At 40.0% G+C, this 275,084-nt stretch overlaps 4 protein-coding genes and 1 long non-coding RNA gene across 17 annotated transcripts; 2 read left to right on the top strand and 3 right to left on the bottom strand.

Annotated features, from left to right (window-relative positions):
- Positions 1-34,362: 34,362 nt before the first annotated feature.
- foxp1b (forkhead box P1b) lies at positions 34,363-184,951 on the bottom strand. Of its 11 annotated transcripts, none has more exons than XM_055010708.1 (22): positions 184,415-184,680; positions 180,407-180,486; positions 167,162-167,223; positions 150,221-150,264; positions 149,375-149,440; positions 133,894-133,959; positions 115,458-115,627; positions 89,405-89,566; positions 71,527-71,664; positions 71,153-71,260; positions 67,526-67,676; positions 61,034-61,223; positions 55,799-55,906; positions 51,317-51,404; positions 49,909-49,992; positions 45,470-45,674; positions 45,195-45,271; positions 44,424-44,525; positions 43,073-43,194; positions 42,142-42,211; positions 41,792-41,958; positions 34,363-39,128 (listed from the first exon to the last, which is right to left on the bottom strand). In XM_055010708.1, exons 7-22 carry the CDS (start codon positions 115,614-115,616, stop codon positions 38,984-38,986), a joined length of 2,076 nt encoding a protein of 691 aa, XP_054866683.1. In that variant the 5' UTR covers positions 115,617-115,627; positions 133,894-133,959; positions 149,375-149,440; positions 150,221-150,264; positions 167,162-167,223; positions 180,407-180,486; positions 184,415-184,680; the 3' UTR covers positions 34,363-38,983. The 11 variants fall into 11 exon arrangements, with proteins under 11 accessions (XP_054866683.1, XP_054866687.1, XP_023122328.1 ...); XM_055010712.1 differs by lacking the exon at positions 149,375-149,440 and having other exon boundaries at positions 89,405-89,506; positions 89,537-89,566; XM_023266560.3 differs by lacking the exons at positions 149,375-149,440; positions 184,415-184,680 and adding an exon at positions 184,741-184,951.
- Positions 184,952-191,857: 6,906 nt separating this feature from the next.
- LOC111566146 (eukaryotic translation initiation factor 4E type 3) lies at positions 191,858-200,670 on the bottom strand. Its single transcript, XM_023266580.3, has 7 exons — positions 200,355-200,670; positions 197,358-197,430; positions 194,624-194,718; positions 194,290-194,350; positions 194,146-194,212; positions 193,880-194,035; positions 191,858-193,343 (listed from the first exon to the last, which is right to left on the bottom strand). The coding sequence occupies exons 1-7, from the start codon at positions 200,537-200,539 to the stop codon at positions 193,297-193,299; spliced, it is 684 nt and encodes a 227-aa protein (XP_023122348.1). The 5' UTR covers positions 200,540-200,670; the 3' UTR covers positions 191,858-193,296.
- A 5,800-nt stretch (positions 200,671-206,470) lies between these two features.
- Positions 206,471-210,694, top strand: gpr27 (G protein-coupled receptor 27). The gene has a single exon (XM_035946547.2). It carries the CDS (start codon positions 207,355-207,357, stop codon positions 208,468-208,470), a length of 1,116 nt encoding a protein of 371 aa, XP_035802440.1. The 5' UTR covers positions 206,471-207,354; the 3' UTR covers positions 208,471-210,694.
- Positions 210,695-214,214: 3,520 nt separating this feature from the next.
- Positions 214,215-216,712, bottom strand: prok2 (prokineticin 2). The gene is made up of 3 exons (XM_023266591.3): positions 216,272-216,712; positions 214,867-214,992; positions 214,215-214,541 (listed from the first exon to the last, which is right to left on the bottom strand). Exons 1-3 carry the CDS (start codon positions 216,506-216,508, stop codon positions 214,416-214,418), a joined length of 489 nt encoding a protein of 162 aa, XP_023122359.2. The 5' UTR covers positions 216,509-216,712; the 3' UTR covers positions 214,215-214,415.
- A 33,381-nt stretch (positions 216,713-250,093) lies between these two features.
- On the top strand, positions 250,094-255,426 carry LOC129348906 (uncharacterized). Of its 3 annotated transcripts, none has more exons than XR_008601654.1 (4): positions 250,094-250,190; positions 251,094-251,194; positions 254,767-254,890; positions 255,326-255,426. It is a non-coding gene; the product is annotated as an uncharacterized LOC129348906 (long non-coding RNA). The 3 variants fall into 3 exon arrangements; XR_008601653.1 differs by lacking the exon at positions 255,326-255,426 and adding an exon at positions 254,954-255,096; XR_008601652.1 differs by lacking the exon at positions 255,326-255,426 and having other exon boundaries at positions 254,767-255,085.
- Positions 255,427-275,084: the final 19,658 nt, after the last annotated feature.

Raw genomic sequence — 275,084 nt, 5'->3', positions numbered from 1 at the left:
TCATAATTCCTACCTCAAACTCCCTCTGAGAAGAGTTTACAGTTTTTTCGTGCATCATCCAGAGCAACGGATGCAGAGTTTCCAAAGAAAAAAAGTGCTATTGTTGGGCTGATTGTAACTTTCAGTTCCTGGAGAACCAAAAAATCCCCTTATTAGGGTTGAAGGGTCTTTTAAGAGTTCTGACCAAAGGCAGAACTCTTAAAAGACGTAAAACCAAAACTAACTTCATGGTTGATAGATGCAAGTGATTAACAATGTTTTCTTGTGTGTGTGTGTGTGATTTGTGTTACCTGACCCTTTGGTATTTTATGTATTCAGTAGACAAGCACCGAAAACAAAGACTTCTCTGTGCACTTTTGTTTTTATTCCTCAATCTCATCCTTCATTTCCTATTATTTAGTTTTGGTTCAGGCCTCATTAAAGGCTGGCTGTGCTGCATTCACAGTCCACACGCACACACACAGACACACACAGATACACACACGGACACACACACAGACACACACACAGACACACACACAGACACACAGACACACACACACACACACACACACACACACACACACACACACACACACGCACACACACTGCAGAGTGACAGCAGCCGGCCAGGATTCCACAGTTGCCTCTCTATCTCCCCTCTACGCGTTTCGCCTCTCACTTTGTGCTGAAATAATTAACTGTGTGCATGTTTGAAGGCGGGATTACAGTTGTCTAATTGTAGTGAGCGTTGTCATGGAGACTATCAGGCCATCGATGAATAAACAGCCTCACTTGGCAGTGTTTGGCTAAAATGGGGCTTTGTGCAGATGTCAGACACAGATTTATGATGGTGAAACAGATTATATTTGGCAGGAAAATCAATAGGCTGACCACTCTGGACTGGCTGCTTATTTTGATAAACAGCTCTGTGGATGTAACCTGCCCAGAAGCTTGTCTGCTCATGCGTTTGCTCTCAAAGCGTGAATTAATGCAAAAGTTTACTTTCCACAGCGGTGCAACTGGGCTGTTTTCCACAAGTTTTCCACAAATTTACCCTTTATCGCTGCAAGGTTCATGAATATTCAGTGCGTTTCAGAACATAATATGACATATTAACAACATAACAGTGTTGGGTTTTTGATATAGTCACTTAAATTGAAAAAGATAAATAAATGCTTTTTCCTTTGGGTAACTTGAATCCAATTATAGAAAAACAGTGAAAACAGAAACATTCATCAAAAGGAAAAGCGGTGACTAATGCAATGCAGGTTTGGATGTCTCACTTTAAGGAAATGTCTAGAGAAGCTGTTAGAAATGATATAACTTTGTGAAGAATTTATGGAAATCATTTTCAAACATCTGGAAAATGAAGACGGTTTGAATTTAAACGACATCCAGAAGTCAAAGAAAAAAGGCTGATGACAAAAAGTTGATGATGATAACAGTCAGTTTTACTGTGATGTGATGTAATGTTGGTGACATTATAGAGGCTTTTGTGTCTGTTCAGTAGCAGTGTGCAGTGAATAGTTGTGGACAGCAGACAGACGATAATGCAGTGTTAATAGAGTCATAAACAAGCAAACTAAACATGTTTGGGCAGTTCAAATTTAGAGGAAAAAGTTCATCTATACTTTAAACTGTGCTAGTATTACTGGCAGATAAATAGTAAAACCCAAGCAATGCTGTGTAACCATGAATTCTATTATGTTTTGTAGCCACTTCTTGCTGATAGTCGGAATTACCAACCAATTAGCACTCGCCATGCGGAATATGGGCTAAGTGAAAATTCTGACACTGTATTTAAACGGCATCAGCCCCAAATTACACATCGTTTGAAAGCCTCATGACTCAAATTGTGTAAATCATTTTAATGTATTAGATGTTTCCACAGCAACAACAACAGCAGCAGCAGCAGAAATAGTTCCTTACTTTATAAGCATGCACACAAATTAAAACTGTTCCCCGTCTTTTCTGTCATCACTATGACTTGTTTAATCACTATGTGCTGCACACTGTTTTCATCATAAAAGTCCAATGGCAGGAAAAAAAGCTGCCAAGGTTTTAGCTTTTGTTTGGTTGAAGTGTTAGAGGGCAATATTTTAAAAATAATCATATTAGGAAGTATTCATGAGGAACAACACTACATTTTTGCAAGAAGGGTAAATTCATATTTAAATGGTGGAAATACTAGCTATAATGAAATACAATGATAGAAAATGAAACAACAAATTAACACAAACTTGATATTTGACCCTGAAATAGCTTCTTTTTTTAACTTTTAAAACAAGTCGTGAACACAGTCTAACTATGTGAAGTTGCTGCAGAGTTGGTCTTTTACTCTACTATCATTTATTTAGAGTTCTGGCCACCAGGCAAATGCAAATTTAACCATCAGTCCCTTTTAGCTCTGTTTTTGGTCTCTACCAACTCCAGGAGAAAATAACTGCCTCTTTAGCTGCTGAACACTTTATTAGATTCACCAGCTAAACTCAAACTGTTAATCTGAAGTTTGACTCCTAAGCAATAGTGCAATGTGGGATTTAGTGCATTTTCACTAAAAAATCAGCAGCCTGCTGAGCGGGAACCAAAGTTCATGTTACTCATTAAAGACTTAATCAAATGAACAAGTTTTGTCTCCTGGATAACAGTCAGTCTGTGTGACCTCATGCTGCACAAAAAATCTCTCACTTCATTCCGACTGCTCAAACACTGCCTACAGATTTTTTTGGGTCTTGTTTTATTGTTAAATTGGGAAAAAATCATAAAAAGTCATCAGGTAACAGCTGCATCATCCACTTCAAACAGTCTCCATGCAAAAGGAGCTTCAGCTCATAACCCAGCTCCCTCTTGGACAATTTAAATTGATTGTAAAGACAAGAACGCTTGATCGATGCTGCGTCATTGATTTTGTATAACTCATGCTGTGTGATTTGTGTGACTGCGTAGAAATGGTGCCACTGTGAAGACAACGTAAATGTTTGGTTGATCTGCCCATATTTTGTATGAAGTACTCTAAATCCTTAGTGTATTCAGTCATTTAATCAGTCAAAGCTGGAATTAACAGTGACCAGGTTTTTATATTTTATTTAAACTGAAACATTTCAACACTAAAATTACATTTTCTGTTAAAGATTTGCCTACATTGTGACCTAAAGTTATTCAAAACTCCAGCACTGCAGTCTTTAGTGAGTGGAATGAGGCTGTTTAATGTCTCATCTACAGCCCAGATGTACTCCAGCACTAGCTGCAATCAGCAATCTAATCCCTATTCATACATTTAAAGAATAGAATATATCCTTAATAGATCTACTTTACAGACCTGCCTGCAAACTTAAAACGTACTCAGCTAACTGTCAGGAGAAAAACATTCCTGGACCAGGAAGTCAATAATGCCGGTATCCCCCTCAGGGTGCACATTACCATTGTTGTGAGCCAGGTTAATGTACTTCAAACAAGGTTTATTATATACTGCAGTGCACAATGGTGAGGTGAGGAGTGTAGTGGTCATGTGCTGTAGGTGAGGCAGGGAGATGATCACTTCTCTCAGTGGTGTCTGAGTAGGTGTGGAGAGTAATGACTCATGCATGCTACAGAACAAAATATCTGTTTGTGCGAATCATTATTGTTGACGTGCAAGAAATACTAACACTGTGATCTTGTTATGGTGAATATACAGTAAAGGAGACTGAATGAAATTGCCACCTCTCATAACTTGAAAGCAGCGTTGTTGCTTTGTTGCTACGTTTCTTGGCCAGCAGAAATCTGTAGTTATCTCATAAATCTCCCAGATTTATGAGGGTCGGATCATAGCCATCAAGCTTCCATAAAATGACACATATTATTTCATCCAACTCTATTTAAGCTGTCACTGTTTATTGTTTTTCACATTTCCCAGAATTACTCACTGACCCTGCACGAACTTTTTTGCAGCCAGGTAAACATCAGTTGATTTAACAACAGCTACAGAACAGATATGACAGATAAGAATTTTCAATTATGAAAAAGGCAAAATTGTTGGGTAATTTGTAGAAAAACTCTGCTTTTATATTTAGTTGTGAAGTTTGTATGATATGCGACGTATTCATTTCAGTTTTATTCTGTTTAATTCAGTTTACTTTATATTGTGCCAATCCAGAAAGATTCCCTCTGAGCAGCTCTTCGGTTACAATGATAAGAAAACCTCCCTTTCAACAGAAAGAAAGCTATGACAGAACCAGGCTCAGGGAGGGTGGACATCTGCCTCAACTGGTTGGAGTGGGGTTAAAGGAGAGAGAAAAAAGGATAACAGATGCAAAAAACCCAAAACAAAACAAACCAAAAAAAGAAACGGAGAAAATAGATAAGATTCCAGCTAACACTGGGGAGGTTGGTTAGGTCAGGAAGCACAGATCAGAAATATGCACCTTCTTGTATTTACATCTTTGCATATGCTTGGTCTGATATGTTCAAGTTGATGATTGTGTATGTAGCAGCTATATTTTATATCAACACCCTCACTCACCTCTCCTCTGGGCTGCTTTGGATGCTTCTGGCTCAGTGAAAAAATTAGGTCTAATAGATGTGAGAGAACATTTCCTCGACTCGCTGGCCACAGAAGCCTCATGTATTCCCAATATTAACATCGCTCCTACTTTCACTTGAGACAGAGTCATCGATCATCAGACTATTTAGGATGACCCCTGCCCGAGGCTTGCAGGCTTGAATCTTCTCTGCATCCACTCCTTCTAAACCCAAGACTGTCATCCAGGGTGGCAAGAAACAAGGTAGTGGTTCCTTTCATACTCCACCACTGGGATCTACGAAGCTAGCTATCATGTTCAGTGTATTAGGGAAGCTGGAAAATCAGTACAATGTTGAACTGGAACCCATGGCTGGCCTAACCCCAACCACCATTGCCCACTAAGCCCCTGAAGCCCCTGGACTGGCAGCTTCAGGTCCCTGATTCAGTCTGACCAGCTCCTTCTCTACAAGACATTACTAGGAATGTGAAAAGGAGTTCTGCACTAATGTATTGTTTCCTGTCCTCCACTGTCCGTGATACTAAGAACAAAGGTGTCGAGAACTTGCTAACGCAACCAGACATTTTAGTAGAGTACTGTCCACACTATCTCTACTCAGCAGTTCCTATATCAACAATTTCAACCTCTTCTGGCATAGGTATTGAGAAATTACAGCATACATCTTATCCGGCTTATCTGGAGAAACAACATTATCTTCAACATTCTGTATGGTACAATCTCAGTTAGCCAAAGCAATTCCTCAAAGTCCACTCAGTCTGATCAATCCCAATACCACTGATGTCAGCAGATTTTCAGCACCAGATACATTCTTTTATTATCAATTCAATTATTATTTTTATTAGCGTATTGTGTGAAATCACAATACCCTGTAAAGGCCACTAAGTTCAGCTGCAACACAGACAGCTCCATTCTGCCATCCATACCACCTACATCCGTGCACTGCTCTATCAGTCGTCTCTCACCTCAACTATCCCACCCATATGTAACAATAGCCCATGTTATCTCTCAGCAGGGTTCTTACATTTGTAACTCATGTATGCATCTCCCTAATCTGCCCTATGCTGACATATTTAAATTACACACCAAGATATATTGGCCTTCTGAATGCAAGGTCATTCTGTAACAAATTTATACTTAATAGTTTAATTGTCTCAAATAGTTTGGATTTTCTCATAATTGAGACATGGTTAACCTCAACAGACATGGCCGCCTTAGTAGAAGCTGCCCTTCCAGATATTAAACATTTCCATCTTCCTCAACCCTTTGGTTGGCGGTTGAACTGTTTTTTATGGTAAGTGTTTTAAGTGCAGCCCTGTTTCATTTGGTGGTTTTAAATCATTTGAAATACTCAGCTTTTTTATTACAGGTCCTATTTCCTTATTGTAGTCTACAGGCCCCCAAAGTACAATCATTCCATTGCAGATTTTCCTGAACGATTGTTTCTGGTTATATCCAAGTATGACAGAGTACTTATCCTGAGTGATTTCAACATTCATGTCTGTTGTCCTGCATGCCACATGTCTTCATCTAGTTCAATCATTCAACGTCATGCAGTCTGTTACAGCAGCTGCTCATTCAAGTCACATCCGAGACTTTCTTCTGGTTTCTGCCCACAGAACCTTGGGTTAGTTGATGTTCATGTATCAGACCACAAAGCCATTATTTTTAAAGCACCTCTTCCCTCTTGTGCTTTAAAACCTCATACCATCACATGGTCTCGCACTTTTACTGCTAACTCTGCAGCCAGATTCAGCTATGCTTTTTCCAGTTGGTCTTTTCCCATTACAACATCTCCACAGAATCCAGATGGACAGTTTCTTTCAACAGTTACTGTCTCTCTAGTCTTGACCATATTGCTCGACTCAGAAAGCATGGATCCAACACCCTCCACTGGCTAACTGATCACACTCAGTCACCTAAATGACAATACAGAAAATTAACGAAATAAACAAGGAACACAACTACTCACAATCCCCTTAAGGACTGCATGAAAAGCTTAAAAAAGGAGTAAAAGATGCAAGGACAGTCTATTTTTTGTGTCATAACCTCCCAGTTTAGTTAGTGTAATAAATTCTGCTCCCAGTGTTCCACATGGTAGAGACATTGCACCTGACAACGAAATGTACTGCTTGATTTATTGGAAAAAAAAAACATTCAGTCTCAAATTGCACCTGATTCACCATATCTAGCACCCCTCAATGGCAATGCTGCTTCAAGCTATCAGTGTCGAACCTTCAAAAATGTAGGACTGGTCAAAATAATATCTCAGATAAAATATTCTACCTGTAGTATAGATCCCATTCAAACTTGGGTTAATCTTATGATAATGGTAGTGGCCTTAAAAAGCCTTCTTTGTTGCCATATCATGCTTGTTTCTCCACTATTACATTTAATTGTGATGTTCCTCAATGCTCTCTTTGGTCCACTGCTATTTGCAATAGCAAATTTATAATCATATTATCTCCCATCACTGCATATGATATGCAGTCATTTGTTCTCCTTCAAATCAACAATCTCAGCAGCCTTGACAATTTGTTTACCTGTTTCAGTGATGTAAAATGTTGGCTATCCTTTAACTTTTTTAAATTCTGTGATTTTAAGCCTGATGTTTTAGACATTGGTCACAGTGCCTCTGCTAGCGTACTCTCACAGTAGGTTCGGTCTCTTAACCCAAAACATTAGACAGTTTACTAGAAAACTCAGAGCTGTTTTTGATGCTCATCTCACTTTTGATGTTCAAAATGAAAAGTGTTGTCCAGCCCAACTTCTTTCAACTGAAAGAAGCAGAACTGCAAAAGTTTCAGCACCCAACTGTGGACAAGTCTGCCTGTTGATCTCAAAATGGCAACGTCATTAGTGCCCTTTAAATACCTCTTCTTACAATATTATTTTATTAGCCTTTATTTAAAGGTCTTAATGAATGTATGATATATGGCTGTGTTTTCTGATCTTTTTAGCTCCTTTATTTTTTATATTCTGATTGTTTTTCAATTTTTTATATTCTCTAGCTGCTTTTATGATCTTTTATTGATGTTATGAGGCTTTAGTATTATTTTTGTTTCTATTATGCACTTTGTAGCGTTCTTAAGAAATCAATTGTTATCATTTTGTATCTAAATGTGCATACACCTGTTAGCCACAACATTAAAACCACCTATCTAATATTGTGTAGGTCTCCTTCTTGGCCCAACACAACTCCAGCTCATCCAGGTGTGGACTTCACAGACCTGAAGGTGCCTCATAGTATCACGCACCAAGACATTATCAGCAGATCCTTTAAGTCCTGGAAGTTACGAGGTGTTGCCTTCATGGCTGGAACCTGTTTTTGCAGCACATCCCACAGATACATGATTGGATTGAGATCCGGGGAATTTGGAGGTTTTTGTTGTCCTTCACTGGACCACCTTTGAGAGGCACCAACTGCATATTGGGAACACCCCAGAAGATTATGTTGTTTAAGATGCTCTAACCTACTCCTCTAGCAAGTGTGCTTTGGAGGTGGACATGAAGGTCTAAATTCTATTTCAAAGCTCTCTCTATACAACCAGGGTTTACATTCTGGAGGAGAAATGTTGAGTACTTTATTTTTTGGTTGAACTACAAGTTGTCTGATTTAGACTGCCTTAGAATAATATTTTTAACTGTAAACTGCTGCCAAATTGAAAACTTTGGAGGGCATAACTTTGTGTCCTTAACATTAGCTATGTCCCTGCTGAGATCTTTCAGAAACGAGCCAAGATTTTTTTTCTAGTAGAGCTAAAAAAGCACAGCACAGTATATTGTGGTTTCTGGAACATCACTTGGGAAGCTACTAATGCACAAGACCACACAGAAAGAAGGGCATTTCTGGTTAATGCAGTGAATTAAATACGTGACAAGTATCTGCACTTCGTCAACGTGATGCCAAAATCCAATACTGCCATAAAACAGTCCTGCTAACCAACAGTGCAACACTATTCTGTATTAAAACGGAGAGTGAAATACTTAAATCACCAAACCCTAACTGCCTTGGTTCAGTTTCTTTGGATTCTTTGGACAACAAACAATTCTGCAGTTTTGACTTCAATGCATTGTAGGTGTTTGAGAAATATTCAGTCCTCTTGTATCACATGTTGACCCTCCTCTCTGCCCTCAGTCATCCATGTGGTCCACTAGAGTCCCCCTCCCCTCTCACTCCAGCCTGGGGTCCGGCAGGGGAAGGTGGGGGGCTTTTAGGCCAGGCTCCTCCACTGAGGAACCAGCTCATCAATTTTGCAAAGAAATAAAGTAATCCGGTGGCGAAGGAAAGGGGTGTTGAGGCCTAATCAACCGTCACTGTGCTCCAAACGAGGACGGTAACAGGGATATAGATTTTAGCGATACACTTTGCCACAGCTGTTTAATAAGTGATGAGGAAATATATGGCTTTCTGCACATCATACAGAAATCTACCAGTGGAGAAAAAAATACAGTGCTGGCCTTTATGCCTGAAATGTCAGTCAGTCGGTGAGGAATGCCGCTGCTTGGTGGATCCTGAACAGTTTGAGTCAGCAGCAGAGCAACGAGCGACACTTAAGCTTCTCTTGTGATGACCGTAGATCCCCCTTCATTCTTAACAAAGTCATAGCACCGCCTGATCGCTGCTCGTTTGTCGACACAACACCATAAGAATATAAGCCGAAACTCAAATGGTTGGAGAAATTACCTTTATTTCAATTATAAAGTATGGATATAACAGACTTTGAACACAGCGGGTGCACAGAAGCCCTGCACGGTTTTTGTTCATTATGCTGCAGTACCTCAGCGACGGCCTACAGTGCTGCAATAAAAGACCAATGAACGGTGCACATCCTGTATTGATTTGTTTGCCGAATATCAGAGTGAATTTTCAGATGTATTTATAATGGCCTTATTAAAGCCTCCTTTGATCTAAAGAATACAACAATAACAGAATCATCTGTGTTGTTTGCAGCCGAACTCCACTGTGGTAAAAATGTCAATATTAAGTGGAGCTTTTCTGTTATTTTTTTCTTTTAATCATAAAATGTAATCAGTTTCAAAGGTGGGGGGTGGGCCTGCCGCAGCTATTCTTTTCTATCATTGATGTAAAGCTGTCCATCCAATGGTGTTGCTGCACATATGACTTTTTCTTGTAAATGTAATATTCTATTTGAAATACAAACAGCTTTAATTATTAAAACTGACACCACATTTGACTTTGAAAGACTGTCAGCTGTTGACATTGGATAAAGAAATGGGAAATTGTGAGGATTTCGGGGCTCCGGCACTTGTATGATGAAGACATTGTTTGGAGGTGACTCTCATCTGTTCTAAGAGATACTGGAGCAGGCGAATACAAAGACAAGTGATCTGATGAACTGATGATTAATGTGAGAGGGTTTTAAGTAAGGATGAGGATCAACTGTCTCTGCGCTTGTTTTTTTTAAAAATGATGTTCAAGTGGAGTCAAATGAAAGAACAAATAAGAGACAATATCAAGTGAAACTCAAGGAGCACTCAGTGTCACATTATTCACTGGAAACAGAAAAAAAAAAGAAAATGCTAGTTTAAATATTTCCATATTCAAATGAAAGGAATGAAGTGCTGGACAATATGTGTATAAAGACACTGAGGTAAATGACAATTATTATACACAATATGATGTTTTATCCAAACTGAAAAAAATAATTAAAGAAAGAATGCTACTTGATTAAATAATTCATTTTTATGGCCAAGGGCATCTCGTCATTCAGTCATTGTCCGGACCTTAAGTCTGGCTGCAACATAATTATATTGTTTTTGATTTGAATAAAAAAGCAGTTTCTATGGGTTTCTCTACTAGACAAAAAGGTCCACTGGAAGATTTGAAAATAAAGATACAGACAGAAGAAAGAGAGGAAAGAAACCATGTCCAGTTCTTAGGAGTAATTTTAACTCAAACTTGACAAACATGAAAAAAACGGTTAAGCTCAACCTTAGTTTTTCAAGTTAATCAGGTGATACATCTCTAAATACCTACTCAGGCAGCCTAGTTATTTATGTACTCTATGATTTTCTCTGTTTTTTATTATTGTATGGACTCAAGCATCACTGTCAACAATTAGACACTTTACATCCTCTGTCTGGTGGCTTCGCTGTCACATTCTGAAACATGTGATCTACTTAGATTCACTCATTTTTGTTTTATCAAATTAGTCTTAAAATGTATCTGCATTTTAGCTCCAAAGCTTCCCTTCATGTAAGTAGGAGCATGTTGAATGATGACTGTAAAATATCATACTGTAGATCTAAATTTGGACAGTCAGCTTTCTACAGAAAGGGCTGTCAACTCTGTCAACTAATTACCAACTGAAATCAAATTAATTGTTCTTAAACAATCCTTCAGAGCAGAGGTTAAGAGCTGGCTTTAAGTATACCAGAACTGCATCCATTTTTAGGTAATTGTTTTTTCCATTATGCATCACAAATGCTGTATTTTGTTCCATACCATCAGTGTATTTCCCTGTGTAGTTTTAGGACAATGAAAGCAACAGGCAGGGAAATTAGGGAAAACAGCTGGAAATGAGCAATATCTATAAAGTCTCTGTGCAGCACCTCAGTAATAGTATTCATATTTGAATTGTAGAACAGTTTGTTCTTCAGGTTCTGTACTGCAGCAAATTCAATTCAAAACAACTTCAAGGATACTACATTAAAGCACATTGTTTCAGTTTGAGTACATCAAGATTGAAGGGCGATATAATCCTTTTAACACATTGTACTCGCTGTTTAGAGATTCAAAAGATGCACGCAAAGTTAAATAAAATCCTAAAATTTTATTTTTTTGTGGAAAATCCTTTGCAGTCAGTGACTGGTTTAAGTCTTGAACTTCAGCAGATGCTTTGTATTTTCCCTGGTGATGCTCTCCCACACCTTCACCACAGATATTTGTGCTTTCTTGCTTTCAGTCTGGTTTTCAGGGGGAATGCAGCTCAGTTGGGTTGAGATCACCTCGTTGACTCAGCCAGTTGAGGATATTCCACGTCTTGCTCTGGCTGTATGTTTAGACTCGTCCTGCTGAATGATGAAATGTTGTCTGGAAAGTTTGTAAGTATTTGGTTGAATCTGTTTAGAGAGAATGCGGCAAAACTTTGCTTCCAGCAGTGAAATCATCACAACGTGCTGCTGTGTCAGTTCCACTGGCTGCCATTGATGCAAAAATGAAAACAGAGGGCTTTTGTTGTCATTGTTACAAAGATCAACATGTAGTTAAGGTAATGAGTTGGTCATGATTACTAGGAAAAGAAGAATCTGCAGTGTCCAACGTTTTGTCGACCGATCCATCCACCCCGATCTCCTCCCTACATGAATTCCATAGCTACATTATCCCAATTCCTCAGCAGAAGGAGCTGCCATGATGTAACGTAACAGATTGTGTTTCATGGGAGAAAAAAATGTTTTTTTTCTTTTTCCAAAGAGACATTCAGCAGTGTCTTAAGTCAGTCAATAAGTTGTAAGGGGGAACACAATAAAGTCTTTATGCCTGAGTTTAAAAACATTTGTAAGCACATAATCTCTCAATCTTCATTAATCTTGCTTTTTTTTGCCATTAGACTTTAATGCTGTGCAAATTTGGTTCTTTGGATAGCTACACAATGTCATTGCTTTACCAGGAGTGATAGCAGGCTCACTTGAGCAGTTAATGAAAGCTGACATGAGGATTGAATCAGTATTCATGAATTTGTCATGTAGCTGACATGACACTATTGTTTAGGTGTTACAAATGCTAAATAAATGAGCGCTAAATTGCTGGCACGTCTCCTTGTTAAAACAAATTCTCCTGCAGATCATTCAGACTCTTATGAAAATCTGAAACTGTGATAACATGCATCCAGCTGGACACCAGAAAGCTGCACTGCACCTGGTATTTCTTGTCATCTGGAGAGCTTTTGTGGATTTTCAATGTTAATGTATGTAAAACTTCTTATCATCTCCACATATCTTCCCTTCCACTGTGGCATAAAATAAACGTGTTATTTTTTGAAACCAAGAATCTGTTGTCCATATTTAGGGACAGTTGGTCTAAACCCAAGAATATCATTTGACTTGGCAGGCCTCTCCAGGCAACCAGTTGCTACTGCCTTCTGCCTTTGTAGATGAAAAAACAGAAACAAGTTTACCCTCCTTATGGATCCAATCACTTGGACTTATCGAGCGAAGCAATTTATAAACACTTCTTCCTGTTCAACAGCTTGCACATACCTGTTTCAAATTAAGGCTGTAACAGTGACAGTTATCTTTAGTTTTTCAGATGTGGTGAGGTGGCTTTTCTTGAGCATTCCACAGAGTCCACACTGACTTCATGTGCTAGAAAGAATTACAGCTGGAAGTTATTTGATCCAGTGTCGGCGGTGTGAAGATCTGATGAAGCCACAGATAGCAATTGGACAGGGGTGTTGCATGTTTGCCAGAACGCCGATGACAGTCGTGCTTCCAGCCTGAGCCAGACTGAGAGACAGTTCCTCGGCTGCCAACAAACACAAATGACTTTCTCTGTTTCTCATTGTGTTGATGGGGTGCTGCAAAGGTGCAACGCGTAGAGTAGCCAGAGTAAACTGAGCCGTGATTGCTCGGAGCTGAAACACTTCCATCTGAGCTGATCAGCGGTCCCCGTGCACTCTGACAGCAGTGTTTAGTTAAAGCCTGGTTCCACATTAAACCGGAGCTGTGAAACAGTTTGACTTGCGCAAATATCATTCATACATATAAAAACGTTCATGCTGTTCGTAATGTTTTCCTTTTTTATGAAATCCGTGGCACCAAAGGTTATTTTACAATCGGGACTTTTTTCAAACAGGTTGTTGAATGTGCCTCATATAAAAGCTCCTCACACACGGTGCATGAAAACATCAGTAAATTTAAAATATCTATAAAGCGTTTTATTCAAGAAAAGCTGGTGGAGAATACAAGAGCTTTTCTCTCTTCTCCGGGGGAAGACAACGCTGAAGTTCTTCTGAAGGCCGTGGTTTTCATCAGCAGCGTGCTGTAAGCCAGCAGCATGGGCACTGGTTTGGCTGGATTACCAGACAAGAGACAGTGGGAGGGCAGGTCGAACATTTGTATTAGTTTAGGATTTTATACATCATTAGAGAATGGACTGACTGTATGTATCCACAGCTGGTCCTCAGCTCTGCCAAAAGGACGCCCCCCTCTGTCACACAACCAGAAAGACAGTGAAAAATGAAGCAGTTTCTCTGCTATGAGCATAAAATAAAGTCTGTTATTGTAACATGGCATCTCACGTGTGTTTTAATCATCTCATAAAACTAAGCCGCACACAATACCACTGACACACAGCAAATTAAGTGCGCCCGAGCACGCTCAACGCTTGTGAAAAATTTGCTCATTTGGAGGGGAAAATTAAAACAACAAATAAATAAACAATTCAGTTTCTCCAAAGACTTCATTCTTCCACATTTCAAACACCATGGCGGCTAATTATAGCCTTAAGTCAGGCGCTTTGATGCATTTTCCCTCAGCAGGAATCCCTGGCTTTTCTTTTCCTGGAAGTGCTTTTCTGTCAGTCCTGAGGTAAACTGCCCGATGGCGCACAGCAGGCTGCGATCATTCCGAGCATATAGTGTGTTTATCTGTGTGTGTAATGCAGAGAGACTGAGACTGAGAGCGAGCTGACCCCATACCACGTTGACTGCATTGTGAAATGGCACGAGAACTGAACACTACCGCAGCCTCCATCGTATGCAGATTCTAGACTTTGAAGCTCTGGAAAAGCGACCGCAGCCCGAGCTGGCGCTTGACGTCGTGCAGAAAATGTGCGTCTCCGCAGCAAAAAATAATACCTTGCTGGTAAAGAGTTGTGGACTCTCGGCGGTGTGGAGCTCCACATCTGACATTGGCAGGCCCGGTGTGTGTGTGTGTGTGTGTGTGTGTGTGTGTGTGTGTGTGTGTGTGTGTCTGTGTGCAGCGCGAGCCCAAGATCAACAGCGAAGAAGGAGAAACCACCCCGGGTGTCAGCAGACCGCTGCTGTTGGGCCCGTCACATGCAGGAGGGCTGCTGCTGTCACACTAAAATGCACGAAACCGTAAACTTGTCTGGCCTATATGAAATGCTTGGGAGGGAAGCAGGAGAAAGAGGAGGGGGTCTCGTGCTTATGCAGGGGTGGAAGTGTAGACCCTGGGCACTGCCGTTTCCTCTTGGCTCGCTTCCCAGTCTGTCTTCGAGCCCACACCCCACACAGGCATCCAGGCCGCCTCACATGCAAAGAAGTGTGAATGTAGTGGGGGGGGTCACTGAGAGGCTAGAAAGCTTTTCTCCAAGAAGTGACGCAGCTCCTTCGCTCTCCCCTCCTATTAAAGTCAACCCGGGGTGACATATGACATCCAGATATGCAGGGAATAATTGTTTTTACTGATGCTCCCTGATGATGCCTCGTCCATGTATGAGGCTCCTCGTCTCGGCGGACTGCCGCTCATGTGTTTCCCATCAGGGAAGTCTGTGGTTACCTTCCTGATTTTGCTGGACTGGAAAAACATAGCTAATATGGTGTGATCTGGAAAAAGCTTTGATGCAGGGGCTTTACAAATAAACCTCTGAATGCCATATGGTTTGCATTCATCTCTTAATTTATTTCCTATAAATGTCTATTGAATATTCTGCGGAGCCAACATGTGTGTAACCAGACTTGGAAAACAGAAGGCCAGGGAGAGCAGTTTGTGGCAAAGTGTGATTATTATGATGTGATCGTGTTTTTTCTTCGTCTTCTTCTCCTTGCTGCATGATAGATGAGTTGCAGAGCAGCTCCAAAACAAGCAAACAAGAAAACATGCAAACAGTTCTCCTCTGAGCTTTACGGCTTCCGGCTCACCTTACAGTGCCAGGCTTCGACACAAAGAACATTCCACTCGGACGGCAATTAAAAAGTAACGATTGTAAGCTTCGCGATGACTCATCAACTGACAGACTTTTCCCCATTAAGCTGGATATTGGGTTACCACTGACAGAGGAGTCAACAGACAGCAGGCGTCCAGCGGTGGAGGACATGGAAGTGAGCTTTTCCAAACGCAGCAGACTTTCCTACAGAAGCTTCCAACACAGTGAAGCTATAACCTGCTCTCTGCGCTGCGACTACAGGCAGCCCAACATTTGTCATCAGCAGCTGCCTGTGTGGGTGTCAGCTTTATAAAACATACAGCACTTTGTTCCTTTATTATGCTCCGAGCCATCTACGCGAGAAAACACCGAGGCGCAAACATGTCAAACGTTCGTTTCACAGTTGCGGTCGACAGTAAACCAACAATACACAACATTTTCCACTCGCTTGACCTTTTCCCTGACAATGTGTTTAATCATTACTGCTGTGTGAAAGCATGCTAGATGTGAGCTCGTGTGATGGAGTTTCACTTTCTGCCCACTGATATATTAGAAACGAGACGAAGCCAAGTGTGAAGACAACAGGCAGCTGAATGTGAGTCTAAACAAACACAACTAAATGATCAGCTCTGATAGAGTGAGTGTACCGGACACTAAACAGCTGCCTGGGAGGACATGTCACATGGCATTTGGTGGACACTTTAAGCCCAAATGAGACATTTTTAGCACGTCTGAGGCTCCTGGCGGTTTTAGAGCCACGCTGTGCGGTACACAGAGCAGCGAGCTATTAAAGGATGCACTTGCAGCATGTGACACTTAGCAGCAAATATGTACCAAACAGAATATTCATGGCCGTCCCTCCAATGCAGTTTAGTCCGAGATAGTGGAGTCCTGTATTTACTTTCAGCGGGTTGAGAGGAGGAGAGGCTATAATCACTGATTGAAATGTAAATGTGAGGTAGCTAACTGAAGTACTAGGGCCAGCGAGCGCGCAGAGTGGAGATATGAATTACAATCTGTCTGACAAATTTTTCTCATCGGACATTATGTAAATGGAAGTATAAGTGACTGGTAGGATTTGAAACAAAAATCGATGCAGGAGGCGATAAGTGAGAGTGGTTGACAGAGTGGTTCCAGTAATTCGCAGATATTTTGAATTCAGAGCTGATAATTTGATCATGCAAAGTATATTCATTACATAAGGGGCCCTGCATGCTAATAGAAGACATCCTGCGTTTTAGAAAGTTCATATTTACAGGAGAGGAAAAGCAGTTAAGGCTAGTTGTTCTATTCATTGGATGTTTTTGCTTGTTTTAAAAGTTAAATTCAAGTCTTTTTTTGATAAGACATCATCGCTCTTTTCACTTGTGTACTGATTTGGTGAGTATTGGGCTTCAGAACTTCTGGCCTCTATTCCAGAAGTAAAGATTCTGAGCAGCATTTCAGCATTGCTCAAATAAATCTTACAGCTGAAAAATAGAAGGTTCTGAAGATAAACATATTAATATCTTTGCTTCAGTTTTGCTTCCTGTGGCTGTTTGTATATTTACATGATTAAAAAAATGCTATTTATTGGTCCACAGTGTTGCTCTCAAAACATAGATTCTGGATTTAGATTTTGGAGGAGGGCCAAAGATGTAATTGGTTTCCGTTTTTATAGTCAGTGCCAATATTTGATAGTTTGTTTCTAAATATGCCTTGAAGACCCAAATTGAGACAAATTTGGTATAGTTTTTCTAATCAGACCTAATTTCTAAATACCTGATAATAAACCTTTACTGTGAAACTATTGGTTTAAAAAGTTTTAACATACAACAGAAACACTAAAGAGTCCAGTCTGTGATTTTCATGGCAGCAAATCAAAAGTTACCAGCACTGCCCTTTATAGTTATATTACACCACTCAGCTCAACATCCCATAATATGTTTTTATTGGTTAAAATTGCAAAAAAGAAAATAAAATAAAAAGCCAGTCTGGGAACAGGGCCGCACTAAACAGTATGTTGTATGGGTCACTTCGTGTGTCCAGATAAGGATGATGTTCTTAGAAAACTGACCTAATATTGTTGTTTATCTCCTATTTCTGTTTTTAGCAGCCTTTTACAAACACCATTTCCCATAAGCCCTTGACCACAGAAGGCTAAACATGAGAGATTCATCAGGAGGAGCTGAGTCCAGGGGGGAAGTCAAGAGTCTGAACTAGTTCAGAATCACAGCCGGATGGAGAGACAGCAGAGATTGCAGCTTTAAAACTGAACAAATGACATTATGAGAGAGTGTTGGTGTCCAATATGTCATGTTTAGGGACCCATATATGTTATATTTTCAACAGAATCCTAAGAGCTTGAGGAAAAAGCAACCGGATTTCTGTCTTTGATTCTTGAAGACATTCCATCTCTTGTCCAAGAGGCTTAAACATCCTCAAGAACCAAAAAAATAATTACAGTTGCTTTCTACCGAAGGATTACAATGATCTGGATGAGTGAGAAACTACAACACAATATTTTTCGATCAGCAGTGATCAGAAGTCCACTAATATGACAGATCTCAACTTTGGCAGAAATGGAAAAAACAGTCACCCTGAAGCTCCGCGCTTAGACGTCATTTCAACACTTGTAACAAAAAATGCTTTTTATCCACATTTAATAGCTGTTCTGTCATGAAATAGAATAAAATGTCAAGTCAGGTAGGCCTGAGTGTATAAAGGACAACATCAAAGTCGGCTCCTGTGTGACAGTTTTATCTTCTTCCTCCTCTGTTTAGAAATGGAGTGGCCCTGACAGGAGAGAGGGGGGAGGAGGGTTAATCGGGGTGGACTGGCCTGTTCTGCACCCAGCCCAGTTCCCCGTCTGTAAACAATAGGGGTGTGGATTAGTTTGGAAACAATGTGTTTATTTAAAAAGCCCACTTCCTGTATGGACTCAGCAAGTCTCCCATTAATTTTATTGGCGGCGGCTCCAGTTCTGAAAATCATTGTTTCGTAGGAGTGAGGGAGGGGGGCGACACACAAAACACACAGGGCCAAAGAGAACGCTTTCCATCTGCACTTGGTTCCTGTGTGATAATACGGCAGCATTAATAGAACTGGTGCGAGCTATTTGTGTTTTTTTAATCATTTGCGAGGATCTTAGCTGGAGAGGAAAAAAACAAATGAGGAAAGATTTTGGTGTTTTTGTTGAGACTGCTTTGGTATTAGTCTGCTGCTGCTGCGTGCTCTACGTGTACAGATGTGAGTTTCACCAGAAAAAAAAAAAAAAAACAGAGAGAAAGAAAAAAAAAGAAAGCCAAACAGTTTTTCTGCTTAGTCTAAACTGCCATCAGCGGTCTGCAGAATCTGCCTGCAGGGACTGAGATTCAGCTGAGGGCTGTGGAGCCCAGGAGCGACGCCCACCAGCCCCAACTGCCCAAAGCCACATCCTGTCCAAAAGGAAAAGACTTGCACTTTCTCCTCGGGAGGAACACATGCATTAATGTGATCTCAATTACCCATAAAGCAATCCTGCAGCACCTCGCAGCCTCGTTTGGTCACATCCTGCCGTACACTCTAACTGATCCGAGGGGCTACCGTGGAAAAGTTCTGAGGCCTTCGAGAGCAGGAAACAAACAAAACTCATGATGTGCCGTCACGCCAAACCAATTTTGCAATACCGAGTAGCCCCGGTGGAGTTTACGAGTTCATTTCTGAGACTGACAGATATGAGGGGGATGAAAAGGCATTAAGAATAAGCAGTGCAACCTTAGCACATCCAGACGTGTGCTCAAAGGCCAGAGAGTAACAGGTAAACTCGGGGGAGGGTGGTTAAGCCCTAGTTAGGCATGTAAATCCCACCCTTTACAGGCAAAGCGCTCCAGTAGATCCCTGTCAATTTCCTGCAGCTGTGCTTGGGCGGATTTACATGAATACACTCTATCACTAGCGCTTAGCCTCCTGTGTTATACATTTACTCACTTTTGGGTGGGTTATAAAATTGGTTATTTTCTTCTTTTACTTTTTTTTTTTTTGTCTTCCATAGAGAACGAACGGTTTTATTTACAAGCCACCCAGCATGGCTTCTTTTGTAAATTGACTCCTCAGTTTTGTCCACAGGCCAGGCACAAGAAGGTTAGCTGCCTGTTTCCTGATAAGCTGGCAGAACCTATCAACCCCAGCAAGAAGATAGTGCTCTGTATTTCTGTCATGCTTTATCATCAGCTGGGGTGAAACTAAACCGGTGCTAAGCGAGAGGAGAGGGACCATTTCCCTGGATTACAGGCGTCAACTTTAATTTCAAAGACCAATGGTGTATCCAGGGAAGGTGCAGGCTTCGCTTGCCACAGATTGGCAGCGGGGTCCTGATAAGGGCCCAATAGCGTTGTTCGCATTCACCGCAGGGGCCTATTGATCTCCGAGCCGCTGGTTCATTTCATAAAATACAAGGCAAATGGTGTTAGAGCAGCAGTATGGCTCCCTATTCAAAAGACACACTGCTGCCTGTGCCAAGCTGTCTCTGCGCTGTGCGGTGGTGAACAGGAGACGCACCACAGGAAGACAGGGTATTTGTCAGGAGTCATTAAGGAAGGAGGCGACAGTTCAAGCTTTTTTGCATGTAGCACGCAGCACAATGAGCTTTAGAGGAAAGATGCTTTTTATTTACAACAAAGCCGAGGCAGATTATAACAAAAGTTGTATTTGGAGAATTGTTCCGGCTCAGCGTGAGATGCTCAAACTGGTCAAAGTGAAGCAGAAACAGAACAACGTTCACCATCTGAGAGCAGCATTCATATCAATATATAGAGCACTTACTCATATTGAAATGTCTCCCTCCATTTTTCCAGACCAAATTTATGAAAAGCATAATCACAACATGAGGGCCCTCTTATTTTATTATCAGTGGGTGTTATTATTAGAAAACCATTTCAAATGATATGTCACATGGGAACAAATATCATTTACAAACCACTAATGACTTGCAAACACTCTTCTAGCCTCCGGTGCAGAATGACGCCTTCACACAGTGTGTGCTCGGCTCGCCTCTCTACGGGGACGTGCAGTAGGACGCTGCACGCTCTCAGAATCAAACCGAATAAACAGGAAGACCTCTTTCTTCCAGCTCGGGCCATACAGTGACAGTAACGCATTAATTCTTAAAAATCAGCCCATTTAAACCTGTCATTACCACGGCCATCTAATGGTTTTAGGTGTGTGTTTGTTGCAAAAATTCAAATGAGACACTAAAATATGTACATATTCTCTGCAGAGATGGATTAGGTTTTGAGTATTAATAATTAAGCAGGCATTATTATTATTACACTTTGCATCTAGCGCGTGGATCAAACTCACCTCACTGCTGGACTGCTAATAATGAGTCATCAATAAAACATTCTCATAATGTCAGAAAGACACTTGTGTAGATGCACAGCCTAATTTTACACAGGCTGACTTGGTCATTAGTTCACTATGGCGTGAAGGCTTCGCCATGCAAAACACAGAGGAGGTTGCAGAGGTGGCCTGATGTGGCCTGACAGTCGGCGCATCAAGCGGCTACTTCATTAATGTTAATCATCTTGATATTGTGAAAAACCAAATCAGCGCACCTATATGCAAATATTTAAAGCATTTTACTTTTTAATGGAAAAGGTGTTTTTGTTTCCGGCACCATCATTTGCATGGTAATCGCGTCTATTGTGCCACGTTTCTTTAACCTCAGACTGGGCTGGATACTCATCTGTGCTTAGAGCTGCATGCAAAAAATTAAAAAAAAACAAAGGCTATAGCACACAGACAAAAATATCACATTACAACTCCGTGTGAAAGTTTCCCACCTCACATCAGACATCATGTGGGCTGTTGGACTTGAAACCTTCCAAAAATTTTCACCGAGCTGTAATGAGAAACTAAGAAAAGCAGCGACCAGAGGGACAGCGCCGTCTTTATTGCCACCCAGACATAATAACTTAATGCAAATTGTAACTAGTTAAGCACAGCAAAATAATATGATACCATTGTCTGCAGCAGATTGGTATTATAATGTTAGCATGTGCAAATAATCACATTTTCTCGCTGATACAATTACATTATTTGTTCTGGTTGTATCATACACCAATAAAAGCAAACATCATATTAGGATTCATGGCACTTTTCGCATTGCGTTATCAATATGTGGAAATAATTGTCTGCTGAGAGATTAAATTACATTATTGTGTATCTTTTTCATGCCTAATAAATAATGATGGATGGCTCTTATTTTCATCACCACCTGCAACCATTTTGTCTTCTTCCCCCTGCAAGTTAAAAATGAGAGCATAAATAAAGAAATAAAAGGGGAGAGCGAAGAACCTCGAGCGATACGAAGCCGGAGGTGCTTGTCGCTGAAGTTTCAGCGTCTGATCGAGGCAGGAAAAACTGCAAATATAAGCTAAATAGACACTCTAAAAGTCAACATGCAAGTTTTTTATTCATTGATGCATCCTCTGACAAGCGCACGCTTAAAGATGATGAACGACTGATTGACAGGGAAAATGGCCTGCAGGGAAATTTCTGTGGATGACTTTATCAAATTTTGTCCCTTTAAACTGAAGCATATTTCAAACTGAAAGTCTCAAAGACATGCAAAAACTCATTAAATGTTATTTTTTCCTAAATATTATACCAGATAATCTAGCAGTTCTCTAAGTTGTGCTCATCTAGGATTCTAAAACATCACTGATCCCTCATCCGGGGTCCCTGTATCAGCTGTACGACTGCACAACATTTAAACTAATGCAAAATCAAAGCAGTATTTTAAAGTGTGCAGCACTTTGCAGTATATGTACATCCATGTGCATAAAATAAATGACACTTATTAGTCAGTAAATAGCCTTATTAAAACTGTGCTCATCATCAAATTATTACAGTAACAAATAATTCAGCTAATCTCTGTAAAAATGCTATTTAAGCACTATGCTGATCTTTTTTATGTCAGTATATCCATAATGTAGCTATAAAACAGGCTTAAATGATTGCAGTGGCCGAGACGTTTTAATATTACAGTGATCAATATGTGAACAGCATGTTAGACAGCAGTTACATGCAAAAATGTAAAATCCAAACTACTTTAAGGATTAAAGATTCATATAAATTTCCATTTGAAATCCATACAGTTGTTAAGGTAATGATTTAGAGGCTTTGTTTTCAGAAAAAGGCAAAAAAAAAAAGGTTAAGGAAAAAGGAACTCGTAAAAGAATAGTTGGAATAAATCAACGGGGGGAAAAAAATCACTGCCCAGATCAGTTTGGACTCAAGTGTTAGGAGGTGAATATTTTTGAATTTACAGCTCAAATATTTGATCCAAAAAAATCAAAGTTTATGAGATTTGAAGTCCTCTTTGGAATTTTCATCAGATACAAATATTCCAGACAAGTCAGAATATCAATTTGTTATCCATTTTTAAATGCAAACTTTTAACTGACATCCATGCTAAAGAAGAACACTTTCCTTGTGGACTGATAACTCGTCCTATCAGGTCACAGTCTGTTGGTCACATGATCAAAAAGGGGGGGAAATAAGTTCCTAATCCAATCTGAATGTGTAAACCTGAAGTGATATACATATTTTTGTTTTAATATGCAACATTTGGTAATAACCTTTTGGGAAAAGTGGAATTCAACAATACACCACACAGAGACATACTGATAAAATTTATCATTTTCAAAGTATTTTTTTTACATGCAGTAATCAGCATCAGCTATAAACACCCCCAAACCAGCCTGAGTGAACAAAAAACCTTCAATATGTTGCTTTCTAGTCCTGATAAATGAGATAAACCTGCAGGTCCATCAACAGCTGTGTAGCCGCCTCCTTCACTTTCACTCCTTTCTTTTGCATAACCTTAATTTTAATCACTTCATTTGCACTTTGTGAGAGATAAGAGAATTGATTAAGAGAATTGATTAACCACCACTCTTCAGGAGGCTTCATGTTTGACACACTGTTTTATTTTTTTTTCTTTTTCTTCCAGGCTACCAATCTTAACTGTCAATACCTGAATCTCCTGTTGCATGTGATGCATTTGTTGGTCGCTGTTATGCGACGATAAAACAAGGTGAGGACATTAAACCCTCCCTCCCCCCCTCCCCTCCCCAGTTAATTGGCATCAGAGAGAGAAATGCTGGCTATAACTTCATAACTTCTTAAGTCATGCCTTGTGCACAGCTAGACGTACGGTGTTGTAAAAATTTACATTTTAATGAAATATTTGAATAAGCACTTGAAATTCACTCTACCAGGTCTCCCGGTTCTAAAACCAACATTTCATGTTTGTGTTTTGAATGGCAGCGTCAGAGAAATTAGCATGCCAGTCATACAGATTAGGAGGGCATCAGTGTAAAGTCACAGGCTTCCTCAATCAAGGTTCACTGCAGGTAAACACTACCCATGACATGTTTAAATGATAGCTTTTTTTTTTTTAAAGAAAGGAGGGGTAGAAAAGCAATAAATTCGCAGCAGAAGCATAGAAAGCCCATATAGGAATAAGCGCAGGATGGAAGTGAATAGAAATGCAGACTGTTAACAATGAAGGCTATCTGCAGTTACAATAATACGCTTGCTTTTAACCGCAACTGTCAGAGGACCACAGAACTACAATTTAAATTTCCACATGAGCGATGCCTCTAAATTAAAAATAAAATGAATGCTTGTGTATTGTGTGCAGCTTTTTTTCCAAGAAACTATGGATATTGTAGTTATAGATCCCTTACAACCACTAAATACAGCCAGAGGTGGGTAGAGTAGCTAAATATTGTACACAAGTAAGAGTAACATTAATATCACTCAGGTAGAAGTAAAAAAGTAGTCATCCAAAAAATTACTCAAGAGTAAAAAAGTATTTGGTGAAAACACTACTCAAGTGCTGAGTAACTGTTTGATTGTAATGTCCGATTTATTTTCTTAGAAATGCTGTGATCAGACAGATAAAAATGGAAAATAATGTGCAAATTCTGGTATTTCTAAATAATAAAATAAAAAAAGCAAAAATAACATCTTTACAAAATGACAAGCTAAGGCACAAGAAACACAAATTTCCAAATCTCAGTTTTTCACAACATAAAGCTTTTGAAACAAATTCCTGCAGTAAGGTAATGTTTGTATGCTTGAACAGTGTAAACTACTTCCAGGGACAAGATATACCGTATTTCACTTCCCTCCAAATGGCACAGGCTCAGTAGATAGAAAATAACATTACAACTAGGGCTAGACCCCAATATCCGAATATTCGGTCGTTGTGGTGGTATCCGAATATTAATTTTGAGGTCTGAATATTCAGACCACCCACTGCCCGCTGCCACCTACCATAGACTGTATATGGGACCTACCAAGCATGACGTCACGCTTCACTTTGCCCGTGTTAGTAACATAGACTGTATATAAAGAACATAGACTGTATATACAGTCTATGGGTAGTAAACAGAAGACAAAAGCCGAAGATGGAGATATTCATGCTAATGCTGTGCTAATGTTGTTGGACTCCGAAGCAAGATCAAATTTCTTGAAAATGCCCATTTTTTTCATTCCTTGTCTGCTACGTGTGTAGAGAGAAAAGTTACTGAAGTAAATGTAACGCAGTAAATGTAACTCGTTACTACCCACCTCTGTATACAGCTATAGGTGGTTTGCCACAAGGGCTTGACATTATTGTTGCATAAAACAGTGCAATCGTTTTTTTTCCCATCAATATCTTAATTGAATTTTTCAAATGTCGAGGTCAAAACAAGACGAAAGGTCAACAAAGTGACACGAATGATACAGTGTCTTAACACGCAGGTCCTTGTTGGACAGAGACATTCAATGAAGCAAAAATATTGGAGCCCTACATTAGGTTTTCCCTTTTACACCCATATGGTCACTATAACAGTGCAGACAAAATGGAATCGAAAACAAACAGAATGCTTTCGTAAAGATATGACATCATGAGACCATTCAACTTTCTCTGCCGTACAAAACAGTGCAATAGTTTATTAGTCTTGTTAAAAGTAAAACTGCAAAAAATGTGCCACAATTGTGTTGAGTGAGTAGTCTGCAGCCTGTTAGCGTAGCTTAGCATGAAGGCCTGAGACAGGGAGCAACACCTCCCTAAAGGTAATGAAATCTATGTTTCCATCAGTATGTTTAAGCTCACAAATGCATTTTAAAGATTCTTTTTTGTTTAATTTTATGCAGTGCCAGGCTAGCTTTGTACATCTGTTTCCAGCCACTGTGCTGAGCTAAGGTAAGCAGCCAGTATTATTAGCTTTATATTTAGCATACAGACAATACAATAACAATACAATACAAGAACTTTATTTATCCCCAAAGGAAAATTCAACAATAGACACCAGATACCATTTTTTTTTATCAGTAAGTGGAAAAGACAGTAAAAATAAAAATACATTTTTATAAATGTCAGACTAGTCACTTATGTATATTGTATTCCAATTCTTTAAGTGAAGCTGAAAATAGTGTTCTGTCTTAAATCACTTATTTGTAGCATTGAACAATTAGCTTCAATGTGGCTTGCAAGCCAATAGACACCAAATCAAGACTTTGGTTTTGTTATTTTTTTCCTGATCCCAAATCTATCCTCATTTAAAAAAAAACAAAACAAAAAACATCCCAGTTGCAGCCACTTCTCTGTTAATCCACTATGACACAAATAGCAAAAGCGAGTAATTATTCATGTTATTTTGCATCCCTTCAATTATTCAAACAAAACATTCCTTCCAATAATGTGGGACGCTGGGACATGAGTGTGGGTCAGACAGCCAGGACTGGAGCTGAGTGTAGATCTGCACTACAGTTCATCACTGGAGTTACTTAGTGTTTACAGCAAAGCAGGATCAACCTGAGGCTCTGCGCTCTGCAGCTGCTCCACATCGGCAGCTTAGAGGGCTCAATTAGTATGCTGGAGTCCGGTCTGAACACAGACACGAGTCTTGTTGACTCAATTTTCACCTCAGAAGATTAAAAAGTGGGTAATATTATTGGTGTAGGGTTTAATTTCTTCCCCACAACTAATCAAATCTCATTAATTTTATCTCTAGGAAGCTTTCTGTGCATCATGTAGGGAACTGTGTGTGTGGACTGTTTGCATGCAAGATGGAAAATTCTTGAATTACTTTTCTGTTGTTGCGAATAGAACTAGTGTTGTTACATATTTTTTGTCATTATCAACAAGTCAGACAACAGCATTTTAGTCTGTCTCAGCACCTTCTAATTTTTTAAAAAGTCCTCCAACCTAAACCACCGTATAGGTTTATTGTTTTTACTCTCTAAACTATAAGAGCGTACCAGTGGCAGGAAATATGCCACAGACAAATTGTTAAAAATTACTGTTGACATTTTTGTTGAAACAGTACCGACAGTCAGTCTCAAACAGGAAACAAACATTGGTCTTCTGTGCTACAGTCCAGTGTTTTGTCAATCCCTCCACCAACCCCAACCTCCTCCCTATGTGGAGTTTGTGGCTCTGTTACAACATCACCTAACTTCCTCATTTGTCCCCATCATAATAACTACAGTCTTTTTTCATAGAAGTGGCCAGATGACACCACTAAAGAGTTGGGGTGGCACACAAAAACCCAACAGAGCTGAATTTCTACACTTGCTGCAAAGTATTTGAAGTTTGAAAAATTCACCCATAGGCAAGAGATTCACATTTATTTATGACTGCAACAATGAAAATTCTGTCCTTGCATGATGGTCCTTCAACTAATAATTAAACTACAGCAACCTATGCTTCAATAAAATATGTTTTCATTGTTCCTAGGCCACCAATTAACATATTTTGGCAGTTATTTTAAAGATTCAAGAGGTCATATTTGAATACACAGAATAATAAGCACAATTATGTTACTGCTGTATATATATATATATATATATATATATATATATATATATATATATATATATATATATATATATATATATATATATATATATATAAATATAAAAATGACCAAATGTATATTTTGACTTTTACAGTAAAATAATATCTAGTGATAAACTTCAGGATACAGCTGTAACAAATTATTTAAGTGTAGCCTATAAGCTGTGTCTAAGTGTAGAAAAGTACCCAGTGCGACATGTTGTTAGGGGAAACCTGATAATTATACGTAATTAATTAAGTCACCACAGTTGTTGTATGGATCCTGCTGATGTGTGATGCTTCATATAATTAATAAACTCAGAGCAAAGATTCCTACAAACAGCTGGAAGAGACAAACTAAACCTCAGCTCCTGTTAATGTGTGTCAAAACCCAGCCTATATTACTTGTTATAGTCAGATCTGACTCCGTCTTCCTTGCAGTGAAGTTGTATTTTAACAGTTTGTAATAGAAGTGAAATTGTAGAGCAAAGTTAATGGAAAAAAACTCTGATTTTGGAGGGGTCTATGCGTCTACTGAAGTCACATAACTGCATCTGTAACATTTGCTTTGATGTTTATGGATGGTTGACTGGCTATCCATAGCTTTGCACTTGTACACCATAGTTACATTCACTGAAAATTGGACATCATGGACACAGTTTTAGTGAATGAACCTAACCTATCAGATCTTGGATGGCAGCAATGACAATCAAATTAAAACAGGAAACAAACAGTTGCTACAGTTCAGTATTTCGTCGACCCTTCCATCTACCCCAACCTCCTCGGGGGTCTGCATGCCTCTCCCTCGAAGGCAACTAGCTGCTTTCACAAACAACTTATTGGGTTAATTTTCTCACACTTGTCCACCCTGCTAGCTTCAAGCCCACTCGGTTCTACTGACCTTACAAATCAAATGGCACAAACCTGTAGAATTTCACTTCTTAATGAAGGCTACGTTCCCCAAAACAGCTCTGCAATGTAGTTTTTAAGTAGCGTTACTTAAACAGAAGTAAATAATGCCTTTTGCAAGGACTATTTTCAGCTGTGGATTAGTTGTTATGCAGTGTGTAGCAGCTGTGTTGTGTTTGTGGGTGAATTGAGTTTAAATATACTACAGTGAGTATGTAGGTGCAGTAGTCTGTCTTTACAGTCTTGTACAACAATGGAGCACTACAGCACTGAGAAGTAAGAGCTTTGGATACAAGTTGGTAAGATCACTTCAATGCATAATTTGGACTTTTTCTGGGATTTGTTACTGAGAAGAAAAAAAAATTTATTACCGCAGTTCTGTTTATGAAGAAATGTTGACTTACTGAATGGGATACTGCCGTTTGACTTTGAAGCCAACATAAAGTCCTCAAAGCGCTTTGAAGAAATCCCACTGAGCTCACATGTCAACAGATCTATCTCCATGACAACTGAGCTGCCTGATATGAAGAAAAAAACTCCCTAATGAGCTGCGAATGGAACATGGGTTGGTGTTGTTGAGCTTTTACTCCCAATTTTGAGTAAGAGTTTTAATACTTGACTAAAGCAGCAAATCTCAGACCGATTTCAGTCTAAGTCAACACATTTCACTGCTGAGTTTGAGTTGCATTTGGGGGCGTTGAGTTGCTATAAGGACATCAGAACATCCACACTGAGTTCTCATGGCAGCACCTGCATTATATCTGCAGTCATCTTCAGTCAGTGGATCCAGCAGCTCCCCCACCCTTAACCCTCCGTTACCAAGCGAAGGCGACATCTGAGCATCAGAGCTATTTACTCAATGAGTGTAATTACCATTGGCTACACACACAAGGCCCGCTAACTGATGTGATAAGTACCTTTATACTTTCATCTTCCTTTAGTTCCTTTTTTAATTGCTTATACTCTCTTTGAAACCTAGCTGTGCCTTCTAATAAAGGAGAAAGCGGGCCCAGCTGTGAATTACTGATTGTTGTATTGGAGCTGCTAGTGAAGCAGGCCTTGTGGTATTGTGGTGTATATCAGTGTATATCAGTGTGTGTGTGTGTGTGTGTGTGAGTGTGTAGGGGTGGGGGGCAGTGAGGCATGCCTTTTTGAACAGCAGGTGGTAATTGAAACAAAACAAGGGCTGATTAGGGAAGCGTCTGGCAACTCATGATCCAAACAGTGAGCCGCCGAGGAGCCCAAACACAAGAGCCCTGGAATAAAGTGGTCATCATCTAATTAACAGAACACATTTTAATTACCGAGTAAACCAAGCAGTGCAGTGTGTCAATTTAACTGATGTGGTAAGTGCCAGTTTACAATATCAGAAACAGACAAATAATTGGAATCTAATTACAAGCAGGTCTATTGCACACCAGCGCCTGCAGCCCATCTTAATAAACAAATTTTTACATCAAACCATGAATAACAAACACTGCAGGACTGCTAATTGCCTCACTGCAATGTTGGGAGTTTGCCAGCTTTGACTATTTGACTGAAGCTCTTGTGTGAATGGATGAGGCAGCGGCGCGCTTTAATTAGAATAAAGTGAACAGCAGCCATCCACATTTGTTTTTGCAATCTAACAGAGCTAAACAATGTGGCTGTGATGAGTCTGCAGGGCCGGATGCAGCAACAGCACGTCTTTAAAGGGGTTAAAAAGCCTCGTTATGATTAATGAGGAAAATTAACAGTAATCTGTTAATGACATTACAGAGTTTCAGTTCAGTTCAATTCAATTTTACTTATATAGTGCCATATTACAACATGTGTAATGGCTGGGCTCTTCACACAATAAGGCCAGGACCTTTATAGTATTATAGAAGGAAACAGCAATTTCTGAGCATCACTTAGCAGCAGTAGGTAGGAAGAACTGCCTTCTAACATACAAAAGCCTGTAATGACCAAGCTCCATCATATCTTTAAGACATAGTACCATATTATAGTGATAGGATACTGTTGGTTCCAGGAGTTTCTGAAAGCAAACTGGGCAGTAGAGCCTTCAGCTTTCAGGTTCTTCTGCTGTGGAACCGGCTTCCAGTTTGGACTCAGAAGCAATACTCTTTTTTTTTTGTGAGATTATGTTTAAAACTTACACTTAAAACTCCTTTTCGATAGAGGCTTTAGTTAAGTTTGGCTCAGGTAATCCTGAACCATTTGGCCTGGGTTATTGCTCCTTTTATAGACACCAGTTGTTGCTGTTAGACTGCTTTTGTGATCTGCACGTTTCCAGTTGGAGGACTCAGTTTCCTACATGTGCAGTAAGTTTGTTTTGTCTGTTCGCAACATTACTCAGAAACGGATTTACAGATTTAGATGACATTTTCAGGGAAAGTCAGAAATGACTCAAGAACCAAGTGATTAGATTTTGGCAGTGATGTGGCCTAGAGTCTGGATCCACGGATTTGTTAAAGATTTCTGTATCATTGCAAGATAACGGGAGGGTTAGGGTTAGCACAGGCTACAGTAACTATGACAACAAATGAATGCTACACCAGCTGCCTGCTGACGATCACATGATTGAGATCCTACTACAAATCGACCGCTACGGACTTATCGGGACTAATCGATTTCATCTGTCAGAAATGATCCAACGACTGAGCAGCCTTGGCGTAGTATTGCACTCACTGAGTGCTTTTCTTGTTCTGTGTGTGCACACTACTGCCAAGTATGTACACTACTGCCCTTGTAGTGTAGTGCTCGAACTCACACTTTGAGCAGCATGTGGACTCTGGTAGATTTTAGAAGACATTCAAACTTACATTGTAGTGGCTTCCATAGTGACGGTCAACAAAGACAAGAGTCTGGACTTCTGTTTTGTAAACTGCTTTAGTGAACACAAGCTTCAGCTCATGGCCCAGTATAACTTGCTACTAGGATAAACTAAACATTTTTTCTGCACCTGTATGTGCTGTTGACTTCCCAAAATCCCTTGCTTGAACCTAACATTATGGGAAATGGAGTCCCAAAGTCCAACTGACTCATTATTTCTGTGAATCCTTAAATAAAAGTGCGCTCTTATTTAACTTATTAACTTCTCACATTAACTGTGTTTTATGAATTATCAACTCAACAGCAGACTGTTACACACTTTTGCAGTAGGTTATATCTACGTGTTCCCTACGTGCACGACTGTTGAGCATGTGTACAATTTCCCATATTGTGTACAGCATGGACATAAACTTTGAGCTGAATGTGGCATTATGTGCGCAAAAGTTCTCTTGTGGACTTGTGGAGATAACCAAATTTAATTTGTGTGGACCCTGGCAAACCCTTGCATACTTGCAGACATCACTGGTCTAACACTGACCTTAGTTATGCTGCTGTAGTTCTGTAATCTGGTTGATGACGTCCTATGAAGCACTGGGCACCTCTTCCTCTCTGTCTTTTCTGTCATCTGACCTCTCTGCTGGTATCTCTGGCTTCAGAGCTGCATGTTTCTGATCTGCAGTCAGTTGTCCTACCAACCTTCTCAGTGTTGACCATTGTAGTGTTTGTTGTTTCTCACTGATCATCTTTTATTTTTTTTAATCTTTTATTTCTCCACTCTCCCCTCACCCCAGCTGGTGGAGGCAGATGGCTGCCCTCCCTGAGCCTGGTTCTGCTGGGGGTTTCTTCCTGTTCAAAGGGAGTTTTTCCTTTCAACTGTTATAATCTGGTACAAAGCTGGGAAACTGATTAGTTTCTGTCTGTACATGTAAGGTTTTGACCGCACTATATAAATTGACCTGGGATGATATGTGTTGTGATTTGGTGCTATATAGAGCTAATTAAACTGAACACAACTGAATTACACAGGCAAAAAAAAAAAAACCCTTCAGTGCAACCAGGCTGATGGGTGGGAAACCATTGGAATCGACCAGTTTAGGTGAGAAAAGAGAATCAGTTCACTAAAAAAAAAATAATAATAATTTCTGACTGACCTTATTTGGAATTTAGACACAGATATTTTTTATATTTTTTTTAATTTGCTGAGGTTCCAATGTATTTGCCAGATTTCTGTCTCCTCAATGGAGGTCAATGGAATTTCACCTGTGGTACTAACAGCATTAGATTTTATCCAACTCAAAATTTTCCAAGCAATAGAAAAAAAGAGTAAAAGTTATGCATAATAATGAGAAGCATGTGATATGTATTTCATGTTACATGCTGTGTCCAAAATATGGTTGAGTATATACTCATTACCATAATTTGGTGCAATGAAAGGTTTATCTCTTACATTTTTGGCACCAAAACGTTAAGAGTCACCTTTTTGTCAATGAATAAAGAAAATGTGTTAATGGATTCCCTTCGTTTTGTGTGGAAACTAAAGTTTTGACAACCTAACTAGAAAAACTATATTGGATTTAGAACTTAAGCTTTAGTAATTGCAGAAGCATCTTCAGGTCAAAACAATAAAACTAACTAAATCTGGCTAAAATGAAGCATCTCTTGTTGATGTGGACAGATTTTGATCTCCATTCCAAAAAAATATGTTAATGTAAGACAGCCTTGTTATTTATAATGATTACAATATTTATGCTTTTAACTAAAAACATACAATTGTGTGGCATTTGTGTAGATTAAAAAAGTCAATGTTTCATTTTTTAAGAACCTAAAATTTTAAACTCAGCCAAATCTGTGAGTTGTCAGATAGCAAGGGAAAGTTTGATTTAGTGAACCAAAATGTTAACTTAATATTTATTAGTGAAGTTTTCATAGCATCCTGCCCACATCTCTGACCATTTCACTAATACAAACAGGTCATGTGTTATAAATGAATAAATAACAAATAAAAATAATATTGATTTGAACAAAAAAAGAAAACGGCACATTAATATGTTTGTGCAACAACCTCATTTCAGCTCCTTAGACAAGTTATGAAAGTGTACTTCAAAGAATTTGCATTAAATAGTAAATATTTATCATTGGTAATAACAAAAAAAAAAACAAAAACAAAAACAAAAAAAGCTTAATGGTGATTAACAGTACTACTAATTTATTTAGCTAAACCCGAGTAGATGAAACCAAAAGCTATCTGCTCGGCTACATCGCCACAACGAATGACTGAAGACTGGCTGTTAAGAAAATACTTTATTATTTTTGGAAAAGTATCATTTAAAAGCTCTTTTCCTTGCTTAATTGTGATAAAATATCGTTTTGTTCATTTAGAACTGTGTGTTGTCAGGTATCTGCAAAGAAATTCAGATTTATGTGTGAAGAATCAGTATTGGCTGATCATGTCACTGCACCAGTATATCTGCCCCCGTATTTCACCCGTCTTTATGGACTATAATAATATCATATGCTAATGCCTCTCCATAAGTTATTGTGTGATTAATCCATGAACGAACCTGCGCAGGATGATTTTTAAAAACAGACACCTTCACTAACTGCATCTTCACTTCACATTATCTGATCCAGTTTGCGAAGTGTCACAAAGACAACAGAGATACACACAAATCCTGAGCGTTTGGTGAAATACTGCCCACAGAAAGATTGCTTGTGATTTTATATCGTTTCCATTAAATCTTGTCTTTCAAAGGCCTTAATTAATAATACACTTGACATTTATGTTTTCCAGCAATAAGCTAAGCAAGAAACGATTTATGTCACCTAAAGCTTTTTAACAAATCAATGCAACTATTTGTAATTGCTTGTTTCACAAGATTAAAAGTGCTTAGACTTGATCTCTGTCTCCTGTTTAGTGGCCAACGTGACCTGCGCCTCTGTCATAAAACCCCAGTCCTGGTCATCAGCATTAGCTCCCGTCACCAGATCCATATCGCTATTATTTCTGGAATTTTAATGCTGTTACAATTTATAGCTTATCAAATGCAGTTACCTAAATTGCTGTTGGGAAAAGACAGTTTAACTGTCTCATTTTAATTACAATATAATTTACTGTTTTAGGCTGGGATGAGAGTCCTGCAGCGGATGACAAACAGGTCTGTGTGGAACTGTAGGCCAAAATTTAGAGGAAAACAGCACTGAGAGGACCATTTACAACCCGAAAGCACGGTGAGACGTTAAAATATCAGTCGAAAATGTATCCTCTCAGCTTGTAATGCTTTGATTCACAAACACAAAGCTTTCATTCAGTGTTAAGAAACTTCATGAAACTGCAAAAGCCGCATCTCCCGAGTGCAAAATAAAAAGGGGTGCAAATGTATTCAAACACCAGAGTTCGTACGGATAGAAAGAAGGACTTGCAGGAAACGGTGTGAACAACCAGCATTTTATTGCATGTTTAGAATGCTCACGTCAGTCATCGCCACTGACTACAACAGAGTGGTCTGCATCAGACAGACGAGGAATGATGAGGAGGTTACAGACTGATGGAAGTGATGAGCAATAATATTTCTCTCTTTAAAAAAATGGAAAAAAAAACTACAGAGTACATCTTCAAAGAAAAAGGAAGAAAAAAAAACAAGAAAGGAAAAGAAAAGCTGCTGCGGGATGAGAGCACCGTGACAGCTCCTGGGCTGCAACCTCCCTCCCTCCCCCTCCATCTGGAAAGAAACAAAGTGTGATGTGAGAGTATAAGGGGAGAGAAAGGGGGGACAGAATGACAGCGGGCTGGATGGTTGGTGATGGATGAAACAATGGCATTTTAGCTCGGGTTGCCAGTGTATGTGTGTGATATTTGGGGGATCTGATGCCACACGGCCGGCGTTACGCTCCGAGTCTCCAGCAGCATCTAACCTTTGACCTGCCTGCTGTGCTTGGTTTGACTCATTTACAATGACCACTTGAGATAAAAATATAAATATCTTGATGCCGAACAAAAAGTGTCTTTAACCTACGTGACATGGATGAGAAGGACACATCTTGGATGCGTGAGTGAGTGAAATGAATCTCTCAAACAAAATAAAAACAAAACAGCATTTAACAATATTCTTTACATCTTGGCACTGCATATTTTTCTTCTTTTTCCTATTAATTTCATATAAAATATCATTAGATTGATACACCCTTATATTATTACTGACCACTTAAACCACCCCCTCCCTCCCCCACCTCCCTCCCACATCTCTGCGACCCTGGGATTAGTCATGCAAGATATCTCCGTCTTGTAGAGGAAATATACCTGTCTGCCCTTTTTCTCAGAGCAGGTAATCTTTAACATACAGCCACAGAAGGCAGTGGTTGGACCATCAAAAGGAAGTATCAAAAAACAGCTTAACACAAAGAGGGCAAAAAATCTGTACAAAATGCTTAGGTCAATGATAACAGAGAAAAGTCTGTTTTCTATATTACAGTTTAAAATCCAAAATCGGGGATAATCTCCCCCCCAGCCTGCCCCTGCCCAGCTCACCCAGATGTCTGCATTTATGGTGGGATTTTTTTCTTCATTTTTTTCTTTTTTTCTTTTGTGTTAAAGCAAGGATTACTAAGTAAAATACATTTGCAGCACAGTTTGCTATTCCAATACATACAGCAGTTTTTCTCATAGCTATTTCATAGTTAATACAAAGCAGTCGCGATAAAGCAAACATCATAACACAAATGTATTTTTTGATCTTAAAAAAAAAGAGAGAGAGAGAGAGAGAGAGAGAGAGAGACAGAGAGAGGAAAGGAAAGGACAGGGAAATACAAAGGCTTTACCCACATGTATGTACAACCTAATATTGGAACGCCCTTAAAACAACCCATCAGTACAACAGAGAACAGACTTTGACAGGATGAGCGGTGCCACACACAGCTGGGTGATATTTCCATCAACAAAAAGGCCTGAGGTTTGGATTGGTCTGGCAAAAACAAAGGATGAAACCTTTAAGATAAACAAGCTCTAATTTCATTTTTTTTTCCTCTTTTTTTGTCATTTTTCTCTCTACAGTATCAGACTACACATGCAAGACATACAACTAAGTGCAACTGAGTGAAATGTTTATTTTTTTCTCATTTAATTGAATCATTCCCTATAGGTTTGAACTGAGGTATGCGTACTAACGGTTTTCTCATGCTGTTATCTTTAGTAATGTCAAGCTACACATGCTGAGAATGATCTAATCTACCAGCGCTTTTTTTTCTCCTCCTTTTTGAATACCAAACAAACCAGCCAGATGACTGGGAGTTTGTGGATGAGCTCGGCCGTGTTCTCACGATCCTAGCCTGGCTGTAACTGACCCATCCCACAGCTGCCTGGATATTAAATACATCTTCTGGAAACCACAGATTGCCCTTTTCCTTTTTAGTTAATGAGCGGTGAACTTAAAAAAAAACAAAAACAATAACAATAACTGCCATAAAGTACCTTGTACCCAGCTTATTAGTTGACAGGAGTGTTTTTTAATATAAAAAGTAATAAGTTGACAGAAACTAAACACAATCATAAAGTCTTGCCAATCTTAACAAAAGGAAACTAAAACCCCTAAAAAGTGGCATACAATCATTTCAAAGGATACAAATAGATAAGGAATAAAAGAAGAGAAACACTGAATCATTGTGTGGTCCAGTTGAAGTACAGAATCCGTTTCACATTGTTCTCTGCAAAGCTTTTTCCATTTACCAGTATATTTTTCCTCGTCGACTTTATCTACATACCCTTTATGTTGCACACAAAATCTACTCCTGACCAAAAAGCTCCCTTTTCCACTCACTGGCCCCAACGACAAAAAAAAGTTTCCCTAATTTGGTCATCATGTAGTCAGACTGTCAGCGCCTCCCATTCAGTTTTGGTCACTGCGAAACATTACTGCAGCTGTTCTGTCCGAGACACCCACTTTGGTTTTTATTAAAGAAAAATCAAAACTTAAAAAATGAATGAAAACACCAGTTTGAGGAGCGTTTTCCTTCAAAATCAATCTGCCACCGGCTCGATCACCGCTGCCGAGATCGCCTGATGGGAGAGAATGCAGGAGAGATATTTGGCCTTTTCTGCTATTGCATGGAACACACAACATTGACTTTGTAGTTTATCTTTGGTAGTCACAGAACAAGATATTAAAACACATCAACTGAAAAAAAAGAAAAAGCCAAATAATAATAAAACTAATAATAAATTAAAAAAAAATAATAAAAGTGGTTGATTGCAGTCTTGAAATTCATGATCTCTAAAATTTAACTTCTTACCATAGCTGGAATTTTTTCTTTATTTGCATCACAAAATCACATGTGGATTCCACTCAGTTCAATGTTGTGGACTACAACTATTGGCTTTTTGGGTGGCATTGAACATCGAGGTATCCACATTCCCTAAATGGCATGTACTGGATGTTTGGGCCCTTTACGATGGCTGTCAAATGCTGGAATGTGCAATGTTTAGGTCTTATTGCAGGTCTCGGGATTGTTCCCCTGATGAAAGAAAATGAGCATTTCATCCGGTGTGCAATTATTAACACTCAAAACTTAAAAGTAGTCATGCGCGTGATACAAATAAAACTACAGGGAATGCACGTTTATCTTCAAGCACTGAATGAAATTACAGCGTGGAAAAAGCAGACACGTTTGATTAACAATGACACTTGTGTTCAGGAATCACAATTAGTTGGTCTAAATCATTATCTCGCCGGTGCACACCTGACATTTTCATTTTGCTTTAAAAAACCCGGAGCTTGTAAGTGATCAGAAATTCTGTTGCAGCTCAGCACGCTCTGCTGTGAGGGGCTGTTTTAAAGTATAATTTCATACGGATAAATCATAACCTGCATGATTTCTCTGTCATTCATTCGCATCTTAAATTAAACTTCATTGATGCGTGGAGAGAGCCTTCATTATGAGTAGTGCATTGCCAATGGACTTCATGAGCAGGAGGGAGGGGGGGAGGAAGGGGAGAGTAGGGGGTGAGGGGTGGGCTACACATCAGAGTGGTGACTTTTTTTTTTTTTTCATTTCTTTTTTGGAAGATTGTGGAATAAATGACAGAAAAATACTACTTGGTATGTGACATTCTGCTTCGTGCTTCGTCTGTTTTAAAAGGAACAACATGAAAGGAAATCATAAACATTCATCATCAAGTGCTGACCACACAGAATCTCCACAGCATGGGCATGAGGTCTGATCAGTTTGAAGAAGTAACAATGAAAACAAAATAGATGCAACATCAATAACAGCACTGAATGATGGAGAAGACACATTATGTTGATATTTATAACTTTTCACCCCCCAACAAAAAAAAGAAAAAGTACACCCAGAAAAATAACATCCCTCCCATCCGAGATGGAATCAAACCAATGAGAAGTGTTGAAGGCAGTGACAATGAACAGAAGTCTACTCTCTCTCTCTCTCTCACACACACACACACACACACACACACACACACACGAACACACACACACACACGGTGTAAATTAAACGTCAGTCATTCTCCCTCTCTCTTCACTCTATGGTCAGATGTGTGTGTCTGAGAGAGGGAGGGGGGAGAGAGAGTGGGGGAGGGTGGGGGAGAGACATAACCCCTCTTGCAGTCCACTGAATGCAGTCCGTCCCGGCTGCACGTCGAGGGTCTCCCAAACTCTGAAACACGTCGCCCCCCGTACCAAACAAGTCCATCCAACACATGAGTAGAAAGGAAGTTTGTTTTCACTTTTAAAGCGTTACTTAAATCAAAGGTAGAAAGAAATCAGGAAAGAGAAGGAACCCTCGTGTAGGGCGGATTCTGTGTTGTGTGTGTGTGTGTGTGTGTGTGTGTGTGTGTGTGTGTGTGTGTGTGTGTGTGTGTGTGTGCGTGTGTGTTCTTGCTATGTATTGTAATGGCACTAAAAAGTCAACTTGGAGACATTTGAGAGCTGTCATCAGTGGCTGAGACTGCAGTTCAGTGTTTGTTATCTGCGGAGTGTTTCCATCTCCCAGATGACCCAGACTGCCTCGGCCGCTGAGGCTGGGGAGGGGCGGCGCTGAGCCTTACAGCATGTCGTCGTGGCCCTGGTCGTCGTCATAATCTCTGTGGTGATCGAAATCCGGACTGTGATTGGCAGTCGTTACCAGGGAGAGGGGCCCGTCATGGTCTTCAGGGTCCAGTGGTTCCTCCTTAACGCTGATGTGATGCCTGGAGGGGCAGACCAGAGAACAAACACAGCTTCAGCTCTGCTATCCTTAACTTCTCTAAATTTTTTCCCTAACCTTTCACACACGCAAGCACAAAGTGATCCCGACCTGCACTGATTCTGTTTGTAAAGGAACAAGCAGGGGAACAAAAACAAATGTCTGGCTTCGGTGAGACTCTGAGTGGGAGCCTCACTGGTGCTGATGATAATTTCAGCTTCCTTTTGAGGTATTCCAATCCCGGCAAAGCTGCAGGCTTTTTATTTTCATGGCAACCGACAACAGGGTATTCACTTAGAATTGATCAATGAGGAAGATTAACAACGTGAGACGAGGAGAGGAGAGAATGGACTCTGCGGAGCGAGTGGGCTGCCGTTGTCAGCCTCCTGGTGGCGGAGGATCAGCGGCGCGCTGTGTGTTCCCCTTCCTGCTCGTTAACATGCACAACCTGCGAGGCGGGTCTCCAGAGGACGACCCCGAGCCGGCTTCTATCATTAATCAACTTCAAGCAAACACAGCGACCAGACACCGCCATACATGCTTTAAACTCCAGAATTAATGCATATTTTCAACCAAGTGTCAATAAGGGAAGAAAAGCGCTGGCAGGAAAGGCGCGCAGAGCGGAGCGGCAAGCAGCGCACTCGGCACAACACCGTGATAAGAAACAGAGCCCTTATGAGAATAATAACGCTGTCACTTGTAAACAAGGCAAAAACATGAGCCCCCCCAGCTCACAGCCTGGGCAAAAGAGCCACTAAAGAGATGAGATCTGCCAAATTTCTCATTACAGAAACAGAACAGGAATAAAGCGCAGGGGGAGACGAGGCCTGGCTGTGGCAGAGAGGAGAGAAAAAAAAAACATTATGAGCAGCTGTAGGGGACTTGCCGCTCTAACCTGTGGTGCCAGGCTGCTGTAGTGGAGGTAGAGCGGTGTCAGGATGAGGCGCCGGGCTCATTTACTACAACAACAAGGGACAACTGGTACATTCTTCATCACCAAAGCCTGCATTTGATTTATTCACACCAGGATGTCTTGTGTGATTTGCAACTATTGTGATGGAGGCACTCATATGCTAATGAGCTGACATATTTTGGTGTAAATTATAAAAAGGGGAAAAAGTAAAGTCAGCTTTTCTATCATTTTCACATCAAAGTAACTCCACAAGTGCCGTTGCCTCAGGTCTGACTCTGTGGCCGCAGGGCAGACATGAAATTGTTATTATTATGCTATTGAACTGCATGCTGATTCTACATTTTGCTTATAATTAGCCTTCTCTGGATACCTGATTCTCGTCTGACTGTTTAACAGCAGTGCTCTGGTTTCTTCACCGTGTTAAAAAGCTGCGTCCTGTCAACCAGCAGCACACTGGCACATGTGGAAAACACATGTTACACAGTTAACAGGGGTGACGAACTTGTACTTGGAACTGTGTGAGACAAAGCATCGTAGAAAAACAGGGATGTTTTTGCACATTAGTTCTCAGCTTATTCCCGGTTACTTCCAGTGATGGAACACAAATTAATTGCTGCATTATATAGCATTTAATGCTTGATCCATAGGAAATAAAACACTGGGTATGTTTTGTTAATAAGAGAATACGGTTCTTTAAAAGCAAAAGAAAACAGATTTAACTCATTTTGTACTTGCATAAAGCTTATAGACATAATTATGGAGAAGGAGATGTGAGCTCTATCAGCCTAAAGATAGAAGCAGAGGGGCAGAGGGAGAAGCAGGCTGCCTTTAGGCCAGCACACCCATCCTGTCTCTGCCTTTCCTGTTCCACAGCCATGCTCAGAGCTATGTTCACAGTGATTAGGGATGGCACTTTCCTCCATTTGGCCAGGAGCTCATTACTGCACCTTTTTTGTTTTCAGGCAGAATTTCCCCCAAGCTCAGACATTTCAGGAGGCCATCCCTGAGTCTACCCGTGCTGCACATCGGTGGTCTGCCCCCACATCTGGAAACAATGCAGCGTGTGCTGTATTATTTTAGGCTTCAAACAACTTAGCAGACACTCCTATACAACAAGTGAATGGGGAGCTGCGGTTTCCAGGCCGACCACAACTTTCCTACATGAGAATCTTGGATGATGTCCTCCAGACTAATTATGCTTTTGTGCTGTTTTTCTTTCAGAGGCTCAGAAGCGTTTCTGAATGTGTTGCAGCTCATGTTGCACGGTGTCGGAGCCAGCAGCTCTGTCACTTGGTGTTCTGGCATTTTGTAAATATTTTAACAAACTGGAATGCTGATTATGGCGGGGCTCAGACAGACAGCAGGACACATAAAGGAAAGTTCATAAACTTGCTGTTAAAATAACAGAGGGGCTCCGTCTTCTCTTCCCGGCCGGCCTGGTGATGGAAGCTTCGAAAAGGTGGAGTTTCCTTTTCTGCAGGGAGGCCTGCCACAGCACTGGCCATGACCCCACAACCCACTCCAATATCAGCCCTCTCTGCTTTATTTATTGTCCCTTTGGCACTGTTTCTGTTTGATCTAATGCCACGTATTAGGCAATTTTAGTGCATTTTGGGTGGGTACTAAAATTATTTTTTGTCTACAGCTATTTGGAGTGTTTCTGTCTCATAGGAAAAAGCAGCCAAAATTCCTTTCTTTTCTTCACTTTTCTTACACTGACTGTATTGGTGATAGAAAGCGTGTGTGCCACTCACATAGCTGGCAGAGGCGAGCGTCCCGGGCTGCTGTCACTGCCGTTGCTGTTTCCATGGTCCATCGCTCCATTCATCTCCTCGCGGATAGCGTTGGCCAGGGAGTTGAGGGTGGGACTTCCAATGGAAGCAGTAGTGTATAGAGGTATGTTGTTTTCTGCCATTGAAGCCTGAAAAGCAAAACCCGAAGCATTAAATGTGAAACGGAAGAGAGTTGTCAGCACTTTCTCAGTTGCCCATCACTCTTTTCATACCGGTACATTCCCCTAGAAAACAAAGACTAAGTGGCTGGGAGACTTACTGTCTTCTAAAGTTCTGAGTGAGGCCAGATGAAGTCACTTATTTTCTTTTACCTGGAAGGCTGCAGAGAGGGTCGGACCATAGCCCAAGCTGGTCTGAATGTTCTTCACTAAGGCTGGACTTCTGCAAACAGAAAAATTAAATTACAACCACAGACTCATGTCTCACCTAGCATGCATTCCACAGATACAGTATCTTATTTCATAAAAAGAAATCAATGCACTTTGTATAAGAACTAAACAAGTTTACTGGTGTCGTAATGTGGATATTAAGGCTATAGTTCTAAGATGTTCAATCACTTGACAATACCACACAACTATCTTCAACACTTTGCATTTCATGGGAAGGAAGAACAGGTTGATGGAGGCAGATCTTGTGAAAGCATGATGGATGGCAAGCTAAACACAAAAAGCATGATGGCAACACTGAAAGGGGGATCATGCAGGTGGGGCTGGGGGGCCACTGGAGTTTTGCAGGGCAGGCGGAAGTGCTTACTGTACAAGCAGCTCGTCAAAGTTCTCATCAGCGGCGTGTTTCCGAGGGCGGCCTCGCTGTATGTGGCGGCCGCGCTTAAACTCCTCATCATCAACAGTCCAAAAGGACCCAAACTCATCCTCTACTCTCACAAAGCACTTATGCAGGGAAAGGTTGGTGCGAATGGCACCCTGGGAAAGCAAACCAGCAGGGCACAGCCAGATGCAGATGCAGTGATCGACAGGACAGACAGGGCACAGACAGACACACAGACAGACACAGGGAAGGAGGGGAGAGGGTGAGGATCAAAATGAAAAAAGCCATTGTGGGTTATGAGGCATCACCAAAAGGCTTCTGAAAGCATGAAGGGGAGGCACGCCAAAGCAAGCAGGGACTTTGGACGTTATGGCACACAGACAATGAGATGGAGCAGCAGCGGCGGCAGGAGCCTCTTCCCATCAGTCAACGGTGAGACAGACGCTAGTCAGTGCTCAAAAAGGACAGACCTACCCACTGATCTTTTGAGGCCGTCTCTTTTGGAACTCTATTTCGTCGACTGTCCACACAGCCCCTTTTACGTTTTCTACTCGCACAAAACACTTGTGAAGACTAAGATTATGCCGGACTGCATTCTGCAGTTGGTGTAAAAACAAAGAGAAGAAAAAAACAGGTTTCTATCAGTACAGTAAACATGTCTTCATGGGAAAAAAAACTGCATTGCAAAGAAGAAATATTTTGACAGGCACCGGATGAAACCTGAATGAAAACAATAAACCAAAAGGTTATTGGCAGCAAATGGTCCTTAAGTTTCAAATGACTTAAACAACACAAATATTTACTGGTTTCCATGGCAGCAGTCATAAAACAGTAGCATCCCTTTTCTTATCATTCAAAAGCTACATTTCTGATCAGTCACAACAAATTAAGTGAATGAAATATAGGAACCAAACATTTTATTCATAATATCTTGCGGTCATTTCGGCTTAACATCGCTTATAACAATGTGAGGAAAGAAAAGTTATTACCACTTAAACTCAGGGTTCAATTGAAAATAATTTGGGCGTGAAAGCAGACCTACATATATCATCCTTTTGTTATTCCAGGAGCTCTGCTGAGTGCATGTGTATGTACTAAGTGTGTGTGTAAAGAGAGGAATTCAGTGTTTATAGCACCAATGTGCCCCTATGGAAGGGCTGTCAGTAAGTGGGGGAGCTGATGGAAGAGCAGGGTGGTGATATTTGTGTGTGTTTGGTCCCGTGAAGCTGTAAATGACTGATCAGCTATGGCTCAGAAGGGGCTTTCAGTGCTTCATCACTGCTCATTCAAATCTCACTTTCTCTGTCTCCAGTTATTTCTTTTTTGTAGTTTTGTTTTGTGTGTGTGTGTGTGTGTGTGTGTGTGTGTGTGTGTGTGTGTGTGTGTGTGTGTGTGTGTGTGTGTGTGTGTTTGTGGCCTGTTGGAAAACACAGTGTTCCCTTCTGAAGTGAGTGTGAGGGGCTCAGCCAGGAGTCATTGGCAGAGCACTGCTATGTTAAACTAATGCCACCCACCACCAGAACATCCCCACATATTACAGGGAATTTTTTTTTTCACTTTTCTTCTCTCTCTTTCTCCTATTTTTTTTTTTTTTTTTTTTTTACAGAAATGCACATATTCCTCTCGTTGGCTGTTCTATGTGGTTCATGTTTGTTTAAAGGGTGGTTCATTTGGACTGAATAAGTGGGGTATTGTTTTGTATTTGGGTAAAGGTTCATATTTAGGTATTATGCCTGGCTATCATTTCAATTCTGCCTAATATCACAACAATGTCTCCTTATTCTCTGGTGCGGGTTAAAGACGATAGGAGGAAAAACAAAATTACCTTCCATGTTGCTGCGTTGCGCCTAAAATATGCAAACATTCGTGTGAACCAGTTGTAGATTTCGTTTAGTGTTAGCTGCTTTTCTGGAGATTCGAGGATTGCCTGGATGAGGAACAGTGACAGAAACAAACATTTACAATTTTGTTCCCTTCACAAAATGATTAATAATTCACAAGAGGCATGCAGGTTTGTGTGTGTTCTCCTGAGAAAAACACAGACAACAGGAAAGAAACTGTCTATGTACAGTGCACTCTGTTTCGAGAAGTGTTATGCACTTTTTATTCAAAATGGCATATTTGAATATATTTCCTTTTGTGGGTGTAAATGAAGGGCAAGCGAAAACATTTCTCAGGCAGATTACAGGGCAGCAATTATGGACGGCTCAGATTAATTCCTGAGATCCCAGATTACTGCGGTCGAGCGATAATTGACTGGCCATCTTAAAACAGGTTCATCCCTACTGTTGTGTGAAATGAATTTGGTAATAATCACAGCCACCGAAATGCTTAATCAAACCAAATTGTCATATGTGGCTGTGTTTTGAATCCCGAATGCATCCTTGCAGTCTTCTGAAGATACTTTATCTGCCCCTCTGTCTAAATTGTGTTCAAATATAACAAGAAGTGAAATAAGTAGAAAAAAGTTGTTTCTAGAAAGATGAATGCATTTGCTGTATTTCCTGCCAAACAGAGAAAGTTGAAGGTTCAATTCATAAAATCAGAAAGATAGTTTGCAAAGCATCAGAAGGTTAAAAACAAAGAGGTACCTTACCTGTCTTATTAGTGAGGCATACGTGAATGGCGGTCTAACATCTGCATTCATGTAAAACTCTTTGTTCTGACTGAGATCTGTAAACAAAGAGCAAAAAAATGGAAATAGAGCAACAGTAAATTCCCATCAGTGGCTGATAACACACATTATAGCTTAATTACATGGCTGTGTGTAAATATAATTCGATTATATATATGTGTCAGACACTGAGTGGGGCAGAGAAGTGTGCAGCTCCATGTATATGTTTGCTACTGAGTGTGCACGTTGTACAGTACCTGGAGAGATGGGCATGTTGTACTTTTCTGAATAGCGCCGTCGCATAGGGCCCACACTGTGGAGGCTGTTGGCTGTGATGACAGAGTGGGCCTGGGATAGGGGTGTGAGGGGAGCTGTGGGTGTGGTGGGGGTCTGGGGGAGGCTCAGAGGAGGAGATGCCTCAGGGGCCGACTTGGACAACGTGACGTTAGACACTAGGTTGAGCTGAGAAAAGGAAACCAGACCAAACAAACAGAAACACAGACAGACAGAGCTCAGTTAGTCTTCTAATTACCCCTGTGTCTCTGACGCCTCATTGACTATGCATATCTCCTCTCTAATTGCAGGCAGGCCCTGAGATGATCCATGAATGTTCGCTAAATGTTTGGAAAACAACCCTAGAGCCCCGATCCTCCACTCTCCTCCTCCTCTATTTTTCAGGCTCGGCTCTCTGTCCTCCCTCCTTCTCTCTTGCTGCCATGTCAGGCCTGTCCCCAGCTCTCCGTTGCACCGCCTTTGTTTAATCTTTTGTCCAATTTGGACAACACACCCCCACCTCTTCTGCACTCTGTGGGTCTCCAGCATGGTAACCGGTGAGGGCTGTGTTGTGAAGGGAAGATGGGCGGCCAGTACAGCTCTGAAAAATGACAGTGAGATTCTCACCTACCGCTGAGAAGCCCTGCTAATAAGGCAGCCAGAGGAAGAAGCCAATCTGGGCTAATTACAAGCTGAAATTGTATTGTGAGGACTCTAATTAGGAGCTGCTTACGGAGGTGATCTGATGATTAACTACTGTATCTGACTGACCTCCATCATCAGGCCATGATGACCATGGTAAAGATGGACCCACAGTTTTTCCACAGATAGTCTTACGTAGAGAATATTTGGTTTCACCACTGTGATCTGTGTGCACAGTTGGGGTGGGTGTGCTAAAGAGAAGGAGGGATTTAAGTAATAATGGCTACAAGGTAAACTAATTACAGCAAGTGCTCCAAAGGTATAGCATGGCTTCCAGCAGCTGTGGCAGCTCCAAGCCAAGTGCCAAGCCTCCATACTGGAGCAGCAGTCAAGTGGAAAATTCTAGCCTGACCCCCTGCTCCAGCTATTAATTGGCAGGAAAACTAATGACACATATACATATTCCCGCAAAATTGTTCTAATTGCTAATTTGCTGAAGGAGGCCAGTTTCCAAATTAAACATGACTTTAGACTGTGAGAATAAGAAAAAGGGAAAAACACAGACAGCGAAATACAGAGCTGTAGAAAAGGAGGACAGTGTGGGTAGGAACATCTCATCTTTGACATCACGTTGATTACAAGGGATCAATTGCCTGAGTTCTGCTGATAATGGCGGTGGGGTGATGATGATTTTTCACATCCCACTCTACATGAAAACATACATCCTGTTCAGTCACCCAATTACTAATCACATTATTAACACTCAGCAGCTATATTATATATCAGAAATCTGAGACTGACATTCCCTGAATTACCTGAATGACACTGTCATTACATTATTTTTTTTAAATTTTAGTTTATTTTACAACTTGTTTCACAAAAAAAATGACTGTCTCAGATGATTACATAGCATATTGCTCTCACCAAAATATGTGACGTTTGTGCTTTCTGAATCTCCTGTTTTAACAGACAAGTGTCCGAGTCTTCACAATGTCTATTTTTGTTTTGGAGGCTGAACTCTGCCTTTTTGGCAGAGTCTTCCCAAATAATTTGGATTTCTGCAGGGATGCACAAATGTAGACTGCGTCCTCAGCAACAGTAGCTCAAGACGTGTTATTCTAAATCATGAACAAAATAAATTACACTTGGGTTTGCGTGTTTCTGACACAATGCTATCAATAAAATGGGGCTGCGGTGTTGACTTCTCTTCCTGTGGATTAGCAGGCTTTGTTTCATGTTTCATCCATATTCCCTGGCCATAAACACAGAGAGGCTTCAACAATAGGCCAGACAGGCTGGTAATAGCCTTGCCTTTGTTTGCCTCACCATTTGGGCTCACTCCAGTGCCTAGACAAAATGAGACTTCAGACTGAAATTAATTAAATGGTAATTGGTGATCTAATTATACTGGCTTTGACTCGGCAAGCTGCTAAAGAAAATAAACAAAAAGTCCCTCCTTAATTATGTATGGCGTAAAAGGTCAGATTTCTGACAAGAATGCTTAGTGACACCGTGTGTAGACACCCACCCACACACACAGAGGCAAACATAAACACACACATACACAGGCATACACACACAGAAACACGCATTGCTAATGTGGCACATTTTGTTTTGATCTTCCCTCCGCCCCGTCTACCTCGGAAAATAAAATGAATCCCATTCATTTGACGCTGTGAATGCACCGTATCAGCCTGTTTGTCTTTAATTATAACTAAATGTAAACCAGCAAGTTCATCTGAGCTACTTTGCTGTGACAAGTTGGCTACTTATACATGCCTTTTTTATATGCAACAGCACAGAACAGTAGAAAAGCAGAACTAGCAATTACTGGAAGAATGCATTCTTTTTCTTTCAGAGTGACTCTATTTCCAGTCAGCTCTGAGAATATTTTCATTCTGCATCTTTTTTTGCAGCTACCTCTGATGTTGCAATCTCACTAAAGCCTCAGCGGGACCCTGAGCCCTGACCTGTGTAAGTCCACCACTCAGCCAGTCGAAGTCAGACATATTTATCATAGCGTTTCATAGCAGCTCGCAGCAGGCAAAGCGGCCCTGGAGAATGGGAGTCTATTTATTTGAATACAAATCCCAGTTCGCCCCCTTGAGAGTGTTAACGCTGAGCTCTGACACAGCCATTCTCACGGGCCCCGGGGAGAGAAGAGAGGTAGCGAACTCAAGATGCTATCTGCCGCCCCTACCACTTTTCATATACAAATGTCCCTGTGTCAGAGCCCTCGTTTTGCACTCTAATCTACACAATCAGAGTGTGTGACACAGGCGCAGCTTTATAAGACAGCTTATTGTCATTCAACATCTCCAGGCCTTTTATGTAGACCGGCTGTGCTGTGTGGAGCGCATATGCAGCCTCTGGATGTCAATAGCCATCTCTCTGACTGTAAATAAATGATCCAAGCCGCACAGTGCGCTGAGGGACAGGACTCCTGCATGTATATTGTGCGTCTGCGTGCATGTGTGTGCATGATTTCACATTCACGCCCTGCAGTAAAATGATCTTTGCTCATTTGGCACTCCGAATGAACTGTCATACAGACTGAAATATGGTGGTGAGGCCCCCTCTTAAACATGACAAAATAGAGCAGACACTTAAATGCCATATGTTAAGCCTTTGCCCCTATAGGATAGGGATTAGGCAGGAGGCTTTATGGCACAGCATACATCGAGAGTGATAAGTATAATGTTTGGAATGTGTCAAGAAGATAATAAATTGATTGTTTAACATTTATTTTAAATTTCCATTTTTCCCTTGCAGTACATTCTGTAATTAAGGCAATTTATTTATTTTCTCATATTTACAAATTTACCTTTTGGGAAAATAAAGCTAAACAATTCTATTGTAAATTCTGGCACTGACTCTCAACCACAATTTAGATAACAATTATGTAAAAAAAAAAAAAAAAAAAAAATCTCAAGCCAAAAATGCTGTTGAGATTTTTTCCTTCCTTGAACAAGGTCTGCCTCTGTTCAGATCGTATGTTACTAATTACTATAATTATTGTAAGGACGGCCGAGGGTGATTCCTGACAACTTTTTAACCCTATAAATGAGGACTGAAATATCCTCAGGGAGGCGTCTGTCATCATAGTAAATTAATATTAAAATCACAATCAGCTGCGACCAACACCTGTACTTTGAAATGGCACTGCTTTCTATCAGCAAGCACTCTTGGCTTCTCTTTCAAGATAAAAGAGCATTGGCAGACTCACTCAGAAATAATAAAATGGACACTTTTCCTTTGATTGTTTGATTTGTAGCAATATTTTATTAGATTAGAGTCTTTATTTTGCTGTTTTTTTTTTAATTTCACACATATTAGCCAGGCTTTGTTGTTGGTGTTTTATTAAATATTTTTCATCATATATATAATACTATGTGGCAGGAAAGCATGTTACAACTTTGCTTTGAAAATCACCAAGAATACATGTTGCATTTTAAGTATTTATAAAACATATTAGTATTTTACTTTCCTGCGCTTTCTCCTTTTTTTCTGTTTGCCCGAACAGGCATCGGTTCTCTGAGGCTGGGATGGGGCCATTACAGAGTGTGCATTCAGTTCATCACAGACACCAAATTGAATCTCAGATGTCAGCAGATGTGGTCCAAACTATATTTACTGCCTCCCTCCAGAGAACAGCTGTTTTTATTTAGCAGATAAATAAGAAGATGGAGGAAGGGATTAATGAATACATGTGTGCCAATTAAGACAAACAAAAGGATGGGGGAGGGACGAGAGAGAGATGTATGACAGGGTTGCTGCTCACCGGCTGTGGGGTGGCTTTGGGCTCCGTGGACTTGACATGAAGGTGCGTCATCATCGCTTGCAGACGCTCTTTGTCTTTTGCTAACTGTAATGAGAAAGGAGAAAACAATACATTTTTTATGAACACAAAAGAAAATCTATTTTTGTACTTTTATTAATCCCGTGCAACCCTTTGTAGTGAAGCCGACCTTTCTCCTTTTGGGACCATCTAATTATTTGTTTTCAAAATGCTTTTGGAACCTGTCAAGTTGGCAGCTCAAACAACCAAACTACAGTCTCCAAGTCAGTGTTAAAATATACTGCGTCTCATTGCCAATAACAAGCTCAGGCCCTTTCTACCTGTCTAAAACTCAGCGCTGTCTTAACTGCCAGTTTAAATTATGGTGACAGGCGGCATGCAGAGGAAGTCTGTGTCTGATAAACCTTCACTCGATCCCTCTGGATAATACACCACCAGAGCGGAAACAACATGACATTGGCATGGTGCAGTGTTTGAGCAACTACAATCTCATTGTTTAAAGTTAACATCCTGTAAACCACAGCTGTTTTATGCCCATTATCAGTCATTTTGGAGGTATTATGTGGTTAATATGTGAACCACAAGTGAATACTGCATATAGTCTGGAATACATTACACTGGATCCGTGCTGTGTTTGCTTTGCAACCCTGGCAGAAGCTAATTAGTAAAAATACTTGTATAATGGGATGGTTGTTTTTTATTTTTTCTCTGAAATACTAATAAATAACTGTAACCTTACATTAGCATAGTGGTCATGTTTGGCATTTAACCCACCACTGTCACACAAACACACACGCACATATATGACTCACTGGCCATTACAAATCCGCCGTAATGGGGGACAGTGAACTAAATATTTTCCATAAGTGCATTCTTAATGTACGCATGCATTTTTTTTCTCGCAGAAAAAGAACATTAAAGATTATTCATGAGGAACAGGGTATTAAAACTACTGATTCCTGCATCAACAGTTTTCTGTACTTTGCTACAATAACCTTTCTGTTGCTTTAACTCACTCGACACTAAGCGCCGATCCACACTACGCTGCCGAATCATTTCACCAAGTGCTTTATTGTTGGTGCCAAACAGTTAAAAGTCATAAATAACTTTAAAACCCAGTAAAATTCAAAATGTAATTATCTTCTCTACTTAGCCCCAGGCCCTTCATATATCTTTTCCTGGCTGTCATGCATACATAACACATTTTTAATGACTGGTTACTAGCAAATGTACAAAATTGTTTCATTCTGCACCCCACATCCTCCCCCTCTCCACGAGTGACCCCATGGCTGATATCAGACAGACAGGGAGGGGTTCGGCAGACACCGAGGAAGTGTCAGCAGAAGAAGACACATAAATATTTGGATCAAAACAACCGCTGGGACAATACCTGCAGTTCCAGCTGTTGTACGACCTGCATTTGCACTCGACACTGGGCCGTGCTCCTGTCATCCAGGGCGTGCTCATTGTTAAGATGCCTGGAAAACAGAAAAGAGAGAAAAAAAAAACCCCAAAAAAAGCTGATGTCAGTTCGGCTTCTGCAACTTTTGAGATGTAGGAAACAAAAGTTCTATCTGATGCAACTTGGCAATTAAGTAAAGCACGATGGAGAGTATTTGATAACATTTAAGCAAATACTACACATAAAACTAACAGCATACTGCAAAGATTACACACACACACACACACACACACACACACACACACACACACACACACACACTGCCCGCAAAACAAAAAGAAATACTTCTTTTAACATACAAGAATGACATTCAATATTTCATGACGGTCATGTCTGCTTCAACTACAGCTTACAGATAAGAGAAATGATTGAAGAATTTCAGGTTGGATTCCATTGCTAAATTATGCACCAGTGCCCTAATGCCATTTCTTCTCACTGCAGCTTTCCCCTGCCCGGTTGATTTTGCTCTTTTTGGTGTTTTGATAGTTAATTATATCATTAAAATTAGGAGAATTCAAATAAAGCCAGACCAGACGTAGAGGACAACAGGACAAGGAGATGGGATCTGTCACAAACTTGAATTATGGATATAATTATGCGTGATTATTTTATACCGGGAAGATTTTCTCTTTTCCTGTACGTTTATAACTAATCTAAATAAGTAGCTCGCCGGGTAGCAGACAGGGTTTTTTTCTGTGATTTATATAAAATGGTGGAGATAAGGTTCATGAGTGAAGGAAATATGATTGGGGGAATTTTATCAGCTGCCGCATGAATTACTGTTTGAAAATGCTTATGCAGGGGCATTTCATTAATCATTTAATCATAATCCGAGCAGGATGTTTGAACTGATTTCACAAATACCCTTTCATTTCACTACTTCATTATGCTCGCTAATGGATCCAATATATTATATATATCATAAATTATATCACATCTTCGGTGACCATGTAGGTCACTGTCACCAGGCATGTCTGCGTGTGCACCAAGTGGCGCCGGCAGATGCGAGGAAGGTGTGCAATGTGCCTGCCTTTCCATATTCACTCTTTCTGTCATTTACTGCAAATCAAAAATAGCCAGAGTCAACCGGTGACGGCACAGTGGCAGCACTGGCGTTGTGATAGCCCAATAAATTTGATGCCATTGCTTTATGTACAGACAACACATTTGTGCATTAAACACCACATTTACACTCAGAAAACAGACATCTGAAAGGAAGGAAAATTGATAGAGCTCTGCTTGACATATGGATGCTTCTGTTCAGCTGCAGTATTTTCAACCTTGAGGTGAATGATTTAAATCTTCATGGGAAACGTGGTCTCTTCCCCCTTTCGGGTCTACCTATTGTGTTTTGATAATACATTTTTCAAAATGACTGCGATATACATTCAGCACTTGAAGTTAATTATTGTGGCAAAAAAGAAATTAAAAAGGCATATTTAAAGAAAGCGTGGGCAATATCCCCCATTTGCTGAAATCAATTTAGGCTTCTCTGAGCTTTCCATTTGTTTGAGTCAAATAAATGCCCATTTAATTAAGTAGGTCGGAAAATGAAACTGGTAAACATTTTAGGACATCTTACTAAATTTCAAAGAAGAAAAATAATAGGTAAAGACGTTTCAACTCCAATTTAACTGGCACAGACTGAATTTTCAATGAAGGGTGGCCTACGTGAGCAGCTTTGGAATTTCTCTGTTCATAGGAGACATGTGCCCTGCTTCTTTTCATCCTTTGTTACATTCCACTTTATTTCTTCTAATGACATGGAGAGTCACAGTGCATAATTAATAGGAAATGAAATATTCAAATGGCCCTAATGCAGCCTTGAGAGGAGTGTCTGGACACGGGAGCAGGGGAAACGGGGAATTGACATCGAGAGAGACTATGAACGTTGGCATGTGTCACTTTCTGGACTTCAAATAAAGCCACTTTTAAAGGCGCTCTGGCAGGATGACAGATCCTAATGTAAATTGCCACAATAAAACAAGTTAAATAGATATTCACACAGTCGGCTTTTTACATATCAGTTAGTTTGCCTAATTTTTTTTCTCTTTACAATTTCTAATTATATGGACTGAAGCCACAGCTTAAGGCTGTCTCTGAGGGAGGTTTATCTTCTCCACTGTTGGGTGGAATTTAAATTAAATGCACACATCTGTACAGCGGTATTTACATTTAAAAAGCAGTGAAAATTTCAGATTTTTGATGCTTGAAAATATTGGCTTCTAATTTAGCATTTGAAGATTATAGTTTGTTGTTTATTTTAATGAAGATAAGATTTCTGAAATTTAATTTTACATTATTTTATGATTGTCTTATATGTACCATTTTAATAAGTCTGTAGGGTTTGCAGTGTTACAAGGCCACATGACTAATAAAACAGTCACTGCATCGTGCTGGGGTGTCAGAGATGACTTTTTGTGGTTTGAACAGACAGACAGTGCAGCACTAGAGGGCACTGCAGTGTTTCACTGGCTCTGACCTCTGACTGGACACTGAAGCAAAGGGTCCTGACCCTCATAAAAACACCAGGCTCTGCTATGAACCCAACCCCACCCTTCTGTGTGCTGAACCCGAAAACAGGAACAGGGATTTGGTGCCTTGTATTTATCGAGATAGTGCATGTAGGTATGTAATGTTTTCTTTGAAAGATAAAATAAATACACACATAGTTTAAAACAACATTTCAGCCCTGTGTTAGTTGTTACTGTTGGCATGTGGTGCTGAAATGTGGTTGACGTTAGAGTCCTCCTCACCTTTCTTTCTCTCTGGTACACAGTACACTGTGTTCTGCTGACTACACACTCACAGACAGACACAAACTCACAAACGTCTCGCTTCACTTGCGTGTTCCAACTTTAGAGACTTCTGTAAAAGCATTATAATGCCTTATGTATTCTTTGTTTTTATTTTTGATTCTTTTTGGAGGCCTGCAGTATCAGTTGCTGGGTTTCATGTGGAAGTGCTTAAGGGTTTGAGAGTTAACACCTTGGTGAGCTGCTCGCACTCTTGCCTGCTGTTAAACAAAGGCAGCTTTGTAGAGACTCTCCCCAAATGTTTTCTTAACATGTTCCAAGCAGTTTGAGCAGGCAACTAAAGTAAACAAGATGTTGCCATGATAAAAACACTTGTAAAAACAGAGCAGAGTGCACTTAGAGACTTTTTAAGGCAGAGCTCTACCGGGCGCACTGAATTTAATTCTCCTCTGTTCTATAAACAAAGGGTGAGGCAATGTCAGAATACAATAAATAATGATAGATTTAAGCGGGCACTCCCAAAGCTGAAATATGTGTCTGTGTGTTAAAGTGTGTGTGTGAAATACATGGTTTAATAACTCAGTGTCACTGCATGTTTATTAAATAAAATAAAAATATGTAACCGCTTCTTTTCAGTTACACAGAAACTGTACTACTATACAATCTAGTGTGATAAGCAGTTTAAATGCAAACTGGCTTAAAGCGGATTTATGTAAATAATCAAAAGCAGATTCAAGATGTTGACAAAGAGAGTCAAAACTTTGAGCAGCCTATGAGGCATCTTCTTCAGCACCTTTCTCTTCTGCGTCTGTGGGGAAGCTGTGTGTTCGCTGAGTGCTTGTTTTAGGATAATGGAATTGTGTCATATCTTGTTTAAAGTGCGACTAATCCGGGGTGACAGTGAGCCATTGATCTGCTGCCACAACGCAGATGTTTTCATCCTCTCCGTAACCATGGCACTGTTATGTGTTGGATTACCTAGAGCGCACCGCACACAGGCTTGATTAGGAAACCGGGGGTCTGACTCAAACAGAGAATCAGGGAGCAAAACAATGGCCTATGTCAGGCTGGACAGAGTCAAACCTGTTATAAAGTACACACTGGAAAGATGCTACACAGCAGGTGATGCTGACTGAGATGGAGCTTTCTAAATACGGTATACTGGTTCATTTTAACATTGAGGTGAGGTGTGGGCCATCCATTAACTAAACCAAAGAGCAAGTCACAAAAGTACAGCATGAGACAAAGGGGAAAAAACAAACCGACTACAGGGAAAAGGATTAAAAAAAGCTGAGCAAGACAGTCCAAGACATATACAGCAATCCCCCTGTCCAGTGACAAGGGCAAACATGCGGTGCGCCCTAAGTGTGAGCTGCCACAGATAAACATCCTACCGTTGTTTGTTTGGGAAAAACGGCCCCCGTCACCATGGGAACTGCACTTATCACAGGAATTAGAGGCCCATGCCGTTCCCAGAAGGACACCCCACCACAGTACCCTTGTCAAGAAAGGGCCAACTCAGACTAAGGAATAACAACCGGCTGCACCTGCAGTGCCTCTGAGTCGCGTTGGGATCACAAAACGTGTAATCGACCCAACAAGAGGACAAACAAACTGTGATAGAAACATACCTCTGACTATGACTTAAACTTACTTGAGGAATGAATGGAAATCATCAAACACTGCCTCACATCCCGGCCACTTGCAAACACCGTGGCCATAGAGAGGGTGACTGTGGGGGGAAGGTTCTTCTAGCGTGGATCTGGAAAAGAGATTCAGAGAGAAAGTTGTCAGTAAAAACAGATCACTAGCTGTTCTTGGTTACAGGCCTGTGGTCACATAACATGATGAGAGGTCAAAGATGATGGCTTATCCTGCTAAGCCGATCCCTGCTTAGCACCTCCCTCCATGTACTATATCTTGTTTACCCCAGGAAATGTTGTTTTCTACTTGATCTGTGAACCTTGGGCTTTGTGAAATCAGTGTACCTATGTGATCATTGCTTGCTCTACACTTAAAAGAGGGGACAAATCAATATGTAATTATTTAGTATCACTGAGCCATGTTGCAGTTCACTTTGATCAACACTGCTAGGGGGCTCCTTGAGTCGCTATTTTTCCTGTGCTGCCTGCTGCATCGTGTCCCAGAGCCCACCTGGAGAAGTCTGTACCACAACATGAAATTCCTACTTTCACACCGTGCACAAACTGTAAACATCCCCGCCTGGTATCAATTTATCTACTGACCAATCCATGCCACCAGGGGCTGACAAGCGTGCATCTATGGGGAGCATATGGCTTCATACAATCAGTCTAAATAGCAGGAACATCCCTGAAAAACAAACTTTACAACATCTTCCATATGGCGAGAGGCGTGGAACCAGAGCTAACCACAATCAGTGTTGAGAGAAAGCGGCCCGTGTAGAGGCAGTGTCTGCTAAGAGAGCGAGACAGGCAGCCATATGGACACAGGCACTATACAAGACACACAACTTTCAGCTACAAGAGCCTGGGGGACTGGCCTATATCGCTACCACCTGTGCTTCTGGCGGCTCGTGAGCACAATGCTGCTGCTGCTGCTTCTCCTCCAGTGTGAGCTCTGCTCTCTAAGATAACAGGACGGATAAGGAGATTGCACCACAAACTGTTGTGTTGCCATGTGGGAATAACTCCAGCCCCAAAAATCTCATTCATATACAGACTCCATGAGAAATAATGTCTAATTCTACTGCTTCAGGGGATTTCTTTAAGAAAAAAGTAGGAGAAAAATATTATTAAAAACAACAATTTGCATTTCTTAGCCAATCATCCATCTGTTACGATTTAAAAAATTGATGTAAAAATGAATTAGCAAAAAACGAAACTAATCTATCCGTGGTGTGCCAATTTTACAGGATTAAACAAGCTGATGTTCAGATTAAAATCTCATTTGTATCAATGTTAGTAAAGCTGTACCTCAAGTAGGAAAATTTAAAGGTCGTCACAGGTTTCCTTGTGTTATAATTACTTGCTTAAGAGTTCACATTGTTCATAACATGTGATAATTGCATTGCAATTAGGAAGCAGTCAAGCATTCATGAATGTGGTTAGCAGCTTTTTTTTCTCCCTCTTTCAAAAGTCAGAATTTTTTTTATTCAATTATGAATTATGCATTCACATTAAGACCTCTGTTTTGATACAGCTAATAAATAGATGGCAGAAGACCTATTATAATGAGTTTTTAACAAGGAAATGTGTGGACTGGTGAAGGTAACGCTGGTTTTTAATTTAAAGAGATCCTTTTTTAATTCTTTGCGAGGAGGCTTGTTGGTTAATTCTGTATTAATAAGATATTGAAATGTGGAGTGCGCTGGGAATCAGTGAGCACAAAGCACTACGAGGGGCTGGCGGCAGAAGAGCCCTTTTAAATGGTGGATGGCTAAACAGTAGTAAATGACAGAATTTACACCAAATGAGATACATTAGTGTAATAGGAGAAGAGTGTAGTATTCATGGGGTTTTCTCCCATTTGAGAGCATGTTCTGGGAAAAAAAGGAAACCGATCAGCAGTTCCTTGTGCTGCGTTAAATTTGACTTGCACTCACGACAGGTCTGTCAGGATGTTATTATTGTCAGGCAGCCCGAGGGAAGAACACTCTAATGATCTTGTAACAGCGATGAGGAAAACCATGTCATCAGCTTCCTTTAGAGGAGAAGGAACATTAAAGTGCATATAGACCCGAACAGACAGAGTGTGAACCTTCCAGGTGTTGCACGGTGTTTATGTGCAGACAGACAGGAGCAACTGCACACCAAGATGATTTCGACAGCTGCAAGCCAGTTGTTTTCTAGCTCACTTATTTTGATGAGATGCTTTGGGCCATAAACAAGTGGAGATCTATGGCATCCGGTGCTGATGGACTCAATCTATCAGCAAAAAGGTGGCAAGATTGATGTCCACCATGCCAGGTCAGAGTCTGGCCACAGTGTGTGAAGCAAGTCACAACACTCACCCTCCCTGTTGGTACTGATGTTAGCCTGTTCTCTGGTGTCCTCTGCCTCCACCTTCCATCCACACCCGCTACCCTCCCCTCTTTAACTCTCTAGGTCGTATACTGGATCCTCTCCTTCTGTCTTCTCGGTGCCACAGCGTGCTTTACCCTTAATGATTTAATTATAATTTTTTCTCATGTAAGACAAATGAAAGGCAAGAGAGGAATGGGAGTGCTGTGCCAAATCTGATTATTTATCTCCTTAACAGATTGCTGTGTTACAGTCCCTGAGCTGTGGTTACTGATGTTGTGAAGTAAAGTGGGCCAAGCGCTTTGCAAGGATGCTCCCCCTTACAAAGCTGATGCAGCACTGTATGGGGAATTTGTGTCAGATACAGATCAGGCACATTTGATTTAAATGAGCAAATCATTGAATAAAGATGACCTGGCACACAGGGGTATATCTCTATCTATGCGTTGCAATTCGTGGGCTGGGAAACAACACGGCCTGACATATTGAGTGACTCAGGATCTGGTCGTATCAAGGATGTTATTCAGACAAACAGAAATCTCAGCTTGCCCTGCCAGAGTGTTCTTTGAAACAACTAAAAGCAGGAACACGTGCCTCATCTTCGGTGTGTCAAGCCGGCAGTGATTGAATTTCTTCTCCTTCCTTAAGACGGAAGTGCAAAGCCGGTGAGTGATTCCTGTGGATGCACTTAAGGTTTTAGTTGCAGGCGTCGTTGTGCCTGGGCAGATTTTATATGACACATGAAACTAACTACATGGTACTTAGGGCCTGCTGTAAACCAATCTGAAGCCAGTCGGGAAAACAGGCCCATCAGCAGAGAGGCTTGTTTCTGTTGCATGACAAAAGGACTTGCAAAACCGCATCAATTAAAAGTTCATTAAGTTCAGCACTGGGAGGATGAGTGGATGCTCTCTATTTACGCCCAGGCCGGCCCAGCCCATTATCTTCAACCTGATTATTCAAATCCCTGGATTATAACACAGACGTTTTCTCAGAGCCTTGCTTAGAATAATCATACTTAATAATATTTCATTTTTCTTCCCATGGAGTCTGATTAGAATTGAGTGTGCATCATCAAAAGAGGGGAATAATGCTCTTGATAGTTGTGCGATTTAAGTGTACCAAAATTAACACAAGAAAGGATTATTGGTTGTGTGAATCTAAATTAGCATCATTCAGCATTTAATGTGGAATGTTTTGTGTTCACTTTGTATCAGTCATCTTTCTTTGTAATTGCACATTTAAAACTCTGGGTAGGTAATGCACTTCCTTGAACAGATGCGGTGGATGAGAATCACCTGCTTGGTTTTCTGACAGATCTAAGATACTGGGAGAATATTCAGACTGAGACTGCCTTCTTCACTTAAGCTTGTGTTAAACTGCTGCTGACATCTTCTTTAATCTCTGACAGTCAGTGCGAGGCAGAGGGGCTGCCAGCTCTTGCATTATGTCTTCTCCGATGTTTCATGGAGCCCTCAGCTGAGGCTGGTTCTTGCCTTTTCCTGCCATCGATGCTCACCTTGTTTGCTCGCTTGCGACAATGTGTGATGGAGTGAGCGAGTCAATATCCTCCCCCTGCGATTTGTCAGTTAACTACACAAAAACCAGACATTCAGCCAGACACTGGATGAAGGACTGGGAGCCTGTGGATACTGTCAACTGTGGAAACAACTAACGCCCATTTTTAAAATTTTTCTCCACTGTGCTGGAAGATAAGTTTGAAGCACAGTAAAGAGGATAAGTCTGTACAGGTAGTATGTCATGAATGTATTTAAAACCGATAGCACTACTTGAAAAGAAATAGCTGCTTTCCATTTCTATCTCTCCATCAGTGAATCATAGCATATCCTCTTGGTGTCACTCAGATCCTCTCTACAACCCCCCATGTCCCTTCCCACAAGCAGCCCCTCTTCACCTCCAAAAGCCTGCCGGTTTACTGTGCTAAACATGCTTTCATCGGCATTGCTTTCATAATGACGTGTAGGTTTTGATCACTGAAACATAAGTCAGATGTTATGCAGTGAGATCATGGTGCCTGGAGGCTCCTCACTAGCAGTTCAAAGATCAGGCTTTGGTGCAAGAAAACAAGCAAATGTGTAAGATGCCAAATTAATTCCTTCCTTAAAGACACGTACGCACACACAGCTAAGAGAGCAGATGCCTTTCATAGATGATTCATCCTGGTTTTGAAAATATGATACACCCAGTATTTGTTTTTTTTTTCTAGCATATAATAGCTTGTTGTTCTTGTTATGTTTTTTTTTTTTATATTCCGAAACTGACAGCTTGATTGTGCACATCCACATGTTCCCAGGATAGAAGGAAATATTTGTCTTTATGAAAAGACACTTGTATCGAAATGTTCTCAAGGAAGTACAGCTCAATCACAGCTGCACTCAATGTGCAACCGCAGAAACAGGGGGTCAATACGCTGATATCCCCATTAATAGCACAGTGATGCCATTTCCACTACATGAACATTTATCCAAATCCCTGTATTCCTTGCAGGTGCTCCTCTGAAATTCCCAAGTGCATCCAGCTGCATGGAAAAGTAACTATTGGTCTTCATGAATACTTACAAACTATAAATTAATAGTGATCTGTGCAAATCTATGGAGCCATTTACATCAATTGAGGTCTTGTAAAAAATTAATTATTTAAATAAGAAAATAAGGCACATGGGCCTCCAATTTCCTTTACATGACACAGTGAAGACTGCTTAATATCAGCAATTACTAGTTGGTAAAGCATGATTGTATGAATGCATTAGTTGCATTTTATTTCATTTTAAGCTTGTGTCTTATTGTGAGAACAAGCAGAAGTTGTAACACACATAAAAGTAAAATAAAACACAAAACTTAGAAGTCCTTGCAGACGGAGGAACTCACCCTTCTCTCTTGTGACTCATGTACTGCCCGTTGGTGGAGGCATGCTGGTTGAGGAGTGGGTTCTTTGGCGGTGCCGGGGAGGACAGGTCAAGGCCCCGGTGGCCGTTGTTGCTGCTATTGTTGTGCTCCTCCTTCACGTGAGCATTTGTCACCTCTTTCCACAGTTGTTGCAGCTCTGCTGGAATCATGCCTGAGACAAACAAATTGGATAATTAAATCAATTAACAGCTAATCCAACTCTCTTCTTCATCACTTAATTAAATCAAAGCGTCTGTAAACAAAGCCGAGTATTAATTAGAAAATATTCCACTACAGGGTAATGCACTGAGAGCTCCCCCACCTCTTCTCTCTGCCACCTCCTTCTCTCCCTCCCATTTTTCCTGTGATCTGAAGCGTGTTTGTATACACAAATCCCTGGCATTCACGCAAATTTCATGCCCAGAGTAAATAATTAACATCCAGACAAGGCATGAAATCTGAATAATCACCATCATTTTCTCCCAACAACAGAGATGTGCAGAACACACACAACAAAAAGTTTACAATAGCAACACTAGAAAACATCCCACCCCTGTCTCCTTGAGAAACAGGACCCTGGGGTAATATTCTCAAAAGCGCATTAATGTGCAAAATACTTAAAGCTCTGCACCGCCTCCAATTGACACAGAAGACTTAAACCTCATTTAACAAGTCAAGCACACTGCAGCTCACATAGCCCTTTGAAAAAAAATCCCTTGAAGACAGAAGACATTTTTCTGTGTGCTGGAAACACATCTACAGAGCGGGTGTGCTTTTTCTGCCTATGAGTGACGGCAATCCCGACACTCAGGGCCAGAATCGGGATGAAGAAGGATAATGCTGTGTTTGTGCACCCCACTTTCCATGTCTCAGAGAAGAGAGCCTTTGTTGGCACACAATATATATGTGTCCATCTATGGTGTGTCTGTTACTGTGCAGGAGAACTCTGCTTTCACTTGACACAAATGAGGATAAAGCAGATATGTAAAATAAGATTAAACCTCACGGGTGAGAATCTACGGTTACTTGTATTTTCGGTCAAAACACAGCGCATTTGGGTAAGCCTGATTTTAATACCACTGAAAGATCTAATTGCAGAATGTGTGTGCATTTGCATTGGGGATTCAAATCTGTGCTTATATAAGCCACATTTTAAACATGGTGAAAGAAGCCCTTGGATATGTGGTGAGTTTAACCACAGAGCAAATGGGCAAGACCACTCGTTTAACATTACAATTAATTAAATCCATTCTCAAAATGAGCACTGGCAAATGAAAGATGATTTGCACATGCTTATCTGCTTGGGTTTATATTCTCCGGATCCCCCCTCCCTGTTTCTCATCACCAGCTCTATAGATACCAGAAGTGCTCCTTTCAAGCACCAGATTGTAACACATTGTGTGCAAAATGCTTAGTCTTAATTTATTCCTGTTGTGGAAAATAACTGTAAGGTGAAGATCTCAATACGATCAGCAAAAATATTTTTAATTTGATAAGCTACTAAAGATTTTAATTATGCTGGTAATGGAGAACATTGGCCTAATGAGGCGGAGGACTCCAGAGAGACGCAGGGGCTAAGAACTGTGAAATGAGTCTGATAGCATTGCTGTAAATTCACACTAGATCGTTTGCATATCAAAGAGCAGGAAATGATTGCAGGACAAATCAATAACCTTTCCACGTTCCAAGGAGCGTCTTTCCTCATTCGAATATTTCAACACACTCTCTCTATTCTGTCCGCCTGTATTCTCCCTTATTCTCTTCAATGCCTTGATGTGCCCTAATCGAAGTGCACGTCCATGACAGGCTAAACATGCTTAATATTGCGGTCTGTGTTATAGCATGCTAATCCGCTGCTTGTTGGTTTCCAGTTGCATTATCAAAGGAGCCATTGTTGATGTGGTGGTATAAGCAGACTTCAGAGCAAAAGTTTATTTTTTGTTTCTTTTTTTTCTCCTGTGATAGCTGGTTTAGAAGGGGAAGGTCACTGGTGATGCGAGTGTCCTGTGCTCCGACAGCGGGAACAATCATTTTCCCCCCACTTGGTGCCCGGTGACAGTGGGCGATGTATTTTTAGCAGATGTGCTTGACAGGGCAGCCCACACTGGCTCAATTACCCAGCAGTCCTGGTGACCCCAACACCACTGTTTACTCAGATGAAACCACAGCGGATAGACCGGCCTGATGAGAGAGGTAACGGAGTGGGACCAACCTGTCTCTTTCTGGATCTACTCTGTAGTTTTATTGCTCTCCGTTCGCCTCTTCCCCCTCAGTAGTCCGAGCTAACCCTAACCTCTTCAAATCCAACAACAGCTATGGCTCATGATTCCACATAAATGACAATAAAATATCATTACACAAATGTCTCAGCAGGTATTATATTTTGTGTTCGGACAAAATGCATTGAGTTTCTCTCCATCTGATTACTGTGGGACACATAATGACATTGATCTGTAAATCCTTTTTCTTGGGTCCCCAGTTTGTCCATCCTTTAAATGCCGGATTGGTTTATCTTTCCTCTTTCCATTTTTCAACACAACTATTCCACTCATTACGACTGGGAAATACGGACAAGCACTTTAAAAAATGTATGTTGTTGGGACACTTGATTGATCACCGGCCTCCCAACTCAATTTTACCTCTGCAGGTAGCTCTGGCACCGAGACAGGCCGAGCTCTTCAACCTTTTCCTGTCCTTGTCCCCCTGTACCCAGGTGACCATGTTCAAGCAAGCAGAAAGTTGATTTAAGGTTCATAATGACATCAGTTGCAGGCCATCATCCCCCAAATAAAAAATGGCCCCCAGTGATCCGGGCTCTTTAAACCGTGCTGTTACTTCTCACATGCAGTACCAGTGCCATGGGGGGACAGTGACATCGCTATTAGTTTATTGTTCCGTCAGACTGGGACCTTTACTGCACCCCTGTTTATGTTGCCGTAATCACTGGCCTGCTGATATGCACCCCTTAGGCCTGAAATATGTCCTGTCCTAATGCTGCAGGAACTATTACCAGTAGCCCACTGCTGGATGTATCAATCACTGACAGGTCAGCTGCATTACCCACTGCTGTCCCTGATGTGCTGCTGTTCTGTGAGCACTTCATGGCTCGCCACATTCTTTGCTTTCATATTACCGACAAATTTGTCTTGTCACTGTCCCACTGGCCTCTCTTAGACAGCTTAAATGATGTTGTGCAGCTATAAGAACTCGCTCTCTTGCAGAGCAACCTCGGAGGGTGAGTGTCCATTTTAGCCAGGATGTGCACAAACACTGGCCACCTCTGTGACACACACACGCACACATGTGCAAAAACATGCAAACTTACGCACACACATGCAATACCTGGGCTATGTGTGAGCCTGAGCAACCACTGACTCACTTATCAGGTCAAGAGGACAGGCGTTTTGTGAGGCGGGTGAGGAGGGGGTGGTTGGATCAAATTTATATTTATGAGAGTTATATCCTCCCCAAACACATTGTTGTAATTTATAACAGATACCGTCTGGCCGTCTCCAAGACTTTGAACATTAATGTCAAAAGACTTCACGACAAGAGAAACAAATTATGCTCCAGATAATGCGAGCAGTTGTTTTTCACTCAAAACTGCTATCTACAAGTTGATACTTAATTAGTGCTATCAATTTTCTGAAAAGCTAATTCAAATGCATTCCTTCAGTCCGTCGTTTTGGCAGAACAATGACTGCAATCTGTCTTAGCCAACAACGTAACTAAGCAGAAGACTGATATAAAACTGAACTGTAAACTGCATCACGGTACCCAAAAGCACACCTACTTTTCTTTAATTACTGTTACACTGACCTATTACTTGAAAACCTTTTGTTGCTTTCATTGTCTCGGCACATGGAAAAACGGATACCGTGGATTGTGTGTGATAACAGTGGCCTTTTAAAATAATTATATTGATATCTACATTTCAAAATGAAAGAAATAAAAATCATCAGTTAAAAAGTCATGGCAATTTACTGCCCCCAAGTTTGAATCCATAATCACGAGGACCCAAACAGAACAGATAAACTCATCACTTCCGATGCAGTGCTAACTGCTAGCTGAATATTGCAGATTAGATCTGAGCACCATAGGCCTGGCCCGCTGATGCATGAAAGAGTTTAGTGATGTGGAAAACAGAAAGGTCATCAATAACTTCAAACAGTCAAGCAGAAAATGTGTAGAATAGGAAGACAAACTGGGGCCCTGAAGCACTAGCCTAAGTGTTGTAACAGCTGTCGGAGACACAGAGTTAACCAACAGCAGACAGCAAGGACAAACTAACCAGGTCTGGCTTGTTATAATAAACTGAAACAATATAATAATTGTCTGTGCTTAGATTGTGTTTCTCAGCTTGATGTTTAAGCAAACAACACCCTAGACAAATTATATTACATTGACTGGGTGTGAAAACTAAAATCACAATTTTTATTTTATTTTTATGAAAATAAAATCCATGGGAATAAAAGCAATATTTTCTCTCAGTATTCTTTGAGCATTTTTCAACTAAATTTGGTAATTTGCTCATTAATGTTTTGTTATTTGTTGAACATGAGGAGAAAAAGCCTGTAATGTGATACATGCAAACCTCCCTATCAATGCAAGTAATAACCAAAATCACTATTTTAGTATTTTAGTAGAATTAAGCATGTGGTCCTAACAAAGCTTATGTGTTTTATATATATATATATATATATTTATAAAACAATGAAAAGGGACTGTTAAAAGGATAAAACTCCATACACCCACTCTCTTGACAAGATGAGATGCCTCAGAGGTATTTGATGATGACACAGAATAAACAGGATGTTCTGAGTCTGTTGTGAAATCTATCAAAAGTACAGTACCTAGCCATATCATTCATATAACGCTTTACTCAAGGGGTGTGTGAGTGTTTGCCAGACATCTGACACAGAGTAATTCAGCAAAGCACACTCACAACACAGCAGTGCCCCACGCCTGTGCCCATGGCAATCGTCTGCAAGCGGATGAGTGATTCCATACCCAGTCCAAACAATAACAGCACTGTACAAACTGTGTTTGTGTTTGCCTATTACCTAAGCACCCCCTCAAACCCTCCCGTTTTTATCTTGTTATTTCAAAACTGTTTGTCTTAGCCAGGAATGAATAGTCAATGTCATGTACTAAAACCCTTATGACGACGTCTTTGTCACAAGACGGCCGCTCCTTAGCAAAACATTAAAGAATAAATAAAGAAATAAACTTCTTGGCCAAACAACAAGTATTGACTCCCTATCAAGTAACAGGCGGTTTCACAATGACAAGTTCACTGGTAGTTTACGAACAATAGATCCAGTCTTCCTCCAGGCTGAAGGAGACTGCCACCAGGATGCCAATCACGCACACAGGACAATGAGTTGAAGGGCAAAATGTTGATCTGAACAGTGGGATATGTTACTTATGTAGGTCTGGGATGGTATTAAACAAAATGTATCAGGCCAAAATCATACTAGAATCTTGCAGTAAACAGCAGACTGCCCTGGGTTAACTGTGTAAGATACCATTCAGTAACATAAACAAGTGTTTTCCAAAGATTTCCACTGGGTGTGTCCTGAGTGAAACCAGGCACAGAATGTGATTATGTATTTGTGACACATTGTTCACTTGGGTTATGTGAATTTGTGCACATAGTGTAGCAGGTGAACAACAGTGGCAGGTCAAACCACTCAGAGTAAACAGTGATACACCTACACAAGCTGCAGTATTAAAATAGATTCCTTTTAAAATTATATCTATTTTTTTTTCCAGAAATTCTGCAACACAACAGTGCTGCATTATATTCAGTCAAACCAGTCTCATGTAAGCTTTGGGTTTTTAATATACTATTAATTCATGCAGAATTTTTTAGAGTCTAGCTGCATAGTTCATGCATTAAGATCAGTGTAAATAGGATGCAAGACAATATGATATTTTTTTTCCAGAAACAGTGGGATGAAAGGCAGAAGAAACGTTAATTTTCATGGTGATTGTGTGACTGGAAAAACGTGGAAACTAGTAAAAAAAAAAAACTACATAAAAACAATTTTTTTTTATTAGCAGGTGTCCACAGGTGCTCACAAACAGCCTATTACAATCTTAAAGCACAACTGAATCATTCTTCTGGTTGCATGTTTTAATATTTTTAAGCAGAATTATTATTATGACTTTAAATCCACAGTTGCAAACTATGCTCAGGCCAAGATCATCCAATGTATCAATAGACAGCTGCAATAGGATAACCCTAATCTCCACCGTTTTGTCTTATAAGACAACCCAGAATCCTCAAATATTTAATCAACAGTAGACCAAATCTTCCTCTGCAAACAAATTTTAGCACTTGCAAATGAACAAGTGAAAAGAGTCAGATCATGCCCAGACAGTTTTGTTGCAGCAAAATGCTTCTATTGAGCAACAGCGTACCGAAGCACAGAGGATGTAAAGCGTTGAAGCCCGATACGAGGTACTGACCCTGAGTGAGGGAGTGCAGCGGCAGGCCGGTCTGTCCGGGCTGAATGGTGAGCAGCCCTTGCCTCTGAAGGTTGAGCAGGTGCTGCTGCTGGACCTGCTGGACCTGCAGGAGCTGCTGCTGGAAGGCCAACTGCTGTGCTGACACCTGCTGCTGGCATGCAAAGACACAAAGATAGAGAGGCACACCATCAGCAAACACATATACATACAGTATGTAGAGGCATAACAGCCAGTGAAAACATGCAACTCTGATTTTCAGGTTTGTACATTGCTGGGTTTGTGCACAGCGCTGAAGAAAAACATTTCAAGTTCAAGGCCACAGAGTTCATAGTTGCGGCTGTAAAATGTAACACATTAGAGCAACATGTTAATTCGTAAAAAACAAGGTTAATGGATTTTGCATGTGCTAACACACAATAGTATGGTGTAACTTTCATAAATTTTGCCTTTGGTGTGGGTTAGTCTGGGCCCACTTAAGACAGGTAGACTATACATCTTTCTCTCCCTTAATTAACGAGGAGTCGGGAGGCAAATGACAAACAATGAAACAACATAGTTAATCATTCATAATAAGAGCCACAGGAATTTAATTACAGCCATTCATAATTCAGCAAACAACGTGTGACTAAATCAAAGTGCTTAATAACCACCCTAGCAACTCTCACAACTCTCCCAGGCATGGCGCTGAGCTCAGGGATACTTTCTTCCCCCAACCAGCGCAGCAAGCTGTGTTCAATCACATACTGCGGACTGACTGAGAGATAGCTGTTATGTTGATCTCACTGTGCTCCGGCTGTTTTATCAAGAAGCATTTAATGAAACACTGGTGTGTCTTCAAGAATTTTGGGGTTACAGGGGGATATTTTCGCTCTGAAAAGCGAAACGTGTTGAACTTCGATGGGCTGAAAAAGTGATAGAAGAACGCAGAAGAAAATTGAAAGGAAAAAAAAGACAGTCAGAATAATAAATAGAAGGAAATTATCTAATATCCCCAGTCTCCTATGAGTCAAAACAAATGAGAGATGCTATTTAGATAACAGGGGCACAGAGAGACAAAGATGACTTTTAACCCTTTAATCAATACCTGTCCTCAATAAATACACAGTCAAGCAAAAAAAAAAAAAAAAAATCAGTTTGTACCAATTAAACAAGAGCTATTAGGACACTTTCTATATTTTCTAACAGATAAGGACAAAAGAGGCATTTTTGAGATTCAACAGGATACAAGGTCTGTTTATGAGTATACAAGGCCAGTTGTCAAGCGGGTAGGAGGAGAGGAGGGGGCACTAAAAGCAGTGCAGGGGCTGCCAAGCTGTGCACCGCACCCTTTTACCAAACACAGGATATACCACTTTGTTTACTTCTCACAATTGAGTGCATACAAAAAAGGTCTCTGTGCAACACGGCAGTCAGGTCACTCGCTGGCGGCTCTGAAACCACTGAAATAGCCAGATAAAACGGGTCCCCTCCGCCCACCCCTGCTCAGCTTGTCAAAAGGGTCTAGAAGCTTTCCTTTCCCTTCCTCTGCCTCCCTCCTGCCCCACACCCAGCCTGCTTCTCCTGCACTGACTAAAAATAAAGCTCAGTGCAGCGCTGGTCTATTAGAGCAAGCGGGGTCGTCTCATTGGATCAATCAGGGGAAGAAGGCACTTTGACAGTGGTAGTGGAGGGTCATAATTGAAGAGTAACCACATTCATTCACCGGCTCATGTGTGATCTAACCCAAAATGAGAGGCGGGAAAGTGAGACAGAGAGAAAAGAGACACGATAGAGATCTCATAGAGGTCTCAGTGAAATTCAGGATGCAGGTGGCCTGTGATCTTCTCTGATCTGTCCTGTTTATGAAAGATGGTTGCTTCTTTTTCCTCTTCTATCAATGTGAGAGAAGTTTCTCATGTCTTTACTGGTTCTCTGTTCACCAGCTCCTCCCTGACAGCCCGAGATAAAGATAATACTGCTACGGGGGTGGGAGTTCACAAGGAACAATGTCTTTCATCAAAACGCTAAATAAATAGAGGATGGCTTTTCAGAAAAAAAAAAGAAGAAGAAAGAAAATCGAGTACTGCAAATGAATTTAACTCTCTCCCCTTCACATTTTTTTCTTCTGGTTCCATCAGCTGACAGCAGCTCCTGTGCACTCTCAGCATGCAGACACATTAAAAACCCCAGACCCAATAGACCAAATAAGAGGTTAACAAGAAGTGGCACGAGGGAGAGAAAAATACAGTCCCTGACAAATGATAAAGAGTGGCACTGGCAGGCCTTTATTGTCAAGCTTCAAATATAAAGTTAAAGATCTTTGAAAAACTAAATTTTGATGTCTTTAAAATAAAAGAGGCACAAAGCAGCAACAGGGGGTTATTGTCTGGCAGCCACAGGGGAGTCACTGCATAATTCTTATTCTGTCTTTTGATGGCTGCTAGAAATGCGACTGAAAAAGAGAGAGAGCGATGGGAAGAGAAAGAAAACATCGGCAGAGGGGGAGAGCCTCTTGAGGCTGCATCCATTTCCTGTGATCATACATAATATGCTTCAAAAGTAGTTTTTTCTTTTATTCTCATGCTCCATTCAACTGATCAATTGCACCTCCTTGTCTCCCCCCCTCACCTCCCCCCCTCTTTTCTCCCTTGCTCCTCTAGTGTTTACATCAGATGCGACTTGGTGACAGGCCCTATCTGAGGCCGAGGAGCTCTGCTGTCATGTTGATTTATGGGAGCATCACGCCACAACTTGTCCAAACTGAAGCCCGCAGTTCATTAATTAGGGAGCTACGACTTTGAAGTTGGAGCTTCAACAGCACACGAACGGGTGTGAGTGTGAGCATGCGTGGACGGGTGTGTGTCTGCTTTTAACGTTGAGCTTAATATTCTGTGCTTCCTTTGCTCTCCAAACATGGAACTCAACGGGGACAAGAGCAAAAATTCACAGATTGTCTTTGAACTTCTTCTGACCGCACAATAATAATTTGCTTTGTCCACAGTGATGCCTGTATCCGCCTGTCATTAACACGAACTAAGCTGCTGCCTATGAGCAAGCCCTGCTGTACTACGAGGCGTCAAGGAGAGAAAGCAAGAAAGAAAAATGGTGAAAAAAAAAAAACAACACGGGCAACAAAGCTGGGAGCGCTCTCTGCACTGATATCTCACAATTACATGCCTTCTCTTCCTCTGCCATTTCCATGCTAATTACAGAGAAAAGCCTCTCAGATTTATATGCTCCGTGTTTCTGCCTTTCTCCCTTCTGCCTTTCATTATGTCCTACACAAGGCTCACAGGAACGGTCATCTCTTTGTTGCGCAGGACACTTGTTTACTAGAAAAAAATAATCTGGAACAATGGGCCGAGTCTCAGGCTCTGTAAAACATTATACATTTAATGTGAAGACAGGTCCAGAAAAAGAGATGCTGTAGTCTTAGCGCAGTATCAGTCAGTTGCTACCATTTATCCACCAAGTCTGACATACTAATCAGAAGCATGAGTGCACTTGATTCTCTTTCCCCCCACCCCAGTCTCTGCTTTAACCACAGTCTGAAAGCAGATGGAGTTGAGGGAGGGAGCACACATGCCTTCCATGCTCTGTCTGGCCAATGTTTGGTAATGGCAGGCGATTGGAGTGATGTCAGCCTACCTCTTTACTCTGCTTGCTGCCTGCATGTTGCTGCTGTTGCTGCTGCTGCTGTAGGAGCTGGAGGTGGAGCTGTTCCTGCTGCTTTTTGTAGAATTCTTGGAGTTGCTGCTGCAGAAAAGGCAGGAAGGCGACGTATGAGTCAAAGTCTGTCAGTCATATAAACTCAGCAGTGGGTTTTGTGAGAATTTTCAATACTTTGAGGAATGTAGTCTTTGAGGCTTAGAAAAGTGAGAAGAATAGCAGTTCAAAGTGAATTTATCTTTGTGAAACATAGTCTATGCATAAGAAGATTTTCATTTCAAACTGAGACATTTGAAACGTGATGGCCTTGTCTGAAAAAATTACTGATGACATGAATGTCGGTCGTACGTTACCTGCTGTAACATGAGGGCCTGTTGCTGCTGGAGAAGAACCTGGAGCTGCTGAGGGCTCAGGACTTGCTGCTGAAGGATCTGCTGCATCTGCTGTGGAGTTATCACTTGAGGCGTCATCATAGCCACTGACACTGGAACCTGCACAAACACACCACAAACAAACAGTTGTCAAAAAACATTGTCCAGAAGTGCATAAATGCATAACAATAACACGATAAGGTCTTGACCTTACTATGTAGAGTGCCCTGAGAGGATATATGTTATGATTTGGCACGATATGAATAAAGCTGAATAGATTTGACAAAATACAGCACATAATTTATACTATACTCTTGCTTTTTGTTACAAGTTGGATAAATGGGTATGTAGCAGAAAAGTAGTCAAATATGTAAAAAATCAAGTGAATGCTAATGCCATGCAAGAGATAAAACACTGCTTAATAAAAAGATTAATTAATATAACATATTTAAAAAGGCCAATTAGTTTCGACTGGATTCTAAGAACTCATCATGAGAGTCATCATAAGTGTCATCTTGAAGTGTTACAATCTGCACAAGGCCTCCAGCAAACGTACAAACAAACACATCTCGACCCCTCTAACCATTCTGACACCACACCAGGCTGAGACGGGCTAAAGGACATGAGACAGCCGGGCGAGGATCATGCCTATAAGTATACGCCTGTGTATCCACCTCAGCTGCCATCCTTCGACCTTCCCCTCTCAAACACACAAATGCCTCGACACCATCCGATATGATCTGCATCTGCTGCCATGCTTCTCAGCTTGTCGTTTATACAACGTGGCAAATATGTCATACCTGAGGACGTGAAAGATAGCCTCAAAAACGCTGCGGTTCACTCATTGCACACGCACGGCATGTCATGTGAGAACATTTCATTAGAGACGCTGTCAACAGCGATCTATTATTGTGAAGATATAGAGTGCCTGGAGGAGGAGCCACGGTGAAGAACACACAGGCCTCTAACTAACTCCCTGTAGAAAGGTGTGAGTGCACGACTCCTCAAAACAAGTGATTTGTTGTGACACTGAAAGAGCCCCCACAGTTGTCAGGGTGCCTTAATTGCTCTGGCGACACAGGGGACTTGGAGTGTGTCTGGATGCTGCCACTCACTGCTATGATGTGCAATACCATTAAAAGCTCCTTTCCCTGACATTTGGATGACAAACAGCAACTAAGATGTGCTTGATACGGCTGTGTCTTCGCAAATTGTTACCATGTTGTGGTGATGGTTCTTTTGTGTATGTGCAAGAATACATTAGAATGTATGCGCATAAGTGAGTGTAAAATGTCTCTCAGCTTGATGTCAGAAGCTGATAGAGCAGACATAACTGGTGACAGTCTGTCTTCACCAAGGTTACCCAAATTGTGTGGCTACCTCATAGCTAATGACACCCCTTTGAATTTTTCATGCTTTTCTGAATGTAATTTAGCTGTTTAAAATCTCATCCGGTAACTAAGGGGCTTTTCTTGTCACACACCATGCATGCATATCACCTTATTCATTCTCCCCATTGTAGCATAAAACAAAAACAAAGCACTGCCATAATGAACAGCTTGTACTGAAAATTCGGAGGAAAGGGCAGCGATGTCAAATAGGACGGACCAGTTTAGATGCTGTCCGTTAACTTTATTGAGCAGTGCCAGACTACACTGGGCTGTGTTCGTCCAGCCCCAAGAGAATGAAGGAGGCTCAGCCCCACCCAGGACTAACACACACTTCACATTTCTCATTTCCAGCACCAGGCAAAGGGGTGCGAGGAGGAAAATGCAATATTAATTCCCCCCTGTATTATGTCTTAATATGCAGTTCATCTTGACTTTTGCACATGACTTGTCCTGTCATTTGCATAGCCCTGGCCTCCCATTTCCTAATTTCACAGTCATTATCCACTGAAGTCCCTTTTTGTGGGCATCACTAATTTTGATGAAATATTTTGAAGGTCAACCAAGAAGCCTTGTCTTGCTGACATGCAAGTCCCATACATGATGTGATATACAGTGCATGTCTAAACATGACATTTACCTCCCTCCCATGCACACAGAGGATAAATAATAATGCCTGCATTTTTTTGAAGCTTTACTTTTGCCACGTGCATTACAAATCTACTCCATATTTGTCATGCTCTATTTTTTACTAGCGTGTAAAAGCTGTAAATTTAGTCTTATTTTCAAATGTATAATCATTTTGTCATGCCTTATTACACAGTGTGATGTGAAAAAAGAGAGCAAACTTCATCTTAACACAGAGGTTTTACACACAACCAGATCTCGATAGCTGTCAATTTCATTACAAATTACACTGAGATTTCCTTCATTGTAACTGTCTTAAATCTTTAAAACTGAGGTGTATATCTCATCATGGTTTCACACTTCGCTTTGTCAGGAGTGTCTGGCTCACAGTAACTACAGTTAGAGCAGCTTTCTCTGTGCACAGTCCCAGCAAGAGGCTATTACAGACCCCCATTTTATTACCCATTACTACTGAGGTCATTAGCAGCAAGAGGGATTGTATGCTTCTTAACCTATTGATCAATGTAACTACTACCATTTAATCCTGTGCTGAAGGAGTGAAAATCTGCCCAAGACTGGGTCCTATTGAGTGGAAGGGCGGGAGAAGCACTTTAACTGAAAAATATTGCCTTGGCCGCTGTATCATGCCCATTTAACGCAAACACAGGACGCCAGTTGCCATTTAGAGCACTCCCATATGGTGCACTCCCTTATCTCTTGGATAACATCATGACTCCAGATGATCCACAAAAATATATCACCATCTAAAGATAGTCTAAAAGGAGACTCGTACTGGGCTAATAACTGGAGGGATCCACGGAGCCCAGCTCTAATCTACTACACCAATATGAGGGTGTGAAAAAGAGGACATTCTGAGGATGCCAGAAATAGCTGACGTTTATGAATTTCACAAAGGTGTGGTGCTCTCCAGGTGCCTCCCATACATAAACATTCAAACCTGGAACATTCTCACACAGCTGCAGAGTGACTGGAGGCAATATACTGTACCAGCACAGGCCTGCTGGCCAAACACACACACACACACACACACACACACACACACACACACACACACACACACACACACACACACACACACACACACACACACACACACACACACACACACACACACACACACACACACACACACGCACTCACACACACACACACACTCACAGACAAACACACACACATGCGCAAATCTAAACTGTGGCATGTTAACTGCCACAAGTACATACAGGCACATGTGCAGCCCATAACACACTGCATATGAAGGCCTAAACCACATTTTCCATTTAGGGCAAAAAAGGTTCTAACCCTAACCCTACTCACATTTTGCATTCAGTATAAAAACAGCATGAAGAACAAAACATTCAGAAAAAAAATTAACATTATTAATGTTTAATATGACTAATTGAAGAAAATGTTTTGTGTGTTTTTCCAATTTAAAATAACAACAAAACATTGTTGAAATATTCCTTTTGTTCTTTGCACCGCCTCTGACCATGCACCGGCATGCATGCACACACAGCACAGAAATCATTTATCATTAAAGGACATCTGCAGTAGGCCAACTTCTCTTTGTGCATTGCTAAAAGAAAAAAAAGTGCAAAATATGACAATCTAATGAGGGAACACACACCGCAGATCTGAAAATGTTCAAAAGTCACTGATTCAGAGTTAATGAAGATGCTCCCCATGCACCCCCTCCTATCACAAGTCAGGGGTCAAAGCCTGGTGAAAAGGAGTAGGGTGAATGAGGCTGTACAATAGCCCCTTTCCCCGCACCAAGGCAATTTATAGGAACAGGGATGAGGGATAAGGAGGTGAATGTCAGTGAGACCGGTAAAGACGTTTCACTGGCCGCAAAGGTGCAGCTCGGCTAAAAGAGAAAAGGGCAGAAAAAAAGAGAAGAGAATTATCAAATTTTCATTTGTGCTCCCTGGGGTCATCTTGTTTTGTGAGGGCATCAAATGGAATGGAGAAGTAAAAAGAAATAACAAGCCCTAGAGAAATCACAGAGTCTAGTCCGTTTGATGCTGTTGTTTTACCTTGGCCTGCTGTGGTAAAAGGAAACAACTTCCCATCCTGACTATGATCTCCTGCATGAAAATGTCGCCAAAATGAGGATTTCACGGGAGCTATTGTACTTAAGTGATGTGTGAACATAATTAGTCGCCGACAAGACTGGAAAGACTAATTCCATATTACCCATTCAGGTTGATTGAAATCTCTGAGGTGGAGAGCATTTATTTCCCTCTAAAAAATAGACACACAGTTTTCACACTAATAGCTTTTTCCCCTCATAATAATAATGATAATAATATTAATAATATCTAGATGTATAAATTATGTGTAATTGTGTGTAATTATATGTTAAAAAAACAACACAATGCAGAGTATTTAGTAAAACTACAAAATTTAAGAAGCAAGACACAACTACCAAACCATACATATGTTAAGACCGAAATAATTCCTTTCTCGTCATCCACAATCAAGCTGTTTTAAAAATATTTACAGCTCAGATAAACAGGATAATCACAGCCACATTTTGTCTCCATTTGACATACACTTTATATTCTGGATTTGGGGTGTAGGGGTATGAGGGGGGCCGGGACTCAAATTATTTGCAGCAACTGTAAAAACAAAAGTTAAGATTGCATTTTAATTAACTGGTCGACTACAAACAAACAGGTTTTCACGGAGCTCGACCCAATGTTGGGTTTAAACAAACAAACTGCACGCCGAAGTGAGCGAGCTCTCACCCCAACAATAACAGCTGAGCTGCGACCTGGACGCTGTTTCCCACACTGGAGGCAGAAACCACTGCAGGTGACCGCTGCAGAGCACACGGGGCATCCTCGCTCTCCTCCCTCAAACGCTCACACACACACACACACACACACACATATGCACACACACACGCACGCACACACACCATCCTCTGCATCTCTATTGTACTAAATTTAATATTTGTATTTCGGAAAATGTTTTTGCAATTTTATTGTACGATTAAAAAAAATCAATAACCAGCTATTCAATTAAAATTAAGTTAAAAAATATTAAGAATACTAGTGGATAAAATATCCTGGTGCAGCTTTATATTTTAGTTTTTTATTTCTTTAAAAATCGAACGCTGACGTCAAAAAAAAAAAAAAAGTGCTCCGTGCATTTTGACGTGTGACTCAGTGTCCTGTAACTCTTTTTGACCTTTCAAGCCACACCTCCAAGTACGTATTTCACAAGGCATTTGAGTTCTGAAACCTGGCTTAGAAATTCAGCGTGACTACTATCCTACACACAACTGTTCACGGTTTACACCTTTTCCAGAAACATCTTACAATCATGTCGTGCAAACTGTGCCCGTGATCTATAGTTCACCAGCTACACACAGTTACGCAACGCTGAACGTTTTCAGATGCATTATTTGAGTCAGTTGAGATTTAATTAAGATCACAGCCTCTAAAATCCCTTTCAAATGAAACTGTAGTCAAAAGACAATGGCTGACACATCCTCATACAGATTGTTTCTATTCTCTGCACACCAGCAACGCAAAGCTAATCCTTGTTTCCATGACGGCAGACAAGAGGGACACGAATTATGTTGCTTCTTGACGCTCTTAATGTTGTTGTGTTATGTGATTCATATAGAGTGTACAGTCATTTAATTAAATCATATAAAAAATATTCAGGGCCTGCTCCAGGTTTATACCATTAACCAAAAATGAGACATGCAAAACTATTTTTTGCCCACACGCATCCCTTATAAATCCACCTTTATATTGTAGGTCTGACATGCCAAAACTCTCACGTCTTTTAATGTTTTAAAAATATATAGGTTGTGACCGAGATGAGTGGTAAGGAAGACCTTCTGCCATAAAACTCTCTACACCGTGCAATCTCATCATTATCCTACCATCTCAACCTTTGGAAACACATGGCATCTCAAGTGGAGAGTTAATCTTCCTATTTGAAACAGAGACGCACATACTCCAAGCAGTAATGACCCTTAAAAAAATGAATGTACGCCTTTTTCAAGTAAAAACATGTTTTAGTCGGGAAAGTCAGGGAATAACAGCAGAGAGCAGCTGGTGGCTCACTATATCACTGCTAAACTATTCCCCTGTCTCTCCTCTCTGTCTTGGCTGCCTGCTCCAGTACAAAGCAAAGATCGTCCCTGTAAAGGATATCCCAGCAAGCCGTGGGGCTCTGCAGGCTACCCCCTGTACCTCCCTCTCCGGGTACACAGCTAATATCTGGTTGCCTATGTCATGGTTTAGAAATGACAGGTGCTGGCAGCCCCTCGCCTTGACAGGCCACTGCACAAATAACGCCCCTGCCTGAAAGGGCTAATGCACTACTAATGAACAATAAATCAACTTTGATTACAAACTGTCAACCCAATCAGCTCGCACTCCAGCTCTCCCAAACTGCGAGTCTCGGCTGCACAGCTGCACGGCATTACGGTGAACGCTGCCCTGTTTAGGCTTCGCTCTCCTCCACCTCCTCAACCATCTGATAATCTCCACTGTTCTCCATCTCTCCTATCATTCAGGCAACCACTTTCTTAGCACTGATGCAAGGAGCTGAAACATTGCGTCCAAAAAAAGTTTTAGCTAAATAGTATGTGCAAACAGACAAAAACAAAAACAACACTTTGAAAAAGTGATTTTTTTTTCCTATTGTTGCATGTGTGTATTAGTTAAATTGCAGCAGAAACAATACTTAAAGCTATTAAGCAATAGCAGATCAATAAAAGTCCTGTGCATAAAACCTCAGAGCTGTCAAACAAGACTCAGTCTTGACAGCAAAACAAAAAAAAAAATCAAGCAAAATGACCACAACTTTCCCTCTTTAATGTACTCTGAAATCCCTTTGTTGCAAGTACAGACACTCTTACACAGGCACATTCCAACATTCACGCACTCTAACTTTTCAAAAAGATGTGAGCGATGACATTTGGAGTGACAGCGTGTCTCCAACGTGGTTTGTGGTGGCGGTGTCAAATATAGAGCTGTGCCAGACTCAGTCTTAATTCACTGTGACACCATGAGGAGAGTGAGGATTAGTCCAGGCCATAGCCTGAGAGCAAGAAAATCTGACCAGCACTCATTAACTCAGAAGAACAAATTGTCACAAAATACACAACCAGCAAACCCTAATGTTTAACAAAAAAAGTATTTACATGCTTTGACTTGAGAATATTTTTAATGAGAACGTATAACAAATATGTTCTGAGAAAAACATCAAGGTAAAAGAGAAGGCAAACCTGTCCTCTGTTATTCCTAGAACTTTCCTTAATTCAAACAGCACACAGTACAGTACCATATCCTGCTTAACTGGTTAGCTCACTATCAGCAAAGTAAACAAAACTAACCAAACACTGTAAAACGGCAGTTAGAAACTTAATAAACAAATAGTTAACGCAGTAAAAGAAACAGCAGCACTAACTTAAAGTGACAACAGCACAGCACAGAAATAAACAGAAGCACTTAATCCATACTGTCTTGTTTTGAAATTCACATGCAGTAAATCTAATGAGCATGATATCTGCTTACATGTCTTCCCCTTATCAGAACAAGCCTGTAAACTGTCAGAGTCTCAACGACAAAGTAAACCCCGGATAACTGCTCCTCTCACAGAAACTGCATGACAAAATTAACCAATTACAATGATAGAACATCAACGATAGACAGACAATAAACCTCCCTTTCTCTTTTTCCCTGGTCAAATTAAATTGTCAAGTTTTTTACACAAGAAAGCTGGCAAAATCACAGAAATCAATCATATTGACAAACCTGACAAACTCCATTTAGCTGGCAGGGTAAACAGAGTGCCGGGCCACGCGGTGTGGAGTGAAGCAGAGCGGAGAGCAGAGCGGCGAGGGAAAGAGAGAGAGAGAGAGAGTGAGTGAGTGAGTGAGTGAGGGAGAGAGAGGGAGAGGTAGAGGCTCGCAGGCTGGCAGACAGGGAGGCTGAGAACAAGCGCTGCTGTGCTGTGGAGTCTCCAACCTTCCTCAGGATACAGACAGATTGCACGCGCAAGGTTGCTCCCTGGCTGACAAGATACAAAACTATCCAATCAACCACGCCCTTCTCCACCAATCACAACCAGCCCTCTAAACATAATCAATTCAAATGGGGCCACACAATAGGGAGCCGCGGGCTGGGCTGCAGGTGAAACTGCGCCTTTGTGTGGGGGCCCCTTTAAAAAAAAAGGCACAGTTGACGGCTGTTAACCCTTTGACCCCTGCTGGGACTCCGGCCGTGCTATTGAAACAATGGGAGCTTAAAGAAAAGAGGCCCTTTAATTAAACAACAGATAAGTAAACACAGCTATCCAGCGGAAAGAAAGAAAACTGGCCAAGCTATCAGATCCTTTATTGTTCTGGTAAATGGAATTGTTTACAGTGCTCGAACAAAGACGCAACTCATTTTACATTCTGAAAACAACAAATGCACTAACAGTTCAGATGCTTTGTAGTTATTTGGGCTTTTTCTTCCTTTTAAATTTCCCAAGAGCTAATTCCACATGCATTTTATTTGAGAGAAAAATAATGTATTTATAAGAACAGTTTGCTTTGGCTTTATTTTGTCCAGTAATTACTGGACTGTTTGCACTTATACTAAAGCAACTAATTGCAATATGCAAAACAAAAACAACAAAAAAACACTTTTAGTGTATTTAGTCAAAAAAATAACCACAGCAAGTTTTTTTTAAACACTTATCCTACAATTTGGCCTCAGACAAGCTAAAATCACTTACATTAACAGCTAACATTTCACTAGCTACCAGGCAATCCATCCAACTCCATCCCAATGAGAGCAATTAGCCGTCATGATATCATCACACTCTTTAACACCCATGTGCACTCAGTGATGGGAAAAGACAGGAGAGAAAAACAGGGCCCTGCCACCTACTGGAGATCTTACTGAACTCATCAGGAGAGAAAGAAGGCAGGAGGAAAACAGGAGCTCTTGACAACATATAGATTTTTATTTTCCCACTGAACAAATCCAACCTTTAGTTGTCTTTCTTTATATTGAACTGTATTTCATTCTATTGTATATCTCAGCATAAGAACTCGGAGTGAGTTGCTAATCAGTCCTACTTTTAGTAATAACAATAAAATCAGGTTCACTAAGTTGTACAAGCGACTTAACAAAGAATTAGAGGAAAGGCATGAGGCAAGATTAACACCTCACTTTGTTAATTATCATGACAATAAACACAGAGCTGAATAACACAGCTCTAAAACACAGCTCATATCAACAGCTATAAACCCTTGGCCGAGGATGAAGGAATGTTCATGGGATGCATTCCAGTCCGCAAACACACTGGTAAAATAAACAGAGCGCCTGCATAACAAGCCACTGCTCTCATCTGCTAATAACTAACAATGAGCTCTGCTAAGCTGGCCTGACCTATATAAATTATTGACTGGGACACCTCAAGTGTCAAAAGTGACAATTCCAATACATATCATAGTGAATAATTAAGTGGAAGAAAAGGGGCTTTTATTTTCTATCTGACACCCTCAAGACGGCTCGCACAAAAAGACAGTGACATGCAGGCATGTGCTTACAACGACATGCACGCACTCGACATACACACACAAACACACACACACGCGCACATGCACAAAGTGGTTTAGGCTATGGCCACACTCTTCTCCCCCGGCACTCTCCCTGGGGTGGCATGTCGGCGTATTCTCAATAAAACACCTTCTTAGCAGTAATAGGCCACTGTTCTCATTTCAACGCTCCCAAAGGCCTCATGATAAATTTAGCAGACACACAGTTCAAGCTTCTCCTCTCACACACTGTCTTTCTAATCCATTGCCTCTGTGCCTGCTCTATGTAAAATAATTACACATATGTGTCGATGTGATACACACGCTATATAGATTTTTTTTTTTGTTCCTGTGCACAGAGAAACATCAATATCCTTGAGCCGTGAACCGGCGTCCCTTGTGATAGTTTACAGAGAATACTGAGCGATTGTATTCATGACAGAGTGGATGACATTATAAAATACTCCCATTTCCTGCTTGAGTTAGAGTGAAAGTATGAGTTAATGTCTGGTCTGGCCTGGGCTCTGCTAAAGATAACGACTCGGCTCCAATTACAAAGCCTTCCCAAAACACTAACGCAGCCAGTGAACAAGCTCCACTGGCATGCCAACCAATGTCTTACTGCTTGTATAAAGAGACAAGGAGAGAAATGAAGAGGAAGTGGAGGAAAATACAAAACTATGCTCATTCCTTTTCTTGAAAGGCACTGGTGACCTGGACCACTGTCATGAGAAAACAAACACAGTCTGTTTCTCTCTCTCTCTCTCTCTGTGTGTGTGTGTGTGTGTGTGTGTATAGTGTGAAGTAAACCATTGTTTACCGGCAGAGGGACTCAGCAGGACAGGTGTGGGACCTATATAAATAACAGCTGCTCTATATAATATCTCCAAGGTAACAAGGTTTTTTAGACCCCCAATAGTGCAGTAATATGTTATCTTTCTATTCTTTATTTATAAAACAACATTTTAGCTGCGCCTCATATCAAAGTCAGAAGACACACAAAGCATCTAGAAAACAACTATGAATCAAACCACTGATCAACTGTGAATTCCAAGTTTAAGCAAAACTTAAAGTCCAGAAAGAACCGACCCATAAATTTGTCTGTTCTGCAGCAGTAAAGCATGGCACACAAAACTTTTTCAAGATGTGAACATTTGCAACTCCAAAGTCAATAATACAGCCAAAACCAATTTTATTCAGTGTATCTTATTTAGCATTTAATTCAAATTTATATTTCTCCACCCTCGTTCCTAACTCATGCCAAAGCATTCATTAATTTAATATAGCTCAGTTCTATTTATTGTTGATATGGTGTTACAACAAGACCTGTTGAAATAAAACAGCATTTCTCTGCTTATGATATGACAGTGAACCCATCTTTTAACATCTGCAACCTACTGATACTCCCGCAGATACTTGGAATAAGTCATATTTAGAGTGAATGAGGTTATCCACCGAAGTGGAGTGGAGTTACAGTAAGTCACGCCTGACTCACTGCGTTCCTCCTGGTCCATTATATATGGGTTTGGTTGTTTACTTTTAATTTCAGCATTCAGGAACACAATGTTTAGTCAGCACATGTGAACTCCAAATTTGCAAAATATTTCCTGAGGTGATATGCCAGCTGCGTGTAACGGTTTCATCGTGTACCGTCTAGTGTGGTCTTTCACTTAGTCAAAACAAGAACACTTTGGGGTTTGAGCAACATCGATTTAAGGAGGTGGGGGAATTTTTGCCTTGTCTTGTTTGGCGACTGATTCATCTTTGATTTAAATCGAAAACTATATTATTACAAAGAAACTCAGTGCACAGTATTTTACCAAGCAACAACAATGATTTTGTGGTGGCTGTGGAGATAAAAATAACTTGCACACTAAATCTGAATCTACAGATGCATTCCTACAAAAAACCTGTTACTTTGATTATATTTCACTGTCAATAATCAGCTTTGATACATCAAAGGTCACCAATGCTTAAGATTTATCTTTATAATCAGTCAGATTCAGACAGAGAGTTTGAGGCGCTTGTCTTCATTTTTTTTTAAAGATAATTCTTAATGTGGGACACAGAGAGTGCACAGCAATGCTAACCACTGTGATTAACTGCTCAGCTAATCTTTTTTGTTGTGTTACTAAACTGTATTTGTTAGCCTGTCCTGTTTTCAACACTGACCAGTAAACAGCTCACAAACAATCCTGGAGGTATTACATACGGTTGAGCACTCTTCTTTGTAATTCTTGTAAATTTCATTCAACTATTAAGGTAAAACTAAAACCCAAAAGCAAATATATCCAAACTATGTTTCTATGCCTTTATGCCTGGGTGTAGCTACAAGCATGACTAAGTTGTGCAGTGTGATGGTTTACTGTAAAATGTCCAGCACAAACATAAAATGCTCCAAATTATGTCCTTATGTAGCCCTTGTTTCTCTCTGATCTCTCTCTTGCTGTCTGAGCAAGAATGTGTTTCTTTTCTTTCTTCTTAACAAAAAGTGAAAATGGAATCAGAGAATTGCCAAGCTGTCAAAAATGTGCAATAACACTCAAAGAGAAACTCCATTGCGAGTTGATGCTGACTTGACTGTACCTTGCATAGCTGTTAGTGTTTATTAATGCTATGGTTGACTGTGCATCCATCCATCCTTCCACCCCTCTGCAAAAGGGCGTGTGAATCACTCCAAACAACACACGCCTGACATCAAGATATAGCGCCAGAGGATGATACAAAGATACAACAAATTTTAGGAGGAAGCGTGTGTGTGCATGTTTGTGCGTCTGTGTGGATGACTGAGTGGGGTGGAGGGTAGAAAAGGCGGACTGCTTGAAGGGAAACATCAGGCCTCCGATGAATAGAGGGTCCTGAAAATGGTAGAGTGGCTCCCAGCACTGTGACTGGAGTCAATTCGACAGTCATCGTCTTGGCTGGGAGAGAGCTCCCAACACATCTGCCCCCCCGTACAAGCCTCAGCTTGGCTATGTGGAATCGGGACAGATGACTTCATTCTGACAGGATTATCCCAAAACCTGGTTCTAATCTATACAGTACACATAATACATTTTTACAATATGACAAGGAAAACAAGCAGCAAAAGAGACGGCCTGTTCCCCGGGTTCCACGCGAGCACCGGCCTTGGTGTTGTGTTGATCATTCCTGACAGATTGTATCACCTCAAAGCGACGCACACATCAAAATGAGATTTCATTACAGCATCACCTTGAGACTTTTTACAAACACAAAGAGATGAACTGCTTCCGAGGCTCACGCACACAACCGATGAATTATGGGATTTTACTTCTGAAGACATTTTGTAAAATGACATGAGTGCTATTCTGAAGGATTTTTCACTAAAATGTTGATGGCAGCAGCTTCTTTACCTGGAGGTAAAGAAGCGGAGACTGCTAAAGATGTCAACAATTTCAATTTTGATCAGAAGCATATTCAGGAAAAAAACAGCTCTTAAAGACATAGTTCAGCATTTTGGGGAACTCACTTATTTGTTTGCTTGCCAAGAGTTAGATAAGATCTTCACCACTCTCATGATCCACTAGACACTAGCGCCAGCAGTTATCTTGGCTTAGCTCAAAGATGTGAAACAAAGATAAAAGCTACCAAACTTAACAAAAGCCACCAACCAGCACCTCTACAGCTCACTGTATTGCTTTAATTTGAACAACAATTTAAGAGTAAAAGCAACTTCGCAGTGAGGGCAGGATACAGTGAGATTTTGATACCTGATTCCCCATTCATCCCAGTCTTTGTGCAAAGTTAACTAGCTGCTGGCAGTGACTTCATATTCACTGTACACACAGGAGAGTAGTATTTATATTGGCATCTATCTTCAAATGAAAGTAAATTAGCATATTTTCCTTCCTTTAAGTATGAATGCACTGCAGTCAAGACTGTTAAAAGTAAATACAAATTCCAGTACAAACAACTCTGTTCCATCTCTCTTTATGTTCAGCACTTCTTTTTTAGTCCTCTTTTCATCTGGTTGGAAATGCTTTGAAAGGTTTTAATTTTAATCTAAACCAGATCTAAATGCACACCTTTTGTTTGGAGCAAGTCTCCTTTGTGTTAAAAGAATCTTTACCTCATAATAACCAAGCCAGAACATTAATCCAGACTTGCGCTTGCTGTCACCTCGCCAATAGACTACCACTGCTGTGCTACTTCGGGCCACTGGCCGACTGGGCCGCAGAAGCACCTCGAAATGCTGCCTCAGATCACCCTGCAGCACTGGCTGAGCTCCAGCTGACAGGCTTTGGCCTAGTGCTCTAATGACTTACAGATTGGAGCTCTGTGGTATACATGTGTCAGGACAATGCCATGGGCCTACTGCAAAAACAGTAGGAGAGGGAGAGAAAGAGAGCCGGCGGCTTCTCCCTGTCCTGTCAGACAGAGGCTTGGCCCCTGGATTGTGTCACATCACGCTTCCCCCCAACAGACCACAAATGAAGGATGTGAAGAGCAAACGCAGGGAGAGGGGCGTTGGGGGGGGGAGCTCTCCAACTTAAAAGGCTTTCATCCTGTAAACTGAAAAGACATTATCTTTTGACCTGGAGATGCCCTCTGTGAGGCTGTACACTATGGTGTGAAAACAGAGTGAGAGAAAGAGAGGGAAAGAGAAAAGGGAAAAAAAGGAAGGGAAAAGAAAGAAGTGCAGATTCTGGCTTCAACTGGTAATAGTGTAGATAAGAAAATTGTCTGCTGGCATGGTTTTGAAATATTATCAGCAGTTTCTCTGTGTCTGAAGAATAACAAGTGATGCACCTTTGACATCATGAAAATGTTCAGTGCAACATTTATTAGAGAATTGTGAATAATGTTACTCATTTTAAAAATAAAGCCAGCACATAATTACAATAAATGCAAAAACAATGAAACTCAAAGAAAAATAGTCTTTTAATGTCAAATTCCTAACATAGATTGTTTTTAAGTTTAGGATGACCAGAAAAACTCCAAGTACCATGTTAAGTGAAGTTATCTCTTCTTCACTTTTCTTTTCAAGCAAACTATCACTGCTACAGTTCCATTTGGTTAACTGTGTCATTACTTTCTTGCATTATCCACCCGCCTCTCCTCAAACTGGTTGTTCATGTTTTCTCATTATGATCAGAACTACAGACAAAAACTAGTCAATGCCATTCCAGCAGTGTCCACACAGCGGACCTCTGCTGGCCGCTAGCCATACCTCAAATTGTACCAGTGACATGAATAGTGGAGAACAATCTCAGACACAGTCCCGGATGGGAAACAAGCATAATCTGGGCATTACACTGATAGCATAGACACCATGTTGACACAACATCTACTGCCCAGCTGAGTGCCACATAATCCCCTGTAGGAGGTGGATGCATACCTAGGATCCCTTGCAATGAGGTGTAGTTAACCAGCCAGACTCGTGAGCAACGCCACAATCGAGCATCAATTTCCCCTCCCCCCACCTTGGTGCTGGTGGACTATCAGCGAGGGTCCGACAGTGTTGTTCCTAATTACCTATTTCTCCACTCCTGATCCTGCGGCTGGCATAATTAGTTACCTGGGGCTGCAATCCAATTTGAAGTGATGACAAGAAAGTGATCCATGAAAAAGTAATAAGTTAAATCCAATTTCAGCCTGCCTCTAATTAAATGCACATGGAACTAATGAGTCAAACCCTACCATTTCACTGATAATGGTAATTAGCGGGGTGGGAGTTGCCGGCTCTCGTCGTCGTGCCACTGTAGGTGTGAAGCGCAAAAGGTAAAAGCGGCATGGATTCTTTTAATTACATGTGTCATTCTGTCAATGTAATTTACTGGCTTTTTGACCAGTCAAGTATGTTTAGCTGCTTTCCAGCCTGCATAGCAGCTGTTTGTATATCTAGTATGATTAAAGGGCCTCTTGGCTGCTCAGTACACAGCACAGGCATCTTCATCCAGAGGCTGGGGTGGGCGGTGCTGGGGTGAGGGGGTTTGGGGGGGCACCCCTGTTGGAGATATAAAACCAAAGAGCCATTTAATGCTGATCAAGGATTCTGAGGCTTGTTTGACTCATATTTTTTCCCCTTTAGTACTCTATGCAGGTCATTTTTTCAGATGTTTCATATATACTGTGCTTCATTATTTTTGACTTGAATGAATTGGAAAGTGAGTCACCTCTCCAAATGAGTAAAAGTGTCTCTGCACATCTTCTCGTGCCTAATAGGAAGACCGCTGAGATGAATGGAGTTTCGTCTGCAGATCAGGTGCTTTTATGAGGTGTCAGCTTACTACACAGTCTCATAATCGTTGGATCATGTCTTTTGATGACCCAGTCCAGCTCAACAGAGAATCATTATCCAGGCTGTGTGATGGAGATAGTGAATGTTCTGTGTGAAGGGGGCTTCTCTAAGCCTGGTGTTTGTTCTTAAAAGAGGAAGCGAGATGAGACTCAGACTCTCTGGTGTTTCACAAAATGTATTTGTGAGACAGAAAACAACAGAAATCTCATCAGCAGAAAACCCTGAGTGGAATAAAACCCCAAAACAAATGTAGTTCATGCTTACATAGAACGGCACACTGATGTTTATGTATGAACTGTATGAAAGCTTGTGTGTGTGTGTGTGTGTGTGTGTGATTGGGGTGTGTTTAATTAGCAGAATATGCAATTCAGAGATAAACAAACACTTGTCTGGACCTGTGGCTTTTTCGCAACAGTTTCAACCCAGCAAAATGTAACATACAACATTAGAGAGCAGGCAATTTACAGCGTTAGACACTACAGCGAGCCTGAGCTCTCATCACAAGAACTGGGCAGAAAAGGGGAGGGGAGGGGAAGCGGGGGGAAAGGGCCCGACTCTCTTTTCAATAGCTGAGTGACAGCTTGGCCAAGCTCTCTGTATACATTAATAAATTAGAATTTTAATTTTGTCTTTGTCTGCAGGAGATGGTCTAGTACTTCACTATGTACCAACAACTGGCTGTACGCTGGAATCTGCCGTTGTGGTCCCCTCTGTTGACCTCTGCAGCACAATTCCCTGGCAGGCTGGGGAAACTGTTTAGTTTGATCCTTTCAACTTATTTGAATCCTGACAAATATGCACACAACTGAAAGGTCATCACAGTCATATTTCATCCTCTGGAGCTATTCCGAAGACATCTGCACAACAAAGAGGCTTTTCCACAACCTGACATTAGACCTAGCTGCTACAATAGCTCATTAAAAAGGGCCCCCAATGGGATAGTAAGGGTATTAAATATTATATATATACACACAGAGAGAACAGGGCTCCGTATTAATTACCAAATATGCCCCGAAGTCGTTTGCAATTTCACACTGACACAAACAACCGCTCCTTGTTCAAACAAAGATATACATCTCTGAGGCAGCTGATCTGAAATTAACGTAAATATTGCATCAGATACACAGTGCTGTTCGAATTAACAACAAGGCAAGATGAAAAATGAAGAAAAAAAATTCCTGCTGTTTTTTTCCTTGCATCAAAAAGGCAGTCAGCATAACTGTCCCACCAACTCTTTAACTCTCACAACACCTTTGCACTTTCCCACCACTAGTTCAACTCTCTCTACTCCACCTCCAAGCCCCCCACCTTGATCAGCCACCCCATTCCTGGGCTGCTCTATAGCACCTCCTGCTGCTGGTGGCAGAGCCCTGCTTTTCCTTCATTTCTGGCGTGTATGCATGTGTGAAAGCATGGCGTTTCCTCTGCCTGACCAGACTCACTCCCCTGTGAGAAGAACAAAGCTCTATCACTTTTCTCTTTTCCTCTCCCTCATTTCCAAACTTTCTCCTGTTTATGGCCAGACTGTACACTCCTGATATAAAGTGAAGTCAATAAAGAAAGTTCTGTCCAACATAGAAATAAACAATAATAATGCGGGGAATACCGGATGAGTTCTTGGGATCTAAATGAGCCACTGAGTGACTTTTTTTTTTGTCAGTTTGGCCAAAAAACAGAACCCATTTCTACAAACTATTGCTTCTAATGTTCTGTCAAGATTTAGCTGACAGATGACTGATTGTGTGTGTGTGTGTGTGTGCTGCAAAATCACACATAATGTGTGAGCATACATAACTGCAAATGTTGCACTGCCAATTTTAATTTCCTGTTTGTGAACTTCGACTACTGCTGTACTTTTCCTTGCACACTGTGTACTAGCAAGAGTTGCGTAAGTTCACATCAATTTTTGAAAATCTGTGCAACCACAAAATGAAATAACTAAACCAGCTAATAATCATAAGTTAATATATAAAAGAGAGTCTGTGAATGACAACATATTTATGGTACCTGCAGGCTTTGCTGCTTGTCGCTGGCTTTGGGGGATTTGCGGCCAGTGTTTTGTTGCGACTGCAGTTGCTGAGACAGGGGCTGCTGTTCCTGCTGCTGCTGCTGCTGTTGTTGTTGCTGCTGCTGCTGCTGGAGAAGTATTTGACGAGCCACTTGAAGAGCCTAAGAGAAAAAAAAAAACGCAAAATGTGTTAAAAAATGCTCAGTAGAAATGCTACAAGTAGATAAGCCTCAAGTCCCTTGAGAACACTTTGATGCCTATTATCGGAGCAGATGTATCCCCATAGAACAATATTCCCTTTGCTTTCTGATAGATAACATCTTTTCATACTCTCCGATTCAGAGTCATGAAGCTAAGGCTGGCATAAACAATCATCAGATGTCAAAATAAATTCACACACAGAGAGAAGACCAAAAAAATCATCTATAGCCATCCAGAATAAATATTTATCTGTTGATAAGTTGCACTTACAGCAAACACAAATTGTCAAAGACACTAATCAGTGCTTTTGATCCTCCTTCAGCTCAGTCGAACTCCCCTCTAGAAAGCAAATAAAAGACTTTATGGCTGCTTCAAATATCTGTTAAAGGACACGGCCTTCTCAGTGGAAAACAAAATACAGTGCAGTCACATGTTTATTGCTCCAGCTACTCCCTTTTCCCCTACGATAAATAATCAAACATGCCATCCAGAGCAAACAAAGCTGGAGAAAGCTTGGGGAAAAAAACACAGTGGTCTTGAAAACGGTCAGCGATACCAAGAAAAGCAAGCGTTGTGTTCCCACAGTGAGCTGGCCAGCCTCACACCTCCACCAGTAAACCATCTGGGTAAATAACTGGCCTCATTCTTTCCATGTTCCTCAGACGATTGCTCCCACAATTAAACAAACAGTCAGGGGGTGCATCCAAGCTCATCTTATAGACAGACAATGCATTAGTTCTGTAGTAAATTATTTTGAGAAGTTCAGAAATTGTGTAAAAAAAAAAAAAAAAGCTAAAGTAAGTGGTGGAATGTTTGACAAGATCACAGTAAGAGAGAGAGTACAGAGCACAAACAGCATAAAGTTAAGAGGGATGTGTGAAAAAGTGAGTGAAACCTGTAAAGGACTGTGTGAAAGTAAGATATCGAAAGGGAAAAAGCAAATAGAAAGCCCTGCGTAGAGACGAAAAGACAGAGATGCCAGTAAAGTCTCAGTGAGTAAAGTCAGTCAGACAATAAGACAGAAAGGAGCGAGACAGTTTGGGGGCTGAAGCGAACAGCTGTATGATGGTCTGTGTGTGGGTGTATGTATTGACCCTCCCAAACACACGGCTGTCGGATGACATCATGAGGCATAAATATGACCACAGGCTACAAAGAGGCCACACTCCTGGCATTTCAACATGCTTAACTTTAAAGCATGAAAATGCTCGTTCTCTCTGTCTGTCTCTGTCCTTCTCCAAGCTCTCTCATGTAAAGATAAATGACACTCCACCAACATATCGCATTCTGCATGGCTAATTGTCTTTTCCTTTGAAAATTGTGGGAACCCCCTTTAAGCAAGTATACTCATAAAGAAAGAGTATAAATTCAAACTAAGAGCTAAGTGAGCAAGATTCACTCCCACGCAATATTTACATTTTAGACTTTTCACTCCAGCGCAACTTAAAATGTGATAGAAAAATTGCGAAGCAGGATGTGAACTCAATTGACACTGGGAGGGGATCGGAAAAATACTGATGAATTATAATATTGCGAGATCGTCTGTTGTAGCTGTGCACAGCATGATGATGACATTCTTTATATCACGATTAAAAAGGGTTATCAACAGAATGGTGAAAATTGCTACTGAAAATTCAACAAATGCTATTACATTTTTATTGTAATGTTTTCTATGAAAAAATCTGTAAATTCCATTTAGTAAAAAACAAATCCAAAAAAGGACAAATCTAGAAATTTGACATTTTAGCACTAAATACCAACACTTAAGTTACCAAAACTCCAAAGCTTTTAAAACAATATTTCTAACATTAATGTAATTAAAATAAGGCAGTGTGGTATTTTGCATTTGAAGGTCTAATAATCTACAGATATCAATCAAACTAGTTAGGTTTTTATTTAAATTGTTAGCTACTACATCAGAAACAAAGTTACTGAAATAGATTTTTACTCTGAAAAACTGACAATTCATAAGGAAATTTAACGAGAAAAAAGCAGTAACGGAATCATTCACTACGCACAAGGTGTGGTATTACGGGCATTTAGAAGAGTAAACAAAGTCTGCTGTTTTCTTTTTCCTTGTAACTGATGACACATGCAGTGAAATGTGTGTGTGGTGTGTGTGTCTGGGTTTACAACCGAGGGTGTTGGAACAAAGAGAGTTGAGTCAACAGGATATGATAGGAAGTTCAGACAGTAATGGATGAAAAGACACATTTCTGGGAAATCTTTCCCCACTGTCAGTAATATCTAAAGAAAAGAAAAGCTGACTGCAAAAGGTCAGTTACTACAAGTATTTTTTAAAAAAAGGACACTGCAATAATGGGATATTTACATTCATATTTCAATAGTAATGATATAAAGCCACAAGATGACTGCATTAGGTTACTTAATATATTACAATTGTGCTAACAAAACACAGGTATCACATAAGGTTGGCCATCACAGCATCCAACTGTGCGTGCAAGTGTGTCTGAAATACAGTTTTTGGAGGTACCGTCTTTGTGTATATAATTTATTAACAGCAGACGGTTACACGCTATATGACTATTACGACTACATTAACGTAATGCCTTTAAGCAGTGGAGTCACATGGCAATTTAAGCAATGATAGCATTTTGCCACATTGCATGAAATGAGAAAATTATTAACACAGCCTCCTAGTTTTCATGTCAACAGCTTCATCAAATTATTCTTCCAATTAAAGTAAGGGCAATAATTAAGTGATCATGCCCTTGAAAATACAGTCAATGATCATCTTGACATGGGCAAATTAACTGAAATCACATTGAGCATGACAGCACAAGCTTTAATACGTGGGCTTAAAAACAAGTAACTTTTCAAAGCAAAAGTTACAAGATGAGCAAACACTGCTGTTGGTATACAAATAAAGAGACCAAAAGGTGAGCAAGCTGAGAAACTGCGTTGTGAAGCCGGCCTCATGCTTAGGAATGCTGCTGTCAAGTTTATATTTTAAAAAGGCCACTGGAGCTGGCATGCCTTTGAGAGGCCTAATGCCGGGCTAAAATAACCTATTGTGAACTGTCATTGTGGTGTTTACACAGCACCCACTCCTCTGTTTAAGAGCTCTCCCTTCCTCCTCCTCCACCTGGAATTTATCTTCTTTTGATCTTCCATTCAGAGGTACTGAATGCTTGATAGACATGCACATGTAGGAGCTGCCCCAGACAAAATGCGATGAACTAGAAACTAGCACACAGCATGTGAAGCACTGAGAAGTGAGGCAAACGGCATGTTGTATGTTACGGATTGGGTTGAAATGATGTATTACACTGAAAATGTTCAGGCCAGATCATGGAAACTGTTGATTGCCCTGCAAACAAAAAACCTTTTTCTACTGTACATCTGTAGACTGCAGTTTTGTTCTGTGCTTATTATTGTATAAAGAATAAAATGTGTAAAAATTGAGGTACTTTTATAAAGTGGGATTTTTGTGCATTACACCACTTTCTGCTTAAGCACACAAGACTACAGTAGCCCTATTATAATCTCAAACTGAGGTTGTTTGGGAGGCTAGCTTGTTACTGGAATACGAACACAACTGCACAAATAGACGCCTACATTCACACACCAGACATACAATCATTGTTTGTGAGTTAACACTCAGACAAATGCACACACACCATAGAGGGAGTGAACCCTCCAGGTGCTTTTGATTAGAAAACACCCTCCAGCACATGACAAGGCTTTATCAGCAACAAAGACGTTGCAATTTGGTATCCTTGTCATTTGCAATCCTCTTTTATTTTCCACATTTCAAATGTGTTCAAAGTTCACATCCTCTTCCCCATGTTAACACAACTTCCTCAATAAACAACAGGCGCTTTATCTGCATCTACTTTCACACCATATTAGTGAATAGAGGCAGGAGCGTCTCTTATGTCCCTGGGCTATCACGCTGTGATAAGGGAACTGCTAAGTACTGGATGTCTTTATGTGCAGTCTGCACATGTGGATTATTTACAGGCTTTGGGGTTTCCTGCTGCTAAAGCCAGCTCTGGGTGTCTTACAAATCCCAGCTCAGAGCATTGCCACACAGTCAAGGCTGCTCTCTGCTGAATTCCTCGCTGCACCTTTTCCCACTACAACGAAAACTAGACATATTTCAGATATCTCTTTCTGTTCTCTCTTTATGCAACTTTACTAACCCTGTATCAACAGCCCAAATCCAAGGGAGGACTCAGAGCAATCACTCCATTTGCTTCTTGTGTGACAGACACATGGCTCAAATCACATTTTCTAAATGGCACACAAATAGAAAAGGAATGTGGAAAAAGGTTACAAAATAGACCTGTGGGTGAAAGTGGAGGGAAAACATTCAGGTGGGAATCATTCCAGGTGTCTTCACTGGGAGTCAGCCAGTGGGAAACTACGAGGCAGCATTGTTTGTTCAGGCCCATCAACAGAAAGACCTCTGTAGCTCTATATATGTCGGGCACCTCCTGCCACGGCTGGGGAAGACCTTGAACGTGAAATGGTTTCAAGCAGATTGCTCCTAATTGCTGGAAGATGTGCAAGCAGGTGTAACCAGATCCCTGCGGCCACTCAGAGAAAAGAAGAAGGAACGAGCTGTGCATCTGTTTGTGTGTTTCTACACTTGTGTGTGTGTGTGTGTGTGTGTGTGTGTGTGTGTGTGTCTGTGCACGTGCTTCAGTATATTTACTCAGCGGCCATGTTTCGCTAGGCTTTATTAGGCAGCAGAGTGTGGCTCAGAGACAGCCAGCAACAACACGACTAATAGGTTAGCTCTTAATGTAGTCCAGCTCAGAAGACACTGGGCCCTCTGGTCTCGCTCTGATGCCTCTGTGGGGCTTCAACACCAATGGCCTAAATGTCAAGGTTATCTGCTTGACTTTCTGACTGATTGCACATCTCAACTCACCTGACATTTATCACTTCTGCTGTTTCCTTTTCAAAGACAGGGCCCTCTGCTCCTCAGTGGAAACTAAGCCAAGAGATCAGGTTCTTTTCTCACCTGCTATTCCATGCAAGTGGCGAGCAGATTAGGCTAAAGTGACCTTCTTCCACAGACTACTTAAGAAAGCAAAGAAATCATTTCATAAATTATAATGGCTATTGTAGCCAGCGGCAATGAATTCGGTAAAGCTGAATGTATAACTGATCCTATATTCGCAATATATAACTGATAGCTATTGAGTTAGAGGTGTGTTGACTCTGCAAACACATAGTAATGAAATTCACTTGGAATTCTTGTCATTTTAATTGAAATGCATATAATTTTTTATTTATTTTTAGCAGGGGGTAATTTTTAAACACGTAAGCGGATAAGAAGTGAGGATCATGTCTATGTATATTAATTGCATTTTTTTCTTTCTCTTCTCCTCAGTAACACAGACGTTTATCTGCAATGCAAAGCAGGGAAAGTCTGGTTTCCCAGTAAGTATATAATTAATGCCATTTCCAAAAAGCCACTCCACATGGAAAACAGGCCCCGATGCTCAAACCTTGCGCATTACAGGGCTCTCGCAACAACACTCTCCAGTCTGTGTTTAGATTTCCAAACTAATTCATGTAGAATACATAAATAAATCAGCGTTTTATACCCACTTCAAACCATTAGATTCCCTTCCTTCGCTGCACTTTTCAACTAATCTATTAATATTTATGACAACACTAAACATTTCAAATATCCACGTTTAAACAATAAGGCAGTGCGTGCACTTACATAAGACAAAATCTGACATCAATAAAAATCCCATTTTGTTTGTCCAACATGCCTCCCCTTGTAAACCCCCCCCCTCCCCTCCCCCCCCCTCTCTCCATAACAGGTAATGCAGCGGCCTGACAAATGTTTTTTTGGAAAAAAAAAAAGACTGTAAGAAAAACAAGACGAAAGCAAAGTTATTAACTGTGAGTGAAGATAGAAAAGAGGGGGCTGTGAAGCAGGACTGATGATGGAGGGAGTGAAATGAAAAGAGGTGGGGTGACAGATGGAGGAAGAGAGTGTGAAACAGAAGAAAAGGGTATAGGAGAGGTGGAAAGAGAGGAAAAAAAGAGAATGTAGCGGAGAGGAGGCGGAGGTTGCAGAAGGTGCAGAGGGGAGGGTAAACAGTGCCCCAACCAGGCGGTTCGGGCATTCGGAGCCTGGTACAGAGGGGTCACCCTCCCCCCCTCCACTCCCCCTAACCCGGCGAGGTCAGCTCAGCTATGCAGGCCTGACAGCTTCCGTTTGCTGTGTGCTCTGCGTTTGTTTGGATTCCCCAGCCTTGCTTAGCCAGCAGCTTAACAACAGATGGCTAAAGAAGGCCTCTATTCAGAGTGGTCTGGATCAGAAAATCACACCAAGGAAAGTACACAAGCTGCAGACAAAACACACAGACACACCACAAGCACACACATGCAAATTACATGGATTGTCAGAGTTGCACATGCTGCAAATGGGAGAAAAGCAAATAAGGATTTGCTTGCCTCAAACAGTTATTTCGTGGTCACAAAATTGCACGCAAAGACACAATGAGGGGACATATGCAACAACACACGAGTGTGCACACACAAACACACACACACACCTATACCTACACACACGCACAGGCGCGCGCACACACACACACATTGTTGTCTGATTACACAAAACAACTTCCTGTGATGATTCAATAACTGAGCAGATCTCAGTGAAAGCATTTCCGTCCCTCACCATTATTAAACGAATACTGCGTTTATTACAGCTTTAGTGCGGTGTAAACTCATAAACACCCACCCAGAGTACAAGAGGAACTGTCAACTAAATATTGTTTCTCTCGTGAGTCGCTCTTCCACCTCAATTACGCCTTTCAACTTCACAGGCTCAGTATGATAAAGTGGCAGTAAAAATCATTCACATTAATACACCATTGTGCATCTGCTGCTAAAGGTAATTAAAGAAGTAAATGACTCATAAGAATAGACATATTAGCCGCAAAATGAAAGGCAACTGGGCTGCCTCATGAAAATATGTACCATTAAGATACTGCATTTTCATATTGAGGTAATCAGCTCCACTAGCCTGATGCTGATTTAATCCACTCCAGTGGAAAGTCTATCAGCGCACAGCCGCGTGTCACTGTCTCTCTTATGTCTACCCGCCAAGAGCCAGGCATTCTACTTTAGCATTGACTCTGAATGGCTCTACTAAAGGAGGGAGGTCACACACAGGCACATCAGTTGGAGAACAGTCAATGCTTAGGTGTCATTTAGAGGCAGATGGAGAGAAAGATTAAAAAAAAAAAACAAGAGTGAGAAGACGATAAAATGAGAGCTAAAGAAAAAAAAGAAGGCAAACGCACAAAGGATCTGGGAACAATGCAGCGGGCAGATCTCAGCAGCTCCTCTCTCCCTGACCTTAGCCTTTTGTTCTGAGCATATGATGCCTCAGGATGCCCACCACTGAATACGGCGATAATATCCGTCAAGTTGATAAAGTGAGAGGAAAAGAGCAGAGGCATGCCAACTGTGCTGGGTACTTAGACGGACTGTTAGAAAACACACTCTCCTCCCGATTGCATCTTTGTTGGAAGTGTTGCATCACTTTGTAGCAGGGAGTGTTGTGCTTGGGAAAATGGGTGCTTCCAAAAACCCAGCGTGAGACCTAGAATACTGTGAGCAGATTTTATCATGCGTGAATGATATTGTTTAGAATGGGAAGATCTATCTGCCCTGGTCTCATAGACAGGACTCAACATTATTGATACACCCGAGACTTCCGGGATACGACCAGTAAAACCCCTAAATCTTACAATTTAGTTGTGGTGAATATAGATGAATGTATTCTGCACACTGCTATAAGATGGTGCTTGAGAAGGGAAAGAGTGATCAGACAGTTGCCACAGTCATAGAGCGTCGCAGTGCTCGGGGTCTGAACTGATGGTCTGTGTTGTCAGCTGACCACTCTTTGGCCTCTGCACCACAGGGCATGTTGATTAACTCAGCATAGATGCAAAAGTAACTCATCTAGATGAATAATCTCACTAATCAGTAAAGCAGACAATAAGCATAATGCTGCCCAAAGCAAAATAGTTTTCTTGAAGACGGATTAGAAATGACATCTGCCCAAAGACAAGAGAAGCATCCTGTTGATTTGATTAAGAAAATCAACTAAAATCCCTCTTCTTGAAGTAAACAAGCTTTTAGGTATCTAAAAGTACCGTACCATAGCCTTTAGGGTGAGTCTTTCTGTGGTTTTTGACTGCACATCTTTTTCCCACTGATGCTCACTGCCTTGAACTGTCCTGACCTGAGACCTAACACATCATGAGCTGCTGAGGGAGAATTCCCAGTGTGTGTGTGTGTGTCTGTCTGTGTGTGTGTGTGTGTGTGTGCGTGTGTGTGTGTGTGTGTGTGTGTTGAACGAGAGTTCCTCCGAAGGAGAGGATTTTCTATAAATCACAGGCCAGTCCAATTGGCTATGGATTGAGTTGCAGCCGGGAGAGACAGCTCCCTGGGAATAGCAGTGTCTCTGTTGAAGTCATTCCAAGATGGGTAATATGATCCTATGCCGCCAGGAATAAAGGAAGGGAAGAGAAAAGCAGGAACAAAAAAATCTGATTGCCCCAGCCATAAAGAGGAGTAATCTCCAGCAGTGTCCAGTCGCATCACCCGTCACACTGGACTGTAATGTATTACAGTCTCACAGGCAGATGATGTGACACATGGTGGGCTTCACTTTTTTGGCGGTTTTCTCTTATTCTATGAATTATTAACCTACATTGACTTGGTAGAAAGATGGCAAAGGTGAATTGAGAAAAGTTTGCCAGTTCTAGTGCCAAAGAACACAGAAACCTACACTCTCTGTCTTCAGTAAAGTAGATGATTAATGTATGAATGTACTAATGTATGATATACAAAGACATATCTTCTCTCCAACTCCAATGCGGAACTATGTTTCATCTATAAATAGGTAATTGTGTCATGTACTTTGGAAAGCATGCATTTACAAAATACATTAAATAATTGTTGCAAAGGGCTTGTCAAACTATCAGGATCATTTATAATGTATACAAATGCAATCAAAGGGACTTGAGTAAACAATCAAACAGCACTTTATTTTTTGCTGACTGTTGGTGTGGCATGAAAATACCTCAGAACACCACTTACATTACATGCTCCAAAAACACAATAAATACCTAGCAAGAAAGGCTGCAGCTAACAGTTAAACAGTTAAAACTGCAAAGATGTTTCTGAAGTTATTTTTCTCTAAAGCAAACCAGCTGATTTTATGAACCTGACAATTACACATCAATGGCGAAGCCCAGTGGAGAGAAGTATTTAAGTCCCCATCTGTGACAAAAGAGTTGACAACTGTTCAGAACTGAGAATTTGAACCAGGAACTGAATATAATAAAGTTTAAGGAAGAGCAGGGAATTGCTGAACATTTGGTGCCATTTTAAGGAACTGTTGGCAAGGCCACCAATACAGCTATTACCCATTTACTATCCAGTTCATGGTTTTGCATAGCTTCAAGGCAGATCTCCAGGTATTTAAATATATCTACCACTGAGGACAAAATCTAAGGCCATCAGAGTCACTTGTCTGGGACTGAAGATTAGATTACCCAACCATATTGGCTGAGAGCGGTGCATCTAGTAGCATACGGCCTGTGAAGAACATGCTCACAGTTCACAATTCTGACTCACAAATCCTTTTTCATTTGAGCCTCTTTCTGGAGTGTTTATGGACTAACAAGTCATTTCATTGCTTTCAGTGTAAGCACTTTTCTGAACCTCCTCAAGCTTAATTAACATGCAGAGTGCAATGTGGTGACAGAATTGGTCGCCCTCAATCTGCCTGAGCCACCTTCAGCTTTAGGCGCTGAGACCTGCAGGCTGCAGGCTTCAATAAATGTCGCAGGAGAAGATGATCACAACTCAAATTAAGTTATGCACTAAGCTTGAAGGGCTTACATAAACATGTGATGGAAATATTAAACAAGGACAAGCTAAGGAAATAAGACGAGGAGAGAAACTATGGTTAAAAAACAGCTCCTGATGCAACTGGAACATCATCTGAATTAGTGCAATTGGGTGAATAATTTTCCCAGATGTTGAATTTTCATTGATGAGTGAGCATTGCATATATACAATAAATCACCATCCCCCAGTTTTTCAAAGAGAGCTACTTAGTACTAGCGACTGGCATGAATAAGAGGTAGAAGTAAAATGCGGTAGACAGAAGTAGCCCAAACAACAAGCACTGCAGGAACCAAGGGCATGTGGGCTATAGAGCTGCTGGGGTGGTGGGCGGGGGGATGACAGACTGCTGTTCAACTCCATTAGCTGCTATGTGAGAGGGGTGCATCTAGCAGCACACGACCTGTGAAGAATCTTAGATCTCACTCTATCTTGGAATGGGGACTGCCGCATTAATTCTAGGAAACTGTAATCTCTCAAGCAAATCAAATTACTCTCATTAAGCGCAAGAAGAAAACTGCCTCTGTAATAAGTATGTATAAAAAGTATTTATTACCAATAATCACCTCTTTAATATGAGCTAGCTTACAATGGCTTTATTTTTGCTGATTAAGTGTAAAAATGGGGAAACAAGGAAGGGCACATGCTCACGGACACATACACATGGCATTCGCGCGCACACACCTGCAAACACACACGCAAACACACACTAATACACAGCTCATGGAGTTTATGAGAGCGGTTGATACAGTGATTAAAGGGGAGGGTAGAGGGATACAGTGCTTGAGGGCCTTGGAGAGGACATGCCTCACCTAGTCATAAAAACACACCTCTGTCTTTAAGCCAGCACCAGAATTGCTCTCAGTGGGTTCACTTGGAGGTGAATCGCTAAAGAATTTACATGCAAAGTAGCACGTCATCACCCAGACAGTGCACTTGCACATGTAGCATTGCATTGTAACTTGGCATACGCTCACTGACCGCCACATATTTGTGACGGTTTGCGAGGTTGATGGCCTGACCCAGGGCAGGTGCTCTCAGAACAAAGCTATTTCTGAAATACACACAGCTGCTGCAGAGTTTTTTTCCCCCACTTTTTCATTTGCATAATTTGTGTATCTACAAGCCTAACTATTCCACCAAACAGCCAACTGTATGTTAATGTTATGCATGTATGATTTCAAACTGTAAACAACGCAAAATAACATTGCGGGTGAAATGACTCCGGTGGGAGGTGAAGTCTTTGCTCTTCTTCCAGGATATGACATCATTTCACAAAAACCTGCCAAGTATAATTGCCTTGCTGGTAAATGAAAGAAACAGCGTTCCTCCCCCCCAGTTTCTAGTATTTGATTCTTTATTCACATAGTCAATTAATTACATCTAAAAAAAAAAAAAGAAGCTAACAGACAGTTAACAAAAACACATCAAAACGGGCGAAGAAAAAAAAACGATTTGTCTCTACAAAATCAATTAGTATTGAGGGTCAGTGGGTCATTCATTTACTGGTTCAACATAATTACCTGTTTTCTTCCCCTCATTTACTCCTTTATTCATCTGGGACACGGATGTCCCTGCAAACCAAAAGAACACACTTTTTGTGATTATTCAAATTAAACATCGACTCCTGAGAGAAAACGTCTGTCAAACTACAATGCGGCAAAGCTAATATGCTCTAAAAACAAACTCCCCTGAAGCAAAATCTGGGAATTCTATTAGATGTCAGCCTACATAGTGTAAATTTCAATTTAACTTGCTCAATCAGGTAATAAATAATATAAAATAAAGTAAAAAATAAAATACAGAATCAAATTAGAAATCACAATTTGATCTTGTGGAATAGGGATGATGATTTAAAAAATGCCTATACCTATGCCTACATCTGATATGGGCTTGGCAAGAGGACAGGTTACAGCAGTACTGTTGCCCTGTGGCTACAAATCACTGCTGGTGCTTCTTTGACTGTCTGTCAAGGAGGCCACATCCAGTCCTGTCTGTCCTGTCTGCTATGATTCACAGTGGCTGGACAGGGGGGAGGAGAACCATGGTTCACTGTACAGAGTTCTTCCCTTCTTTAGAAGAAAGCTGTAAAGACATTTATAAACTACGCTGCTCCTATATAAAGTAAAAGTGTTGGCCTTTTAATAGACAGGAGCATTTATCATGTTTAACACATAAAAGCAGACTCCGTTAGGCTGCCTGTAGAAAATGGCATTAACACTTTGTAAACATCCACCCATAAATATAATTATTTTGATTGCGAGACTCTTGTGAGGCTTTTCTTCTCCTCCTCAACATCTGGCTGAAATATGGGGCAAGTGCTGGTTTTCTGGCTGCTGCTCAGGTGGTTAAAATAGACTGCACACATACACATATAAATAGAGTGGTGAGTAACTTTCATTTTTTCCTCCTGTAGTTTACAATGTTTTTTTTTTCTCCCCCACTTGTGGCGAGTCAGCGAAAAAGCAGAAGCTGTGGCTCCCCACATCACACCTGCCAGGAAGCGATCCTTTTCTCTCCAGCCAGAGAGGCTGCTGGGATATGCCAGGACACGCAGCCGTTACGTGAGCATTACGCTTGATGCTCATAAAGGCAGGGCACATGGAGGCAGTTTATCATCTATTATGAGGCAGCTAAGACTTGGAATCACCTGAAGTGGCGATCCAAAATAAATATGTCTTTAGGCAATGTTTTGATTTAAAAAAAAAAAAAAAAAAAAAACTTAGATCAAAGCCGAACCTTTTCAGAAACGCCCCTTCATATTCAAAATTTGAAATTGTTCTGCATTTCGTTGTGCTCTTGGTTGTGTGGTGCAGTCCGATAGAGGAGAGGAAGCCTCAAGATTGGAACAGAGCACATGAGATTGTGATAATTGACCAAGATGCTGCTACCACAGAGTCCCCTGTCCCCTCACCTCCGAATCCCAGCGGCTCCGTTTTCAATTTAACACAGGACTTGACCAGATTTCACTCATTGCAGGGCTAAGGCACATCTTTGACACTTTTACATTAGAAGCACAGCTTTCTGCTGATTAAAAAAACGTCCGTCTGCCTCTCCTTTTCTCCTGCTGTATGGCGAGAGGTAATGTGAGAGGGGTGTCCATTTCCTGTCCCTCCTTTCCCTCCAAATCAACCACAAATAACTCAAAGCCTCCCGTGCCTATCTTGATTTCACTCCCAAAGATAAGGACACCATTTATTGTTTTCATTGAGCTTGAGTGCTAAGACAGAGAGCACCAAATTACTCTCAGATCGAGATAAATACACCACAAATCGCTAATTCAATCCATCTTCTATACTGGTGATGTTTTGAAGAGAGGGGAATATCAAAGGATCACAATGTGAAACCGGAATCTGGTGGTGTGATACCGGCTAGAGACCTCATCAAATTGAGAAGAAAAACTAACTGTAACTTGAGTTAGAATTCCCTTTGGAGAAGCTTAGGGCTGGCACAAAATGTTTATGAAATGGTCTTTTATGTGCATCTTTCATAGCTCCGATAGGGAATTGATTGGTAAAAGAAAGGACTGCATATGCATCACAATTTAAACTTAGATGTTCGTGACACAACACAAGCATTAGTGTGTGTGAAGAGCCACTGTGCTCCTGGTAGTGGTAGGTTGAGGGTCTGAGGAGTGTAGAGTATTTACTGATGTGGTTATCTTGTTCTATGACAGGCATGATCACTCAATCAGCCGGCGATGGCTGGGCTCAGGCAAGCATTACACGCACATCCCCATACTTCTGGGGAGGAGGCATCAGCCAAGCCAAATCTGATCAACAAATGCAGTTCTCCTGTGCCACAGCTATCTGAGATGATGATGATATTATGTGGAAGTGAACAAAGTGATGGAAACAGCACAGGAAGGAACAGAGAAAGACAGTAAGAGAGACAGAAGGAGACAGAGTGAGACCTGAAGGTGGAACCTCCTCTAAGGCGCCACTTCTTAAAGGCGTAGTGCCTCTCTACTGGAAAGCAAGGAGATAACATGCTGATTTATTTTAATAAGAACCATGTGCCTCGCAACACTCTCTTTACCAGATCAAAGGGCTGAGCATTTTTATGTTGGAGATAGTCTTGCATTAATTATCAGAAACTTGAATTAAAAAATAAAAACTTGTCTGTCCAGTGGAATTACATACCAATTAAAAACACAATCCTGGCAGAGTCCAAATGACATTTCTAATGATATCTTTTAAAAAATTACTGACATGTACATGTTATTAAAAGGTTAAGAGAAATTTGCATTTAGCAATGAGGAAAAATAAATATAGTGTTGAGTGTGCAGATAAGAGCTCAGTAATTAGGAGTAGGCATTGCAGTGGTGGAAAACATTTGAAGAATAAACCTGGAATAGTTTGCTTCTTTCTCTGTTGCCCTACAGATATTTTACATTATTCAATCCAAAATACCATCTTTCTGATTCTAACTTTTCTTTTGCATGTTAATGTTTAATAAGAGCCCTTGGCTATCTATGGGCACAATTATTAGATATCCGCAGAGAGAAATTGAAAAATTAATCATACTCTCAATTCTGTACTTCTCTGATCCATTGGAAATGGCTCTAAGAGCTGAGGCGTCTCCCCTGTCACAGGCTCCATCTAAACACAATCAATCTGCTGCCAAAGACAATTGCACCAATACAGTAATTAACAGATTGTTTAAATGTTGGCACTTGTCTTGATTCGGGTAGGGCGAATTGGCAAAACGCGATGGACGATCCCATCACGTGGAGTGTGACGGAGGTGGGCGACGCATGTGCACATGGAACAAGGCATGCTTTTTTTTAAGTAATTATTAAATAGCAGGGTATATACGATGAACCACTGATAATATGTAGAGGATAAATACTGTACATATTTTAGTTGGGGTAGCCCTCTAGCTTGCAGTGAATATCCCAGAGAGCTGAACAGTGGCCAGCTTCAGTCATAGACGATGGTGTTGATGTCTGTCAAAATGGGAGACTCAACTCCATGATATCAAGGAACAAAACAACAGTAACCTGGCAAGCCTGCAGGTAGGGAAACATAACATGAGATGGGCCAAAGCTAGTAGCAGTTGAAATGACAAAAAAAGATACTGCAGTGGGTCACCACAAATAAATAAAAGGTACCGAAATAAAACTAATTGATTGAAAATGGCATTTTTATTTTCGGACGAATAGCACAAAAATGAACTATCATTTATTGCCATTGTATGCCTCCACTAACTAGTCAAGTTCAATTGTTTTGTCCAAACAATATAAGCCTCACACACCCAGCAGCACAGAGGGTCTATATAATTGCTATATTTTGATAATGGACACCCAAGATTAGTGTTGTCAAATCAGTATCCAAGCAAATGTAAACAAAGTCATGAGTTATGGTGTTGAACAATAAGAAGTGTTTTTTGCAGAACAATATCATGTCACAGCAAAGTCATTCTATCCTGTTAGAAATTTGTGTGAAATTTTCCCATAATTGCATATCATTTGTTGAGTTATAACCAAAAACTTTCTGTTTCTGTGAAGTCCCAGTTACCTTCCAAAATCTAATCAGGTCATCCTTAAGTCTAAGTGAACATTTTGAAATTTGAAGAAATTCCCCTGAGATGTTACTGATATAAATGTAGTCCCAAGGATGGGATAAAACATGTCAATGTGACAAAGCAGCATTAGGTTATAGTTGCTATAGTTTCTAAGTGGCACTTTGAGCTCTTAAAAGCCACATATATAATAATGTGGTATGCACAATAACAATAACTAAATTTCCAGTGCTGCCCAAATGCGGCTGTAAAAAACTGACTTAGATGAACAGCACCTTTACTGAATGGAAAGGTACTAAAAAAAAAAAAATCACCTGTAGCACTTACACACATGAGATTTGAAATATTCACTTTTTTTCGTTTACATGCAAAAGAGCTGCCACAGACTACATCAAACCAAGTGACCTTCCCAAATCAAGAGGTAAGGAGGCTCTTTTTTCAATTCAGCCACTTTAGTCAGACTTCCCTCTAGTGGGTGTTTGTTATTACTATTATTATTTACTCAAGAAATAAATGCAAAATTAATGCAGAACTGCAGCAGTAACCTTCATAAATGTGCAAATTTCTCCATGCAAAAGGTACCATATATTAAAGCTGTCTTTATCAGTGGTGAGAGTGTTACATTTATAGAAGTAGGACTAGTTGTGTCTAAACTATGCTCAAAATGAAAAGACAGACAGCTATGTCTTTCTAAACATTTTTAGTGCTTATAATATACAATGATGTAGCGTATACAATAGTAAATTTCAAAAATTCAGTAGTGTAAGGAATTGGACAAAACCAATAAAAATCAAAAATCGAATGCTTGAGTAACGCTGCAGCAACAAATAAAAGGACCACATCCCAGTTCACCTAAAATGGTAAATTTCTGCCAGGAGTTAAATGTCTACCTGATACGTCGAAGCATGCAGATATGCTATTCTATTCTATTCTTGCTGCGGAGAGAACAAGGCCAGTGATGGATCTTGTGCCTGCCCGTACACTCCGGTTGGACTTACTCAATTTCCCCTGCCATGCCTCAACCCCGACCCCCCCATCCCACCCACAGACACACACAGAGTCCATGGACAGAATGCCCTCCTCCTTAAACAACTCTTTCTTAACATCTGCCCAGAAGCAGCACTGCTGCCTTTTGTCCACTCACTGTCTCCTAAGGCATGTCATCCAGCTCTAATCAAGCAGAAAATGGTCATAAATATTTCTTTCTGCTAGATTTCACATTCACATTTCACGCAGGGACATGATATTTTCCCCCTCTACCTCCAGGGAGTACCTAATGCAAAAAACAGTTACTTATATTCAAGGCTCATGTTCCTTCAGTCAAACGCAGAACATATTCCCCGTTTGCAGCAAAAAAAACAAGAAAAAAAAGGGGGGGAGAAAAGGAGAAAAGCGGAGAGGGAAGACATAAAGGACTGTCTTATTTTCTGTGCCATTTACTGGCTAGTACTTTCACAGCCATCCCATTACATCATGTCAAAGACTGTAAACAAGCAAATAACAACAGCGTATCAGAGACCACAGTGAGGGAGCGGTGCACATTGTCCTGGAGGTCTCTCTGTTACCAACTGGGGAGGGAAAAACATTTGTTTTTATTGTTCATTTAAATAATATATATCTTTTTATTCTTTCTTTCCTTTTTTCAGAGCAAAGGGTTGCAACAGGATTTATGTGAACCATTGTCTCTGGCCTGGCTAAGTATTTATGGCACATGTCATTCACAGGATGCCGAGGTGCCATCACTATTATTTATGACGAGACATCCCATCATGGCATATCATTCTCTAAATGGTATACAGCTATTCACCAGTGAATACCGACCTGTGCCATTTTTCTCTCAAATAGAGGCCATGTCACTGCTGAACGCGCAGGGGGTTGTTATTAATCACTGATACATACTTTGATGGGTGAATACATGTCAAACAATCAAATTTACTCTAAGAGACCTATACATGGCCTGGCTGTCCATGCATATTTACTTCAATGAAGGCTCATTTGATCATCAGAATTGGTAGTTTATCATATTCCATCCTTCATGCCAAAAACAGAGCTGTCCACTTTTTTTTAATGCATAATAGAATCAGAGAATATACACTGTGCACTAGTGCTGTTGTGATTGAAAGTTTAGCACTATTTTTAAACTGAAAGGTTTTATTATATACTAAATGATTCTGTCAGTAGTTTGTTATTTTCAACCTAACTTTTCCTGCAACATTTTAAAAACTGGCTGTCACTTCACGGCACTGATAGTTTCCAAGGAAAAATGCTTTTACAGTTAAAAGGGGCTGAACAATAACAAAATTCATCCAAGTCCATGGCGCATGTACACATTAGATCCAAGGCTCATTTCCAGCTGAAAAAAAAAAATACAACAGGAGAATCTGGCTAAAATATTGCAATGTGATATTTTAAGCCTTTTTCATTATGTGACAAATAAAATCCACATTGTCTACAGTAGATGTCTGGAAATAAAATGATTTTTTCTACCACTTTAACAGGTGTGGATCATGAAGAGGCATTCCACCCAGGTCAGTGTGCTTGTCATGAGGCGTACAACTCAGCCAGTGAAAACATTTGTATCATGTCTTCTATGACTCTGGAGGAAGCCTTCCAAAGTCTCACAAATTAACCTTGATCATGTCATCATCATGCTTTTGGCGCTTGACCCACACTAGGGACTCAAACCAAAATATTTTGGCCGGCTGAAAGCAACACATCTCAAAGCTTAATTTGGTATATGTCCAAGCAGATTATAGCTTTAGTCAAATTTCTTTTCTTATGCTCTTCTTGTGCTCATTCTGCTTTCCTGACTATTTTTCTGACAGGATTTGAGGTAACCACATTAACATCAACAAAAAAACATTAAAGCAAAACCTTAAGATACGGCTAGTGTAGAATAAGGGGTAGGGCTACCTAAGAAAAAGATGTTAAAGGGCATCTCTGCTCTCCTTTTTTTAAGACAGGTTATCCTTGTCCCCTCCTATCAGTCAGCTCACCTGTTTGATCTAGTCTTAAACAGCGAGTCCTTCTAAAGCACAGTTGTCTCAGGGTGCTCTGCTGAGCAATATCTGCAGTCTGTGTGCTAACAAATGGTAAAAGGCGGCATTTTGCTCCTGTACGGTGATCTCGCTCCCCTTAGAACTCCAGAAATTCCCCCCATGTCACCCAGCCTGACCAGTGCTTGCAGACTGGTGCCAAGAATGAACACTGATGTCTATTACCCACATTGTGCCAAGAGGTTATGAATAAGATATAAAAGCCAGGCTCACTACAGGGTTTTCACATTAGCTTGGCTGTGTAGGTGATGCCCTCTATGCATACATGTATACAAGCAAGTGCATGTGTTGTGCATGCACATGCACATGCAATTAAACATGCATGCATATGTGCGCGCACACATCAACAATTTTTATCCACATACGGAGTCTTGGTGAACTATCTGAGGCAACTGTACCTTTGTAGCCATTCACATGTGCACTCAAAAGATGCCTTAATCTGCAACAAGGATTAGGGCTTATTGAAACAAATAAGTGTTTTAAAAGGAGACGGTCCCAGTTTCAATTTCAATAGCTCATTTAACCCTTATCTGCCCAAATCCTTGGGGTGCATTCTATGTTAATTGGATCTACATTGCACTAGCATTGGGGGTGTTAACAAGCACAGCCTATGAATATTAATTACCCTGAAGTTTTCTGCACAGGAAAGACTTCACTGATACATATTAATTCTATGAAGTTTTTAAAGTAGTGCTCTCATTAAAAATGAATAGGCACTGCGCTTGAATGTTTTCCCAAGAGGAATTGTGCATCCTTAAGTCTATCCCTAATAAATTGGGTCAGATTGGCTATCCTTAAAGAATAGCTTCTCCTTAAAATGGCATTATTATTCAACTAAATGTAAACATTCCAATCGGGCGAAGAAAGGCTTTGTTTAAACTGTGTTTTGACAATGGCCATTAAAGCTAGTCATGTCTGAGCGTGTACTTTCCCAACCACAGCCTCCTGAGGCCCTGTTAAAACGGTTACTTATTTACAACACTAAACACACAAGTTGTTCTGCTAAACAGCGCAAAATTACTGTGTGTGTCTGTGTGTGTGTGTGTGTGTGTGTGTGTGTGTGTGTGTGTGTGTGCGAGCATTTGTGTGTGCATCTTGATGTGGAGCATTCAGAAGCAGTTGTTGGCACTACTTTAAATAAAACATTGAGGATGCATTAGTCCTCTGGCTAGCCGAGGCCTCTCTCTAAGCCATTTAATACTGAACTGATGCAGACGTGTTTCCCTGTCTGCCTCCAGCCAGCTGCTTCAGACACCTGCTCGAAGTTTAGAGTTGCCCACTTCAGCACAAACACGCAGACCATGGCCATCAAAGACCATCCGGGCGCCACACAATGAGAGCCACTTCACTCTTCCTAATGATACCAGCATGCACTCGCATCATTTACATGGGAGGCATTTATACATGCCCACTTCCTTGACAGGTTTCCTCATCCACACAATTTTCCACTGGGAGATATTACACCAAATAACACCAAAAAACTGATTAATATGATTGAATGACATGTTGGATGGTGCGCTTCAACCATCTGTTTATTTAAAAATGGCAGTTTACATGCAGCTTGTCAGTCATCAGACGTCTTCCACCGCCTATATATGTATGGATGAAAATCTTTTAAATATTAGCATTGAAATATTAAAATAATGATAACGCAAGTGCAGATGCAAATCAACATGTCAAGTGGCATTTTTCAGAATAATCTGCTTTGGTGTGGTTATACTCTTAGTTCTTCAACACAAACAGTTTACAGCAATTTAATCTTAGGCTGATTTTTATTTATTTTAATTTCTTTTTGGCTGTCATTTAAAATTGCACTGCCTTAAATGAGTCAAGCACTGTTCACAACTGATGTCTTCAATAATGTAACTATGAATTTATCTATACAACAAAAATCCCCTACTGACAATGTCTCCATCAAACACGTTCCTTTTTTTTTTTTAAATTATGAGAGTAAATACAAGTTGATTTTACTGATGTGTGTTTTTGTGCTGAGCTATGATGAGAGATGATCCGACTATACTTGAGTGTGTGTGCTCCAATGTGTGTCCACTCTGATTACCACAATGTCAAACAACTCCTGTGATCCCCCTCCTGCTGCCCACATAAGCAGAGTGTGTAAACAGGATGTCGACCCGAGCAACATTCAACTATTTTAAACTATGGGTTTCAGCACACATGCAACCTGTGCTTCATCTCTTCTCAGTCGGAGAGCAGTGGCTGGAGGTAGACTCAACAAAATGGATGAGTTCATAGGCTGGCTGTCTTGGAAGGCATCCATAAGACAAAGGAGAGGTGCTGGGTGGTTTACCTCCAGAAACCTCACTAACAAAACCTGGGTGACAAAAGGATTTGAAAAGTTGCACCTAGACTAAACAGATTTTGTTTGCAGATTAAAAACTGCTTTAAAAAGAAAGATGATTCAAGTGAGAGCAGTACAAGTGTTAGTGAAAACACTCATGATATTTTCAGTGACAGAGGCTGTGTTTTTTTTTCCTTTAATAATTATTTCGCCTTTTTTCAACATGGCAACGCATCACTGTTCAATTTTCACCTCCATCTGTGTGATTATTAATCAGATCACACATCAATTGCCAGAACCAGCAAAGAAATTCAGCCTGTAATAAAACTGTCATGTGCTGTGGTATAAAGACAGATGTTGCCAGTTGTGTGATAACATAATTAAACTGTTCTGTGAGGGATTCCATAAAATTATTCAAATTGGACGAGCACTATCATTTTACCAATAAGCAATTTAGGGCAATATGCAGTGTCATAACACTGATGTTATCCTCTCTGCCAGATTTTCCAATAAGTCGGAGCCTGCGCTTGGCCTCCTGTGACAATATGAACAGTATACATGAAGATACCTGAGAGCTCCTAGAGATGGAGGAGTATGCACAGCCAGACCACAGGGATTCAGATCCTTTCAGTGTAATCTGCTGTGTGGATGCACATTTGCACAAACTGTATGTGTGAGTTAGATGACAAGTCTAAGGAAGGAGGCACACAGTCAGTGGGATAATGCACCACAGCTACTGGTCAAAAAGCACCCAGAGCAAAGAAGCCTTTATCACACATGTTAAATATTCAGCACTGCACTGTAGACACACACGCACAATAGGTATATATATATATATATATATATATATATATATATATATAAAAAACAAATACAGAGATAATTCAACTCAAAAGTGTAGTGATAAGACTGTGTTCTTGTTGTGTAGTAGTGTATGTATTTCAACAGCACTCTCTCCTTCTTGCCCACAACTCTGCAGCAGAACACATACGATTAGCACATATCTGAGGCAGAAAATGCTCTCTGACCTTCTCTCTGACCTGCACTATTAACTCAGTCTGACCATTAGCCAATAATGTGGACTGGATGCCAGAAACCAGCAGGTCCTGCTCTTGAAGGCCTGGCCTTTGGGCCTCTATTCTTACTGAGCATTAATGTGCTCATACATAAACTGTATATCTGTGTGTGTACCTGTGTGAGTACACTGGGATAGCGAGGCTTATCATGTAGCACTTCTCCCTGAAGCTCAGCGGTAGAGAGCTCAGTGACAGTGGCTAAGATGTGCATTTCCACCTTCTCAAACCTCCACAAGGGACCGTGTAAGACTTGCATTATGCAAACAGGAAACCTGTGCCCGCTCAGCTCTTTCTGCAGCCACTGTTATGCGTGTCACTCTCTCCTCTCTGTACACGCAACACGACGGACACCCCGATCACACAGGCAAAGACAGAGGGAAAAAAATTACCCATAATTGACTGGTCTTATCTTTCAATATGTAGCAAATCTTTAAATGCACTTGTTTGACAAGGTACGTATGCTAGATGTGTATGCAATAAAAGGAAAGCGATTATTCATCTCTGTTTTATATATTTTTCGTGCGTACAGTATCACTGAGAGGAAAAGACAAGATATTTTAGAGATCAGTCTGTGTATTGAAAGGGCTGTTCTAAATAACAGGATATTAACATTTAATGCTCTAGAGCTGTATAATTGAACCAAATTTTGACTGGAGAATTGACTTTCAGGGTTTTAACAGGTAAGACACTTTGCTGAAAAAGACCATATATCAGAGAAAATATTGATAGGGAGTAGAATATCCTGAAGACAGCAGCGCCAGAGCTAATACAAGGTCCCTAACATTATTACTGTCAGTACGTGTTTATCTGACAGCTACAGCTGCACAACAAAACTTCCTGTTGCAAAATCATTTAAATCACAAAACAGGTTATTGCAAAAGCGCAACTCTTTCATACTATTGTTGTTGTTTTATTTCTCTTCTACAGTATCTTCACTTCCTCATGTGGATAACGTTAAAACCACAACTTCTGCAACACAAACAAAAACAGACAGAAAATAAACTGATTATGGGACAGACACATATGTTAAAAAAAATCTTTTCATGCTCTCAAAAGGAGACACTTGTATATTTAGCAAAAGCAAAAGCAAACAGACGACAACAAGATGCACAACAAAGCATTTATAAAAATACCCAAATGTCAAACCATTACAACACAACAGATACCACAATAAGTTCCTTAAAAAGTGAAATCTACTAAATTTCAACAGCATCTAAGAGAAGAAAAGAAGATAGACAGCACCTTTTGTCACCCTTACCTCTTAACAAACAGTATTTGACTTACTAATAGAGATGCTTAAATCAAGCTTATGGTCCACTTCCCACAAATCTGACTAGTCTACAAGATGAATTCCCCTGTCAGAATCAAGATGATCAAACAGATTACAATTATTTCATCCCCCATCTTTATTAATGAGGACTGTCTTTCATAGTTATGTTCCCTAATAAGAATAAATGATATGCCAGTGCCAGGTTTGTTGTTGCGGCTCACTCAGGGGACTCTCAGACATTTGCACTTTGAGTCTGGGAACATTTTAGATTGATTTTTACATCACCTAAAGGGGTAATAGCATCTTGGATGTTTTGTGGAGAACAAAGAATGCAGAAGACAAAAAAAACACCTCAGTGTGTCAGTTAGAGGCATATTAGTGCAAGCCGCAAATAAAACTTGAAAGAAAGACTGTGAAATGCCACAAAAGTAAAAAGTTATCAAGTAATTGAGCGAAGATCGTAATGCCCTGGGGACAATTAACATGGTTCATGGTGCATGAGTGAAAATCCTGGGTTAGTCTAATGGGAGAATAAAAAGACTGCCTGCTTGCCCTGCCAGTAACACTACCCTGGTAAGTAGCCCATCAAAGTCCAGCGTTAGCAGCTGACAGTGAGACATCTCGTCCTTCGTTGCCGTCCATGCGTCATTTATCAACCACAACAATTAATACACCTCCCTCTATTTCCACTCCAAATACAGGCTGCAGGAATTAACCACCAAATTTGTTCAAAAGGCATAAAGCAAAAAGTGCTTGTTATTTACCACAGCAGAAAGCAGAGGGCAGAAAATTTGACTTTATTATATTGAATTGGGAGGGAGAGTTTCTTGTTTTTCCCTCTTTAAATGCCAGGGCAGATGCTAGAGAGCAATAGTTCTTTCTGGATGACTAGAAAACAGGGACCATGCTTGGACGGCTGACTTTATTCTAGTGGCAGGGCTTTATTTCCATCCCTTCTCGGTGTCAAGTGCACATCCATGACACTTTTTTCTCCCTCTTTCCCTCTCCCCTGCCTCACATTTATCAAAGTTGTAACCCTGTTGTCTTTGCAGAGCGAATCAGAATGTGCCCCTGGCAAAGAATGAAGGAAAAGTCAACAGGAATTAAGTTTCAGTGCAACTGTTTACTCAACTGTGGCCTGCAGTTATTGAAATTTTATCCATGGTTTTGTGTGACTACTGCAGTAATGAATTCAGTATGGCTGTGATTTTCTCACTGACGACATTCTCATTCTGAGCTGGAAAAAACGAAAGGTGGGAGGTGGGGTCTTGGACTGGGGTCTGGAGGTGGGGGAAAAGGGATGAAGAGCAGATCTGGGGAAGCCTAAAGGCTTTACAGTCTAAGACTGAGGAAGTGGACACACATTGATGCACCCTTTCTACATATTGATCAACTAACACTTGCATGTAATGCCACAAAAATGTGATTACGAGAGGCATGCTGTTCCAAAGCCCACACTCAGTGTTTCAAAAATGACAACATCACATTTAGCTCATATTGCATGTTTTCCCCTCTAACAGTTATTTAGACATGCTTTATGCAAACATCCATACTCAACAATTACATAAAGCCTGGGTAAGAGGGAAATAACTAAAAGATACAAAAACTGACTATGGTGTTTTACTGTTACCGTTTAGTGACATATTAGCAGATCAAAGCTACACGATTGAAACTAATTATTTTTCATTTTAAAAAAACTTTGGTGTACTACTACAATCAAAAATGTACCTCTGTACAAAATCAACGGAGATGCAAGGCGATGGCTTATTGAAATGATATGCTGTTTAACTCTATTCTTAAAATGAGATATGAATGAATCTGGTTGTTATCATTTCTGAAAAAAGAATTGTGTATCATTGTCTAAATATCACATCATCATAATGCCATCATAATTTTGCTGAAAGATGATAAATGGTAACACTGAGTTATTGCTCGGCTCTATATGTTACAGTGCCATATCCTCTGTGTTCCACGCTGCAGCCTTGTTTTTTCTCCGTACAAATGTTGATGGATGTGCTGTGACAACAGACAACAGCACAGACCCTGTACATCATCACCAAACAGCTCCTGACAACAACCCTAGTTGTGCTGTCAGATAGACCAAGATAGCAGAAGACACACTGATCTTTTCAGTGTTGTTTCCTTAAACACAATGTCGTGTGCCACACATAACGCTGACACCAACAGAAAGAGCTTGTCTGTTTGCCTCAAGTCTGAGATGGTGAAAATGTTTCGGCTTCACCGATGATAACGCTGACGTGCACCTCCGCACCTCATTGGTTAACACGGCAGAGTGTGGCATTAGTTGTGAGTGTGAGGTGTGTTTACAATGAGCCAGGGGAAAATGCTGTCATCCTATTGGATGTAATGGTTTCTTAACTGTCTACAAAATCCTGTGACACCTACATACTTAAACTATGTCAGAACATCATTATAAATATTTTACCAAAATGCAGATGCTGCATGCTACAATAAACACATTCACAACCAAACAAATTCACAGAGAGAGAGCACTTCTCCTTCTTTAAATATTCAAAAAGGGCCTCCATATACATAAATAATAATATTATAATAATAATGTGTTTATGTACTAGATGTACTTTGAGGTGGAATTAAATATTAAGTGGCACTTTAAGAGGAGGAGTGGGCCTGTTGTTGACATGGCTTAATAACGTGAAGACAGGTGTGAAAGAGGGTTTGGTTTACCTGGTGCTGCTGGAGATGCAGGAGGTCCACCGCAGTCACCTCCACTGATGGCGTGGCACTTTTGGGTCGTCCCTCCCTGGGTACACCCTCCATGCTTGTTCCTCCATTTTGATTGGCTGGTCCGTTGCTCGTGGCCTCCGTCCCAGATTCTTGCATCATGACTTAAAAACCTGAGAGAAGACACAGAAAAAGAGAAAACAGGGACAGAGACAGAGAGAAACAGCTGTTAAAACACACAGCAATGAGGTCGCATTTCAACTGTGGGCCAAACTATAAACATCTGTCATATCCTTCCCACACAATTTCACTTTTATTGCAGGTTTCCCTGCTGGTTTGTGCTTCCCTGTGTCTTGTTTGTTTGCTTGTAGCATATGCAATGAAGCAAACAGACACACACTCACAGACTGCTTCTAAACAGAGCAATGAACAGCTCCTTTGTTTTGTCTTTTCCGGTGCGGATCCTTTGCAGATGACAAGTCCATACTGGGCTGGAGAAAAGTGAGCGGGACTCAGGTTTTGTTTGTGTTCTCCATTATAGGGGATATGCAGGGGTGCGGTACAGGGGTTAAGGTCCAGCACACATCGGAGAGGAACCCAACCTGAGTTGAGTGAGAGCAGAGGAGCCCAAGAAAACACTGGACCTCCAAAACAAAACACTTTCTATGGAAATGGATATATTTACTTGCATGACTCCCAGAAGAACCACGGCAGAATGGCTTTTTAATGGGAAACAGGGCGACTGTGTGAGGCCTGCCAAAGGATCTCCATGAGAAACATCCAATCTGAGGTTGAGCAAAAACAGTCAAATCCTTAAGGGGTGCTCAGTTAACACCGAAATACAGGTCTCAATATAAATAAATGGCTTTAAGATGGAAAAAAAAAAAACGCCTTTCAAAACTTAATCGAACTCCAAAGAGTAACATACAAATACTGGCACCGCTGTTTTAAATACTACTGCATGCTCTTTGTAAAAATATGGCGGTAGTAATCAGTGTTAAGTGTGAATACATAGCTATTTGCTTACATGTTACATCCTCTCTTCTGTTTTTGGATACACAAAAGCCAGACAGACATGCCGTCTTCCCCACCACACCCCTCCGTCTCTCTGGGGATAAGTGCCAGTGACACTGGTGCATATCTGTGCCTGTATTCCTCAAATCAGTGGAATGATTTACAGCTATTGTGCGCTGGTCACAGGCCTCATTGGCGCAACGCATCTAGCCTCCCAATTCCAGGGCAGTTAATGAAGCTGACCAAGTCAGGCAGAAGCGAATTAACTTGGCTGATTAATTATTTATATGAAGCAGAATAAATGCCTTTAAAACACTGGGCCTCATCATGAAAGAATGTGAAAATGGAACCAAATGCAGATTTATGGTGTTGCATTTAAGGCGTGTAATAGGAAGGGCAATGTGGCTTAACATGTGCTCAGGTACATAGGCACAGTGTCTCCAGAGATCCGATCTAAACAAGATGCAGACACAGCCAGACACCATGGGGACACACACTCAGGCTGACAGATAGGAAATTGAGGTTGACAACTTGTCACGTAAGAATATTTACAGAGCATAGGCGAGATAATAATCTAGACATGGGATTATGTAAAAGAATAAACAGTACTACAAGCAGCACTGCTGTTTTAAATCCTGGTTCTCAGGAACAGGCTCCCAGCTCAGTATCACCAGTAGCAGTTCAGAGCTATGGGGAGCTAAAACAGTACCAGAACGAAAATCAAACTCAAAGTGCGCTATGGTTTACATCTCCTCTCCTGTAGAAGCCCTCCTTGCAAGAAGCATAACTGAATGAGTCATCTGACACTGTGGCCTGTGCCGGTTCAGTTGTGTGTCACAACGCCCCCACACTCAGGGGCCTGTCTGAGCAGCTTGGGCCCAGCCTACAGGCCCCGTTCTCTGGGCTGGGACTACAGCCGGCCCCCCTCTCCCTCCAGACAGATGTTGACCCGGCTCACCCCACCAGTCTGGCACGGCCTGCCTCCATAATGGGATTTTCTAAACAAGGAGTGAGCAAGAGGAATACTGTGGGATGGGACGCAGCCAGCCACAACTCCATCTACAGGCCTTCGCTTGCACCAACTCCCTTTCTGAGACACCAATTAGAAACACACATTCTCAGGCGAAATTAAATGCCATTTGAAATAAACCATGTGCTGACGTTATTCACCCCCACTTATTTTTCAAATAAAAGGCATTTTACCACATGCGGGAAAAAATGGGCCTTCTTTCTTCTTTTTTCTCAAGCTACAGAAAGGGGGGGCTAGTAATGGCTATTATACATGCACTGTCATTCCATGCAAAATTTTCATAATTGTAACGGAAAGGCGTAAATTTCTAAATGCATGGCATCTCCAAAAGTAATCAAGAGAATGAGCCGCAGGCCTATTTTAATGTATGCAAAACTAGTGACCCACAATAAAGGAGAGAGAGGCCACAATGAATGCAAAGTAATGCGCGCATGCTTGGAACCGGCACTGATGAGGGGATGGCTAAAATTAACACCCAATTAATTTTCGAATTGACAAACAAATGAAACCCATAAATCTACTTTCTCATTAATTTTACCACAGAATAATTCAAAGCTGCAATATCATGAGTGAAAAAATTGGAGAAAAAAAGAAAATGGAAAATGGGCATTATCCATCATAAATATCAAGCAGATAGGAAAGAGCCTTATTAGAGAGTTGTGCTGATAACAATGTTAATCTGTGAAGCACTGAGGCAGGAACACCATCATCAGCTGGGGCCTGGGCAACTCTGCCACGTGACTTGGCCCTGAGTTTGTTGATCTATCTATTTATTTTCACTTTGCTCAGGGGATAGCCTTGTCTTCTATGACTCAAAAAGCTCTAAGGTTTTCCCATTCGTTCCATTTATACAATGCGCACAAATTCAGCTGTAATTATGGGTCAAGTGTTCTGCTAAAAAGGGTGCAGTTACGGGGGTTAAGAACATATGTATTCATGGTCCAAACACAAACATTTCAACATAAAACAACACACAAATGGAGGCATGAGAAAAAAAATCCTTCTTGCTATTAATGGAGCATGTCAACTTATTTTCTGAGTGGAAAAAAAATGAAAAAATAAAGAAAAAGGAATCAAAATAATGGAAATTCCAAGAGATCAAAACAAGGCAACAACAGTTTGTACAAAAGAACTCGCTGTGTTGTTGATTATTAGATGCCTGCCTGTTCTTTGGGGGGAGTGCTTGCAAAACAAAACAAGTGTTTGGAACAAACACTGGATAATAAAAAAGGTCGAAGTTTCTGTTTGTTTACAGCTTGTTTTGTTTCCCCTGCCTCAAATATGGGGAGTACAGTACAAACAAGAGTCACATGTGTCTCCCACCTGACCAGACAGGTTGAAGGTTAAGAACAGCCGGCGGCCAGAGCTCATCAACACTGCCTCTCCGCCTCTTTCCCTCCCTCACTGGAAATCTAATGCCTGTCCCCCTGTCATGCTTGCCTGGAATTCAACAGCTCAAACAAGTCAGCAGTCGATTCAAGGTAGGGTCGGCCCGTGCAGCTGTGCTTTGACCCTTCTCCATGTTCTGTTTTTCTTTAATGCTCATGACAGTAAAGCCTCTGCGGCCACCTGCTTCGATTCGCCAAGTTCTCACACAGCCCTTGTTTACACAAGCACACAACAAAAGCACAACATTTCTTGGGTGGGAGATAAAGACACACAAAGGAGGAGACAATGGGGAGAGGTTCACTTTAGAGCTGTTTAGGTTCGGCTTGGTTGCTAGACTAGACATCACATCAACGTGTACCAAAGGTGCAACAACAGAATGCTTCTCAAGGTTCCTTAAGAGTCTTATGTTTTTCTGTATTTTGGCTCCTGATTCCAGGGAAAAATCAAAAGACAAACACAAGCTGCATGTTAAGTAATCTATTATCACAGCCCTCATCACCGATAACAAACTACTCTGAGTATCTGTCTCCTGGAAATATTCCACTGGACAAGAGGCACAGAAATTGGGCTGAATTCCAACAAGCTTTCCCAACCGCAATCCCACGCTCACATTTCACACATCATCTCCAAAATGGTCCTCTTGCAAACCAGAACCACCTTGATCAAAAACACTGAATCTAGACGTCTCATTGTCGCTCCAACTACAATTCGCTGGCTGATAAAGTAACGCCTGGGACGACATTCTGCCAAAGGAGCTTCACATTCAGACCAAACAACCATGTAATCTTGTCAGCTACTTCAACCAAGTCACAGATAAGCAAAGCATATCTCCAGACTACTGTGACAATATAGAAGTAACACACGCCCCACCACCTCCTGCAAGCAAAACCCCCATCGCAAAACCGACACTACTGCACCACACGGGACACAGACGCATTTTCCAAGTTCTTCCCAGACCTTGTGCTGGGTATAAGCAGACCACTCACACTGGCAAACAAAGCAGCTGTTTGTTTAATAAGTGATTGCTGCCATGGCTACAGTAAACAGGAGGAACAGGGGTTTGTGTTTATGAACAAACACATCTCCTTGCAGGAGCCATTTAATATTAACCAGGTGGAATGATCAGCCGATTTCCTAGGTGACACTCGGGGCAGGCATAGTATAAACAGGTTGTAGGAGGGGAGCAGAGGGGGCCAGGCTTTAGGGAATCAAGGTCGATGCAAATGCAGCTTTGACAAGAATAAACAGCGAGGCAAAAGTCAAGATAAACAAAAAGTCATTCTTCTGACATTTGAAGACGCATTAAGCTGGTGTGTTGCAGCTGCTAGCAAGCCACCGCGAATGAGAACAAGATGGGCCATGGCGGGGTGGGCAGCAATGGAGGTGGTCTCCTATGGAAACACATCATTGTCAAGCAAAGCAGCCAAGTGTTTTTTTTTTTTCCAAACCCAACAAACAGTGGCTCTTCACAACAGCACAGCGAGGAACTTGTAAAAGCATGTTAAACATTTACCCCTTTCAATTATTCAGTAACTGGGTTTGTGGAAATAACAAAGGATATCTGAGGGCTCCAAATACTGGAACTCACAACAGCAGGGTAAGGAGTGGAGAAAAAAAACTACAAAAAAAGAATTAGAACAGAAAAAGACATTATCTGTCATAAATTGAACTGTCTATTGTTGATGACTTGGTTTATGTGTCACTTTCACAGTAAGATTATTAGACACTGTATATTAGATCAAAAATTTAATTGCCCAAAAATAAATGGTAACAGAAGAAAAGGCAGATAATCTACTGTGAGGACTTTCAAGCCGTGCATCACCTTGACCATGAATTTTTCATACATACAACAACTTGCCATCTGCTGAGCCGAAGCCATCCAATGAGGCTTCCCTACCCAGAATCCACAGTGTTTTGACTCCACTTCCCCTCCTGATATAATCTACTTCCCCGAAAAACTGTTACCCCCATGGAAGGAAAGCATAAAATATGAGCAAAACACATATTTATAACACATCAGGATAACTGCAATAGGATTCTCAAGCATGAAATCTAGATCTAAACCTATTACTACACCATGAGCAGAAGAGAGGGGCTTAGCAGACAAGCAGTGGTGACTACGATGATTCATATGAATATCAACCTATTACCACGCTACAAGCTCGGATAAATTAAAAACAAGAAGGGTACTGGAAGGCAGACTCCAGTAGAGAATCTGAGTAGATCCATAATTTCACAAAATACACAAACCAGTTTGTCTCCTTTACATGGGGCCATCTGAGAAACACCTCGGAGTAAAGGCCTGCTGTGCACAGACAATGACGGAATGTGCCAAAGTAAGGCAGGCCATGGTATTTTTAGTACAACTAGGGCCGATAGAGACTAAGTAAATAGAGAAGTCTAATGAGTTTAAATCTGGTTGTGCATGAATGGAATAGTAATTCTGGGATGTGGAGCCTCTTTTAGGAGTGGTTCGCCACACATTTTCTCAGCGACTCTCCTTCATTTGACTTTGATAATCTCGCTCACATGTGGCTCATGCCCATTAACACTACAGCGAGAGGACAGACACCAGGAGACGAGGGGCCGCTTTTTCTGACCAGAGGCTCAATGCAAAGGAAAAAGTAAGCATTGCTCCCCTCAAGCTCTTCTTACCAATTAGACCTGTCAAACATGCATACCCGAAGAAAAACACAACTCCAATCTATCAGCATCCTATGGGAGCTGCAAAAGCACTTATTGTTTTAACATTACTTAAAGTGTGTCATATATTTTTAATCATTTTTACTAGAATCCATGTAAGGGCTGCTCCCATGCGAACTTGTGGAGAGGAAATGTGTCAGATGCATTTTCATGGGAAAACCAAGGTTAGCTTTAACGAACTTGTCTAATTAATATTGCGTGCCTACAAAAGGAAAGGACAATATTATTAGAATTGCTGCCTTTTGGGGTTGATGTCAACTCACTGAAGTGCACACTTCCTTTGTACACTGACAACATGTAGCCTAATCATTTTTGGGAAAAGCTTTGCAGTTCTGTTAAATCATCAAGGCAGACCTGTGGTAAGCCACAGCTCAATACACAAAGTAAGCCACTAATTACTGCCGAATAAGTCATCAACTGTGGTAGATGCATTTATTATGCTTCCTCTCATGATAACTGGAAAAACTGTAGGGTCTGGCCTAACCCCTGCATTTTAAATGATTCTTAATAGTGTTTAATGTTTCTCTACAGACAAAAGCACACAGCAGGTGTATCTCTCCCTCCTCTTTTGTTTAGAGTTACTCACAACGAGATGAAGTTAAGCTATTGATTTTTCAGACACAATCATTAACCTTTACACACAAATAATGGCATGGTAATGCAGTGGCTATTTTATTTCAATAGTTTCTCACCTAAAACTGCCATTGCTCAATGGCTGCTTAAAATTTACTGACTTTAGGAATCTTTAACACAACATCAATTTGCTTTTAGGCATCTGATTCACAAGTCATTGGTATGGGAGTGGTCTTACCCACAGTCCCCTCCTGCTGCCTCTGAAGGAGCAATTCTTCCTCTAGGTGGTACCAGGGTCATTTAAGCCTAAGCAGCATATTATAATGGTAAAACCCCCCGCTTCCCACAGAGAGGACAGAGAGGGTTAAAAAGGAAGGGAGTTTGTGCGTTCCATTAAGCAGTTAAATTGAAGATAAAGGGCGAAGGGCTAAATACCAAAAGACCTTACATGAATTTCTGCGTTTTAATGGAATCAGGTTTTAACAACTCTTTTTTGTTAAATACAGCCCATGTCAGGATGATGCGTCCCACTCATAAAGCAGCACAATGGCAATGTACAGTGGCACTAATACAAGGACATAGTTCATCATGACATTTTCTGCAATTCCCAACTGATTAGGGTCATTATGTTGGAGGCCTGATTTATGTTGTCATTTCCTCTCACCGATCCTGCATCAATGAATCTTAATGAATTGGTAAATAAGGGTGAAGATTACACTGTGTGACACCGCAACATTTCTCACCCTCAACGGCCGAGATTTATGTAGCCAATTAGAGACTAACAGAGAAAATTGGCTGGCAGAAAAATAATATTCTTTATGGTACAAAATGGAGGAGCATTCTCAGTGAAGGGCAATTGTATTGTCGGTGTTAAAGTCCATAAACCACCCTCCTAACCCACCTTCAAAACAGAAAGAGGGACGGACTCTGTTTGCAAGCAGGGGATGTAAGGGCAAGTTTAGATCATTGTGAGGCTGTACGTTCACAGAGCTGTTGAGCCAAAGTCCTTAACATTCACCGTGGCCCATCTCACATGTTTGATCAGCATAAATACACCCCTGTATGACAAACATGTTTACCTTCTCACTGCAAACATCAGACAATCAGACACCATGAGGTGCTGCTTCTCTAATGAAGACACGAGAGCTTTTTATCAAGGCCGGCCGTGTCCCTCTGTCAGAAATATGCCTCTTTCATACAGACATCAAAATGTGTGTACAAAGAAACGGAGCCAAATTATTTGCGCTAAACATACAATAAGGCAATATTTTTCAATTAGTTTTTTGTGAAGAGAAAAAACCTTAGTTAGAAAACACATCCAAGTGCCCTTCATCTTTTTTCAAAGTAGGAGTATCAAAATACAATCACTTCTTTGAAGATACATCTGATCAACACATAGAGGAAGACATATACGATCTGATTAGGAGCTCTTTAAGTATCCCACGCTACATCATTATTATAACCATGATAGTTTTTATTCCTCACATGCAGATTAAGCAATGTTGAAGATGATTATAGTGAGGGACAAAACTGTTTTTGTGTATCACTACAAAAGCATGAAAAGCTTGCCTGCTTATTAATACCAACTTCTTAAAAGGGCACTTAGAGTTATAATGAGAGCCTTTATGTATTACATATTGTGACTAGATTTAGTGTGAGGAAGCAGCTCTCCACATCAAACAAGCTGGCTTGCTATTAGGCACAGGGGCTGAGGGATGCTGTGTGAAAAGGAGTGGAAAATTAAAGCTGAAGCAACGCAGGAAAGGGCTTAATTTACTGGCATGTACAGTATGCAAATGAGATTACTCTCTGCTTAACTGCATCATTTATGTCCATAATAACAGCATCATCATTACAGGGCTCAAATTAAATTACACTGTAATTAGCATATCAAAGTGATTGGTTAAAGTTTAAAACAAATACCCAATTTTGTTAATGAACATCTGTAATCACTGTGTAGACTCTCAGTGAAAACATCCAAAACAAATATGTGTTTTGGAGAAGGGGAGGAATATCCCTCCCAAACGTCATGTCTGTCTGTCTGTGTGCATATATTTGTGTGTCTGTGTGTGCTGTTGGTAAGATGGGGGTGTTTTACCTGGAGAGCTCCACACACTCAGGATATATTTCCCAAACTCCAGGAGATCAAAGATCCAATTTCCCACACTTGCCACTTCAGGAGCTCATCAATAAAATACTAATCACTTCACGGCTGATTCTGAGAATGGAGCCGCAGCCAAAGGCTTAGGGAGACTTCCATATCACAAAAAAACACCTCTGCTCTGTCTGTCTTGACTGTTGTTGAATGTGCACACACTCCAGCACAGACGCACATATAACTTGCAGTCAGGTTTATCCGATAGCTGCCCTGCCATTTTCCTTGATAAACATGGTGAGTTTTAACACGCAGCACTGTAGCATAGAGAGCACTTCCTCAGACCTCTGACAGGAATCACACACACCTCATTTCATGTGCATATTAATGAAGATCAACCCACCGTCCACATATTGTTGATAGAATTCAGACGTTTTAAAGGATTTCATTTTTTGAAGTTTTGCAAAAAAAAAAAAAAAAACAACTCTGATATACCACCACAAAGCACCAAGACTTCCTTTGTTTTCCACTATTATTCCCACCTGTACACTTTTCCTTTTGCTAATAGTGCAACAAAAAGGGGGCAGCAGCCAGTGGTGTACATTATCAGAAATGCACTCGTCAAATTTTAAAGAAGTGGCATCTTATTTTATTCATTAAGAAATCCATTAAAAGGCCTTATTCCTTGCAAGTATGTAAAAGATGTGCCTTTCAAGGTAGAGCTAGGGCAAATCCACTCCATCAGCTAATGACGGCACTCATTACACAGAGAAGCTGGCTAATGAAGGCGCGGTGGCCAGCCGATCCCCTCACCCAGCATAAAGCCCTATGAAATGCTAATATCTCACTTCTAATTAAAGGATACTAAGTCCAAATGCACCTTCACGGCTAGTAGCTGGCAACAAAAATTTTATTTTTCAACACTACACTACACCCAGAGATGTGCCTGAGCAACATTCCATTAATTCATATTTAATACCCCCACTAGCCCTACATTTGCCTTGCTATCTGCCTCTCCTCTCCTCCTCTCCCCTATCAGCTTTATATTGTGAGTAAGCACAACAGTAAGCGCTTTCTAAGAGTATGTATTTTATTTTATTTTTTTGCTTTTTGTTGACGCGCATATTACTTTAAAGTGCTTCCAGAAATAAACACATATGCACACAACAGCCTCTATGCGTGTGTCACAGGGGAAAGGTCAGGAAAAAAACAAAGAGTAAAAAGGAAAATATGCCAGTATCGCCCCTGCTGCACCTGTATACATTTGCAATGTTTACACATCTTTGGCTGTAAATATGTTTACAAGAAAACCTGCTGCCTTTCTCAGAAACTGACCTTGAAGCCAGTAAACAGTTCATTAACGTCAAAGAGGGTATAGTCTTTCCCTATAGAGGGAAAAAAAACATAAAAGGTCAGCGCTATTAGCTTATCAACAAAATATAACTGCAATGGAGTGGAAATTACAGTTAGGCCTGAACAAATACTGATGAAATAATGAACCGAGTGTTAGCTTGAACTATGGTTAAAAAAGAAAGACAAGTTAATCGTCATAGGTAGGTAAAAGGTAGGTAAAAATGTCAACTGGTAGCTAATTATTCAATCACTTATTTGTAGCTCCTTCTGTGTGTATGCTTCACAAATATCAGTCACTATGACTGACTGTATGTGTTTAGTTTGTGGCATTTTGCCAATCGATAAAAAGAATGTATCAAAAAAGGATCTTGGATTCCTGGTATTCAGAAAAAGACATTGGTTTTACTATGAATGTTTATTTCAGATTCTGCTATTTTGAAGGATTGAGGGCACAAATTTGATTAAATGACGTCAATAATGAAACACTGGGATGTGCAGCATATTAAAAAATCATGCAAAAAATCTGCTACACATGACAGCACAATTTTGAGCCAAACACCACTTTAAGAACCAAAATCTCTACAATGGCTCCAAGGATTTGAAAAAAAAAAGCATCCTATTTAACTTGCATTTGTTTTTGCAATGATGAAACAAAACTGTTTTACATTTAGTGCATCGTTTGCCAAGCAGGAGTAAAATGTATGACTTTAAAGGTCATGTCACATGACGTCTGTTTGATCCCAGCCCAAGTATTTTCCCAAGGATTCTATGGCTCTGTACTGTGTAAATCACGCAGTCTGACCTTCTACATTCCTCATGCTCTGTCCTCCCATTCATCCACAGGCACAGATAATACTGGGCAAATATCATAAACGTGAGGATTTTAGGATTGAGGTGAGGCTGCCATCATCCTCCACCAACTGGGGAAAAGAAAGCCCATGCATCTGAAAGAACCCTATTTCCACCTACTGCCAGACTAACCTGTGGTGAGGTTATCTGACACTAATACCCAATAGCTTATACACTGACTATCCATGGAGAATTCTCTCAAATGATAGGTAATTTAAGAAGCGTCCAGTTTTTGGATTCTCATGACATTTTACCTGAATTTTTGTTTTAAGTGCTCACACAAAACTGCCCACTACTGCAAAAAGAGCAGACAGATTAGTATTTACAACAACAACAGATTCTTCAGTAAACTTCAGAGCAATTAAAGTAAAAATGCCACAGCCTCTAGAATGCTACATTTCCCCTAAAGTATCCCGGGGTTTTTGAGTTTGTGATTTCATCCAAGTATTATAAAGGGTCTCTGAGCATCGCCAAGATGTTTCCAGTTCAAACGCAGCGTCGGCTTCGGGCCAGGGCGTGACCTGCAGCTGAACTGGCCTCTGCTCGGCCACAGGGAGGAGGGCAACAGCCACTCCAAACACATCACCCCACCCCCTGATAAATAACTTAACACAGCAAACAGAGGCCCATCAGTCAACCCACACATAGCTAACACCGGGACAGGGACAGAGATCGATGGAGAGATATACACAAATAAAGAAAGGCAGAAGGAAGACAAGAAGAGAGGGGACAGAAAAGAAGAAGAGGGGTGGGGGTACATTGTGAGGGCATCTAACACTGGAGAGTAGATAAATATCACACGGGAGCCTGAGCCCAGCAACATGGAAAGCCAAGTACTGTAAGGCTGTGAAAGCCAGGCTATTTTGCCGAGCTGTGACATTTGTTTCTTATTGTCTAAGTGGCAGCTGAAAGCGTCTCCCTGCGAGGGCCCCTCAGCTCTGCTCTGCCCCGCTTTGACAGGGAGGTAACCATATTAGGACGTGTATGGTAAAGTAAACAATAACATAGTTGCAATGAGATGGAAATTTTTCAGCTAATGGTGTTTGTCATTCCTGTTTTCAATGCACTGAGCGGCCCTGTGTTCTTTTTCTAGTTGGCCAGAGAGACTTTGTTTATGAAAACAACGCAGGAGCCAAGGCTAAAACCAGACCATAAAAAAAGAAAGAAAAAAAAATATAAATAAATATCAGTTTAAAAAATGCCTCCACCTTTTTTACTTGATTACATAAACACACCCACAATTGGTTAGAAATAGTCTTTCAGTTTTTCCATCCCTTTCAGGCCATGTCCACACTATGGCGGCTAAGTTTAAAATACATTTTCCTTTCTGCATTGGCCTCAACTCCACACTGATCCACCATCTTTTACAAACGCAGGCAAGTGTAGATAAATCTGAACTGGTGACATTATATTAGTCAATAAAAACTGTAAATATTGTGACTGGCTTTACTGAAACATAATAGAAGAGAAGCACATTGCAGAAAGTAGAACTGCTATCATTTCATGTTTTTATGCCAACAACACAGTGCTATATGCCCAAAGTTATACCTTTTCCTACAAATCTTTTACTTTTTTTTAATAGAGAAAGGAGAGGAACGGAGAAATAGTCAAGTAAGGAAAATACATTTATACCTAAAGTTCTGTCATCAATTTTAAATTTGATGAATTCTGACATGCAAATTTGCACCACTGACCAATAGCCAATCATTTGGACAGTGCTGACCTTTGAAGGGACCAAAAGCAGTATTTCCAAAATGTAGTTAGTATTTCCTGCACTATTTATTCTATTGAACTGTCATCAGTTCAAGTATAATCTTATTCACAAAAAACACATGGCTGAGTGACATGGTTAAAAAAAAATAACATTGTAATGCATAAAAATATGCAAAAAGTGGAAACAACCCGGCATAGAGCAAACAGCCAGTTGGCACTAGCCCACGTAGCTAGTGTGTTAAAATGCTTGGTATAGTAGCTCACAGATTAGTGTACAGCTAGCCCTGAGAGTAGTATAGATATATACAAAAACACACAAAAATTATCTTGTTTAGTTTTTCTTTCTCCCGTGTGTTTAATTGTTGAAATTGCAATCTAAAGTAGGAGGAGTTCGCTCTTGAAAATAAGCAAAAATGGCCAAAGATCATCAAATTTCCAACATTTAATGCAAAATAGCTTCCTGTTGGGTTTAGGATGTGGGCACCACAGACTTTAGTGTTCAGTCTGATGGGATGCATATGCCTACCAAATTTGGTAGATGTAGGTGAAAAGTGTTGCCTACAGTAGATACTACACATTTTGCAGGCGGCGCTATGGAGCCATTTTGCCACATACATGCACAATTCCCCTGAAATACAACATTTTTGACCAGTTCTGGTGTGTTTATAAATTTTCATGAATTTTTGAGCATGTTTAGGGTCTCAAAAATGCCCTTGTTTCAGCAGGAGAAAAATAAGAAAAATTCCTTGCATTCCAATAAGGTACTCACACCATTTGGTGCTCTGACCCTAATTACATCAGGGTTTGGATACAACTCCATTTCTGTGAATATGCGCATACCCTTCAACAGATTTCGCTACAGGCTGTGTGGGGGGGCCACGCTTTAGTCTGAGGTGGCCACCTTTTGGCTCTGCCCCTAGAACTACATGTTACTCAGGTTCACAGATGCATTTTACTGTACCATTTTCTGGCCAGAACAAGTTGCTAGATTAGAAAATACCTATTTAGAAGCTATTCTACAGTTTTAATTGTTGTTCAACCAGTACTGAGACCAAGTATGATGCAAGTGTGGATGACAGTTCTCAGACATACAATTTTCAGACAAATGCACTTAATGTAAATGTAGCGCCAAGGAAAATGAACTACTTAAAGTGCACCGTTAATTCTTATTCAGTAGTATTTTAAACATTATCCAAACAAACAAGCACAGGTTCTTACAAGATGTGAAGTGAATCAGAGCAGGGGGACAAACTTGAAGTTGAATAAAATTACTGAAATAATTTTTGATATGATTTGGTTCAAATGCTCCATTTGTCATTAGCTGCAACAGCATTTTGAGCTATTAAAAATATGTACTCCTCATTCTAGTTCATATTTCACTGGTCACTTGTTCTCATCCCTGTTCACTGAGTTTTTATTGGCTGTTTATCACACCATCTTTCCCAGGTTAAGAAAAGGCATGACAATGTGTTTGTGTACGTGCAAGTGTAGAAAATAAAGACGCTGATATTTTCCAGCTCTTTTGAATAAGTGCTGGTGACTCACTGGTCAGATATTCCAAAAAAAAAAAAAAAAAACCTCAGTATGAGGCTGAAAAAAAGAAAGTTACCAAGGTCCAAAGCTCACAACCTATAGCCATATTGTACATACAGTCAGCTATAGTAGAAAGTAGCAGCAGACATGCACCTCCTCCACTTCTGTCCTCTCCACATGTTGACTTTTATTGTTTGGTTTTTACCCACCTCTCCAGCTCTCGCTCTGTCTCAGCCTCATTCCTAATCTCACACCAAAAATGCAAGCTGTTTATTTGCGTAGAGCTGAAGCCATTCCATTAAGTAGCCCCACCAGGTGCTTTATCCCTAAAAGGGATTTGTTTTCTAAAATAAACGGAGAAAGCAAAGGACTCCCAAAGTGATATTTACCATGACATGAAGTGTGTGCAACAAAGTCAAAACTAACCAAATAAGAATCACTGTGGCTTGTAGGAACTTTTCAGAATTTCCTTACAAAGTCACAGACCATCTCTAGTTGTAGTGCAAACCAACAAAAAAACTCTTTGACTATGTCTCAAAATATAAATGTACAATTTTGTACATATGCGTATTATGTTAAGCAACGTTAGGTATAATTTCCAGTACAGTGAATTGTTTTGCGGTAAAGGCAGTCTGACAGATGCTTCCCTTCTACAATAAAAAAATCTCTGTATAGTCATTTTGCTCAGAAGACAACAAACCAATCCCATTTATTAGTTCTATTTCATTTTTTTCTGGAGCTCAGACATGAGGCCCAAGCTGAAAAAGAAAGCCGTTGCACTTTTTCTCTTACATTTGTGATTTTCTTTTCATCTTGCTGTAAGACAACTCATCTGCAGATGGAATTTGCTTACTTTTGTCGCCTCAGTCAATCTCACAAGAAAAGTCTGTCACGTTAGCCATCTGCACCTGGTAGCCGACTGACGTTATCAAAGCTCCTCACTCTCCCAGTGAGCCCAGAGTGTATACATCCGTCAATATGTTTCAGAAGAAGACATGTCTGTTTGATGCTGATAGAAAAATAGATTGAAACTTGTCAGATGTATTTTCTCCAAAAAAATGACATTTTAAGTAGCTTTAAGATCACAGATCTGTGATAGCATTATCAGTATCTACCTGACAAAAGAAGATAATTCACCTGAAAGGCATGAAAGCAGCAAGGACTATATAAGAATGTTGTTCTATTGTGTAACATTCTGTATTCAGCATAAGGCATGCATCTAACTGTGCAACCTGTTTAGTCGGACAATACAGAGGCGGGCAATCTGCCAGAGTGAGTTCAGATAGCAGCTGATGCAGCCATGGGAGCAGAGCATCAGATAGGGAAAGCAGACGGTGGCCAGTAAGGGTGTTTAGAAGGCTTTGACACATCCTGCGATCTCAATCAACAGGAAAAGACAGAGGCACACCATCGCTTTATGTATGTGCCTTGGTTTCTATTGTGATGTCTTTGTAGGAACGATAATTTTTCATTTTCACGCTGCCTTGCATCTATTCTGCCTGTCACCGTTTTTAACTACTGCAGATAAGCTCAGAGAGTAGATTACGGTACTTACAGTGCATGAAAAACACAGCAACAAAACTGCCAGTGACAGAAGCGTTTAACTTTCTTGCTAGAAATCTCCCCCATGTGGCACTTTCGCTACAGCGAGTTGTTTATTATGTTCCAAGCAAGGCATAAGCGATTAAAGGAGCTCTTAAGAATCAAAGTGTTATAAATGCATGGAAACACAGCCGGCTGTAAATGCCACAGAATTAGAAGCTTACCAAGCCTAATACTAATACATGGCAATTTTCAGCTTGATGCTGATATAAAGAAATTACTTTTTTAAAGTAAGCAATAAATGCAGTCAAGGGAACTATTACAGAGGCCCTATTTTCATCCCAGCATAAATCTGAACACGACCTTTCTGTGAGTCCAACTCATGAATCCATTTGTTTATTCTTAACACTCCCATAAAAAGTAGATTAAACAAAGAAACTTCAACGGCTAAAATGAAAGCATTTACAGCAAAGGGAGAAATACAACAAACTGCATGTTTGCACAATGTGTTCTTTTCTCCTTTACATGGATCCATGAAAGTCAGATGAAGTCCAACATGAGACAATAATATTTTGAAGCCCTCAAAACAGAGCAGCGTGTTTTGGGCATTTGAGAATTCTCTTTTTGTGGAAAGCTGGATGTCATCAGGTCTGAATAAATTGACCATATCAGAGGCAGTATATCACCTAAAAATGCCCATATAATAATGATAAACATTCTAGATACCTAAATCCAAACTTCAGTATGACTGCTTCGACCGTACATTAAAAATTCCTATATTCTAATTTGCATACCAAGAACCAAGAATGTTTTCTAAAGTATGGTTGGTCCAAATGTAGAGAAAAATGAGCACCATACATGCTTTTTACACACTCGCCTTATTTGACTCTATTGCTCTTTAAAAGAGCTTTAAACACCAAGACATATTAATCCCATAAGCTGCCACAGGGATTTCTGCATTAGTGATGCAATCAAAATCACATTGGAAGCTTATGTCAATAATTAAGCTGATTTTGCCACATTAACATTAATTACACAACCATTTGGAAGATTTCAGGGCTGATCTTACATCTGGAGCAGGCAGCTGAGGGGCCAGCTGGAGTGGACCTGAGTATGCAGAGAATGCACTCCAGATAAACTGCAGCAACACGAATTCTCTGCTTCCATTTTCTCCAAGACTGTTTTCTAAATGGAAGGGGGGACTGCCTGAGCCCAATAAAAGAGTACAGGCTGTTTAACATACTGTGGTGATAAGGATATCCACTTACAAATTAAATGAAATACAACTAGTCTAACTGTAAAGATGGCACTTTGAGGTGATTTTGCTTTTTTTTTTTTTTTTTTTTTAACAAAATCTATCGCAAATTTGCACCAGTAGATATTAAGAAAGAAAATCACGTGCTTCAAAACAGATGCTGATCTAATAATGCAAATCGATTTATTACATTTTTTTGTGGGGTTGCTCAGTAATAAACTTCTGGAATCAACAGAGAGGAATTGTTGAAAAAAAAAAATTGTGATAAGAAAATGTAAAAAAAAAAAATTGCATTTGTTAAAACCTAAAATGAAAAAAATAACTAAATATGAGCTCTTACCATAAGTCAATGGAACTCCTTAAAAGAGGATATTTCCATAAGAAAATTGGGAATAAGCTGTGCTATCCTTCAAAACTATACTTAGATACACATAAGGACTACCCCAATTCTAAAGGACACACAGGTATCAAATCAGCTTAAACGCGACTCAAAAACAAAACCAAATATTTGGTGAAGCCAAGTCACATCTCAAAACATCGCTGTTGCTCCAGAATAGATACTAACAAGGACAGCACTGCTCAGATGTACAGTTACACATGTCCTGTGTGTCTACCTACAAGTCACAACAAGTTAATAGAGGGAGGGACAGACAGACGGAGAGGAAATGATAAAAGACAGACAAAGGGAATAAGAGAAAGAGATGACGTGAGGTTAAAGTTGTACGAGACAGAAAACAGACACACTCCTCCTCTAAAGCCTGGAGCTCCTGAAGTGTTAACACACCCCTCCACACAAACACACCACTTCCCCCAAGTCCTACTACTCCTCACCAGATCGCTCCGGCTGAAGGTTCACATTCAGTAGGCCTCAAACGATCTCAGATAGCGAGACATGAGATATGAACCAGAAGGGAGAGATGCCAACCATAACAGAGTGTGTACTGCAACGCCCATTTCTTGTTTGGTAAACATGGCATTACCATATTTGAGCTAACTTCTCCAAACTGAGCGGCGGTGCACGTGGCTCTCGCTGCCTACATCCATTATTGTGCAAGAACACACAGTAAAACTACTCAAACTGCTAATCATGCAACAAACTCAAGTCCATTTTCAGCTCCAGGGAAACTGTCTCTTTACTACTTACCATGCTAGTCTCAGAGCAGCAGCGTCTCACAACACTGACAGGGTACACCTGTTGAGTTTCCTGCCCACCCTCTTGCCTCCGTGTACACACACACACACACAAAATACAGTACACAAACAAGACAACCACACTGCATTCAGTTAATTATTAAGCCAATTCAATAAAGCATTCACACACACACACACACACACACACACACACACACACACAGAGGGACTGGAGTCTGGTGAATGATTGTGTGTTTACCTTCTGCACAACTTGCTTATTTAAAGCAATCTTCAGTTCCAGCGGTGGTAAAACTGCCTCCTCGCCCTGCAGACACAAAATGTAAAATCATTTTTAGTTATGAAATAATTACCACTGCTGATCATAATACTTGTCATTAGCATCCACAAGCAATCTACAAAAAAGAAACACAGAGTACACCAGGGTAAACTAAATACTACCAATAATACAGCCACCAGTTGCTATTGATTAAAATTGATAGCGTGCACAACCGTGTTATATCTTCTGAGAAATTATCTGAAAGAAATCAGTTCTCTGCATTGCTGTGCTCTTTGCTTTCCTTTGTTTGTGTGAAGCTGCACCAGTCAGTGTACCTCCCTCGGCTGCTAGGAACGGAAAAGCCACCATTTCAGCTCAGAGCCATGCAAAGGGCACCTTTCACTGATCTTCCTGTAGCCTCTTACTGTCACCGTCGGACACATCCTTGCATTTCCATCTGTCTGTTAACTACAACTACTCCCACTGATGATAACAAATGAACAATGGGGTTGTCTGTGAGTGAATGGTTTATTTGCAAGACAAAAACTTTTTATATTACTGACAGTAGATGCCCTTCTTGGCCCCCCCTGCTGGCGAACACGCTGTATCTGTACCTGCTCTGCCCTGACTCAACTCCCCTGGGTGGCCCTGATCTGCATGTGCACAGCTTTCCTAACTGAGCACTCAACCCAGGAAAAGAGAGATGAAAAAAAGGGAGAAGGAAACAAAATCTTATTTTTATGGTAAACTGAGAAGTGACTGTGGCGCAATATCTCAGGTGAATTTGAATAAAAGCATTAAAGCATATCCAAATATGAAAGGAGGGGAAAAAAAGCTCTAACTCCCTCTCCTACTGTTCTTTTTTGCCGTTTACATTTGGGAGTCAAAACTGTGGCCAGGCATTTGTACAAGTGTATATCTAAAGCGGACTGAACACAGATAAAAACACACCGGCCCAACTTGCCCAGTTTCAGCATTAATTATGAGTTAAATGCCCTTGTTGAAAATGTGAGTCAACATGCAGCTCGCTCTGAACTCTACTGAGGGTTGAACAATCATCGAAAATGGACCATTCCCACACAACTATCCTATTATTGTGATTCATTACACTTCAATTAACATATCATCAATGGAATCGTAATTCAATGGTGAGTGGTGACAAATGACAGATATTTTCAGTTTCAAACTACTAAACATCATTAATTCCCATCACCTGAAAGAGCCCCAGGAGCTAAATGAGTTTACCCAATGCATAACATCCATTTAGATAAATGTTCCATCATTTTAATGAAGGAAAATTTGTATTGGAGAGAAAAGGCAACAACGGGATCCTGATAGCAGCTGTACGCCTTTTCTCCTTGTAATATAATGCCCATCTTGTAATACCTAAACAGATAATTGTCTCCATTTCAAACAGCACAAGGCTGTAATATTGCCATTTAGAACAGTGGGGGTACAGAGATCGTAGGGTGAGGATAAACAAGCACACGCTGGTTCGCCCGGTTGGGAAAACCGAGCCCATCACACACTCCCACATTGAGATTTTAGGGAATAGAACAACTCCTGGTTGAGATAATTACCCACCTAGGTGGGTTATGTGCATGCTCAGTAAGAGGCCAAAGGCAAGAATATGAATCAAAATGCAACAATTTCAAAAGACAAAGGAAACTCAGGAGCATTTTGCAAGCTTCTCTTGCAAAGTCTTGATAGGATATTGTAGGTCTGCTGTGTTAAACAAAGTGGAAAATAGGACAACAAACGACTTTTGACAAAGAAATATCCCACAGTAGTTACTAGACTCTCGTGTGCAATAGATAACCTAACCATTAGCTCAATACCTTTAGAGGACCAGATGATCCAAATAAATGCTTCCATTCTGTATGCAAATAGCACCGGCTTCATTGTAGTTGTGGAGGAAAAAAACACGCAAACACCCTATTTTCAGAGGAAATGGACAATCAGAAGGGTTTTTTGCTATGGTAATGAACTGCTGTGGTTACATCTGAGCATGAACAAAGACTCATTTTATTCTGTCCACAAACCTGTGAAGTGGACTTCCCTATTTGTGAAGGGGTCGCGGCTTCACAATATGCTCTCTAGTCCCAGGTATGTTATCAGTGCCTTTGGCTTTGTTGTAAGATTGCATGTTCAAAATATGAATTAATACCCCTCCACTGAAACGCACCCAATCCCAACAAAAGGCCTGCATTCACTGTGGACAGCTCTTCAGCTCCTCTAATGGACAGGCTCTCCTCTCTCTTCACACTGTGCAGACAAAAAGATGAGGGCCCATGAATATTTACCACTAAGTAAAGTTATTCCATTAATTACTCTAAGCACGCTTAATACTGTATCTGTGGCTACTTCTGTGGCGGCTCGTTAATGAACCTTCACACATCATTACCATATTAATTAATGCTCAACTCAATGGTTGTCAATAGAAGGCTGCCAGAGTTGTCTCGTGGTTCTTTACAGCCCATCCTGGATGTTTGGACCACTTAGTATCAGCATCTGAATAAATCTACAATATCTATTTATCATGTGAGGGCCTAACAGTGTGTTTGAATAAAACCCCCCCAAAAAAGCAGCGATACTGGTTCAGCACTCCTCAAGGCTGGTGGATCTGTATTAAGAGCATTGTGTAAATAAAAAGAGGGCGTAGGAGAGTTTTAGTTGTGTGGAGTTAGTGATATCAATATACAGGGTCACTGGTGTTTGTTTTTAGGGTGTGTACAGGAGACTTTCCAAGTCCCTGTCTGTGCTCTGAAACACAGGAAAATCTAAAGCATGACTCACTTCTCAACAAATGCAGCTGCTTACTGTATGATCTGATCTGCTAAAAGGGCTGACTGCACACTATTTTCTCCCTCTTTTCTTCTGGGCTTTTATTAAGAAGGACTGATTAAATGAAAAACACGGCTAAGCCTCGTAAAGACTAAAAAGTCAGCAATTGAAAAAAGTGAAAAAACAAGCATTTTTTTTTTAGTTTTTGATGTGATTGGCAGGATCTTGGCGTTATGGTGCAACACCCACACAGACTGTAAACAACAGCAGTTTCTGACACGCAAACACACTCAAAACCCACCAATTAAACCCAACTTCAATCCAGCCAGCCCTTATTCTGGGTGGGTTTTTTCAGATTCTTCATTTTTTTTTCTAAGTTTAAAAGGCAACAGTGCAGTCTGGTGAATGTCAGGCCTGTCTGATCCCCCAGATTCTTGGACCTGCCCTCACGTTTTGCTGAGCTAAGAACAAAGTACAGAGTGCACATAGAGAGCTTTGCTGTCTTGATACCAAGGAAGTGGAATTTCACTTCTAACCCAAAACAAACAGGGCCACACATTTCTTTACACTGAATACAAAATGAGTGAATGTGCACCACTCTAGGAATTCAAACTCTATCGATCCACGAGGCAAACCATCAGAAAACTGCACTTGGTAAATTATCCTGTCAGCTGAGAAGTCACAACCAGGGCAGGATCCACAGTTGAAAATTGTCTCACCTTCGCATGTGAAATTAACTGAGTCAAAAAGTTCAACGCTGATCCTGCACGTATAGTACAGCACTCACAGGGCTAACTCACAGTGAACATTATGCAATCCTATTTTTATAACCTACCCCTTTTCCACCCTGTCAAGTAGGACTGTCAATTCTACCCAGCCATATCAGGTTTCCACTCTCACCCAGGTCCCAGCTCCTCTCCAACCACAGATCCTGTGCGCTATTAATATCAATAAGCTGCAGATTCCATTTCCCCAGACAAAGACAAAGGGAGAACAAGATGCGATGAGTGAGGGGAGGAACTAATACCCTCACGCATCACCATGGGGTTAACACTTACTCTCACCTCCAACCCTGCTGCACGGGAAAAAAAAGGAACATTTTGCACATGAACTTGTACACACTGTTTCACAAATATGGAGCACACACACACTCCTACAGTGCTGCATGCACACCCACGACTGGACAATAAAGGGGTGGGTTTTTATTTATTTAGTACACAGTTGAAGTTCATGTTCAATGAACAAACTTTGAGGGGTTAGCATTTAATATAATTTCTATATGTATCTATGTAGCTTGTTGTAAAATTGCACACAAACACAAAGCTAGGGCTAAAACTAACAATTTTGTTCATTGTCAATATATAATACAACATAATTTGATTAACTAATCAAACGCTTTGACTAAAATGTAAGAAAATTGCGACAATGGCCATTACAATTTCCCAAAGCCCAAGATAAGGTCTTCAAATGGCATGTTCCATCAATCTAACTGTACAAAACTCAAATATACTAATGTTACAATCATGTCAGACAAAGAATATCAGCAAGTTCTCAGATTTTAAGATGTCAGCAATGGCATTTTTGTTCAATGAACTACTCAAATGGTTGATTGACTTCATCTCTGGAGCAAGAGTTTGGACTTGTTAGACTGCCATAATTCACCAAAATGTAACATTACACTACGTCGTAAATACTAGCCATGTCGAACTACCCCTACTACTCAAAGAAACTCACTGGTATCTACAGTCTACACACAAACTCTGCCAATCACTTACAGAACACACCCATAAACACACCTGCATGGACACCAGCAGACATTCATCCACCACAGTCCCATAAAAGGCACGAAAAAATTAGAGATGTGTATAAAGATAATGAAATCTTTACAGACTTACCCATCAACAGTTAAACAGACTTTCATCATGTTTATGAAACTGTATACTGATGCAGATTCCCTCCAAGCACTGAGTGTTTGAAATCCACTTCTGGAGAAGAGGAGAAAGCTGCCAGCGAAAGTAGCAGGTATGAAGTAGTTGAAGTAGTGTGTGGTAGCTAAGTGTGTTCGCATGTGTATGTGTGAGAGAGAGGACCAGAGCCCAGACTGCAGTGTTGAGAGGGACTAGAGGTATGTGGTCAAAACACAACAAAAGCCGGTGCCTTGCTCTAGATTAAATATGCAGGAAGAGGCCCCTTTGCATAAACACAAACACTCAGCAAATGAAGAACGGGCACAGAGCAGATGCCTGCTGAGAGCTCTACCTGTCCTGGCCTCTTTTAATTAGACAAGAGCAGGCAGAACAAATGAACATCAACACAGTCGCAAAGGCAGAACAAAAGGAAAAAGAAAAAAGAAAAACACAACACACACACAAAATACTTCCTCAATCCTCAAAAATGTCCTTAATGAGAAGAGCAGAAGATAATACAGAAGCTGGAAAAAGGAATGCATGACTTCACGATCGTCACCAAAAAGATATTTGGCTTTTTCCAGTATGATTGTCTTGTTTACGCCTAGTCAGATTTTGAATATTTTACAGTTAAACAAACACTGGCAAATACTTTACCACTAATATTTTGTAAGATTGACGCTAAAAGTTGATACATTCAGTGTACACAAATGTCACTACAGCATAAAGACTTCAACATGCTTAATTACAACCTAAAACACTAATTAAAATTTAAAATATCAAATATAATTATGTAAAGTAGGTCAGTTTTTGGTGTGGGTATTCATTAAATGATGTCCTCGATTAAAAAAATGGACACCTTGTGAGCCTTTTATTCATCCTTACACATGCTTCCCCTCTACACACCGCCTGGTGGAAAAGCTGGATTTTAATCGGCAGGAAAAATTGATTTATACCAACATTCAATGGCCAATGTCTTTCTTTTAAAAGACTCTCTTATGTCCCCACTTTCTTCCCTCCCTCCCTTTAATTCTCTTCATTTATCTCTCCTTTCCTTTTAGGACAAGAATGCAGAAGTGTGTGGCGTAGTCCTGGAAAAAAACATTACCAGTCAAGAGTTTAAAAAAAATAAAAAAACAGGAGAATGGGAGTTGAGTCCCTCCATAAAATCTAGAAAGAAGCATCAGATGCTGAGTGACACATACTGATGTGGCCAGTCAAAAATGTAATTTTCATGTGAAACCCTCTCAAATGGATCACGGGGGGAAAAGGAGAAGGGAGTTAGGGGTGAGGTGACACTAGTTGACAGGAGGGGAGAGCAAGGGAGAAATTGAGGGGTGAGAGAGAGAAAGGAGAGCAGAAATGAGACCTCTGGAAAATAAACAGGGTGTAGCGTTTCAAAGGCAAGGGGGACACAGGCATTCCATTGTTCAAGCCAATTATCAGTGGAAAATAATAACAACAGATGGATCCAGAGCGGCCAACTTGTGCCGGAGCACCCTGGCGCTGGGGAACAGATGATGAAATGTGAGACTGCTGTTGGAGGGGTGAGGAGGGGGAGGAGGTGGGACGCTGCCCTATAGTCTCGCACACAAACACACATGCGAACAAAACACACACACAGCTCCACACACCAGATGTGAACTTCCACAAGGACAGCTTAATATGTGCTCTCTGGCCACCACTTGTGCCGCTCGGCTTCAGCATTCCAGACAATGGCTTGGTGAACACCTCCATGTGCTCTAAAGGGGCGTCTGAAGTCAGATGATACATATGGCTCCCGTGTTGTCGTGTGATAAATTCAAATCTGCACATTCCTTTTATGTTCAACAAAGCAGGGTCATTTGATGGCAAACACATGCTTGTTGCCGTAAGCAGAGTGCTTCAGCAACAAACACCACAAGGTGTAATGATTAGAGTGAAGATATGTTTCTTCTATTTTTTTTCTTCTTTTCTTGATTTTCTTTTACTCAAATTAGCCCATATCCCTGATGACCTGTTGTGATCTTTTCATTTGATGTTTTCCAGCATGCCTAACGTTCACAGACAGGCAGATGCAACAGTGCTGCGGAGACAGACCTCATTGACTCCGGCTTCATTCACCGATCCCTCATATCAACCACAGACTGACAGGCAGCGGAGGGGGCTGCAACCTTAAAACAAAACCAATCCTCTGTGTGCCTTGTCAAGGGTGGGAGATGTCTGCAGATAGCAGTACAAAAGATCTGCCCTTCCTTTTCACAAGAAAAGAGAAGTTTTCGTTTCATTAACTCCAGACTAAAGCGTAATTATCTCCCTATAGACCTTAATCACCAACAGAAGGATAATAGAACAAAAACCAGCTTCTTCTTCAGTCATTAAAGTTTTTTTTAATGTTGTTGTTCTTTTTTCTTTCCTTTGCACTTTAGATGAGTCCATCAAACAATGCCAAAGATTAATTGCGGCTTGAATAAAGCCTCATTTTCAAATATTGTTAAGTTACAGAGGTTGGAAAATATTGGCCATGAAACTCTTTGCTTGACTGTGCCATCTTTGGCCTTCTACTATCAGGCAGTTTGACCTGTTGACCAATGGATATCACGGGTGAGAAAGTAGAAGGAAACACAACCAGAGGCAAAAGATTTGATTGAAAACGTTTGAAATAAAATCAGGCTGAACACCAAAACACCACTTTAAAATTGTATATAATCTAAATGACTAACATTGCTTGAAGGTGCTTGTGATATTATACTCCAAATGATAAATCCCTGGAGGACAGTACAGAAGGATTTCTACGGGAGAAAAAAAAGGATGGAAAACTTTGCCTAGATTTAATTAGCTTATGAGAAATAATTGCCATTAGCAAATCCCATCAAATGGGGTTGAGGCATTTTGCAGGAAAAAAAAGTCATATTTTTGGACGATGAGGAGACAAAGGGTTTTCAAACAGGAACTGGCGGGCCATCAGCCGTTTAGTGCACTGACACTGAGGTCGAGTTAATTAGACTATTGTCATTTTAATCAGGACAGCTCGGCGGCCATCACTTCCTGAAAGAGCCAGTGGACTTTAAACAGCTGAGGGATTTTTGTGTACGCGTGTGAACGTATGCGCATGTACTGTATATGTGTGTGTGTTGGGCCCGAGGTGTCATCCAGCTATGGGTTACGAAGTATGGTCTGGTTCTCTCACATGCTTAGAACATTAATGAGCTGGAGACACACCAAGGAAACAAAGGAGCCTGGAGGATCACCAGGGGAAACTACTCGCCTCTGCTCTACTCATGTCTCAGTTCATTTGAAAATAATTTAAATATCAAATATTTGAAATAATTTGCTTCTCCCTGGCTATCAGATTTTGAATAGCGAGTCTTTCATGTCTTCGTTATTATGTTCTTCACTGGCATTAGCATTTAAAACATAATTAATGTAACCATATTTTCTAGGTGCTTACCATTATGTTAGAATAATGGTTTATTTTTTTTCTGATTTCCATATTTTAGAAATACAATGGGAAGATCGTAATAACAAACCAAAGAATGGCAAATGATATATCAAATCTTTGCTGAATATCCTTAATCTAAAGAGAGTTTTAATCAAAACTGACAAAAGATTAGATTTAACCTGCTCTAGGCTCGCGTGATGAAATTCACTTTGAGCCACTTCCTGTGAAAAAAAAGACAAACAATAAGGTAAAGAATGGTAAAGCCAGCACTAATCTTATTTGAGTTTAGCCACAAGCCCTCAGAGCCATAGTTGGGAGGAGGAGCTGAGTTTCTGAGCTGTCAGTGGAGCTCTGCCAATCAGCAGAGGTGATGAAGGGGCCAGCTCAATATTAACACCAAAAACATCTTTGTAACTTTTCCCTTGGCCATAGTTCAGGTCATCTGTGGACAAGGTGACAAAGGTAAGCTGAAGACAAATGCTGGTGAACTTCCCCCCGTGACATGGCCGTCAGCCCCAGGGCAGGACTGGCCAATGACATGAGCCAAGCTTCTGAGTACAAAGCAGACTGCTGCAATATTTCATATTCATCAACCTCAAGGGAAACTGCATTAAAAGAGGCCGGAGCACATTTGACTCAATGCTACCGCTACTATGTCTGTTTATGATTATATTAATGGTTCCGTAAGTTCATCGTTTTTAACATGAGCCATTAATATTTCACGGGGAGTTAATATTAATCTGATCAGAAATTATCTTCCTTCAATAATTCAATATACACATTAATAATTCAATAAAAAGAATGTTCTGCATAGTTGAGGGGAAAAACTGGAGTGTTCGACAACTAAATGTGAGAAAATTAAAGTATAAAAGTCATATTACAGAACAAACTTATTAACTACAGTGTTTCAACAGAAAAATGTAAAATAGCAACGTCCTATGAGCAACTTTAAATCAAATGCATAAATAAAAAGCTTGCAAGCATTGTGTAAAAACTATGGCAACCTTCTTGTTTCTAATTTGGTTTATAATCCGGACTTAAATGCACTGACTAACCAGGGACTTCAGGTTGCTGTATTCACTTGTGTACATTCAGAGATAAAGAATACATGCAGACAGTGAAGCCTCTGCGCCATTAAAAGCCCTGCACTGTTCAAGTTCCTCCATAAGAGATTTACATGGATTAGATGGTGAAATAAAGGCCTAATCTTTATTTGACAGAGAAGCCAATCTCTGGCTCACTGGTCAACCCCTTGCGGTAGGCCCTTCTCTCACAACTCACTTTCACTGCTACACACTTCAGGCTTATTTAAAACCACATTTAGGCTTAATATTGTGCTCCACATGAGGTCTCAATCTAATTATCATACAAAAAAAAAACCCGCAAAAAAAAAAAAAAAACAAAGACGGGCTTCTTTGTTTTTTAAAGAAGTACTGTGCAGAAGCATAGTACTAGAAAGACTTGTTCCCACAAATGACACCCTATATTGGGTTACTGCCCTACCTGTGTGTGAATACATTTTGAAAGCCATTTCCTTTTGTAATTTTCCTTTTTTTTGGCCTAAGCTATGCCTGATTGAAAATCTAACCAATTTCCATGTGCAGTTTAATGACAGATGGACATATTTCATGTAGATGTATAGTCGAGACTGATAAACTATTAATCACACCGCTGGACAATGACACCAGCTAAATTTAAACACAAAGTGAAAAAGTGTCAAGTATCAGCCTCCCTTATTCCTTAAATTATGCATTACAGGGAGCTGTTATTAAACATCGCATGGAATTAATACTCAGAGATTCCACTTAATTACAGTGCGTGTTGGTGGTGGCTACAGATGTCACACTTTGGACTGGCAATCCTTCACTGTGTTTAACCCTGTCAGACAGTGGCCGGGGCCTTCTCCTGCCCTTTGTCCCTCTTCCTCTCACTATCCCTGTGTGTCTGTCCACTCAATGTCTGACCTACAGAATCACAGCCAACATGATGAGGATGGTGACAGAGGGAAGAGAGGAAGAGGGGGATGGCCTGTTACTTGGTATAAAGTGTATGTCCAAATTTCCAAAAGAGGATCATGTGTGACATCTTTGGTTCATGACGACTTTCACACTAAATTCCAAAACTCCATATATCAATCGAACAGTGGAACCAGTACTGTGACTTCCTGGGAGTCTGTTTGTTTATTACTATTTCTATTACTTATTTGTCTATTACTCATCCTAAACTCAAAGTGTTTATTTCATGTATTCAAAAAAAGCCAGCGTTCCTTTGGCTTTTCAATGAAAGCATGCAGTAAAAGACTGCTCATTTCAGTTTACCGCTTGCTCTGTTGTATTTCATGCCAAAGCGTAGGTGCTAGATTATTTAAATAGAATTCAATTCCATAAACAAGCAGTTTCTTCACTATCAAATTTGCCACATTTGCAAAGTTTCTATTTTATTTTGATCGGTGGAACAAGAAGTAATAGATAACTTTCGCCGGAGTTCTGAAACGCTAAAACTTCATATTTTTAAAGTACAAGTTTTGCTCTGTCACAACAGCCACAAGGTGCACTACCTTTTCAACTGACGTTAAATTCTGAACACCTTGCACAACCTTTGCTTTGATTTATGTGCTAAAATAAAGAAAGTTATACAAATTATTGTGTTGTCAACGTCAAAAACCCTTGCAGTTGAATAAGAAATGTGTTCTCTGGGTGTACTTTGGTTAAACAGAGGTGTCTCCAAATGACCATAGATTCAGTTGTGTGGTGGAGGTTGCATTTCCTCTAACACTGCAATTAAATAATGACATACAAAACAATATCAAATGTTAAACTGAAGAAACAAAAGAGGTTGATACAGTTATCAGATGTCATTTTCCTATGACTGGCAGACAAAGGCTTTGTTTGTGAGCTTCATATCCTCCACTCAGTGTTTCTCCCTCGCTATCTCTCTCCCTCTTTTTCCTTGTATCAACTCCAGCTCCCAGCAGCAAACAGAGTTGTATGCAAATACTAAAAGCCATAATGCATTATATTGTTTGGTGTTAACATTTGAATATTTAAATGGTGCATTTTAGATCTAGATATTCCAATTTCAATTTCCATACATGCTGAATGCAGACAGTTAGCTTTGCCCACATGGAAGGTTGAATACTTGTTGAGTAGATTTGCATCTTTTCTGCACAATAGTGGTCTGACACACCATCATTTTCATGATTATGTTCTTGCTGCATACATACTTGTTAACAATGCAAGTTACCTATGTTTAATAAATGACTACTGTATGTGGCCTGTGTCAGAGCCACAGAGCTGGACGTATGAATCACCCACGTACATGACACTTAACCAAATTGGTAAAGCTGATAAGCCAAATTTACATAGCAGTGTTGCTGGCCGTGATTACTATCAGTAAAACTTCCCCCCACGCTTTAATGGAAAGTTGGGATATAACTTAGTGTGGGTTACAGCTGCCCTCGGGAAAATAGCTCAATTACACCCATGGATATAAACACTCATGTGGCTGTCGGAGTGGTAAACAGATGTGGGGTGACAGTCTGCAGTACATGCTCAGTCAAGCAGCTGTTGCTGCACCTTCATTCATTCACTTGTTCTGATGATGGATTCCTTTTTCTCTCCCCACGGCTCGACATGAAACCACACTATTTGCTTATGGGGCAGAGGCAAAAAGCAGATTAAGCTTTTGAGAATATCATTAACATGTTCCGTGTGTAAAGCTAACGCACGCTGCACTTTTACTGCCACTGTCAAACACAACAATCTGTTTGCATGAAGTGCACATGATGGATGGACTGAAGGACTTTAGTCCCTATCTGTCCATACAGGCCTCTCTGCCCTACTGTAGGGCAGTACCAAAACCACACTGTTCCCAACTTCTTTCCAAACTGAAAAAAGACAACATAAGAGCATTCAGAATGATGTCATATGATGTTATTTTGTCTTAGCGCACTGCGCATTTGGACTCACACAGTGTATTGAAAAGGACATTCCCTTTGGCTGTTGTCTCATTGGGAGCCTACCTGTCACACAGCTGATATGACGCTCTTTGAATGCAGTGTGTACATGTGATCAGAGCCGCAGCAAGCACCCCAGATGACAATGTGACTAGGAGTGTCAAAGCAGCCTACAAACAGGCCTGTCCTCTTACAGACAGGAAGCTGGGAGCAGCAGAGGCGCTGCCTTGTCTCATCTGCCAGCAGCACTCGCTGCCTCCCTGCCTCATCACAGCAACCATGTCTGATGGTGTGCACAACTCCATGCTGGACGGCTGTTTTGATTTCAGTCTGTGACACATCTGTTGCTTGTCACGTTGTGTTGAGAGTGTCTGTGAGCTGAGCGCTATGAGGGCAAATGTGCTTCTCATCCCTCTGTTCGTGTTTACAAACAGGGCTCGTACTTACAAACAGGCCAGCATGGTATGCATCGTGTGGAAGGTCAGAAGGCCATGTGAGCTGCTTTGTGCACCTGTGCAGCTGGTGCCACAAGCCATCAATCCTCATAGCTTCTTGCAAATGTGTAGGCTGTAGAATGTGAGTGCTCTGTATTAAAAGATGCATTATCTGCTAATAAGCCCAGTAAGAAATCTTCACTAAAAGTCAGAAGTAATTGCAGTGTTGATTTTATATAATATAAAAGAGAAAGGGTATGGATTTTGGTCACTTTATCATCCTTGAAGACTCTTCCATCATTGTACACTACCTACTGAAAATCAATTATTTCCCTACCACGTCTAATTGAGAAAATTTGCTATAGCTGTAAATCAAATCTGCATCAAGGGTGCATTCTTCACACTATGCTCTTTATGGGCTTTTAAAGTACTTTGCAAGAGCATTTCACAAAACTACCAAAATCAAGGATATTCTATGCAAGACTTCCCTGTCAGCTTAAATACATGAGCGATGACCATGGCTAATTGGATCCATCCAATCCATCCATCTATGAAGTACATCTGCTATATCAGCAAAAATCAAATGACATTGTTTCACTCCGTGTAAGGCAAGCCTAGCTCTAAAGAAGCAGAAAGGTATTTATGAATGGGATGTTACAGTAGCTTAGGAGTGGTGCATTCACAATTGCTTCATTTCCATGTCCTTGTCTTTGCAATTAATATTCAAAAGTGCCACGTAATTACAAGTTCAGGATTCATTTACATGCAAAGTGCCAGTGTGGCCATAAATTGCAGTGAAAAGTTCTGTCATTGAAAGTTTTTCTTTACTCCTATTTTTCTTATTAGTGATTTAAAAATATATATATTTGTATTAAAAAATATCAAATTTGAAATAAAGCAAAAGAATAATTTCAAGTTGAGAAAAGCAAAAATTGCCTACATGAGCATTTTGCATGAGTATCAAATACCAGCCTGTTATGTAAATGCAACCCCTCTTAAGAGGGTGGGGAAAAATTCTGAGATGGCTCATTTACATTGTCAAATGACACAACACTCATACTTTCCATTTACTATCAAGCTGTTTTGCAGACACATTAACCTGGAAACGATCAGTGTGTGTAGTTTCTCACCACTAAGTCAATGCAACAATACGGCTCTAAAGCAAACTGGAATCGGGCTGAACAGAATACAACGTGATCGAACACCGTGACTGCCATTTTGACCAGCTTCATCAGACCACAAGACAACACGTAGCAGCGCTGGCACGGCAGGGAGGCACAACGCTGCTAATATATTCAAAGAGGGATCATTTACTTAAGGCTTGCATCCAAGGATCAGTCTGGCCTTCATTAGCCTCAATCTGACACGGATGTGAACAACATGTTGGCTTGCCACATGAACACTGCCCCTCCTCCCACCGAACCCCAAATACTCGACTCCCCTCCCTTCTCTGAGACCTGCACAGCAAATTCCTCTGGAAATATCACAGGTTGTTAGCATTCCAGAGAGAATTTTACATGGGTGTACATTCAGGCCTTAATTAGAAACTCTATTTGATCATTCAGCAGCTGGGCTTTATTAAAAATACAGGTTCACATCGCCTCACAGTCACCCCTGGCTCAGTGTGAAAGAGCTCACAGAGGCAGAACAGTCTATGAAAGAAGAAAATAAATATTCATTACTTGATACGTAGGGTCCCTGCATGGGAAATCTACACCCCGCAAAGCAGTATTTACACCTGGTTTAGAACAATATTAAATATCCCTCACATGACTTACACTATATTGCCAAAAGTATTCACTCACCCATCCAAATAATCAGAATCAGGTGTTCCAATCATTTCAATGGCCACAGGTGTATAAAATCAAGCACCTAGGCATGCAGACTGCTTTTACAAACATTTGTGAAAGGAGCTCAGTGAATTCCAGCGTGGAACTGTGATAGGATGCCATCTGTGCAACAAATCCAGTCGTGACATTTCCTCGCTCCTAAATATTCCACAGTCAACTGTCAGCTGTATTATAAGAAAGTGGAAGTGTTTGGGAACGACAGCAACTCAGCCATCAAGTGGTAGGCCACGTAAACTGACAGAGTGGGGTCAGTGGATGCTGAGGAGCATAGTGCCAAGAGGTGGCCAACTTTCTGCAGAGTCAATCACTACAGACCTTCAAACTTCATGTGGCCTTCAGATTAGCTCAAGAACAGTGCTTCAGCAGAGAGCTTCATGGAATGGGTTTCCATGGCCGAGCATCTGCATCCAAGCCATACATCACCAAGTGCAATGCAAAGCATGGGATACAGTGGTGTAAAGCAGCCACCACTGGACTCTAGAGTAGTGGAGACACGTTCTCTGGAGTGACCAATCACGCTTCTCCATCTGGCAATCTGATGGACCAGTCTGGGTTTGGTGGTTGCCAGGAGAACCATACTTGTCGGACTGCATTGTGCCAAGTGTAAAGTTTGGTGGAGGGGGGATTATGGTGTGGGGTTGTTTTTCAGGAGCTGGGCTTGGCCCCTTAGTTCCAGTGAAAGGAACTCTGAATGCTTCAGCATACCAAGACATTTTGGACAATTCCATGCTCCCAACTTTGTGGGAACAGTTTGGAGCTGGTCCCTTCCTCTTCCAACATGACTGTGCACCAGTGCACAAAGCAAGGTCCATAAAGACATGGATGACAGAGTCTGGTGTGGATGAACTTGACTGGCCTGCACAGAGTCCTGACCTCAACCCAATAGAACACCTTTGGGATGAATTAGAGCAGAGACTGAGAGCCAGGCCTTCTGGTCCAACATCAGTGTGTGACCTCACAAATGCGCTTCTGGAAGAATGGTCAAAAATTCCCATAAACACACTCCTAAACCTTGTGGACAGCCTTCCCAGAAGAGTTGAAGCTGTTATAGCCGCAAAGGGTGGACCGATGTCATATTGAACACTATGGATTAGGAATGGGATGTCACTTACTTTCATATGCGAGTCAAGGCAGGTGAGCGAATACTTTTGGCAATATAGTGTATGTGTCATCCAGTTCTGTGAAGAAGACGGATGAAACAGTGGACCAATGAGAGTTTTAATGTCCAGTAGAGGGCTAAATAATATTGTTCTATAAACTCTGCAAAAAAAATCGACATGTTTGTAATTTGTAATATATATCAGATTTATATTCAAATACAAACCCCAATCAAAACACAGCATTACTACCCCTTACAGACTTACACTGAAAGCCTAAACCTAAATGTCAGCACAAAACCTGAGCTACATCGACCTGAAAAAGAAGCGAAGAGATGTAAACTATATCTGACCAAGGTCGACAGGGACTATAAAACAAACACCGGGTTTAAGGTGAAGTCTTCCCTGCGTGAAGGTTAGCCATGTTTTGTGTTTACACTACACTGCAGGCTTTGAAATTGTTTTGCAGTGTGGAGTCTGCCCAGAGTCATTGTTTGTTTTTGATGTGTTTATACACCACACAAGGAGTAATGACTTCTAGGATAGTCTGGGGATGCAGACATGATCCAGCACACTATCTGCAATTTTCTGTACTTTTCAGGTTCACAGTTAACTTTCGACAGTCACCGCCAACAGGGCTCGCACTGAACGGGGCAGCGTCTCTGTCATACCTCTGCATCAGGAAATGAGGAAATCGGTTACTATGCAAAACCTATCTTATCATCTTTTGGCATTCAAACTCATAACAATTTCCATATAATGCCCATCTTTGAAAAGACATTAACAAACTGTTTGTCTGAAAGTTGGTACATGAGTAGTGTTTCTTGCTGCTGTCTACTGACATGCATGTGAAGTGCTTACTTTGATCTCTGGCTCCACAGGATGTCACCACTGGAGTCTCCTGGCTGGACCAGCAAGCCGCAGATACAAGGGGAGGAGGAAAGAAGAAGAAGAAGAAAAAGAGAAGAGGTGTAAAGGAAAGTTGTGGGGTGGGGGTGGTAGAATGGAAAAAAAGAGAAACAGTGGAAATTATTTTAAACATGAAGGTGACAAAAGCAAAAACATACTCATTTTGCAGAATAATAGCGGTGTTGTCACCTCAGATGCTATTTAGTTCATGACGATAATGTGTGCGAGCAAGCATGCACCTCTGAGTTAAGTATGAGTGCAGGGACACAAAACAGGTCACTTTCAAATTAATATTCATTATGGCAGAATTAAATAGGTTTCCCAGTGCCCCCCTTTAAATATCCGTGGATACATATTTAGCATCTCAAACAAGAACTCCCCTGATTAAACAAATAATGACACATTCCAAAAGCTGCAACCGAGTCCAAATTAATTTGCACATTGCTCTAATTGCATTTAAATACTGCTCCTCCCTAACCTTAGATCAAGCATTTTTTAATTACTGGCTTCTGAAGACTGAATTCCCACAGTGTTGAGGCAAAAATAAAAATAGGTTATGTTTTACAGCACAATCTAAATGTTTTTTAAAGTATAAATAAAGCTCCACCAGAGTGAGTTCTGAGAACACTCAAGCTTTCTGAAATAGCTTGTTCATGGTATTAAACTGCCCTTTTCAAATCACCACACATTAGCACTCAACCTCTTACAGTTGAGCTCAGTCATGCAGTCCCACTGCCCCATGCCCCTTCGCCTCAACTCCTTCCCTCCGTTTGCAAACACACAGGGAAGAAACGGCAAAATGTGTTTCCTGAAAGGGAGGAGAGGTGGAAAAAGCCCATCCTGCCCCGAGAATCACTGCCGCCCCACCAGAGCGGCCGCCACTGGCCTTTCTGCAGAGGCAGCAAAAGTTCCCCGAGAGGGGAGCGTCTGCCAACTCAAACAGGGCTCATTCTCCTCTCTGTGGGCCGCCAGCCGCCCATGTGGGCCTGCGCTGGGCTTCCTGAGGGCTCGCTGCAGCTGGAGGACTTTGAATAAAGGTAACAGCAATGTCACAGCTACTGTAAACTTGCTAGGCTGCTCCTGTCAGCAGGACGTTCCCAATCAAAGCAGAAACAACCCCACCTAAAACACAACGCATTGTTTTTTTTCCACCGGCCCCAAGTCCAAACTTCCCACGAATCACAAAGAGAGCACACAGGCGAGAGGGCAACCACTGTTCCCTGATCTTGCCAAACAAAATGCCAAGAGACCGGGACTGACATTCAGCTCTGGGGTTTAAAAATACGAGCAATTTGAAAATGATTAGAGTCTTATTTTCTTGTTGAGCGCCTGACACAGGAGAGGAAACCAGAACAATCAAGCCAACTGACTTTTTTTCTGCTGAATTTAGAAACACTAATTAGTTTTGCTCTCGTAAAGCCAACCTGAAAACGACCAATTAGAAAGTGAAAATGAGACGTGCAGAGGAAACAAGAGCTTGTCATTTGCACTGTTGAAGTCCCATATGCACAACTTTACTGTGATGACTTTCACACAAACTCGAGATGATTGGCGTGCCGCCTACTAAATTTAATGTCACGTACACCCTCTAATCAAATAGTCTTTTGCTTACTTAGAAGGAAACTATTACAGATCTATATGACCACATCAAACATAGTCTAGGCAGCTTGGGCATGCAGATGTCTGAAGCACCAGGCTGGGGAGAGGATACAGCCCACCAGGGTGGCCACAGCACCAGCTGCTTTCAGCTACAGACCTACCAGGGCCAAACTGTTACCCCTCACAGGTGCCTAGTTTCTGTGAATTTCCTCTTTCAGCAGTACTGGAATAATTCCTCAGCATTTATAACTGTTTCATTCTAACAAGAGGGGCAGGTACCTTACATTACTTTTATTTAACACACTGTATTTCACCTGCACAGTGGTGATGGTTCATGTCTAGCCAGTCATTAGAAGTAAACATAAAACTTGTGGAAATTATCTGCAGGAATTTCATCGCTATTCCCCAAGCAAACAGTGGCGATCGTTTCATCACTGTCGGATTGAAGACGGATGGGCTGTCAGTGCCTTCCCCTGTCCACGATCCAGCTCCTGGGCTGGGAAGTGGCTAAAAAAGGCCGGGGCAATGCTTTCCAGGCCTGCGCCTTTTACTGGGAGTAATTCTCAGATGCCAGGTCGCTGCCAACGTCCTTGCAGCCAATGGCAGAGAGGCCAGTAAGTTCACATTAACTGCAGAGTGTAACTGCACTGAACATCTGCTCATGAATGAGAGCACTGCCCACTAACTCAGCGAGTTGAAGCCCACTGATGAAAAATTCAACGTTCTCCTCGCTGGCACGCTTGTTTTGCACTATTCTCCTGAGCCTCCAGAATTATATTAAGAGAATTTCAGCACGGCCTGGTGTATCTGAGAGAACAGCTGGCGCTGAAAAGGGATCTGCTGCTCGGCAAGAGCTCAGGGACTTCACACAGGATCTGCCTTCTCCTACACCATTTGTCCTTGAAGGAAAAATATCAGTGTTAAGCACCCAGGTAATAATAAGAAAGCAGAGGCTACATTTAGCTGATTACACCACCCATGTGTGCTACAGTGGACAGAGCATAACCAATGAAGACATGGATCGATACAGACTGGAAAGGGAAGACTGAGGGGCAATTGTGACAATAAGTAGCTCCCCCAGGAGACCTATCCACGGCACCTCTCCTTTATTTGCCTTGTTTAGCTCATTACATTGTTAACTAGAAAGAATCTGCCCCCAACCCCACAATATGGAGTCAGTCTAATCAGAACCACAAGCAGTCTGTTCAGGGGGCAACTACATCAAAGACTTTGAAAAGTATGAAAGCAATCCCACTTTCTGACCTTCATTGCTGCAATTATGTGCCTCATAAGTTTGATATTACTGGAGAGACAAAATGGACAAAACAGCAATTGTTATCATATTGTAGGATAAATACAGAAGATCATTGAACCTCGATGTACACAGTGACATGACCTGATTAAGTCTTTCCTCTGAACATGATGAAACAGTTTCTCCACTTAAAAATGTTAATTTTAAGGAAGTGATGACTGCTAGCAAACACTAAGAATAAAAGATTACCAAACTCAGTAATTTCACTTCTGTCTTTCTGGAAATACAGTTAACAAATTTCTATATGTCAGCACACAACACAAACTGAGTGGTCGAAACATTTATCTCATTGTGGATTTAACCCAAATTTTGGATTCACAGTTTCTGACTTCAAATGTTAACCAAAGTTAGGGTAGTTACACACAATAAAACTGTCTCTCTATTTTAATCGGGGCTTCTGTGTGAAGCAGGAATGAGTTCTGGTTTCTTTCCCTTTTACACAATGCACTGAATAATGTGAAAATCATGGCAATAGCTCAAAAAGGGATCTGTGAATATGATATTGCTGCTGAAAACCAAGAGGACGTCTGGAGAGAAGCTCATTTAGCTGGTGACAAATGACAGCACTTTGTCTTCCTGACAAGATCCCTCCTTCATCAAATGTCCAACTTCACATGGAAATAGGAAATCACACATTATCACACTGACAAACAATTACAACCATGTCATTAGCAGCAACCCTGGGCCTGGAACCATTAACAAAACACAATGTTGCACACCATGCTTACCATCAGAAGAAACACAGGATGTAGATGAAAATACACTGATAAATCAATCATGACACAAACAACCTGATGCTTACAGTTTGGGAGATCTAATGGTAGGAATGAGGGGTGATAACAGTCACATGTGCTGGCGAAATAAATCAAAAAATAATCTCAGGTAATCAAAAGTTCTGCATAAAGATTTATGTCTTTGTTGATGACAGAACAGTGCTTGCCTTATATTAAAAGTCAACACTTTAAAGGAGTTTCTCTCTAAGTGACTTAATCAGATACAGAGCATTAGTATCTTTTTTAATACATCTCCCAGTGTCAGCCAGCAAATGAAAAAGCTAGCCTCTGTAAATATGACTGCTTACTTCTAACACAAACATTGTTGACACCTAATGTAATTTCAGTGGGACATCCAACTGAAAGCACACCAGGGTAATATAATGCTCTTAATGAGAATTCCTTCCAGCTTGAGACCTTGGCGAGATAGCCATAATGCATGGCTTCTCTTTTTAATAAAATAATTGTTACAGTTATTAAAGATGAATCTCATCACAGTCGAGATGACAAAATAATTCATTACCAAAACCAAGGCTTTAAATAGCTGCAAATTATGAAGCCCTACCCCACCACCACCCCCACACCACCCTTTGAAAATACACTCCTAGATAAATGGGTTCGTTATTTCATATAAATATTAGATATATGCTGCCCTTGAAAGGCGAGAAATATTGCAACTGTCCATTAGAAAGTTTGCAGCCACACAATGCACAATGTGACATTAAACAACATTAAATCAATAATAAAAACCTAAAAATAAACCCCTTCCAAAACTAAAGATTTGACTCTACATAATATCATTAAAACTCTTGCTTTAGTTCTACCTCATTTAAGTGTGGCTAAAATGATTATTTTTTGATTAACCTATGGATAATTTACTTTATTGTGTTTTGATAAACTTTTAGAAAATGCTCAGAGCAGGATGTATGACCAATATTGTATTTATTTCCCATCGTTATAGTTTACATAAATACCATAACACGTTTGTGTTATGGATAAAACTATTTCATTTATCAAATAAATAAATGTAATCATTGAATATGTGTCATTTTTCCAACTTACTTGCATAATAATGCAGTATACCTTGGTATTCTGGAGCTACTATAGATATGCTATATAAAAACTTATGTTCTTTCATTCTCCATTATATTTTTGTATTTTTGTTCTGTTTTGTGCAGCATTGCGGATTTGTATTGTCAATACAATAAAGTGCAATAATTATGAACAACTGCACATCACAAATGGTCAGATCTAATAACAGTGTCTTAAAAGTTTACATTGCAGCACAAAAATAGACTAACAATTTCCCTTTTGTTTCTTGTTTTACATATGACCCTGTGCTCACAAAACACATTGATCTGCTACTGCCTCCATGATTGCATGTATTATAGTTTGTCTTCTTTTGGAACTTACTGTGTTCCTCCTTATAGTCCTTCCATGTGTGAAATAAATAAAAACGCTGGAACACGTTTGTACAAACTTCCACCAATCCCTCCCACCACCCACCCCTTCCTGTTCACGGCTCTCTTCTAGTTTTAGTTATGTATTCGAAAGAGATAATTTACAGTGATGGCATGGAAACTTCCCAGCATGCCTTTTAACCTGTCGTTTTTCACTCTCTCCGCAACAGGATGTCCAGAGGAAATGCTTTATTAAGATCCTGCCGACATGAAGAGCTGCTGTGACTTACTGGTGCATTACTGTCTAAAAGGCAAAGTTATTTAGACCAATAAAAGGCTAATATATTGTTGGAGTGGAATTACACAGAAGTTATCTCTGCCTTAATAACATCACCGCAACCCCTGATGTTGTTTAGATCAATAAAGCCCATTAAAGTACAGACCTCAAGCGCAGATAACGCTGTACTGCCACAGCAAAATACTGCTTGCTAGCATCTGAGAGAGCTGAGGTCTTTCTCTGGCACACAAAAAGCGGCCAAAATGAGAAAAAAAACACTTTAAACTTAATACCATGAAAACCTTAAATCCAATGAAGTTCATTGTCTGCCTCATGGAGCCTCCTGGCCTACAGATATACAAGTAGAAAGATGCAGTGGATAATGGATATTGGTCAGAAAAAGTGGGGGAAAAAAAAGCTGGCAGATGTCAAAGCAAAGGTGAAACTGTACTCCAACCCTCAACTCCAGCTCTATACTGAGTTTCCTGTTAGGAAGAGGTGGGCTTTAAATACTTTTCTTATTTCAACACCTCTAATAAACCACTCTGTGAAGTCCTACTGTAAAACGCACTCCTGATCTTCAACTTGGTCTATTTCTACTGTTTCAAACAAGTTTAAACTTTCCACTTATTTTTGGTATGTGCTTCTGGTGGGTATTATTATCTTCTCTGATGAGGGCATTGTAAACATTCACTGATTCTGGAACATGATGAATTCAATCCACTTTTGACAGGGAGTAAGAGAAAATAAAAGTGAACAACAGGAAAAAAAATGCATTAAACTGTATCTGCCAGTGTTTTGAATGTGGTTTCCTCTCATGCGGAGCTCATTCTTAACACTGTCCACCAGGTGATGCACTAAATCATGTGGGATGCTGCTGTCCATCAGCCCCTGAGGACTGATGACCACAGTGTGGCCACTCCCTTGAGGCTCCGCCCCAAAGCGGTGATGACAACACAGAAAGGAGAAGAGAACTCAGGAGCTAATGTGTTTGTGTGTGTGTATGTGCACAATCACTTTTGGAAGTGCAGACAGCATTGACGATTCACGTGCACTTGTAAATTGCAGCACACAGAGACGCCACAGGAAACCACAGGAAACAGAGTTTAGAATCTACGTCTATAAGCACGCAAAATGACAAACAAGTTTTTTTTGTTTTTTTTTTCTTTAAGTACAGCATGTCCCCTGTAGCTCGTACAGTGTCAATAGGAAGTTTACAGACACAGAGCTACTCAGGTGGGGGAACTGCAGTCAAGACATAAACAAAGTCAGACAAAAAGAAAACAGAAAGAACTTTTTCCAAGTGATTCTTGTGCTTTTTGCACCCTCTCACCTCAGCGTGCATCTAACAGAACCACTCTGGACTTTGCACTGGAGAATGATACTAAGACTCTCCCACAAATGTTTCCATCATCCTTCTTTTATATTTTTGTGTTATGCTCCACCACTCTCACTCATCTAACACATTACTGAAAAAAATCTTGCAAAGGGGATTATTACATTAATTTAACACTAGTACAGTATTTTATAGTTAACATTTTTGCATAAAATAAAATTTAAGGAGTTAGAGTTACAGCTTCCCTCAGCTGGAAGGTCTTTAAGGAGCAGAACTGCATTCTTGTCCATTTTCGGAGCTACAGTTTTTAGCTACAGAGGCTTCCCTGTCATATGTTTATAAAAATGTGTTGAATTTCAAAATACATTTAAACTCAAAATTAGTGGCACCAGAAAAATGCAAGAGAGAGACCTTTGGGAGGTCTGAAAAAGTATTTATCAACATTTACTGCATCTAAGTACAAGCCCTTTAAAGGCCTTGAATTTAATTAATTTCATGTAAATCATGGTAAGATTTTTAAAGGCCCTGGAGAAAGCTGTAACAGTGAACACAGAAACCGGACTGAAAATTTGTTAAAGTGATGACTGTGAATAGTAACTACTGAAAAAAAAAAATCAACTATGACAACGTGATATTACCCAACAATAAATACATTTAGACAAAAAAAAGGGGAGAAAAGAAAGATGAGGGGGGGAAAGGACATACCAGGGAAAGTGAATCCTCTATCAGCAAGTGAAAGCATAAATAAAGTGTGGCACATCTTTTACCTTCTTCAATTATCTGCCTTTTGACATGCAAGCTGAGCACAGTGTAATTAACATCTCAGGAGATAATGGGGTCGCTACTCACTGATCAATCTCACACATATATTATCTGCCTCTTACCAATCCAGCCGTCTGTTATTCTAGGAAGGAAATATTCCACAGCAGATTTTTTTTTTTTTGGATGGGGGCATTTAATAAAACTCTGGTAATAGGCCTAATGACTCATCCAACTGAGCTCACCTTCCAAAACATCAATTAGGGTAAGACCTAACTCACACAGACCATTGTCTATGACTGTAAATAGCAAATCTTTTCCAATTCATGCAAGGTAACCATGTTGTCATTATCAATTACAGACCGCATCACTAAACAGAAAAGAAGGAGTAAATACATGAAGATTCTCTACGATTAAGCCAGGCGGTTGCGGATTAGCACATTCCAGGAGGCCTGCATGGAAGCCAATGAGCAGGGCGAAGGGGCTCCATTATCAAAGTATGATAGGTGGTTCTAAGCTAGGAAGTGAACATGCTCAGGGTTTGCTGATGCAACCAAACTTTGCATTTTTGTTACTTGTTTTAATTAAGTGAAAGATTTGAACATTCAATCAAACTGTTTTCTTACTGCTATTGCTAATCACTGGAAACAGTTAACTATACACCAATACTGTATCATATAGGCCCAATGTTTTACTTCTTACAACTGCAGACATCCCTTTATTTCAACACATGTTACAGAGCCACTCAAACATTTTTCAAGCTCGAAACACAGCAAAACTCAAACTGATTGTCACCAATTGACAGTATTTAATCAGAAGTATTTTATACGGACTGAAATCAGAATTTCACCTCAGTTTTACGTATGTGTATTAAATATAATTCTGTAGAAAAGCATACTAAGCCACTCCTAACATTGCAGTCACAGGTAATCCTACACTGATACACACTAACCCACAGAATTGCATTACAAGTCACTCTTTATGTTCAACAAGTGAATCCCTTACAGAACTACTTTAAAATTTATATTTCTCAATTGTGTTTTGTTAATTACAACTTATTCTTAGCATTCTAAAAATATTTTTGCAATAAGCAACACAATCACAAGATCAGTTTTTAACAATGTCACAAATAGTTCAATAGCACTGAAAAAATAACTGTGTTGGGCATATATATTATTTATAAAATCACAGCATAGATTTTTAAATCAAACAAAAAAAAAAAAAAAAAAAACAGGTGATCACTAGCTCTGTTACATTACTTATCTCCCCTCCCACCATCAATGACTGCCCGCCACGGCTATTCCTGGACTGGTGACGTACCTGCCCCCCTACACTGCTGCACAGCAGTTCTCCCTCAGGTTATTTGCGAGATGCGTTTGAACAAACCTCAAATCAGCCCAGAGATTTATGTTGCTGCGATTGCTAGTCCCCTCCTCCTACATGTGTTGTTTCTGTCAGGCCCATAGCTAAGTTCACAGATTTGGTGAGACCCTGTCCCCTGACAGAATCAGCTGGCACACAGCTAATCAACATGGGTAGAATAAGCTGGGAAGGTGCAGATAAACATACAGGACATATGACTTCTGAATGTACTGATAGGAGCAATGATTGAAGACACTACGGGGAGAAGCTGCACTTCCTCTTTAGGAAACTGAGCTGGTAAAAGTGTGTAATAACTGTGTCCCTGTAATGCAAAGTGCTGTTTAAATTGCGCCACTCACAGATCTGTTAATCGTACCAAATTGGAGAGTGACGTTAAAGTTAAAGACTGAGCAGAAGACTTGCTCGTGTTTTATAATCCCACTTGCTGACTTTATAGTAATTGTCTGGTATTGTCATAGAACTCTTAGACTATGCAAGCAGGTCTAACTAGTATTACTGTAAGTTGACTGAGTAAAGTTCGAGTAAATAATAGGTCATTGCAGCACTTTCTTGTCAAGAATTCAGTCTGAAAAAACTGCAAAGACAAGATTTTCAAGTAGGATTTACAAGGGATCTTGACCATTATTGTTTAAAGTGTATTGCTGATGGAATGCCATTGCAAGGTCAAGAGTAACTTTTAAAAAAATCAACAGATTGAAAAACAAAATATGTTGACATAGTGCCCATTATACTTCTAAAATTCCTAGCAAAAATCCAGCTGATTTTTCACAGACTATACAGACAACATTCAATCTAGGGAATATTGTGCTTTTCAGAAAGACCATGTACACTCACTGAAGGCCAAAAACTTTGCAAAAAAAAAAAAAAAATACAATGGACAAAAATGATGAGTCGTTTAAAGAAGTAAATGCAAGACAATCGCTGCTGTTGTTGCTGCAGGGAGTGCTATAAGCTGTACTTTGAGTGTATTATTAACTTAACGCTGCCTGGACATGTGGGGGCTGTTTTACAATTTAGGCTTTAACAGATGTGCATTTTATGTGGCAGGTTCTCCAGAGTTTAGGTGCCGCTGTCCACATAGATGGGCCGTAAGGCAGGCCATAAAACCTGCCTTTGAAACTTTGGGCGGATTAATGCCGACATGACAGCTAGTGAGCAGAGATCAGAACGGCTCACCTTTTCAGCACACTCACATGCTTACCATCTGATATCTCGCCAGATGAAAGCCAGTGGTGGCAGGACTTGGGCAAGTTGCGCCTGCTACATGTTCAGTTTTATCTGACTAATACAGTAAGGAGGAGTTTCTGGGTGTTTCCTCTTGGGTGGCATGAAATGATGTTGCACACACTTGCATATTTAAAATGAGCGGTTTATACTGCATTGTAGGGTGATGACAATGGTAATTGTACTGCAATCACAGTGTATGGTGTAATTATTGGGATTTGCACACACCCCCCAACCCTGCTTTACAAGGTGGAATTCCTGGCAGGGTAGCAACACACACTCTTTTAGACTTTCTCAAAGCACCACACACTATTACACGCATGCTAGCTCAGTTTTCTGTTTAAATTATGTAACGCCCAAAGACAATCTTTGTCACACACTGCAATATTAGTGCTTCACACTCCTTTTTCTCAGCGACCTGTGCTGACATTGGTACCACCTCCTGGGCCAGGCAGGAAGGCATGCTGAGTGAGCTCTCTGCAGGCTGTATCCAGACCCAGCCTCTTACACAATACAGGCTGCCTGGCCCTGCAGCCGGCCAACCCCTCCTCTCCAATAACCCACTTCCCATTCTTGATCAAACCTGGGGATTGTAGTGTGAGGGTGGAGATGAAAAAGACGGGAGGAGGTGTGTGTGTGTGTGTGTGTGTGTGTGTGTGTGTGTGTGTGTGTGTGTGTGTGTGTGTGGTGGGGAGGGGGGGGGCACATCCTGCGTGAAACCGCATCCTGAACAAGCATCGCTGCATCTCACTGTAAATAAATACTCTCTCCTCCGCGTAGCTTCCGTCAACTGTCACCGCCTTGGCTCCCAATCACCTTCAAGTCCAAACAGGAAAGTGCAGGGAGGCGAGGGAGATGGCAGATATGAGCTTTAATTTGCTTCTCGCTGCACTTTAGCCCGGGTGCACACTACTTCCTATTCTCCTGCTCTGACCAGCTGCCCCGGCTTCGTTCCAGACCCTGAGTCCTTCCTGTCACCTTTCATTACCACATTATCCAGGAGGAGGCTCCCTGTGTAGCCGGGAAATCACCATTTGGTGGTACCCCCCACCTCATTTATGTTGTATTGTGCGAGACATTCAAAGCCACGCGCAACATCCTCAGTGGAGCGCTGCTGCCTTGTTACCTGCTAATCCCCTGTGCATTATAACAGGAGATGCAACAGAACAACAGAGCATGACGAAGGTAACAACTGAGACATGACAAGCTCTCAGTCCCTAAATTGCTTTGTGTTACAAGATTCTCATCAGACTGGTGCAGAGTGTAAATATCTATTATTTGATTAAGCATTTGAAGGCCTGTTTGCTGCGATTACAAACTAAGTATTATATAATAAAACGATTTCTTTGTCGATACAACCAGGAACAGAAACAACCACTCAACGAAGGAAACTCATAAGGTAGCAGCTGCACTTCATGTTCGTACCATTGTTCTATAGTACATCCTTTTTCAACTTTTTCTTCAAGAGTGAGAGCGTCCAGGCCCACAATCCCCCAGCACTTCTTGCACTGTTTTATTACACTTGAATGAGCTGAGCTGAAAATTGCATGCAGCTGCTGACTGCAGTGTATCAGTGTTTGGCCTGGGCTTAGCTTTGCCCACCAGGCTTGCAAAAATCATTCAGTAACTGATCTGTCAAGAATAAACTATAATCCACATCTACATACTTTATACAGGCTTGTATGTTTATAAAATTAAATCGTCACTGAAATCAAAATGACCATTTAAAGATTTACAGGATATCAAATTGCAAATTAAATTAAAATACTTATAATATTTATGTCAACCCCAACACTTAAATCCCCAAACCTCTGCTAAAGCAGCAATATTTAATATAGACAGCTTAATGCTTTAACAGTGATGATAATCTGTGCTCAAAGATGCAAAATGAGACTACTTTTATCCAAAACTATGAAAGCATAACACATCTGGCATTTTTTGACAATAAATCCTCACTTTTTGAAACAGGAGAAATATTTAACTACTCTTATTTTACAAACTAGCAGTTGCTATTAGTACTTCATGCAAACTCATTCATAGGAATGTTCTGTAGGAGAAGGAAAATATGCAGAGCAAGTGCCATCTGCTCATAGACTTGTATGTTTATTCTGATCAGAAATCTACTAAATACTATCAGGCAAGTTACAAATATATTGAGCCTCTCCCTTCAGAATGCCAGCAGTGTTAACTAGGCCTTATTCTGCATAGCTGTTATTTGTGTGAATGTTGTGCCATCTTGATCAGACAGTTACAGGCGCCTTCCTCTTTGCCTGAGGAGAAGGCTCACTGGCCAGACACATTACTTTAAAGGGCAGCATCTCAGTGAGCACGTCTGCCCAGGGGCGAGTGTGAGTGTCCACGAGTTTGGGTGTGTTTATGTTTTATCCTCAGGACCCCCGATTGTTGTTCATTTCCTGTGCAAAGACAAATAGGCACATAAAGGCCAAAATGTGCTCTTCCCTGGCCTTCACCCACATCACAGCACTTTTCCGCACAAGTGGCTAACCAGAGATAATTATACAATTAAAACAATTTTCCGCATCTATCTGTCAGACTGATCTAATTCACCATTCGAATGACACTAATGGAGTATGCCTTTTCTCTCTCCTTCCCCAAGCAAAGCCTTTCCCTCTTTATCACAAAACGCACCAAAGCCATCTGCAACAGAGGAAAACAGAGAGAGCCAAGAGGAATAGTGTTATATTTGTTTAGCAGGATGTTAGTGAATAAAGTTAAGACCCAGCAGTTTTTCATTATGACCCATAGTGTAGCAAGGAAATAGGGAAGTTCATTTGATTGTTGGTTTAAATTAACCCTTGGTTGCAGAGATAAAAAGAAACAGAGTGACCCTCATATTTTCTGAGACAACACTCCCTTCAACCAGCGCTGACATTAATAATTCATCATGACAAAATACATTACCAGGGAAGCTGAATGTGAAAAAAAGAGTTGAATGTGACAGAAAAACAGCCACATTAAAGCTGGGTTCTGACATTCAGCAGCAGAATGTGAGAAATAAACTGTAATCTTTTATTGTTTAAATGAACTGGAACATGAATTCTCAACTCAATATTCATAGTGAATATTCTATCCAGTGGCTGATCTGCCAGGCAGCCTAGACTTAGATTGTGCTTTTTAGACAGTCCTACACAGGGTGTGAACGACAAGGGAGGATTTAGCCAAACTTTGACCTGGATATCCTGCATCTCCGTCCACCCAGTGTGGACAAGGAACACAGATAGGAACTACTCCTATACAAGTTCAAGGGAAATGCTTGCATGGCGTGGCTCTGTCCTTCTCAGCCAGCTCCACCAAGTACAATGGCAGCAGAGAGTTTTATGTTTATGAGCAGTCCTGATGGGGATACACATATCCATTAGATATGAGTCTGCCTGTAGAGGGGTCTGGTATTAACCCACAAGCAAGTGCCCCATCAGCAGAGAGGAAAAAGCTGCCTTTTATGGCAACAGATCACAGACTCAAGCCATTGGCCACAAACCCACAAATGAGGCGTTAAGTGTAGTGGCAGGGCAGCAAAGAGAGAGGAGCAGAGAGATGACCCTCTTCTCATCCATGCATGAATCTGCCCTCTGCTTCTCTTTCTTTCTCTCAGTCTTGCTCTCTGCCACTCCTCCTACAAAGCTCGCTTAAACACCCAACAAGACTCACTACAAAATAACAACCATCCCCTGCATCCAAATCCATTAAAGCACTGGTAACACTGCTGCCATGTAACGTGATTGTTATATTAAATAATAATTCTATACAATATTTGGAGAGATTCCTAATGGACATTTTCTGTAATTTATTGCCAGATAGAGGCAGGGCTAGTGCGGCAAAGTTAAAAAATACAACCTGACATGGAGATTGGGAAACAGAGTGCAGCGAGGGGCCTGCTGGGACGGTTTCATCATCGTGCCTGACCCCCCCTGCTGCTGGGAATGGCAGGAGATGGGGAAGCAGGGAGGAGATAGACTCCTCTTCACAGTCAGAGATTTAATTGCACACAGATTCCATTACCTCTGCACAAATGTCACATTCTCTTCTGATCAGGGGGCACGGCAGCCACTGGCAGCACGGCTGGCAAGCAGCCAGACTATAGTGCAGAAAGTGTTCAGCCAATCAGGGCTCCCAGGGCAGACAGAGGTGAGCAGAGGGACAGAACGACTACTGTACACCAAAGATATTAAAAAACAAAGGAGAGTCACGAACACAAAACAGCTGATGGTGCAACATTCAGGCAGGGGGCAATATGCTATATTAACAGACGTCAAATGTTTCATTGATTTTAGATTTGCAATCATATTTAACAATTATTAATTATTACTATCATCAGGCATGAAAAACTTGTCATTTTTTTATTAATCACAAAATAACAAACTATGCATGTTGCATTCATACATACTAGAATGAACACCTTTAAGTATTTTTTTTTTATCGAAACATGACATGAGAAAGTCAGAGGTCTGTTTTTATTCATACATCAGAGTCTTAGGGCTGCAACTAATAAATATTTACATCATGAATTTTTTAACCATTTGATTTATAAAATGTCATCAAGTTGTCAGCACTCAAGTAGATGTCATGTTTTGTCTGATCAGTGATCCAAAACCAGGACTGGGCAATGACATGAAACGTATTTTTCAATTATGATTTTGGCTTTCAGTGAGTGTCAAAACAAGATGTTTCAGATAAGCAATTCTTGTCCAGAATTCTGTTTCACAATAGTGCTCTCATTTTGTCTTCTGTCATAAATGTAGCACAACCCTTCCCATTTACACCAGGGCCTTTCCACCTCTCCCTAAACTCCAAACATTCACTAAGTAATGAATTGGTCAACCACCAGTAGGTAACATGACTTAGGGCTAGACGGTTGTGAAACAGGTTAGTTTTACCCTTCTGATGATGTGTTGATGCAATAGTAGTCCTGCTCAGTATGAGAGGAACCACGGGTTCCTAAAAACTATACAGTTATGCAAATTAACAAACACTCACAATAAGAAGCTAGAAGCAGTGATTTTTTTTTAAACTACTGCTTAATAAATCCATTTATTATCAAGTCAGAATTCTGACTTTGCAGTTGAATGTCTCTGCTAAGTTGCAGTTTACATACATGCCTGTCCAAACTCATGTGATATATGTAGTGAAAATTTCAATGAAATTTGATAAACGGTATTAAGTGTAACTTTTTTGGCAAAATGGAGGTTATCACTATGTTGACATACAGGATTCCAGTGGGAAACATGTTCTCTTCACTTAGAGAATGTGGATTTTGCCACAAAAAACTACACATTTTTAAACACAAATCATCGACCCGGCAGTTTAGAAGATCACTCCTGTCACCAACATTTCAAAGTGGGCACCTAAGATCAGAGTCACCCGTTCAGTATCTGACCAAGTGTCAAATATGGTCACGATCCTTCGTTGTGTTTCTGAGTTATATTGCATAATTAAATAACAATGACAGAAAGTGTCACTCCGATGTTGCAGTGAAGCTGACCTTTGACCTCTTTGTCATTTTATCCTGTTAAATGTTTGTATGAAATTTTGTCACAACTAGCATAAAAATATTTGAGTTAGGCCCAAAAAACAAAAATTCTTAGGTCACAGTGACTTTGACCAGCAAATTCTAAAAGGTTCCTTCTTGATTTCAAGTGAACGTTTGTGCCATATTTGAAAAAAAATCTCTCTAGGCATTGATTTATCATGTTCACAAGAATGAGACAGACGTGAAGTCACAGAGGCCAACTTGATGTTTGACCTTTGAACACCAAATAATCAGTGAATTATTTAATCCTCATAGATATTTGTGTGAGATTTTGTTGTAATTAGCATATGAATTTTTCCAACCTGATGTTTGGGTGCATACCACAGGGACGCAAAAGCCATCAAGCAGTGAGATTCAATTAATATTAATATTTTGTCAGTCAGTTAACTGTTAATTTGTTTTAGATACATAGCCTACATTTTAAATTATTGTAAATAGGGAAATCATTTCACTAACTGAAACTGTTGCCTAAAAATAGAACTGTGGCTTATTAGAGTCCTGTGCCAATGAAAATTAGGTTTGTTAACATGTCCATGTGGTGTCTTTTTATATGCTAGATAACCAATAATGAGTGAAAAAAAGTAGTCAATACCAATGACAGTTTCATAAACACATACTCAGACTTGGCAAGTTTCATCAGTAACTAACCTGAGGAACTAATCTCGTCACATTTGAAGAGACAAAGAGTCTTTTTTGTTCTCAGACAATGAGTGAGGAGCTAGCTAGGTAGTAAAATCCCCAACAGCATTGATAAATGCTGACTCCATATAAGAATCTCAGTTAATTTTAACTGTATCATATCATTGTTTTAAATATATTAGTTTAAAAAGTCTGAACTGAGATCTCCAGGATTAGAGGTTCTGGAGTAAACCCTGACTAGCTGTACTGATTCTTCAACTGGAAAAACAGTCACCCACAGACCTTTCAAAACTGCTGGCAAAACTGGATACAAGGGCAGCAATTCAACGGTCTGAACCCAATCTAATTTATTCAAAATATTTGCAATATTGGTCAGTACAACCACATTTTGATATTTCTCCAAACATTGAACTCTCTTTAGAACTATTTGTATCTTAACATTCACATCCATGCTCAGTGGCCTAAAAAATTTAACCTTAAAACTGATGTAAAGCTCATAATTGATCTGTTGGGATCGGTCTCATGCCAATTATGGCTTGGTACAAATAAACCTAATAGTGAAAAGTTTTGAAGACACTTCACAAACAGCACGTACATTACTGTATGCAATGAGAGAAAGGTTAGTGGGAGGGTTGCCACATACCCTGATCACTGGTGCACAGCTGACTGGCACTCCATTCCTCCAGTCAGAATTCAGCTTACAGTCTTGAGGGCAGGACCATGGGGGTTTCACAGAGGACACAAACAGAGAGAGAGAGAGAGGAGAAAAGGGAAAGATACAACGATTACAAACAGGAAGTGAAAAGGTGGGGAAAGCCCCTATCCGAGTCCGCTCAGCCCACATGTACAGAAATGACATAAGAAGTGACAAAAGTAAACGTGATCAATCGTCAGCCACAAGTATTTGATAAGATATGACACACTGATTCCTGTTGGCATCTCCTGGCCTACATGCATATCAAGTTATCTACCTTTCACATCTGAACAAGCACATAAACACCTATGACACACACACAATGTACGATATCAGCAAAAGTTTGTATCACCATGTCTGGTTTCTGTGGTTATTCATTTCTCCCTTTAAAATGGTAAACAAGTCACAATATTCTGCTTTATTAAGAGAACTTGTAATACCCTCATATAAATATGCTGAAAATGTTTCACATAGCAATTCTACTTATGCCTCCCTTGCTATATACTTATATGTGGAACTTATATATTTTATTCCATTTTAAGCTGCCCAGTAAGAAAATAACATTGCATGAGGAAAAATACTATTACTTGTTCTAAATTACACAACAATATAAACCTAATGACACAAAAGGTTAATTTAAGCACTGTAACAGGCAACAAAGCTACATAATGGTATGACAACAAAAATCCCAGAAGTCTTATTAGTCTAAAGAAAGCATTCGTAGTACTACAGTGACCTACAAAGCCTGCAGTAGTTTCCACTTCAGGAATGAACCATATATTTTTTGTAATTTTACATATTTTATGTTGTTTTTATATAAATGAAGCAAGACTTGCACCATGACAATATGTCTGAAATGAGCAAGAGATGTTGTTTATTCAAAAACCTGGTGTTAAGCTCAAAAGCATTCATCTGTAACCAGATAAACAAGTGGAAAGATGCTAATGGCTTCCATATACAATTCAGATTATGTAAATGAGGCAGCAGAATGGATGGCTTCTGGTTTTGTCCCTGTCACAGGAGTCATAGCTGCATGTGTGGCTTGTTGCCCCATGATACATGTGTGTACAACTTTGTTGTTGAATGTGGCTGTGTCTTTGGCAGCACAGCAAAGCAATTCAGATCCCAGTTAATTGGCCTGAGCTATGAGAAAGCGTGTCAAAAACCAAATCTATAACTCTGTGTCTGTGTGCAGCGGTGTAGCTCTCAACCAGACACAACAAACCACAGCCCCGATGTCCCAACTCCTCATAATTCACCAGTGTGGAATTCAACTAACCCCATTAGTGTAGCCGTTGTTTCCACAGCCCGTCCACATTCCTCGGCCTGCCATCGGCCCCAGATAAGACCCTTCTGATTACTCGGTTGCATGCCTGTCATTACTCCCAAAAATATGTTGATCCCAACAGACAGACCCCCCCCCCTCCATCCCCCTATGGATTTATGGCTGCACTATTGTGTCTCCACACCCCTCAAAAGAAGCACTTGCTCTTAAAAGGTCTCCTCACTTTAAGTTCAGCCACAGAGGACACTGTGGTTTCAGCAGAGTTTGATACTGTGTCTGCCACATACGATATACAACACTCACAGACTTAGAAACTACTTGATGAGAAGATTCTAAAGAAATGGAATGTATATGTGGTTTCTTGAAAGAAACACAAAGAAAGAAATGAAAAATGGCTTGAGATCGGATATGCTTAAGAGTCAGCTCTGATTTTCTGTTTTTATTGCAAATTAACAAGTACAGTAATTTAAAATGTGGTAAAGTTTAATAGTGTTATCTGTCCATAAAAACACCTTCAACAACACTTTAAGATATACTGCATGTTAAGACACCAACATAAAACTAAAACTTAACCTCCAGCACTAAAGCACTCTCACTTTGAGGCCTGTTGCATGCCAGCTGCTCAACACTCAATTCACTCCTACTCTGGAAACATGTGGTTGTAATCCCCCCTTTTCACTCAAATTACAAACTATGTCAGTTTCTGAAGAAACTCCACATCCAGCCACTTTGGAGCATGTGTGTTAATTACAACTCATTTGTGAGTTTCTAAGCAAACTAGACAGGTATTTGAAGCTGTCCAACCTTGTTGAGGGGAATGAGCTGAGGTTGTAAATTAGCAGTCAGTAGGTGCAGAATGATGACACATTTGATAACTTTTCAACAACATATGAGTATGTTTGTCGCTAAGAAAATGTATTGTATCAATCAGGGTGTTTGAAGTCTAACCATATATTGCAGCTAGTTTGTAGGGTTTTAGTGACCCTTCTTTGCATCTTGTAAGACTTTTATTCAATTTTACTTCACAGTCCCCATTCAAAAGCACCATCAAGTACACTTCATCACCCCAGACAACTTAAAAGATATGGCACTTGCTATAAGTTAGACATCATATCTAGAGATTTGCTGAGCCATTGCTGCATAACCATCAATGCCGAAGACACCATAAATCTGTGAATAGTAACAGAGAATTTTGGTTACTCATTCAAACTGTCAAAATGAAGTAAATCTAAGACAAGTATACAATAAATTGTATGTAAACAAGTGATGATATTCTCAAAAGGCTGCAGACCCCATATCTAAAAAGTGAGATGGATCTCCAGTGTAGCCTAATTTGCACTCAGCCGGAGTCAAGCCAGTGATCAGGCATAGCACAGAGTGTGACTGCAGTAGGGGACATTGGCGCTGTATCGGATCAATGGCTTGACCCATTAAGTCACACCACTCCCAGTACCTCATCTAATAAGAGCCGATCTTTGGGAACACCCCTAGCTGACCCATGCTGCTGGGGACAATTACAAGAGAGTGGTCTTTCAGGACCAACGCCCACTTGACCCGGTAGCGTAAAGACGCAGAGGAGATCCACATGATTTAAACTCCTCCCTAAGACGTGCTGACAAGGTTACAGGGTCAACGCAGACATTAACAGGTCAGTGTGTGGCCCACTTGGGAACAATTACTCCCAGTCACAGCTAAGTGGACACTTGATTGAACACGACAGAGGCAGGACACACTTCCCACAGATAACAATCCCCAGAGCCATTTAGGATAAAAAGCCCTTGTGATACAGCCTTTATGGGCAAAATTCATCTTCCTTTTCCCTTTTAAAAGAATGTGAGAGTGTGATAGAGAGCCATTCTCTGGAAGAGATGAGTCTCTCAAAGCATTACCATTTTCTAGCAATACTGATAGCTGCTTATGACACAGAAACAATTACAAGGTGACTGGGAGAAGAAGCTAAACAACGGGATGAGCTGTTAGGATTTAATTTTTCATTCCTGAGAAAAACAGATATCTCACAAACGAAAATTGTTTAGCAACAGACAGAACACTCATATTTTCAACAGTAGCACAACTACACTCTAAACTAGTTAAGGAGCTTCGTGACATAAATTTACCGTTGGCCCTTAAATATCTAACCTCTAATTAACTGCGTCTGTGGTGCAGTTTTTTTATGCTGTTCGACCTTTAACCTACTGACAATTTGACCCCTCTCCCACCACACTGACTAAAACTTTGCCTCGAACATCTGGTGTCCTACGTGTACACATAGCAACAAATACACCCCCCAGTTCTGAGTTGTTTCATGTCACAACTCAACAACAAATAGTGGGTGTGTTTCATCATAGTGTGTGGGTTTGATATGTACAGTAAAGGAGAAAAACTAAACAGATGTTTTGGGCAAACTACTGCAGATAAAATAGCAAACTTAGCTTATGAGCATCTCCGTGTAAAATGGTCACTCCTGTCCGATAGTCTCTTAGTACACAAATAAGGCTTATCGAGTCGTGAACACATTTCCCACACATTTGCATAAGCTGTGTGTTGTTTGTGGTATTGCTTCTTTTTTTCCAGGGGCTTTGTTTATTTATTTCTCTGCATTACAAAATCAGTTCCACATTGTCCCTCGATCTGCATCGGTGGCTAGTGCTGCAGCTGTTGGTTGTTAGTGGCTGGAGATGACACAGTTCACCACTTCTCCAGAAGACAACGAGCCCGGAGACCAACACAGCTGCAGAGCAGGAAGGGAGAGGAAAGAGGAGAGGACAGAGGTGAGGAGAGGAGAGGAGAGGAGAGGAGAGGAGAGGAGAGGATGCCTCATTTCAAATAAGAAGGTAAACAATCGCTCTGTTGACAAACTGATATCACTCCAGAGGCTCTGCTCATCACTTGCTTCCCTCTTTCTTTTCTGAGTAATAAAGAAGCCCAACATTAGCTGCAAAAAACCCCAAGAGAAACAGAAAACCCTTCTCCTCTATTTTTCTATCCTGCCCTCCTCATTAATAGATCTTCTTCCAATTCATTTGGGACCCCTGAGATACAACCTTCTCAAAGAATTCAACACAGTGACACAACAATAACCCATTTGCACATGTAGAGTGAGAAAGAGCAACAGGCTCGCCAGCTGACCCGTTGGTCGTTGTAGCAGTCAGCTTTATTCCCCAGGACCGTTTTGTAACCAAGTGGGCATCATGTGAATACCATCTGGGTACCACTTATTTAAAGCTGGCAGAAGTCCCGTGGCTGCCAGCCTGGCATTGAGGAGAAGGGAATAAATTGCATCATTTACTTAACATGCATTTACAGTTGTGCCCGTTAAAAGCCCATGACTAAATAATTTGGTTTTTGCTGGTGCCAGTTCCTCCTTTAAGCCAAAATTGTGCGACAAACAGAGCAACTGTCAAAGGGCTGATAAAGGAGGTATCGAGATGTTAACCACATGAAATCACATTTACCACCAAGTATATTAACAGCCCCAAATCCATTTACACCAAAGAAATCTCCCAGTGCGTTATGCACTGCACCAAACCCATAAACAGACAATAAACATATTGTAATTATAATGCCAACTCTTTAATTACGTGCGTCATTTGGGGATGGTCGAGCTCACTAATTGTCAGAGTGATGTGAAAGGACTGGGGGAGGCTAGAAGGAGATCAAGCCTCAGGCCCAATGAGAACCATATTCCCCACTCTCCAAGCGTGTTAGAAGGCAGAAAATTCAATTGGCATGGTTCCAAAGAAGAAGAGTCCAAACAGCCTTAATCAGCAGGGACAAACTCCATGCAAATCATTTACATTAGCACAAGTGGAGAGAGCAGAAAATATCTGAGGAAAACCTCAGAACATGAAAGCAAGGAAAGTCATTTCCCTCCTGCAACCTTAGTGATGTATGTACTTAAAAATAAGAGGAGCATCAGTCGATATTGACCAAATCGTATACTATCTGAATAAAAAAAAAAGGGGGGGGGGGGATTTACAGGTATTATTTATCTAGCATTGGAGTAGGATCTGTATTTAATTTTTGTTAGTATTATGTAGTAACAATTCTCTTTTTATTTTCTATAGCACAAACTAAAATGACAGCAAAGAAACTTCAGTATCTAGTACGGAAATTTCGTACTGTGTGTATCTCAGTTGCCTGACAAAAATAGTATCTTTACAGCATAGTTAAAGATGTTTCATCTGTGTCCCTATGTTGCCTCCTCACAAGCTCCAACACATTAAAATTAGCATATTAAGCCATTTATTGTTGAAGCAGCAATTGTTTACAGTTTCACTGTCACTGTATATGTGATCTTATTTCATAATATTGATCTATTGTGCCTTTTTCTCTTTTTGACACTGGATGTACAGCCTTCTTGTTTGTATAAATTCCACTGGAATGGTCACTGGGTGAGCAGTGGTTTGGTGCAATTGGTGCTTCCAATGTGATCTCCACATGGTCACCAGTCCACTGACCCTACAGCGTTAACTTGGAGGTTCTGGCAATGTAAAAAGGCAGATTAAAATGTGTACTACGAGATAAGATATTATACAAGATTAAGACAAAATCTCCCAGTGTCTGCCCAGCTTTCAAGGTTAACAGTACTAGCATGCAGTAGCTAATAGAAAACAACTGGTGCAATGCCGAAATGTCTAAGTCACACTCCAGATTTTTCATTCCAGGAGTACGATTACGCAGATGAACAGACTTCTGACAGCAATTTGTTTGAACTGCAGGACCTATCAAAGGTAAGTCTCATACTGAAACTAAACATCCTCTACGGAGTGGTTTGCGACGCATACACATATCGTTACATCAGTATTGGTATTTAAGAGTTAAAAAAAACTACAAAGATATGTCTCGATTTGGCAGTTTTGTATTTAATTTCTTGTCATTTATTGGTTGACACATTCACTGATAAAAGCTTACAGCTACTGAGTTATCCAGTATGTAAAAACATCAGCAAGAAGTCATTTAAGACTTTTTGCACTGTTGTTTTTGGGCTTCCTTTGCTTTGACATGGGGTTGCTGTTATTATGTAATAACTAAATGATCTATCGTAATTACTACTGTAATTAAATACTTAAAAAGACAGCTTGTCTTAAAAAGGTATTCTTTTTTAAATATGTCTAAGAGCCCTACTGCTACAGAAATATTAGTGAGCCATTCTCATATGCATATATATGTATATGTCTTTTACCTCCAGTTTGATCAGTGCGTAGCATATTTTCTCAATTTTTTAATAATTTGAAAAGGACACATTCTCATTTTCTAAAAGTATTCTAGAAGAACAGAAAGAGTTCTCAGAAAGCACCTGAAGACATAACAAATCAGGTTACACAACATTTAATCTGCTATAGAAATTCATCCATATTTTGGACATGATTAGAGCCACTTCTTATGTTCAAGATAGAGAATAAATTTTTTACAAGGGTTTTTGTGTGTCTATTAGCATTGCAAACTAAATGGGATATGTCAATTCATAGTACATGAAAACAAATTATGTTTTTCACAAGGGAAGGACTCCATTACATAGACATCAAATTTATGGTCTACGTGCCGATAACAAAACACAGGTAACTTCAGTCAGCAGTGATATTGTCTATTTTTACTTGTCTAGAACTTGTGGATCAGAGTCCAAACAAGAAGTGAGTTGCCTTGAATAGCCTATGATATTAACATATACAGTTTATGGCAGTAAATGTGGTGGACAAAGATCACAGAGTGAATTACTCAAACCGCCGTAAGTACAGTGAAGCCTGAAAACACTTTGTAAGATGACAGCTCACGTATGAATCATCAGCCGAGCAAATGTCAGTTAGGCAGTGAGAAACTGTCTCCACCATTGTTTACATATTGACTGGCACTATGTGGTTGACCGTGATGAGAGCAACACACAGTATTGAATGGTATGATCTCACTTGGTGGAAAAAGAACTGTCACTGTGAATCTGGTACGAGGGTGTGGCATTGCAATCAATGAAGGTGGAGAGACTTAAACACAAACAAAACAAATCTATTACTGGTTCCACAGCATGAAATCATACATTAGCTAAGCTCATACTGAAACAGTCGATCCAGCGTCAGTTCCTCTACAATTTACCGCTCAAATTGTTCTCACCTCTGCTTTTTCCATTCCTCTGTCTATGTGAGGTTCAACTGAACACTTCACTGTGCCCTGGAAGGTCTTTTACACAGGATCACTATTGATAAAAGAGATCAGAGTGACTGAGTGAAAGAGAAAGAGTGCATGAAGGATACAGAATTTTCATCTACTATCCATCTCATATTCTAATGTAGCCATTATGCTCTAAAAAGAGACCGCTCATCTATTCATTTTATGGGGCATTTGCAAAAAAGATGACACTGCAAGAGGGTTGGTCGGAGTGATTAAAATTCTTTGAATTAGCCCTTCAATCACTGCATACAATTGCACAGAAGTACACAGAAATGCACTCAAAAGCCTGGCCCGGCTCCTCTCTGTAGTAGGATATGAAAAGATTGATTTACTCATTTCTCACTATGAGTTGTTTTCAGTGTGAGGAATTGATTGGTCAACACATTAAAAGCTTGTACATCATGCACTCCATACACACAACATGAAAAGGCTTTTAGAAAAATATCCAATAACTCAGAACAGCTGATTCCTTTAACCACACCGTATTTACAGCATTTACAACAGGTGCGGTAAATTCCCAACCAAATGCTGTGAACAGTAAATAGTAAATGGTTAACAGTGGTGAGCATGGAAGAAAGCAACTTGACGTGCATGAAGAAGAAGGCACTTTGATGTCACATGTCACTCTATTACTAAGATGTTTCACAAACTCTGTACTTGTAGACCATGGTCATAGGGCATATTACAGAAAGCACTGAAAGAAATCAATAATTTCAAAATGGTTTCAGCTATTTTACCTGTTCACAATTTAAACTATAAGTCACGACAACAAAAAACAGAAGCTAAATTTACAAAACATGTACAAGAGAATAAAAAGAATGTGACAAAAATCAGGTCTCCTTTCATACATAATATTTGATACCGTGTAACATGTATGCTTTCTACTCTTGTTTGACCAACACATAAGCCACTTTTATAACAGAGACAACTGTTGGCGCGACTGGTCATCATCACCATATATAGAGACTCAGTTGTGAAACTGGTGATCTATTCACATCACTGCTGAGTACGCAAATAGATGTTTTCTCATGCTTTTCACTCTACTACCTGGAACAAAATAAGTGCCAAATAAAGTTTCAGTTCTAGTTTAGATTCTCTCTCTCGTCCACCTACTCATACTCTTGTTCTCCGCCTATCTAGTCGTCTGTCTTTTTTTAGAATAGTTGGGCAGTCACTTACAAAAATGTCTTGTAAACTGCAATAACAATCAACAAGTTTTCAACTGCCAACATAAAGGGTGTGTTCACCCATTCATAAGAAACTCTGGGCAGTGTCAGGTTCATGAAGCTAAGTCAGCATTACTCATTGAGACCAACTGCAAATGCTAGTTTATTAAAGAGACATTCAAGAACTTATGTGTAAACTTGTGCTCTTGTATGAAAGCTGATCATTAAACTCCACAAAGTCTATCCTGTTTTACAAAACTTACTCCTTGCTATTGTCTTTTCTTCGCCACTGTAAACATACCTTTTATTTTTAACAGGTCACATTTTACACATGAGCTGTGTGCCTATTGTTACTGCCTGCTGTTGTGCCACCTGAGTACATGTGTACCTGTGTATGCTTAAGAGGTAAAGCACTCTGGCTTTACCAAACAGGAATACTGCTAGTACTAGATTATTAGACAAAATGCTGTTAAAGCGCCTCCAAAACTCATTCAGACAGCATTTAAGATGAAATGACAATGAACATTTATTTAGTTAAACTGTGCAGCTATAATTAATTGATCATTTTGTATTTCATTTCATTAACGTTTGTGTGTTTTTCTGGCTCAGTATATTGTTGACTTAACTGCTGTTATGATCTGGTTAACAGAGTTTCCCTCGGCTAATTTTGTGACACCTTCCTCCTATCTCGGTTTCCGTGAGTTTCGAAAACAAAATGTATCTGAGTGTTGATTTACATACTGAACAAATGGACCAAATGCATAATTGTATAAGTTACTGTTGTACTGTAACAACATCTCAGCCCTCCTGTCAGAAGCAACAATTGTATTTAGGTGGCTGTGTAAATGTAGCAAATGCAGCTGCTTCCCGCCCTATTTGCTGCAAAAAGACGATAACTTTGAGGTAGTGGCACAGCAGGACGATACGTTTGCCACTCATAATGGGGCAGAGATTTTCCCAATGTCTACTCCTAACTGGTTCAACTTGACACTTGCTACGTGATACACAGTGGACTGTTGTGCTTGCTGATGTATGATCTGGGTGAGACCTTTGCAGGATCAGTGACAGCCAGTGCGGCTGTTGCCTCCCGTCTAAAAGGGACTTTACACACATCCGCAGCCTCTGATGCTCAGCCACACTGTCAAAGCTACAGATGTATCATACCTGACAAGGATCTTGGTGTGGAGCTCAACATTATGCTCACCAAATAAGCACAAAAGCATAAAATATTGAATATCTAGTATTGAAGATTAATCTAAATATCATCCAAATATGGTCTAAAATTTTTTTTTTTTTTTTGCTACAGTAGTCTCGACAACAGACTTCATGTTTTTGGTCAAAATCCAACAAATGTGTGCTCCTTGAAAACTAGTGGCCTGGAGAAGTACAATCCCGATATGAAGATATTTCTAGCTACCAGTATGTTGGCCATAATAAACAAATTTAAAATCATTGCTATGGCTTGGATTAATTATGACATTTGACTTAAGTCTCCAAATTGAAATCCTTTTCAATAAAATAAAATCTGAAGACAGCTGATTTTTTTTAACTGAAAAACACCTTGAGCAAAGTTAGTCATAATATTTTATGCCCTGATTGAAGACTTCAATGTAACAAATAATATGAAGTATGCTTAAAATTGTAGATGTAAACACCACATGGGACATTGTGTACTGTGGTCTCTAAATGTTCAAAATCTTTCAACTTTCAACAAGTGACAAACTTCATTATTATTTGATGATGTTATTATTTAATATATTTCATTATTTTTACTTTATATTTTGTTTTTAGAAAATAAAGACTTATTACAGTTACTTTAATTAAGTTAAACCTTTTTTACAAACTAAATTCAGTATAAAAAAACATCTGAAATAAAATGGCAAAATTTAACTTACTTGCTTGCAAATACAAATTCTGAAGCTTATTAAAAATTATCACGCAGTCAGAGAAAACAAAGCTAAATGACAGTACGTTTTTAATCACAAAAACAACAGGAGAAAAGTGTTTATCTAGTCCGCACATGCAGCAAATGGTTAGTCACCCTATCTGCTTCAACACGTAATTCCATCCCAAGCTAATCTATTGACCGAAATGATAAACAAAAAAATAACTCCTGTGAAAATAACCATCTCCAACTGAGTGGTTTGGGAATGGAGCCCCACCCTGTTTACAACACTGAGAACAAAAACAAACTCCCTCAAAGGAGCCCAGGCAAATGCAAGTCACACACTCCAACCAATACAGGCAAACAACAACAATGTCTTGAAGATCTACTGGGAGAGCGGGGTATCAAACAGCAGCCTGCACACAAACAAGGTGTGCATCTCTCCGTGTTAGAGGGAGCGAACTGGAGAGAGAAAGTGTCTGTGAGAAGAGAGAGAGAGAAAGCGAGAGTTGGTGTGAAAGTGGAATTGAGTAGCAAACAAAGTCAAATACCACCCGCACCACCCCTGTCTCAGGTCAACTGTATCATCAGGAGTCATGGAAGATACCGTCACCACCTTCCATGAATAGCTCACAAAACCACATCAGTATGACTTCACCATGGCAAACACAGCAGTTTGAGAACACTCTCCCTCAATATCCAGGGGACTCTGAAAGAAGACGTAATGAATCTCAGTTAACAAGGCCATTATCAGAGAGGGAGCTACATCATCAGTAGGGACTCCAAATCCATAAGGCCCTTACATCCACTGGCCTTTTATTGTTGCTATTAACTGCTCAGGTATGCTGTTAACAATTGTGCAAAAAAAAGCACCAAGATAAAAGTATCGCGGTTTTGATCTCACACTGTACATCATCATAGTAAACAATGAGACTGTATAAGGGACATGGGCCCAATTAGCCATCACTGCTCTCAGCTGTCAAGTGTTTAAACAGCCTGCTAGGATGATAATAGTAACCTGCATACTTTCATCTGTGCTCCAGTCTCATCAGCATGGTAGCACCTTTGCTTAAGCGCTGCACTGCATCTTGGGTAATTACTGTTTCCCAATTACCTCCCAGCTGGTAAATATATATCAAATAAACAAGCAACAACCCGTCAATTAGGAGCACCCTTTCATAATGGGGGTTCAAAATGATGTTTTATGTACAGACAGAGGAAAGCAGTGAGAAAAGGGAGCATTCAACTTCAAAGTGAACTTTTATCTGTTAACCGTGGTTAACAGTACATCTGAACATAACAGTTTGTAAAATAATTAAATCACATGTGTTTTTGAGGCAATTAATATGCAGCTCTAATTAAAAGGTGTTTTAATTGCCAACAGGACAAAGTATACAACATGGAACAGTGCATTCCACAAAGAAAAGACTTAAAAATGAAACTCGGCCTTTTCTTCACAGACAAGTGGAGAGGGACAGTAACATTGTTGAATTCAATGGCAAAAAGAACAGCTGCAGTAACAGTCTGTCAACAAAATTTGCATTGCTGCTTTCTCCTCATCTCCATTACTCTCTCCTGTCTCTCCTCAAGCCCACGGAGCTGCCGGCTCAGATCTGAGTACTCTGATGGCTTATCACATAGCGAGCAGCAGGCTAAGCCGGAGTGATGCGCCCAAAAGACATGATCAAAGCACACCAACTTTCCACCCAGCAATGATGATGGAAGAGCAGGCCCTGCCATGTTATGTTTCTTATTAGGCTGGGACTGCCAAGTGAAAACACAGCCAAGAAGTCAAGGATGAGGCCCTAAAAAAATGTCTCTTGCAACCCTATTTTATATTATGTGCCTACTAGACTTACCAGACTGTATGTAATAATCTGTGACATTTTCATATTAGTAAATGTCAGCTTTGCTACTCTTATTCCAACACTGATATAGCACAGTAATGATTTAATCTACAGACAGGCAATGAAATCTTTTATTCTTTTTTTTTGAGTGTTTACTGTAACACCCAGCTTCGTATATATTTTAAGATCCAAACTCTTTGGTGCAATTCAAGTTTTTTTTGTTGTTGCTGCTGCAGAGGAACCTTCGAGATAGTATGAGAAGCCACCACAGCTGAAAAGAAAAAGAGCAGAGCGGCAACACAAGAAACAAAAACTTCATAAACAAAGAAACTATATGACAGATCTAACCACACACATTTGACTGACAAGTGATTCCTGGCGAAGGTATGAAGCCGTCAGACCACACAACTTGTCATCACAATATTAAAAACATGAGTTTAACCTTTACGAATTACAGTTTCTGAATGACGCTTCTTCTTGCATTGTCAGGTCACATTGTGTCTTTTACATAAATATCACATCCCACATTAGTGAAACAGGCCACCTTTTCGACATACGTTCCGCCATATGAGTAACTCCAACCTTAGCTGTCCCAGGAACTCAACGACACCAACCACATTATTTTGCAGTTTTTCTCACCTAAATTGCTAGGAAGTAGAATTACTTATTAAAAGCTGCAATGATGGGCAAAACAATAAACCTTAGAATCTACATCACTGTGTGCCAGGTAGAATCATACTATAGCTAAAAAACAAAGCAAGAGATATCCGTTTTTGCAGATTGAAGCTTCATAATATACGCTGGTGTTTGAGTATTACTGAAGTTCAAACAAAGAGAAGAATCACTCACAGTTCTGACGTAACCAGCTTTCACTAGCAGCTTTAGATTGTTCTCAAAGCGGGCCAACTTCACTTCCTTTCCATGTTGCCCTGGAATGACAAACAAAACAGCATGTGAGTGTCTCAGGTTAGATCAACTTTTCAGTGTAAATATTAATCACTGCATATTTGATAGAATTTTTCCTTAAAACCAAAAGCAGCATCTATCAGCCCATCCAAGCAACATCACAAACACACACAGACTGGACAGCTGATAGAAACAGGTGCTGAGGTTTCGCCTGGCAGCTGAGCACAGCTTGTAGCATATGTCTGAGCCCCTCATGTCTGGACGAAAATGTTTGTAGCTTACCTGCATCCTTCCCAAAACAGACTAGTGCTGTGATATGAAAGAGATTTTATGCTATTTTATATACAAAGTGGAGCATTTAAAGTGAAAAAGGGGGTGGTATGAATAAAAATACAATGAATAAATTGCATACATGCTAACAGTTTGGATGGACTGAAAAAGGAGAGCAAGAGAGGAAAAAACTAAATTGCACTTTTTCAATGCAATCTTTCAGTGATAGATCATCACATTGTCAAGACATTTTGAAATATTCTAAACTAGCTAACTTTTGATAATTTGGATTAACCAAAAATAAATAAAAATACCCTAGTGCACTGCCAGTCCCCTTTAATTTTTCTCTCATTGTCTTATTTGAGCCCATCTGCAACACACCTTTCCCTGTTGTGAAGTAACAGATCAAACACATTTTACCTTAAAAATCTGACACAAATTTGATAATGTAACATATATCATCAGGCAATACTAGTCATTTTTTTAAAAATAAAATTGCTATTGAAAAAATGTTTCATTTTTGTAACTGGTACCACAGCCCTTTGATAAATTGTACAAAAGTAACAGTATAGTAGTATAGGCTTCTACCATCTAACCCAATTCAACTGCAGATTATAACAACACAACTACCTTTATCTGAAACCCTCACAACAGCTAATTTAATGCACCATCTTAACAGACAAAACTGATCAGACAAAACACACTTTGATATTGTCCAACAAGGAACAAGCCATGTTCCAGAGTTGCACTGTATTCATAAAACACAACACCAGTGGCAAATTCATTTTGTAACTCAAGTTAATTGATTGTAATTGCATGCTCCCTCTCTTCCCATGCAAGCGGATGACATTTTTTGTCAGCATCACTCCCTTTATTAAGGACAGATGACAGTAGAAGACAGTAATTAATGGTTGCATGAGTTAATGGCCATCCTGAGCATTTTGCAGTCTCCATAGAGACTGAGGAGCTGCAGAGAGCTCACCTGAAGCTGTCCACTCTCTGACCAATCGCCTTCCCTGGCATGGAGAACCGTCTGCCTGGGCACGCCACAGGGGCCGGGACACACTAACCTTTACCCTGGAAATATTGTTCTGCTTTCCTTTGTTATCACTTCCATTCATGTAATACAGCACTAATGAGCGTGCTGCACTCGTATTCATATTGCCGGTACTCTTCCCCCTTTGTGCTGTGTGAATCAAACATGCAAAAATCACATGACAAACTCATTTACCAGAAAATTCCCTTTATTCATCTGTCACTTGTCTTGCTTTGTGCAAAAAAAATGTTTCGAGCAACTGGTTTGAGGGCGTCTTGTATCTGAAATCAAATGAAGGGCGAAGCCGGCAAATAAATCTGAAAGCGACAATATAGCAAATGCAGAACCTTATTCCCACACTGGACCGAAAATAACTCTCCTTATCATTCAGCTGCAAGCGAGGGTGCACAGTCAGTTTACAGCCCCTCTGTACCCAGCACAGGGTATTTGAATGTGTGTTCACAAATACTGAGCCGTCAGATGAAAGAGAGGACCGCTCCACTCAGGGATGGGAGTCCTCACACTGAATGCATGAGTGACTGATTACTTTCTTACCAGTTGAACCTCAGCTCTCCACAAAGAAGAGCCTTAGCCCAAGCCTGAAGAGGCCAAACTAGAAACAAGGGCTTTCCAAATAATACAAAATCACAGATTGGTGCATTAAGGATCTTGCGTCATTACAATGCATACAGCTGGTCTTTCTCAAATTTCAAGCTTCATACCCCAACCCATCACCTCCCCCCAACTCAATTTATTCAGTGGTAGCATGTGGCAGACAAAGTACAGTCATTCTTGTTTCTAGAAGCAGACGCGGGGGACGATGTTGGGTTGTTCCCATCAGAAACAGCAGAAGGCTGAGTGTCTGTATGCAATAGCTGTGTCAAACAGCAGGCCTGGAAAAGTTGCAAAGAAAGTTCATCCTGTGTTTTAAAACCTAGGTCAGCATTTGCGAAGGTCCATTTCTGCATAAGTGAGCACACAAACCCCAGTGCCTGTTCAAATAGTCTGCAGCTCTCTCTCAGGCAGCTCATGACAACAGCCCAGCAGCAGCACTGTTTGATCTCCAATGTTTTCCTTAATCTGGGTTGTCAAGGTTCGCTTGTTGGAGGCTGTTTACTTTACTTCTCCTACAAAAAAGTGTTTTTTTCCCCTCAGACAATGACTAATCCAAAGACCAAGGAGGAGGGAGCACTGCCAGCAATAGTTGTTAAAGCTGCAGTTTCCCTTTTGTAAATTTTTAGATGGTTTTAGTCCTGCTGTTGCCAGCTGCATACGTACTGTATAAAACATTATGGCAATATTTCATGCTTATATGTATGCAGTTTATAATTAGTACGCATATGTACTCTCTATTTTTACTATTTTTTTTAAAAATCTAAAATATTTTGTGCATATCTTTCTGATTAAGAAAATGTATGATAAATCAGTGTGGATTAATTACATTAGACAATTGTATCAATATGTTTACATAGATTCCTGAGCTTTCAAAGAGTCCAATCCACAGTCTTTGTCACAAGTGTTCGTTTGTATGTGATACACCTGTTCTAAAATGTTAAATAAAACAGAAAAAAGAGTCAAAACACAATGAATATAAGTGTACTTGATTGCTACAGTTAAACAAAAACTACAACAATCCTTTGGACAGTGTATTAGGATATCAAATATTAGTAAAAGCAGCTTACACAACTGTAGTAACAACTGTTAATTGTTATTTAACAAAAATTAAACTCCATTTTTCGCAAGTAATAGCAAAGTCATGTACAACTCCAACCAATTTACATTTAAGAAAATGCCCAACTGCTTACGCCACGCCACATCTGACTCAATACAAGCAGCAAACTTTGAGCAAAACCAACAACACAATTAGAAAAACACGCATCACACTTTGAAATACAGTTTCAGGTTGTCAAAGCTATAATTAAAATTTAATTCTACAAATCTTTCGCGTTGATGAAAAGTTACCTATGAGGTGAAAATCGGCTTTACGGGTGTTTAGTACCAGCCTTATCGCTAAAAGCAGGCGAGCCACACCAAAAAAGAACAACGCTAAAGATGGACAGCTAAATAAAACCACTCTGCCTATTAGCTTTAAGCCGCAATACGGTTAATATAACTTCAGTTTCGGCCACTTCTGATGCCTTTGCTCCGGTCTTTGGGAGTTTGGAGGACAGCTAACACGTGGGGAAAAGCTCCTTCCCTGGTCTTACTCCAAAAGAAATCACGGCATTCAAACTTCCCCTTCACAACGTAAACTTTTTCATGGCGCTAACATATCCTTAACAGGTAACGTTGCGATTGCAAGCTAGTTAGCCGCTATCGCTAACTAGCTGCTTTATAACCATGTAGCATTAATTGCTAAAATACTTTTTCTCCCCCCTCAAAGGTGCATTTCCACCCTCAGGGTTTCATGAAGTTACAACTTTCCCCAATTTAAAAAAAGTCAAACTCGTAGAGGCACAGTTAACGTTACTAGCAGTCGACATTATGATAGCACAGGTGTTTGTTTATTTGTTTATTTGTTACAGCTAAATAAAAAAAAGAAAACTCGACAAGACAAACTCCCGTGTGTGTGTTTGCGAGTAGCAGCAGCAGGTATCTAGATACGAAACAACAAAGCTAACATTTATGATAATAGTGAAACTTACCGGTTTGTAGGGGAAGATATATATTTTTTAAAAAACACACAACACAGCTTTTAACGGCAGCTAACAGGCGCACGCGGAGGGTACCGATTTTTTTTTTTAAGTACGAGACACCGGAGCCGCCGTGCACGCGAGCTTGTGTACCGAGAAACGCATGCGACAACAAATCACACCGTAAATAAGCGAAATATTCCTCCGCTCTCCTCCGTGTTAGTGGAGGTGGAGGTGGCTGGTGGTTGGTGGTGGTGCTGCTGGTGCTGGCGGTGGCGGTGGTGATGGTGGGGCAACTAACGAACTTACTTAACTACGAGAGAAAGAGATGATCTTACCGAGGGCGTCGAAATAAGAGCAACAACAAAAATAAAAAATAAAAATGTGGAGTTTCACACTCGCTGCCTGCCGGTGTCTCTCGCAGGGGAAGCTCGTTTTTTTCCCAATGTTATTAGATTTTAACACGCCGAAGACACGCCACAAAAAAAGGAAGAAGAAGAAGAAGGAAAGAAGAAAAAAAAGGAAGAATCGCGGATTTGGATGTTTTTGTTTTGATGTTCCAATATGACGTCATATCCACCTGCTGGGTAAACAACGCTCATTGCATTGCAGATCCCCCCTTCATAGAAACATCACAAGTACAATTCAGCGGCACTTAGTGGCACTTAGTGGGTCCTTTCTATGGGGAAATGTAATGATATGCATTAGTTTTAGCAGAAAGTGTGACAGGAGAGAGGGGGCTGTCAGAAAAGCTAAAATGTCTAAGCTGACTAATTACAATTGAGGCAGAATGAACTTCTATTATTTCAGAAAATTCTCCTCTCCTTTTTTTTCTTGATCTAGGGTTCATCGTAACTCTTCCAAACCCTCATTGCCAAAAGAAAAAAGAAAAAAAAGACAGAAAAGAAAAAATGCTCTGACATAATCATTAAAGATGTTTTAATCTCAGCCGTGAGGAGTTTTAACCATTAAAGAGGGTAGTAGTGTTGTGTTTTTTGAGTAGTGCAGATAACCACATTGCAGGTTCTTTTACTATAATAATAATTTCTAACATGTGGGCCGGCGCTGCAGAATGCTTGCACCTAAATTTAAGTTACACAGAATTTCCCTGCTTGCTGTAAATCTTGTGGTTGCAAAGTTTTGGTCACTTGGTTACAAGAAGTGTAAAAATATTACAACAGTTATTAAAAATATCCCTCAGTTGCCCCAGATGAAAAGAATGGGCCAGTGCAACAGCCCAGTTAACACTAATTGTAAAGCAACATTAACTTCAAGGGAAAATATTTTAAGTCTTTTTTTCTTCTTCTTCTTTTTGTCCTTGATCAAGGTCTGAGAAACACAGCTCATTTCACTGTAAACGACATTACATTTATCATGGCTGCATCTGAGAGGAATGTTGCTGACGAACCTCTCATCAGAGGCTGTTTCTTGGTAGACAGCGCCACCTTCTGACCACACCGAGCCACAGGAAAAGTTACTGCAATATAATATTTCTACTTATTAACCACTTAATCTGTAGCACGAAAGTTTATAGGGAGTTTATATAATGTTATCAGTTATTTTAACACAACCTGCGATATTTTCTCGCTACAGTTTCCTGTAGCCCTTTAATGTATGGCTGTTTTTTTTTTATTATTCTGATATATTTCACTTATGTATCACAGATTGAGCTTTACATTAAAACAATATTACAAGTAAAGCTTTCATAGCATAGCATTTTAGCCCCTTTGTAATTTTTCTGGTCATTTATCGGCTCCTAAAGATGGAATTTTCAAGCTATATTAATGTTTTTCAACATGTTTTATGTTTATGTACACTATACATGACTTACTGTAACTGCTCAGTAAATTGCACTAAACAAAAATTACTACGACTATCACAAGTACTAGTCACTTTGACATGTTTGTGCTGCATGTGGCGTTCTACTAATTTGCTGTTAAGTTCATGACCTCTGAGTTTTCATGCTCAGGCTCCAGTTTGGCTTCTAACTGACCGATTGATCACTTGGCACAGGATCATTCATTTACAAAGCTGCTGCCGTCAAAATCTTCCTCTATCAAACAACCTTCTGCTCTGCTGCAGTGACCCTGACACCAGCAACACTGCACCAAATAAGACAGCAAACCAGCAAACGTCCTGTCATAGTAACAGCGACAAACAGGAAAACACATCGCTATTTTTTGTTGCTTGTTAAATTACACTACACGAACGATCACATTTGAAAAAGAAAAGTGGCAGCATACTGACTTAATAAAGATTTCTCAAAAAAAAGAACAGACAGGCATGAATAAATAAAATAAAACTATAAAACAGGGTATTATACGGTCCCAGGATAAGGTGTTTAAGGTTTAATTTGTATTTATATGCACAGTTCATAGTAACTGATAGCTAAAATGGCTCATATGTATTATAGGTATACCCAATATGCTGTAGCAAGTACACAGAGATATATGATTTAAATCTTTGGTGTTGTGTTTAATGACATCATGGAAAAATCAACATGACACACACCTGTCCTCCAAGCAATTTAACAGATAAATCCAAAGCTACAGTGGATTGTTTATTGTGCATTATGACACAGAAAACACACAAATTCACTCACAAAAAAGACACATTTTGGTAAATAGCAACAAATAGAATTACTTTTTTCATTAAAATATGTCATTAAATCTATGTATATATACAATCTAAACACAGATGCATCAAAGAAAAAAACTTTGACAGCCAAAATATTACAGATTTTTAAATAAGTCTGTAGTCTCTATGCCATTCAGTTATGATATAACTACAAAATTCTCATAATAGTCCAACAGATTTCACTATGAATTGTGTATCCGGCAGCCTTTCATAGGATTACTGTATTTTTTTTTTCCATAAGGTTGTAAACACGATCGGCTGGTGTAATTAATGACAAAAAGCCAAATGTATGTAGAGTCTTATGAAGGTAATCTGACACATAATCTGAGCTTTTTAATTCTTCACTGGCTTGATCTGCGTGTCAATACTGGATCTGTGAGCTCAGCGGAGCCCAACAGCCATGTGTCTGTGTCGGAATTTATTATCATGTTTTGTTGGTGTCACGCTGGTGATGTGTTGTGTGGATTAAGGCCCCGACTTGATGGAGTGCAGTTACAAATTAATTGAGGATCACTATCAGTTACGTAACAGCCTCTCCACACATACGCGTGCACACAACAAAGTAATTAGCTTTCTGTTAATTAGGTAATTAAGCAAATGAATAGGAGCTCCTCTTGATTTCCAAAGGGGGATGGATGGCTTTTATATGGTGTTTTTCCCCTGCTGCTGGGGGCTGTAGCATTCAACACGTAATGAAAGGACGAGGACTTCTGGAGGAACTGCACAGATAATGACCAGGGAAGAACGTTAAATGAGTAAAAGTAGGAGAAACCAGGGATTAAGTTACCTCAGGCTGCATTCTAGCTTTGAATATATAACTGGGCTGGACTCCATCAAACTTTCCCCCCAAAACTTATGAGCCAAACAGGAATGTTTTAAAGGACGGTTTTCTGTTAAAGCTTAAAAACTTAACAAATGTACATGCTCTAACAATTTACATATTACTTAAAATGACACATTAATGCATTTCTGATAATAATGCAAGATTCTGCCAAACTCTTGGCTTCATTCTTACATTATTTTAGCTCTAAAACATTATTCTTGTGTATCTGCTTTGCTCTGAAATGTTACAAATGTGCTCGACGTTGAATAAATGGTTTATATATACCCCAATGCAATATAATTTAAACAGAAAATGATTAAAAACTGTCACCTTTTAAGAACTGTACAAGTTCTAAGTTAAACAGCAGATTATTTCCCCTTATGAACAATAAAAACAAATACTTTAAAAAGACTAATTTGAAAACACAGGCCTAAAAGTAAAAACTCAATGCAGCAAACATGAATACACCCGTGATCACCGATACAAAAGTTAGAAAACCTCAGATCACTGAAACCAAATTGAGTACACCTCTGATTTCCACTTGGAATTATTGCATAAATATTGTTAGAAAATTACATTTAAACACCAGAGCTTCCATAGATTTGGACCAATGGAGTGTGTCTATCTGCATGTCTACATCTTGGTTCCACGTGGAAAAGAACTGCAAAGGTGGAGAAGGATACAGGAAGATCAACAAAAAGTGACCAACTAAAAATCAGCAGAACACAGTCCTACAGTTGCAGCAGTAATCGGGAGGCTTAGAACAACCCAAAGTAGCACTAATGAAAGCCACAGTGGCCCTACTCTTAAAATGATGCCAGGGAACGCTGAGCTCTGAAAAGGCATGGTCAAGAGCTTCAGACTTGGCACAAGACATGGGTCACACCTGACCATCTCATATTTATCTTTTTTTTTAATGTGCATGTTATTAAGTAAAACATGGGTTTGAATATAATTGTTGTAACTTTCTGAGTAGAAAAAAATCTACAGAGGGATGTTGATTTTTGCATCGTTTTCTTCATGCCAATTTGTGGAGCAATGTTTGAAGTGCTGTAATTTGAGAAGCAATGTAGCTAGAGTCCTGAAATTTTGTAGCCTCGGTGATCTTCAGTGGTACAACCCTGCTTTGGTAGAATTATACAACCCAATTATATGATGGTGTAAATTTGGTCAAAAAAATGTCTACTCTGATATTCCACCAACAATAAAACAACAGACAACAAATGAAAACGTGGAAACACAGTGCTACCTAATGTGGTCTCATACATGCTGTTAATAAGACAGTTCTTTTCCAAACACATGCAGTCATGAAGCTGGAAATATCACCAATTAGTGTATTTATTGCCAGTGTTTACAACAAAGCACTTACCTTGTCATGGTTGCCAAGGTAAGTGCTAATGTGCAAGATCTGACCAGTATCTGCTTTACAGCATTTAAGGTGTAAAGCCATCACACTTAACTCATTTAAAAAGTAGCTAACTTTCTTTCTGTATTTATACACCTCTTACACAGATGATGGATTATAGACTGTAGTACAAATAACAATTATACTAAAAAATAGCTTTTGAAGGTTATTAATAAACATATGCATTGGTTTGTCTAATTTGTATTCAAGGTCTCACTGAGGACTTTCTAGTGTCAATGTAAATTATAGAATAACAGAAGCATTTCCCCAATCAAGAAGTGTTTCTTTGTAGATGCTAGCAGGGTCAGCTATTCTTCTTCTTCTCCCCTCTGATCATTAAAGCAATGTTTCTGCACCGCCCAAGCTGCTGGCGGGTGAATCCTTACAATGTTGGACACAATCAAATCTGTGAGATTTTGAGTCCGTACCGGCACCATTTCAGTTGGCTGTGTAAGTGCAGCATGATCAGTGCAGAGTAAAACTGGATGCACTCTACACTGGTTTTATAAATTACTGACTAGTCTTCTGAATTAATTTTATAACCCCAGGGGACAGAGGCACTCTAAAACTAGCTGTCCATGTAATTGCTCACGCTCCGGTTCCTGGACATTCACATTAAATCTTGTGTATTAGGTCGTCGGACATGTTTAGGGATCAAAACAACTGATTTTGTGTTGTTTGGATCAAGCTTCCAATACGGAGCTTATTATGTTGATTTGTTGGGTTTAGTGTCCAAACATTTAGTGCACTCCTGTTCTAAATTTAGGATTTCCAGAAGTTGTAACTCGGAACTTTGAATTTATATTTGCGAATGACGTTATTTGGATGGGTTGGGTCTTTAAGAAAGTTTACTCTTTTATAACCCAAAAAACAAAATGCATTAACCAGTAGGTTTGGAGCTGATGCAGACACTGATTTTAAGGAGTAAAAAAAAAAACCCAATATTAATATATCAACCAATGTTTTTTGTATTCATATTGGAGTTCATTGTTCATCAGCTTTCCAACAGTGTTTCACAGGCTAGTTAGCAGCTTATTGTGAATACAAAGCTTGATTTAGCATCATCATCCACTCAGTTGGGATGCAAACTCTGCTGCAGACTGTACTGGGACTGTTGTAAACAATGGAGTCTGAGTCATAGACTGTATATAAAGATAGACTAGCTCTTTGTGGTATCATCTATAGGTTTTAAAGTTCAGCTAATCAAAAATTGGGCAAAGAGATGTAGTGTGAGTGGAGCTGAAGCAGGCAATGCAAACTATTGTCCTGTGAAGGCACCTACCTCTTACTCAAATTGTAATTATGCATAATTTTAAGGCTTAAAACAAGATAAACATGCATGTTTTATTTAAAAAAAAAAAAAAAAAAAAAAAAAAAACCTGAACTGTTGTCATGAACAGGGAGACTAGCTCCAGATGCCAGTTTTTTTTCTTCTGTACCCGACTGGCATGAGTGCTTTTGGGGATTGACTTGCCTTTGCAGCCAGCCTCAAGTGGCCATTTAATAAATAGCAGTTTTTAGCTGGCTTCATTTTCCAGCTTTGGATGATGCTCTGCAGGACAAAATATCTGATGACACAATTTCATAACCCCAAATACATTTATCAGCATAATGTTCTGTATCAAATAAAAAGGAAAAGTTTTATATCAGTACATATCGATCAACAAATACACTAATACCAAGATACCTGTGATAGGCCAGTATCAGCAGATAAAATCAGCGCACCAATACATCAGCTGGATTCTACAAATATCATTTGCGATAAAGAGCCCACAGAGAATTATCACCTTCATTTTGGCATTTTTGATATATTTCTTTTGATATAAAGGCCTGCAACTAATTTCCAACTTGTCAAGCGGAAATGAGCTCAGAGAACCCAGGAACAGCCAAAAAGAGGACATTGGCATCAGTTTAGAAGAATAAGAGACTCTATGAGATATTATATTATGGTGATTATATGCCTAACTTTGAGTTGATTATCCTGACATTGTTTTGACTTAAACATTCTAACCATTAATGTTTAAGTGAGCAGTAGAGAAGAAGTTTGTTTCTTTCAGGCAAGTCTGTAACTGCTTATTGGGATATTTACTGAACAAAGTCGATACATTAGTGACTTCAGAGGAAGGTCTGGAAATCTTTTAAGTGAAATGTGGAGTACATTTTCAGTCTTGTGGTTATTACAAGTTGGAAAAACACTCAAGTCTATGCAACTTTGTTCAAAGAGCCTTTTTAAAGATTTCCATCCCTGTTTTATGTTTGACTTCATATTTGTTCATTTTGCCTCTGACTGTGTTGTTTCATACTGTAATTTCCTTTTTTTTAATGAAAAAAATTGCTATATAAATACAGTTTAATTACTTACCACGAAGTTTTACTGACCTTTAAAAATATTTGTTGAGGTATTTTCTACCGGTAGACAGTATTAGGAGTAACAGCAACTGGTGTAAGGACAAGATGGCTCAGTATAATCAGACAATGTTAAATCACTGAGGTATTAAAATACACCCAACATGCCAGAATAACAACACTGTCTTTTAATAGATACCCGTTGTTGAAAAATGTACTCTGAAAAAGAAACCCCAATAATAACTGCATTTTCAGCTGAGTTTTATTTACTTTGTCCATGTCACTGCAAAAAAAAACTAAACGTTTACAAAGGAAATATTGCCCCCTTAAAACTATCAACCAGTCCAAAGTTGATCTATAAAAGTGGTGTGACAATAATGCCAGTAGCATTCAGGTTACTGTGGTCTACACTGCAATAAAACAACAGAGTGTTAACAGGGTTAGTAAAGGTAACTCAAATTCAGCAATAAAGTTGCAGAAAAACTGCCCTGATTTGTAAAGGGATCTGAAAAATATGTTGTTCTATTTCTGTGGCATTTTTTAAGGTCAGTCAAGTTTTTTTTTTTTTTTGTTTGTTTTTGCTTAAGTTCATCACATCCATCTTATCTGAATTTTTAATGATGACATTTGACAAACTGTACCTACATTTATTGCTAAATATGGTAGGAACATGGCCTTATATTACAATCTTAAAGGCAAATAATGCTGCCTTTTTCTGTGTGTTATTGTTACGGGGACACAGTCCAGTAAGCAAACTACTAGATTTATTGGTAGGAGAAACAAGTAGAGACAAGTACGACAAAGCACCACTAGCTGAGCACAAAAATGTGCAGTATCTCTTCAAACAATCCATGACTCCATTTAGGAGGAAGGGAGACCTACTTTCAACACGTGTGTTTAAAGAAACATCTAATATGGTGAGGCTGAGAACATTCCCAGAGGCACCTTTCAGGACGGGTTTTCCTCTTTTACATAAACCTGTAAAAACGCATTTCGGAAACCAAATATACAGTTTCTAAGGGCCATGTCTGTGCAGGATTATGCTCCGATTCCCTATGATGGCTTTATAACTGAAGGACATTGTGATGGGAATAGGTAGTCATGTGCAATATTTTCAAGTGTTACCCTGATTTAAGTTTGACGTACACTTGATGAAGATTCCAGAAACCAAATGGGACATTCACTCCATCCAAGTGGAAAAAGTCCAGCTGAGTAAAACACTTTCATCATTAAGATACAAACTTCTGAAATGGCAGAAAAAGTGCTTTGGCACTGTACAAAGCTGACTTGATTGAAACATGATGTGAATGCAGACGGTTAACAGTTAAAACATGGTATGTAGCTGCTACCTCTATACCAGGAATTACTTGCGAGGTCCATCGGCCGTGCAGAGGACAGGACCATGACAGTGCAGTTCAGTATAGCAGGAAGTCGAGACCGACACAAACTAACAAACTCTGGATGACAGTTGCACTGGATATACATTCTCTGACGAGTTCAGAGCTTTAGGACCCATGTCAAAATGAAACAAGGCATCAGTCATTAAGTTATAAAAATATATTGATAACATTTCCTTGTTGAAAGCAAAATAATATCCTTGATTAGGTTGTGGACAGAGCCTTTATGTCAAGGCAGGTACAGAGTTCGGGTTAAAAAAAAAAAAAGAAAAAAGTGCGTTACAATCTAATGTCTTGAGCGTCCTCCCTCAAAGGCATGATGTTCCATGTGAGCTGAAAAAAGTCAGAGATTCATGGTGATTATAAACCTTTGATCTGTTTGACATAAATAAAATCATTATACTTGCAGGACACAGTTAGACCTTGAACACAGAGAGGCATTTTTTTTAAAAAAGCATATATCCATTCCAAGCCTGGATAGAAGTTGTGGACTGGCAACTGAAAAACTTGTGCAATGTCAAGGACAATTTAAAGCTAATTAGTTTTTAGCAAACATAACAAAATATTGCATTTCTGGCAACAAATACTTAACAAGTAGTGACAAGATTTGCCGATGTGAATGTGCAGCAGGAATGAATGCATATGAGCCATTTGTCTTGCTGCCTCTTCTGTAACGTCAATAAAGCCCTGATTAGCCCAAAGCCATGTGCACTCTTAAATCATCCTCTGGTATGCTTACATGTTCTGCTTCGGCCCTTCAAATATACATTTTTTTCTCTATAGTCTGCCTTATATCACCAGAGACAAAAGTTTCTTCCCTCTGTAAAGGTACAAGACACGTAACTGGAAAAAAATATGGGTATACTTACACTTATAAAAAACAGCTTTAAAAGATATGTATGGGAGCAGCTCATAGACTTTTCCCAAGATATTTGCTTCGTTAGCGAGAGATGCATCTTTATTCCAGACTTGTACAACGTCTTCCCGATCGCGAACGCTAACACTGACACCGACAACCTCGTCGTCTGGGAAACAAAAAGATGACAAAACAGCACAACAATGAATCAGTTTGCATCAAGACGACAATTATTTTTGGAGAGAAAAGGTTAAAAAAAAAAAATTTTTTTAAAAGTACCTGAAGCACAGTAATCTGCAAACTGTTCTCCAATGGTTGCAAGTAACAATTCTTTCCAAACTGCAGACTGAAATACAGAAAAGCTAATTAGTAATTCAGCTACAATATTACAGTAAAAGCAGATAAACAGAAAGCAGCACCTACAGTGTTTTCTTTTGGTATTTTCATCTTCCATACTCCTCCTTTTGCATTACTTTCCTCTTCCCTGTTGGTGTAAAAGATAAAGAAGAACAGAGAAAATAGTTCTACATTATATACTGACGGTCTCATTATAAAAACAACGTCAAGACTCAGGTTTTTATGCCATCAAATGTATTTATATTTACTTTAATAAAGGGATATGAGATTGAGAGTATTTATCCAGTGTAAAATTTATAAAACACAACAGCAACTACATGAGCAACACTTCTAATTTGTCCTCTGTTTGAGCCAGTGATAAGGGACATAATCGCAATGTTTCCAATAATAATAGACTCACCACAGCGGCCTCCGCTCTCCGCGCATTAAGTGATAGCTACATCTCAAAGGCAGGGCTGTGACTGGAGGGATGTTGTTATATACACTCCAGAACAACTGCAAACAGAATCAGAAACAGTCAAGTGGTGACAGCTATTCTCTGATCTGTACTGGATATTTGAGGCTGATACTGAAATAGAAACGTGGCAGTTTAAAAAAAATCCATTTGCAATAGATTTGCAAATACTTTGAACTGCTTTTATTTTGAATTTGGGAGCATGATGCATACTGGGAACAGCTAAAAATCCATCCATCATTGCTCTCTGCTGGACAAACTATGTAATAATAACACTGAAGACTATTTTAGTGTGTCTGTACTACAGTTTCTTGTTGTTTATTGGTGAATTTACACATCAGCACTGATATATATTTTACACTTCACTTCACTAGTTAACAATAATGTGCAATAACTACATTTCTGTGCAATAACAAAATCACTATTTATTACACTGTACACTTACTTTTTATTTTACTTAGAACAATGAACATTTTATGCTTATACTTTATCTACATATGCCTGTATTTTAGCACATAATTTTCTACATTTATATTTTTTTGTACTGCTTAAATTTCTAAGACTTTGAATGGGAACAACTATAATATTGACCATTACACTGAACTAATTCATAAACATATTGAAAAGAGCTAGTTTGGAGGGAAAAAGTTAGCACTGTGCAATACAATGTTATGAGTTCATTCAATTTGCATTTGGCTCATTTACACAATGATTGCAACTAGCAATCTTTAGCCATTATACACTGCCTGGCCAAAAAAAAAAAAGTCGCCACCTGGATTTAACCAAGCACACAGATAAGAGCCTTCCATTGGATAATTAATGCAGTGATGAATGTGTTTCAGCTGCAACAACTTATTTAACCCTAGCTGATGCAGTGAGGAGCTTCTCGTTTCTTAAACAACCATGTTGGAAGACATATCCTGTGCTCATGGAAAGGATGCTAATCTGTTTCAGAAGGGTCAAATTATTGGCCTGCAAGCAAAGAAAACAACTAAGGAGATTTCTGAAACTACTAAAATCAGGTTAAGAACCTTCCAACACATTATTAAAACCTTAAAGATAGTGGCGAACGATCATCTTCGAGAAACAAGCGTGGTCGGAACAAACTCTTAGATGATTGTAGATGACAGTAGAACTCACAGCCATGTTTAATAGTGAAAGTAAGAGCATTTCCACATGCACAATGCGAAGGGAACTCAAGGGATTGGGACTAAACAGCTGTGTAGCTCTAAGAAAACCACTGATCAGCAAGGCGAAATGGGGAAAAAAAGGCTTCAATTTGCTATGGAGCATAAAGGTTGGACTCTGGAGCAATGAAAGAAGGTCATGTGATCTGATGAGTCCAGATTTACCCTGTTCCAGAGTGATGGGGGCATCAGGGTAAGAAGAGAGGTAGATGAAGTGATGCACTCATCATGGCTAGTACCTATAAGTCTGTGGGGGTTAGGGTTATGATCTGGGGTTGTTCAGGTTCAGCAACATTATGTTCCCAAAGAATGAGGTCAGCTGACTATCTGAATATACTGAATGACCAGGTCTTTCCATCAATGGAGTTTTCCTTCCCTGATGGCACGGACATGTTCCAAGATGATAACGCCAGGATTCATGGGAACATTGTGAATGAGTGGATCAGGGAGCATGAGACATCATTTTCACACATGGATTGGCCTCCACAGAGTCCAGACCTCAGCCCCACTGAGAATCTTTGGGATGTGCTGGAGAAGACTTTGTGCAGCAGTCCGACTCTCCCATCATCAATGTAAGATCTTGGTAGACAATTAATGCATCTCTGGACAGAAATAAATGCTGTGACATTGCAGAAGCGATGCCAAAGCAAATAAGTTCCATACTCAAAGCTAAAGGCAGTCCAACAAAATACTAAAGTGTGCCACTTTTTTTGGCTGGGTAGTGTATATTAATGTACAGATTATTTTCTGACCTTATTTTTGTCCAAAAAAATGTAAGAATATAGTGAAAATGCACATTGTAATTTCCAAAGTAGATTTGCATGTTTAATCCAAAATATTGATTTGACTATTAAGTAAATGACAAAAAATTTTGAGAACAAGCAAATATTTGGCAACTGAAACAATCAAGTGTCAAAATAGCTGTAGGAAATTATGTTTTGTAGCTAAACTTTTTGATTGATACCTTGTTTCACCAATTTAAACACCACTGCAAAATATTACTAACTTAGACCTGGCTGTTGTGTGATGTCCTCGTTGATATTAAAATATCAGTCTGTTTATTTTGGAGCGAGTTGTGTTTTATATTATATATTTTCAACATTACATGCTGAAAGTCCCCATGAAAACAAGACAGTGGCTTTCCCTCCATTTAGTACAAGGGGAACAGTGTATGTTAGACATGAATTCATCAAATAACGGTTTGATAATCAACAACAATTACACACGCCATTAAAAAAGCAACCAAAAAAACAGCACTTCGAAACTGTTTAAACTTCACTAGAAAAAGCTGATGTAATATGGTATCAATAAACTTTTTTATGATGAAAAGTTTTGGGTTTTTTTTTCCTCCCACCAGTTGTGCATACTGTAGCTGCTTATTCCCTCGCATCACGGAAGCTCTCCTCAAACGACTCTGACTTTTAGCCAAGTCATGCACTTGATCTTTTTGTTCCTACGACAATGAAGCTCCTTAAGCTGACATCAAATCTCACCTGAACAGTTTGCACCGTGTAGATCTTCTTCAGATTGGATTCACATTCTGCAGCCGTCGTGCCAGGTAAAGACCTTGAAGGATGAGAGGAAACTGTTTTTACCCAAACTAGACAGAACGCGGAAACAAGTGTAGAGCTAGTAGCACGGTTGTTACACTGTATACGATAAAAGACCTGGGATAACCTTTATGAAGAAAATGTTTCTGCATAAATAGACTATATGTTGATTGAAGTCATTTAATGTATAGCCACTGTTTTATCGATATACAAGTTAAATAGTTTGACGCTTTTTGACATTTTGACATTGCTCTTTTAAAGAATAATGATTACTAACTATAAGATCAGTTTTTGTCAGCATTATGGATTAAAGCTTCATTTGTTTTCTATGAACTCCTCACTTGTTACATCTACGCTATGATCTAGGTTTTCAATCTGTATGTTCTTATTACTGTTATTATGACTATTTATCTATTTTTAGATCTACTGTTGCTTTGTTTTTTGTTTTCTGTCTTTTTTGTTGTTTTTATGGGCTTAACGCTAGTATATTCTGTTGATCACTATGTGACTGTGATGTAAAAGCTGCTATATAAACAAGCTTTTCTATTAAGTGCCACAAATTGGAAGAAATTTGTTGTCATGAGGAACACAGTTTGACAGTTTAATGTCTCCTATTGTCAGACGAGCAGTCCAGTATCCAAACACATATTCTGTTTACAATGAAATGAAACACAGAAAAGCACCTAAATGTTATATTTAAGCAGCTGAAACCATGGGATGGCTAATCTGGTCATTTTCCCCAATATTAATGGGTTGTAAAGTCTGAGTATTCGTCACACCTTTAAAAGTTTAATTCTTTCATATGTCACTTCTCATATTTATCAGATACTAATGAAGCATTAGTGTCATACAGCATATAGAAACCTTTATTCAAAGGCAAATGGTAAAATAATAAACAATATTTTTGTTGAGGGTTTTTTTTTGCCTTGCCCTTTAGGGGATCATGACTCCTATCCAAGTTTAGTTTTTGACAAATTATGAGTTGAAGTGTTGTTTTTTTCTACAAACTCCTTACTAGTTCCATCTATTAAGTGCCACAAATAGGAGAAAAAGGAATGTCATGAGTTCTCTTGAGCCTTTCTTGTCTCCTATTGTCAGATGACCCAAATATATACTCTTCAAGATTATATATAAGACAGAAAAAGCAATAAATTGTTATGTTTAAGTTGCTGAAACCTTGTAATGTTGATTATTTACGCTTGATAAAACATTCACGAATGGATTGTCTTAAGTGATGCTCAATAATTTGCAGTTGTTTGACTGATTGGTTCATTTTTTTTCCAGTCTTCATGGGTTGTAAAGTCTGAATAGTCTTTCATACGTCACTTCTCAACTTTAGTAGATTCTAATCAAGCTTTAGTGTCATACAACATTTGGAAACCTTTATTCCAAAGCAAATGGTAAAACAACAAGCAACATTTTTGTCACTTTTTGCCTTGCTCTTTAAGGGATCATGATTCCTATCAAAGTTTAGTTTTTGGCAACATTAACAGTAAAGCTTCATGTTTTTCTATGGATAACTTACTAGTTACATCTATTAAGTACCACAAATTAGAGAAAATGGCTATCATGAGTCTGAGGAACCCAATTTGACACTTTTATGTCTCCTGTTGTCTGTAGAATATCCAAATATACTCTGCTTAAAACAATATGAAACACAGAAATGGATCAAAATTTTAAATTTGAGCAGCTGAAACATTAGAAAGTGTGTCATTTATGTTTGTAGCTGTTTGACTAATTTTTCCCAGTCTTTCTAGGTAGTAAAGTCCAGTCATTCTTCAGCTCTTTGAAAGTTTATTTCACTCATATGTCATTTATGAGATTTATCAGATACATAGATGATTACCAATCATGCTTCAGTGTCATATAAACTTTAGAAATCTTTTTCTGAGGCAAATAATAGAGCAAACGTTTTCGAAAAACTTTTAGCCTTGCTCTTTTAGATGATCATGATTCCTATCCAAGTGTAGTTTTTGACAACATTATGGACTAAAGCGTAATGTAATCGAGTAACTACTTACTAGATAGATAGATCTATTAAGTATCACAAATTGGAGATAAATGGCTACAAAGAGTCGGAGGAACCCAATTTGACACTTTCATGTCTTCTATTGTCAGATGATCAGTCAAAATTCCAAATATATTTAGTTTAGAGTTACATGAAACACAGTAAATCAAAAGGTTAGAATTAAGCAGTTGAAACTTTGGGACATTGGTTATTTACGCTTGAGAAAACATTCATTAATGGATCGTCTTAAGTGATGCTCAAAATTTTGCAGTTGTTTGACTGATCGGCTCATTTTTTCCCAGTCTTTTTGAGTTGTAAGCTGCTTTTAAAGTTTATTCCTTTCATATGTCTTCTCAAATATAGCAGACACTTTCCAGATGACGAATCTTGCTTCAGTGTCATACAAAGTTGGAAAGTCTTTGTTCCAGGGAAAACAATAAAACAATATGCAAAGTAGAAATGAGAAGCTACAGTCCCATGACCTCAATGCTAAGTTGCAACGTTTAGGATTCATTTTAATCACAGGTAGTGAGGTTCTGGCATTAATGAAGGACTCTGATTAGATAACAAAGGCTTCCAATAAAGGATTACTGTGTCAGACTGGAACTACTTATTGCAAAATGGTACAAACTGTGTTAGTTTCACCCCAAACCCCCTCAGGCACCCTGCAGGGAAACATATTTAAAGTAGCTTCGTGGTTTAATAGCTAAAAAATGACTGTGTGCGCTTGTCCACCGTTTGTCTGAGTAAATAAAAGCAGTGTGAGTAAACAGAAGAAGGTCATGTTAATCGCAGACTCTTCTCCCGCTACATTTGGCTCCTGGAGGCCTTCGGAAAAGCCTTGAATTATATTTTTTTTCCTCCATCGTTTCGGTTCGTCTCCGGGGCTCGAAACTGGAAAAGACAACGCAGAAGAAAGGTGAAAATATTACCTGTCCAGCCAAAACGTCCAAGGTGAGTGCAAAGGCAGCGTAGTCGTGTCGTCTTCTTGGTGTTTCTTTGTGATGTTTTCCAACTCTTTCTCGTCGATGTCTATGTTGTTTTCGGGGGAAACCGTCTGTCCGCTCAGGGCGCCTCTGTCCATCTGGACGTCCGTGTGACCCGCGGGAACCGCCATGACAGCAGCCGACAAGCTAAACCGTTCCGTGTTGATTCTCGGTGCGAATCCTCTTTAGAAAAATACCCGGTTTGGCTTTTTCTCCACATACAGAAACACACTGCCGCTTTTCCGCCCACCGACCGCTGACGTCTCTGCGTCACCGGATAGAAACGTCGCCGTTGGTCCACGTCACAGATCCGGAAACATGGGAAGAGGGCTCACTCTGATGGATTCTCAGCAGCGCACACTGACCTGCAACACAAATCTGAAGCCCACTGGAGAGTTGGCCACATACTCAATACTGCAGTTATGTCCTACTGATCTTTACATATCGCGATGTAAATTCATCACGCCTTGTAGATTTGTCTTTACAATATCATTATTATGTCTTTATTTTTAACCATATCTTATATCATATCATATCTAATCATATCTTATTTTATCTTATCATATCGTATCTTATCGTATCTTATATCTTATCTAATCAAATCATATCTTTTCGTTCTTTTCGTATCTATCACATACTATCATATCTTATCATATCATATTGTTTCTTATCGTATCTCATCTTATCATTTCTTATCGTATCTCATCGTATCTTATCGTATTGTATCATATTATATCATATCTTATTGTATCTTGGCATATTTCATTGTATCTTATTGTATCTTATCTTATCATTTCTTATCTTATTGTATTGTATCTAATTGTATCTTATCCTATCTAATCATATCGTATCGTATCTTATTGTATCTTATTTCGTATCTTATCATATCTTATATCTTATCTTGTCAAATCATATCTTTTTGTTCTTTTCGTATCTATCATATACTGTCATATCTTACCTTATCATTTCTTATTGTATCTCATCATATCTTATCGTATCTTATTGTACTATATCTTATCTCGTCTGATCTTGTCATATCTTATCGTATCGTATTGTATCATATTATATCATATCTTATCTTATCTTATCTTATCGTATCTTGGCGTATCTTATTCTATGTCATCATATCTTATCCTATCCTAGCCTATCCTATCCTATCCTGTTCTATCCTATCCTATCCTAACGTATCCTAACGTATCTCATCATATCATATTGTATGGTACTGTATCTTACTGTATCGTGTTATGAATTTTAAACTGCAGAAAGCAAGAACTCCTATTTATATTTCCACTTTAACGTACACACAGGTTATTCAAAATACTTTACAGGCAAAGCTGAAAAACGAAAACATGTAAGGATAAAGTGCAAGAAAACAGCACAATAACAATATTGTTGAATTAAGTGCACAGAAATTATACAAAATTTGAAAATGAAAAAATGACAGAAGACTGTAAAGTTAAAAACACGTAAGAGACAAAGTAAACAATAAAAAGAAACAAAGAGCCAAAATGAAGTGAATAAAAGTGCAGACAAGTTTATTAAAATTGTAACTGCAATTAAAATTGTAACATAACTTGAGAATCTGAGAATGACATAACACTATACATGAATCCTCATAATGTAGTTTTACATGGCAGTCAGGCCTGCATAAGGGAATTATAAAAGTACATGAGGAACAGTAATGACTATTTAGCCTACAGTTATTTGCCATGCAGAAAAACAATTTAGGAGATTTACTTTGTGTATTTGTGTACAATTCTACTGGCAGTAAAACAGTCCCAGAGGATAATACTACCACCACCATGCTTGACGGTAGTTTTGGTGTTCATAGAGTTGAAGGCCTCACCTTCTCACCTCCAAACATCCATCCATCATCTATGCACCACTTAATCCTCATTAGGGGTGCTGCAGTCTATCCCAGCTGACTTAGGATGAAGGGAGAGGACACCCTGGACAGGTCACTAGTCTATCACAGGGCTAAACATAGAGACAAACAATCACATTCACACCCAGGGGCAATTTAGAATTACCAATTAACCTCGGCATGTTTTTGGACTGAAAGGGAGAACATGCAAACCTTACAGTCTACGATGCAAACTCCACGCAGAAAGATCCCTGGCCGAGGCCGAGACGCAAACCTGGTCAAGTTAACAGTGGTAACCACCAAGTCATTGTGCAGCCCTCCAAATAATTCAATTCAACTTTACTTATATTGTGCAGATTCACAACATATGGCATCTCAAATCGCTTAGCAATGAAAAAACACAGAACCAGGCTTAGGGGAAGTGGCCATCTGTTGGGTGAGGACAGGACACATGTAACTGTCCAAAGAATTTTAAGTTTATTGTTGTTGTTTGTGTTTATTTTATATATGTGTGAATTTGTATTATAATTGTTCGTAACGGGAGAGGTGAATGTACATCTTTAAGAGGTCACATTGCTGTGTTTTAGCCCGGGGTCACTCGTGTGGGATTGTGGGTCATAGCAGCACGGCTACAGAGGAGAACGCCATTGTTGCTTCAGAAAGCGACATTGTTGCTTCAGAGGATGGCATTCTACACGGTCTAAGAGGCGCACACGTTGAAGTGACTTTTGGGTTTTGTTTGTTTTTATATTTTTTCTATCATTTGTTCACATGCATTGTCTGGCACTGTCGTACTGGCCTGTGGGACCTAGCAACGGAAGGCTAGTTTGGAGTGTGTCTAATTGTAAACGTGAAATTATGAAATTTTGTATATTTTTGACATGTTTGTATATTTTTTATTGTCCTAGTTTTCTCGGTGTCGGCAGACTGCAGGGAATAAAAGTCAAAAGACATCTGTATGAAGCGTGGCCTTCTTTACGACAGACCAGAGTAGCTACAACACAGATTCAATCCAGTCATATCTGAGGACACACCTACTCAGTGAACCTATAGAAGAGCTCCTTTAAGGGTGTGCCCCCTCTTAAAACTCCAGAACAAGATGGCCTCTGCAGGAATAAGCTCAGGTGAGAACGTCTGTAAACTTAATCTCTGTTTTTACAAAAGGCTGCTTGCTTTAATCATCAACTGCATTATAATCTCTCTTTGACGCTTGACTGCAAAACAAAGTCAAGTCTTTCACACAGTATCATGACGGAGAAGTTTGCCACAGCTTTATGCATGCTACATGTAACAGTGTGTATTTTATAAGTGCAGCTGTAGTACGTACTGTAAGTAAAAAGAAAAAGCTTGCGATTTAGAATACAGCAGTGTGTCTGTATAAAAACCCAGCAACATTATTGCACACGCAGACAAACCAGGAAGTAGATAAGCTTTTCCCCCCAGAGTGAGACATCCTCTCATTACACCATCTTCAGTCTGCAGGCTCTTGTTGCCTGGTTTTTTAGGATACTTTGCTTAAAGAAGTTTTCAAGCTTCAGCAGGTCAGTTATTGCTACACTGCAATGTACAGACTCAAATTACTGCAAGACTAATGTGCATATTATAGGGTGATTTGCTAAGTTATCACATCTTCATTAAACTCAAGGGTTAATCCTCCTGCTAGATACTATCTTTAACCTCAACTGCACTAAATCCAATATAAATTTAGACTATTCTCTAATCTAAAATCCAAACCTAGCAATTAAAAGTATGAAATGTGCATATCATCACCTCTTCTAACTATCAACAATGATACACAGTTAAACCCCAAAAATGTATTTATCTTCCCCAAGCCAAGCCTGACCAGCCTCAATAGAACCACCCATTAGAAAGACTGAACCATAGGATGGATTCAAGAGTTTTGTGTGAATTTATAATATGTGTAGTGTCTGTCTGTCTGAAAATACTTATTTAACTGCTTCATTTGGGCTTTACTATAAGAAGCTTATGTGCGGTCACAGGGTTGTTGTTGAGCTGAGTGTTACTTCTCCTTACAAGCCAAATATTTATTACTTAAGCAACTTTTTTTTTGTAAGTCTTTTATGTCTTATGCATATTGAAATCTGCATGTAGCTGGTTGCAGCAGCTGCTGGTGAATCTCTGCAGTAGCAGGTTCAGTCTTGTCACATGACGGCAACTGAGGTTCAGAGTACACAAACCCTGCTGAGAGCAAGATTTGATTACTGAGAGACCCTGAACATTTTCTGTTTGATATTGAGTTTTCTTTATCCTGATCTGTCACCAGGTGGTGCTGTTTGAGACAACACAAAAGCTTCTATTTTCCTCAAACATATCTGTCAGGATATAAAGGATCAAACTGTTTTCAAACCATTTGTCAAATCCTCAGACATTTCTGTAAAATGCATCAAATGTGACCTACGTTGTCTGTGTGTACCTTTTATTTTAAACTGTAGCCATGTGTGTTGACTGTGGTTCAGTAAAATAGTGAATTAATATTTTTTTTATTCAAACAGCCACTAAATACCTGAGACTGTCACTTTATAGTAAAACATACCCACATGACCTACACTCTAAAAAGTATTTCAAGATACCTACTACCACCACTTAATTAAATGCATGGTTGCAAGATAAGAAAAACAAAATCATTTGTTAATTTATAGAAACTTTGTAAGCGTTTTAATGAGTCATGTTGACATAATAACATTGGTATTCACACACCCAGATACTGTGTGTAACTTAAACTGAAATTTAGGAGTTGATTGATTCAAATCAAGTGGGTGCAACTCAGTTAATTTGTTTTGACAACTTATTTTTTTCTCCATCTTAAGCTCAGGATTATAAGTCCTTAAAAATAGTGTTTATGCTACTAATTATTAAGTGATTGGTAATTTAAATTCCATAAAATTGATTACAGAGGAAAGACTATTTCCTGTAACACAGTGTAGTTTGTTGGTTGAACATAATTTAACTAAATATTGCCATAACTCAAAAAGATTGATTGATTTTTATGAGCCTAGACATTTATTTTTAGAGTGGATATAGACATGAATCATTGCTTTTGTGGTTAATTTGCTTTATTTAAGTGTGTAATCTAAATGCTCTGTAGTGCTGGAAGTAAAGCCGACTGTTTGATTAAAGGGAGCCAAACTCTAATTCACTGAGCCGCAGTGAACACAGCATTCAAGCAACTCAAACCCTGGACTCTGTACATAAAGACTGGCCACATATGACCTTAAGAACTGAAATGACACATTTTTGATGTAAAGAAACAAGTTATACTGAAAAGGGAACTGTTGGACCGACTTAAAAGAATCGTTTCCATCAATAGCACAGAACTGCATTAAGTTTAACTGAATTAACAAGTTATATTAGGGCCACAGATTTAAGTTAGATGCACTTAAATGAACAGTCTGCATGGCTGCAGTTTAATTTTCAGGAGAATCAACTTGAAGTTTCCAGTGTTTTTCAAATTTTGCATTTGATCTACCTAAATGGAAAATGTGATGAATGGTTTTGCCATTAGATCTGCTTTTTTTTCTTATTTTCTCTACTCTGAAATCCTACTGGATGAAAATATCAGTGAAGTTGCAGTAAAAAAAAAAGTGGAATGACAGTTTAAATGAACAACGTGTAATTTTAGGTGATAAAACCCACAAAAGTAAAGTGCTATCACTAAAGCAGAAAGAGAAATGAGATTCATTTAAGGAAACAGTGCTTTACTTCAACTACAGCTCAAATACGCTCTTTTTACAATGTGCAATGTACATGGTGTTACACGCAGAAACATGATGTCAGTGATTTCTAATAGGTTGTCTTTATTTTTTGCCTTGAAATACAGTCCCATTTAGTCATTTGACTACAGTAGCCCAGGTTGGCCGACTGTATGACCCCACTTTGAGTGCTGCTGTTTTAAGAAACCACACAAAAATATGTGTACAGTAAAAGAACATTTCCTTTGAGGTAAACTGCAGTCATAATCCTGACATCACATTGTTGTCAGGTTCTTCATTTACACAATAACCCCATGATTACAGACAACAGAAAATATGCATAAATATAGAAAAATTGTGACCTTTGTATCCAAAAAAGGCACAAACCTTGGATATTTGGAACATCATGCAAAATCTTCTTCCAAATCCAGCAAAAAAAAAAACAAAAAAAAAACTTGGTCATTGATATATTATTTATGTACTACTTACACTATTTACTCTTTTTTTGACACTACAAACAATCCACTGTGTTTGTGTGACTCTTGTGCTATTTGTAATCTACCTCAGAAACACTAGATAACCACAATCATGTATTTATGGCATATTTTTCTGCTCCAATCTAGTTTAACGAGCTGCATGTCAAACGTTGCGCAAAGTCAATCAAGGATATCTGTGTCGGTCTGTCAGTGTTTGCATCAGAGCCAGAGACAGGCTCCCTGTAGATCGCAGCACACTGGAGGCTGCTGGCTGATCCCAGGCCTGCCTCACTGCATGCAAGCGGACGTGCGTCGCATCGTCGAGACGCCGCTGCTCAGATGCACCGACAGATCCGTCCTGACGCTCCCACCTCTGCGCGCCTCCGACCTCCGCTCAGCTTTCGCAAACATGTTTGCCAAACGTCGGCCGCGCCGCGTTTTAGCGGCGCTTTGACGATTCCGTGGATGCGTAATTATCGCGCCCTGCCGCCGCACAACACCGTCCGCCGCTTTATTCCTCAAGACGAACGGGAGACCTCCGCCATCGGTGGAAAGTGAGATGTGCTTTCTGAGCCGCTTGTCTGCTGAACGGACGCCCTCCGACATGGTGAATAAAGCCGAGCCGTCCTGCCTCTATTCAGCGGAGAACAGGAGAACAGACAGACGCGCTTTTTGCACCGGACACTTGTGAGATGAAGGACAAGAAGAAAAAACGAGATCTGCAATGATTTTTGTTTGTTTTTGGAGGGGATTACAGCACATCGGGATGGAGTAGGGTGTTTTTTTTTCCTGTTACAGGGGCGGCGGATCGTGTTGATTTTCCATTCAGACCCGGCAGGATACTACCGCTCCGTCGATGAATTGATGTGGGAATACGCGCTACCTCGGCTGCATAGATGGCGAACACAAGCGAGTTTGGGGAGAGCAGCGCGTCCTTACAGAACTACGCGTCCACGGCCTCTGCGGTCAAGCTGGCCTCCCTGGGTCTGATCATGGGCATCAGCCTGCTGGGCAACGCGTGTCTGTCGCTGCTGCTGCTGAAGGACAGCTCCCTGCACAAGGCTCCCTACTATTTCCTGCTGGACCTGTGCCTGGCGGACGTGGTGCGCTCCGCCGTCTGCTTCCCCTTCGTGATGGCATCGATCGGCGGCGGCTCGTCGTGGCCGTACAGCGCGCTCAGCTGCAAGATCGTCGCCTTCATGTCGGTGCTCTTCTGCTTCCACGTCGCCTTCCTGCTCTTCTGCGTCAGCGTCACCCGGTACATGGCGATCGCCCACCACCGCTTCTACTCCAAGCGGATGAATCTGTGTACGTGCGTGGCGGTGATCTGCATGGTGTGGACGCTCTCCGTGGCCATGGCGTTCCCGCCGGTGTTCGACGTGGGCACCTACAAGTTCATCCGTGAGGAGGAGCAGTGCATCTTCGAGCACCGCTACGTGAAGGCGAACGACACGCTGGGCTTCATGCTCATGCTGGCCGTGATCGTGGGCACGACGCACGTGGTTTACATCAAGATGCTGTGCTTCGTCTACGACCACCGCAAGATGAAACCGGCCCAGCTGGTGCCGGCCATCAGCCAGAACTGGACCTTTCACGGCCCCGGGGCCACCGGGCAGGCCGCCGCCAACTGGATCGCCGGCTTCGGACGCGGACCGACGCCGCCGACGCTGGTGGGCATCCGGCAGGCTTCTCACCCCGGCAACAGGAGGCTGCTGGTGTTGGACGAGTTTAAGATGGAGAAGCGCATCGGGAAGATGTACTACATGATCACACTGACCTTCCTCATCCTGTGGGCTCCGTACATCAGCGCCTGCTACCTGAGGATATTCGTGCGGGGCTCCCCGGTGCCGCAGCTCTACCTGACCGCTGCGGTGTGGATGAGCTTCGCCCAGGCTGGAGCGAACCCTATCATCAGCTTCCTGTTCAACAAGGAGCTCCGGATGAGACTGAGAGCCTGTTTCCCCTGCTGCCTGGGAACACAGACTCCCATGGAGCCGTACTGTGTCATCTGAACCGTATGGCCCTAAAAATACTGCCAAAGACTAATTTACATCTTAATTCAGAATGTACACAGAGAGCTCCCATACATGTTTGTACAGAGGGGTTGTTTTGCCAGAAAGTGATCATCTGTCAAAGGGGGATTGCAGTCTGTTGGAGCAGATATCATTTGGTCACCAATCCAGTTGTTTTTACCAGCTGAAATATCACAAAATGGACTTATTTAACTCGTATAATGCAGTTTTACAGTTGCCAAATTGTGAGTGCAGCCCCAACATTGTGACAGATTTCATTCCTGAGGCTACTTTTTAGGGGAAAATGCTCATAGGATCATTGCAAAAAAGATAATTTCTTCCTTTTTTTAAATAAAAAGCATCCAGAAATCAAGGTAACAGCAGTCTTAAAATGATATAACACACCATGGCCTAAACATTGGGGGAAAAACACTATAGTGTTGCATAGAACACATCCTAAATGAGGCCTGATTTAAATGTAAACTGTAAAAAAGTTTCACAAAAGACACACTTTTGCTGTGACCACAGACAGAAAATTGTGTATGAATGTTATGAATCAGAATTAAGGGTCAAAGTGTGCGAAGTTCTGAAATACAACATTTATTGTGGAAAATTTCAGGTGAGCTAGATGAGTAAGTTGTTTGATTCATATAAAAGCAGTGGTATACTTATATAAAACTGCACAAAACAGCTTTATCTTGAATCAGTTTTTGGCAGACGATTGCTTTTTGGCACAATGGGTGGACCGACCTCAGTTTACTTCCATTTTTATTTGTGAAAAAAGGTTCAACCACAACTTTTACTATGGTGTAAATTCATGTTTTTATCATCAGAATCAAAAGCTATGAGGCATATCATGGTAGACAATGAAGCATAATGTGATATTTTCATTAAAAAATGTCATGTATTTGAGGCTTTCCGCCACACCAGCAAGGCATCAGGACCAAGCCACCTTTTAACTGCTGCCTCTGCATGTACTTTAGATGACATTCATTCTAATTATAGGTCATAGCACTTGCTGTGTCCTACCTTTGGAGACTCTATACCCCCCAATCTAAGCCTCATGACTATTTCATCCTTTTTTATTGGTCCACTACTGCATTTTACATGAATGTCACTTTGGCTGTTTGTTTGTATATTTTGAAATTCTATTCCGACATTTGAGGTTGTTTACCCACAGAAACGCTGCAGAACTATTTTATCAGCCGACTGGACTTGACCTGTGACATACTTAATCATTTGGATACCACAGTTGAGATACCCAGATCTCAGTATATTTTTAATGAGGGTGATGTCACATTTGTAAATACTGTAAAGGCTCCCACCTCACCCCCTCCCCCTTCTGCTTTTTTTTAAAACCAGATATGTTGTATATTTCATAATCTCTTTAGAATTCTACGTGTTGAACAAAGTGTTAAAACTCACTTTCAAAGTATTTTGCAAAAATTCTTATTCTTGTTCATCGGCTGTGTTGAGAAATGGGTGGAGTCACATTCCCTGCAGGGTACATTGCAGATGGCATTCTTTTTCTATGGATGTGGACGCTGGGACTCTGAAAAATTGTGAACAATTTGGTGCTTTGGAAAAGGATGTTTGCATTGTTTGTATTTCTTAGCAAATAAATAAGAAATGGATGATAAGTTGTTTGGACTCTATCATCTGTTTTTAACAAGATGTCATGATTTGACCCAGTTCTGTTCTCGACAGGATCTGAGATTCAGATGCTGAACATCCTGCTCAGTATTGTGAATATGTTTGAATTTTTGTGTAATTTGCATTTATTGCACTCCTCACTTGTGTTTTTTAATCTTCTACAGTGCCTGACAGCCTCTAAGTATGACTGTTAGCATGTTGCATTCATCTGTAAAAGAGTCATACACACTTAAACGTTTTCCAGTTGAGGACGCTAAGTGTTGCACTCATATTTGAACGAACTGGCTGCTAAATGAATGAATGTATGAGTGCATTTTTTTTCTTTTCAGGAATGTAATGATGCTGAGGTCTGGTTCTGGGGTCTTCAAGGGGTTAAAAAGCAAACTAGCATTGCATTTCCAGACAGCTGGGAGACTCACAAGATTTTTATTTTTAAAAAGTGAAAAAGTAAAACAGTAGAGGCTGAATTAGCATAAATTTGTGACTCTCGTGTGGGTTATAGTCCCAAATCCAGCATTTACCAACATGTAACTGAATAGAATTTGTCATTAAACGCTCTCTGCCTCCTAAATGCCCACTTCTTTTAAACCCCACACTTCCCGTTAGTAAAGCTCAAACCCAAGCTAAGATAATGCTGAAGATGTATATAGTCAGTGGCCTTTAAACAACCACAGGGGGTCTGAATTTTACAGGCTAAAGACTCAATTTAATTCATATTTTGCTATATTTAGATACATAAAAGAAATCATTTAAAGGGGGTTTAATGTCTCCAATAGAATATAATTCCTGGTATTATGATGAAGGATTTAAACTTTAGACCTTCATAATGGTAAATGAAATCTGAAGAAAATATCACTGATAACAGCTGAATGAAAAAATAAAATTAGCCATGGGCTGCTGACCGCTTGACGGGGTATTGTGGGGTTTGCAAATGTACATGGAGAGATGAGAAACTGTATCTCAATGCATATGTTTGTACTCAGATTTGTGTGTGTGTGTGTGTGTGTGTGTGTGCGTGCGTGCGTGCGTGCGTGTGTGTGTGTGTGTGAAAGGAATTGCAAATGTGTTTACTAATCTGCCACTATAAAAGAATAAGCAACATATGCACTCAAAAAGCTGAATGTAAATGCTCTTTTATGAGTGAAAACTGTAAATATTACGCTTCAAAAGCTGGAAAAACAGATACTTCTTCATTTCCACGACTCTCCTTTTGCATGTAATTTGAACTCAGACTCAGGTTGACATGAAAAACTCCAACAGCTAAGAGTTTGAACTCAAAAGGGCATTTATGTGCTGCTTTTGGAATGCATGAGTTCAAATCATATTAATGTAATCAGAGTCCATAGCAAAGAATCTTGCACGCAACCTCAAATCTGAATATATACGAGAAACAACCCGCATACATTTGCAAAGATCATTACAACAATAATAATCCCATAGCCTGTCATCATGTATGGCTGTTAAGGTTAAAATGGAGAATATAAAAAAGAAACTTTGGCCTGACACCAAACCTGGCATTTACCACCAATTTATCTGTCACTGAATAATCCTCTGTAAAAGTAATTACAGCCGGTGGGAACATTATGTCACTGTCATGTCACATCTTCAGTGTTTGGCAAGCACAGAGCACAACTACAATGAAACCACGTTTAGATGCTTAGTTTTAAGGTTACGGGTTTGATTTACCCTTTAAAGCCTCATAGTTATGGTTCTAAACAGAACACCTATTAAACAAACAGATCTGTTTCAATGGGCTGCTTGTGTAGCACCTGCTTTTTAATCGAACTCAATCAAACTCTAAATCCTCTCCTCCCTCCCTAAGCCTGAAGCAGGCTATTGATTCGGTAATTGCTGTTGCATTAATTGACATTGGCCTTGATTATACCAAACGGCAGCTTTTAAACACTGAGCGATACTCTCAGTACACAATTTAATCACTGCGCTTTAGTGAAACGTTTCTGTTCTGGTCCCTTCCGTCACTCTGGTCTGCTGTACAACACCAAGTTCCTCCATAACCATTAGACTCACCACATGTGTGCTTGTTCCTGACAGCTGGCTGAGCTCTGCTGCAGGCATGCAGAGGTCTCACAGCGTAATATCCCTGGTTCTTTCAGCTGCAGGAAGATCCTCACCTGCACGGGCTCTCGTGCCATGCAGATGCAGGTTGGGTATTTTTGGTACATCGTGTTGTCTTCGGGGCACGCAGGCTCGGCTAGGATGCAGGAGAAATGGGACTCTATTCCCTGTGATTTTCCTGCTGGGTTTGTTACTGAGCTCTTTTTAACCACCGAGCATCAGTAAAGACCCCTGTCCTCCTCACTGGCTTTTACTAAAATATAATTTGGACAGCTGGATATGGATTTTTTGTTTTAGAGTGGCATTATTTAAAGATGTTAGACTTGACTGTGTAGTGAAAGATTCTGCACTATGTGCCTTTGCTTTCAATGAAATTATCAAATTTAAGTTCCTCTATCACCGTTGAACTCGCAATGGACAGTTTTGTAAAAACTGGACCAAGGCTGATGTAGCAGAACCAGAAATATCTTCTTCTATCTTCTTCTTCCTTCTTGTTAAACCCTGGTGCCTACATTACCCACAATGCAGCTCTAATGTAACCTAATCTGAAGTTGAGATGAGGAGCCAGCTCCAGAGATCTACTAAAGTCACTTTTTTTCTTCACTTTTTTCATTTTCAGACTAGTCTTCAGGATAATTGAACTGATTCAGGTGACATTGAAACAATTTGTATGTCTTTTATATTACATATACCATGTAATAACTGCAGAATATTTCCACAAATGTCCATTGCAATTCCTGAGAGACCAAAAACAAGTCAAAACCAAAACAATTTCAACTCAAGGTCTTCATACTTACTTGTTGTGAAGTTTTCAATTGTATTTCACAGTCTTCATCAACAGACTGACTTTCCTCAGTTACAGTCTAAATGTACATGTTCAGTTTACTGTCACATAAGTCAAAGACAAGCAGTGAATTGTCTTACTTAGGAAGCTGGAACTAAGTCATGCTTGACAATTATACCTAAAAACTGCAATTTATCAGTCCTCAAAACAAGTAAAGCCTTTTCTGTCCATTAATTTTGCAATTAATCAGCTTCTTATTTCCACTTTTATTTGGTAAGTTATTCTAAGAATCATAATGTTTTCAATGCATCAGACAGGTTAGAATTTATTTTAAGTCATATTTCTTATGTTGCATGTCCTTTCACAGCTGTATCAAGTCACTGACATGTTCCAGGGTCTTTGTATTCCTTTATGGAGTCTCATTTTCAGACTTCCACTGTCCGGTGCGTTCCGTTATTACAGATCACTCCATTGAGGGTTTTTAAGGCTGTTTGAACGATCTCACTTCGACATCCACAGAAGACCAATATCCATTACTAAAGTATAAGATTGATATGAGTCATTGCTTTGCACGTTGAACAAATCTAATTTTAGCCTTGAGTCTTAAAAAAATGCCTCAAATCATAGGATGAGAGTGATTCATGCTTCTGCAGTCTTACTGTTAAAAAGACCCGCAGCTGAGCAGAATGTGAGGAAAGGCCCGTCTCCCCTCATCTTTTAACACCAATTAAAATGTTCTCACAGTTTTTCATTTTCTACTTTGTGGTTAGAAAAGCTATGAGGCTGGAAAAATTACTGTCACATCTGCATTTTGGTTGTGACTGGATAATGAGGCTGTAACCCAACATGCACGTCCCACTCAGCGAGGCATTTCATTAGCGGTGCAGGAACATGTGTTTCTCCTCAGAGGGCAGCTGAAAGCTCACCAAAAAACTCAGAGCACCGTGAGAAATGAAATCCAGCACAGCACAGAGAAATGTGTCATATCTGGAGGTAATTCTTTTTGCATTAATGAGATGCCAGAGAAAGAAAAAAAAAAGCTAATTTCTTTGTGTGATTTGAGCACATTCAAACACATAACTGATATATAATTAATAATATTGCAATCACAGAAATTATTCCCTACAGGATGATAAATATCTGTTTTCAATTACAGCCAAAATGAATATAGACATAAACAAAGTAAGACTGTGTGTATCTTTTCCCTGCTGTTATACTTTTAAATATTTTATTGCTTCTAAAATCAAAGAGAACAAAGACCAGCAAGTGGATTTACCTTTAAATATATAGTTTAATTTAATCCGAACCAACGTGGTGATGCACTAATATTAAATATTAAATATCTCTTTATTCCAAATAAATAAAAAAACAGGCTTTTAAAGGCAGATAGAAGAGTTACAGTGCAGGTAACAAAGACTGCAGGTGTTGGTCCTCAGAGGTAGTAATCTGGATACTTGTACGGTGAGACACATTTAGATTTGCCTTCCACTATGGTGACACACGACAGGTTGGGCAGACAGGGGCAGGTGTGGTGGAGTCTTTTGCCAAAGAAAGGAACCTGAAAGCAGAGAGAGACGGCTGCTTCATTCTTATCAGGCATAACGGATGCAGTGGCGGATGACAAAAAGACAGAAACACACGGCAGAGTGGTTCTTGTTAACAGCTTCTTAGGTGATGTTTTTCTAGCATTTTGTGTGAACTGTGGTGTGAAAGCGGTAACAGAAAATAAAATCCAAGTGCTGGCTGCTTCAGTTTCAATGTTGCCATGGATATAAATAGACAGCTTCATTTGTAAAACTTCATTTCAATAAAAATACACTAGATCTGGATCTGAAATCAGTATCCCAGATGACACCCAGCAACAGGGAGGTCAGTATGCTCACCTTGTGGCTCATTGGGTGACAGTCGTCTCCCTCCTGACCCATGGGTGTGCACATACGCAGGCTGCGAATCCACAAACTCACTGCACAGCACATCCCTCCTCCACACTGAGAGTCCTTCTCACAAGCCTAAATATGCACAAATATGTCCAGAAAATGAAACACAAACACATCAACGGATTAACTGACTGATATTTACTAATTACTGTGCTAATTACCTTCTTTATCCTTCCCCAATGGTCACAAATTCAATATATCTTGCATGTAATTCAATGAAATGCAGTCACTCAGGTGTTTTGTGTAATCAAAGGGAAGATTGAATCTGTAATTATGCATGCAATTATGTAATAAACCTAATGTATGTATGCAATGCACTCGTGGTTATTTGTATATTACCAGGAAAAGGCATGTAATGGATAGGTGGGAAACGTGTCAGCGGCAGAGGTGCGATACACAACTGCAATCTGCTAGAGCGTTATTATGCTAATAGTGGTGTGTGATTACCCCAGCAGTCATACGGCAACAAAACACTTCAGGATTGGTGGTGATTTATTGTTTGGAGCGGCGGGACGAGAAGCTGAGTGACAGCTCTCACTTTAGATGAGATGAAGGCAACACAATGAAGAGGAACAGAAGTGATTTCATGTGACAGACGAGGATGAAAATCTTCTTTCTGTTTTTACGGCTGCATGCTCCCCTCTCAATTCACATGAGCAGCACAGCGTGAAAGGGCTGCGCTGACAGAAATGGCTGTTTTATTAGCGGGTTATGGATGTAATTTATGCTTATGGTGTTGTGTAAAATATGATTTGGATTGTGAAACATTCGAACAATGCATCTGCAGCTTTATGGGTTGGTATAAATTAATATGTATTTATGGATAAGATGATAATCTAACAACCCTGATGCTTTTACAATCCACAAAAGGCCTGATTACACATTGTATGAGAGGCTTCTCTGAACTGAAAATTTTATTTCTTCATAGATAATATAGATTAGAAAATACATTCCCACTTCATGCTGAAATTTTTTTTCCATTTTTCCTTTGTTTCTCTTTTAAAATTCCATATAAGTTTCATGCTTTATGCAGTTATTTGGGAATAATTTCCCTATGTTTTAAATTACTAGAAAAAATACAAATGAAGGATGATTACATGAGCCTTCTTCTTATTTAAAATGTTTAATTTTAATCATTTTATTATGTTTTGGGTTGAAGAGTTTAGTTTCACTCAATGCTCCGTCTGAAAAATCACTGCATTCTTGGTAAGCCTAAAAAACAACTTCCATTAAAACCAATGCAGATATTAAGCAGTTCACACCTTGTTGCAAAAACTTGTTCTGCATATTCCTATCCTACTAAGATCCGTCCATTTCCCCATAAGGTGTCCACCTGTTTGCTTCCACTTACCCCTGTGATGACGGCCGAAGAGCCGCGCGACACCAGCAACGTGGAGAAGAGCAGCAGGATGAAGGACCTCATGACGAAGAGCTGTCTTTGTGTTACCGAGCCCTCCAGGGTGGAAAGAGAGGATGCTGAAGCTGACGGACCGAACTGCATGTGCATCCGTGACAGACCGCAGAACCAAGTGGCCTCCGAACTCCTGTGCTGAGGGCCGGGCGGAGGTTTATAAACCCAGCCCGCCATTCAAAAACTCTCTGACTCACTCACACCAGCATTGCCTTGCAGAAGCCGCAGGGGAAAAAAAGAAGACGTCCAAGGTAAACTTTGGCATGACAACATCCCTGCCTTTCAGTTTTCTTTCCCACTGACAATGCCCTTCCCTTGATCATTAAATCACGTTTTCAAACCAAAACCAAAGCTCATCTTGCACTCAGATACGCTAAAGCTGGCCAGGGATCAATGCTAACGTATTCAGCGTTGTCTTGTGTCCTATTGCTCGCATGTTCGCTGTCCTCCCCCTCTCACCTTTTCAGACTCCAAGGCCACAGTTTTGAAATATCCTTTCAAACCTACTCTTATCCGTCGTCACAAAGAAAGCAGCTTTGATTCATGGACACAAATTTCTGCGGTCAGTACACTCATGAAAATAGATGCTGGGAGTCACAACAATGGTCATTATTGCAGGGAGACAATGCATCAGGGTCTCATTGTTATCACTGATTAATTGTGTTAGCGTCTTGCACTGTATGATGTTGATTCAGAGTTAGAGCAACTTGACATGCCTATCTGGTACTATCCTAACGCTTCTGTGTGGTTGAATGAACATCTGAAGGTTTCCTGCCATTTGCTTTAGCCCAGTTATTAAAAAAAGGCAGGATGATTAAAGTCCCTGACATCTCCTGTGTCCTGACTTCAATAATATTCACAAATATTAGGAGGTTTGAACTTCTTAGATGTGAGAAGTTGCTGGGATTTTTGGACAACCCGGGACAGAGAATTTTTGACAGACATTTTCAGTGATTTTCTAGCATTCTGTAGACTGAAAGACCTCAATGGTTAATCAGTAATGACAATGTTCTTAAGAGCACTTCATAATAGTGTCGCTCAACAATTTTCCAGCCAATTAGTACTGTTATACTGTAGTGTGTCAGAAATTTGAAAGGAGATAATTGGCAAAATTGAAGTTCAAAACCTGACGTGTAAAAGTGTTGCAAAGAAATCCAGATGACTGACTGAGCAACACGTGGAGGCATCGGTTTGTTGTAAGGAAGAAACGAGTGCAATCGCCTGAAGCCACGTTTTTGAGAACAGCGGCACCTCATATATAGCTGACTGACATGGCCAATCAACACTTTGTGAGCTAAATCTGTCTTCATCACAGCTCAGCGGACAGACACTGACATCTGAGTCACACAGAAAGTCAAGAATCCAGCATGCAGGAGTGTCTCATGTGTGGCCTGTTTGATTCAGCTGTTGAAGGCGATAATGCAGATCATGCAAGGAGATGCAAGTTTATTTGAACAATATCATTGATTTAAAAAGTACAGATTTCAAAGTGGACAAAGTGGGGGTGTGGTTTAAAGTAACTCACGCTGAAATCAGCAAAGTCACCTGTTGTATCTGTAACTGGAGTCACAGTTGTTAGACAACTTTCTGCAGCTATTGATATATTTTTGTATAGATTTTTCAGATGACTTCCCAACCATTAAATTCAGTCAACCTGCCTGTCCTTCTACAGTTCAACCAGTTGATTCTTCAAAGAGGGACCAGTCGAAATTCTAATTTACTTTTTATTCTCCAAGTAAATCAGACAAATGCTTCGCCTCCTTTTGTTCTTTTTTTTGTTGCTAGAACTTGTTAAACCCTCAGTATTCTGAATGAGCTGAAGCTGTCTGATGTCTTTTTAGTGAAGAACAAAACATTTCAGTCATCCACCTCTACTCTCAGATGTACGTCGCTTTAGATGAAAGCGTCTGCTAAATGAAATTGTAGAATTGTAGAATCCACCCTGCTGTACACGCAGTCATCAGTTTCCCTAAATCATGTCTGGGCAAAAGGCCTCTTGATCTTTCTACATTTTCAAACCTATTTTCTTAGATGTAATGCAAATTATTATGACTGTGAGCAGGAGACACACTGTGCCTCATATTGTCCTTGAACACATCCTTTGAAGAAACAGTCAGTGATGTTGATGCTCTGCAAGCAACCTGAATGTGAAGCACTTTCTATGTACACATGGTGTTCTTCTATTGAAGCACAATGATGGGCCTTTGTCTGTTCTATCATCAAGCCCAGAAACAACTTCATCTTCCTTTCTTGTTGCCAAATATGAAATGAAAGCTACAGTGATTTTCCGATTTGTATTTAAAGGAAATTGTACTGCATCTAGCAAATTCACATCCCTGAACACTGCCTCGGAGAGTGTTTGGGATCATGGTCATTTAGAGAGAGAGAGAGATAAGAAAATCTGGATGTCATATGCATAATGATCCGCACAGATTATCACCATGCCACAATATCAGCCCTGCACTGGAAAAAATGCCCCTCTCAAAACAAGATATTTAAGATGCATTGTCTTAAAACAAGTCCCTCCATCTTGCTGAAATGTCACTTGTTAAGTGAATTTATCTTAAATCAAGTGGGATGAGACATTCTGACTATAAATAAGACAAATAGACTTGGTAAGATTTTGAGATTTTTGCAGTGTGCATGTTCAGCAAGAGGGACTATATAACACAATCTTTCCGCTGGTTGCTGTATGCACTTTAATGCTAAATACATTTGGGGTAATTTGCATTCAGATGATTCACTCCAACTTGTACAGTCTGCTGAGAAGGATTTTATGCCAGCAGTATCAACGGTTACAATAAAGTCAAGCAGCACCAGAAGTGATGTTTTGTATTGTTACACTTTCATCAGTGCCTTGTTGTTTAAACTGCCTTCATTAATACATCATTAAAAATAATAAGAAATCATCAAATCTCAATTTCCTGATGGCAGTAATAATAGCAGTGTAGTATATATGAGTAATACAGGACTGTATATTACACACCAAAGCATCAGCCAGGTAGTAAAGAGTGTGCACTTACATAACGTTTTTCTATCTTAGTGGTACTCAAAGTGCTTTACAATGTCTTTCTCAATCCCCCACCCGCACTCAACTTGCATGCAAGTTATTTGCCTGAGTGCTTGCCTGATATCGGGAGCAATTTTGGGTTCAGTGTCTTGCCACTTTGACATTGAAGGGCGACTGAACCACCAACCTTGCGATTATTGGACTACCCGCTCTAGCACCTGAGCCACAGCCGCCTACTACAAGGTCAGTTTCTTGTGGAACCTTGCCAAGACATGAAAAGTACAAGCAGGAATGAACACCCCACTTCAATTACAAATAAGCAACACTGACTAGATTAGCATCTTGATGAATGGGTTGGATGATCAAACCCTTGTCCCTCCAGATAGCCCACTTAGCTAGCAAGTCAAGAAACATTTCTGGTTAGGGTTTGTAGAGCATTTTTGGTTGAAAATATGGGAAGCAGTTGCGTTTTTCATTGCACTTGGTCAGAGAAAACCTAATTTTTAATGTCCACACGAAGCAAAACATGACACCAACTCTGTATCCTTTAGTGGACCATCTATTATTCACTTGACCGTGATATTGGGCTGTATGAGGAAGTCGGCAAAAACAATAGTGTTTTAGTTAGCAAACCATCGTCTCTAATATATCACCATTGCTATCACAGTGCCAAAATCTTTAATGGCTTTTTAATGGCATGACATGCATAATCCATAGTGAGCAGTGTTCATTAGTAACCAGTGTGCATCACTGCACATTTTAAGCCCTTGCAAAGTCAGTTCATGTAATGACGAGGGTTCTTCCATAGGCAAATCCCTGGATGGACCCTTTTTTTCCTCAAACAGAGGAAGGAAACAATTATTTCAGAAAATGCAAATGTGAAGAACAGGTGAGGAAACGGTTACAGCTATATAAGCACTCACAGCTCTTGTAGAGTCGTATCATTTTCTACCTTAGAAGAACATTTGTATTCAGTTGTCTTACACACTTATCTGAAGCAAAGAGCGAAGTTAAACCAAAGAACAGTGTAAACACAGAACAGGAGCCAAGAGTGTTGGAGAAAAAAGAGCCTGTCTGAGCAAAATAGAGCCATTATTTTACTTTGTTTATTAGGTATTGTGGTCTCATATGCATCTCTATTTATCCCAATTCATGAAAAGTGTGATCTAAATTGTCACTGCACCCAAATGCTTTCAAATATATTTGCAAATTCTCAATAACGAAACAAAATTATTTCTCAGTATGATAGACGAATACGCTACTTTGTGGAAGAAGTCTTTAGTTAAAAGGGAAGCAAGAGGGATCACAATAAGAGTCTTTGGCAACCTGACAGGCTTGATGACTTCAGCGTCAGCATCTTCCGAGTTTATAGACCTCCCTTTGGCAGCAGCTGTTTTAGCACTAATGGTTACGATCTAATGAAGACAGAGAGTCATGAAGGAGTATTTACATCCTTGACAACAGACGTTTCCCCTGGCAGCTGACCCAGCACAGCGCAGAGGGATTAACCATGTTGTTTACCTCTGGGAATGTACAGAAATGTTGGATTTTACACAGGCTGCAGTACTGTACATCCAGAGCTGTTGTCATCCTCTGACTCTATCCTTCTCTACCATCTTCAATCTCATTCGCTCCACATCCATAAACATGTGGGAAGGACACATGCCAGTAGATTATGTTTATTTATTTATTTATCTTTATGAACATCGGATTCTTATTGCCAGAGCTCGTCATCAGAGGATCAGTTCCTCGGATGACATAATGCTGCTGCTGTTAGCACACTGTGCTCTCAGCGGGTATCCTCAATTATTTTTAACCACATAACATGCCAGCATCCTCTGTTTAAACCTAACTGGATGTTGTTTTTTTCTTCTCTATATACTACATGATTCTTTGTTGCACATGCATGGCTGAGGACCTATAAATATAACATTAGGGAGGAGTATGGGTGAGCATGTGGTCTGTGTCTTGCTTTTAGTATGCAGATCTTTGCTGCAGGTTAAGCTCCTGTCAGACATGCACTCCTTTCAGTTGATCTGAAGGTGTCTGAATGTGGCAGCTTCATGTTCTGAATGAGCACCCTGATCACTGTTTTCGTAAAAGTTGCGATGGCAATCTTACTTAATCAAAACCAGTAACATTTACATGTCTTTATCAACAAACCACAAGTCTAAATTGCATGCAGTAACACAAACAGATAGGCATGCACAGGATTACAAAGTACTGATGTAAAATGCTGCTACTTGTACTGAGAGACATGACAGTCCAGGAAGTAATTCTGCAAAAGCTGCTCCCATATCCAAGTGGAAGCTGCCATTGAAAAAGTGGACATTGTTTGAATGAGATCCTGAGGCAGTTTAATGGGACAGGAAGGGGCATATGTGTGAGAGCATGATAGATAGATAGATAGATAGATAGACAGATAGATTTAGCAACTTTAATTTTATGCCTCTAAGTTTCTAACACCCACAAAAGAAAAGAAAAATGGATTTTCACCATTTAGGACCTTTAATTAATCAATGAGGTCAGCAATGATGTGTATCCCACCTCCAAAAATGCTACAGATTAAAGGAAATAGCCCTCCAGTCCCACCTCCAACGTCCCTCCAAAACACATCTACTACAGAGTAAGTCAGTCCTTCTCTTTCAGAAGCAGCTCCACTGTGCCACTTCACAATCTTTGTGCAGAATTAACATTCTATCAAAGCAGCTCAGTCCTGCTATGCTTCGCCTTGCTCCCCACTCATTGGTCTTTCATGCAGTGGTATAATGGCAGAGCATAAATTTTGTCCTTGGCTGTCAAACTAACAGCAGAGGACTGCATGTACAAAAACGGAAGGACACGAGCACAGCTGCAGATTGTGTGACTGGAAAAACTGCTCTGAGCCTCTCTTTTAAGTTGGTGAAGTTCAATGTCGACGCCGTCTTGCTATGAAAGAAGCATGTTGGAGCAACAGGTTCATCTCATTTGTCTCATCAGTTGTGATGCCTTACAAATGTGGTGGACTGCAGAAAAACATCATTTGTTGCATCTCAGAACCTCTTGTTGACTGAGAATTGATGGATTTCATAATATGAAATAAATTTTACATACAGTACAAGAACAGGACATTTTCTTTTCATCATACTTGAAAAAAAAATTATGTCCTCGATAGCTACACAAGGTAGTAGCTAATTCATTCTCAGGGATGTCCTTGCTTTCGTGCTTTCCTTCCACAAAGGCATCAGTTCTCCCCTATTCACATTTCACACTTGTGTGGGTAACTAATTACGTAATGGTAATTTCTATTATTCTAGCTACAAATTCCATCACACCTTTACATAAAAAGGCCACTTGCTTTCAATGGAGACTTTTGTATGCTGTAATGAATGACTTGTTCATATGCTGCTTGTGTAATTTTGCATAATGGCTACACATTGTATTGCTTTACCAGTTTAGTTTAGTTTCACCACTCAATTATGAGAATCCACAAAGTTTTGACTTTAGTCTAATGCAACAGTATCTCCTCCGTACATGCACCTTGTATTTGACTTTGTTTCCCTTGTATATCTGAACAGTACATGAAGAAATATGTTTTGGAAATATCATATTAAGCGAACCAAGTTGGTGTTATTAGTTTGTTTTACCAGGTTAACGTCATTAACACAACTTTATTTCTTTTGAATATCCTAAGAGCTTCAGTAAAAGGCAATTTAACGTTTGGTTCTTGAAGGAGCCTCATATCATCCAAGAGGCTTCCTCAGTTCTAAGTGACTGGTGGTGACTCCCAGGTATTGCCAGATTTTACGATGGGTTCTGGATCGTGGCAAATCTCTCCCTTTCAAGAGAACAACTGTCAGACACAGGTTCAGATCAGATATGATGATGACACCTGGGTCAAAGTCAAAGTTCAAAAAGTAGAAGCTGTCACAGAATAACTCAGAGCACAGTAACATCAAGTTCAAATGGAGGATGTCAGGGCTTTTTTTTAGACTGTGCTGTGAGGATGGAGGCCTCAGCACTGACATTTACAGAAACCTACACACAGAGACCATAAGTCAAGGTTTGACTCCCATCACACTGGATAAGCTAGAGGTTATCAGAACCAGAGCATGCCCCTGCCAAGACAGACAGAGTTGACATGGAACATACAGAAAACATTTTAAACCCAACTGGGTCTTCATTAAGTCAACAATAAGCAAGAAACTTAAAATCTCTGAATACACTTGAGACCCAGCAGCACAAGAGACAAGAACATGATAAAACCTTCAAATGCACAGAAACCTCTGTACCAAGTCTCCAAGTCCAAATGGGACACAACAACACAAGTTGTCAAAGACAACAGGGCATAAAGCCTTCAAACATCTGCTTGGAACCAACCTGAAAAAGTGGTGGTCGACACAAAGCAGAGCGTTGAGAGCAGTTGTGATATATATATATATATATATATATATATATATATATATATATATATATATATATATATATATATATATATATATATATATATATATATATATATATATATATATATATATACATATGACAATCTGAGCTGCCAGTAACATCTGGAAGAAGGGGGCATGACAAGATCAAGAAGCACCAGGAGCAACAGGAACAAACAGGACAGATGTTGAAGCTTAAATCTACACTGATTTCAGGGGTGAAGGGAACACGGTGGCTGTAACCCCGACACTGGGAGAGTGACTCCAACAGATTCCAGGTACAACATCTGAAGTCTCTATTCCAAAAATTTACAGTCTTGGGGACAGTCAACCAGGGCTACCATACTTATGCAATCATTTATTTTAGCTTTTATAATGTTTTTTGACATTACTTTATAAAAATCTGTTTTACTTTGACATGAGAGTCTTTTTTGTAAAATCTTGTTTTAAAAAAAGCCAAATTACACTACCAGTCAAAAGGTTGGACACACCTTCTTAGTCAATGGTTTTTATTTAGATATTTTCTACATTGTAAATTAATACTGAAGGCATCAAAACTGTATCAGAATACAAATGGAATTACGATGTAAACAAAAAAGTGTAAATCTTCAGTATTAATCCACAATGTACAAAATAACACAAATAAATAAAAAGCACTGAATGAGAAGGTGAGTCCAAACTTTTGATTGATAGTGTATATTGACTATGATCCAATGTTGAAAATCAATAAAGGTGGAATGCTTCCAAGGGGAGTGAACACTTGTTCTAGTCACCGTAGATACCAATCTATCAACATATGGGAATGTGCAGACAGCTGCTGTTGAGAGTACAAAGGGTTTGCAGCCTTCAGTGTGCATAATGCATGTGTACCAAAGGTGCTGCAAATCAAAATGTGATTATCTTCTTCTCTGTCTGTCTGATTAATGTTTTATTGCAAGGCGAAAGAGGAGTGAATGGTGCTGTCATGTTCCAGTCAAGTTTTTTAGCTGTCAGGGTGAGTCAGCTGATTTTGCTCTACAGCAAAAGAGCAAAAATCAAACACACCTTTATCCAGACAGGAAATATAAACTGTGAAACCTTCTGCATTTTCTGTTAAAGAACTACGCCTGAGGGAGTTTGTGCATTGCAACCAATAAATGATATTTTGCATGCTGAGACTAGATTCACAGTTTTTGTGAACAAAATGCTGTTTTTTAATGAAATTCACTCAGTGAAGGCATCATTAGTGTTTGTCATCCTTAGTAAACATATAAACAAGCACAACAGCTTTAGATGTCTCATTAAGTAAAAAAAAAACAAACAGCTACTTAAAGATACAGATATATGCTGCACATGCTCATTATCTCACAACAGCTACTTGTGTTGCAATGCACTGGAGACACAGAGGTGATTCTGGTGACAAACTAGTCTTTTCATCATATGTACTGCAGGACAAACACTGCAAAAGTGAGAGAAGTAGTAAGTTTTAATAGACACGACTTCAAAAAGACTGACTTTGTTTGACTTTTATTTTATTTTCCCCATAAGAGAATGTCTTGACATGTAGAACAGTTCTACCTGTGTTCAAGTATCTGCTGATTTGTGCTGATTCAGTCGTGGCTTGAACAAAAGGATTAGAGAAGAGAGGTGAGAATCGTTGGCAATCTTACAAATCGATTGGATTTTGATTGTTGTGTCATGTTTTTCAATCCAAGGGAGTTCTTGATTTGGTGAAAAAGCTGCAGTTCACTGTGTGCTAAACCACTGACCCATTTGCTTTGGTCACAACGTCCAAAAGCAACACAAATGACATGTAAGATAACCTTTTCTGATGAGTGAAAAGTAGTGAAGAGTGTCCTTGTTAAGTGCACTAATTTGAAAGCAACTTACACTTTTTCTTAACATTATATCTCCAACAGTAGAGAACAACATCTCTGCTGCAACACTCACACAATGAGAAAGCCCTCATTATCTGAAATACTGTACAGGTAACGGTTGCTTTCTTTGTCCCACCAGCATTTGTTCAAGTGTTATAACATTAAATTACTGCAGTGCGTGTTGGTCTGCCAGTCTTGGCTGTTAGTGCTGCAATTTGGTTCTCCGCTGACGGTAGTACATCTGTGATGGAGCACAAAGTGTTTGCTAAACAATGCACCTTCATCTCACCAAGCTATGTATAAATCATTAAAAGCTAAAATGCCCCTCAAAGAATGCCTTTTTGGAGCTGAAGTACAAAAGAACAAAAGTACGCTGTCCAGAAACTGTACTTTGGTCCCATGTTTGACATTTGTTAACCGTTTCACAATTACAGAAGATAGGAATTTTCTAATCTTTTGTGACTATGTGGATAAACGTTGCATTTCTGTGTGCTGCAGCATGGTGCTAACACACAGTGGCACAGGAAGCTTGTGTGGCCTCTGGACCTGAAACTTCATCATGTTCCAGCTAATTTGAGGGCGAATCAGTCTCAAATGTGTATATAGCAGGTAAGCTTGAGTAGTGTATTAGAACGGTTAGCTTGCTTTAGTCAGTTCAGGCCTGACAGTGACTGATAGATGTTTTTGCCTCAGGGACTCTACACTATATGCACTGGGAGCTGAGATCATTAGATACTCCAAACCAGTGCAAACCAGTAAACTCAACTCCACTCGGTTGCTGCTGTTATCATCTGTAATGAATGTGCTCTCCTTGGTGCCTAATATCTCCAATTAATCAAAATATTTTTACATTTAGAGGTCCATGCTCATTGTACATGTAGAAATTAACCCTTGGCACATGAGTGAATGAGTTGGATTGTATGAGAAGCTCTGAGTGATGTCACAACTGAACCGTGGATCACTAATGAAGACTAATTATGTCCGGGGGCTTCATGACCTTATTCAGTAGCTAGTGAGCATATAGACATGGTGTTCACTGTAACAGCACAAATAGAACTGCAATTTCCACATGCTCTAACTTCGTGAGCTTTGGAGGACCCATAAGAATTGGTACAGCAACACAAGGTTAATTTTTTCCTCTTTTAAGCTATAGAGAAATGACTCTTCATATCTTACATCTATTCCCAATATGTTCATAGGCTCTTCTTCCATTTGGGCTTTTGACAGAATTATCTAACTACAGGCTAAAGAGCTTTGACTCCAGTAGAGACACAAGTTTTAACCTTTAGAAAAACCTCAACTAATCCCCAGTAGAATCTCTGCGGCAAAACAAACACAAAAAACTGTTTTGTTTGCCTGAGCTGCAGAAAAGTGCAGGGAGAGTTATTTGAGGATGCAAAACACGCACTCTGTGTCCCAAGCAGTTAAACACAGAGCACAAGTGCCGACGTGGGTCAGTCACTTCTTTGCGAGAAAGTAATCAGGGCCTGTCATCCTCCAGGAACATTGGGGTCCACTTCCTAATACACCTTTCATCTTGTTAACTGTTTCCTTTCCCTCTGGGGTTTTATATTTAGAGACCGAATGTCTGAAAAGATAGAAAATGCATGTAGGTTCAATATCTGAGTTATCAGTATTCAAGAACTGCATTGCGCCCTTTAGTAAACTTCATAGCTCTCACTATCACATAAGTGCAAAAAATCTGTTCTTGACACTGATTAGCTAATGTGAGGCTGTGCAAGAACTTTGGCACATTTTAGTTTCCTGTTTAACTCTCAGTAATACGCGTTTGAATTTATAAAATACAGACAGGAAATGTGGAGGTACACAGATACTTTAGTAAAGCTACAAACACCGCACCGAAAACACTCCATTGCAAGTAAAAGTCCTGCATTGGAAATTATTTATTATTTAAGTTAAAAAAAAAATAGGATTCAAGCATGAAAACAAAGTACCCAATACAAAACAACGCCTCATTTGAATGTATATCTGATAATATACTAAATAGTATACACGGATCCTAGCATCCCACCTGCAGCCCTGCTAGCTGTCCTAAATCTCTGTCCTTGATAGAGTCCACTACTGCCCACAGGACCTCACCATATATGTAGTAATAGCACCTTTTACACAAGGCCTCCAGGCTGCAGCTCAAGAACTGTTCCAGCATTCCTTTCTGCAGGTAAAACTGGCATGCTGGCGTCTCTGCAAAGCTCCAACAATACAAGATAGATTCAATAGTGTTGTACACTGACTGGTCTTGGAATTCAATTGCACATACACAGAGCTCAAGGGGGATAATTTTGAGACTTGTTGGTTGAACAAAAGAAGACATTTGAAGGTGTCATTTTACTGTAATGTTTGACAAGGAAGCAGCATATTATCCCACTTGAGAATTGGCATGTTGATATTTTTTGTGTATAGAGTTATTCATCTCTTTTCACAGTTGTGTCTTCTGTACATAAAAATACCACTCCACCTTTTCATTGAATTTAAATTGCTCGAACTAGTCAAACATGTTTTCTTGTGCGTTTCCTTCTGTAAGCCTTGGCTTTTCTTGCCACCCCCATCCTCAGATACATGCTCCAGGGAAAGACATGAACAGCATGTGTCCTGGATAACAAGGTGCTCTTCTGGCAAAGCCTCCCCACCTCATGTGTGTCAGAAAGAGTCCTCTCCTCCTCATCCACCCTCCACAGGGTCACGGTCTCTGATGGAGAACATAAAAGCTGTGACTGGGTGATATTTGAGGGATCCTGTTTTTTTTCTTCTGTATCTGGGTAAATCTTGAGAGCCTTTTTTTTATTTTAATCTCGCTGTCACATCTTATAATGGGATCAGACCCCCACTACAACGTGTTTTTTTTTATCTCTCCTCAAACAAATGCGTTTGAAGAGGGATAAAAAAACATGATGCACGGCTATATCCTGAGAGGCTGTGCTGCATGTCAAACATCCTCAGTAAGTAAACACGCAGCGTCTGCGGGGAGAATTGGAGCAGCAGCTACTGTGCATAAATATGCAGACTGGTCCATAGATAGCTCCGCTGGGTGTTAATGAGTGCAGTGATTCATGTACACAATTGCAGCAGCTAGGTCTGGCTTCTTAATTACAGAGGAAACGGCTTGCTTCGCTGCACAGTCATTTGTGATGGGAACAAAACAACACTGGAGCATGAAGTCTCCAACGTATTTTGTTGTGGATTCTGAAGAATGCGTCTAAAAACAGGCAGAAAGTCTAGACTATAGAACTGAGACTTCTTTCCTTCATTCACAAATTTCCTCTTCACTTGAAGTCATGAAACACTCGTGCACATTTTGGGAGAGCATGAAGATTTCTCCCGCTGTATGGTGTCTTTTTTTGTTGTGAAAGCAAAGAACCAGTGCTGTAAAAAAAAAACATATGAGAAACTGCCAAAAGCTACATTTATCAGTTGTTGTTTTGTTTTGTTTTTTTGCTTTGACTACATTGAAAAATGTTGCTCGCAGCGCCAAACCAGCAGCATCTTTATTATTCTTAATGGAACATTAAAGCAAGGCAGTATACATTCAGCTACATAGGAAATGCTATTTTCATAAACCACAAGGCAAGCTTTGTCAATTTTTTGTGCTCTAAGCTACTGGCATGCAGTAGTTTATTTGTACATACAGATTATCTGAGCCAGTGTCAGCAACAACAGATATTCTTGTATAACAAAACATTGTAGATTCAGGACGAAGACTTCATGATCATGATGCTTCTCTTCTTGGTCTGATGTGAAGTTTTTGCATTAACAGTTATCAAGTAATTGCCACTTCTAGTCACTTTGGACTGTGTCGAGCAAAAGTTAAGTAAATATCTGCCAGCCTGGTGCCTGCCCACCTTCAGCATGGGTTCTCAGACACCATTATTTTACACTTCAATACAATAGCATGTTTTAATGTATGAAGTTTAAGTTTGACAGCTTTAATGTGCAGCTGTGATGTTATTCCTGTCTTGCATCATTTGCAGTAGCAGCACTTTTTACTTTCATACATTTTTATATTCCGTGTACATTAAAACAGCCTGTTGATTGAAGTAGGCAGGATACCATTGGTGCATTTTGAGCTGAAGAAGAGACACATGACACGTTCAGCGCCTCCTTTCATGTGAACACATACAGAGTTTGAAGCAGAAAGTCGGAGTTAACGTAAGTTGATAACTACCTTTGTGATACCTGTTTTTCTGACTGGAGCTTAAGTTTTTGTTGAGCCTATTACATATAGAAAGCCCAGCTATGTTAAACTTGCTTCGTAGTACAGCCCTCCAGTGGCCATAAATCAATGAATACAGCTTTGTATCTTTCATCATCATCAAGTTTCAGAAAGTGTCAAAACAATGACTTGGCTCTTTTACATACATCATTCTGCCCTTGATTCACCCCCTTGGCTCTTTTTTTTGTTGTTTTTCATCTGCAACAGTTTCTGGATTTAGAGTGCAGGTGTGTAGAAGAAACCAGCTTTTTTACTGAGGTAAATATCCCCCTGGTCTACAGAGCCCTCAAAAACAATTACATGTGAAATTAACAATATCTGTTCATGCACATGAAGGAAAAGCTGTGCAAAAATGGCTTAGTCACCAGCTAATCTGTGAAATAAATTACTCAGCTTTCTGTTTCTGCGAATTAATCACACAATGAATAAGTGATAATTTACAAAAAACCCTCTCAGAGTACAGATGTGGATGGATGGATGGATGGATGGATGGATGGATGGATGGATGGACGGATGGATGGATGGCCTGCAGACTCTGAACACAGAACCTCAGCAAATTCTTACAGAAGCCCTAATGGAAATACTTTGACAGACATGCTGAACAAAATGCATTTCCATGCCTTATAAACTACCACCATTCAAGATATAGTATTAAATTTAAGCTGATCCTGGAATAAAAATCTGTATTGCATATTAAAATAAACCTTGTATCATAAAATGGACTACACCGTAGAGAATATGTTTCAGTGTTTTACTCATGTTTCTGTGTTGAGTTAAAGACATAACACTGCATTTCTGACTACACTGAATCCCCAGGTTATAAAATATATCATTTTACTCAGTCTATCACAAAAAGCGAAAAGGAAAACTCTGGTTATAGTGTGGTTATCAGGGGCACGCAATTATTCCCAGCTGCCCATTCAAACAAATTTCCCTTTATTCTCCTAATATTTTTAGAAAGACAATTTCCGCCCTGTGGAGGGGCGTCACATATATTATGCAAGATGCCGCAGAATAGTACATTTCCTTTCACCTTTTATCTTTTCAGCCAATTTGATTATTCGTCTTTATTCTATTTCCAGGAAATCACATTCTTCACCCTTTTTTTTTCTCATTTGAGATAAAAGTGTCTAAATTTAAAATCTTTGACCAACCTTATTGCCGTTATTGTACACCTGATATACTACAGGATGTTCTGGCCCAGGGACATGTTGCACATACAAGGCTTAAAATAAAGATGTGATGCTTTGCTGCTGAACATGGTTGAGCTGACAAACATGATATAAGCAGTAAGACCTATTACTCACTCTCCATTTGCACCATTGCAAGGACTGTCGACTCTTAGAGGGCTCTCATGTCGTGCAACATACACTAGTTGTTGCCACTTGACACTTGAGAAAACATGTTAATGCGTATGTTCTGCACATTATCTTCCATTCCTTCTTGAGGTAACGGCTGACTCTTCAACACTTTTCAAATCAATAGTTTTAGATTAAGGGATTCTCATTTAACACTCCAACTTCACAGTGATAGTCACAGGGTCATTATCTGTAGGAATTACGTCACTATTATCAACCAAACTGTCACATATATCTAAAACCTTGCTCTTTACATACCATTCAACATTGGAACAGGGGAGCTTTTCATGCTCTTGCACTCTTTATGCAGCAATCAGCCAGTTATGTCACAGCACAGACAATCTTTCATTCTAAATAATGTTTATATTTCAACTATATCTTTAAGTGTGACCGTTTGCAAAAGCTGAAAACAATTTTGCCACGAGAGTCCCTTTTGGTTACCAGTTAATATGCTGACCACGAACTGGAAGGCCCCCAGTTCTGATCCAGCTTTGATGCACCATTTTCCTTTGTTTACTGTAATTTCTTTCCTATTCGTTTGAATAGAGTTGAAAAAAGCGTTAGAATAAAAATAGTTCATGCAGGAGTTTGCATCCTGTGACGGATTTGATATTAATGATTAAATTTTGTCACCATTACCATGACCTTTCTGAGTGTAGCTGCCATGTGGACATGAAATTGTTGCTTTTCCAGATTGCAAAAAGAACCAACACTTGTTAATAACATTTTTCAGGGTTTGCAGAATGATCCAGGGCCAACATTCTTGTCTTCTGTTACAGATGGCACATTCATTGATTTATTGGAGCATCAAAAACGTTTTTTGGCTCAGATGTTACCTTCTCTTTCTACCATGATTTTTTTCTCTCTCCCACTGAAATTACAGGATCCTGTTGCTCTAAAGAAAAACTAGAAAGAGGTAACTCTGCTGCATTATAATCAAAGGAGCTTCAGTAAAGCAGCAACTGAACTTCCTTTGGAGGTTCTTGAAGACACTTTACCTCTTATCCAGGAGGCTTTTTAAGTTCTACCGGACAGCTGGTGAGTTTCAGATGTATATTTTCAGCCCTAGATTAACAACACAGGACTCACATGCCTGAAGGTGTAAATGATGCAAAACTGTATGGTTACCCATGAAACACAAGAACAGTGGTTGTGAAGTTGTTGAAACCAGCAAAGAAATCTGGAAATAAACAGACAGAACAACATTGTCATTCCAAATGGTTGGTTTGTCTGAGGAATTCAGATGGATTTTGTCCAAACAAAACATACCAATGCAATTCAGACCCAACAGCACGAAGACATAAAAACATTAAACCATTAGATGCCATGGAAATTGTATATGCAGCCCAATGCAGTGAGGAGTGCACAGACCTGTACATGATCTCTGACAGCCAACTGACAAAGACGACATCTTCTTTCTACAGCTTTCCTCTCCATTAAGCTATGCAAATATTTTTCTCATAGCAAAATAGATTTTAATTTATGCATTAGCTTGACATTCAGTACTGAGCAAATTCTATATTGTTAAATGGATACTGGAGGCAAACAATCCAGTAAACTTCTGACCAAAGCTCCAATACCACCCCTGAGATTTTATTTATTTATTTATTTATTTATTTATTTATTTAAGATGGGACAGTGCATATTAATCAACATGAGTCATGAGATGGAGAAGCGTTATTCCCCATTTCTACACCGAGCTGACCCAGCAGCCTCCCCCTGACGTTTTGGTGGTTCACGCTGGAGGCAACGATCTGGTGAAACATGCCGCCAGTATCAATGGGGATCTGGTGCACCTACACCAACAGTTCCTCTTCAAGGTCACCAAATACCCTGATATCTTTATGGGTTTCATATCCCTCGATCTTCCTCAATGTTTGGCACAAATGATCCCAAAACACTAGACTTTTTCCACATCAAATTATTCCACTAAATTCCCTCCAGTTCTTTCAACTTTTTGATGACTGCTGTGTTGCCCACGTAGAATCCTTGTCTGATAGGTGATGTTATTTCTTTTCCCCATTTTGCTTTAACGTACCTGAAATTCCGACCTTTCTGTGTGTGAAGACTCCGGTATCATTTAGAGAGAGTTTTAATATTTATCTGTTTGTGAGCTTCAATCAGAATATGTATCCCTGTGTTGTGGAGCTTCAAAGTAGTTTCTTTAGTCCATCAGCCAATCAGTTGTCAGTCACTGGTTGCTATGGTGATTCCCTGACTAAGGATAAAACCCTCGAACAAACAGTCACAGCTCAGAAACCATATGTTGTATTGAAAGAAGACTTGCACTGTATGAAGCACAATGTTGTTATGAACAAGCTGATGTATTTTCAGCTCCGTACTGTGTTTTATACAGATTTGGTTGCAGGTTAAAGAGACTCACCATTTCTGATTTTCCCCTGACACTTATGAGCTCAGATATAATGGGAATCACTGAGAGTTTTGGGTTAGGATTAGGGACAGAAATACCTGCATTTTTATGTTTACATTGTTAATGTTCAGTAGAAACTGTGAGAAGGAGGTAAGGTTCACTGAACTTTAAAAAAAATAACATTCCAGTCAAAATTTAAAAAAGAAAAAAGCTGAAGAAAATTGTTAAACTACGACTGTGTAAAAAATGTAAAGGTTATCAAAAGATGAATTTAAGTAAATTATATTAAAAGCATTGCCACCTGTTTACACTTGGAATGAAGTTTCTACTGTAAAATATGCCAGAGCTACGGGGTTTCAACAATGACTGGGTTTTGACAGTTGTTGTTAACAGGACATTGCATTTTAGTAGTTTATCACAAGGCTACACATAGAGACAGACAACCGAGCACACTCACTTTCACACCTATGGATAGTTTAGAATCACCAGTTAACCACATACATAACAGCATATTTTTGGACTATGGGAGGAAGCCGGAGAATCTGGTGAAAACTCACGCATGCAGAGCTAGAACACGCAAACTCCACACAGAAAGATCCCAGGTCCAGGCTAGGATGCAAACCGGGGATCTTCTAGCTTGTATTAATAATATTAATTTATTAATGTGAAATCATGTTTGAAAAGCTTGGGGATGGTTGTACTTTGGCAGGTGTGACCATGTTACCAGATTATAACTCGTGTTTGTGCGTCTAGGTGGGTTAATGTATCTCACCGTCATGATCAACGAAGCCAAATACATTTGAACGTAGAAACCCGCTGATGACCTGCACAGCTAATGAGCACTTTAAAGACTTCCATCCCCTTTCCAGCCCTGCAGTACTGCTCCATCAGCATTCATATCAACACCACACCAACGCATCCGTCCACTCAGGCTCCTGGAAAATGGCAAAATAGATTATTTTATGATGGTTTCCGTCTTAAGCTGGTATTAAGTCGACCTTGTGAACCTGTATTTTAACCAAGAGTGAAGGATGCTGCCTGAAAATACCTGTCATTTCAACCACTCCAAGTGTTAATATTAATGGCTGTATCTTTGTAGCTGTTTAAAAATAGAACAGTGCTGCTGCTGAGTTCATCATCTCCATGTATAGCGTTCTGGTACGAGTGTACGTATGTCTGCATGTGAGGTGTTACATAATGATCTATTTAAAGAACAACAGAGTAATAAATTCAGATGTTTCCGTATTTAAACAGTGAAAATGGAAGTGGTAAGAACAAAAACTTTATTTGTGAACATTTACAGTACTTGGGTGTTATTCTATGTGCACAGGTCAGCTTAAATGTCCAGTATTCACTTTATACAGATGGACTGTGACGGCAGCACAAAGGGAGATCAAACGGGCTCAGAAGGCCGACACTGTCCCTGTTTCATGCACTCACAAGGACACATACAGCTTTGTGTATAACACTGATAGAAAAACTCAAAGATAGCGTATATGCCTGCAGGGGAACAGCTGACTGCTTTGTCCTGATTCTCTGACAAGCGGCGGTCTGCGTGGCAGATGTGCCAGCCTGACAGTCAGGAATATGAATATAGACAGAAGAAGTTTTACGAAAGGGAAGTTGTGACAGTTATTTAGATTTTTATGTCTGCGCTTAAAGGTAAAATTGCACTTTATGCTTTCTGGCTTAAAACGGGATGAATCAGAATAGCACTATATCTTTCCTGACAGATGTCCCAGCATCTGACGTGGCAGGACATCACACACACACGCACACGCACGCACCCACGCACACAAACACACACAAACTCCTCTCTGCTGCTAAGGTGATGCGACACTTGGAAACATTTCAAACCAAAGCCTTCACTCTGTCACTCTGCTTAATACATGAAAAAAATGTGTTTGGAAATCTCTGAAGTAAACAGTTGTTTGGCAAAGCTAAATATAAACAGCTGTACTTGCAATGTCAGACCTCTCCGGTGTCATTCACGGGAGGCGGTGGTGAATTAGCAAGATTTTCACACACTTTTAACACATTATAACACACTCAAGGCTGTGTCAGTGTCTTTGCAAACCTCTCAGGTCATAGCTAAACAGACATGAGCTATAATTGCAAGAACTACCATATTTGGAGAAAAAACAAGCCATGTGTAATGAATTATATTACGCATGTGAAAGGAGGCTGTCATACAGACGCACTTTGTGTGCGTTCAAGGACATATCCTGGTCAAAAATAATTCCCAAGGTTCCTCACAGTACAACTTCAGACCAACTAGAATTTCTTAATGCCTCATTTATTTACATCAGTTTAAAAACTTTGAAGCTTCATACTTTTGTTTCGACTAAAGACTGTTGATGGTGTACTTGAAGTGGCTCGTATGCTTCTCATGTAAAAACAAGGCTCAGACTGTGTTGCTACTTTAATCTGCAGATTTATTGCCTTATGGAATATTGTGTGCAGAAGGATGTTGTATGTGGTACTGACTCAAGAAAAAAATACAGTGCTTTTATTCATAACAAAGAAGGAACAGTGAAACAGTGTGACTCAGACAAACAAATATACACAGCAAAGCATGTTAGCAGGTTCAATTTATTTTTGTAGCAGCATTACTTGTGTATGTGCATGGTGTTATATTGTCGTGTTTATAACCTAGATTTAAATAGGTGTTCTTGACTCATCTTCCGTCCTACTGGCTCCAGCAGCTCAGTGATTAAAGACCCAGTCGGCCGTTTACTCCTCCCAGACTCTGCATTCCACCTGCCGCAGGGCAACGCTATCACCTCTAATACACTTCCTTTCCTCCAGATGATAATCTGACTTCCTGCCTTTTTGTCAATGTCACCTTAATGGCTCTCGTCCCATTTGTCAGACTGCCTTCCTCCCACGTACAGCTCCTCTGAGTGTCCACCAGCAGTTTCTCGCTCGTATCTGGCATCTCCCAGAGAAAGAAGCCACTAAGTTTATTCATGTTCTACAGCGGGAAAGTGCTCTTCATGTATTTCTTTGAGATTTCAGGGTTAAGTGCTCTGTTTCATGATGCACTGATGATGACATCTGAGTCCTGAAATACTCTCTTTGAAACAGGACTTCAAGGACATCCGAGCACACTGACCTAAAGATGCAGACTCTTATTCAGTCAACAAAAGAACTTATGGTTAAGGCAAACCTACAGTAATTGGCTCAACTGAGTGAGGACAACATAAATCTTTAATTACATTCGATGCATATCCTCCTCTTTGCTCCTCTGTCGGCTTGTTGTCTTCGTTCTATCAGAGGGCATCAATCAATAAATTGGATTGGACACAAGGTGAATTTACATGTTTCATGCAAGCTCTGTTTCTAATTAGGCGCTTAATTGAGCTTGGTTCTATTGAATTGTAGGACGTGACAGGGCTTCCATTTAATTAACCCAGCCGTGCTGTTAATACAGTAATGCAGTTGAGAATAGAGAGCCATGGATGAGACACTCACAGTCATTTTATATGCAGCTGGGGATCTGTTTGTGCTCCTATTTGAGGCTGTCAGTCAAATCAGCAAATTGTACCGCAAAGGTGTGAGGAAGAAGTGTTATTCAGAGGACAGATATTTCTAAAAATGCGTTTTTTTTAATGCAGTTTTTGCTTACACATTTGACTTATGGCTTTTTATAATAAATAAATCCACACTACTACCTTTTTGTATGGTGAATACAATGTTACTGTATGTATTATTACCTGAGGGAAGTCTTTAAGTCCAGAAATACACCCTATACATTCACATACAATGCAAATGTGATGCCTGTAGTCAACATCCTACCAGATCACATGGAACCAAAGATGCGACTCCAGCACATTGTTCAGCTAAATTGCCAGAGTGCTCCTCTAAAAATAGGGCACACAGCTGAGAGCTCTGGGGGATGTGGCACACGGCAGGAAAAAAAGGGGGCTTTCACTGAAAAGCAGGAGAAAAGACAGATTCTTCTAATGCTCCAGAAGACGAATGATGTAAACAGAAAGCTACACACACGTTTTCATAGCATGGTGGGGAAAAAAGCAGGGTCATGAGGAAAAGAGCTGCGTGAAAAACCCCTACTTGTCCTTCATATATGCTGAGTTTAAAAGGACGGAGCCATCCTGCCGAGTCGCCTTTGGGTTGCAGGTTCATTTGAGTTTTCAATTTCCTGCCAAAAATGAGATTGCGCAAATCCACGGGAGAGCGAGAGCAGGGATGATCTTTTTCTCTCACTGAGTCGATGTGAATCAAAGGAATGCTTAATGACGACTTCAAGAGCGGAGCTGGGCGCCACACTGCAGCTAATTTAATAATCACTGTTGATTTGTAAGGGGGGGGGGACTATCTAAGAAAGCGTCTTCTTTCAGGACAGCAAGACACATCCTTGGAAGGGATGCGGTCTATAAACAAAACACGGAGTATGGAAAAACGATGACATCAATGTGGAAATCCAAATGGAAACAGCGTTCCTCACAGAGCTTGCGTACTCAAGACAAAATGACAGTGGACTATTAGACTGAGGATGAAGGAATCAACTCTGGGCTTCAACTAGTTCCTCAAGAGACGAGACCAAGAAGTCCCAGAGACTCTGATGGAGGCTTTTGAAACTTTGCTGCACCTTCTTGAAAAGTTCTCGTTATGTTCTCCTGATCTCATCATTTCAAATTCTGAATTTTATAAATTAGAAGACTCTTAGATCTAATGTGTTATTTATCTAAATACACGTATTTTACTATAGAGGTATAAAGGTCAGAGTCTGCATGGAATTTGGTTATTGGAATTGGAATTTGTTTACCTCTTTTTTTTATCATTTCATAAGTTTGAAAACATGGTTTTAGTTAAAGTTTGAATGCCTATTAATGGTAATGGACGCCATGCATGAAATGGATAAAAGCATACCATAAGTCAAACATTTTGGATACATTTTCTTCCTCCTTAATGGTATTATGTATGATGTAGTAATTATGAATATCTATCAACATGAAGGAAAAATATTTTGATAATATTTTTGGCCATATCACCAAATCCCTAGAATAGTATTACAAATACAGCAAATGTGATGCTATAAATGACTTAGCGATGAATAGCAAAATTTAGTGTGTCACATGAAAATAGAAGATTATACGGCATAGAATAGTATAGCATAGCATAGCACTGCATATTGTAGTAGAGTATAGCATAGCATGTGATATTACAGTATAGCGTGAGTGTAGCATAGCATAGCATAGCGTATTATACCATAGAATAGAATAGCCTAGCATGGCATAGTATATAGTATAGCACATAGCATAAGATGTGATGGTATAGCATAGCATTGCATTGTATAGCATTGTCTAGTATTGCATAAGCATAACATAGCATAGTTTAGTATAGAATAGCACAGTGTAGTGTAGCATAAGATAGTATGGTATATTACAGCATATTATAGCACACCATAGTATTGCATAGCTTAGTATAAGTAGTAGTAGTATAGCATAGAATAACATAGCATGGCATAGAAAAGCATAGTATAACATAATATAGTATAGAATATCATAGCTTAACATAGCATAGCATAGAACAGCATAGTATAGCATATTATAGCTTAGCATAGCACAGCATAGTATGGCATAACAATGCATAGCATAACAGTGTAGTGTAGTACAGCACAGTAAATAGCATAGTATAGAATAGTATGGTATATTAAAGTATACAATTGCAATTTGGTAATTTATTTATTTATTCATTGTACAGGACATTCATAGGTGATTGCCAGAAAAGAGGAAGACCACATTGAGTGCCTGGAAAATCTGACAGTATACCATCTTATTTATATTGTATAATTATTTATTATTCTTCCTCCTCTTCATTTCCAGCACCTCAGTTGCTTCTTTGTTATATTCACCATTGTCAGTGTGACTATCTTTTGTGTAACCTGTTTGTTATCTCTTTGTTGTTTGGAGAACTGTTACTTTTTTTTTTGTCTCTATAGACTCCAGTCTCAAAGGAATCACTGCACGAAGAAAAAAGGTGAATAAACAAAAACAGCTCAGATGTGATGCAACATCGTGACAATACACAGCAGATTTACCTTTTTTTTTTTTTTTTTTTGGTAGGATTGTTAACTAACAGTACCAGTGTAATGATAAAAAGAAATAATTAAAGCTCTGTATTGAGTTGACAGCTAGCCTTGCAGTGGTGGAATATTGTTCTGATTTAAATCACTAAATGCGTCAGAGGTTTCTCTTTTTCTTGAATGGCTCAAACACTGAAGAAATGAATAATTTTTGAAAATAAATTTCTCTCTGATAAGAGGCAATTGTGAGAGAATATAAATGGCATTTTTTTCCACCATAATAGCTCATTAATTTATTCATCAAGCTCCAGGTTACATGTCAAGTATTGTGGCGATTAATTTTCTTTGCATATTCTTTTGAGCATGGATTTCATTTTATTGGTTCAACCTCCTGCTCTTGCCTTTCAGTGTGTGATTTCGTTGTTCTTGGCTGTTTCCCAGATCCTGGATGGCAAAGTGGTGTTGATACAGAGAGAAATGACCAGAAGGCATGACAACGATCCCTTCCCCAGCACTTCTCTGTCTGGTGTTGTGCCAACAACTGGCCCACTGTGATATCCAACATCACAGCCAGACATTTCGCTTCGAGAGCGGGAGGAAGAAAAAAAAAAGAGATGATATTGCAGCAGCGATTTCATGCATCCTTTAGGGAGAAAAGTGTGTGTATGTGTGGTGAATACAGCGCATGATAAAAGAAAAAGCTCAGTGTGAGACCTGCAGTGATGGAAGAAGCATTCAGATCGTCTATGTGAGTCAAAGTAACAATGCGGCAGTGTAAAAATACTCAATTCTAAGTAAAAGTCCTGTATGAAAAATCCTACTGAGGCAAAAGTTTCTAAGCATTTGCAGCAAAATCTAGTTTCCCTGTGAACGCTAAAACTGGGCGGCAAGTTATGTTTGAAAGAATCTCCCAAAGTCTATTGATTATCAGAGACAGAAACTTTCAAAACATAAAGTATTGTTGGATTTCCAACTTTAGGGAAATTGTGTATGATCTGCAGATTCATCAGGAAAAACAACCAAATCTAAGCTTGAAATTGTGATTTTTTTCATAAAAATCACTTTATTTAAAATTTCTAATTTAGAGGTGATCCAAGAATAAAATGTTTCAACCAGATCCGCCTCTGCCCTTCACAGCACAACTGAGAAACCATGACTGATCCAGCGACCAACAATTCAAAAATTTCTCAGATGTACTGCAGGCAGTGTTCACACAGAGCAGAGACGAGATGGCAAGAGAAGCTGAGAGGAAAATAAAAGGTACTGGATCAATAAAATAAATGCAGCATGGCTCAAAAAAGATGCACAGAGGAGCACACTGTTTGATGGTCCAACCTTTTTCTAGATTTCACGTGCAAAGTAGTGTGAAAAACAGCTCATTTCTAGAGGTTGTAAATGTTAATTGCTACATTTTTCCAATATTTGTAACACCTGTGGGCACTTGGAAAAAGGTTGGACATGCTGATTCCAGTTAATGTTTCAGTTTTTACTAAATAAATAACAAAAGACATTAAACTTTTGTTTCTTTTTTTATTATTTCGGACTGTATAGTTGTGTAGTACTGCACAAAAGACATTTTTTAAATTTTCTCTATATTTAGTCATGAAGTGCATGGTTCTTTATTCCATAGTGAATGACCGGAGCAAAAAACACCTAGAAACTCCTTGGAGTTCAAAAGGTTAAACAATCAATAAAAAGTATTGGTTTAGTCCCTCTGACTGATATATTCTTATATGTAATAAGGCTAGATTAATAATAGTGAAGCATCAGTGTGTCATGTTACTGTTGTAGCTACTGCAGGTGGAGCTCATTTGAACTACTTTATGTCCACTTTAACCAGGGACAAAAGATAAATCTGAGGGCTTGTTGCATAATTAATGGGAGAATAATACAAAAAAAAAAGATAGTACACAAATCTGTTTTAGATTTATACTCTAATCTTAGATTTTTGGTGAGATATTGGATGATTTGAATTTATTTAATTGACATGCTCAGCTGGAGGGAAAAATCTAACAACACAGATACTTGAAATGTGACCCCGACTACACAGTCTTCATAAAACATCTGAGGCCAAAAATATTAGAAACCCTTGGTTTGATCTTTAACATTGTGCTTTCTTTCAAAAGCTTGTTTCATTCTCCATTGTGTAAAATCTTGATCTAAATATTAACCCTTTAAGACCCACCATTGTGCAAGTCCGCCAGGACATATTTTTCCATTTTTACATGCTGTAGTACCATTTTTTGGAGTATTTTTATTTGCTTTACATCAAAATAACCCTGATATCCCAAATATTAATAATATGTATTGACTTATGTCTTAACTACTACAAAAAATTGCTTAAAAGTGCAATAAACCTTAAAAAAATGAAAATCGTTTTTGTTTTTTTCCACATATATTTCAAAATACAGAAATTGCATAGCTGTATCCCTCAAATTTGTAGATGTAAAAAAGTTGCACAATATCCTTTGGAACCACAGGAAATTTATTTGGAGTCTGTACATAATTTGCTTTTTGAGATATGGTCAATTTTGTAACCTGTAAAAAAAAGAACGAAAATAAACAAAACTGCAAAATTTGCAAAGAGACAACATCAACATCAAAACAAATTATTTACAATAGTGCAATCTTTCATAAGTTTGAAAACAGGGGCTGCACAGTGGCGTAGTGGTTAGCACTTTCGCCTTGCAGCGAGAAGATCCCTGGTTCGCGTCCCGGCTTTCCCGGGATCTTTCTGCATGGAGTTTGCATGTTCTCCCTGTGCATGCGTGGGTTTTCTCCGGGTACTCCGGCTTCCTCCCACAGTCCAAAAATATGCTGAGGTTAATTGATTACTCTAAATTGCCCGTAGGTGTGAATGTGAGAGTGCTTGTTTGTCTTTGTATGTGGCCCTGCGACAGACTGGCGACCTGTCTAGGGTGTCCCCTGCCTTCGCCCGAGTCAGCTGGGATAGGCTCCAGCACCCCCCGCGACCCTAGTGAGGAATAAGCGGTGTATAGATAATGGATGGATGGAATGGAAGTTTGAAAACATGGTTTTAGTTAAAGTTTGAATGCCTATTAATGGTAATGGACGCCATGCATGAAATGGATAAAAGCATACCATAAGTCAAACATTTTGGATACATTTTCTTCCTCCTTAATGGTATTATGTATGATGTAGTAATTATGAATATCTATCAACATGAAGGAAAAATATTTTGATAATATTTTTGGCCATATCACCAAATCCCTAGAATAGTATTACAAATACAGCAAATGTGATGCTATAAATGACTTAGCGATGAATAGCAAAATTTAGTGTGTCACATGAAAATAGAAGATTATACGGCATAGAATAGTATAGCATAGCATAGCACTGCATATTGTAGTAGAGTATAGCATAGCATGTGATATTACAGTATAGCGTGAGTGTAGCATAGCATAGCATAGCGTATTATACCATAGAATAGAATAGCCTAGCATGGCATAGTATATAGTATAGCACATAGCATAAGATGTGATGGTATAGCATAGCATTGCATTGTATAGCATTGTCTAGTATTGCATAAGCATAACATAGCATAGTTTAGTATAGAATAGCACAGTGTAGTGTAGCATAAGATAGTATGGTATATTACAGCATATTATAGCACACCATAGTATTGCATAGCTTAGTATAAGTAGTAGTAGTATAGCATAGAATAACATAGCATGGCATAGAAAAGCATAGTATAACATAATATAGTATAGAATATCATAGCTTAACATAGCATAGCATAGAACAGCATAGTATAGCATATTATAGCTTAGCATAGCACAGCATAGTATGGCATAACAATGCATAGCATAACAGTGTAGTGTAGTACAGCACAGTAAATAGCATAGTATAGAATAGTATGGTATATTAAAGTATACAATTGCAATTTGGTAATTTATTTATTTATTCATTGTACAGGACATTCATAGGTGATTGCCAGAAAAGAGGAAGACCACATTGAGTGCCTGGAAAATCTGACAGTATACCATCTTATTTATATTGTATAATTATTTATTATTCTTCCTCCTCTTCATTTCCAGCACCTCAGTTGCTTCTTTGTTATATTCACCATTGTCAGTGTTACTTTTTTTTTTGTCTCTATAGACTCCAGTCTCAAAGGAATCACTGCACGAAGAAAAAAGGTGAATAAACAAAAACAGCTCAGATGTGATGCAACATCGTGACAATACACAGCAGATTTACCTTTTTTTTTTTTTTTTTTGGTAGGATTGTTAACTAACAGTACCAGTGTAATGATAAAAAGAAATAATTAAAGCTCTGTATTGAGTTGACAGCTAGCCTTGCAGTGGTGGAATATTGTTCTGATTTAAATCACTAAATGCGTCAGAGGTTTCTCTTTTTCTTGAATGGCTCAAACACTGAAGAAATGAATAATTTTTGAAAATAAATTTCTCTCTGATAAGAGGCAATTGTGAGAGAATATAAATGGCATTTTTTTCCACCATAATAGCTCATTAATTTATTCATCAAGCTCCAGGTTACATGTCAAGTATTGTGGCGATTAATTTTCTTTGCATATTCTTTTGAGCATGGATTTCATTTTATTGGTTCAACCTCCTGCTCTTGCCTTTCAGTGTGTGATTTCGTTGTTCTTGGCTGTTTCCCAGATCCTGGATGGCAAAGTGGTGTTGATACAGAGAGAAATGACCAGAAGGCATGACAACGATCCCTTCCCCAGCACTTCTCTGTCTGGTGTTGTGCCAACAACTGGCCCACTGTGATATCCAACATCACAGCCAGACATTTCGCTTCGAGAGCGGGAGGAAGAAAAAAAAAAGAGATGATATTGCAGCAGCGATTTCATGCATCCTTTAGGGAGAAAAGTGTGTGTATGTGTGGTGAATACAGCGCATGATAAAAGAAAAAGCTCAGTGTGAGACCTGCAGTGATGGAAGAAGCATTCAGATCGTCTATGTGAGTCAAAGTAACAATGCGGCAGTGTAAAAATACTCAATTCTAAGTAAAAGTCCTGTATGAAAAATCCTACTGAGGCAAAAGTTTCTAAGCATTTGCAGCAAAATCTAGTTTCCCTGTGAACGCTAAAACTGGGCGGCAAGTTATGTTTGAAAGAATCTCCCAAAGTCTATTGATTATCAGAGACAGAAACTTTCAAAACATAAAGTATTGTTGGATTTCCAACTTTAGGGAAATTGTGTATGATCTGCAGATTCATCAGGAAAAACAACCAAATCTAAGCTTGAAATTGTGATTTTTTTCATAAAAATCACTTTATTTAAAATTTCTAATTTAGAGGTGATCCAAGAATAAAATGTTTCAACCAGATCCGCCTCTGCCCTTCACAGCACAACTGAGAAACCATGACTGATCCAGCGACCAACAATTCAAAAATTTCTCAGATGTACTGCAGGCAGTGTTCACACAGAGCAGAGACGAGATGGCAAGAGAAGCTGAGAGGAAAATAAAAGGTACTGGATCAATAAAATAAATGCAGCATGGCTCAAAAAAGATGCACAGAGGAGCACACTGTTTGATGGTCCAACCTTTTTCTAGATTTCACGTGCAAAGTAGTGTGAAAAACAGCTCATTTCTAGAGGTTGTAAATGTTAATTGCTACATTTTTCCAATATTTGTAACACCTGTGGGCACTTGGAAAAAGGTTGGACATGCTGATTCCAGTTAATGTTTCAGTTTTTACTAAATAAATAACAAAAGACATTAAACTTTTGTTTCTTTTTTTATTATTTCGGACTGTATAGTTGTGTAGTACTGCACAAAAGACATTTTTTAAATTTTCTCTATATTTAGTCATGAAGTGCATGGTTCTTTATTCCATAGTGAATGACCGGAGCAAAAAACACCTAGAAACTCCTTGGAGTTCAAAAGGTTAAACAATCAATAAAAAGTATTGGTTTAGTCCCTCTGACTGATATATTCTTATATGTAATAAGGCTAGATTAATAATAGTGAAGCATCAGTGTGTCATGTTACTGTTGTAGCTACTGCAGGTGGAGCTCATTTGAACTACTTTATGTCCACTTTAACCAGGGACAAAAGATAAATCTGAGGGCTTGTTGCATAATTAATGGGAGAATAATACAAAAAAAAAAAGATAGTACACAAATCTGTTTTAGATTTATACTCTAATCTTAGATTTTTGGTGAGATATTGGATGATTTGAATTTATTTAATTGACATGCTCAGCTGGAGGGAAAAATCTAACAACACAGATACTTGAAATGTGACCCCGACTACACAGTCTTCATAAAACATCTGAGGCCAAAAATATTAGAAACCCTTGGTTTGATCTTTAACATTGTGCTTTCTTTCAAAAGCTTGTTTCATTCTCCATTGTGTAAAATCTTGATCTAAATATTAACCCTTTAAGACCCACCATTGTGCAAGTCCGCCAGGACATATTTTTCCATTTTTACATGCTGTAGTACCATTTTTTGGAGTATTTTTATTTGCTTTACATCAAAATAACCCTGATATCCCAAATATTAATAATATGTATTGACTTATGTCTTAACTACTACAAAAAATTGCTTAAAAGTGCAATAAACCTTAAAAAAATGAAAATCGTTTTTGTTTTTTTCCACATATATTTCAAAATACAGAAATTGCATAGCTGTATCCCTCAAATTTGTAGATGTAAAAAAGTTGCACAATATCCTTTGGAACCACAGGAAATTTATTTGGAGTCTGTACATAATTTGCTTTTTGAGATATGGTCAATTTTGTAACCTGTAAAAAAAAGAACGAAAATAAACAAAACTGCAAAATTTGCAAAGAGACAACATCAACATCAAAACAAATTATTTACAATAGTGCAATCAAATGTGCACAGTTTATTAAATGCCCCACCAGAGAGGAGAACACGCTGGATCACTGTTACACTACAGTGAAGGACGCTTTTCGCGCGATTCCCCGCGCTGCACTGGGACTGTCAGACCACGTGATGGTCCACCTCATCCCCACTTACACACAGAGACTGAAGCTCACAAAGCCTGTTGTGAGCAAAGCAAAGAAGTGGACTGGTGAGGCTGTGGAGGAGCTGCGCACATGCTTGGAGACAACTGACTGGGACGTGTTTAAAGGAGCCACAGTCAATCTGGACGAGTACACGGACACTGTGACCTCATACATCCACTTTTGTGAGGAGCGCATTCTGACAACGCGCACCAGGGTGAGTTATGCCAATGACAAGCCGTGGTTCACACCCAGACTCAGACAGATTAGGAAGGAGAAAGAAGCAGCGTTCAGGAGCGGAGACAGAGACTGCTACAAGGAGGCTAAATACCGTTTTAGCAGGGAGCTGAGGAGAGCTAAGACTGTGTATTCAGAGAGACTCCAGCAGCAGTTCACTGCTAATGACTCTGCTTCTGTGTGGAGAGGACTGAGGCAGATCACCAACTACCGGCCTCAGGCTCCTAAAGGACAGGACGACAAAGCCCTTTGTCAGAAACTGTCCCAGCACTACGCCCGCTTTGACACCTCGTCAGCTGTGCCCAGCACCTCCCCTCCCCCCAGCACCTCCACTGCTGCCACTGTCACTTCATCAAAGGCAGTCCCCCCCACATCCCCCCATGCCTTTTCCCTCTGTAAGCAGGATGTGCACAGACAATTCAGCAGACTGAACCCGCGCAAGGCCCCAGGTCCTGATGGTGTTTCTCCCTCCACTCTGAGACACTGCGCGGAGGAGCTGGCTCCTGTCTTCACGGACATTTTTAACACCTCTCTGGCGTCATGCCACGTGCCGGCCTGCTTCAAATCTTCTACCATTGTCCCCGTCCCCAAGAAGCCACGGATCACAGGACTCAACGACTACAGACCTGTGGCGCTCACCTCTGTAGTCATGAAGTCCTTTGAGCGCCTGGTCCTGTCCCACCTCAAGACCATCACCACCCCTCTCCTGGACCCACTGCAGTTCGCCTACAGAGCCAACAGGTCTGTGGACGACGCAGTCAACCTGGCCCTCCACTCCATCCTGCAGCATCTGGACTCCCCAGGAACCTACGCCAGGATCCTGTTTGTGGACTTCAGCTCTGCTTTCAACACCATCCGCCCTGCTCTGCTCCAGGACAAGCTGTCCCAGCTCAACGTGCCCGACTCCCTCTGCAGGTGGATCATCGACTTCCTGACGGACCGTAGGCAACACGTGCGGCTGGGGAAGACTGTCTCGGACTCGGTGAGCATCAGCATCGGTTCCCCCCAGGGCTGTGTACTTTCCCCCCTGCTCTTCTCCCTGTACACCAACTGCTGCACCTCCAGCCACCAGTCTGTGAAGCTGCTGAAGTTCGCAGATGACACCACCCTCATCGGGCTCATCTCAGACGGTGATGAGTCCTTCTACAGGAGGGAGGTGGCCCGGCTGGTGTCCTGGTGCAGCCACAACAACCTGGACCTGAACGCCCAGAAGACAGTGGAGATGATCGTGGACTTTAGGAAAGTCACAGCCCCACCACCCCCCCTCACCCTCACTGACTCTCCCATCTCCACCGTGGACTCCTTCCGCTTCCTGGGCACCACCATCACCCGGGACCTCAAGTGGGAGCTGACCATCAGTTCCCTCCTCAAGAAGGCCCAGCAGAGGATGTTCTTCCTGCGGCAGCTGAGGAAACTCAAGCTGCCCACCAAGATGTTGGTGCAGTTCTACACGGCCATCATCGAGTCCATCCTCACCTCCTCCATCACTGTGTGGTACGCTGGAGCCACCATCAGGGACAGATTCAGACTGCAGCGCATTGTGCGCACTGCTGAGAAGGTGATCGGCTGCAGACTTCCATCTATGCAGGATCTGTACGTCTCGAGGACCCGGAGGCGTGCAGGTCGGATCATTGCCGACCCCTCTCACCCTGGACACAGACTGTTCACCCCCCTCCCCTCAGGCAGGAGACTAAGGTCCATCCGGACCAGAACCTCCCGCTACATGAACAGCTTCTTCCCCTCTGCCATCAGACTGATGAACACTAGATGACTCTACGTCACACACACGTGCCTATGTTCAGCAGCTCAGCACCGACTCATCAACAATTACCACTGTTTTTTGCACTACAATATTTGCACTACGTGGTGGCCCCCACCACCTGCTGCTACTGGTCACTTTATTCACTTAGTCACTTTTTTGTTGTACAGTGTACTTAGTTGTTAGTTTTTATTATAGTAGATGTTAGCTTTTATTATAGTATTTACTTTATCTTTATCTTTATTTTTATCTTTATTTTTATCTCTACTATTTGTTAAATGTTTAATGTAGCAGCATTGCACCGAGTCAAATTCCTCGTTTGTGAACCTCATGAACAATGGCAATAAAACTCATTCTGATTCATTCTGAAATTTCTAAGTGTGCCAGATACTTATGAACACACATATTTTATGTACAAAACCATGGTCAGACCATAAAAATTGCATTTGAAAATAAAAGAAAATCGTTTTTACTGAGTTGAATCAGAAACAGTATTTTGATGGTCTCCTGGTCCAAGTACTTGGACAGGTCTGATGGAGAAGGGCTGTCCACATATTCTGACAGAGGCGGCTGGACACCTGGCCTCCTTTTCGGCAGGAAATGTGGCAGAGAAGGTAAGCTGTCAGGTTCCTTCTCAGTTTTCCAGCCAGCTGTAGGGAGCGCCTCTGGCCCGGAGCGCTCGCTGGTGGAGCGGCTGCTGCAGCGTCTCCTGGCTGGAGGCGGTCTGTCCCTCTACCTCTCGCTGGGGTACCAGGACAGCAGGAGACCTCCATTCTCTCCTCTTCCTCCTCCTCCTCCTTCCCAACATTGTAAATGCTGCACACAGAAAACGTTACGTGGTACGTTAGCTGTGCGCAGCACATGACTTGTAAAAATGATGCGTATTTTGCGCGGAATGCTTTCGGTGGCGTTCCATGTATATTATACTTTCTTTACTTTTCTCCAACTCAAAACAAACAACTTCTCATGAATACAAACTTACATGTCACTGGAATGATCAATTCCTTCGATAAGATCGGCTTCATCCGCGCTGGTGGCAGAATCCAGGCCAGATGAGTGGCTGGACTCTTCATCCGACGCTGTAGTTTGCTGGAGAGCTTCGCGCCAGATGTAAAATAGTTTGGCGCGACCAGGTTTGTGGTGGGTCCGTGTACGGATCTGGCAATTGGATATTCCGTTCTGAAACGGGTATTGAAACACAAAAAAAACGAGTGGTTATTTGATTTTCGTTTTAAAATACAAAAATTAAAATTGAAATACAAGGCGTTTTTCCTTTTCATGATCAAAAAGGATATACGATTTTTTTTTAAATGCTTTGATTTTCGTTTTATATTTAGAATAACAAAAAAGTAAAATCGGTAAGAGACAGAAACGAAAAAAACGTCCATTTTTTCATTTTCTGAGACCGGAAGTGGTCATCAGCAAGTGTGGAGCCAAACGACAACAAGATTCTCAGAGGGCGGAGCCAGACAGCAGCGTTTGGTCAGACCATAGATAATATAGAAGACAGCGCGCTAGCGTATCTAGTCTATATCTGTGGTCGGCACGTCTGGTAGCATCTGTGGCTGCTGTTGATCTTGTTTTTGGAGTAAAACACGGTAAGAAGATAAATACTTCTAACCAGTAGCATTGTTTTGTTGTACGTTAAGTCAGCGACTTGTGAAGAGTTGTGTTTTGTCGTGTTTGAGCAGTTGGTCCGGACGCGTTAGCTAGCTAAGCGGCTAAGTTAGCTAGCGGGCTAATTAACACAGGTGGCTAACTTACTGCTGAACACCTGTGTTAGTTGCTGCCGCATCTGTCCGTCATTATTAGAATGACTTTCTCAACCTCTATTTCTCTGCTGTGTATTTTAGCTTTTAAAAAAGTTATTTTACTTTAAGGTTAACTGAAACCCGTTGAGCTGCACTGAAGTTTAACATTCAGCTGGTTTGAATTAAACTGCGCTTAACTTAACATTGCGCAACATTACCTCTCTGAATCTCCATAATTTCATTAAATTCCTTCTCTCTTCCACTGGTCAAGTTCAATCCAGTATATAAAATGATATTAAGAGTGAATAAACTAACAACCAGCCATTGTATTTATTTATTACTGTATGTATTTGTAGTAAAACATGAGTTGAAACATCCTACTTTTGGATCTAGAACTGCACAAGCCGTTCATTTTCAGTCACCTGACGGGTTAAACTCCCCTTTTTATGTGAGGCTGAAGCAGAAAGTCTGAGTTAACAAAGAAAGTTCTTTATAATTTGTGATACCTGTTATCTCTGACTGAGGCTTTAGTTTTTGTTGAGCTGATTTACACGTAGAAACTTTGTTCAGGAAAATTTCTCATTAGCTCAGAGGACAGGCTGCTTTTTACACAACCTTGTAAGAGAATGTCTGCCAATGCTTTCAGCAGAATTTAGAAACACAACACTTCCTAAACAGATATTTTGAGGCTGTGAGGTTGAACGTTTGAGAGTATATCAGTGTGTTTGTTTGTGGTCTTTCTGTTTCTAGGTGGAAGCTGAATTAGTGAGGATGACTCCTGCTCCTGTCATCTCTAAGCTCCTCACACATCTTTACCTGCACATGAGGAAAATCACTCCTGTAGAATGCAGGTATGTTTGTCATTATTATAAAAAGATGTTGCCTGGTGACCTGTCAGAAACCCATTATACAGAGTCAGCCAAAATAATGTTTACACACATCAGGAAAAGAAAAACTTGCATAAATATTTCAATACCAAATTTATTCAGACATCACGAGATTAATAAAAGTTAACTTTGGCCTCTACAATTACAAGAGGTGCTCAAAGTGGTGGCCACTGGCTTCCAGACATTTCTGTTGTGTTGTAGACGTCACTTGTTGATGCTCCATTCATGAGGGTAGCGCCATCTGTTGGGAAAACATCGTACAACAGGACACAGAGTTATCGTGATTTGATCAAACTTAGAAAGAGGAATCTATATGTATAGAAGTACTTATACAAATGAAATATTTATAAAAGTTTTTCTTTTCCTGATGTGTGTACATTATTTTGGCTGACTCTGAACTTAATGAGAACAAAACTTTAATTAAATTGTTGCTTTTAAAGCTTCTTTAGTCAAAACCAGCTGGTGTTCTGCTTTGAAACAAACTGCTGTTGAGGTCTGTGTTTTTAGGTTTAACCCCACAGTTTCTGAATGAACTGATAGTTTGTTTTTTTTTCCCTGATCAATGTGGACGTTATAATTGATGGTAACATTTACTGATCATATAATCAGCATGACAATATAACAGTAGAACATTCTGACCACCTGACTAATACTGTGTTGGTCCCTTTATGCTGCTAAAACTCCTCTGACCCAGTGGTTCATCAGAACCTCTGAGGATGTCCTGTGGATTCTGTGGATCCTGTGGGTTGCAGGGTGGATCCTACCTAGACCAGGCTGATCCTGGACCATCCTACAGATGCTCAATCAGATGTGGATGTGGGGAGTGTGGAACCCAGGTGAACAGCTTAGCTCTGTCGTGTTCCTCGGACCACTCCTGTAGTAGCAGTTTTATTTTGTCCTGCTGAGGGAGGCAGCTGGCATCAAGGACTGCTGTTGCCATGGGGACTAGGGGGTTGTTTGTCCTGCAGTGTTTAGGTGGTGGTACATGTCAAACATCCACATGAATGTCAGGGTTTCCCAGCAGAACGTTGCATTAGAAGATGATGGATGTTGTTCTCTTCAGCTGTCAGTGGTCAGAATGTTGTGGCTGATTGGTGGATCTGTCTGCCTTTACTCTGACATCCAGAGTTATACAAAAGTGTAGTATGTGTGCAGTGCAGAAGAGATTTACTTTATTGTATGCTTTTTTTTTTTTTTTTTTTTTTTTTTTTTTTTTTAAGGGAGAGCATTTTTTTTATCCACCTGAAGAGGACCTAATCTTTCCCTTCAAAGGATAGTTAATAATTACCACAGCTTCCATAGTGGTCCCATCAGAGAAAATCATATCCACATACAGATTTTTATTAATTCCAGGGCTGGTTCAGTAAAGATTATAATAATAACTACATCAGATAATTCTTGTTCGCAGTTGGAATTTTGTAGCTTGAGAGATGGTTGAGAAGGTTTGCAGTTCTTGTTTTAGCAAAATATGTTATAATAGAAGATCTTTATTGTCATTGTACATGAAATTATCTGCAAACCAGCAAAGTGTATCAGTCTGAGGTATCTAAAAATAAATAAAGAAAAATGCTTCTAAAGCCAATAATAAACAATATTTTGAGGGAATATTCTAAAAAGGAAATAAAAGCTCCGTTGTCACTCCTCTCAGGATAAACTGTCATTAAAATTGACTTTAAATTTAGCTTCAACACGAGATCAAAACATTTACTTCCATTACTGATATTGTCAAGTTTTAATGAAGTTAATGCTACTTTTATAAAATGATGAAAGTGAATAAATTGTATTTCTGTGATCTGTGTTTGATTTCTGTCTTTTCTCCTGTCATCCAGATGTTCAGAGGGAGATGATGCCACATCTGGTCCAGCCGATGGAAGGTCTTGAAGATCTCTGACTGGCCTCGACTGAAGATGGTCTTCTCACTGGATTTAAGGTTCAGATGCTCAGTAACAAACTCCACCAATGTGCTAACAGGGAAGCTTTAGGTTTATTAAATGTTGCTATGAAGGTATCGCTGTTTTTCTTTGTGAATGCAATGTGCTCCAACTGAAACTTGCATTAGAACTTAGAAGTAAATCCTTCCATCTGAAAGGATTTAGTTGCATTAATAACCTCATAACATTCTAATTTTTATTTCAGTCTTGGTTGAAAATAGAATCTCTGTATTGATTCAGGTAAAAACTGAACTTCACAGCATGTTGGAGCAAAACAACCAGATGAAAACTGTGATTGGTGTTGGATTGTCAGACCGGTAATGTGCAGCTCAAAGCAGCTTTTCTATCTCAGTTCATTCTGACATCAGCTATGAATCAACACAGCAATGGTGATCCATGCTGTGGAAGTCTCACATCTCCTGATTTAATGGAGCTGCTTTGCACTTTTTACACTGTTTATTCACCAACACTTTATTTAATAAAAGTCCCATCTAGTTTTATGAGGAATGTGATGTTTTTAATTTCTCTGTGAATAACTGCAGTCTAATGGAACAGCTGAATTGTAACATCTGTCCCTGATATTGATCATGAAGTATTGATCAGAAGATACTTATGGTCAGCTGTCATCCCTGAAGTGTTTACATTAAAATCTTTACTTGTGTTGTGAACTTTGGTAAGAAGCAGAAACTTAGCGTTGCCATGGATACATGAGTGTTAAATTCTGTCCATGTTTCCATTTTGGGAAATGCAGTCCAGTTCCAGAATGTGGAGGAATTTAGTCTCACAATCACAGACAACAAATATTATCTGAAAGTCGGGTTATTGTTGTTTATCAGCACAATACAAAAAGATTAATGTTAGAAATATTCCAGTTAAGACTCTAGAATATCATGATTTATGTAAATTTACCTCAATAATATGAATGTTCAGGTTAAGATTGTACAGTGATATTTATTATGTAAGTTTAGCTGATTAAAGTTTATGACTCTGCACTAAAATATTATTTAAATTGACATCATTATAATATTTAGGGTCAGACCCTACAGTATTGAGATTAAGAAATCAAATATTCTATAAAATGTAAATACACTGAACTCATTTGGATATATTTAAGTGAGACTCTACAATATTATTTGACACAAATCTATCTAAATCAAAATTTTAATAATTTTCACGCCAAACATTTACTGGACTGATTTAAATATTAAAATCACTCCTTTCTAATCCTCTGCTGTACGTTCAAACCTGAGGCCTTAAATAGAAACACACAAGTATCTGATTGAAGGAACTTCTGCAGAGTCCTGGTTCCAGAACATGATGATAGAATTATAGACAAACTTTAACAAAAGCTGCCTGAGAGTTTACAGGTTTTTATGTTGGATTTCTTCAGTAATTTAATGAGCGTTATCAGCAATAATCAAGTGTTCATTTGATGAACTTCATTTCCTAAAACATCCAGAATTGGAGCTCATATCTTTGGCAGCTGTAAAGTTTCTGCTCCTTCAAAGTTCACAACACAATGAATGAATTCCTAAAACACTCTCAATGCTGGAGAGCGTTTGTGATGCTGAAGCAGTGACCAGTTTTTCTGTTTCTTCTCTGGAGATGCACAATGAGGGACGTCTGCAGAGACTGAGAAAGAGTCTCACCACATCCTGACATGAGGAAAAAGACTTTATTGAAGACTACAATGAGAAAAACTATCAGACAGCAGACGGCTGCATTCAAGGTGAGCTCTGAACATTTGATCTGGAACAGGAATTCAATAACGGCAGCATGAGCTTCATTTCAGTCTGTAGCTGCTGAATTCATGGATGAATCATCTGGCACTAGAGAGAAGACCATCAAACATCCACGTCAGCTGATGGAGGTCCAAGAGTCTCACCAAAAACAACCTACAGAGTGAAGACCTCAAATCTGATTGGACGGCCTCCTATTCAGCCACATGTGTGAACAAATGCCTCTAAGTGATTTGTTTTCTAAAATAAATCTAGTTTGAGTCCTAATCTATGCCTGTGTGTTTGCTTCTTTACACCGCTGTTAACAGTTTAGGCTGTTAGATTGTTCCAGATAAGACAAGTACAAGATTCTTCAGAGCCGTTCTACCACGAGCCTGACAGGAAGAACTCCAACAGCTACTGAATGTTCCTGTGGTTCCCTCAAGGCTACAGGAGGAGCCCTACGAGGACGAGCCGGTCCACCTGATGGTGGCCAGTCGCTGCGGTTCAAAGCCAACACCGACTACGTGGACTTCTACTGGACCACGGAGGCCTTCAAACCGGACCAACAAGTTCAGCGACTCCCCGACTCGTGGGTCTGAGGACGCCGCCGAGCCTCGGTCCAGCCGGCCTCTGTCTGTGGGTGTTTGAGTGCTGAGAGGTTTGTGGATGCATGTGAACGTTCTGTGTTGAAACAGCAGCTTTGACTCAGTAACGCCGGGAAAAACCAAGAGCTCCTTTATTTGTGACTTCCACTAAAAAACTGATGAAAATAAGTTTGCCAGGGTTCTGACTGATAACAGATTATTAAATAATGAAAATAATCATTTAAATATTCCTTTAAACAATCCTTTTAGGTCTACATTTCCTTTACACTGACTTCTTGGTATATGTACAAGTATTTTGGGTGGAATATACCATTAAGCCCAATGTTCAAGGGTTCTTCTGGGAATATACCATTAAACCAACCTTTTAGGTAAATGTTCCAGGATGTTGAGAATATACCATCAGATCAACCTTTTAGGTCTACATTGGAAGATTTTAGAGTAGAATATTACTCCAAACCATCCTTTAGGTCTACATTTAAGGTGGAATACTCCTTTACACCAAGATTTTTTGGTCTACATTGAAGGATTTTAGGTGGAATATTCCTTTGAACGAACTTTTTAAGTTTATGTTCAAGGATGTTGGGTGGAATATACCACCTGTTTTTGTGTTGCTCCTCGGCGACCCTAGACAGCCGGGTCCTAATGTTTTTTGAGCAACACACCATACTATGACGTTTTTACAATGATGGTTCTACTATGGAACCAGTTTGACATGTTCAGGTGTTCTTTGTGTGAAAACTCAGAGATTTCAGGTATCAGAAGGTGGTTTTCAACTTTCTTTGTTAACTTTCTGCCTCAACTTTAAACTAAATTTCCTTCACTAACCCAACCCTCTGGACTTCCAGTAAGCTGTGTTCCTATTGGCTGTCCAGGTGTCTGCTTGGTGTTATCAGGAACACCTGAGCAGCTCACTATCTTCCTGCTTTATGTGGCTGCAGACAAACATTTCCTCTGCTTTCCTTCAGCACTGAACCGGGTTTGGCTCCGTTGCTTTAGTTCTTTAGGCGTTGACTTGCAGCTTCCAGCAGTAAAATCATCTTTAATGTGTTTCTTGGTGTGTTTTAGGGCTTTGTACTGGATAGTTGTCTTGGTAAATGTGGTTCTTTAGCCACGGTTAGCACATGGTGCTAATGTGTGCAGTGATTAGTGGATTTGGTGCAGCTGAGTTGTGTCTTTATCTTGGCTGTAGTGAGTCTTTAGAGGTTTTTGGTCAGACACATTCTGAATTCTTGTTTGTGAACCAGCGTTTGTTGTCCAGAAGGTAAGAGTTCCTGTCCTGATTCTCTGTTCTCAGAGGTTCTCTGGTAGGCTGCAGGAGACTTTAGCGTTTGGGTTGTGCTAGTTTGGTTTTTGTACGGGTTAATTTGGACGACTATCTTGAGGCCCCTCCATGTGGTTTAGTGAGGTTTTCTGCAACAGTTCTACAAAGCAACCTGCAGCAGAAGAGACTTTGAGAGTTTTTAGGAAGTTTTGGAGACCAGACTTGAGAGCAGCAGAAACATTTGTCAGCAGTTTGAGCAGGAGAAGGTGAGCTTCAGAGTAGAAATGAGAAGGAAACCTTCTTGACCCGTGTGGTGAGGTCCTGTACCAAGAGTTTGAGCAGGTTGTGAAGAGTCTGTAGTTCTTTGGTCTGAAAGCACAAGAGTCGACTCATTAAAGGAGAAAAGAGGAGATATTGTTGATTCTTCTGTCGCTCTGCATTTTAAATGATTTGCCATGTGAACCCAAGAAGACTTCAATAAACTCCCTCCATCCCCTGGACACAACAGATTTTATTACCATGTTAAATCTTTTTTTCTTTTCAAAAAAATATGTTTTGGAGTTTTAATCACAGTTTTAGCATAGTTTTTTCTCTTTGCTTGTTTAATTTTGTCATCTGTGTGAAAGGTGCTAAACAAATAAAGTTGAGTTGATAAACTGAATAATTGATTAACTCATGATTGTGACAACAGAAGTATTTTCATTGTGATTTAAGGGTTTGTTTCATTTTTAAGGTTGGGGTTAAAATCTTGACAGAAAAAAAGATTAAAGAAATAAACTACATTAAAAAAGCAATTAAATCAAAGGAAAAAAACATTTAATACAATAAAACTTTTTTAAAAAATTAAACATTAAATACAATTAAATTATATTAAACAGACAAAATATTTAGACAGTTAAACAGAAGATACAAAACATGTAATTATGAAATTAAACTAATTTTTTAAACAAAAATATTAAACATTAAAGATGAAATATTATAGATAATTAAACATTTAAAAAAATACAATTAAACAAGAATATTAAACATTTAAAAAAATACTAAACATTTAATTACATGATTAAACCTTTAAAAAGACAAAACATTTAATTAAAAAATTAAATGTTTAATTAGAAAATTAAATCTAAAGACAATAAAACTTTAAATAGCATTTAAAAAGAAAAACCTTAAATATTAAATTGAAAAATTAAACACTGGGAAAGAAAATTTTTCAAACAAGCCAATAAAACATTTGAAAAAACAACAATTAAACATTAAAAAGACAAAACAGTTGGAAATCAAATCAGACATTAGAAAAGAATAAAAGGTGAGAAAAGAGCAAAGCTAAACATTTAAGAAGAATCAAACTAACGACAAAACATTTGAAAAGACACCAGTTAGACTTTAGAAGATCAAATTAAACAGAAGAGACAATAAAACGATCAAAAAGAGCAAAAACAGATAAAGGTCTTGAAGCGTTTTCTAGTCTGAAATGAAAACGTCAAGTTGTTTCTTCAAACATTTCCTCTTTCTATGTTCTTGGTTTGATTGTGGACAGATTTACTAAGTGCTCATTTCAGAAAACTGCTTTCCAGATAAAGTCTACTAGTAGTTGAAGGCATGGATCAAACTAATGTTACCTTCTGATCTCCACAAACTTTACTGTTCAGTGAAGAGAATCAAAGTTTGTTGAGGATTTCTAAAAAACCCACAGGTGAAGGTCTGAGAAGAACTCAGATGGATGGTCTAAATGTGAAATCAAGACTCATGGTCACAAGTTTTAAGGCTTCTGTTAACCAGAAAGTTCAAACTAACAGAGAAGTACTGAGAAACTTTTAAAATTTCAGTCCTCAGACTGTCTGAAGGTTCAAACTAACAGAGAACTACTCAGGAACTTAGAAGATATCAGTCCTTGGACTGTCTGAAAGTTCAATCTAACAGAGAACTACTGTGGGACTTAGAAAATTTCAGCCCTCAGACTGTGTGAAAGCTCAGGTCCTGAGGACTCGGGAGGTGTGGAGGCTTTGGAAAGTCTTGGAACTGAGGGTTCCACCCTCCAGCACAAAGGCTGAAGTCCAACCTCCTGAGAAAAACGGTCGAGTCGAGACTCGAGTTAAAAAAAAAACTCGAAAATGGCAAAAAAATAGATGATAAATGCGCAAAAAAAAGAAGAATTAGTATCTGAGCGAGTAGCTCAGGGGATAAGAAGACAGACTACCAAGTGGAAGGTCGCAGGTTCAAGACCCGCCACTGGCATTTTCTTTCTTTGTCTTTGTCAGGATTTTGATAAAATTTAAGAAGGTCTGGTCTTGAACCAGCGACCTGCAGCTCCATAGGCAAATCCTTAACTCACTGAGCTACAGATCAGATAAAAGAAATAAATTCGTCGTCCCTTTGGCATCGTAGTTCCTGAAGTGACCACATGTGGAGCCAAGGCGGAGTCTGGGTGGAGTCAGGGCGGAGAGTAGGCGGGGAGGTGGGTGGCGGCCTCCCCCCTCTACTCCCCCCACCCCACCACACCTTCCCCCGCCCGACGAGTTCTTCGAGTCTCCACGAGTTCTTCGAGTCTCCAGGTTTTCCCGAGTTTCTGGAGTTTCCACCAGGTCGGAGGCAGAACAAGTTGTCATGAAGAGGTGTTGAAGTCGGCCAGGATGGACTGACTTTTTACAGCGACTAGAAGGACCACTAGAAGAGCAGGTCTTTAACCACCATCCATAAAATCCATGGAGTCGCTCCAGAGAAATGAAGGGAGGTCAACTTTTATCAACCTCCATCCAGATGTTCAACTTGATATCTTTACTTTGACATTTTTAGCACCACAAACCTTTAGTATCACACTTTATTATCATTTATTAGGACTTTAATGGAATCCACCAGCAGATTTAGTTTTTGTTGACAAACTTTATTCTTGTCATCGTGGGACTGCAGTATTTAAAACTGTTCCTTCTATTTGACCTCATGTTTATTAGTTTTAGTGGAGAAAGATTATTTTATTGTTAGTCTCTTAAAAACCAAATAATAAATTGGATTAGTCAAGAGGTTTAAATTTCTTACTTTGTCATATTTTAAATATGACAAAAAATATAAAAATAAAGTGTCTTGAGACAATTTGACCTGTAATTGGCGTTATATAAATAAAATTGAATTAAAATTGTATGTATCTTGTAATGTTGGAGTAATTCAGCCATATATGTTGGAAAACACATTTTCTTTGTCCATTAATCTGTTGATTGTTTTCTCCAGTAATTCATTTCTTGTTTTGGTTTATAAAATGTCAAACCCAAATATATTCAGTTTACTGTCATAAAAACCAAAAAGATTTACATTCATGATGCAGGAATCAGGCAGTTTTTCACTTTTTATCTTAGTTTAGTCAGAAAGATAGTTGATAATGTGTGAATTGTTGCAGCTTGTGAGCCGTAAAAGGTTTTAATCTTTGGGGCCGAGTGTCAAAAAACATTTAGAAACCAACATCAACAAAACACTCAAAGATCATTGAAATCCAATTTGCATGACAATGTCTAATTAAAGGACATTTATTTCCAACGTAAATGTGTGATATTCATCCTCTGGAGCTTTCTCTTCACATCGTCTTCCACCTGGACTGGTTTGGTCGGGAGCATGTGCAACAAACATTTGAAAAACTGCACTTTAACATCAATGAATGACACTGAAGTTTAATCTCTACATAAATGAGACTGAGTCTGGATGTGCTGCTCTGTCATTAACTCCTAAGTTTAGGGAAAGTTCAAACAGGACAGTTCAGATAAGACTTGAGAATGAGCTTATTTTGAACAAACATCTCAGACTTTCTGAGCTTCAGCACCTAGCAAGATATTTTAACAACAAGCAACTCAAGAGATCCAGAAGTTGGAGAGAGTTAGCTTTAGCTGAGCCAAAGAACATGTGGGACGCTAACCTAGCAAACATTTCAGACTTTTCTCTGTGAATTCTGAGAAATAATTTCCTATTTAATGACAGAGCTACACATCTTAACTCAGTCTCATGAAAACAGACTCTAATTCAGTGTCATCCATCCATATTAAAGTGCAGTTACCCAAAATGTTTGCTGCATGAGCTCCAACAAAACCTGTCCAGGTAGAAGGCCACTTTGACAAACAGGAAGTGGACGATTCCAAGCAGATTTATAGAAGGGGGAACCGGACTGTACTAAGTGTGATTGAGTATAGAGGGGTGTTTTGTGGGTTTTTAAGGCTGATAATGATTATTAGTGAGACATTTGGAGTCGATATTCATTTTGCAGTAAATTAAAGTATTTAAAATCTTGCAGTTAAACTTAGAAGAACACAAACTCTAACAGAAAACTTTGTTGATATGTTTTATTCGTGACGTATAACCAATCAAATCACTCCAGAAGAGCGACCACAGGTAGATTAAGGTTCAGAGCCAAAGTAGCACCATTTTTAAATTGATTTATTACCATAAATCAGTAAAAAATAAAATACTGATAATCAGTAAATCAGTCAGCCCACAATTACTACAATTCTACAATGTATGTCTCTTTCCTTTGACTTATTTGTACAATATACAATGTATATGATGGCGTTTTTTCATACCAAAGGCTATACTATGATGTTTTCTAAGAGACTTACTCTGTTTGTTGTGGCCCTGGGCCACTGCACTCCTCCTCTGTTTTCTAGATTGTACTCAGCTGCATGCCTTCGTCCACCGGGCCTCCGTTGACTCGTCCCGCCTGCCGTCTCTGGAGCTGAAGCTGGATTGGAACAGACCAAAGTACAGTCCAATCACGATGCCAGCTGCCTCTCAAAAGGCTCCTTCATCTGACGGAACTTCGTCTGAGGGGAAGCTGAGCTGGCCCGGCAGAACTTTGGAGATGTGTTCCAGTGGTTGGTGGATGTGTGGGGAGATAGAGAGGGACCTTTGACTTGTTCAGAAAGGAAAACAGGAAACCCATTAGTAGTTTTAGTTTAGGGTGCTACTGCGGTGTGTTTTTGGGCTTGAAGTGGTGAACAGGAAGAGGTTTTTTTTCGTATTGATTATCTTTTACTTCCTGGTTGGAATGCCCATCAATGTCAACATGAAGTTCACTTTTAGTTCTGTTTATTTATTTTTATTTTACTAACACCCATTTGCTTTTAACCCCCTCACGTTGTGTTGTTGTAAACTTCCTCTTTCAAATAAATACTCGTCTAACTCTCTGGAAACCAGCGTTTGGACTGTTTTGGTGTTGCTCCTCACCTACTTCAGACAGCCGGGAAAAAACAACGTTTTGTGGACCAAAGGCAATACTATGACGTTTTTAGAGCGACATGCTATACCATGACGTTTTTAGAGCGACATGCTATACAATGACGTTTCAAGAGCGACATGCTATACTATGACGTTTTTAGAGCGACATGCTATACCATGACGTTTTTAGAGCGACATGCTATACAATGACGTTTCAAGAGCGACATGCTATACTATGACGTTTTTAGAGCGACATGCTGTACTATGATGTTTTTTGGGCGACATGCAATACTATGACGTTTTTAGAGCGACATGCTATACAATGATGTTTTTAGAGCGACATGCTGTACTATGACGTTTTTAGAGCAACATGCTATAATCTGACGTTTTTTGGGTGACATGCTATACTATGACGTTGTTAGAGCAACATGCTATACTATGACATTTTTTGGGCGACATGCTATACTATGACATTTTTTGGGCGACATGCTATACTATGAAGTTTTTTGAGCCACATGCTATACTATGACGTTTTTAGAGCGACATGCTATACTGACGTTTTTAGAGTGACATGCTATGTTATGACGTTTTTTCAGCGACATGCTATACTATGATGTTTTAAGAGCGACATGCTATACTATGATGTTCTTTGGACGACATGCTAAACTATGACGTTTCTTGAGCGACATGCTATACTATGACGTTTCAAGTGCGACATGCTATATTATGAAGTTTTTAGGGCGACATGCTATACTATGACGTTTTTAGAGCGACATGCTATACTACGACGTTTTTAGAGCGACATGCTATACTATGACATTTTTAGAGTGACATACAATACTATGATGTTGTTTGGACGACATGCTATACTATGACGTTTTTTGGACCAAAGGCTATACTATGATGTTTTTAGAGCGACATGCTATACTATCACGTTTTTAGAGCAACATGCTATACTATGACGTTTATAGATTGACATGCTATAGTATGACGTTTTTAGAGCGACATGCTATGCTATGACGTTTCAAGAGCGATATGCTATACGATGACGTTTTTTTGGATGACATGCTATACTATGAGGTTTTTTGGGCGACATGTTATACTATGACGTTTTTAGAGTGACATGCTATACTATGACGTTTGTTGGGCGACATTATACTATAGGCTTTTTAAATTGAAATATTACTGACGGTTTTTTTGTTTTAGTTTTTTTTTGTTTTTTAGCAACATATAAGTATTTGAACAGTTTTAAAAATTACTATACTTTTACTTGTGCAATGAAATATTATTCTATGGCATTTTTTAGATGACATATACTCTGATGTTTTCTTGAAAAACATACTATTTCGACAATATACTGCACTATGACATTTTTTGAACCACAGATCATACATGACAATTTTAGGCCACATCCTATCATTTTGCACTTTTTGAACCACATAATAATCAGTTGGGGTTTTTTGCCGACATGCTATACTATGAACTACAGGCCATACTATGTTATTCTTGAAAAGTATACTATACTTTGACATTTTCTGAACTACATCCTATACTATGGCGTTATACACAGAGTGCTTTGGTTACATGTTGATTTATAATCTTGATTTTTTTCTGTTTTGTTTTTTGACGGGATTACCACAGACCTGACCGTCAACACCGTTGACACCCACCTGAGGGAGACGCTGCCTAAGATCTCAAGGCTGCTTGGTCGTGGTCTTTCTGGTCCTGCTCCAGAACGCCTTCATCAACTACGTCTTCTTTTGAAGAGGCCCTCAGATGCTGTAATCTCTGACCGTAAGGATGAATTCTACTTTCACTCTGTAACGAGACGGTGGTTATTTTAAAGACCCAGCTCCTGGCGGCTTTGAGTGAAAGTTGAACACCCATCAAAACGGAACTACAGACAGTTAAATCTGAGCTGTCGGTCAGTATTTCAAACATCAAGTCCGACCCGGCTGCCCTAAAACATGCTGTGGGTGAAACGGAAACTTCACTCTCCACATCACATTTAAGTTTCCTGAACGTTACATTAATGTCAACCAGCCACAGTTTTATGAACTTAATGAACACAGGAACACAACACACTTCAGCTGTTTACATGAAAGTCAACACATGAGCTTGATGCTACGTTAGCTTTAATCAGGCTACGACTGAGCAGCTAGCTCGGTTAGCATCGCTAACATTATAGCTAATATTTACTCTGCTAACTTTCTTCTCTGGTCAACACACACTGAAACAAACTCCACCAACATCTGGAGTGCATGGCACACATTACATCTGACACTAAAGCTGCATATAAAGTGCATTAAAAGCGGCACCGATACGAAAATAAACATTTACTTACTGAACTATCAGAGTCCTTTCAGTGTCTGCTGGTAGAATCAGCCGAAGGTAGAAAACTGGTTAAAACAAGCCAACGGGCAGGAAAACTGTCTGTGGAAAATGTTCTGCTGCTCCACCGATAAATAAACCAACAGTTATTATATCAGAATTAATCCAAACGAGGAGAACAGAGTCTCTGCTGCCTCCTCCATAGGACCTGTCAATCATTCCAGACCGGACTGTCAATCAAGTAGTCCCGCCCCCTGGCTTCGCAAAACTTTAACGCTCTATAAAAAAAAAATCAATATTGATTTATTTTAAGATCGGCCACCTGATCTCTCATTTTGACCATGAAAACTCACGAAAAAAAATGTATGTACAGTCTGTGCACCGTACTCTGTTTGGCTCCACACTTCCTGATGACCACTTCTGGTCTCAGAAAATGAAAAAACGGACCTTTTTTTCATTTCTGTGTCTTACTGATTTTACTTTCTTGTTATTCTAAATATAAAACGAAAATCAAAGCATTTAAAAAAATAGTATATCCCTTTTTGATCATGAAAGGGAAAAACGCCTTGTATTTCAATTTTATTTTTTGTATTTTTAAACAAAAATCAAATAACCACTCATTTTTTGTTTTTCAATACCCGTTTCAGAACGGAAAATCCAATTACCAGATCCGTACACGGACCGTGGTGGATGTCTGGTGTGTGTGTGAGGGCTGTGTGTCTGAATGTTTTTGTAAAAAAAAAAAAAAAAAAAAAAAAAAAGTGGGACTGAAACGAGTGAGAGCTCGTATCTGTGCAGGCTACAGCCGAAAACTACAGTTGTAGTCTTCGGCTGAAAAACTACAACTCCCAGCAACAACGTCACTTCCTATTGATGGGGACTCGGGTATGGACACATCAGAATCATGTGACAGGTCATGGCCACAACGTGATCACGCTTATTTCAATGTAAGAAGTCCTCCAAATACCGGTGGTCTGGTTTATAAAGAGTTTTGTTGTGTGCGCTTTATTGTGTATTTTTACAAACCCATCACTGCAACGAAAAAGCACCCTGAGACCTGGTGAATGTGTGAAATATTAGTGTAACTTCCCAGATTTTATATGCAAAAAGAATTATCGATCTATCTTATCTGGTTTAAAATCTACAGCCAATCAAAAATCGATATGCAAAACGTAGCGCCGGCGCTACGCTGGGTTCTAAAGGGTTAACTGAAGATGTCAGGTAAATGTGCTGGGGAGGAAAGTACAATATTTACCTCTAAAATCGAGCAAAATCAAAGTAGGAAGTAGCTTTAAATGGAAATGATCAAGTAAAGTACCACTAAAATGGACTAAATTACAGCACTTGAGTAAATGCATTTAGTTACTTTGGAGGCTTCGTGTGCATCTGTTGACAGTTTTTTGTTTGCTGAATTTAAATGAGATGATTTTTCCAAGATTTTTTGATGGATACTCTCATTACTGCAGAGAACATCTCTCAGATTTTAGGTTTCATACATCATTGTTTTGTTGTTTGCAGACATTCTGCAGTTTTCCATCCTCCCTCTGTGCTTCACTGAAAGCTTCTGTCTAATCAGTCTGCGTCAATACTGCCATGTTCACTGTAGAATCGTGTTGTTTTCTCTGTAGTGATGCTATTTTTACCAAGTTTGGTCACAATTTTAAGGCAGGTTAATGTAGCTGAGAGTGCAAATCATTTCATGTGTGTTTTGTCTTTATCTTTGGTGCTTGCTAAAGGAATTTGAGTCACAGACATTTGATCAGATGTGAATTCCCAGACTGCTATTCTAGCATCATGCTCAGGGACTGCAGATGAAAATCAGGCTTACTTATTCTGACATATTTGCTGAACTTCTCACAAACAGATCCATGTTTTCTTTCAGGATGATAAAGTACAAACATATAATACAACATTACATTTCCAACAGTCTCTTACCTACGTGACCTTGATAACAAAGAAAGATTAGGTCTACCGGAGCACGGAGATTTGAGAGCCTTTGTGTTCTTGAAGTGCTCAGAGAACAATTTCTCAAGGACTCTGTTTCTCATGGGGGAGAGCAGTCAAACAAGTGGGCCTCGCTCTCCGTCTCTATACACACTCTACACACACTCTCAACACACCTTTTACGTGGGCAATGAACCGAAGCTGCGAGTCACTCAAAATAGTCCCTCGCCTCCCAGGATCCTGTGCTGCTTCATCTCGTCTGCCTCCGAGGTATTTTCTGGGAGGCGTTGGCGTCAGCATGGCTAATTGAGCAGGGGATGCATCGTCACAGAGTGCTAACGGCAAACCTCTATGTAACACAGTTGCAAATGAACACTGTCCGGCCTCCAGGGAGGACAGTGGAAGCAGAGAAGCTGAGGTGTCACTGCAGTCGAAGAACAATACTGAGAAAAAAAAGCACAAATGTGTTACTTAAGTGAAGAGGTTGGATTATAAATAATGTGTGAACACTGGATGTGAGGTATTACTCTTAAAAGAGGAGCTGATTAAAGATAACCCCTTGCCCAGTACATGTAGAAATATATAATCACATATACTAAATGTAATGATGGTAAATAATCAGAAGGTTGAAAATCATAATTTATATAAGAAATTCATGTCTAAATAAGAGAACTGTCAAATAAAGCTTTGATGCATAGTTTAAGGATAGACAGAACAGATTTCTTATGGGTTTTATTCATATAAGCATGACTTGCAAATAGCAGCACATACAGAAGCATAGGATTGATTGTAGGAAAGTTTATGGGAAGGCAACCACACAGGGGATGACAATAAGAAAGTCAGATGATGGCTTACTGTATGTGAAAATTTGCTTCACACACACTGATATTAGATTATTTGACATACGAGGTGCAGGTTAGAAACTATATTTAATCGCAGAGAGTCTATGCCTCAGTTAACTTTGAGACCAACTCCTTTTTCAGAATTGCAAACTCCACCTTTAACGCTACAGTAGGAAGTGCCAAAGTGGGCCCTGGGTTGACTTAACAACAAGATTAATGGTGCTTCAGGATTTGTTTCCATTTTTGAAGTTTACTTTTATAAAACCATTTCATCTCACTCATTACATTAACAGCACTTTCTATTATGGTTTAAAATGAAATCACCATTGTTACGACCCAGCTGTCTAGGGGAGTAACAAAAAAAACCAGGGGTTATTGGTTGGGGAAAGCAATTTGTTGCTTAGTGATGTAATGAACAAGTGAAATGGTGATAATACTACAAAGAAAACAGTTAGTGGGTGTAGCTAACTCATAGAAACAATTAAACCCAAATGAAGCTTGCAGAGTTGTAAAAAACTAGCTGAAACAAAATAACAAAACTAAACTTCCTATCCAAACTTAAAGATAGCCAGGCGAAAAAAACAAACAAGTGCCTCAGAGCACAGAAAACACAAGACTTGAGTAACTCCTAAACTAGTTATGCAGCTCCAAACACAAGTTACATAGAACAAGAAACACAAAGACACGAGAGACACCAAGCGAAGTGCTCACATTAAATTACAGCAGCCTTAACTGTAAGGTTGATTGTAGATTTACAGCCAGGTGTGGTGATTGCTATGTTCTGGTTGGAGGAGGAAACCAAATTGTGGACTTATCAGCCACATCAGTGGGTAGGGAGAAGGACTAGGGCTGGAGAGGATGTCTGGAGCTCCAGGCCAATCATATCTGATGTCAGACAGGTGGGGTCTGGAGCATAATCTTCAGCCTCCTATACCTGAGTTTACACAAGCCATCTCCCCACACAAAGGCTGCTAAAGTCCACACAAGTACCAGGGGCCATAACACAATACATAAACCCAATCAGTCGTATGGCAGCTCGAACTGATGAAAGCTCAGGGATACTTGTTGGTACAAGAATTTTCCAACTACACAGCAGTCAGAAATAGAGATTGTTGGAGCAAACTGTGCCAAAATGTGTCACTGCTGAGAAATATTGATGGATCTCAGATCTCAACAGTCAGATGATTGAAGGGCTGCAATGGGAAAAAGAATAACTATGTAAGTGGTGCTGTGAATTAAACTAAGTGTGGGAACTGTTTGTCCACTGCAGAATTACCCCTAGAAATAGAACTTGGTAGTAAGTATATAATGTATTTTCCTCATCGTATTGTTAAAGCTACATATTTTTATCAACAATGTTGAGACATGTCCCCAGTGTTCTGAATTGTACACCCCAATGATATACATACACTACCGTTCAAAAGTTGGGGGTCACTTACAAACGTCCTTATTTTTGAAAGAAATTTTCTTCTTTCAATGAAGATAACATTAGATTAGTCAGAAATACAGTCTAGACATTGTTAATGTGGTAAATGACTATTCTAGCTGGAAACAGCTGATTTTTAATGGAATATCTACATAGGGGTGCAGAGGAACATTTCCAGCAACCATCACTCCTGTGTTCTAATGCTACATTGTGTTAGCTAATTGTGTTGAAAGGCTAATTGATGATTAGAAAATGATGTTAGTACATGAATAAAAGTGTGAGTTTTCATGGAAAACATGAAATTGTCTGGGTGACCCATAACTTTTGAACGGCAGTGTATATAACTGAGCAAGCCTCGTGTAGTAAACAATGATGTAAACTTGAAGCAGATACCCGAGGTTTATGTTTGAATACGTTCAGCCTGTCACACTGGGGCTCATGGGAGGAGATGAAGCAGCTTCTCAGCCACATACACCTACCTCCCATCCTCCGAGCCCGAGACATGATGGGAGGACAGCAAACTGAAGAGCCTCTTAAACATTTATCACAAAGTGACACTGCAGCACTCACTTTCTCTGTGAAATTTCATCTGACATTACCTTCTAACACTGCTCCTTTACTAGAGAGCACAGCTATCTGGCTGGCACCAACACTGCCAGCCAGGATTAAATGTTTGATTTGCTGCCACATGCAAAAAAAAAAAGGAGAAAAAAAACAGGCTCTCACAGAACTGCAAGGCACTTTGAATAAAAGCAACCCACCAAATGGCAGCGTGTTACACTATATCCACATCGAAGAGAGGAACAGCAGCCGGTGTGTTGCATATTTACTCCCTGAAAATTTCATGTTTCCTTAATTGACTTGGTTTCACAGCTTGCTTCACAGCTCCAGCTGACGCCTTCAACCACATACAACTGACAAAGATTGCCGCCACCTCCATATGCTGCATGCGTGCATGTTGGCATTCGCGAGAGTTGACTAGCATGAGATAAGTGCATATACTGTACACACTGTAAGCGTCTGCAGCTTACAGCTTCCATGCATGTAAGCGTGTGTGTGTGTGTGTGTGTGCACACATTTAAAATGCTGGTGGTGGTGCAATGTCGGACAGAGAGCTGATTCCACCCTTAGAGGCAGCTCAGCCAGTCAGAGAGGGAGAGAGAGAGAAAAAGATGAATTTGACTCCAGGCAACAGATGCCCAATTAACATATCCCCATAATTAGGATGATGTGGAAGGATGAAGATGGAGATGTAAGGGCACAGCTGTTGTTGTCCATCTCAGGCAGCCTGAATATTCATGTGACATTTTTGATTTTTCAGTTTCTTGCTGCACACGACGGCGCCGCTATTTTGCTTGCCAGTTGTATGACCTTGGTGCTGGTGTTCATTAAAGAAGGAGTATTTTATTAGTGCAAAATGAAAGTGGCCTCCAGTGTTGAGTTGCCGTAACAGGGGTTGATAGTGCGGCGATGAAACACAAGAGAAGTCAGGACACCAAGAAACAGAAAATGAATTTGTATCGTCATGAATGCACTGTACACCCTCTCATTGCATTTTCTACAGTGTAAAACTCCCCCAGAAGCAGCTTAATGTGTGCAAATTTATACTGATGTGCCAGAGTTCAAACATTTGTAATAATGTGGTTAAATGAAATTACGCTCTCGAACAGCAACTGTCTTCTTCAGAGCACGTAGGGGAGAGTAATGAAGAATGAAAGAATCCTACCATGAGCTCCAAATAGCTGTCAGCTCGGTAGCGAAGAGGGGCGCAGAGTGCAGCACTCACTCATCCATCTTTGTCAGAAACTTCTGCTCCAGTAACTCCATCCAGCACAGCTATCCCGCTTTTCTTTGTGCCGTCGTGACGCACCGGCCTCCTTCTTCAACTTCTTGATCAATTATTCAGCTGGCTCTCCTATAAATATCGGCCTGTTGAGAGGAGGAGATACCCATTTGAGGGTCGGAAGAGGGATGCGTGAGCTAAAGAGAGCTGCTCTCTCATGTTGGAGGGAAAAAATTACAGCATTTAATCTGCTGCAAGACATATGGCCTTTTGAGAGGCTTCATTTAAAATTCAAGACATTTAAGTTGTAAAATCTACGGCTAAAATGGTAGAGTCATGTGTCAGTTATTTTAGGAAAGGCAGTCGTGAGCAGATGATGTGTGTTCTGTGTAAATTTTAAAACACGGATGCAATTTAAAGAGCTCTGAAACCACAGCAACACCAATGGCCCTGTCAGGTAGTTTGGTTTTGAAAATTTGACAAGTATATCCCAAAACAAAGCTTTAAGACTCATTCCAATTCATCTTTAGGGGACTATGAATCAATGAATGTGTGTGCCTGAATTTCCTGGAAATTCGTCCATTTGTTGTGATATTACCCTCCAAACCAGAAATGTCAGTCTCATGGCACAAGAGGAAAACTTATCCTTTAGATGCAACATCTGGGAACAATGAATATCCGTCTAAAATGTTCATATTTTTGTTGGATAAATGACAAGTTAACCTGCCAGTGGAGCTAAACAGGAGTCCAAAGAGTTAATATTGTAGCCGTCTGTTACAGCAGGTGCCAGAGGCTCAATAGCAGGAAATGAGAGAGCAGAAAGATTTACATTTTAAAATGCTTTATTTACAGACTCAAAGAATACGCGCATAACAAAAACCAGAACCGAAACTACAAATCCGAGCCAGAGGTCACTAAGAAAAAACTGAACGTAAACGCCTCTAGAGGTAAGGAGGACTAAAAACAAAACCCAAACTACAATTAACCCATTATTGGTATAACCAAGGCAAGAAAACAACTAAGGAAACCCAACTAAACAAACACAAAACAACCAGTAACTGTACTGAAACTCCAAAAGCTCTAACCTACAAAATCCCAAAGGTTATGAGCAGACGAAAACAGGTTGGTATATTCTACGTCTGGTGACTCTAGGGCTGGAGAACCTTACTGACACTAGAAGAGGGAGGAGGAATGTCCATGGGGGAAATTTGTCTCCTCTTGGTTCTTCCTAAGAGCCTCCTTTCAATAAGCGGGCATGAAGATGGTAGGTATGGCGTCCCAAGCGAGGCAGGAGGAGAGGGAGGTAAGATGGATCCGGACACTCAAGATGTTATGGTAGGTGTTATCCTGGTGGTTCTGACAGCCAATTTCCTCAGTCCAACAGAATCCACAGAGAAGAACGGAGGACCAGATGGCAGACCAGTGAACCGGAGGAATCAGGAACCAACAGCAGGCAGAGGTCAGCACTGAACACAAGAAAACAGAATTACTGGTTGAACAAAAAATAACATGGCTCAGACAGTTCAGCTCACAGCACTGACTGGAGGGACAAAGACGGTCCAGCATCAAACCCCGACTGAGCGCAGTCTTTATAGGGACGCACAGAAGCTGATTAGCCGGCCTCCACCTGCACACGATCTGCTGATTGCGAATAGAAACACCTGGACCTCTCATCAGTGTCACACACACCTGTAGGGGAGAGAAAGCAAGGCCAAGGGAGGAGAGAGTCCTGCCACAGCTCACAGCCTAAGCTGTGGCTATAACACTGTCTTTGATATGCTGACCAACTTTTAATGTCAAATCATTCAATATTTGTGATTTCAGTGTTAAAGTAATACTTATATCATGTATATCAGCCCTTTTGCCTGTTGAAATCCACCCTTCTTCGGCTGCTGCATTTTTTTGTGCATAAATGTCAATGAAATGCCCTTTGTGCCACATTCAGATGTAATGCTGTAGTGTAAAAGACAGACAGAAGGTGAGATTTTAAAGGCAGAAATAATAAGTGAATATAGAAAGGATACAGAAAGAAAATCTTCTTAAGCTCTGTGTCTGGTATGAAAATGGTGTGAGTCATCTGCTATGGCCTTCACAGTCACTTGAGTTGCGTTGAATACCTGCAGCATGAAAGATTTGTCAGACAGCGCTCTGGTACGCCATCATCAAAAGTTTGAATAAGGGGATATCTTTGGAAGAATAAAGTGGACACCTTCAGTACAGCTCAAGAGACTTCGAATATGGTTCGAAGTGCTAACACAGGTCTGCATCTGTAAGAGAAAGAGATGGATTTCAGTTTGGGAGCCAGAAGGCAGCAAAATCTTCTCACGGAGGGTTACTTTGTGTCATATTTTTCTGATATTTGTCCCATTTCCTGTTTTGGACTGCTCATATGTGATCAGATGTAATTATATCTACAGCAGGACGAGTAGACAGCAGGAGACAGAAGGTGAAGTGGCACTTCCTCTACTGGTGACAAAAGGAAAGACAGGATGACAGGAGTCTGAAGAGCCTCCTATAGAGAGATGCCTGCACTGCCTGCTGCTCCACAAAACCCGCCCTAGCTGGTGCTGAAATGGAGATGACTTCTAGCATGTCTAGTCTGTCACACAGAGGAATCACTGCTATAACCAGTGGCCATCTAACAGTCCTGTTTTGTCTGGAGATGCTCGAAGATTTACCGCCTGTTTGATATGTCTTGATGATGAGACATGGATCTAATCAGTGAGTTTAGGGAGCATCAAAGGTGGTGCGGAGAAAACTCCTGCACCATCTGACAGCAGCTCGGGTTTAGAGCCAGAGTGCCGTCGACAGACTCGTAAGTGCCGCATAATGATAATTAACACGCCAATTAGACATCTGCTGTGTTTCCAAGGCTGTCTTGAGAATAATGTGTTTACAATTAAGAGGAGAGCACAAATGAGCAAAGAGGCACACATCATCCCCCTTAATGGCCAACGCTCAACAAGAGGACGGATTCGGGTGCGACGGGTCGGCTGGTAGCCTGTGATTGTTTCATAAGTGGAGGCCCGGGGAGGCTGTCATATCTGATTAAGTGGAGGGAGATACAGGGGCCAAATGAGCTGGATGGAGCAGCAAACACCAGGAGCGACACATTACCACTGGGTGTCACCACTGATCACATCATATCATCACTCCCCTCCACCCCTGACAACTCAATCAATGGCCTAATTGACTGGGACCAGGACTGCTGTCACAACAGGTCCCAGCTCTGAGGGAATAACTGGAGCCGCACCACTGATTTATTCTAAGACAGTTTATAGCTCAGGAGCAAGGATGGAGCTCAAAGAAAACTCTTTTTTTTCCTTTACAGCAACTTTAACCACAAGATGGCACAGTTGGACCATAAAAAGTAATTGACTGCTCACTCTTTTCTTGCTGGGTGCATTTTTTTAAGCTTTGTTTTATCTCAGATCATAAAGTTTTTACAATTCTTCATCAGTCTCTGAAGGTTGATGATGACATTTTACAACCTGTAGACTTATATCAATAGTTTCATGTATCAAGATCACACTGGAAGACAAACAGCTGTTTCTGTTTTTTTTTGTGCAGAAGCATTTCTTCGTGTGTTATTGATGTTTATTCTCCTTGGCCACCCATAACACCACAGATGAGGGTATTTTTCCACTTGGTTCCTATATAATTTAGATGTTTTCGACCCTAAATGCCCTCTATATGAAAAGTGTGGCTTTCTTGAGCTCTCACGTGTGCATTTGATTCAGCCCAACCTTCGAATTTATTAACTTGCACTTCTAAATTTAGTGATTCTCACACCTAAAATACTTCTTTTTCCCCCATTCTATTAGGTCCTCGCTGTTCAAAATTCTCATCTGACATCAACAATAGGTTAGATCCCCTTATCAAATTTTGCCAAATCTGAACTGAAAAGTGTGAAAAAGAATTACTTTGTTAAAATACACAAACATTCTTTAGTAAGAGGCTTTATTTTAGATGTTTCCTCTGTTTATTCTGTCTTGTTTGATGCTAGTAGTGCAAGGACAATCTGGCTCTGATTGCACACTAAGCCCAAGTGAGTGTGCTTTCCAGCTCTCCTGCTGTGCAGACGAGATTGAGCCTGGATTTCCACTGGTTGGCTGTGAAACAGATACAAGGTATTTGATTGACTGAACCCTTCCTGCATTTGTCTGCCTCCTCCTTGGAAGCCTGACGGGCAGAGATCTGCCAACAAAGTCACGTTCAAGGAAAACTCCCCATCTGCCAGGTATTCTGTCTGGGTGTTGAATAATGGCCAAAAACACAGACACAAAGACACACACAGGCACCGGTGAGGCAATGCAGTGAAACTCATTTGTAAAATATCTATTTTGGAGTTCATACAAAGATTGATGGATAGTTTCTCCACATCCAAAATATTTTGTAATGATGGTGAAACAAATCATTTGCAGAGATGCAGCATGTTCATATTTCTATAATAACAGCCATGGATGAAGCTTTCTCAAGGGTGGCCTGTGTTTCCTTTAATGAGGGCACTTTCCTATCCAGGGACCACTTTGCTCAGCCTCACTGGTGCCAAAAGTGCCAACAGGGAATATTAGAGGCTCAGATTTAGGGACAGTACAGATTTTACTGTCTAATATGTTTGTTGTGTTAATGTTAATGTGACAAAGATGTGCCTGTTCCATCCGAGGAGTTCGGTTTGAGGGAATAAATTAGGGTGTTATTGCCATGTACTGCTAAAAGGGATCATGAGGTGTTAGTACTAATATTGTTCCTGACCATAATGGAGTAAATGAAAGCCATTAAGCAAAACTCCTGATTTACCATTGACCTACTTTCAGCTT

This window comes from Amphiprion ocellaris, chromosome 5, assembly GCF_022539595.1.
Source record: "Amphiprion ocellaris isolate individual 3 ecotype Okinawa chromosome 5, ASM2253959v1, whole genome shotgun sequence".
NCBI classification, from domain to species: domain Eukaryota; kingdom Metazoa; phylum Chordata; class Actinopteri; family Pomacentridae; genus Amphiprion; species Amphiprion ocellaris.
This window is presented reverse-complemented; position numbering and strand designations above follow the sequence as displayed.

What these genes read in the sequence shown, in the direction of transcription:
- foxp1b (XM_023266560.3), bottom strand. Translation starts at nt 115,616, where the DNA reads ATGATGCAAGAATCTGGGACGGAGGCCACGAGCAACGGACCAGCCAAT. An exon ending in TACAACAGCTGGAACTGCAG is followed by an intron (nt 49,993 to 51,316) that starts GTATTGTCCCAG and finishes TTCTCATTACAG; the next exon opens with TTAGCAAAAGACAAAGAGCG. An exon ending in CGCTCGCCTCTGCCAGCTAT is followed by an intron (nt 39,129 to 41,791) that starts GTGAGTGGCACA and finishes CTGCCCCTCCAG; the next exon opens with GCATCACATCAGCGTTAAGG.
- LOC111566146 (XM_023266580.3), bottom strand. Translation starts at nt 200,539, where the DNA reads ATGGCGGTTCCCGCGGGTCACACGGACGTCCAGATGGACAGAGGCGCC. An exon ending in TGGACGTTTTGGCTGGACAG is followed by an intron (nt 197,431 to 200,354) that starts GTAATATTTTCA and finishes TCATCCTTCAAG; the next exon opens with GTCTTTACCTGGCACGACGG. An exon ending in TAAAGCTGTTTTTTATAAGT is followed by an intron (nt 193,344 to 193,879) that starts GTAAGTATACCC and finishes GACTTTTTTCAG; the next exon opens with CTCACATGGAACATCATGCC.
- gpr27 (XM_035946547.2), top strand. Translation starts at nt 207,355, where the DNA reads ATGGCGAACACAAGCGAGTTTGGGGAGAGCAGCGCGTCCTTACAGAAC.
- prok2 (XM_023266591.3), bottom strand. Translation starts at nt 216,508, where the DNA reads ATGGCGGGCTGGGTTTATAAACCTCCGCCCGGCCCTCAGCACAGGAGT. An exon ending in CTTCGGCCGTCATCACAGGG is followed by an intron (nt 214,993 to 216,271) that starts GTAAGTGGAAGC and finishes GTGCATATTTAG; the next exon opens with GCTTGTGAGAAGGACTCTCA. An exon ending in GTCACCCAATGAGCCACAAG is followed by an intron (nt 214,542 to 214,866) that starts GTGAGCATACTG and finishes CTCTGCTTTCAG; the next exon opens with GTTCCTTTCTTTGGCAAAAG.